General features: G+C 40.9%; 1 protein-coding gene across 1 annotated transcript; it reads left to right on the forward strand.

The window, feature by feature from the left end:
- Nucleotides 1–20,565: 20,565 nt before the first annotated feature.
- ANKFN1 (ankyrin repeat and fibronectin type III domain containing 1) lies at nt 20,566–217,526 on the forward strand. Its single transcript, XM_023553385.2, has 17 exons — nt 20,566–20,767; nt 23,921–24,131; nt 39,082–39,276; nt 41,006–41,119; nt 111,748–111,845; nt 116,309–116,399; nt 121,617–121,724; nt 144,941–145,040; nt 145,356–145,488; nt 145,956–146,072; nt 163,451–163,666; nt 174,476–174,642; nt 177,269–177,419; nt 179,357–179,525; nt 189,272–189,438; nt 197,147–197,360; nt 216,745–217,526. Exons 1-17 carry the CDS (start codon nt 20,582–20,584, stop codon nt 217,524–217,526), a joined length of 3,219 nt encoding a protein of 1,072 aa, XP_023409153.2. The 5' UTR covers nt 20,566–20,581.
- The last annotated feature ends 70,832 nt before the right edge of the window (nt 217,527–288,358 follow it).

Genomic DNA, 288,358 nt, shown 5'->3' on the forward strand with positions numbered 1-288,358 from the left:
TCAATCTAGAAGATTTGGTTGTGTCTTAAGTCAGTCTCTTTTGAGATATAAAAGACAGAATCAGGCAGAAAGACATGAGAACCTCATACCACCAAAAATAAGAGCCAGGAGAATGGTCCTTTGGACCCAGGTTCTCTGTGCTGAGAAGCTCCTCAGCCAGGAAAGATCGATGACAAGAACCTTCCCCCAGAGCCGACAAAGAGAGAAAGCCTTCCCCTGGAGCTGGCACCCTAAATTTGGACTTCTAGCTTCCTATACTGTAGTAGAATAAATTTCTTTTTGTGAAAGCCATCCACTGTGGTTTTTCTGTTATGGCAGCACTAGATAACTAAGATAGAATTTGGTACCAAGAAAGTGGGGTGCTGCTCTGATAATAGATACCTAAAATGTGGAGGCAGTTTTGAAGCCGTGAATGGGTAGAAGCTGGAAGAGTTTTAAAGCGCCTAATAGTAAAACGCAAGATTGCCTTTGAAGGGACTATTGATAGAATCATGGACATCAAAGACAATTCTGGTGATGACTCAGAAAGAAGTGAGGAGAGCTGTTATACTGGAGAGAGTGCAGATGGCATGAAGCTGCAACAGAGAAATAGCAGCAGCAGAACCAGGAGACCAGCACAAGACAACGCTGAAGCTGACCAACAGAGAGAGCTGAGTGCCTTTGTGTGGGAGGCTTCCTGACAGAGTGGGGTGCTTATGGGCACATATCAGTGGAACTAGGCTTGCTGACCCATAGAGCAAGACAGCTGAGTGCCTTCTGGCCAAAGTTTACTGGCAGAGTGGGGTGCCTCCAGGCAATTATCAGTGGAACACTTGGCCCAGCAGGGCAGATGTGGGCTGTGAGGCCCAAGGGGCCAAGAGGCCAAGGAACCAGGAATCAGAAGCTGAAGAGACAAGGAACACAGGAAGCAGAGCTGCCTCAGTCTAAAAGGGCAGGGTGGTGACCTCTGGAATCTCAAAGGTGGAGCTAGGACTTCTGGAGTTTCTAACGGTGGAGCTGTTACTCAGATGGACTAGGAGAATGGGGCTGCCCAATTGCAAGGGGGCAGAGATGGCATTTTAGTGGGCCTGAAAGGCAAAGCTGAAGCCCAAGGACAAGGGGCCTTCACCCAGATTCCGGATAGTGTGGCGAATACCCGGAGTCTGGAGGGCAGGGCCATTGTCTAAAGGGTCTCAGAGAACAGAGGATTATTTTCAAGCCTTGAGGGTTAATGGAATGTGTTCTGCTGACTAGCTTGGTGCCTGTTATCCCTTCTTTCCCTCCAATTTCTCCCATTTGTAATGGAAATGTCTACCTCGTGCCACTCCACCATTGTACTTTAGAAGCAGATAACTTGTATTCTGGATTTCACAGATGAAGAGGAATTTTGCCCAGGATGGAAGTTGGACTTGGAATTGATTTAAGAATGTCTGCTATATGATGGGGTGAATGTGTTTTACATCTGGCAAGGATGTGAATTTTAGGGAGCCAAAGGGTAGAATGTCATGGATTGAATTGTGTCCCCCCAAAATGTGCATCAACTTGGCTAGGCCATGATTCTGAGTGTTGTGTGATTGTCCACCATTTTGTCATCTGATGTGATTTTCTTATGTGTTGTAAATCCTACCTCTATGATGTTAATGCAGTGGGATTAGTGGCAGTTATGTTAATGAGGTGGGACTCAATCTACAAGATTAGGTGTGTTTTAAATCAATCTCTTCTGAGATATAAAAGAGAGAAGTGGGCAGAGAGACATGGGGACCTCATATCCCCAAGAAACAAGAACCAGGAGGATAGCATGTCCCTTGGACCCAGGATTCCTGTGCTGAAAAACTCCTTGACTGCGGAAGATTGATGACAAAGACCTTCCCCCAGAGCTGGCAGAGGAAGAAGGTCCTCCCCTGGAGCTGGCACCCTAAATTCAGACTTCAAGCCTCCTAAACTGTGAGAGAATAAATTTATCCTTATTAAAGCCATTCACTTGTGGTATTTCTGTTATAGCAGCATTAGATAACTAAGATAATGCCCTTTTCAGGTTAAGGAAGTTCTCTGTATTATTTCTTACAACCGTATGGACTTCACTTATGGAGTGGAGATTATGTTCCACTTCCTTGAGGGCAGAGTATGTACATAAATTATTTGGAATTTTTCTTCATGGGAGATTTGTCTCTTCTCCCATTTATTTATTTATACCAGCATGGACTTATATATTTATTTTGTGCTTTGGGTGGCCATTGGAAGCTCTTAGAGTTGACTCCTGTGTCCTTTTGACATACCTCCATCATTGTGGAGTTTTTGTTTTGTTGTTGTTATTGTCGTTTGTTTTGTTTTGCTTTAGCACTTCTTTACTTGCTGGTGATTTGCTAGGGTTTTTTCCAGGATTTTCTTTTCTTGCAACGTCTTTTTCTGATTCGGATATCAGGGTAATGCTGACCTCACAGAATGAGTTGGGAAGTATTCCATCCTCATTTAATGTTTTAGAAGAGTTTGTGAAGGATTTGTATTAATTCAACTCATGAGTAATGCCGTCTAGACCTAGGCTTTTCTTTTTAGATTTTTTTTTTTAATAGTTCAGTCTATTTGTTATATGTCTATTCAGATTTTCTATTTCTTCTTGAGTTAGTTTTGGTAGTTTGTGTGTTTCTAGGAATTTTTCTATTTCATCTAGGTTTTTTAATTTGTTGGTGTACAATTGCTCTTAGTATTCCCTTATAATCCTTTCTATTTCTGTAAGATTGATAGTGATAACCTTTCGTTTTGGATTTTAGTAATTTGTGTCTTGTCCTGCCTCCCCCCCCCCCCGCCCCCACCACCACTCCCTGGTCAGGTCTAGCTAAATGTCTGTCAATTTTGTTGATCTTTTTCAAGAACCAACTTTTGGGTTTGTTGATTTTTCTATTTCATTTATTTCTGCTCCAATCTTTATTATTTCTTTCCTTCTGTTTTTTGAGGTTTAGTTTGCTCTTTCTTTGCTAGTTTTTTTTTTTATTATTATTAACTTTCATCAAGCTTCAAGTGAACGTTTACAAATCCAATCAGTCTGTCACATATAAGTTTACATACATCTTAGTCCGTACTCCCACTTGCTCTCCCCCTATTGAGTCAGCCCTTCCAGTCTCTCCTTTCCTGACAATTTTGCCAGCTTCCCTCTCTATCCTCCCATCCCCCCTCCAGACAAGAGTTGCCAACACACTCTCAAGTGTCCACCTGATATAATTAGCTCACTCTTCATCAGCATCTCTCTCCCACCCGCTGACCAGTCCCTTTCATGTCTGATGAGTTGTCTTCGGGGATGGTTCGTCCTGTGCCAACAGAAGGTCTGGGAAGCATGGCCGCCGGGATTCCTCTAGTCTCAGTCAGACCATTAAGTATGGTCTTTTTATGAGAATTTGGGGTCTGCATCCCACTGATCTCCTGTTCCCTCAGGAGTTCTCTGTTGTGCTCCCTTTCAGGGCAGTCATCGATTGTGGCCGGGCACCAACTAGTTCTTCTGGTCTCAGGATGATGTAGGTCTCTGGTTCATGTGGCCCTTTCTGTCTCTTGGACTCTTAGTTGTCGTGTGACCTTGGTGTTCTTCATTTTCCTTTGCTCCAGGTGGGTTGAGACCAATTGATGCATCTTAGATGGCCGCTTGTTAGCATTTAAGACCCCAGACGCAACATTTCAAAGTGGGATGCAGAATGTTTTCATAATAGAATTATTTTGCCAATTGACTTAGAAGTCCCCTCAAACCATGTTCCCCAGACCCCCGCCCCTGCTCCCCTGACCTTTGAAGCATTCATTTTATCCCGGAAACTTCTTTGCTTTTGGTCCAGTCCAATTGAGCTGACCTTCCATGTATTGAGTGTTGTCTTTCCCTTCACCCAAAGCAGTTCTTATCTACTGATTAATCAATAAAAAAACCTCTCCCTCTCTCCCTCCCTCCCCGCCTCGTAACCACAAAAGTATGTGTTCTTCTCAGTTTATACTATTTCTCAAGATCTTATCATAGTGGTCTTATACAATATTTGTCCTTTTGCCTCTGACTAATTTCGCTCAGCATAATGCCTTCCAGGTTCCTCCATGTTATGAAATGTTTCACAGATTCGTCACTGTTCTTTATCGATGCGTAGTATTCCGTTGTGTGAATATACCACAATTTATTTACCCATTCATCCGTTGATGGACACCTTGGTTGCTTCCAGCTTTTTGCTATTGTAAACAGAGTGCAATAAACATGGGTGTGCATGTATCTGTTTGTGTGAAGGCTCTTGTATCTCTAGGGTATATTCTGAGGAGTGGGATTTCTGGGTTGTATGGTAGTTCTATTTCTAACTGTTTAAGGAAAAGCCAGATAGATTTCCAAAGTGGTTGTACCATTTTACATTCCCATCAGCAGTGTATAAGAGTTCCAATCTCTCCGTAGCCTCTCCAACATCTATTATTTTGTGTTTTTTGGATTAATGCCAGCCTTGTTGGAGTGAGATGGAATCTCATCGTAGTTTTAATTTGCATTTCTCTAATGGCTAATGATCAAGAGCATTTTTTCATGTATCTGTTGGCTGCCTGAATATCTTCTTTAGTGAAATGTGTGTTCATATCCTTTGCCCACTTCCTGATTGGGTTGTCTTTTTGTGGTTGAGTTTTGACAGAATCATGTAGATTTTAGAGATCAGGCGCTGGTCTGAGAAGTCATAGCTGAAAATTCTTTCCCAGTCTGTAGGTGGTCTTTTTACTCTTTTGGTGAAGTCTTTAGATGAGCATAGGTGTTTGATTTTTAGGAGCTCCCAGTAATCGGGTTTCTCATCATCATTTTTGATAATGTTTTGTATTCTGTTTATGCCTTGTGTTAGGGCCCCTAGGGTTGTCCCTATTTTTTCTTCCATGATCTTTATCGTTTTAGTCTTTATGTTTAGGTCTTTGATCCACTTGGAGTTAGTTTTTGTGCATGGTGTGAGGTATGGGTCCTGTTTCATTCTTTTGCAAATGGATATCCAGTTATGCCAGCACCATTTGTTAAAAAGACTATCTTTTCCCCAATTAACTGACACTGGGCCTTTGTCAAATATCAGCTGCTCATACGTGGATGGATTTATACCTGGGTTCTCAATTCTGTTCCATTGGTCTATGTGCCTGTTGTTGTACCAGTACCAGGCTGTTTTGACTACTGTGGCTGTATAATAGCTTCTGAGGTAGAGTGAGGCCTCCCACTTTCTTCTTCTTTTTCAGTAATGCTTTGCTTATCCGGGGCTTCTTTCCCTTCCATATGAAATTAGTGATTTGTTTCTCTATCCCCTTAAAATATGACATTGGAATTTGGATCGGAAGTGCGTTATATGTATAGATGGCTTTTGGTAGAATAGACATTTTTACTATGTTAAGTCTTCCTATCCATGAGCAAGGTATGTTTTTCCACTTAAGTATGTCCTTTTGAATTTCTTGTAGTAGAGCTTTGTAGTTTTCTTTGTATAGGTCTTTTACATCCTTGGTAAGATTTATTCCTAAGTATTTTATCTTCTTGGGGGCTACTGTGAATGGTATTGATTTGGTGATTTCCTCTTAGGTGTTCTTTTTGTTGATATAGAGGAACCCAAGTGATTTTTGTATGTTTATTTTATAACCTGAGACTCTGCCAAACTCTTCTATTAGTTTCAGTAGTTTTCTGGAGGATTCCTTAGGGTTTTCTGTGTATATAATCATGTCATCTGCAAATAGTGATAACTTTACTTCCTCCTTGCCAATCCGGATACCCTTTATTTCTTTGTCTAGCCTAATTGCCCTGGCTAGGACTTCAAGTACGATGTTGAATAAGAGTGGTGATAAAGGGCATCCTTGTCTGGTTCCCATTCTCAAGGGAAATGCTTTCAGGTTCTCTCCATTTAGAGTGATACTGGCTGTTGGCTTTGCATAGAAGCCCTTTATTATGTTGAGGAATTTTCCTTCAATTCCTATTTTGGTAAGAGTTTTTGTCATAAATGGGTGTTGGACTTTGTCAAATGCCTTTTCTGCATCAATTCATAAGATCATGTGGTTTTTATCTTTTGTTTTATTTATGTGATGGATTACATTAATGGTTTTTCTGATATTAAACCAGCCTTGCATACCTGGTATAAATCCCACTTGATCATGGTGAATTATTTTTTTGATGTGTTGTTGGATTCTATTGGCTAGAATTTGGTTGAGGATTTTTGCATCTATGTTCATGAGGGATATAGGTCTATAATTTTCTTTTTTTGGTAATGTCTTTACCTGGTTTTGGTATCAGGGAGATGGTGGCTTCATAGAATGAGTTAGGTAGTATTCCGTCATTTTCTATGCTTTGAAATACCTTCAGTAGTAGTGGTGTTAACTCTTCTCTGAAAGTTTGGTAGAACTCTGCAGTGAAGCCGTCCGGGCCAGGGCTTTTTTTTGTTGGAAGTTTTTTGATTACCGTTTCAATCTCTTTTTTTGTTATGGGTCTATTTAGTTGTTCTACTTCTGATTGTGTTAGTTTAGGTAGGTAGTGTTTTTCCAAGAATTCATCCATTTCTTCTAGGTTTGCAAATTTGTTAGAGTACAATTTTTCTTAGTAATCTGAAATGATTCTTTTAATTTCATTTGGTTCTGTTGTGATGTGGTCCTTCTCGTTTCTTATTCGGGTTATTTGTTTCCTTTCCTGTATTTCTTTAGTCAGTCTAGCCAATGGTTTATCAATTTTGTTAATTTTTCCAAAGAACCAGCTTTTGGCTTTGTTAATTCTTTGAATTGTTTTTCTGTTCTCTGATTCATTTAGTTCAGCTCTAATTTTTATTATTTGTTTTCTTCTGGTGCCTGATGGATTCTTTTGTTGCTCAGTTTCTATTTGTTCAAGTTGTACGGACAGTTCTCTGATTTTGGCTCGCTCTTCTTTTTGTATGTGTGCATTTATCAATATAAATTGGCCTCTGAGCACTGCTTTTGCTGTGTCCCAGAGGTTTTGATAGGAAGTATTTTTATTCTCGTTGCATTCTATGAATTTCCTTGTTCCCTCCTTGATGTCTTCTATAACCCATTCTTTTTTCAGGAGGGTATTGTTCGGTTTCCAAGTATTTGATTTCTTTTCCCTAGTTTTTCTGTTATTGATTTCTAGTTTTATTGCCCTGTGGTCTGAGAAGATGCTTTGTAATATTTCGATGTTTTGGACTCTGCAAAGGTTTGTTTTATGACCTAATATGTGGTCTATTCTAGAGAATGTTCCATGTGCGCTAGAAAAAAAAGTATACTTTGCAGCAGTTGGGTGGAGAGTTCTGTATAAGTCAATGAGGTCAAGTTGGTTGATTGTTGTAATTAGGTCTTCCGTGTCTCTATTGAGCTTCTTACTGGATGTCCTGTCCTTCTCCGAAAGTGGTGTGTTGAAGTCTCCTACTATAATTGTGGAGGTGTCTATCTCACTTTTCAATTCTGTTAAAATTTGATTTATGTATCTTGCAGCCCTGTCATTGGGTGCATAAATATTTAATATGGTTATGTCTTCCTGATCAATTGTCCCTTTTATCATTATATAGTGTCCTTCTTTATCCCTTGTGGTGGATTTAAGTCTAAAGTCTATTTTGTCAGAAATTAATATTGCTACTCCTCTTCTTTTTTGCTTATTGTTTGCTTGATATATTTTTTTCCATCCTTTGAGTTTTAGTTTGTTTGTGTCTCTAAGTCTAAGGTGTGTCTCTTGTAGGCAGCATATAAATGGATCGTGTTTCTTTATCCAGTCCCAGACTCTCTGTCTCTTTACTGGTGCATTTAGTCCATTTACATTCAGCGTAATTATAGATAAATAAGTGTTTAGTGCTGTCATTTTGATGCCTTTTCATGTGTGTTGTTGACAATTTCATTTTTCCACACACTTTTTTGTGCTGAGACGTTTTTCTTAGTAAATTGTGAGATCCTCATTTTCATAGTGTTTGACTTTATGTTAGTTGAGTCATTAGTTTTTCTTGGCTTTTATCTTGAGTTATGGAGTTGTTATACCTTTTTGTGGTTACCTTATTATTTACCCCTATTTTTCTAAGTAAAAACCTAACTTGTATCGTTCTATATCGCCTTGTATCACTCTCCATCTGGCAGTTCAATGCCTCCTGTATTTAGTCCCCCTTTTTGATTATTGTGATCTTTTACCTATTGACTTCCATGATTCCCTGTTATGTGTATTATTTTTTTTTTAATTAATCTTAATTTGTTTGTTTTTGTGATTTCCCTATTTGAGTTGATATCAGGACGTTCTGTTTTGTGACCTTGTATTGTGCTGGTATCTGATATTATTGGTTTTCTGACCAAACAATATCCTTTAGTATTTCTTGTAGCCTTGGTTTGGTTTTTGGAAATTCTCTAAACTTGTATTTATCTGTGAATATCTTAATTTCGCCTTCATATTTCAGAGAGAGTTTTGCTGGATATATGATCCTTGGCTGGCAGTTTTTCTCCTCCAGTGCTCTGTATATGTCGTCCCATTCCCTTCTTGCCTGCATGGTTTGTGCTGAGTAGTCTGAACTTATTCTTATTGATTCTCCCTTGAAGGAAACCTTTCTTTTCTCCTTGGCTGCTTTTAAAATTTTCTTTTTATCTTTGGTTTTGGCGAGTTTAATGATAATATGTCTTGGTGTTTTTCTTTTTGGATCAATCTTAAATGGGGTTCGATGAGCATCTTGGATAGATATCCTTTCGTCTTTCATGATGTCAGGGAAGTTTTGTGTCAGGAGTTCTTCAACTATTTTCTCTGTATTTTCTGTCCCCCCTCCCTGTTCTGGGACTCCAATCACCCGCAAGTTATCCTTCTTGATAGAGTCCCACATGATTCTTAGGGTTTCTTCATTTTTTTTAATTCTTTTATCTGATTTTTTTTCAGCAATGTTGGTGTTGATTCCCTGGTCCTCCAGATGTCCCAGTCTGCATTCTAATTGCTTGAGTCTGCTCCTCTGACTTCCTATTGCGTTGTCTAATTCTGTAATTTTATTGTTAATCTTTTGGATTTCTACATGCTGTCTCTCTATGGATTCTTGCAACTTATTAATTTTTCCACTATGTTCTTGAATAATCTTTTTGAGTTCTTCAACAGTTTCATCAGTGTGTTCCTTGGCTTTTTCTGCAGTTTGCCTTATTTCGTTTGTGATGTCTTGAAGCATTCTGTAAATTAGTTTTTTATATTCTGTATCTGATAATTCCAGGATTGTATCTTCATTTGGGAAAGATTTTGATTCTTTTGTTTGGGGGGTTGGAGAAGCTGTCATGGTCTGCTTCTTTATGTGGTTTGATATGGACTGCTCTCTCCAAGCCATCACTGGGAAACTAGTTTTTCCAGAAAATCTGCTGACTGGTACGCTGGCTCCAGGCTCTGAAAACAATCGCTGCCTTCCCGTATTTGTTCGTTCTCCGTCTCTAAATCTGTGTTTGTTGTTCAGGGTTCGTAGATTGTTATGTATGTGATCGATTCACTTGTTTTTCCAAGTCTTTGTTGCAAGAGGTATCCGCGGTAGCGTCTACCTAGTCCGCCATCTTGGCCCCGCCTCCCTTTGCTAGTTTTTTAAGATGCAAAGATAGGTTATTCATTTGAGATCTTCTTTTTTTTTAATGTAGGTATTTACAGCTATAGATTTTCCTCTAAGCATTTAATTCACTGCTGCTCATAAATTTTGGTATGAAATGAATAATAATTTGTTCTGGGTATGTTTTCATTATTATTCATTTCAAAGAATATTCTAATTTCCCTTGTGATTCTACTTTGACCTATTGGTTAAGAGTGTGTTGTTTAATTTCCACATATTTGTGAATTTTCAAGTTTTCCTACTATTTTTCTTTGTGGCTTCATTCCATTGTCATTGGAGAATATATTTTGTATGATTTCAATCATTTTAAATTTATTGAAGCTTATTTAATGGCCTAACATATGGTCTATTTTGGAGAATGTTTCACGTGCACTTGAAAAGAAGGTGTATTATGCTATTGTTGGTTGAAGTGTTCTATACATGCCCGTTAGGTTTTGGTTTACAGTGTTGTTCCAGTCTCCTATTTCCTTGTTGATTTTCTGTTTAGTTGTTCTATCCATTATTGAAAGTGGAGTATTGAAGTATTTAACTATTATGAATTAATTGTCTATTTCTTCAATTCTGTCAAGTTTTTTGCTTCATGTATTTTGGAGCACTTTTGTTCGGTACAGAGCCCTGGTGGTGCAGCGGTTTAAGTGTTTGGCTGCTAACCAAAAGGTCAGCAGTTCGCATCCACCAGCCACTCCTTAAAAACCTTATGGGGCAGTTCTACTCTGTCCTGTCGGGTTGCTATAAGTCATAACTGACTTGACGGCACTGGGTTTGGTTTTTTGGTTTGGGTGTTAAGTAGATATATGTTTATAATTTTTGTATCCTCTTGATGGACTGATCCTTTCATCATTATAAAATGTCTCCCTTTTTGTCTCTAGTAACAATTTTTGTCTTAAAGTCTATTTTGTCTACAATTAACTTAGGCATCCCAGTTCTCTTCTGGTTACTGTTTGCATGGTATAGCATTTTCCATCCTTTTACTTTCAGCCTATTTGCGTCTTTAGTCTAAAGCGTGTCTCTTGTAGATAGCATATAGTTGGATCACGTGTTTGTTTTTTCTTATTTGTTTGTTTTATTCATCTGCAAAACTCTGCCTTTTGAGTATTTAAACGTTTACATTTAATGTAATTACTGATAAGGTGGAATTTACATCTCCCGTTTTGCTATTTGTTTTATGTCTTATGCCTTTTGTTCCTCTATTACTGCCTTGTTTTGTGTTAGATTTTTTTCTAATGTGCTATTTTAATTCTCTTGTCATCCCCCCTTTATCTCTCTCTGTATCTATCTACCTAATCTATATATTTGTTCTTTATGTATATATTTATTTATTTATTTATATCAGTGCGTGTGTGTGTTAGTGGTTGCCCTGGGGATTACAATTAACATCTTAACTTGTAACAATGTAGTTGAAGTTAATACAAAACTGATTTTAATAGTATACAAAGACTTTGTTCTTATATAGCTCCATTCCCTCTCTCCTCCTTTGTGCTGTTGTTTTATAAATTACATGCTTATGTATCATATACCCAGCAAAACATATTTGTAATTATCGCTTTATGTAGCCATCATTTAAATCAGAAAAGATAAAAAAGTTACAAACAAAAATGGACTTATACTCTTTTTTATATTTGCCTATGTAGTGTCATTACTTTATTTCTTCATAAAGAGCCCTTTTACTTCAGCCTGAAGTACTCCCTTTAGTGTTTCTTCTAGGGCAGATTTCGTACCAATGAATTCTCTCAGATTTTTTGTTTATCTGTGACTGTCTTAATTTCTCCTTCATTTTTGAGGCATAGTTTTGCTGGATATAGAAACTCTTGGCTGATGGTCTTTTTTAAGCACTTCAAATATGCCATCCTGCTGCCTTCTGCTCTCCATGGTTTCCTATGAGAAATCAGCTGTCGATCTTACTGAGGATCCTTTGTATTTAATGAGTTATTTCTCTCTTGCTGCTTTCAAGATCCTTTCTTGGTCTTTGACTTTTGACAGTTTGATTATGTGAGTCCATGTGTGGATCTCTTTGAATTTATCCTTCTTGGAGTTTGTGAGCTTCTTGAATGTATAATGTTCTTCATCAAATTTGAGAAGTTTTGGGTGGTTATTTCTTCAGATATTCTCTTTCTTTTTCTTTCTCTCTGCTTTCCTCTTTCTCACCTCTCTTTCTCTCTCTCGTCTTCTCTTTCTCTCCTCTCTTTCAAATTTTCTTTTCTTTTTTCTCTCTCCTATTTTGTATATGTTGGTATGCTTCATGGTGTTCCATTGGTCTCTGAAGCTTTGTGCATTTTTCTCCATTTCCTTCTGCTCCTCAGGCTAAATAATTCAAATTGACCTATTTTCCAGTTCACTAATTTTTTCTTATGCCTGCTCAGATCTCCTGCTGAGCCCCTCTAGTGATTTTTTTTTTCATTTTACTTATTGTATTGTTAAACTCCAGAATTTCTATATGGATTTTGTTTTACATAATTTCTATCTCTTTATTGACATCCACTATTTTTAAAATAATTAATTAAATTTAATTAATTAATTTTATTTTAGTCTGTCTTGAACAATGCTCTTTTAAAGAACTATCTATACGGAATATTCATTATTTGATGAGACATTATTCTCATATTTTCCTTTATTTATTTATACATGGTTTCCTTTAGCTCTTTTGTTGTTGTTAGGTGCCATAGAGTTGATTGTGACTCACAGTGACCTTATGTACAACAGAATGAAACCTGTCCAGTCCAGTGCCTCCTCATGATCATTGTTAGGTTTGAGCTCATTGTTGGAGCCACCGTGTCAATCCATCTCATTGAGGGTCTTCCTCTTTTTTGTTGACCCTCTACTTTGCCAAGCGTGATGTTCCTCTCCAAGGACTGATCTCTCCTGATGACATGTCCAAAGTATGTGAGATGAAGTCTCACCATCCTAGCTTCTAAGGAGCATTCTGACTGTACTTCTTCCAAGACAATTTTGTTCTTTCTTTTGGCAGCTCATGGTATATTCAACATTTTTCACCAACACCATAATTCAAAGGCGTCCATTCTTTTTCAGTCTTCCTTATTCACTGCCCAGCTTTTGCATGCTATCTTAGACTGGGTTCTCTAGAGAAGCAAAACCAGTAAAGCATATAAATACATATATAGACAGAGATTTATATCAAGGAAATGGCTCGCATGGTTGTAGAGGCCGGAACATCCCAAGTCTGTGGGTCAGGATAGAGGCTTCTCCGGATTCATGTAGCTGCAGGGGCTTGCAAACCCAAGATCAGCAGGTCAGAGAGCACAGCTTTTGCTCACAGGCTGCAAAGATGATGAACCTCAAAATCAGCAGACAAGACTGCAGGTAAACCACTAGCTCAAGTCCCAAGAACTGGAGGTCAGAAAAACAGGAGCCAGCTGCATGGTCCAGCGTGAGCAAAAAGCCCCCAAGCCCTGCCAGAATGTCCACTTATATTCGATGCAGGTCACACACCCAAGGAAACTCCCTTTCAACTGATTAGCTACTCACAGCAGATCCCATCATGGGGGTGATCACATATCAAATCTTAACAGCAAAGTGATCACAACATTATTCAACTGCCAAAATACTGAAAATCATGGCTCAGCCAAGCTGACACACTATCTTAAACATTACACATGCATATGAAGCAATTGAAAACACCACGGCTTGCATCAGTCACACCTTGGTCCTCAAGGTGACATCTTTGCTTTTTAACACTTTAAAGAGGTCTTCCGCAGCAGATTTGCCCAATGCAATGTGTCACTTGATTTCTTGACTGCTGCTTCCATGAGTATTGATTGTAGATACAAGTAAAATGAAATCCTTGACAACTTCAATCTTTTCTCCTTTTATCATGATGTTGCATATTTGTCCAGTTGTGAGGATTTTTGTTTTCTTTATGTTGAAGTGCAATCCATATTTTAACCCATACTGAAGTCTTTGATTTTCGTCAGTAAGTGCTTCAAGTTCTCTTCACTTTCGGCAAGGTTGTGTGATCTGCAAAACGCAAGTTGTTAATGAGCCTTCCTCCAATCCTGATGCCTCATTCTTCTTCATATAGTCCAGCTTCTCGAATTATTTGCTCAGCATACAGATTGAATAAGTATGGTGAAAGGATACAACCCTGACACACACCTTTTCTGACTTCAAACCACAGAGTATCCCTTTGTTTTTTTTGATCCTGTGATCTATGAACAGGTTCCTCATGAGCACAATTAAGTTTTCTGGAATTCCCATTCTTTGCAATTTTATCCACAATTTGTTATGATTCACATAGTCAAATCCCTTTGCATAGTCAATAAAACACTGGTAAACATCTTTCTGGTATTCTCTGCTTTCAGTCAGGATCCATCTGACATCAGTAATGATACCCCTGGTTCCATGTCCTCCTCTGAATCTGACTTGAATTTCTGGCAGTTCCCTGTTGATACACTGCTGCAGCCACTTTTGAATGATCTTCAGCAAAAAAAAAAAAAAAAATTTTTAAGGGGAAAAATATTTTTTTTTATAATGAAAACCATTCCTTTAAATACATGTAATGTTTGAAAATCTGTTCTTGGCCTATAGAACTAAAAAACAAAACAAAAAAGAAAACCAAACCCATTGTAATTAAGTAGATTCCGACTCATAGCGAACCTATAGGACAGAGTAGAACTGACCCGTAGAGTTTCCAAGGAGCAACTGGTGGATTTGAACCACTGGCCTTTTTGTTAGCAGCTGAGCTCTTAATCACTGTGGCCACCAGGGCTCCTATAGAACAGAGGCTACAAATCCTAGCAGGTCAACCAGGTGAAATACATTAGCCACATGGCTGTGTTCTCTTGTGGCACACTGGGGATGGCATGCCCTCTTGAAGAGGGAACATTGCTGTTTATTTCTGGGTGTTGGCAAGTGGTAATGACAGCCCAATTGTACCAAAGTTCCACTTTACACAAAGCACATCAAAGCAAGTTATCCACATGTGGACATGAAGCAGCCTCAGTTTCTGTATCTACCTCACCAGTGGCTGATGAGTTGACTCTGACTCATGGCAACCCCGCTGTGTGTCAGAGTAGAACTGTGCTTCATAGGGTTTACTTTTTTTTTTTTTAATTTTTATTGTGCTTTAAGGGAAAGTTTACAAATCAAGTCAGTCTCTCACACAAAAACTTATATACACCTTGCTACATACTCCCAATAAGACAGCCCGCTCCCTCCCTCCACTCTCTTTTCGTGTCCATTTCGCCAGCTTCTAACCCCCTCTACCCTCTCATCTCCCTTCCAGGCAGGAGATGCCAACATAGTCTCAAGTGTCCACCTGATCCAAGAAGCTCACTCCTCACCAGCATCCCTCTCCAAGCCATTGTCTTCAGCAAAATTTTACTCGCATGTGATATTAATGATATTGTTTGATAATTTCCACATTTGGTTGGATCATTTTTCTTTGGCATAGGCATAATACAAATATTTGAACATATTTTAAATAGCTAATTTAATGTCTTTATCTAACAAACCCAACATCTGGGCTTCTTTAGGGATAATTTCTAGTGACTGATTTATTTCTGGCTTATGGACTGTACTTCCCTGTTTCTTTGCATGTCTCATAATTTTTGTTGAAGCCTAGATGTCTTAAATAATATTATGGAAACTATATTATTCCCCTTCCCTAGGATTTGTTTTTGTGTCTTTTCATTACTGTTTTTTTGTTTGTTTGTTTGTTTGTTTGTTTTATTTTAGTGACTTTTCTGTGCTAAATCTGAAAAGTCAGTTCTCTTTGTTGTGTGTGGCCACTGAAGTCTCGGCTCAGCTTAGTGGTCAGCTAATGATTCGACAGAGATTTCCTTAAATGCCTGGAAACAGTAAGTGTCTCTGTCTTAGCAGAGGGGCTCTGTGTCCATGTTAGGCCACTTCTTCAACACTCAGCCAGGCAGTTCACTCTGCCTTAACCTTAATTCCTGTTTTCACAGAGACTCAAAGTCAGCCAGGGGTGAGAGCTTAGGTCCTTCCCAGGTCTTTTCTGAGCATACGCCTATGCCCATCCCTAGGCATGGGTGTGACCTGCTAGATCCCCAGGAATATGTCAGAGCTTTTCAAAGCCCCTTGTAGGCATCTCATTCCCATGCTTTTCCTTTTATGCCTTTTGATTAGTCCATTGTTTTCTTCCACCGGTATCCACCACCCCAGGAAACTATGATGTTAAATTATTGCTGCTGATTGTTTTAACAAATGCCCCTGGGGTAAACGCTGTTTGGACTAGCTGCATTCCAAGTCAAATCAAATAGAGACAAGTCTGTGACTATGGTCTTCCAGGGAACTATTAAATAGGTCAAATAATGACAATTATCTGGAAATGGAACTTTGAACAAGCTCCAACTTCATTCTTCCCCTTCCAATGGCTGCCAGGCTACTGGTTTTTACTGTGGTTACAGGCTGTTGGTTTTCAAGACTACTGGAAAGCTGGGGAAGGGGAGATGGGAATAGGACAAGTTAAAATGTCACAAAGCTTGCTGTTCTTACTGAGACTCAGCCATTTTCATGAATAAACACTCCCTAAATGGCTTTTTTTTTTTTTTTTTAAATTGCTGGATGCATTTGGTTAATTTCCAGTGTTTTCATTGCTTTTATGGTGAAGAGGATTTATAGAGGACATTATTTTGCCATTTCCATTGATGTCTTGTTCATTTAATTTAATATTTATATGAAAATTTCATTTGGATATACACTTTTAAATGGCTTTTGAAAAAATCCCAATCTGAGATTTTTTTTTTTTTTTTGTCTTTTGTTAGGAAAAATAAATTTTTCTAGCTTTCTGGGCTCTCAGATATATCCATCTCAGCCCTACTATTTCATTTTACATTTCCCATTTATCATGTTTTGTTCTTTTATTTCTTTTTCATTTTTAAATTATTTTATATTTATTCCTTTCTCTCCTCTAATAGTTTTATTTCCTATTTCTGTTGTACTATGTTACTGTAATTATGTATATTAAACATATCTAAACTTATATTTTCTAACAAAATAGACTTTAATGAGTATAGTAAATACATAAAATCAGATTTGAAGAAAATGTTTAAAACAATAAAAAACCATTTAAATTATTGCAATGTACTTTGGTGTCTCTGGTTTAGGAAGAAGACTTGGAATAACCTTAATAATCACTGTTACTTATTGAGTGGAGCCCTGGTGGTGCATAGGTTAAGAGCTCTGCTGCTCACCAAAAGTTTAGCAGTTAGAATCCACCAGCGGCTCCTTGGAAACCCTATGAGGCAGTTCTACTCTGTCCCATAGGGTTGCTATGAGTTGGAATCGACGGCAACGGGTTTAGTTTTTTGGTTTTATTTATTAACTACTATGTGCCAGACAGGATAGGTACCTTTCAATGTTAGTTAATTTAATCTTCATAGAAACTGTAAGAAATGTCCTATTATTATCCTTTTACATATTATTGAACAGAATTTAAATAAGATGCTTAAGGTCACATAGCTTATAGGTAATAATACTGTGATTCAGGCTCAGGTCTTCCAAATTCTAGAGCCAAAGCTACACTGCTTCTCAAATGCTTTTCCCTTTCCATGAAGATAAGAACTTAAGGTCACAGTTAGTTGGGAGGGACTTGCATGTTTATGGGAACAGAAAATAGAAAGTTATCTTTCTCACTATCTGTCATCAGAGAAAATTTTAAATTTAGAGGAGTAAAAGGTAACATAATGATAGATGAAAGCTAGAAGAGTAAAAACATGTTAAAGTATATCCTGGAAGGAAGGGACAGCTGGGAGAGTATAAGAAGGAAGTCAAAGAGACAAAGAAAGTCAACCTATTTTGACTGAAGGGAACAGATGGGAGATGAGCAAAGACAAAAGGGGCCATGTGGGTAGGTGTCATCAGTTAGAAAGCAAGTAGCTGGAATTTGATCAATTCACAAGAATTTATTTACTGGACTTCTGGGCACTGTGGGAGATACAAAAGAATGTAGAGTTATCTTGGGAATGATAATGATGCAGACAAGACAGATGGCTTGAACTGGGACATTAATGCTGAAGGAAAAGGCTAGAGACAGAAGGCAAAAAGAAAGAGGTTAAAACAGTCCCCACGTGAGTTGGCTTGCATGTCAATCTGAAATATTCGTGGAAATGGAAAGAAATAAGTGGAAGCCTTGTAGTTGTTATTAAATCAAAGGTAAAGAGTCTAAAGATGGAGGGGAAAAGATGCCAAATCACTTATCCTTTCTGTTTCTGCTTTATATATATATATAAACGAAAAGATTACTGAGGATTTATAAATATATACCCACACATACATACACATTACAGACAGTGCTTTGCATCATCCTCTTGAAAGTAAATATGCCCATTTAGCTAAGACTTGGTAGGGCCTGATGGACATGACTAAGGCTGCCTAAATCTGACTACCTTGGAAAGTACTAGGAAGTCTTTTTGTCTTGGAAGAAGTTTAAAACAAGACCTAAAGAGTGCCTAAAGACATTCATCAAGGTAAAGAAAATGAAGTCCCTTCTGTTTCAGTGAAAGTAAAGCAAAGTTAGTTGGTGCTCGTGGACATGGACCCTGCTTCAGATGCATGGGGAGGAAATGCACCTTCTGGGTAGCCCCTTGGAGCATTGTCTGTAATAGACTCTCATCTATCCATTAATTTATTCTAAAATATCTGTTGAGTACCTTCCATAACAAAAATGATAGCCCCCATGACTACTTGTTATATTCTAGGCTCTTTACATGCATTATCTCATTAAAATCCTCACAACCATAATACAAAGACGCTATTATCATCCCCATTTTATAAATGAGAAAAATGAGACTCAGACATATTAAGTAATTTACCCAAGGTCACATTGCCAGTAGATGGAAGAGTTGGAATTCATATCCTAATTTGTTATATTTATTTTACCCCTGGGTATACACGTTAGGTGCTGGAGATATAAAAATTAAGATATGATGGTCCTTATTCTCCAGAATAAGGACTCCTAGTGAGAAGACAGAGAGCCAAACAAATGATTATAATACAATATGGTAATCATATACAATATGATACAATATACCATAGAGGTATATATACTAAGTAAATGAATAAAGAAATGCATGAATTTGTCTGGGGGTATCAGAGACTGAGCATAGACTTTAAGAATCAGCAAAATCAATTGGTCTCAACCCACCTGGATCAAAGGAGAATGAAGAACACCAAGGACACAAAGTGATTACAAGCCCAAGAGACAGAAAGGGCCACATGAACCAGAGACTATATCATCCTGAGACCAGAAGAACTAGATGGTGCCCAGCTACAACTGATGACTGCCCTCACAGGGAGCACAACAGAGAGACCCTGAGGGAGCAGGAGAGCAGTGGGATGCAGACCCCAAATTCTCATGAGACCAGACTTAATGGTCTGACTGAGACTGGAGGGACCCCGGTGGTCATGGCTCCCAGACCTTCTGTTGGCCCAGGACAGGAACCATTCCCGAAGCCAGCTCTTCAGACATAGATTGGACTGGACAATGGGTTGGAGAGGGATGCTGGTGAGGAGTGATCTTCTTGGATCAGGTGGACACTTGAGACTATGTTGGCATCTCCTGCCTGGGGGAGGGGGAGATGAGAGGTTGGAGGGGGTAAGAAGCTGGCAAAATGGACAAAGAAAGAGAGAGTGGAGGGAGAGAGCGGGCTGTCTCATTAGGGGGAGAGTAATTGGGAGTGCATAGCAAGGTGTATATGGGTTTTTGTGTGAGAGGCTGACTTGATTTGTAAACTTTCACTTAAAGCACAATAAAAATTATAAAAAAAAAGAATCAGCAAAGATTTCCTAGGTGACGAAGGCAGAGATGGAATTCCAGACAGTTAAAGTAGTATATGAAAAGACCCAGAGGTAAGAAAGAGTTTGAACTATTGAGAAACTTCAAGGAGGTCAGCAAGTCTGAAACATAAAGTGTGGAAATGTGGTAGTAAGTGTGGCAGGAGAGGTAAGCACTTGTATGTGAACCTAAATAATTTAAATTTTATTTTGTACTAATTGGGGAATCATTGAAGTCAATACTGTGAAGAGTTTGATTAATAAAGAAGTTCTACACGATATTATATTATGGGGTCCATAAGGTCATAAAAACTTAAGGACTGGAGATGATCTAAGGGCCTTAGATGATCTAAGAAGCAACGGCAGCATTAAAAATGGAAGGCTCCATGGACGATTTGAAGGATGGTGGGAAGGCGGCAGCATGTTCCGGAAGGCCCTGGGCCTACTGCACCAGAGACTGCACCAGGGGTAGGAAGACTTTGACGATTATTTCATTCGTGCATTTGTTCATCCAATGCACATTCACACACCAGGCAGCCACAGCCTTAGTAGCGTCAATATTTCAATGACAATACCCAAAACAATGACTTTTAAAATGGCATGTCAAATCTCCTGGAAGCTTGACTTCAGGTGTGACATTGGTGAGGACCTGGTTCAAGATATTTGGAATAATAAATTACTGCTGGAGAATGCCAGCTGTGAGTGCCTTGGAGGACACTAGCAGGGATGGGTCCACGGGTACAAATTCCTCGAGCACCTGGGCACTAGAGTAGCTCACCAAATCTCACAGGACAGGCACGGTTTAACTGCTACCCCAAGACAGGGAGAAGTCTGCAAAGTGCAACTACGCCTTCTTATATACCCAGCAGAGAGCAGCATCTAAGGGGAGGTTAGTGAGAAAAGCCCAGTCACTTATATCCAAGAGGAATGGAATAGGCCCCCTAGGTTAGAGAATGGAGACACTTCCTCCCAGTGGGATACAGACTAAAAGACTTTGAGTAGAGGTCCACGTTATATATGTTGGTACACAAATGTAGTATATGTTTATATAGTAAATGGGAGTTGTCATTTTATTCCTGCCACCAACTATGTGGCCATAAGCAAGCTGCTTCTCCTCCTTTGGTTCAGTTTTCTCATCTATAACACGAAAAAGCTGGATCTGTTGATCTCTAAGGTGCCTTCATGCTATAGTTTATTCGGATTCCAGATGGTTACTGGAGATGGAAAAAAAGTCTTTGTCAATTTATAGTTATTTATTTTTTTTTTTTTCTGTAAATGAGACATCAGATTCTCCTTTTCTTAGGAACTGCCGTGTGAAAATGACCCAACAAATGCAGAATTTACATCTTATCCAGTCAAAAAAACATAGTGCACCATCCTCTCCCAATGCTGCCAAACGCCTGTACAGGAACCTCTCTGAAAAACTGAAGGGGAGCCACTCATCGTTTGATGAGCCCTATTTCAGAACAAGAACTGACCGGCTGAGTCTCAGGAAGACCTCGGTGGTAATAAAACTCTTTACTGTTGTCTTGGTTTGATTTGTTTGATTATATTTGGGCTTAAGGAGATTCTAAGATGATCCAAGTTCCCTTCAAAATCTGATGTCTGCAATTTTATAAATGGTGAAACAGAGTCAGGAAAGGCACAGGTCACAAATATCTGTGTTATTAGTTAAAGTTTGAGTGGTTGTGAGATTTTCTCCGATTTTCCTTTCTCTATGAGACAAAAGAAACCAATCTCAGAAAAATAGCAGTTTGACAAACCTGGAGTGTCAGATTTAATAGGCTCTTGTGAGAGCTCCATTGTTCATTCAAATATTGATGGGATCATTGTATTTACTTATTTGTAATGTACAACTCACATGCTTTCCAAAGAGATTCAAGGCAGAATTGAGCCAAAGAACATATAACACATATGTATTACATAAACCAAAAAGCCAAACCCACTGCTTTCAAGTCGATTCCAACTCATGGTGACCCTACGGGACAGATAGAACTGTCCCACAGAGCTTCCAAGGAGCGCCTGGTGGATTCGACCCAATGACCTTTTGGTTAGCAGCCATGGCACTTAACCACTATGCCACGAGGGCTTCCGTGTACTATATAATGGGCTTTAAAAAAAAAATCAGTGAAAAGAAAAAGAAAAAAAAAAAGTCTTGAAAAGGAAATATTGGAAGTGGGGAGAGAAATAGATAAACTAAAATCCTAGGCAAATATCCAGCGGGGTCTGAGGGGAGGACAATTGCCCTCAAGTAGATTTGAACTGAAGGTGGCCTCATGTGTGTCAGAGTAGAACTGTGCTTCATAGGGTTTTCAATGGCTGATTTTACCAAAATAAATCACCAGGCCTTTCTTTCAAGGCACTTCTAGATAGACTTGAACCTCTAAGCTCAGTTAGCAGCCAAGTGTGTTAACTGTTTGCACCACCCAGGGACTCCCAAATGTAGACAAATATAACCCAAAAAACCACACTCACAGGTGCCGAGTTGATTCTGACTCATAGCAACCCTATAGGACATAGTAGAACTGCCCCTTAGGGTTTCCAAGGCTGTAAATCTTTATGGAAGCAGACTGCTACATCTTTCTTCCATGGAGCCACCAACTTTTCAGTTAGCACCGAGCACTTAACCACTGTGCCGCCTGGGCTCCTATAGCCAAATATATATATAAAATTTATCATCAGCAGTCAAAGCAGAAAGGGAAACACAATCGTTATAGCACCCCATCAACTGATAACAGAAAGCACATCAGTCCATCATGAGAAATCGATGTTTCCTATGGCTGAATCCTCCTGTCTTTGTTGATGTCATGGTGAATTATGGAATGGAGAATGGTATAAAAAGTAGTATTGGTGACATTATAGACATTCCAATATAGTAGTTTCTTATACGGACGTTCAGTAAAAGCTGAGGGCATACTGCTAATATGCTGAGCCAGGAATATTTCTGCAGGGGGTAATGGCACCATTTGTTTAAGCTTAAAACAGAAATGAGCCCTAGCCCTTCCAGATCGAAGCATGCCAGAGTTTGCCAACAAAAGCACGGAGGAGAAAATAACTTGAGAGTGAGAGCAAATATGGTGCATGAGAAATTAGGAATACCAAGAATCATAAAAAAATACACAACTGTGGACAGGGCAGCATTTTAACTTTGAAGTCATTTGTTTTCTAATTTGTTTTCTTACTTCAAATTCGTGTTCTGGGAGGGCTTGGTTGTGGTTGAGTTGTGGCCTAAGCATCAGAGGCTTTTCAGTGTGGCAGACTGTCAACAAAACACTTTTCCATTCAGCAGATTGTTCTACAGCAAAGAGAGCTGCAAACCAAAATATCTCTATCCCCTGGGTCCCACTGTCAAAACAAGCATTTGCATAATAGCTTTGTATTTCCCTCCAATCCCAGTCACATGTTATGTACTCAGTTAAAGCCGACCTGCAGCCTTTGACAGGGAGAATCAATTTTTGATGAAACTAAAACTAAAATCTGGCCGCCTACACATCTGGTCACTGACGATCAGCCAACGTCAATCAGGCAAGCCCTACGCTAGATCAGGGACAATGGTATTTCAGCATTTTCAAAGACCAAGCAGCTCTTGGAGAAGATACCAGATAGATGTTTAAATAGTTTGTGTGTTGCTCTTCTTCCATGACCACCACCTGGACACCACCACTTGTGCCCCTAACCTCAGGGCTCAGAAATGCCAAGTGTTCCACGGTGGGGCTGTGGGCTGAGAAAGTGTAAGTGTTAGAGCACAAAGGAGTCTAGGAGCTTGGGCACCAGCCTGCAGGCAAATAGGGAAAAGTGACATGTAGCACTGTGTATTTTAAAATGATTATTCTTGCATCAGTATGGAACATGCGCTGGAGAAGACTAGGACCAGCGCCAGGCAGGTTGTTGCCATGGTTCAGGCAAGGGATCCTAACAGTCTGAGCAATAGTAGAGACAGGAGATAGAGGGAGAGGATGGGTTTGAGAGAAACAGAGAATCTGTACTCTCAGTTCCAAGCCAGTCATAAATTACCTGTGCCACGTTATCTATACCAGTGTTTCCCAAACCATGTTCTGCAGAGCACTGTTCCAGGGGCAGTTAAAATACATGCAACGATTGCTTCTCAGCCTTTGGCTAAGATCATGTATAAAAGAAATACAACGAAAAACATGTTGTGGATCAAACAGCATTTGAAACGTCATATTTTCCCCTCTTGGAAAGCCACAGTTCGTGTTAAAATTACTGAAGTTTCTAAGAGGCCCTACAGTAAAGTAATGGGGTGACTTGGCGTAATCCAGTATTTACCTAATTAATTTGACCACATGCTACTTTCTTTAGAGGACACCTTTCAGTGATCTATAGAACAGTATTCTATTCCACAAACACAGGTTTGGGAGAAGCTGATGTTTTTGCTCTTATTTATGGACTAGCAGTGTTCTACTCTATTGTTTAAGTGCATCTGAATGTGTAGATCTGTTCAACAATCCCCGTTAGAAATGACGGAGAGAAGGTCCAACATGGAATTTACTTTGCGGAACCCAGGATATATTGTAGTTATGTCACTTATAAGTGGGAATACATTCGCTGAAGCAGCCTCTGAAATTCAAAATAGCTAAGCTGCAAAGGCATACTGCGTTATGAAGCCGTGCTAACTCGCTTTTGTCCTTCTCCTCCAGAACTGCCAGGGCAATGAAGCCATGTTTGAGGCAGTCGAGCAGCAGGACATGGACGCTGTGCAGCTCCTTCTGTATCAATACACGCCAGAAGAACTGGATCTCAACACACCCAACAGTGAGGGGCTGACGCCCCTGGATATTGCCATCATGACCAACAATGTGCCCATTGCTAGGATTCTTCTGAGGACAGGGGCCCGAGAAAGTCCACACTGTAAGTAAACCTGAGAATAGAGATGCCTACTATTAAAACTAGACACCAGCTTTATGCCACCAAAACAGCCATTGTTGATCTTCAGAGCAAGAATGTTTGACTAAGCCTTGGCTTAGTTTTAAGGACTTTGATGCAAATTAAAAAAATACATTGTTTATCAGACTGAGCATCAGTTTTCATTCTAAATGGAATATACTGACCGGTATTGAAAGAAGCCTACAAAGGACCTTCTTCTAAGAATTTATCCTGAGCTTTAAAATATTACCTGAGATCGTCTAAGTGAAGATATAGAAGAGCCGATACACCCAGAAAAAGAATGAGCACCTGTGTGTTCATGTCTTTGTGTATGCAGTCAGTGTGGGGCCATATTCATTCATTCATTCATTTGATAAACACTAAGTGCCAGGCACTGCTGTTGGTAGTAGGGATGCAGTGATAAACAACACAAAATCCGTAGTTTTATAGAACTTACGTACTAGTGAGGGAGACTACCGATAAACAAGTAAATAAAGCCAAAAAACCAAATCCATTGCCATCGAGTGTATCCTGACTCATAGCAACCCTACAGGACAGAGTAGAGCTGTCCCGTAGGGTTTCCAAGAAGTGCCCAGTGACTTCAAACTGCTGACCTTTTGGTTAGCAGCCATAGCTCTCAACCACTGTGGCCCCAAACAAATAAATAGATGAATTACTATACGCATTCAAATAGTGACAATTGCTATGAATAAAGTAAAAGGGATGAGTGGTTAGAGATTGACGGGAAAGGGACAATTTAAAATAGGATAGGCAAGTGAAGCCTTTGCAATGAGTGATATGTAAACTGAGTCCTAAACAATATAAAGGAGTGAGCCATGAGGAGGTACAATTCTGGGCAGAGTGAACAGCAAGTGGAAAGGTTCTGAGGCAGCAGGAATGAGCTTGGCCTATTTCAGGAACAAGAAGGCCAGTGTGGCTAAAGAAAAGGAGCAAAGGGGAGAGGACTAGCCGAGGGAGAAGTCACTGGGACCAGTCATGCAGGGCCTGGCAGGCCAGAGTAAGATGACTGATTTTTGTTCATAGTATAATGGGAAGTCAGTGGAGCAGCCTAGGGCGGTGAATGACGTATTCTGCTTTACGTTTTCAAAGACCACTACAGCGCTCTTTTACAAATCGACAGCAGCAGGGCAACTGTGAAATTAGGAAGATCTGCTAAACCAATCACTGTCAAGTCGATTCTGACTCATGGCGATGCCATGTATGTCAGAGTAGAACTGTGCTTCCATAGGGTTTTCAGTGATTGATTTTTTGGAAGTAGGTTGCCAGGCTTTTCTTCTGAGGCACCTCTGGGCAGAGTCAAACCTCTGACCTTTCAGTTAGCAGCTGAGTGTGTTAAGAATGACCCACTAGTTGACGATTTTAGTGGTTCAGGAAGGAGGTGCTGGTTGCTAAAACTAGCGTGGTAGTGACAGTGCTGATGAGCAGTGGTAGAATTCTGGAGATGTATTTTTTGGTAACAATATTATTAACATATAATTCACATACCACTCAATTTATTCATTTAAAGTGTACAATTTAATGGTTTTTAGTATATTCTCAGAGTTGTACAGCCATCACCGCAATCAATTTTAGAATATTTTCATCACCCCAAAAAGAAACCCCATACCCTTTAGGTATCACCTCCCAACCCCTCACCCCTCCCAGCCTTGGGCAACCACTAATCTACTTTCTGTCTCTTTAGATTTGTCTACTTTGAACATTTCATATAAATGGAATCATATAATATACGGTCTTTTGTAACTGGCTTCTTTCTGGGTGTATTTTGAAGTAGAACTGGTAGTACTTGCTACCAACAAACCAAACCAGTTGCTGTCAAGTCAATTCTGAATCATGACAGCTCCATGTGTTCCAGAACTGTGCTCCATAGGATTTTCAGCAAATACGGCCTTTCAGAAGGAAATAGCCAGACTTTTCTTTCAAAGCATCTCTTGGTGGATTTGAACCGCCAACTTTTTGGTTAGTAGCCCTTAAGCATTTGCACCACCCAGGGACTCTGATAGTACCTTGTCAGTGCAAGTTTTTCACAGTCCTTGCAGCCTCCCCCAGGAGTGGCTGGGATAATATCATACAGCACTTACCCTGTGGCAGGCCCCGTTCTGAGCATTTTCCATGCATTGACTCCTTTAGTGCTCACTTCAAGGTAGGCACTAATATTCCCCTCGGTGCAAACTCTCTGACCCAAAGACCACAAATGGCTCTAAGCCACGGCTTTTACGTTTCCTAAAAGAAAAAAAAGTAAACTCATCAAACTGTTAGTTTCACTAATGCTTATTCACCTACTTCCAAGTGGTGAGACCCAGTAGGCTGAAAGAGAAGCAAGCAAATCTGTAATTAGAGGCCACATCCCTGCTCCTCAATTTCCAGAACCACCACCACCCAAAGACACCCCTTACACCAGGCAGAGACGCCTGTCCTTGTATCTGAAAACTATTTTAAAAATGCCAAGTTCACCACATCCATGTCAAAGAGAGTGAAGGTATTCAGTAGGGTTTGGGCTCTCCAAAAGAGCTCCAGAGTCAACGTGTTACTCCTTTTTTAATGGAACTGGCAGATTTGAAGGAATGGACAAATAAGCGTGGAAAGAAATCGAAAGGCTTCTTTGCTACCTTCAGATTTATTCTGCAGTAATGTCCCAAAGATCCAGTGGGAGAGGGGTGGAGAAAGAATCAGTGGGTCTGAACATGGAGAATGCAGACTGAGCCCCATTCTATAGGAACAAGGAGACCATTCATCCAGATGTTGCCACGGCCATCCTGCACTGGCTAGATGAAACATTAGTCCTACTTACCTGAGACGCTACAAAGAACTCTGCATTTTCCATGAAAACAGTAAGACCCCCAGCCTCCCAAAGCCCCTTTGTGCATATTTAAACCTCCATAAAAGAACTCAATTCCTAAATATCTAATTAAACCAAAAGCAAATTTGTGTAGCGATTGCTGGTTTTCCTTGTGCCCTCTGGGATGATAACCAAGTTATCATCACAAAGTTGTAAGGACAGTGAGAGATAAACCCAGGATTCAGCCTACAGGAAATATCACCTCTAAGTCACCTTGGCCACCCAAGAAGTCAAAGAGAAAGTAGCATCTAAAGACTCACCCTTGTGTAGAAAATGCAGAGGAATATTGAGTGGGCACCTACAAACTATCCACATACATAACCTCTGGTCTTCACACTAACCTTGCAGAATGATGTTACTAACTTCACTTCGAAGATGTGGAATTTGTGACTCTGAGAGGTTAAGTGATTGGCTGAAGCTCATGCGTCTAGCAAATGAATAGAGACGTCAGGGACTCAAGTCTGTGGGATGCCAGTGACTGGGCTCCTTCAGCACGAAGGTCCTGCCTTCCCAAATAACCAATATGGAGGACTGCAGCCACTGGGCACTTGCATTTTTTCCTCTGCACTGTTTGCTAAAATCCTGCAGTGTATTTCTTTGTTCTGTTCTATGCACTAAGGTGCCACTGCTGTTGGAGAGAGGCAGGCTAGAACACAATTTGTTTTCAGGGATTTTAAATTCACTTTATACATCTAGTACAAAAGAAACAGAGTGGCTTCTGTGCATGATTACGAACCAGCCCATGAGAAAAACCACAGTCTGCCAGCCAGAACCAGACGAGCAAACACCTGCCACAAACCGTTCCCAGAAACTGCAGAGGCCAGGTATGAGAGGAAAAATAATGCTGATGCCTTAAGTTCTTAGAGTGTTTTACACAGTACAAAAATGCTTTCACCTGCATCATCTCACCTAATCCTCACAACTGGCTAGTGAGGTTGGAGTTGTCTTCCTCATTTTTACCAATGAGAAAAGTAGAATAAGAAAAGACAAAGAGTTCATTCAAAGGTACAAAACTAATATGTGGTGGAGCCATAATTCGAACCCAGATCTTCTGTATTAAATGCTTTCATATTTTTGAAAAAACTTTTAACACCCTGATTGGCACACAGTGTGTGCTTAGCTTCTTCTTTTCCTGACCCTCCCCTAAAGACAGGCAAATATTTCAAAGCAGAGTGTAGGGTTTCTAATAAGGTTCATTTTCTTTCTTCCCTTCCCTGTTTATTCTCTTCTGAAAACTAGTCCACTACTCTTTCCACTGTGCAAGCCAAGGATACCAACAAAACTCAGAAGAAAGTCCTCAGTGACATCTGTAATTGTTTCCATTTCAAAACAGGAATCACAAAGAAACAGATGGGTTTAGGGACATAACTCCTAAGGCATTGGACAGGTCCATCTTCCAGCATTTAACCCCACAATCACAAAGCTATATGGAAGTGTTCTTTAAAAAACACGGCTTGAAACTGAACCGTTTATCTTCTCTTATTCATAGGAAAAGTCCCAGAAGTGGTCACCCAACCTGGCATATTACTCTGCAGTTAAACATATGCAAAACCCCAGCCTACTCATTGGGCTTTTTTTCAATGACTTTTTTCTGCTCTTCCTACCTTTAATAAAGTACAGAGTAATAAGCATTCAGTTGCTAACCAAAAGGTCGGCAGTTCAAATTCACCAGCCCCTCCTTAGGAACTCTATGGGGCAGTTCTACTCTGCCCTGTAAGGTCACTATGAGTCAGAATTGACTCAATGGCAATGGGTTTGGTTTTTTGGTTTTTGTGGCAGAAAACAGCAGACACTGTTGAAGTGGACTGCCAAGTACTTCCTCTCAGACTGGTATCCTGAGCTTAGAAAATGAGCACAGAATTTGAAAGGAGTAAAACTAGGAAAACTCAAGACACCTGAGGGCTATGCTCCTGATTGTTTCACACCCTCCACGTCTTAATCGCCGTGACTCATGCTCAGTTGAACAACTGCTATTTGAGAAAGACTTATTGTCTTCACATATAAAAGCCCCCGTCATGTGGTCTTAAAAGCTTGCAAGCTGCCATCTAACAATTGGTCTCTATTTGCCTAGAGCAACAGAGGAAGGTGGATAGTCAGGAACAGTAGGAGGAAATGGAATGTGTGGCTAATTGCCATCGTGAACAACTGCCTCCTTTGCCACGAGACCAGAAGAGCTGGATGGTGATGGGCCGTCACTACTGAGCACTTTGATCAAAGATTTTATAGAAGAAGCCTGATCAAAAGGGGGAAAATGCAGAGCAGAATTTTAAATTCTCATGGAATCCAGACTTTCTGGAGCCATGGAAGCTGGATAAACCCCTGAAACTATTGCCCTGAGACAACCAGTGAAAAAACTAACTCTTCATGGGTAACTACCCTGTGTGAAAGGAGCCCTGGTGGCACAGTGGTTAAGCATTTGGCTATTGACCGAAAAGTCTGTGGTTCAAATTCACCAGCTGCTACGCAGGAGGAAGATGTGTGGCAGACTGCTTCCATAAAGATTTACAGCCTTGGAAACCCTATCAGCAGTTCTACTCTGTCCTACAGGGTCGCTATGAATTGGGATCGACTTGACGGCAGCGGAACCATGTGTGAATCTGGTCACTCTCGTGGATTTTTTCTCAAGCTTTTGACCCCACTACTTGGCGGGTAGTAGATACTCAGAAAATTTCCATTGAAATTTTTGTCCTAGTCTTATGGGGCTGAGAATTAATTGCAGGTATTGAATTTTAGCACACACACACACACACACACACACACACACACACACAAAATGTATGAGAGAAACCTTTATACTTTGGCTACCTTTTGTTGTTGTTACTTTGGCTAGTAGACTAGTTTTCCAGGGACTGTTGTGGAATTTGGTTGTAGATACAGCCTGGTTGTTTTTGTTTTTACACGGTTTAATAATGTGGACCAGTGAGAATGGTGGAATGCTCCTGATTTTTAGGTTTTCTGTCCATTCCCTTAGCTGTATTCTCCCTTCTCTCTCCTCCCTCTGCATTACTTTCACTGCCTCTCCAAAGATGCCTGTGGAACTAGGAAATGTCACCCAGAATTAGCTGTGTTCAGTTACTTTATAAAACGTGATTGCAGAGTTGCGGTCATCTGAGTATGGCGTAGACACCAGTGTTAAATGTCAAGAAACCTGTCAGGATGCCCACCAGTTTCTGCGGTAGTCAGGGGTTCTCAGGGAGGCTTGTTGGTGTTGGGCCGCTTCAGGCCACGTCTAAGAGGTGTGACTATAAACTAATGAGGCTGGCTTTATGTAAACAAACACACCAGAAAGTCCACAATCCAAACGAGTGTTATCCTTTAACATGGTCCTCATGGGAGGCCCCACACTTGCCCCAACAGTGCTGCCATTGCTCTAAACACTTTTGGAATTGTCCTCAGAGCCAGTTTATGAGAAAATCTGACTCGTTCCTTAGAGTCCCACCTGATTTTTGTTCCAAAACAGTGCTGCTCACCATCATCACCCTCCATGTTCACCAGACTTGGCCTCAAATGATTTAGAGCATTTCCTGAAATCAAATCCACCCTCAAAGGAGAAAGATTTGAAGCCATTAAATATTAAAGAACAAGCCTTCAGCAGGTCTCCAGAATCAGTCCCCAAATATTTTTAGCTGCTTCATTAAAATAGGTGTCTAAATCCTCACCCTGGCTTACAAGTCTGCCGGTCTAACCTGATCTTATGCTGCCTGCCTCTCACCCATAATGCTTCAGCCACACCAGCCTCCATTCCATTCCTTGCATGTGCCAAGCCATTCTTACCATAGGGCCTTTGTACTAGCTGTTCCCTCTGCCTGGAATGTTGAATGCTTTTCATCTTGATCATTACATGGGCCAACGCCTTTTAACATTCTTATCTCAACTTAAATGTCACATCCTTAAGACAGGTTTGCACCAGTCAACAAGTCTGAGGTCTGAGGTCACTTTCCAACCACATTATTTTAATGTTCTGCATAGCAATTTTCACTGCATGGTATTTTTCTCTCCTTGTAGTTGCTTATTTTCCCTCTCCTGCATTAGAATATAAACTCCATGAGAGCAGGACCTTTGTCTTTTATATTCATCACTGTATCCCCAGCAAACAGTAGGCAGTCGATATTTAACTGAATGAAGGAAGTCCACGGCTACTTCTTTTGAAGGGTCTGAACATATTGTTTCTTTTGAATGGAATGATTTTACTAAATATCAAGTGAATTGGCCTTTTCTCGTTTTTATGTTTCCAAATAATTGTTTAAACATAAGGTGACCACAAAAGTTCCAGTCACCTGTTCTTCAAGTGTTGGTCATTGTCTCTTCACCCTTTTGTTTTTAATTTTTAAACATCCATGCAACGCAGAATACATCTCCCTGTCAAAAATCAGAGCACATTATAGATAAAGCTAAAGCTGCCTTTGAGAGCCTACCCAGCACACACACATGCACACACACACACACACACACACACACAATCTAGGTTCCCCGCCCTCAATTCCCCCAACATAACCATTGATATAAGTGCTGTGGGTACCCAGACTTTTCCCATGTGTTTTCACACAAATGACAAAAACAGAAAATAGAGGTTTTTTTCGTGCAGCTAAGAATCAAGTTTCTGGAGTCACTTCTGGCTCCAAATTCCCCCTCTATCACTTACTACCTATGGGCAAGTGCCTTAACCTCTCTGGACCTCAGTTTCTTCATTTGTAAAATGTAGGTAATAATTTTTTGTATTAATTTTGGCGCTCCTTGGGAACTCTATGGGGCAGTTCTACTCTGTCCTATAGGGTCACTATGAGTCAGAATTGACTCCACGGCACTGTGTTTTTTGTTTTGTTTTGTTTTGTTTTTTTGTATTAATTACATTGCTGTGTAGCAAATTGCCCCCAAAACTTAGCCGTGGAAGACAATAAACCTTATGTCACTGTTCCCAAGGGTCTGGAATGAGGACCACTTTAGCTGGGTAATTCTGGGTCAGGATCTCCCATGAGATTGCTGTCACCTTAAGGCTTTATTGAGCTGGAACCTCTACTTCCAAGCTTATTCAGGTGGCTATTGGTAAGAGGCATCTCAGTTCCTTACTGTGTGGGCCTCTCCAAAGAGTTGCTTCACCACATGGCAGTTGGTTTCCCCCAGAGCAAATGATATGAGAGAGAGAGACCAACCAAGACGGAAGCCACAGTGTCTTTTTATAACCTAATCTTAGAGGTCACATGCTATCATTTCTACTGAATTCTATCGATCACACAGACCAACTCTCATATAGTACAGGAGAGGTTTATACAAGGGTGTCAATACTAGGCAACAGGGATCATCGGGGATCCTCTTAGAAGCTGGCTACCACAGTACCTATCTAGGACTGCTGAGAATTAAATGGAATAATCCTTTAAAAATATTTCTCATATGACCTAGCACATTGCTAATGGTCCAAAAAAAAAAAAAAGCTAATTCCCAAAAACAAAATAAACCAACCCAAGGGTTTCTGGCAAAGAATTTAAATATTTTTCCCATCTGTCGTATAGTTCGTGTTGCAAAACGGTGCCCAATACAAGCATTTTTTACAGTTTGCAGAATTTTATGTTCTAAAATTATACTGGCCAACACATGTAACTACTGAGCACTTAAAATGTGGCTAGTCCAAATTGAGATGTACTATAAATGTAAAATTCACACTGGGTTTCGAAGGCTTAATATGGAAAAAAGGAAGAATATAAAATATCTCATTAATAATTGTTAGGTTGATTACATGTTGAAATGACAATATTTTAGATATATTGTATTAACTAAAATATATTAATTTCACCTATTTCTCTTTACTTTTTTGATGTGGCTGCTAAGAAATTTAAGTTACGTGGCTCACATTATATTTCTATTGGACAGCGCTGCAAATATTGGCAGAAGATATAGTTATCTTGTTTCATACTTAAGCCCCCTGTGACGTCATTGGATAATCTGTTTTGAATTTTCTAAATAATTTGCTCAAGTGTTTTTTGTGTTTGTTTCAGAGAAGATGTCCATTTTCCTCTTTGAGGTTGGTCAGACCTGGGCAGGAAGTCGCCCTCTGTGTCACTGTCTCTGACTTCTTAAAGAACTGCAAGTTACAACTTATATAATATGGACTTTGTGAGTCTATGTTTTGCTGGAGCATAGCAAGGAGGAACACTCCAGAACATCATGTCAGGGTGTACTGAATTCTAGGAAAAGAAAGTTCTACTCTAATTAAGTAAGACACTTAATCTCCAATCTCCAAAACCTTTTTAGAATTACACTCTCAGAGTCCTTGGGAAAACCTGAAAATAAGACAACAGGTTAAGACCTAAGTGAAGCAAAAATGAGTTGTAAGTCCTGAACCTTAGCAAGACAGGTAAATTGGAACTTACGTTTAACTTTCTCTGGCATGAGGGTTTTTTTGTTTCTTTGTTGTTTGTTTTTTATTTAAACCATTTAATTATTGGAATACTTCTGTATTATTTCTTTTGATGTTTCTACCTTAAGACAAGTTGGTTGTGAAATTTTTAGAAGGTTGTCACTTGTGATTAACAAAGATAAATTTTATTAACTGCCATTCTTGGTTGCCCAGAGGATATTGGCTTACAATTCAAGGTTTATACCTTGGTGACCTTGTTTTCTCCTTTGAAGTAACAGATGGAGTTGAAATTGACACCACTTATTAGTATATGTGGAAACCCTGGCGGCATAGTGGTTAAGTGCTACGGCTGCTAACCAAAAGTTCGACAGTTCAAATCCACCAGGAGCTCCTTGGAAACTCTATGGGGCAGTTCTAGTATGTCCTATAGGGTCACTATGAGTCAGAATCAACTCAACGGCAATGAGCTTATTAGTATATATTTCTGAACGATAGCTGGAATGAGAAATTTTTACCTGGGATAAAGAGATTTGTGTGTGTGTATGTGTGTGATGGAATAACTTAAATGTTATTTTACAAAACAAGTATTTTGATTTATTTTTGTGACTCTGAAAAATATAAAAAAGACTAATGTGTAGAATAATAATAACGCAAATATCCATTGAGAGCCTTCTGTATAAAAATTATCACTAACTTATCACAATTTATGAAACAAGCACTATTATTATGCAGATGAGGCACTTGGGCTCAAGATGGCAGCGTTCATAACTAGTTAGGGTCACACATTCATAAGGGACTATGCTTGATCTCTAAACCAAGCCTGTTGCCATCGAGTCTGTTCCGACTCGTAGAGACCCTATAGGACAGAGTAGAACTGCCCCACAAGGTTTCCAAGGAGCACCTGGTGGATTTGAACTGCCAACTTTTGGTTAGCAGCTGAACTCGTTACCACTACGCCACCAGACCCCAAAATCCCTTTGCCACATTGCCTCCACCTTGGAAATAAAAGGAAAGATTTCAGCTCAGGATAAGGAAGCACTTTTTTTAAAATTCAGAGTTGTGTGAAAATCAATTAGGTTGTCTTGGTAAACAATGAGTTCCCCACATAGAAGAAATCAGCAGGGCCAAGGGTACTGTAGGGAGAGGCATCTAAGGTTGGTTGTAAGAATCCTTCTAACACAGATTAAATGATTGTCTTGACGCCTGATTATTCTCATCAATAAAAAGAGGAAAATGCTGATAACAATACAAAAGTTGTTGCTAAATTGAAAAAATGGCATATTATTAGCAATGGTCAAATGTATGTACCCATTTTTTCAAGCAAGCCGAATGAATTGTTCCCTAAAAGACTCAATTAAAATTTAAAATTAGTTTGCATTTTACCCTCAGTATATTTTCAAGCTTTAAGCAATTATCAACCCGGCCCAAATTCACTAATAGGGGAAAATAAGGAATAGTAACTAGTTGGCTATCCGTAGGATAGATTCTGGTGGGAAGAAAATCCACACAGGCCTTGATATTTATCTCAGGATTTAAACAGTAACTGTAATTGTATTCTTTGAACACCAAGTTCCTGCCCTAACCCCCACCCACCCTGTAGTTAATTAGCTAGGCAGCTCTTATAACAAATACCTACTCCGAAGCACTGGGTGGTAGAAATGCTGTTGACAATTAAACACCACAATAGCACAGAGCCTATTTCAGGGGCCACCAAGTTGTCTTAGCCCCTCAGTCTGCTCACCACACACTCATAGACCCTCTATTGTGCTGGCAATGGCTGCTCAGAGGGACAGTTGCTTGGCTAGAGAAGCAACTAATGGCAATAAGAGAGAAGAGTCCAAGCCTTGCAAACAGATCAGGAGTGCTGAACTCCAGAAGAAAACATCCAGTGGATGAAAGCGGGAGAGGAATGGACCCAAGAGAAAGAGAAGAGGGTGGGTAGGAAAATGAATCATAAAATAGACATAGTCTTTCTCCAATAAATCAGGAGGTTCAAAGTGTTAAGAAAATCCTGGCTAGTTATTATTCCAGCTCTCTCATCTCTAAGTCACCAAACCCATAAACATCTGGAGAATTCTTCTCTCATATAACCAAACAACTAGCCAAAATGAGTTGACCAACCTTATGCCAAAAAAACACCAATTAGAAAATTGCAATTAGAGATAAGAGGCTGATTTGTATTCCATTTAATTTAGAGGAAATTTACTGAGTTTTTAAGGTTTATAAGAAAATCTTGGATAAATCATCCCACTTATCCAAGGGTTTTGGTTTCTTCATTTTCAAGAGGAAGGGATCGAAATCGTTCCCATCCTGGGGTCACAAAGATAGAAATGGGCCTCCCAGAACAATTTCCAAGGTTTGAAAAAACCTAACCTATCATACCACTAGAAACCCTGGTGGTGTAGTGGTTAAGAGCTACAGCTGCTAACGAAAAGGTGGGCAGTTCGAATCCACCAGGCACTCCTTAGAAACCCTATGGAGCAGGTCTACTGTGTCCTATAGGGTTGCTATGAGTCAGAATCGACTTGATGGCAACGGGTTTGGTTTTTGGGGGTATCGCACCGTTACTCAAGATACAACTACAGAGTCTAATATAATTATATTTATTTGCTTTTGTTTAAAATATATCAACCTAGTTTGGTGTGTTGACTATCTCATAATGAAAAGATGCTTCTGTTGGCAGTTATATAGGTCATTAACATTAGAGATAAAAATAAATATAAGTCAGCTGGCTTGATAAAAAAATCTTTAAAAAGAGAATGTTTTATTAAGCAATTTAAAAAATCTATTTTTTTTATAGATAAAAAAGCAATAATAAAAGGTACGCTTGGTAAAGTGGTTGGAAACCACCGGCTCATTTAATGCCTCTCAACTTGCCCATGAAAATACCTCTAACGACAGAGGCAAGTGACCCACCTTGAAAAAAAGGAGAGATTTCTGTAAAATCTCTCTGTTTTTAATCTTGAATTTTTTGGAAAATTTTCTACGCTCCTCCATAGTAGAAGTGTTTGTTTTAATTTCTAAATAATGAACTTTCACCAAAATCTGAATATAAAATTCAAGTCTATAGAAAGGCCAAGACGTACATATATTCACACTATGGCTTCAGGGATGCCCGCTGTACTGGCACTACCATATTACCTTGGAGTTTAGGTACTCCAGTTTAGGAAGCACAGGGTTCTAGATGATCTTGGAAGAGCCATCTGGCTATAAAATTCTGAGTCTTCCCTGTTAGTCTATGAAGAGGCAAAGTGCTTTCTCTTGAAGATGTAAAGTCCCCTTACCACTACAACTCAAACAACATCAAGTCTAAAGCCTAGGAGAAAGGGCAAAGATGAGTGCAGAAACAAAACACGTTGCGCTAGGGAAAGCAGGAAAAATTTCAGGGGGAGCCAAGCATAGCTCAAGAGAAGCTGTCCATCTGAAATGCCACCTGGAATTCACACCAGTAATAACTGTTGTGGATATAAAAATTAATAGGAGGGATTTCATAGTATTAGAAAAATTTATTTTTATAAATCATGTGTCTATCACCCAAGTGTTGACGCATGCATGCAATTCAAACATCAGGCTTACAATAAAAAGCCCACTGAATGACTTAGCAAGGACAATTCCCCCATTTTCTCTACAATTTGGAGTGGAAGAAGGAGGAGGGAGTGGGTAGAGGGTGCAGTTACTGGGTCAATTAATCAACCTGAAAACTGTGACACAAACTCTGACGCCTAACCTATGTCTAAAAATACACAAATGTATACGAATTTGTTTTAAACTGTCAATGCCTATATTTAGGACCTTCCCAGCAAGGCTATAATGAGACTGTGTTTGAGGGTTTCAGTCATAGCAGACTCTACCATTAATCTGAAGTTAGTTAAATTAACAGCATTTAGGACTGACTTGTCAATCTCACTGCTCCAGGAAATTGCACCTTGAGGCTACTAATATTGCCAATTTTTCCACTGGAGTATGTGCCCGTGTGTATGTATGTGTATTTTTTTTCTGCAGAACCTCCGTGTTCACATACCATCATTGCTTCCCTACGTCCACAGCACTTATATTATCATTTATTCTGGCCTCCATTAGCCGTCCCAGGGGGGTTCTGCATAGTGTAGCCGCTCAGTGAAAGAGTTTTTTAGCTTTATATTTATTTGTTTATTTTTCTGTCATGGCTCATGACTGAGGCTTTAAAAAAAAAGAAAAGTGTGACGGTATTTAGAGAACATGATTGACTGCTACGGCAACATTCATTAGCCGTGACAAATCTGCAGCAAAACACAGTCCTGAGTGTTCTAAACAGCAACTTTCAAAAGAAAGAAGAAAGAAAGAAAGAAAAAGAAAAAAGGCTCAACTCATTTTTCATTGACCTCATCTGTAAATAAATTTAGACTGATGGTGAGCGGGGGCAATCATAAATTAGTCCTCATTTCCTGTAATTAACGCAAACATGCCTGTGAACACAGAGAATATGAATATAGAACCACCTAATTTCCATTTCAAAATACACCTAGCAAATTTTCACTTGAGTTATCTTCATAATATTTTCCCCGTTAATTAGAAGAATGAAATGATTGGATCCTCCCCCACCCACTTGCTCACCGGGGGAAATGTTGTTTTGGTCACAGAAAGTATCAAACACATTTTGGCAACAGATCTGCAGAACTTGATTCGGGTTTGCCTCATTATTTGTGTGATCCTTTGCCACATGCTCATGCTAAGGCTGTCTGTGGTCTCTTCTTTTATCACTAACCAGGAGTGGCTCCACCAAAGTGGGCAGGTGACCACCTAGGTAGACCCTCACATGGGTAAGGACCATGAGTGGACTGCAAGAAGCAGCCTCCCAGCCTAACAGAATATTCTATCATTAACAAGTATTCACCCTCATAGGGTGACTTGGGTAAGCAACACAATACAGATCAAATAGAGACTATCACATATTGGATAAAATAGGAAAAAAAAAAAAAAAAAAACCCAAGCTCTATGACCTCCCTCGGCAAGAAGAGCTAGTATAACCTACCATCTTGGGGACAGGCATCTCTGAGGATCATCCCTACACATCAGACCACATCAATGAGAACTCAGCAACGTCCGATCACACCCAGGTCATCTAGCCATCAAAACTCACTAACTCAACGGTGCTAGCAGTGGCGGAGCACTTTGTTAGCAGCAAATAAATTGATTAATAATAACAGAAGTATGCTTCTAAGACACACATGGAAAAATGCCTATGAGCTAGGAAGAATGATAAGAGCAGAAAATGTGAATCGGGTTCCACAAAAACAAACATGGTAAGCAATTTTGGCAGAATGTAATGTGTGTCATGGACAACTTTTTCTAGGGCCTCCCAGTCCTAAAGAGCTTTTTCTCTCAAGTGTTTGTCCCTCTAAAGGTCATAGAACCAAATGTGTGCAATCTGAATTAGAAGTGGCCCTCTTGGGTACTTGAGGGTGGAATTTTAATTAACAGTGTGAAGTAGTTACTTGGGAGTGGATATGACAGGAGGACCAGAGAGCAATGGGAATGTCTTAATTTGATGAATGTACCACTTAACCTAGTTATAAATGTCACTAATTAGCCTTTGTTGTAATAAGATAGTTAATAGCAAACATAGATCTCACTTTCTTTCCCCTAGCATTTTTTTAAAACCCATAGTGGACTCTCAGCTATCCTGCCAAGGAAGTAGCATTTCCTCAGAAGAAAGGTAGACACCCTATTTCTTTTCCTTTATTTAGTTGTCAGCCTGGAAAGCCGAGCAATGCACCTCAACACACTGGCCCAGGAAGCCCAGGAGAGGGTGAGTGAACTGTCTGCCCAGGTGGAGAATGAAGGATTCAGTCTGGACAACACAGAGAAAGAGAAACAGCTGAAAGCTTGGGAGTGGAGGTATCGGCTCTACAGACGCATGAAAACAGGCTTTGAGCATGCCAGTGAGTATAAGTAGACAACTTCTACATTTAACCAGACCAAACCTTGGTTTGAGACAGCCAGGCCTTCTTTTACTGCTTTTTTGCAACTCTACAAGGTCAAGGATAGCTGTTGTCAGCCTATTTGGAGCAAGGGCTGTAAAAGGATCTTTGTCTTGCTTAATTTTCTGGCTCCTGATAGGTTCTCTGACCACAGCCATGAGGCTTCAGTGCTTCTGGCCTCCCTCCACCATGTCACACTCATCTAGCACTTTCCACCCACTACACCTTAATGCCTGGATGGTCTGATGCCCTAAGTGGCTAGATTTTGGGATGTGGAGATGGAAAAATATTTGTTTGCCTATTTGTCCAGTTTCTGCTTCAAGCTCAAGTGTGAGCTACTTGTCTTCAACTCTCTACTGCATTTTTTATATAGGGCTATAAACTGGACTTCATACAGGCAACAGAGAAGGACAGTCAATGAAATCATGAATTATGCTTTTGTCTACACTTTCATTCTCCTTACCATTTTCTTCTGTTAGTTTAAGAAAAGCTTTTTTTCTGGATAATGCTCTGGAAAATACTGCTTGGTGTAGCCCCTGATGTAAAAAATATATATAAAATTCAAAGACTTGTGAAACATTAAACTCATTTTAAAAGATTTCATTTAAACAACAAAATAACATTACACTTGGACTTTTAAATTTAAGGGAAAGCCCACATCATTAGTTTAGGCATCATTACCCTCTGACGCAGGAACCTGAGTTGTGATATAAATTGTGTTTTGTGCACTGCACACTGCAGTGTACCAAATCTAGGCCTAAACCTTTCTCCTGAAGCAAGTGCCTTCAGCAACATTAATGAAAGCTGCTGTCAACATTACTTCTCTCTTCAGCCAAGCTGACACATGAAATGTTTAATGACATTCAGCAGTTGTTTTCATAAATATATTTGCCATTGTGCCTCATTTAGGACAAATTAATGCTAAATATACAGATTTTTAGCCTAGATGTCTTTTTTTTTTTTTTCTTTTTCTTTTTTTGGCGATTTTCTAAATTACAAAACACCGTCTGGGTGTTGAGGAATACCTGAAACCATCAGGAGTCCTTTAAAACCTGCATTAGTGAGCATAACATTCACCTAGGAATTCTTTCTCAAAAAACACTACCCAACAGTAAGAGGAGGCAGCGTGAGAGCAAGGTGAGTTAAGATTCCATACTAGAAGGAGCCCAGAACTAGGTATTCAAAACCATGAACTTTCTCCCTAGCTCCGTGTCTTCACTGTTTCCTGAAACAAGTCATTTGGTCTCTTTGGGCTGTAGTTTTCTCCTGCTAAATAAAAGTATGGATGCTGTTATTTGCCCTTTATACCCCCACAGAGTTGTGAAAAAGCTCAAATTAGAGGATTATATGAAAGTACTTTGTGAAATGTAAAGCTCTCTATTCACAATGTAAGATCCTCCTCTCTTCCAGTCCAGCCCAAACTCCTACTGTGTTTCCAGGATACTTTGGGAAGGCTTAACTGGTATTGTTTACTCCTTCAGAAGATGTTCTAATGCCCAAATAAGACCACAAGGGCAACAAATAAAAGCCATCAGGACTTCTAATGAAAACGTTCAAAAGCGAAAGCTATTAGGCTCTACAAACAAATGCTTCTGTAGCGTGCATTTCAGAGTATCCTTTGAAGAGGCAGGAACATTGTTTGAAAAGGATTTGCTATGTTAAGATCCTTGGGTTTTTCATTCTGTCCCAGGAGCTCCCGAGGTGCCAGCCAATGTCTGTCTCATGGTGACCAGCAGCACATCACTCACTGTCACCTTTCAGGAGCCTCTTAGTGTCAACGCAGCTGTAGTAACCAGATATAAAGGTACTGCATTCCAGATTTTTTTTTTTCATTGCTCCTTCTTAAAAAAGAACCTGTTGTTTAGTAATCAGTTGTGCATTTTGTGTGTGTATTTTGTCTTCTGATAGGATTTTTTCTTCCCATTTACTTTTGTAGTTAAAAGTGTTTCCATAGACCCTCATTATGTAAAGGAGCAATAAGGTGAGTGAGAAGAGTCACAGAAAGGATGAACCACAAGACTGGCTGTGCATAGCATGTGGTTAGGGATGGGACTCAGGAGGACACAATGAAGAGCCAGACTTGATTTAAGGATATCATAGGTTTGCACATGGAAAGTACTAAAGAGGGGGCATGTAAATTGATAGCTATAACACCAGGTACATAGGGATGAGGATTATCAAAAAAAAAAAAAAAAAGGTAAAGTTCGTTGGAGGTCAGAGAAGAAAGGTGTCGCTTATGGTGGAGGATTCAGTAAAGGTCCCAAGGTGGAGGTGGCATTTGGGTCTGGCTTTGAAGGATGACTAGGATTTGGACCTGAAGCTGTTGGGGAAGAGAAATGCCAAGTGGAGAGAGCGGTGAGCACGGGTACAAAAGCAAGAAAATACCAGAACAAGTGGAAGAAAATAATGGATTCTGTAGAGGGAATGGACCTCTGATGGTGCAGTAGTTAAGAGCTCAGCTGCTAACCAAAAGGTTGGCAGTTGGAATGCACCAGCCACTCCTTGGAAGCCTTATGGGGGAGTTCTACTCTGTCCTACAGGGTCGCTATGAGTCAAAATCAACCCAGTGGCAATGGGTTTTTGGTGTAGAGGGAGTAGAAAATACCGCCACTCCACAGGTGGGGTTCATGAGAAGGTGAAATGAAACATGAAATTAGGGTAGAACTAGGGTCAGAAGATGGAGCTTGAAATCAAGGTTAAGGATGATCTCTACAGAACCACTGAATAAAATAGGGACAAGAGCAGAGGTAGACTTTTGAAAGACTAAAGTGGCAATACTGTGTATAATGTATTGGAATAGACAGCGATTCAGTTAGGAAGCTATTCAGGAGAGAGGCTGTGCTGCCTGACCAGCTGCACTGGGAAAGGAGGGAGCCTGGAGGAGAAAGATAGCACAGGGGTATCAGGATGGTCACAGCCAATGCAAGCTAGCTCCTACTATGCTCCAGGCCCTGCTTAAAGCCTTTATATGTATTAACTCAATTCAAACCTTACGACCCTGTGAAGTAAGTACTGTTAAGAATCCCATTTTGCAGATGAGAAAACTGAGGCATAAGGGCTTGCCTAAGGGCTCACAGCAGAGCCAGAAGTCATCATATTAGGTTGACCCTTCAATGTGAAAGACAAAAAAGGAAGAAATCTATTTTCCTGATTCATAAGGACATACCCTCCTAAGAGTCCTAAAATCTCATAATGCTCACTACGTATATTTCAAGATGGTAGGCCACAAGGCAGAATTTCTAAGTTCAGATCAGTGCTGCTCCCTTTGCAAATATCCAAATAGTCCATTGCTTTCCTCTTTCCCAGGGTCTCTTCACAGGAGAACTTCTGTTTCTGCAAATAACACTGCTCTGTTCACACCCTGTAGCTTTCTGGGGTCCTTGAAGTTTTCCAGATTACTCTGTTTGTAATACCTTCCCTTAGACAGCATTGAACTGGCTATCATTTTGGGTTTTTGGTATCAGTCCAAGAGAAGGCAGCCTTAGGGGTACTAACAACCCTGGAGAAATGCAACCACCCAGGATGGCCTCCCACAGCCTCACTTTTGAAACAATTCTGATCCTTTCTCTTGGTTGTCTCATTTGCCAAAACTTCCTGAAACTCAGAGCATGTGTTTGCAGGCAATGTCAGACATAGGCATTTTCCTCCTTCGGCCCCTCTCCAGCTCTAGCTTTTGATGAAGGATGTCATCAATGCTGTCCAGCTTGGCTTTTCCTTCTTACACTGGATTTGTGAGCTATCAGGGGCTAATTTATCCAGACTGTCAGCTATTTAATACTTGACCATAATGCCAACAGATTCTATCAGCGTTCACGTATTAACACTTCTCATCTCGGGAGATTTGCATCGGAGTGAAGTTGAAAAAAAAGGGCACAAATGGGTTCTGTTAGTGACTGGAGGGGATTAATAAAACATTATAAATAGAATTGTTTGCGGCATTATGAAGTAGGGTTCCTTGTGTTAATTTATAAGGTCTTAAATTGAGTTCTTAACCTGACCGATCTCAGGGTTATTTAAAACAGCTGGCCATCTATTGTACCCACAGACAGCAGGGCAGTTTTGAATTCAGGGGTTGAAGAAATTATTAAATTATGGAAATATTAGCAAAATTACCCTGAGACAAGGCTGATTATTTTGTCTGCTTTAAAAAAAAAAAAAAAAGAAGAAGAAGAAGAAACAATTGAGAAATCTGCAGAATGAAATGGCAATTACCTAATTGGTTAGAGGGAAGGCTTAACCCTGTAGTATTTGGGGTTTGGCAAAACATCTCACACTACTCTCCAGAATTTCTGGGTTCAGCAAAACCTCAAGCCTATTTTGACAACTGGATATTTTCCCCCTTCATGCTTAAGACAGTTTGTGTTTAAAAGAAAATTGGAATCCTTCTGTTTCTGGTTTGTTTACATTCATCAACATGTTTTTTCAGAGTTTGTTGATATCCAGAAATCTTTTTAAGAGCAGCTCTTTCTAAGCTTTCTTCAGACCTAAGGGCCATGCACCAGGCCAATTGCCAACACAACTTGGAGATTAAGGGCATCAATTTCAGCTTGAAATGCAGGAAACAGTTTTCAGTGAGACCCACTGGGTCTTTCTGCCTGCAGATCCCCCAGAATGGGTAAAATGGGGCTAAGAAAGCTACTATCTGTTAGTAGGTGTTTCCTCCTCCCATTCAAAGAGGTTTTGCATTGTTTGGTCTCATCTTAACAATTTTCATGGCTTATGGAAAAAACTAGTGCTATTTCAGATGCTTTTATGCTTTGGACAATTGCCACATTTTCTCTTCACTACCTTGGGTAACGTGCCTGCACCTCTCATTTACAGAGGAGTTGAAATTTCTCTGCAGGCCTGAAGTAGAAAACATTTTCAAAAATGTTTTTGCTGCTCTTCGCGAAGGTTGAGGGATGGATAGGAAGGCACCCTATAACAGGTGCAGTTCAGCATGTTTTCCATCCACAGGATGAAATATTTCCTAGCTTTTTTAAGAAAAGTGGGGCTTACAGCGGCCATACTTGGCTTTGCTAATTACAAGATGCTGCAGCAGTTGCTGCAATGCATGGTCACAGCGCCCTGATGCAGGGTGGTGTACTTCTCTACCTCTCTTCCCACCTTGTTCCCTAATGGATTAGAAACCATCATCCGAATTCTTCCCTACAAAGACTCATAATACCAAATTGTTTAGCTGCTGTTCATTTGATGGCATATTTTATTTTAAACAAAACAGCATTTCTCTTTGCAGAGACAGCCAGGGCCTTGCATTAGCTGGTGTGTATCTCTCTGCAGAGACAAGGCTGGTGCCTCTGACAACCACCACCTCCAGTTTCTTTCTCAGAAGGAGAGGAAGCCAAAGAATTCCAGGGAGCTGCCCAGGGGCATTTCAGCTTCTAGGACAGAGTCCACCATTTGCCCATTCAAATCCTCAGCGTCAATCATTTATAATGGTAGTGTGAACTTGATCATAACTTGATGACCTTGTGCCATCTTTTCAGAAGACTTGAGAAAAAATTGACTTCCTAGGAATGGGTACACAATGCTTGCTAATTTATATTCTTTTTTATCCTTCTATTATTTTTTTACTCCTACATCTTGTAGTTTCAAAGATTTGTCTACCAAGAAAAATGTATTGCCTTAGGTTATATGATTATTTTCTGTTTAATTAATTGAATAATTAATCTGATCATAAGCATGAGGTAGCTACCCTCATTACTAGATTGAAGTGATATAATTCCATGAAGCAAAAAGATTTCTATAACTGTATTGAACCTGTTGAGGGGGGAGGTGCAGCCATAACCAGAAGGCCTGTAGATGATAGCAACTAAAGAGGTAAAGAAAAAAAACCAGAAACCAAAAAAAAACATTGCCATCAAGTCAATTCTAACTCATAGTGACCCTATAGGACAGAGTAGAACTGCCCCATAGGGTTTCCAAGGAGTAGAGCTGGTGGATTCGAACTGCTGATGTTTTGGTTAGCAGCGGAGCTCTTAATCACTGTGCTACCAGGGCTCCACTAAAGGGTAGAAGATGGTTTTTCCAGAGGACAATGAAACTCAATAATGTTTTTTGCGTGAGGGTGAAAATGTGGCAGTGAGTTGAGAGAGACTGAATGTATGATGGGAATAAATAGCAGGCCCAGTGAGAGTAAGAAAGTAGGAAAAGTGAAAACCAACACTACTGAAGAGTTGTTTCTCCCAAGCAGCTAAGCCCTTTGCCCTCTTGTCCTGGTTTCCTCCAGCTGCACCTCTACTAGTTGCTGAGTTTCAGGATCTAGCCAATCTCCTCTCTAGCCACCTTGTGAATCATCTTAAATTCTTTTTCCAATAAGACATGTTATAAAGAATAGCTTTTTTGCATCCTCATCATTAAAAAACATTTTTTTTTAACCCTCAAACAATACAGTACAGGGTCATATCAGAAAAAAATGTCAGAATCTTCTTTCTCCCTCCCCCAATCTCACATCCCAACTAGAGAGTTAATCTTTGTCATGAGGTTGATGCACACCCTTACAGATCCTTTCTGCACATGTATGCATGTGCACATATATGTATATATGCAAGTATGAATAGTTTCATTTGTGTGAGCTAATATAAATATTGTCACACTATTTATCTGATCCTACAAATGGATTATTTTCTACTCAACAATATGCTTGCAACTCAACCATATATTATATATGTCTTGCTATGTCATTACATTTGGATCTTCTTCATTCTTTTTAATACTTGTATAGTATTCCATAGATGAATGTGCTAGAATTGATTTAATCATTCTCCTACTGATGGACAGAAATTCTTTTCAATTTTTTTCTGTTAGACCATGTTGCAGTCCTTATATGTTTACATGTGAGAATTTTTTCTAGGACTGTTAACTAGAAGTGGAAGAGTCTGCGCATTCACACACACTGTTTAAATGATCTGTCTATACCTGTGCTAATACCATATAGTAACTTTATAGCATGTTTTAACATCTGGTAGGGCTAGTGCCTCCTCCTGGTAATATTTTTCAAAATGTCTTAGCCCTTCGCATACACTTTCTGTTCCAAATGAATTTTAGTATTGGCTCATCAAATTCAATTTCTGAAATCATATTGGGTGTGTATCTTATTCATAAATTAATTTGGGGAGACTTCTCATCCATGGGAGTCCCTGGGTGGTGTAAACAGCTAATGAATTCAGCTGCTAACTCAAAGGTTAGAGGTTCGAGTCCACCCAAAGGTGCCTCAGAAGAAAGACTAGTGATCTACTTACAAAAAGTCAGCCACTGAAAATCCTACGGAGCACAGTTCTACTCTGATGTACATGGGTTCACCATGAGTCGGAGTCAACTAGGTATCAGCTGGTTGGTTGTTTGCTGTTATCTCCTCCAGAAGTGTGATATGTCTTTCCTGTCAAGTTAAATGTAATGTGTCCGAAAAGTTTAATCAGTTATATGAGTCTTTTACACTTTCCTATTGGGATTCATACTGAATATTGTGCAGCTTTTGTGGCTACTATCAGTGAACTCTCTTTTCAGGATGTTCTCTAATTGACTATTGTGCAAGAGCAGAAAAGCTATTGCTTTGTTGTTTTTAATCTTTAGTTGGCTGCTTTACTTACTTCTATGCCTGGGTAGTGCCAGATAAGGCTGATTAGGGAGCAGAGATTTTCATCTCCAGTGGAAGGTAACAAAAGCCCCCAATCCTGCAGTGTCAATGGAAACCATGTGGGGAGCATGGTATTCCACCCCTAAAGGTAACTAGCAAGGTGCCCCTCAAATACCATACTGGAATGACGTCAAAAGAGGCCTAGTGGAAAGTAAAGACTTTCATTACCGTCCAGTGGTAACAAGCCCACATGCCCCTGTGGTGTCTAGGGAAGCCAATGTGAGCAGAATTCCTGCCTACACCCAGCACTAACAAGTAGCCACCTTCTACTCGGATGTCAACAAGGTCAAGTGAACTACCTGGACTTCTACCCTGACCTGAGAGTAATGAAGCAGTGCTCCCCCACATTCCCCTGCTACAGTATTCAGAGAAAGTCAGCTAAAATAGAAAATTTAATCAAATCCAGAGCCTCTTAACATAATATCCAAACTTTCTCAGTTTCAACTGAAAATCACTCATCATACCAAAAATGAAGAAGAAATCAAACCAAATGAAAAAGGATAATCAATATGTGCAAACACTGGTATGATAGAAATTTAGAATTTCCCAACAGTTTAAAAGCAGGCATGATAAAAATCTTCAATGAGCAATTATGAACATGATTAAACAAATGAAAACACAAAGTTTTAGCAAATAAATGGAAAGTAGAAACAGAAATAGAAAGTCTTACCAAATAGAAGATACAAAGAGATGGAAATATTAAAAATGAAAAATACAATAACCACAATAAAAAAATTTGAATGAGTTCAACAACAGAATGGAGGAGATAGATAATATTTTCACAAAATATGAGCAGGTAGAACTCAGTAATATATACAAAAAATTATATACCATGACCAAGTGGGGTTCATTCCAGGAATGCAAGGCTAGTTCAGTATTTGAAAATCAATGTAATTGGCTATATTAAAAAGCTAATAAGAAAAAAATGTGATTATATAAATTGATGCAGAAAGAGCATTTGACAAAATTCAACAATCATTCATGATAATGACTCTCAGAAAAATAGGAATAGAGGGGAGCTTCCCAAACTGGGAACTTCTATAAGAAAACTTACAGCAGAAAAAATAGATTGAATGCTTCCTCCATAAGATTCAGAACAAGCAAAGATGTTCATTCACTCTTACTTATTCAACAAAGTACAGGAAGTTCTAGCCAGTGCCATAACACAAGTAAAGTAAATAAAAGACAAATGAATCAACAGGGAAGAAATAAAACTGTCCCTCTGTGCAGATAACATTATTGTCTGCACAGAAAATCCCAAGGAATCTCCCCCCAAAAACATATCCTCCTAGAACTAATACGTGAGTTCAGCAAAGCCACAGTAAGCATAGAAACATACAAAAAAATCAACTGTATTTTCTATATACCAGCAATGAATACTTGGACACTGAAATTAAAAACACAATATTTACAATTACTCAAAAGCTGAAATACTTATGTGTAAATCTAACAAAATATTTATAGGACTTGTATGCTTAAAACTACAAAATTCTGACGACATAAACCAAAAAAAGGTATCTAAATAAATGAAGAGACATACCCTGTTCATGGATTGGAAGGCCCAACATAGTAAAGATGTTAATTCTCCATAAGTTGAATTCCTATCAAAATTCCAGCAAGATTTTTGGAGATACAGACAAGATATTTTCAAAAATTTATATTGGAAGGAGAAAGAACCTTAATAGCTAAAACAATTCTGGAAAAGCAGAATAAAGTTGGAGGAATTAGTCTACCCAATTTCAAGACTTAACTGTATAACAGCCATAATTAAAAAAAAAAAAAAGCCATAATTGGCAACCACTAATTTACTTTTCTGTCTCTATAGATTTACCTAAAACAGACGTTTAATAGAAACGTCTCTGATAGACATTTAATGTAAATGGAATCACACAGTATGTGGTCTTTTGTTACTGGTTTCTTTCACTTAGCATAATGTTTTTAAGGTTCAACCATGGTGTAATATATATATATATATATATATATATATATATATATATATATATATCAGTACTTAATTTCTTTTATTCCTGAATACTGTTCCAATGTATGAATATACCACATTTTTTTAATCTGTTTATCAGTTGGTAGACATTAGGGCTGTTTCCACATTTTGACTACTGTGAATAATGCTGCTATGAACAATTGTGTACAAGTTTTTGTGTGGACAGACGTTTTCACTTCTCTTGGGTATATACCTAGGAATGGAATTGTTGGGTCGTACAATTACTCTGTATTTAACCTTTTGTTGAACTGCTAGACTGTTTTCCAAAGCAGCTGCACACCATTTTACATTTTCACAAGAAGTATCTAAGGGTTCCAATTTCTCCACATCCTTGTCAACACTTGTTATTATCTTTTTCTTTCTATCCATCCTCATAGGTGTGAAATGATATCACATTATGTTTTTGATTTGCATTTCCCTGGTGACTAATGATGCTGACCATCTATTCATGTGCTCATTGGCCATTCGTATACCTTCTTTGGAAACTGTTCCTTCATTGCCTATTTTTAAATTGGGTTACTGGTCTTTTTAGTATTGAGTTGTAAGAGTCCTTTATATGTTTTAGATACAAGTATATACAAATCCCTTATCAGATACATGATTTAAAAATTTTTTTCTCCCATTCTGTGGGTTGTCTTTTTATTTTTGTTGATGGCATCCTTTGAAGCACAAAAGTTTTTAATTTTGATGATGTCCAGTTTATTTTTTCTGTTTTCTTGTGCTTTTGGTGATCTATTTTTAGGTATATATATTTACTGATTTTTTACTATTTTATAACTCATTTTCTGAAAGATGTTTAATATTCTCCCCACTCAGATGGTTAAATATTTGTCAGTTTCTCTTAAAATTCTATCAAGCTTGCTTTATATATTTCAAAGCTACATTGTTACATGCATATAAGTTCATGATTATCACATTCTGGGGGTATTTTTTCCTTAAATTATTATGTATTGCTCCCACCAAAGACAGACGATGCATTAATTTTAAGATAAATTAATCATTCTTACTATTCCAAAGTTTTAAAACAATGTGTCTAGATGTGGAGTGTTTTCTATTTAATCTGCTTGATATTCAGAGTGCACTTTCAATCTGAGGAGTGTGTCTGTAAAAATTATCAGCCACTCTTACTCCAAATATTACTCCAAATATCAGTTTTCCAACTCTCCCTTCATTTCTCTTCTTTAGGAATCCCAATCAGATCTTATATTGGAGGGTCACAAGCTATTCCATGTCTCTATTTCATTTTTGTTTGTTTGTGTCTCTGTGCTACATTCTGTGTGAATTCCCAGGGACACTCTTTGACTGATTTCAGTCTAGAGTTCATTCCATTCATGTCTTTTTTTTTTTTTTTTAATGATTTTTCCTCCAGATTTCTAAGAGGTTCTTCTTCATAGGCGCCCTTTCTTGTCTCATTTCTTCTTCTTTTTTTTTTTTTCTTGTGGACCATACTTTATATATTTTAGCATCCTATATTTACTTACTTTACAGTCCTTGACACTTCTCTAGAATTAATTTCATCTGTTATGAATTCAGGTTCCAACTGCTGATTTTGCTAGTTGTTTGTTTGTTTGTTTAGCATTCAATTTCTTCTAGTATTTTGGAATGTGGGTTGCTGGCTCATTTCCCTTTTCTTTACCTCTCTGTTCACTCCTCTTCCTACCACTGCTCACAGTACTCACTCCAGAGCCAGGCCTTATAATGATTACTCCAGGCATCTGCCTCAAAGTGATATTAATGATAACGTTAGGAATTAACAAAGTTAGGAGGCAAGGCAGTTCAATTTCTACTCACATAACCATGCCCTATAACTTTTCTTAGAGCCATAGATTTTTTCTGGGGGAAGGGAGGGGTAGACTTTTAGAAGTTATAGCCCCAAGCAGCAATCAGAAGCAGGCTTGTTTGTATATTTACTCTTATCATGAGCGAGGGAGCCCTTCCCCAGCCTCTGGCTTCAAGCAGTGAGCGTGGTTCAGTCTCCCCTCTAACGTGAGCACTTCTAGTTCTTGTTAGTCCACAGGCATCAAACTCCAGTGTGCTACCGCTGTTTCCGGACTCAGAGCCCAGCAAGTGTATGGTTTCATTCATGCTCATTATGTTGCATTTTTGCTCTATCTAATTTTATTAGTCTATTTTATTTTCTCTTTCGATATTTCATTGACTATTTCAATGTGTTTTGGAGCATAGAAGTGAGTCAAAGCATGAACTTGCTATACCATCTAGACCAGAAGACTTTGCTTTCTTTAGGGTAAAATTACAAGGTTTTAAACTCAGATCAAATACTATCTTCATCAAATGCTTATGGGGGATGGCAGATATCTGATTTGTTAATTATTCTGATGCAATCCTTTAATTAACTACTGTTTTAGTTATCTAGTCTGTATAACAGAAATACCACAAGTGGATGGCTTTAACAAACAAAAGTTTATTCTTTCGCAGTCTAGTAGGCTAGAAGTCCAAATTCAGGGTGTCACCTCCAGGGGAAGCCTTTCTCTCTGTGTCAGCTCTGGAGAAAGATCCTTGTCATCAATCTTCCCCTGGACTAGGAGTTTCTCAGAACAGGGGCCCCAGGTCCAAAGGATACACTCTTCTGGCACTATTTTTTTGGTGGTATGATGTCCTCACGTCTCTCTGCTCACTTCTCTCTTTCATATCTCAAAAGACATTGACTTAAAACACAACCTAATCTCATAGATTGAGTCCTACCTCATTAACATAACTGCCGCTGATCCTATCTCATTAACATCATAGTGGTAGGATTTACAACACATAGGAAAATCACATCAGATGACAAAATGGTGGACAATCACACAATCCTGGGAATCGTGGATTAGCAAAGTTGACATACATTCTGGGGGAACACAATTCAATCCATGACAATCACTATAGGGCTTCCTCTTGATCTTCAAACTTGTTCTTTCTGAGCTTTAAGTTTCTGCATCTGTACTTAATGTTTACAGTAGTTGTCTCCTGCATATGTTTAAGACTGTGGTTTGCTCTATTCTTACCAAATATCTAATGGTTTCTCTATCTCTCAATTACACCTCAACATAAAGACAACAAAAATCCTCACAACTGGACCAATAAGCAACATCATGATAAACGGAGAAAAAATTGAGGTTGTCAAGGATTTAATTTTACTTGGATTCACAATCAACATCCATGGAAGCAGCAGTTCAGTCAAGAAATCAAAAGATGTATTGCATTGGACAAATCTGTTGCAAGAGATCTCTTTAAAGTGTCAAAAAGCAAAGATGTCCCCCTGAGGACTAAGGTGCGCCTGGCCCAAGCCATGGTGTTTTCAATCACGTCATATGCATGCAAAAGCTGGACAATGAATAAGGAAGACTGAAGAAGAATTGATGCCTTTGAATTGCGGTGTTGGCAAAGAATATTGAATATACCATGGACTGCCAAAAGAATGAACAAGTCTGTCTTGGAAGAAGTACAACCAGAATGCTCATTGGAAGCAAGGATGGTGAGACTGCATCTCACATACTTTGGACATGTTGTCAGGAGGGATCAGTCCCTGGAGAAGGACATCATGCTTGGTAAAGTAGAGGGTCAGCAAAAGAGAGGAATACCCTCAAGGAGATGGACTGACACAGTGGCTGCAACAATGGGTTCAAGCATAGCAACGATTGTGAGGATGGTGCAGGATCGGGCAGTGTTTCGTTCTGTTGTGCATAGGGTCGCTATGAGTTGGAACCCACTCGATGGCACCTAACAACAACAGACTCTCAATACTTCACTACAAATTTCAGTCCACTTGAATGGCACCCTTTCTTGTTTTCAAGCTAACAGATATATTTTTAAATATCTTGTTTACTGTTTAAAGGATTTGGAGAAGAAAAAGGATAGGCAGGCATGTGTGTCAGTTTGCCTTCTTGATCCATTTTCCAAGTCACTTCTTCTTCTTACCCAGACACTGTATGCTCAGTAAACATGGCCTAATACTAATGTTAACCTAAGCCAAACATAATTATGAAAGCAGATCTGCTCTTTCAAAAAATTATGTAGGTTGCCTAAGTGCAAACACAAAACTGGGTCTTTATATCAGTTGGTGAAGGATTATTCTTGACACTGATTTCTTCTTCTTCCTGTTATACTTGGAAAATCATAGACCCATATAGTAATAGGGAATTTTTTTAGAATACATGAGTCTTTCCCTAAGGTATGAAAGTCCTTGAAGGCAGAAATTTTATTTTTTTCATTTCTTCTCCTCATCCATTAATTCACTACACCACTGACTTTAATGTTTCGAAAACATTTCCCCAAACACAGGGCTTTGCACATGCTGTTCCCTATGCCTGGAAAACTGCCCCTTCCGCCCTCCACCAGCCATTGATGGGTCAGATCTCTACTAAAAGTCATTTCTTGAGAGAAGCATTTTCTAAGTATTTAATACAAATCAAGCCTACTAGAGTTTCTGTCATGTCCTTAGCCCTTCCTTCAAAGTAATTTCACAGTTTACAAATGTATATTTTTTATATGATATATTTTTAGGGTTAAACAGATTTCATTATTATAGAACTTCCTAGTGTTTATAATATTTAATGTATTTCATAAACTATTTCCCAAATCTAATTTGACCATCACTGGATGCTTCATGGGAATAATATTTCTTGGGACTCTCAGAATATTTAGACCAGGAATTCTCAAACTGGAATCACCTGGGGAGCTTTTGAAACATATCCATGCTAGAACCCCTTCGAAGACCAATCATATTTGAGTCTTTGCATGAGGAGCTCAAGCAGAGGTATTTTTCAAGGGCTATTAGGTGATTTAATGTGCAACCAGCCTGATAATGTGCAGGTATGTTTTTAATATCTGCCCCACCAGACTGCAAGCCTCATGTGCGAAGGGATTTCTTTTTCATCTCTATATCCCTAGTACTTGGCACAATGCCCAGCATGTATATAGTAGGTCCTCCAGTAACTAATTCATTCATTAACTAGAAAATTAGTACCACCTATTTTATTCGGGCTCTGTTCTAGGCAGTGGGGAGATAGCTACAAGCAAAGGAGACAAAATTCCTTGTTTTTGTGGAAGCTTGCATTCTATGGAATAATAGTAACATGTATCAAGTGATAACTACATGCCAGGCCTTGTTCTAACAACTTCATATATGTTAACCCATTTAGTCTTCAAAATAAATTTTTAGGTGATATTATTACCCCCAATATATGATCCCACCACTTTTCTGTCAGTTTGTTGTACTGTGATGACTTGCCTATTGCTAAGATGCTGGAGCTGTGCCACCAGTAATTAAAATACCAGCAAGGTCACCCACGGCGAACAGGTTTCAGTGGAGCTTCCAGACTAAGACAAACTAGAAAGAAGGACTTGATGATCTACTTCTGAAAAAATTGGCCAGTGAAAATCTTATGAATAGCAGCAGAGCGTTGTATGATACAGTGCTGGAAGACGAGCCCCTCGGGTTGGAAGGTACTCAAAATACAACTGAGGAAGAGCTGCCTCTTCAAAGTAGAATCAACCTTAATGACACGGATGGAGTAGAGCTTTCAGGACCTTCATTTGCTGATGTGGAGTGACTCAAAATAAGAAGAAACAGCTACAAACATCCATTAATAATTGGAACATGGAATGTATAAAGTATAAATTTACGAAAACTGGAAGTCATCAGAAATGAAAAGGAACTCATAAAGACGGATATGCTAGGCATCAGTGAGTTGAAATGGACTGGTGTTGGCCTTTTTGAGTTGGACAATCATATGGTCTACTATGCCAGGAATGACAAATTGAAGAGGAATGGCATAGCATTCATCATCAAAAAGAACATTTCAAAATCCATCCTGAAGTAAAATGCTGTCAGTGATAGGATAATATCCATATGCTTACAAGGAAGATCAGTTAATACAACTATCATTCAAATTTAAGTACCAACCGCTAATGCCAAAGATAAGGAAATTGAAGATTTTTAGCAACTTCTTCAGTCTAAAATTGATCAACCATGCAATCAAGATACATTGATAATTATTGGTGATTAGAATGCAAAAGTTAGAAACAAATAAGAAGGATTAGTAGTTGGAAAATATGGCCTTGGTGATAGAAACAACACTGGAGATCACTTGATAGGATTTTGCAAGACCAGTGACTTATTCATTGCAAACACCTTTTTTCAACAACATAAATGGTGGCTACACATGTGGACCTCACCAGATGGGATATAAAGGAACCAAATCAACTACATCTGTGGAAAGAAACAATGGAGAAGCTCAATATCCTCAGTCAGAACAAGGCCAGGGCCAGTTTTGGAACACATCAATTGCTCATATGCAAGTTCAAGTTGAAGAAAATTTTAAAAAGTATGTGAGAACCCAAATATGACCTTGAGTATATCCCACCTGAACTTACAAACTATCTCACAAATAGATTTGATACATTGAACACTAATGACTGAAGACCAGACAAGTTGTGGGATAACATCAAGGATGTCATACATGAAGAAAGCAAAAGGTCATTAAAGAGACAGGAAAGAAACAAAAGACCAAAATGAATGTCAGAATAGACTCAAAAAGTTGCTCTTTGAAAGCAAAAGCGAATGGAAGAAAAGATGAAATAAAAGAGCTGAACAGAAGATTTCAAAGGGCTACTTGAGAAGACAAAGTAAAGTATTATAATGACACGTGCAAAGACCTGGAGTTAGAAAACCAAAAGGGAAAAAAAACACATTCGCCATTTCTCAAGCTGAAAGAACTGAAGAAAAAATTCAAGCCCCAAGTTGCAATAGTGAAGGATTCTATGGGCAAAATATTGAGCAACAAAGGAACCATCAAAAGAAGATAGAAGGAATACACAGAGTCGCTATACCAAAAAGAATTGGTCAATGTTCAACCATTACAGGAGGTAGCATATGGTTAAGAACCAATGGTATTGAAGGAAGACATCCAAGCTGCCCTGTAGGCAATGGTGAAAAACAATATAGGAACTGACAGAATACAAACTGAGATGTTTTAATAAATGGATGCAGCACTGGATGTGCTCATTAATCTAAGCCAAGAAATTTGGAAAACAGCTACCCGGCCAACCTACTAGAAGAGATCTATTTGTGCCCATTCCAAAAGACGGTGATTCAACAGAATATGGAAATTATTGAACAATATCATTACTATCATAAGCAAGTAAAATTTTGCTGAAGATCTTTCAAAAGTGGCTGCAACAGTACATTGACTGGGAACTACCAGAACTATCAGAAGAGGACGTGGAACCAAAGGTATCAATTCTGCTGTAAGATGAATTCTGGTTGAAAGCAGAGAATCCCAGAAAGATGTTTACCTGTGTTTTATTGACTATGCAAAGGCATTCGACTGTGTGGATCATACCAAATTAAGGATAACATTGCAAAGGATGGGAATTCCAAAACAATTAATCGTGCTCATGAGAAACCTGTACATAGACCAAGAGGCAGTTGTTCTAACAAAACAAGGGGATACTGCATGGTTTAAAATGAGGAAAAGTGTGTGTCAGGGTAGTATCCTATCGCCACACTTATTCAATGTGTATGCTGAGCAAATGATCCAAGAAGCAGGACGATATCAAGAACAAAGTGGCATCAGGATTGGAGGAAGACTCATTAACAACCTGCGATATACAGATGACACAACCTCGCTTGCTCAAATTGAAGAAGACTTGAAACACTTACTGATGAAGATCAAAGACTACAGCCTTCAGTATGGGCTACATCTCAATGTAAAGAAAACAAAAATCCTCACAACTAGACTAAAAAGCAACATCATGATAAATGGAGAAAATACTGAAGTTGTCAAGGATTTCATTTTACTTGGATGCACAATGCCCAGGGAAGCAGTGGTCAAGAATCAAATGATGTCACCAAAGAAAGCATTCAGGTGGTGAACAAATGAGAAAATGCTCACAACCATTAGCCATTAGAGAAATGCAAATCAAAACCACAATGAGACACCATTTCACCCCAACATTACTGACACTAATTTAAAAAAAAAAAAAAACAGGAAATAACAAATATTGGAGAAGTTGCAGGGAGACTGGAGCTCTTATGCACTGCTGGTGGTGATGTAAAATGGTACAACCACTATGGAAAATGATATGGCACCTCCTTAAAAAGCTAGAAATAGAAATACCATATGATCCAGCAGTCCCACTCCTTAGCAATATATCCTAGAGAAATAAGAGCTGTCACATGAATAGCCATATGCACACCCATGTTTACTGCAAAATTATTCACAACAGCAAAAACCTGGAAACAGTCTAAGTGCCCATCAACAAATGAATGGATAAGGGATTTATGGTACGTGCATGCAATGGAATACTATGCAACAATAAAGAACAATGATGAATCCACGGAACATCTCACAACATGGATGAATCTGGAGGGCATTATGCTGAGTGAAATAAGTCAATCACCAAAGGACAAATATTGTATGAGACTACTATTATAAAAACCCAAGAAAAGGTTTACACACAGAAAAAAGCAATCTTTGACGTTTACGAGAAGGAGGGGTAGGCAAGAGAAATTACTAACTAGATAGTAGACAGGTGTTAACTTTGGTGAAAAGGAAGACAACACACAATACAGGGAAAGTCAATACTTGACCAATGCAAAGCCACAGAAGCTTCCTAGACACATCCTGACACCTTGAAGGACCAAGTTACTGGGGCTGAGGGCTGAGGACCGTGGTCTTGGGGACATGTAGGTCAATTGGCATAACATAGTTCATAAAGAAAATGTTCTGCATCCTACTTTGGTGGGCAGTGCCTGGGCTTTTAAAAGCTTGCAAGTGGCTCTCTAAGATACATCTATTGGTCCCATCAAGTTTGGAGCAAAGGAGAATGAATAAAGCCAAAGACAAAAAAAAATATTAGTCCAAAGGACTAATGGACCAGCCTGAGGCTAGAAGAACAAGATGGTGCTCAGCTGCCACTACAACCTCTCTGACAGGGATTACAACAGAGGGTCCCTGACAGAGCGGGAGAAAAATACAGAACAAAATTCAAATTCACAAAAAAAGACCAGGCTTACTAGTCTGACAGACACTGGAGAAATCCCCAGGACTACGGCCCCCAAACACCCTGCTAACTCAGAACTGAAACCACTCCTGAAGTTTACCTTTCAGCCAAAGATTAGACAGCCTATAAAACAAACAACACAAGTGAGGAACGTGCTTCTTAGTTCAATCAAGTATACAAGACCAAATGGACAACACCTGCCCAAAAGCAAAGATGAGAAGGCAGAAAGGGACAGGAAAACTGAACAAATGGACAGGGAGAACCCAGGGTGGAAAGGGAAAGGGAGAGAGTGCTGCTGACACATTGTGGGAATTGCAACCAATGTCATAATACAATTTGTGTATGAATTTTTTAATGAAAAACTAATTAGTGCTGTAAACTCTCGCCTAAAGCACAATAAAATAATTGAACAATATATGGCATTGGGCAAATCTGCTGCAAAAGACTTCTTTAAAGTGTTCAAAAGTAAAGATGTCACTCTGAGGAGTAAGGTGTGCCTGACCCAAGCCATGGTATTTTCAATCACCTCATATGCATGCAAAAGCTGGACAATGAATAAGGAAGACCTAAGAAGAATTGATGCCTTTGAGTTATAGTGTTGCTAAAGAATATTGAATATACCACGGACTGACAGAAGAATGAAGAAATCTGTCTTGGAAGAAGTACAGCCAGAATGCTCCTTGGACGTGAGGAAGGTGAGACTTCATCTCACATACTTTGGACATATTATCAGGAGGGACCAGTCCCTGGAGAGGGACATCATGCTTGGTAAAGTAGAGGGTCATGAAAGATAGGAAGACCCGCAAGGACATGGATTGATTGACACAGTGGATGTAACAATGGGCTCAAGCATAGCAACGATTGTGAGGATGATGTAGGACCAGGCAGTGTTTCATTCTGTTGTACATGGGGTCACTATGAGTTGGAACCAACTCGAAAGCACCTAACAACAACAATATCCAAACAAACAAAAAAAAAAAAACCCAAACCTGTTACCGTAGAGTCAATTCCGACTCATAGCAATCCTATAGGACATGGTAGAACTGCCCCATACAGTTTCCAGTGAGGGACTGGTGGATTCCAACTGCCGAGCTTTTTGGTTAGCAGCCGAGCTCTTAACCACTGCACCACCAGAGCTCCAACAATATATGTTTGTTAAAATTGAAGCCCAGAAGGTTAAGAAACTTGTCCAAGGTCACAGTAAGTCTGGCATAGCAAGGACTTGAACCCAGGCAGTGTTGCCCTAATGTGCATGCTCGAACCGCTATGCAATCCTGGGTTATAAAACTTCTCTGAATGAAATAAAAACAAATGCATGCATCGGTCTCTGAATGCTCCAGAGCCTAGTGAAGTATCCAGTTCAAGACAGTGAGCCAGTCATCTGGTCTGATCTTCCATCTTCTGCTCTACTTCCTCCTGTCCCTTGGAGGGTGTCTTCCAGCCTTTGAATAGCTCTATAACAAACAAGGGACACCTCACTAGGGCAGATTTGTCCATTGTTCAATAGGAGTTTCTAATCCTTATGGGTCATTTCTTTCATTTTAAAATCAGATTTGAATTACCTTCAATTTTAATTCAATGGTTAGCTAAAAAAAAAAAAAAAAAAAAAAACCTACTGCCGTCGAGTTGATTTCAACTCATGGCGACCCTATAGGACAAAGCAGAACTGCCCCCTAAGGTTCCCAAGGAGTGAATGCCTGGTGGATTTGAACTGCCAACTTTTTGGTTAGCAGCCGTACCTCGTAACCACTATGCCACCAGGGTTTCTGATGGTTGGCTGAGTCGTGGATAAAATAAATATCCTGCGACACTGCAGAATCCTATTGTTGTTGTTAGGAGCCTTTGAGTCTGCTCTGACTCATGGTGGCTGCATGTACAACATAATGAAACGTTGCCCAGTCCTTTGCCAGCTTCATGATGGTATGTTTGAATTCATTGTTGTTTCCATTACGTAGTGCCTTCCAACCTAGGGGACTCATCTTCCAGCACTATATCAGACATTATTCCGTTGTGATCCGTAGGGTTTCCATTAGCTAATTTTCAGAAGTAGATTGCCAAGCCTTTTTTCCTCATTTGTCCTAGTCTGCGAGCTCCTCTGAAACCGGTTCACCATGGGTGACCCTGCTGGTATTTGAAATACTGGTGTCATAGCTTTCAGCATTGTAGAATACGCAAGCCACCACAGTGTGACAAACCGACAGACATGTGGTGTAGGCACCCCATGGAGGCCCCTAATCTTCCCAAAACATTTTACTTGGATCCACAATCAACATCCACAGAAGCAGCAGTCCAGAAATTGGACGACATATTATGTTGGGCAAATCGTTAAAAAGCAAAGATGTCACTTTAAGGACTAAGGTGCCCTGACCCAAGCCATGGTATTTTCAATCACCTCATATGCATGCAAAAGCTGGACAATGAAAAAGGAAGATCAAAGAAGAATTGATGCCTTTGAGCTATGGTGTTGGCAAAGAATATTGAATATAACACAGGCTGCCAGATGAACAAACAAATCTGTCTTGGAAGAAGTACAGCTAGAATGCTCCTTGGATGCAAGGATGGCAAGACTTTCTCTCATAGACTTTGGATGTGTTATCAGGAGAGACCAGTCCCTGGAGAAGGGCATCATGCTTGGTAAAGTGGAGGGTCAGCAAAAGAGAAGACCCTCAGTGAAACAGACTGACACAGTGGCTGCAACAACGGGCTCAAGCATAGCAAAGATTGTGAGAATGGAGCAGGACTGGGCAGTGTTTTGTTCTGTTGTACAAAGGGTTGCTATGAGTCAGAACCAACTCAAGGGCACCTAACAAGGAATAATGAGGAGTCTGTGAAACATAAGATGGAAGAATCTGGAGGACACTGTGCTGAGTGAAATAAGTCAATCACAAAAGGACAGATATTGTATGGTCTCTTTTTTATTAAAAGTCAAGAGTAGGTATACACACAGAAAGCAATGTTCTTTGATGGTTACCAGGTATGGGATGGGGAGGTAGGGGAAATCACTGTCTAGATAGTAGACACATACATATGGCATATATGAGTATATGGGTGTGCATGTATAGGTGTATCTTTATAGGCATATGTTTATACATGTTTATGTGCACTGCATATATATTCACATATATAATAAACCACATAGAGGGCATAGTTACAGATACTTCTTAGACATAACCAAACACATTGCAGGATTGGTTTACTGGGTTTGAAGGCTTGGGACCATAGTCTCATGGGACAATTCAGTCAATTGGCATAACATAGTTCCTAATGGTAATGTTCTATATCCTACTTTTGGGTCTTAAAAGCTTGTGAGCAGCCATCTAAGATACAACTATTGATCTCCATTCGTCTGGAACAAAAGAGAATGAAGGAAACTAAAGACTCAAAGAAGAAATTAGTGCACGGGACTAATAGCCCACATGAGCCAGCTTCATCTAGCCTGAGACCAGATGAACTAGATGGTGCCTGGCTACCACTACCGATCATTCTGACCAGGGACACAATAAAAAGTCTTGGATAGAAAGGGAGAAAAATGGAGAACAAAACCCAAATTTCTAAAAAAGGCCAGACTTATTGGACCATTAGAGACTAGAGAAACCCCCGAGACTATTACCCTAAGAAACTCTTTGAATTTGGAACTGAAGCCACCCCCAGCTTCACCTTTCAGCCAAATAATAGACTGGCTTATAAAATAAACAATAACACCCATGAATACTGTGCTCCCTTAAATTATCAACTATATGAGACCAAATGGTCAACATTTACCCTAAAACAAAGATGAAAAGCTTTGGAACGGCAGGGATGCTAGACTAATGGAAACAGAACGAACAGAATGGAAATAATGAGAATGTTGACACATTGTGAAAAATGTAACCAATATCATGGAACAATTTGTATAAAAATTGTTAAATGGGAACCTAATTTTCTTTATATATATATACATTATTGTACTTTAAGTGAAAGTTTATAGCTCAAGTTAGTACCTCATACAAAAATTTTTACACACATTGTTATGTGACCCTAGTTGCTTTCTCTGTAATGTGACAGCACACTCCTCCTTTCCACCTGAATTTCCCATGTTCATTCAACCAGCCTTCTCATTTCACCTCCAGACAGGAGCTGCCCATTTAGTCTCATGTATCTACCTGAACTAAGAAGCACACTCTTCATGAGTATCATTTTATGTCTTATAGTCCAGTCTAATCTTTGTCTGAAGAGTTGGCTTCGGGAATGGCTTTAGTTCTGGGTTAACAGAGAGTCCGGGGGCTATGTCTTCCAGGATTCCTCCAGTCTCAGCCAGACCAATAAATCTGGTGTTTTTACTAGAATTTGAGTTCTGCACCCAAGTTTTCTCCTGCTCTGTCAGGGGCTCTCTGTTGTGGGGAACCTAATTTTCTATGTAAACTTTCACCTAAAACACAATGAAATATTTTTTAAAAAAGAAAAAAAATGGCATAATATTTACTGTTGTCTATCATTGTGCCAGGTACTTTCGTATGTGAAATTTTCCTAAAAATGTCCCCATACCAATTCTAGCTTTGACCTCCTGAGCACCCAGAAAAAGTCTTCTGATAGCAGCTCTTCAAATGTTTGAAATGTGTTGTCACATCCCTCTCTCCCTCCTTAGTTCATTTTGTTCCAAGCTAACTATTCCCTGTTCTTTTCATTGCCTTTCATAAAACAGAGTTTACAGACCTCATGATGGGCTTCCCTCATTTGAGACCATTCTAGAACATGACTCTTCCTCCTAAGAAGACCAGTTGAACAAGGTCTTCAGTCTGTGGCCTGAGCATCACTGATAGAACTAGAACTGAATCTTTGGCCATTTACACTATATCCCCTGAGGAATCTGCCTAAGATTATTCTTACCTAAGATTGCTACATGGAAACGTCCACTCTAAAGTTCAGCATTAATCCTATCTTTAGACGTGCCCTTCCCTTCCTCCAAGCTTCCTTATCTGCTAATAAACTCCTGTTCATTCTTCAAAGCTTTGTTCAGGTATCACTTTGTCATAAAAGCATCACTGACCCCCACCTCCACCCCCACCCAGACAGACTCGTCTAGTTACATCCTCTGTTTAACACTTCAGTGCCTTATAAACACTATTTTTATTGAACATATTAGACATTTATTTGCATCTATTTGCATGTCTATCTATATGGACAACTTGAGTCTGAAAAAAAATTGTGTCTTATTCACTCTCATCTCCTTGGTGCCCAGTGCCTGGCTAAATGTTGAAACTGAACTAATTTCTAGATGAGAAAGAACTTTGAAAGCCAAAATTCTGTGTAAAGAGGAAAATTTAAGAATAGATATTATTGCTCATAATTATTCAGCAAACACATGGAAGGCTTCAGTTAGCAATGTAGGCAGAACAAAGATTTCTGCCCTCAGGGAACTTACAGTCAAGCAGTCATTCACACATTTGTTCATTCATTTGCTCATCATTGAACAAACACTTTCTAAGTTTCTGCTGTGTGCCAGGCACTTTGCTAGTCACTGTAGATGCGGCAGTGGACAATGCTGTAACGGAGCTCCTCACCCACTGGTGAAGGAACTTACTAACATCTAATTATCCATGCCTTTACCAGTCAACAGCTAGGGATTAAGTGCTTGTTACCTACCTGATGAGAGGCATTGGTGGCACTTAGTGGCAGAATTCTTGCCTTCCATGCAGGAGACCCAGCCAATGTACCTCGTGCACAGCCACCACCTGTCTGTCAGTGGAGGCTTACCTGTTGCTGTGATGCTGAACAAGTTTCAGCAGAGCTTCCAGACTAAGACAGACTAAAAAAGGCCTGGCGATGTACTTCCAAAAATCAGCCAATGAAAACGGTATGGACCACAACGGTCCAATCCACAACCAATCTTGGGGATGGTGCAGGACCAGACAATGTTTCATTCCACTGTTCACGGGGTCACTATGAGTTGGCAGCCAACTCAACAGCAGCTAACAAGGTGTGAGGCACTGTGTACGTGGAAATGAACATGATCACATAGTCCCCTTGTTTATAAGGCTTAGAGGTTAGTGGGGGATGCAAAGCTCACCAACATAAGAATTCCCTTCAGAGTATAAAGAAAGTAAAGCCTGTCATTGACCCAAAGTGTTGAGGCTGGAGTTTTTAACTGGCTTGCTCCACTACTCTCTTTTATTGAGCCTCACCTCTCACCCCCTTCCTTTATAAGTACTTCACGGTTCTCTTCTCGGACCCCCTAGGCTCTCCTGACCTGCAGTTCCATCCGTCTGTCTTATGCTGGCTCCTCTAAGCTCACTGTCTTCAACACATTTGCCATGGCAAGTTTCTGCAAAGGTGATCACATCGCCAACTGAGCAGAGCAGCTTATTACTCCCTCCTTCCCACACACACCCCTCAGGAACTTTGGAGCCATGAAGCCTGTTGGCGGAGAGTGAGGCCCACCAGGCAGCTCTTTATTGCCACAGAACTGTGAGATTCCTCTCCACACTTCCTTCTGGGGAAAAGTTAGCCTGCCAATCGAGATTTAACAGTGGAGCAAAGCACAGTGACATGCCAAGCCTCACCGTTCCCACCCCCCTGCAACCAACCCCATCACCACCTCTTACCGCCATCCCCACCCCTGGACTGAACAAGCTGTATCACTTACCCCCTGGGAGCCTGGCAGTTGCTGAGCCCAGACGCCACAGGGGCTGGTGAGCTTCCAGCGGCCACAGAGGCAGGTCTTCACTCAAGGCAGACGCCGACTCAAGCGCAGCTCTGTCGATGACTGTCAACTTGGCACACACCTGGCACTGAAAATGATGAGCCACTTTCTGGGCCACCTTCTCCCTGTAGAGATTTTCTCTTGATTCCTTCTTGGCCAGATCCCTGTGCAGCATTATAGTTTGTCAATAGCCCGCGACTGCTTTCTAGAATTTCTCTCCAGGAGAAAGTGTGTTTTTCTAAGAAATAGGTGTTCTAGCCTGAAGGCTAATTTCATGTGAGGGCTCAATAAGGAAACAAAAATAATCACCCTCAAGTCTGGAAGGTGAGGGGCCTCTCTGCTCCCCGAAGAGTGCTTCCTTTGGGGAGGTAGGAGGCGGGGGTGGTCCTTTGTGTTTTTTTAATACAATTTTCCCAATTATAAAAACAAGACATGCTCCTTGTATCAGCCAAGGTCCCAGCAGGAAACAAAAGCCACACTCAGCTTGAATTTTTAAGAAATTTTAACGAAGGGATTATTTACAGAGAGGTGAGCAGGGTTAATGAATGGACAAGAAGCATGTGGGCCTAGCAACTGTGGGAAGTTGTTACCACCCCTACACTTGAAGGGGAGAGGGGTAAGAGCTGTGGGGGAGGGGCTACCAGTCCAGAGCTGCTGTGTTAAAGGACACAACCACCGCCAGAACTGAGGCACTGCCTCAACCCAACTAGAAGCCAGAGGGCCAGGAGGCCTGAGTAATGCAGTCTGTAGGGGCTGGCCTCCAGGACACATAGAACATGACAGAGAAGGTCAAAAATCGTTCTGGAGCAGAAGGGGAACCAACAGAAAAGCCAAGTACAGTTATAGAATGTTGGAAAGAACTAACAATTTAAAAGAAGTAAAGAATTACTCTTAGTCCTACAACCCAAAGAAATCCACTGCTTTGAGGAACTTCCAGTTGTTTTGTTTTTTTTTTTTTTTAATATATTTACTACAAAGTTGAGATCATATGTTTAATAACAGTGAACATTTGTTGAGCCTGTGCCATGTACCAGGTACACTATCAGAGCTTTAAGAGCACTGCTTCTTCTAAACCTTACAGAGCCCTATGAAATGGGTATTATTATTACCCCCTCCTCATGAATGAGGAAACGAAAGTAAAGAGAGGTTCTTGCTGAAGGCCCTGCAGGCAGTATACACTGGAGTCAAATTTAAACTCCAGAACTCCTGCTCTTAATGACTACTCTGTACCACCTGCTTTTTCACTTAACATCAACATGTCCTTGTGTTACGGCTTGTGCTTTGGAAGCGTTGTTTTAATCCACAGGTGATATTACATGGAATGTATCACCACGCATATTATTCTTCTTCAATCATTGGATATTCCAGCTGCTTCCCTTCTTTCTTTTCCTTTTTACGATTTTAAATGCCGCTTTCATGAACATTTCTGAATTTAGAGTTTGTCCTACATTTTGGATGATTTCTTTTTTAAAAAGAGAGTTCTAATAGTGTTCCTTCCATTTTAAAATCAGACTTGATTTTTCTATGGTTTCGAGTCACATAATTGCAGATTGTTAAGTGTAGCCTTAGGGAATAATATCAAAACTCTCCTATTCTACCACCCCACCCCACATTCAGTGGGGGGGAAAACAAAATTAAGGAAGGTGGGGGAAGCATAATGAGTCAAGGAGCTCTAATTTTAACAAGAAATGGCATTGAAATAGGTTGAAGATCCATCACCCCCACTTAATCCTACTGCCCCCAGGGTTAAATGGAAAAGTGTTCACGAATGTCAAGTGCAGAGCACATAGGAAGTATACCATACACGTTAACTGAATGTAACAGGGTCTAAATTGGGTTGAATCTAAATAAATAGAGTTGTATTTCTTCCGTTCTAATCAACCATTTTCACTTCTGCTGAAGTGTGTGCTCAGGAGTATTAGTGACGGATAGAAACAAGTCATCAAGCAAACGTAAGGAAAACTGCTCACGGCCAGAGAGGAGCTGTCCATTAACACAGGAAGGATTTAGGCTATTCTACGAAGTGCCTGAAATTCTAAAAAAGTGCACTCTGTTTAGGGAACTTCATCCCACTCTTCAGAACAGTATTTGATGAACCATTCGAGAAAGATGAGATAAATGCTTCTTTAAATAATACCTAGCATCATTGGCAAGTGTTTCTCAGAATCTTGTATTTGTTCTATGCGATATGCTGACTACAGCATGGTACAAAATAAGTCAAAGCAACGCATCCTCCGGGAGCCCATGATCCGTGAAGGGATAGCACTGGTGGAAATGTTGGTAGCAGAGCATGGGTTTGCAGGAAGAGGGCATAAGACAGTGAAAGCATCCCTAGGCAGAAAGTCGGAAGGCTGTTGTTCTAGCCCTGGCTTTGTTCTAGCTAGCTGGGTGACCTCCTTAGGTAAGTCACGTCTCTTCTTCAAGTCTCAGTTCCCTCCTCTGCAGACACAAGAGAATAAGACTGGATCAGTGGTTTTCAGACTGATCCATGGAAACTTAAGTCACCATGGCGGTGCCGCAGGGACAACATGGTGGGTGGTAGTGGCAGGCGTTGGGACTGAACAGAGGCCCCTAACTGGTCTCCCCAACTCCAGCCTTGCTTAGCCCCAGTGTGCCTTCCACACTGCTACCAGTGTTCTCGGTTTAAAACTCAAATCAGTTCATGTTACAACCTGGCTCTTTCCCAATACATCTCCATCATCTTCAAGATAAAATGCAAACAATTTAGCAGGCATAGAAGGCCCTTCATTAGATGTTCTCTGTTTATTTCAGCAGCCTCATCGCTTAGTACATGCCCTCTTCAAACTTCTTATTCTGGTCATATTCAACCATTACTTCCAAGGAGGACTTCCCAGTCCTCACAGTCTAAATTAGGTATTCCTGTTATAATCTCTTAGGGAACTATGTGATTTTCCCTCATAGTCCTTATCCCAGTTTGTAATTATATCTTTATCCATATATATTTTTTATAATGTCTGGTTCTCTCTCTAGACTCCATTCTCCATGAGGGCAGGGACTGTGCCTATTATAAACCCAATGGCTAGTGCAGTGCCTGGCACATGGTATATATTCTGAATAAATGAATGGTTTCACACTTCTCATATCTGGCCTGGGAGGTGTAGTAAACCTGGAGATGGTTGGTTACAGTAAATCACACATAATATTGTCTTTCTCTTCATTATTATACCAAGTGAAAAGAACTAGCTCTGAGTTCCTGACTCTGCCCTGACTTCTTTCTAACTGTATGATATTGGGCACAGAGGTCACAACTTCTCTGAGCCTCAGTTTACTCCTCAGTAAAATTACTAGATTGGTTTATAAATCTCTCAGACATGCTCCTGCTCTAACAGTCTATGATTTCATGGTTCATTCTCTTTCTCAATCTAGAGAGGGTTAGATACAGCTGACCATTCTGCATAGATTTAGAACTCAATAGCATAGGGTTAGTCTATGAGAACGAACAAGCTCTCTGGTGAAGTGAGATGTCAGAGAATATTCTGAAAGGTGCATGAATTGGAAAAGATACAGGTCTAAGAAACAAGTCATCACTCTGCCACCTACTAGTTTCATGATCTTGGGAAACCATGTCACCTCCTCAGAGCTTCAGTTTCTTCATATACAAAATAAAGACAGTAGTACATGTTCCAGCTGCCCCCGTGACGTTATGAGGCTCAGATCAAATAAGGTAATGTAAGTTAAAATGCTGTGTAAATTTAATGTGCTATATAAGTTTAAGATGCTACTATCATCATCATCATTATTATTGTTAGGTGCCATTGAGTTGATCTCGACTCATAGCAACCCAGCGTAACAGGGTAGAACGGCCTCATAGGGTTTCCTAGGCTGTAATCTTTACAGCAGCAGATTGCCAGGACTTTTCTCCGGTGGAGCCACTGGGTGGGTTTGACCTACCAACCTTTTGGTTATCAGTTCAGCACTTAACCATTGCACCACCAGGCCTCGTTTCATTATTATTAACCCACTGCCACCAAGTCGGCTCCAACTCATGGCAACCCCATAGGGTTTCCAAGGTTGTAAATATCTACTGAAGCAGACTGCTACATCTTTTTCCCACAGAGTACTGGTGGTTTCGAACCACCACCTTTTTGATTAGCAGATCACTTTAACCACTGTGCTACCAGGGCTACTTTTCATTGTTATCAGGTTAACATAAAGCATGATATTAAAAGATTATACAGCCAAAATAATTAAGCAGTGCAGTAGTGATAGATAAATAGACCAATGGATTAGAAGGGAAAACCCAGAAGAAGCTCCAAATACAGGAACTTAGTATAAGTGATATCACACATCAGTGGGGAAAAGATGTACAATTCAATAAATGATTTCATTTGGCAACTACTGGATAGCCATCTGAAAAAAACACTGGATTCATGTCTCAGAATGAATTTATCCCGGGATAAATTATCAAAGGACCAAAGTTTTCAATGTAAAAATAAAATCAGAGAAGTCCCAGAAGAAAACATGGAAGAATTCCTTTATAATTAGAGTAGGAAAGGCCTTTCTAACCATGGTTCCAAATCTAGAATAAATTAAACTTCTTTTTTAAAAAAAAAAAAAAACCTTCTGCAAAAACAACTATAAGCAAAGAAGAAGGGTTTTCATATAACAGACAAAAGCTAATCTTCCTAAAGTATGAATAACTCTTGAAGTCTATAAGGAAAATTGAGGGAAGGATATGAACAGATAGCTCACGGAGATGGAAACACAGATGGCTCCTAAGATTATAAAAAGATGTTCGACCTCATTCATTATAAAAGAAATGCACCTTAAAACTAACCTGAAGTATCACATTTCACCTTTCAGACTGGCAAAAGTTTAATACACGTTCTGTAGTTAAAGCCCTAAAAAAAGTCACTCTCATATAATACTGGTGAAAATGTAAATCTTTATGATACTTATGGAGAGCAGTTGGGCAATATATATCAAAGTTACATGCATATAACCTTTAACCCAACAATTCTAATTTGGGGTATTTATCGCACAGATATACTTCGAGATGCGTGAAATGGCATGTATAGAGGGTTATTCATACCAATAATGTTTGTAAGAGTAAATTGCATCCCACACAGTTTATAAATATCAGAATGTCGAGCAATAGAGGACTAGTTAAATGAATTCATACAATGAAGCTATAAAAAAGAATGCAAAATCTCATTATGTATTGATATGGAAAGATCTCTAAGAGAAATTAAGTTTTAAAAAAACTTAATTGGAAGTATACATATTATATACCTTTTTTGGAAAATGGCGTGAGTAGGTTTTTTTTTTTTTTAAGAATCTATATTCGTATTTGCTTGAGTAGAAATCGGGGAACTGGGCAGATGACAGACAAGCAATTGAGGAAGACTTATGGCTGTATAACTGTTTATACCTTTTGGCTTCTGAACCACGTGAATCTTTTCAAAACATCAAATTTAATAAAAAGGATCAAAAGCAAAAATAAAATTCATGTGATATGGGGGAAGTAAAGTGACTTAAGAGAAGAAAAAGCCGTGGAAAAAAGATAAATCAGACAGAAAGCTGCCTTAAAGATACAGTCATTAAGCAAAAGGTACAGGCACTCAAAAAGGGAAAACCAAATAGAGAGAAGCTCTCATCCCATGCCTGGAGAAGAAAATATGCAAGATATACCTGAAAGAAGAGAAAACAAGAACAAAAATTTTATGTAACTTTCCCAGGGCTTCAAACCAGTTTGAACCAGTCATGGTTGACTAAGCGAAAACAAAAAAGACCCAAATTTTTAAAATTTGGGTGATCTAGAGCCATGACCAGAATGGGAAAAATTATGGGTCAATGCCTGGAATGCAAGACTCCAGAGAGGCATAGTGAGCCCCTTCAGGAGCCTGATGCATGAGATTGGATTATTGTCAGGACTACAGAGAGAGACACACATTCAAAGCAGCAGGGTCGGCTGCCATCTCTGAGCTGGGCACCACTGCTTCCAACTCTGTGCAGAATCCCACAGCCAAGAGATCTGGTTGCCATGCAACACGTACACTGCCCTTGTTTTCTAACAGAGAGATTAAGTTTCTAGCAGGGTTTTGACCCATAATTTTTCCTGTTCTGGTTGTGGTTCCAGATCACCCACATTTTAAAAATTTGGGTCTGTTCTGGTGTCACCTTCTCAGCCACAACTGAAGTGGGAAGAACTATTTCAAACCCCTGAGATTTCCAGTGTTTTTCCTGTATTGACAAACAGGAGAAAACAATGCAGTAAGCCAAAGTGGGGAAATTATTTCAAATATTTCAGGAAGAAAGGAAAAAAAAAATCTTTTGCTATCATTTTTGTGACCGTAGGGGATGAATTTCATGGAGCAGGCTCCCTATACTAAATGAAATAATAAATTTCTCCAAAGAAGTCTTTTGTAATGCTTATTTAAGCTATCAGGAAAGTGAAGAGTCTTAAATGACAAGGGTGTTTACATATTTAATTTTTGTGTAACATTAGAACCATAAAAGCTCCCTCTTTAAGATGGGGAATATGTGACACATGCAGTTAATTTCCACATTAAATTATTGAATGAAAAATACACACATTATCCACTGCAACTCCAGGTCAGATTTTATTGCTTTTGGCCAAGGGCTTTTGTAAGACTTAAAGGCAAAGAGCAGGTACGGTGTGATCTCAGATATAAGTTATAGAGTTAGAATGAGGTTCTGAGTGGGAAAATACTTAGTATTTCTGAGGTAATTTCATGAAACTCTTCAGGAGACTAGCACATCCCAGTGTTGATTTAACTGGAACTTTACAAGATCATTTTAGCTCTGGTTTCTGAAACTGCCAGGGTTCATGTATCCACCTGACAATAAATAACCAACCTTTTCTAGATTGATCTGTAATGGATGCTAATTTGAATCACCCCCAAGAAGTTTTTGGCATGGTTCCAGACAAATATGGCAAGGAAAAAAGAGGAGGAAGTGTGGATGATTCTTTAGCCCAGGGGTTTCAAAAATAAAGATCTGATGGGCCAAACGTATCTAATAGTATCAGCCTTCCAACCTGGGCATGAGCATGGAACCTGGAAAGAGTTTAATTATTCCATTAGAGTAAAGAAAAATTGTATCTGATAAAAACTGCCTACCAACAGGGCACTTTGAACCAAGTCCTTTCCCACAGATTAGGTTATGAGAAGAAATGCTGTGAAGTAGTAGCAGTAGTAAAAAAGGAAATGTTTATTGATCTCTTACTGTGTGCCAGGCTAAATGTTTTATATGTATTACCTCATTTAATCCTCTCACCAGGTTTATGAGATAGGGTTTATCCTTATTTTCATTTTGTAGATGAGGAAACTGAGGTTCAGAAAAAAATAAGAAGTTGCTCAAGTCATACAGCTCGTAAGTGATGAAGCCAGTATACAAATTCCTCCAAAATGCATGCTTATAACACCACATTAGACCTCCATCTACGTTAAAATACATGCAGGCTTTTATCGTTCTGAAGTTGGTCAGAGCTTAATTTATGATCAATATGTTCTTCATATTTGATTATCCCTTCATAAAACAGGGCCTTGAGTTTAGGGGAACCCAACCACTCCCAGCTCAGAACTGCCTTAGTATCAGAGGACCAAAGTAAAATAGAAAATAATTTAGAGCACTGTTACAAAGAATGTTTGGTTATATTAACTGTAGATTATCTCAGCTCCATACCTCTGCATCAGAAAAAATCTAGACTGGAATGATTTTAGAGCCTGATCAATCTGGTCACCACACTTAGTGCAACAACATTTCTCGATGCTTTCTGCAGTGATTGCAATTAATGCAACTTTTTTCAATAAGAGCTTTCTAGAAGAGTATTTTATTAAGCATAAATAGCTAAGTATTTAAATTCCTGATACTGGTCAGCCAGTTAACTCTTGTTTGGCCTACCATAATACTGTGGATGTCTTTCTGAAAATTACCGTAAATGTTTAAATGAATTTTATCTTTCTATGTGTGCGTGTTAACAATATTTTCTCCCTTCCTTTTCTGTAAGATACTCTGGTTAAACCTGAGTTCCTATTATGAATTAGTAGAGGTCTACATTGCTAGTGGTAGATAAGGACAAAGACACCTATGGAAATGGTGGGAGCTTTTATTTGGGCCCACCGGGGATACTGTCTTGTATTATCTTAGTGGTGGAGGAAGAGAGCAATCAGATTATTTTTTCTCAAAAAGTAGAGGCAGCTCAGCTTTTGTGAAAAAGAAACAGAGGATGGATCAGAAATGCTAAGGGTTAGATTGTTGGATTAGTGAAAGCTTTTATTCTTTACCCACTTAAAAATTATTTATGCCAGGTAAAAATAGAAGGAGAAGAACTATGATGTAACCTATGATGTTGACATCCTTCCTAGTTACAAAGGCAAACAGCTCCTGAAATCTCAGCATGGCTAGTTCTGCGGAGATGGTTAAATTGATATAAAAACAAAACACTGCTCTCCTTTAGACTGGGTTTGACTACAGGAATTAAAAATGACCGGAAACGTACTATAAGGCATAAAATGATACTGGTGAAGAGTGCACTTCTTGGCTTAAGTAGATACATGAGACCAAATGTGCAGCTCCTGTCCAAAAGTGAGATGTCGAGGCAGAGGGGGACAAGAGCTGTTTGAATGGACATGGGAAATACAGGGTAGAGAGGAGGAGAGTGCTATCACATTGCAGGGGGAGCAACTAGGGTCACATAACAATGTGTGTATAAGGTTTCATATGAGGAACTGACTTGAATTATAAACTTCCACTTAAAGCACAATTAAAAAAAAAAGAGCAGATGAGAGGAAGTCATGAGATCATGTTACTTAGAAGCAAAAATAGTAAATATCAGATTTTTTGAAGTCTTCATCATACAATTTGTTTCTCCAGCCTATGATATTCCAAGAGAGTGACTGGATTGCAGTAATCTGAAAACCTCATCCGGGGATAGTTTCCACTTACAGGAAAATAGAGTGTACATACTTTTTCCTATTCTTCCTACTAAATACAACGAAAACTCCTGGACCTTATATGTAAGATAAGTACAAGAAGACTCTGAAAGGTGGAGAAAACAAGACAGACCAGCTAGGGACCTCAGGACCCACGAACGACACGGTGGTGAGTTCCTTGGGTTTTCTTTTGCCTCATATATCCCAGACATGGAGCTGAAGAAGGTGGTAACCCAGAAATGCCAATGTGCACAGATGAAAAAGCCCAACAAAAGCCTGATTTCTCTAGCCAGAGGACCAGGAAAGGGGTAGCTTAGCAAGACAAAAAACTTTTAGACAATAGCAGCTCTACTCCAGCCAAACACCACAGAAAAACTGTGGCCGCATCCCCACCTCCAGTAACAGAGGCCGAGTGGTGAGGCTAGACTTCTACACTTGCCAGACTATAATGAGGCAGCCAAACACTGGGGTGGTGTTAGAGAAGGCAAAGTACAGAGCTAGGAATTTCATCCCCACTGGCCAAGAATGAGGCTTTCTCCCGTTCCCTACTGGGGTGCAGTCAGGGAACGTATGGTGGAATGTCAGAACTTTCACCTTGCCAGGGGATACTGAGGTCGCCCTGACCATGGTGACAGTGGATATCACACAAGAAGCTGTAACTCCCACCCTTGCCCAACATTAATGAAGACTCACCCCTTGGCTATCAATAAAGGCCAAGGGGAAACTGGACTTCTGCTTCCACCTGGAAATTACCAGGCAGTGTCCCCAATCCCCCTGCTGGGGCAATGCCAGTGAAAGTCAGCTAAGACAGAAAGGTTAAAAAAAGATCATATTTCAATTGAAAATTACTTGTAAAAGCAAGAACCAGGAAGGTTTCAAACTGGATAAAAGAAGACAATCAACAGATGCCAACATCAGAGTGGCAGAGATGTTACAATTTTCTGACAAAGGGTTTAAAGCAACCATGATTTTAAAAAAATAAACAAACAAAAAAAACCTTCAACAGAAATTACAAACATGCTTGAAACAAATGAAAAAAGAAAAAGGCTTAGCAAAAAAATAAAAAGTCTCAGCAAAGAACTAGAGGATGTAAAAAGCTCAGTGGATGTGCTCAATAGCAGACTGAGCAGTACAGAGAAAAACAAAATCAGTAAACTGGAACAAAGAACAATGGAAATTACCAAATATGAAAAACAGAGAAAAAAGAGACTGGAAAAAATAAACCCCCAGGACTTGTGGAGCTATAACAAAAATTCTAATGTTTATGAATATTGGAAAGAAAGGAGAAGGAGGATAGTGCTGAAAAAGTATTCAAAGAAATAATGGCTGAAATTTTCCCAGTTTTTGGCAAAAGACATAAGGCTACAGATTTAAGAAGCTGAGCAAACCCCAAACAAAATAAACCAAAAGAAATTCACATCAAAACACATAATATTCAAACTTGTGAAAACTAAAAACAAAGAAAAAATCTTGAAATCAGAAAGACAGACATCAATTCTTCCCTGTTCTTCCTTATTCATTGTCCAAGTTTCACATGCATATAAGGCAATTGAAAATATTATGGTTTATGTCAGGTGCACCTTAGTCCCCGAAGTGACATCTTTGTTTTTCAAAACTCTAAAGAGGTCTTTTGCAGCAGATTTGCCCAGTGCCGTACGTCACTTGATTTCTTGACTGCTGCTTCCATGGGCACTATGGATCCAAGTAATACAGGAGAAATATTAAGTGTCTGGTTATTATCTGCAGGCCTGGTGCAATAGTTAAGTGCTACGGCTGCTAACCAAAAGGTCAGCAGTTCGAATCCACCAGCCGCTCCTTGGAAACCCTATGGGGCAGTTCTACTCTGTGAGTCAGAATCAACTCAATAGCAATGGGTTTGGTTTTTGGCTATAGTTACTATCTGACTAACCATTTCTTCTCATATAGTGAATAGTTTGAGAGTTAAAATTCTCTGCAGGATAATGTTGAGTGGAGAATGCAAAATATCAGTTTGAATTACGCTATAGTTACAATGATGTAAAAATTATGGATGTGTACATGTGTGTATATGTGTTGTTATTTTGTTGTTGTTGTTAGGTGTCATCAAGTCGGGTCCAACTAATAGCAACCCTATGTACAACACAACGAAATACTTCCCAGTGCTGTGCCATCTTCACAATTGTTGCTATGCTTGAGCCCATTGTTGCAGCCACTGTGTCAATCCATCTTGTAGAGGGTTTCCCTCTTTTTCACTGACCCTCTACCTCACCAAGCATGAGGTCTTTCTACAGAGACTAGTCCCTTCTGTTAACATGTTCAAAGCATGTGAGATGAAGTCTTGCCATCCTTGCTTCCAAGGAGCATTCTGACTGTACTTTTTCCAAGACAGATTTGGTTTTTCTTCTGGCAGTCCATGGTATATTCAATATTCTTTGCCAACGGCATAATGCAAAGGCATCAATTCTTCCCTGTTCTTCCTTATTCATTGTCCAGATTTCACATGCATATAAGGCAATTGAAAATACTATGGTTTATGTCAGGTGCACCTTAGTCCCCAAAGTGACATCTTTGTTTTTCAAAACTCCAAAGAGGTCTTTTGCAGCAGATTTGCCCAATGCAGTATGTCACTTGATTTCTTGACTGCTGCTTCCGTGGGCACTGTGGATCCAAGTAAAATGAAATCCTTGACAACTTCAATCTTTTCTCCATTTATCATGATGTTGTTTATTGGTCTAGTTGTGAGGATTTTTGTTTTCTTTATGTTGAAGTATAATTCATACTGAAGGCTGTAGTCTTTGATCTTCTTCAGTAAGTGCTTCGAGTCCTCTTCACTTTCAGCAAGCAAGGTTGTGTCATCTGCATATCACAGGTTGTTAATGAGTCTTCCACCAATGCTGATGCGCGTTCTTCTTCATGTAGTCCAGCGTCTCGGATTATTTGCTCAGCATACAGATTGAATAAAGTATGGCAAAAGGATACAACCCTGATGCACACCTTTATTGATTTTAAACTATGCAGTATCCCCTTGTTCTCTTCAAACAACTGGCTCTTGGTCTATGTACAGGTTCCACAAGAGCACAACTAAGTGTTCCGGAATTCCCGTTCTTTGAAATGTTACCCATAATTTGTATGACCAACACAGTCAAATAAAACACACACAGACACACACACACATATATATTTGGAGCCCTGTTAGTACAACGGTTAAGGGCTTAGCTGCTAGTCAAAAGATCAGCAGTTAGAACCCACCCAGCAATCAGACCTGGTAATCTGCCCCAATAAAGATTTCACTCGAGAAAACCTCATGGGGCAGTTCTACTCTGTCACATGGGGTCGCTATGAGTTAATATGTGTGTGTGTGTGTGTGTGTGTGTGTATGTTTGAGACAGCATGAGAGAGACTGAGACAGAGAGGGAGAGGGGGAAAGGGGGAGCCAGAGATGAAAGAGAACAGAAAAAAATACAAATCATTAAATTAGTTGGGATGGCTGATAACTAGCAAATTTTTCACTTTATTTTTGTCTCTGTTAATGTTATCATAATGTTGCTTATTTGAAAAATAAATATTTTCTTCAAAGCTATAGGAAAAGCCCATAAATGGGGTGATTTCCACAAGTAATGATTATAAAACTATTTGGGGAATACCTAAAATTTCAGAGGTTTCCATGGGAAGAACTTACTTTAAAGTCCCATTTATTTAAAAGCCTGTCCGTAAAAAAAAAAAAAAAAAATGTCCGTAGTGGCATCTAAATTAAGTCTTAGCTGACTGCTCCAAGATGAAGAGTCTGTCGAAAGAAATCAGCATCTGTTTAACTGAGCCTCAAACAGCTTTCGTGGCCCATGTTCCTCCCACTTAAGCCAAGAGACCGTCTCAGATAACTACATCATGGCCTTAATACTCTTAATACTCAATTCTGACTCACTGTGACCCTATAGGACAGAGTAGAACTACCCCATAGGGTTTCCTAAGAGCAGATGATGGATTTGAACTGCTGACCTTTTGGTTAGCAGCCAAACGCTTAACCACTGTGCCACCAGGGCCCCTTAATACTCTTAGTATGCCTAATTATTTTCAAAAACATCACTTTAGTAAAGGAAGAACAGGGACTATTTTTTAAACACAGGCATTAACAATCCCTTTCCTTTTTCCTTTGAATTTGTTTCCATTTCCTCTCCTTATTGACTGAGCTTGAATAGGTTTCTTAACCCCTCTGGCCTCAGCTTTTTCATAATAAAGGAAGGCAATGTTTCTGATGTTTTCAGCATCATAAAAGTGGATGAGCAGTTACTTAAAAAATACATAATTTAAAAAAAAAAACTGAGATTCAATAACCATTAAGCAGAAGGAAAAATTGGCCAATTTGGGGAGTGGAAGCCCCAAACGACAGGTTTTCCATTTTCTTTGCCCTAGGGCATCTCCCTGTTATAACTGGGAGCCTACCAGAATTCTCCAGAGCCCACCTTCTATTCTTTCTCTAAGAAGTTAGGTCTTAAAGGCATTTTGTCCACCCAGGAGAATAATACTTCTTGGAGGCTTCATGGAGCCCTGGTGGCGCAGTGGTTAAGAGCTTGGCTGCTAACCAAAAGGTCAGCAATTTGAATCTACCAGCAACTCGTTGGAAACCTTATGGAGCAGTTCCACTCTATCCTATAGGGTCGCTATGAGTTGGAATCAACTCAATGGCAAATATGTGACTGTTCCCTTGAATCAGAATATGCTGTTTGCTTTGCTAGTCAAGGGAAGGGAATCTAATTTCTTATTTGAGTCATTATAAATTGAATACTTCTAACTACCAATAGAAATAGTTTGCCAAAACTTCTCCAGGCTTCCCAAGTAAATGTATTTTATCATAATTAATAAATGACTGCTAGTGGTATCCTTTTAAATGATACATAAAAAAAGAAAAAATACCTACCTTTATTTTCTGATAATTTTGTTCTTCCATGTTTAAACAGTCAAAGCTATTTGGCACCATGGTGGTAAATTCTTTGTTATTTGGTAAGGAATTAGCAAAGCTAAAGAATGCGTTTGTATAGGTTTGATGTTCTTTGAGATCAGAGGATAAAGATTTGTCCTTATGGATCTTTTGCTCATTTTGTCTGACCTAATTCTGGAAACTTCAAACCTAGTAAAAAGCTAACAAAAGAACTGTGATTGTTTTAAAGGCCTTAAGAGACAACACTTTATTTTAAAACATTAGGAGTAATAAAAATGATAAAATAAAAAGGTATAAAATCAATTTTATAAGAGTTTTACCTAAAACGGTGATGTGGTAAGATCTTAAAAAAAGCAAGAACAAAATCACAAAACATTAAAGCCACATAAAATATGTACAATAAATAATAATAAAAAAAAGAAAACCCAGGATCCTAGAGTTTAACACCAGAGAAAAGCAGAGATATCTGGCCCAATCAATTCTTTTAAAACTGAGGAGACTGAGACTCAGAGAGGTGAAGGGACTTGCTTGAGGCCACAACACTACTTCACAGAACCAGAACAAAAATCCAAAACCCCTGACTTCCAATTCACTATTATTTCCCCCTTAGCATACTACTTCCCAAATGGAAATTACCAGAAACACAGTAAGGCCTGAAGCTTAGACTCGGAACTTCAGGGGTTAATGCACTTTGCCTATAATCTGAGCAATTTGTAGAATTGTTGTGAGATTATTTGAGTTTGCAAAGGTGAGAATTCTCAACAAGAGGGGCTTGGTTCAACTCTGATCTCCCTGGGATTAGAGTAACATGCTGAGAGAGCTCTTGGGCCCCTGTTACTTCTGCTGGCATCAGAAGCTCACACCTCTGCCCTCAGATCTCTGCATTTTAACAGGCGTGGATCATGGGAACCAACACATCAGGTCAGGATCTCCAGATAGTTGGCCAGCCCCCTATCAGTCAATGGGAGTAGGCCACTGGCCCTCCCTCTCCATGGCCCTGGCCATCACTTAAGAAGCATAAATTCAAGAGTCTGATTTTGCTTTTTCTGTGGATTCTCTTCATGCATAACCAGCTTTATGTAGAAATGACTACCTGACTACCTTAGCGTGCAAAAAGTCTTTTCACAACCTGGCTCCAGTGTACCCTTCTAGCTTCATCATAGTGGTGAATGCATAAGCAGTCTTCATCTTGCATTCTCTGGCCAAAACCACAGAGCAGCTCACCTGGAGACTCATCATATAATCTTATGCTTCCATGTTGTTCCCTGGGCATGGGATATCCTTCTACTTTCTCCCCTACATTTAGATTGAATAGATGACTGGATGGATGAATGGAGGAAAGGAAAATGAATGACAGAATGAATGAATATAATTTGAGGAGCACTAGAAAAATCTACTATCTTAAAATAATTCAGCTCCCACTCAAAAAAGGAAAATGAGAGCCTTTACGCAAACAGATATATGCACACCCATGTTTATTGCAGCACTGTTTGCAACAGCAAAAACATGGAAGCAACCAAGGTGCCCATCAACGGATGAATGGATAAATTATGGTATATTCACACAAAGGAATACTACGCATCGGTAAAGAACAGTGAGGAATCTGTGAAACATTTCATAACATGGAGGAACCTGGAAGGCATTATGCTGAGTGAAATCAGTCAGTTGCAAAAGGACAAATATTGTATAAGACCACTATTATAAGAATCTGAGAAATAGTTTAAACTGAGAAGAAAACATTCTTTTGTGGTTATGAGAGGGGGAGGGACGGAGGGTGGGAGGGGGTATTCACTAATTAGATAGTATCTGCTAATTAGATAGTAGATAAGAACTACTTTAGGTGAAGGGAAAGACAGCACACAGTACAGGGGAGGTCAGCACAATTGGGCTAAACCAAAAGCAAAGAAGTTTCCTGAATAAACTGAATGCTTCGAAGGCCAGCGTAGCAGGGGCAGGGGTCTGGGGACCATGGTTTCAAGGGACATCTAAGTCAATTGGCATAATGAAATCTATTAACAAAACATTCTGCATCCCACTTTGAAGAGTGGCGTCTGGGGTCTTAAATAATAGCAAGCAGCCATCTAAGATGCATCAATTGGTCTCAACCCACCTGGATCAAAGAAGAATGAAGAACACCAAGGACACAAGGTGATTACGAGCCCAAGAGACAGAAAGGGCCACATGAACCAGAGACTACATCATCCTGAGACCAGAAGAACTAGATGGTGCCCGGCTACTACCGATGACTGCCCTGACAGGAAACACAACAGAAAACCCCTGAGGGAGCAGGAGAGCAGTGGGATGCAGACCCCAAATTCTCATAAGGCCAGACTTAATGGCCTGATCGAGACTGGAACGACCCCAGTGGTCATGGCCCCCAGACCTTCTGTTGGCCCAGGACAGGAACCATTCCCAAAGCCAACTCTTCAGACATGGATTGGACTGGACAATGGGTTGGAGAGGGATGCTGGTGAGGAGTGAGCTTCCTGGATCAGGTGGACACTTGAGAGACTATGTTAGCATCTCCTGCCTGGAGGGGAGATGAGAGGGTGGAGGGGGTTAGAAGCTGGCGAAAAGGACACAAAAAGAGAGAGCGGAGGGAGAGAGCAGGCTGTCTCATTAGGGGGAGAGTAATTGGGAGCGTGTAGCAAGGTGTATATGGGGTTTTGTGTGAGACACTGACTTGATTTGTAAACTTTCACTTAAAGCACAGTAAAATTTTTTTAAAAAGGAAAATGAAACCTCTGTCATTGAGTAGATACTCTCAGCGTCCCTGTTGAGCCACTACAGTGTTGTGATTATCAGTTATGAGGTATATAGCAAATAGTGTAAGCAATGGGTATAGTACTGAAGTTGGCAAATGATTTCCTTTTTTTTTTTTTTTTTATTGTTACAAGGGACTTAAGGTTTAAAAAAAAAAATTCTTTTTTTTTTTTTTTAGATAACATTACTCTCCCTCACTTGCATTCTGCTATGCTTTCTTTGACACAAAAGAGGTAAAATTATACCTAGGGTGCAGGTAATTGTGCATAACCCTGGATATATCTTTGGGAGTGCAGCATACATCAGAGCCCATCATTGCTTATGTGTACAACAGAGGAAAAAAGCTTGGAAACCCTGTAGTAGAAGTTAATGTTCTATGTTGCTTCTTCTAACATCCTGTTTTAAAAATGAAAATACTTTTGGAAGAAAATGAAATAATCAAAATCTATACATGACAAGGCATGTCTTTATGCCACCCATCACTCATGCTTTGAGGTAATTTATCAGCGGATGTGTCTTTAAATTTTAGTTAGATGTTTAATAAAGACAGCTGGGATCAGAGGTGCGATGATGGGAGAAGGCAGAGAGGAAATTTTGGAAACTTGGTACAACGGTGCGAGATACTAGGCTTAGAAGAAAGAGATGCTTCAGGGAAGACCACGTAGGTACTGAGTTCCGTGTGAAAGGTAAAGAGGGGAGAGAGACCCAGAAAAGCGGAGTCTGAAGGTCCCAAGGACAACCATTAACTGCTTCACAATCTTCATCCTCTCATTGATTTGATGCACATTCAGTGACTATAGCATGATCCCAAGAAATGGCACTCAGGCTCTAGAAGTCCGGCTCTAAACCACTTTGGGATCATTCTCCCTTTGAGAAGCTAATGGCCAGGAAAAACACAAAACAAACAAAAATCCATACATACATATATCTAGGATATTTTGTCTACAATTTCAAGACCTTCACACACACCATGAAACCCAGCCTTAAATTTTGTAGAAGTCCATGAACTCCAGGTTAAGGACCCTATGATCTATTAATATTTGCAGACCCTTCCAAAGAGTCAAGTATTTTTCATTACCTCATTTCATTATCTCATTTAACAACTCAATTAGACAGGTATTTCCTCATTTTATTCATGAGGAAACAACATTAGTCTGGTTCATTGAAATACATTCTTTATTTTTATACACATGGAAAATATCTGAAAGGATAGTCGAGAATTGATATCAGTAGTTGCCTTTGGGGAAACAAACTATCAGGTGAAACAACCTTTTGAAGTGTTTGTATTTTTCCATTTGTGTTGTCACTTAAAAAAATAAATATGTCAGATCTGCGACTTGCTTTCCAACCTACATTTTTACTACTCTCAATGGATGAAATGATGAGAGTTCTTGAAAAAGCAGGTATTTCCAATCTCTTTTGAAAATGGAACTTCCTTTTATACAAATTCATGTTTATTTTTAAATTGTTTATTTCCTAATGCTAATCAGATAATTCAGGACAAAAAATATGTATTTTCAAAGCAGACGTCTTTGCAAGGTAGTCAGATCACACCGGCTAATACCTGGTACTTATACTTGTGACAATTTAATAATGTTTTATTGAATTTCCTTGGCCTTTACTTGCAAGTTGGTTTTCAGTAGGCTTTTTGGACTACAAAGTTTCAGATCAGACTTTGTGATATAGAAAATTCTAAAGTAAATCAACTTTCATTTCTTCATTCTGCCAGGCCCAGGCAGCATTTAACCAAAACCCTCTCCACATGCATATTTTTGGTTATTTCTTCTCTTTCTGTGCTACTAAAAATTTTAGATAATTAAATAATCAGTATGCAATGTTTGCAAATGCTTTAAAAATATCAAAACCATGAAGCCTGAGGGGCTCATTATTTTTCTATTTTGAGGCTTAAAGAAATCAAAAATGATAAGGACATTTGCCAACAGTTAAGGATGATAAACCCCTTAATATGAGACCTTACCATTCAAAATGATTTGGTATAAATTATTGAGTGGTGACCATTAGTATGCCCAGAACACTTTATTTCAGCTCTAAGTCCAATAGTTTTTTTGTTTTTGTTTTTTAGTTTCCGTTAAAAAAATAGAGGAGTCTTCCATAGAGGACAGCCAAAGCAATGTCACTATTTTTTGCCTTTGTCTGGGCTCCAGTTCTTGCTTTCATTTACTGCTGGAGATCAATGGCCGGTCCAGTGATGCAAACATGAACTTCAAGCACAACCCTCCACCAGGTTTCCCACAGCGGGAGGAGATCATGTGCCAGGTCCGGAACTGCACTTGCCCAGGTTCCCAGGTCCAGGTTCACCTAGGCAGGTGAAGGCAACAGTGAGTTCATGTAGCTGAGCTCTCTGGGGTCTGTTGTCAGGACAGCTGCAGTCAGATGACGGGATTCAAGCATTTGTCAGCACCACCCAGCAATTACTCTGAGGAGGTTCATCTTGATGACTGAGTTGAAGTAAAAAAAAAAAAAGTGTAGAAAGGTCACTGCTCTCAGGTATGCCAGACCTTCACGGGAAAGCTGAGTTATCTGAATGCACAATGTTGGTGGTTAATGAGCTGGGCAGACCATCCCAAGTATTATAAACCACAAGTTCTACAGAAAACAAAGAAGTTGCTGGCCACTGGTCACATAGGAAATGAAGTCAGAGGATGGGCACCTGAGTTGTGATATTGGCACTTACTAGCTGTTGAGGGAGTCACTGAAACACCCTAAGAATCAGCATCCTTATTTGAAATAGGAGTAAGAACTTATCTAGCAGAGTTTGTGAAATTTCACTGTTTTTTTTACAGTGATCCTCCTTACACCAACACTGGTCATCAAACTAAAACATCAACTGATCATGACATTCCCCTGCCCATACACCTTCACTGGCTCCCCATGAGATACAACCAAACCCTGAGCATTGCAGTCAAGGTGCTTCAAGTATCAGCCATCCCTCAGTCCCCACAGCTTGCTCTCCTGTGATGCAAAAATCCTTCTTTTGGCTGATGTTGGCAAACTCATTCAGCCCTCACTCTCTCTCCCTGGAATGTGCTTCTCTGTGGCAAAATTCTACTCAGTCTTCAAAACCCAGAACAAATGTTACCTTTCCTCATCGCTTCCCACTTTTGTTGGCCCTCAGAACTTCAACAATGCTTTGTTCATGTGCCTGTTCCAGTGTGTACACATCTTACCGTAATTGCCTGTATATTACCATGTGCCTGCTGGACTATGAGCTCCTCTAAAGTAAGGATGCTGTCTTATTTGTATTTACATCCCTATCACTCAGCTCTATTCCTTCCAAACTTGTTGTTGGTTACCACTGAGTCAGCTCCGACTTATGGAGACCCCATATATACACAGAACATCCTGTCCTATACCATTTTCATGATTGTTGACATGTTTGAGTCCATCATTGCTGCCATGGGTCAATCCATCTCTTTGATGGTTTCCCTTGCTTTTGCTGGCTCTCCACTTTACCAAACATGATGTCCTTCCCCAGCAATCTGTCCCTCCTGATTATGCATACAAAGTAAGCAAGTGGAAGTCTTGGACAATATTCTGTGAGCCATAGGGTTTTCACTGGCTAATTTTCAGAAGTAGATCATCAGGCCTTTCTTCCTGGTCTTAGTCTGGAAGCTCTGCTGAAGCCTATCCACCATGGGTGACCCTGCTGGTATTTCCAATGCTGGTGACATAGCTTCCAGCATTATAGCAACATGCAAGGCACCACAGTATGACAAACTGATAGACGGTTAGTGGCTTCCGATCTTAGAGATGCTCAAAAGAGTATTGGCTTCATATGTGAAAAAGAGTATGTGAAGGGAAGGTGTTTTTAAAGTGGAAAGTGTCATTAAAATGTAGTAATTACTGTTACTAAAGGTGAAGAACCTGAGCAATAAGAAGAATTGAGTCCCAGCATTTTGCTCATGAAGGAATCGGTATTGCAAACCTTCTAAATCTGGATGCTACAGTTTTTCCAGAGCCCTTCAGGGAAGTAGGTGAGCGTACCAGAGGGTGAGACCTTACGGGTTACAATGCATAACGATCTACCTTTCATAAACTGAACTAGTCCATCAAACTGTACCTTCATCTGATGGATAATTGAAGACTCAGAAAGGTCCTGGGCCTTCCCTCAGGCTTTCTCAAAAATCAAAACTTACGAGATCTGTGTACCTCTACGATTCCTTCTCTGCAGCTTCTGTTATCCTCAGCTTTGACTGCATGCTGAAATTTCATTAAAACTGTAGGGGAAAGAAGCACTGGATTTTGAGCCCAAAAAATCTGACCTTTCCATTTATCCCCAGCATGTGGCCTTGAATAGTGAAGTCAGTCTCTCAGGCTAGCGACCTCACCTCTAAAAAGAGGAAGATGCATAATAGAATCATGAAAATCCAGTGAGAAAATGTGTGGAAGCAGGTATTGCAAACAGAAAACTCTGTGGAACTGAGAGCTGTTATTTCCGTAATGAGAAAGCGGGGCGGCGGAGGGGGGGGTCTCACTTTCCTTCATTACTTCTTCCCCCTGTTTCTCTCTACTGAGTTCCTCCCAGAGGAACCCCAGTATGCTCGTACATCTGACTTGCTTGGGGTCTGTTTTTGCCTAGAGGAGCATTTGCTCCAATCCCTAATAAGGCTGATCCACTTTCTTCACTGCAAAAGGAGAACTTTTGTGGGGGAAATAACAGTTTCAGCAGCCCCTGTGGTAACATATTTCTTTGATCTCTTGCCACTATCTGAGTGTTGTTTAGAAAGTTATTTAAGGATGAAAGCATCCCCCAAAAAACCTACTGTCAAAGGGTATTTCAGCTCACCTCAAATCCAACCAACTCTGAGGTTTTGAATGTGTAAAATGGAGATGGCGACAGCTACATAAATATTAAATGAGCAATGAGATGTCAATGTTTTTATTACTGTTTGCAATTGAACTTTGAGTAAAAGCTGAGACCAGTTACATACACCTGGAGAGAGGGCATGGTTTTTGATATGACCACGATATTTGATTTGGAAATTTTTAAGTATACAGTGTTGCTAATGGCTCTTAGTTAAAAAAAAAAAAAAGTAGTTGAACTGTAGTATTCACCATTTCCTATGAGAGCTTGTGATGACAAATATTTGGGTTTACATAAAAATTTGGCTCACAGATGCTTCAATGAATGGGAAAAGCTGCCTCTTGGTGGGTAACAGGAAGCCAGGCCATTTCCTCCTCCACACAAAAGGGAAAGACAATGCCTCCCCCGAATCATGGCACCGGTATCTTCCTAGTCTCCTTTGAGGACAGCCTTGCCCCTCTCCCATTTTTCTTCCACCAAGTAGTCTTTCTAAGATGCAAATCTGCTCATACAGGGGCTCAATCTTTCAATGGCTGCCACATACCTTCAGAACAACATTGACTTCTCTTAGCATGGCATTGACCTCCTGCCTCCCTGTCCAATCTCATCTCTGGGGAAGTCACACTCCCATCCCACCTCACCACTTCTCCTCTATCCCCCAATTGCTTTGCAGTTCCCTGACCACACCATGATCCTGTGCCTTTGGGCAGGCACCAACTTCTCCTTAACTGCTCTCTTCCCCTGGCAGACGACTACACTTCCTCAGGACTCTGCTAGGGGCCAGCCTGTCCAGGGAGCCTTTCCTAACCACCCCCCAGACAGTTTGGGGTTCCTCCACCCTGTGCTTGCCTCATCCTGTTGTATTATAATCATGTACAGACTTGTCTGTCTCCCCCAGTGAACTGTTATTTTCTTGAGGGCAAAGATCTCTTGCCACTATCTGCTATATTCATGTCTGCATCCCAGTATTTTAGGATCTGGACCCCAGTAGGGCGTCAGTGAAATTCTGATGAATCAGTCAGCCAATCAGCACTAGACTTAAGCTTGGATTTGATTTCTTATCCCCAATACACCAGCAATTAGCATGATGACTTTGGGCCCAAATCTCTCTTGAGACCTGTTTCCTCAGCTAAAAATAGAAGTATTGGACCAAAACATAGAAAATTTAATAAATTCAAACCTTATTTATTGAGGCCCTATTGTGTGCACATTGTTGGTTGCAACAGTGGGCTCCAACATAGCAATGATTGTGAGAATGGCACCAAACTGGGCAGTGTTTCATTCTGTTGTACATAGGCGCACTATGAGTCAGAACCAATTCGACAGTACTTAACGACATCAACAATGTTGTATACATACAACAACAACATTGTGTGCATTTCCTTCCAATAAGCCCACATAATTCTTTTTCCCACTGTTTATGGGCCAAGTAGGTCCCTGGGTAGTGTAGTTTGCTCTCAGCTACTAACCTAAAGGTTGGCAGTTTGAACGCACCCAGCAGCACCACACAAGAAAGGCCTGGAAATCTGCTTTTATAAATATTACAGCCAAGAAAACCCTATGGAGCAGTTCCACTCTGTAACACATGGGGTCACCATCAGTCAGAATCAACTTGACAGCAACGAGTTTGTTTGTTTATTTTAATGGGCCAAGTACCTCATCTCAAGATTTAATTTTTGCCAATGACTTTTCTGTCCCACCTTGGTTATCCTAGAATAAATAAAAGACTTTTCAAAATCTGAAGCGCTCCTTTCCTCCACCCCTCTCCCAACAGTGGGTAACCTCTTTTGAATGTTTGCAGTCTTGTTCTTCCTTTTCAACTGTGAATATGACAAAGCCTTCTTTATTAAGTGTTCTGTTGCATTCATTCATTTAAAAAATATTTATCGGGCACATAGTATATTCCAGTTTTTCTTCTGGGATGAAGATAAAAGACACAGGTCAGTCTACCGGTCAAGCAGACGAGCTGGAAAATACTCCACGTTATACATTTTACGTCCAAGCTACCGGTTCATGTGTTTCATGACTGTTAAAAGCTTAGAGACTTCAGATGTAAGTAGAAATACAGAAACCAAAGGCAATGAATAAAATAGAGATAACTCCCCCGAAAGTAATTAGGTTCTTCGGGTAATCCCAGCTGAGATACACATTGTACATTGTGATGTTCAACATTTTATACGAATCTGTAAAACAAACAAAATGCATGTATGTTGCTTATAATATGAGAGGTTTTCTTTGACTCTCCCAAAGCCCATTTGGAGTCCATGGACCACCAAACAAACAAAAAAAAAAGGCAAAGCACCCCCATATATACTTATTGAGGCTGTGCCCTCGACACCAGCCAATCTGATCATCCACACAAAAGCAGAGACTGAGCCTGGAACGGAAGACAGGGCTGTTTGTCTCCCTGGGAAGCTGTGGAAGACTTTTTTTTACCTTGATGGGATAATCCAGAGGGCAGATTTTTCAGGATCAATAAGGCACCTAGTTGAGTAATTTACAGTAGAATGTGAAAACAAATACAGCAGGAGGGAACCCCAAACAGCACATTCCCGTTGATGGCCCAGAGCGGGGGACCATGGCTGGCTGCTCCCAAGGTGGCCTGGTTCCTTCTTCCTCTTTTATTTATTTATTGTTATTCCCCATAAATTCCTTTGGATCCTGAGGAGCTGCTCCCGCTTTGGAGTTGGTTTGTTCTCAAGGCCTCCATCCTCTCTCTCACCTCAGCTTAAGTGTCTCTAGCCAAAGGAGCTAGAAACAGGTGAAAAAAGATAGAAGCCTTATTGGCTCAGAGTAGGCTATGGAAGAGAGGGGGCAGAGGAATACTTGGCACCAGTAAGATTACATAACATGAACCAGGCTCAAATTATGTGCCAACAATTTACACGAGTCTTCTGTGACTGTTTACACTGCTGTTTATTTTTTTAAAAAATCAGTACTTATCTTGGCCATCACAGCCACATGTAGCTGACATGAAAATACAGAACACCTTCATGAGACTCCCAGCTTTCCTGCATCAGTACAGTTCCCTGTTCTGCTTAGTAGTCACTGCCCCCAACTCTCTCTCCCTCTTGAAACCACAACAAGAAATTACAGTATTGGTGACAACTCTGGACCTTGGGGAAAGGGGACAGAGGCACCAACCAGTAGCCCCTCCCTTAGGTTCACTCAGCAAAGACCAGGAATTGCAAAAACTTTCTGTAAGCTTTTCACAGCTAGAGCTTTCTCTAGCTAGAAAGACCTCCAAATAACTGTTAGTCCATTTATCACTTTCTTCCACCAAGTATGGACTTGGGAGGTAGACAAGACAGACAGGGGTTCAAATCCAGACTTTGCACTGCTAAGCTGTGTGGCTTTGAGCTGGTTGGTTAAAAGTTTTGAGTCTCAGTTGCTGCATCTGTAAAATAACATAAAATATTACCTACCATATAGGATTGCTGTGAGGACTGAGTGAAATATTTGTCAGTTAATCACAATGCCCTACTAGTAGATGTTCTCTTGGCATACTCTAAAGATCACTGAATGTTAACTTCCTATAATCTATTACCTGTTTTTGTTTAATTCGGGACTTTCTTTTTACCTTTTATTTGGTAACAAACTTTTTTTAACAAATAGATCAATTTTCTTAGGAAAAATTGCCAACCCTACTCTTCATCAATGGTTCTTTCCTGTTATCAGGAAGCACCTGACCTAATTCTGCATCAACTAGAAATGCCCTTCACTGGGGCACTTAATGTTCCTCTAGTCCTGAGGGCTACCCTGGAATCCACAGCCTGCCCTTCAAACATGTTCTCAAACAGTAGGGTGTAAAAAAAAGAAAAAAAAACTTTTTTGTTATGAGGCAAAAGAGATTCTGTGCACATTACTGTTTCTTGAGGTCCGGCTGATAACAAGTGTTTTCTCACCTTGTCCTGAGGGGGAGAGGTAAGTCACTGGCATTTCGTTCATTTAACAACTATTTTTGGAACTATCACTCCTACAAGGCACCATCTATGTCAGCCACTACAGGGGACACAGAAATGAGTCAGACACAGTGTCTACCCTGAAGAACTTAGAGGGAAGATAAAACATTTGTTTATTCATTTAACACAAATTTTTCGCATGCCTATGATGGATCGCATGCCTATGATGTACAGGTCCTCTTCTGGGCACTGGGGATGGAGTGGGAGAAACAGACAAGCTCACGGAGCCCATATTTTCTTGGGTAAGTAAGTAAACTAATAAATACATAAGACAAGTTCAGATAGTAGTAGTAAATTCTAAGGATAAAATAAAATAGGATACTGTGTTAGAGCAAGAAACAGGAATGCGCTTGGTAGAAATAATTTGGTGAGTTAGAGAGAAAGGAGAGATAAAGCAAAGTGGTAAGACAATGGTAAGAGAGGGGGTTTCATGAAAGCAGGCAGGAGCCAGATCATGACTCTTATAGACCAATGGTGGGCAAATTTTGCCTGTAAAGGGTCAGACAGTAAATATTTCAGGCTTTGCAGACCACATGGTCTCTACTGCAACTATTCAGTTCTGCCATTGAGACAATATATAAATAAATGAGCTTGGCTCTGTTCCAGTAAAGCTCTATTTATGGACACTGACATTTGAATTTTATATAATGTTTACATATTATGAGATACTATTTTTCTTTTAATTATTTTTCTTCCTATGTAAAATTTGTTCTTAGCTCAGAGGCTATACAAAAGCAGGTGATGGGCCAGATTCCATGTCTGTAAACCTCCTTTCCTCATTTTAAAAAAATGGACAATAATATCAAACTGTAAGTTCTTTGATGCCAGGAACCATATCATTTCCCCCTCAGTTTCCCCATGACCTAGCTGATCAGTAATCCAGCATCCTTCCAATATGTAGTTATTGACCTACTATGCGCTATGTCATCTGCTAGCTGCTGAGGAACATAGCGGTGGATAAGATAGTCACTGCCCTCATGGAGCTTACAGGATTGAAGAGGTGATTGCACAAATTGATAACTACTGGTAAATTCTAAAAATAAAATTCACCTATAACTTCTGACTGAACCTGGGATAAAGCCTTCAATCCTTATCCTGCCTACATGGCACAGGCCAGTCTGGGCCTTCTGTATCCTCTAATTTCAACTTCATCATGTCCACTGGTGAGTATTTGGAGAGATGTAACAGGGAACTAATGTTGTCTTGAGGAGCCTTGGCTTCACAACGGTTAAACACTCAGCTGCTATCTGAAAAGTTGGCAGTTTGAACCCACCCAGCAGCTCCATGGGCAGAAAGACCTGACAATCTGCTCCCATAAGGATTACAGCCAAGAATTCCCTATGGGCAGTTCTACTTTGTCGTATGGGGTCACTATGAGTCGAAACTGACTTGAAAGCATCTAACAACACTAACTGCAATGTTGTCTTGGGGATTAGGGAAGGCTTACCTGTAGAAGTGATACTTATATTGATTGCTAAAGGATAAGGAAGGGATAACTAGTGAAATGAAAGCCAGAAAGGAGGAAGAGTTATGTGTGAAATTCCTGAGATAGGAAGGAGCCTGAAGCGTGTGAGGATCTCAAAAGAAGAAGAGAACCAGAAGACGTGATGAAGTTAAAGTTAGAAGATGGAGAAGGCCCAGATCGGCCTGTGCCGTGAAGGCAGGATAAGGATTAAGGGCTTTATCCCAGGCTCAATCAGAAGTTATAGGTGAGTTTTGGAGTCAGGAAGACCTGGCTTTAATTCTCAGTTCTGCTACTTGTTAAACAGGTAGAAGACTTAACCTGCCTTGCAGAAACTATCTGTGAAAGAACCTGGTAGATTTTCATTAAGTGTGAGTTTCCCTTCCCTATAGGATAAGTGTAGAGAGTTATGTGAAATAAGGCTTAGAAGTGAGGTTACATCTCCAACTCTAAGGAGTCCTTACTTTGTAGATCACAGGGAGCAGGGTGGCACTATGAAGATTGTCCCCCAACTATTAATGTCTACAATGTAAGTCAAACCCACTTGGTCTGAGCCCTTACTCCATGTGTCTACAAGAAAGAGTGGGGAGGGTGCCCAAAGATCGATATGGCATAGGTTCTGTCCTCAAGAATTTTAATTAATTAGTTTAAGTTATAAGGAGGAACATAGGATGTTAAAGAATTTCCTGGGTGGTGCAGATGGTTAACTCACTCAGTTGCTAACTGCAAGACTGGCGGTTCAAGTCCATTCAGAGTCTCCTCAGAAGAAAGCCTGGTGATCTACTTCTAAAAATTCAGCCATTGAAAACTCTATGGAGCACCATTCTACATGGGGTTGTCATGAATCAGAATCGACATAACGGCAGCTGCTTTTAGGATGTTAAATTGAGTGTAGTAGGGGAATGAAAGAGAAGCCAAAGAGTTAGAGTGCCTCTCTCTGAATGAAGGCTCGTCCTTTGGCAGGAAATTTAGAATGGCTTTGCCTTTGCCACTGTGGCTGGTTATTTTAATTCCATGAAAGACCAACAAGATTCAGAAAGCTATGAACTGGCCAAAATATCTTGGACTTTGTGTATAAATCCAACAGCTGATTCTGTGCTTTCCTTGCTTTGCATCCTTTAGAAACACAGAGTAGCTTGCCAGAGCTCTCTCCCTGCAGGCAACAAGGGCTTCACTCTGCTGAAAATAAAACAAAACAAAACCCTCTGAATCCCAGGAAACTTCTCCAGGAGGCACACTCTTATCCCCTGGGAGAGGTGTCAGATGCTGCCTGTTCTCAGGCACGGGGAGCCAAAGAGTCCCAGCCTGTGAGCCCCTAACTGTCACTTGGCTTTAGTTCAACTACATCCATTGCAGCCTTTAAAAAGTATACGCTTCTTTACTCATGAAAAAACTGTCATCTGCACAGTTTCTTTTTAAAAAATTAGTCTAAAACAGATGAAAATCTACCTGGACATCTTGCAACTCAAGGATATGGCTGTGTTCCAAGGAAAAAGAAAAAACAGAGAAGTTTGTCTGAATTAGTGACCTATGTGCCTATCTTTGGTCCACAGTGTACTAAAAGTGCCCATTCATAAGGTCCAATCATCATAAAATCAGATGATATACTATATAATGATAATAAAGTATTATGTTTTATAATAATAATGAAGCCCAGAGAATCCTTTTTAGGTATGGAGATCTCTCAGGCCATCAGGAGTACTGGACTGGTATGTCCTGCCTGACATACAATCAACATCTAGGTTTCCGTTTGCCAGCCCTTGACTCTGCTATCTTGGTTGTTCAGCCAAGTCCACTGACCCTTGCCCTGCAAGCTGTGTCCTGCAGTAGTTTCTGGGCCAGCCCTGGCTTGGTCAGAAAGAAGTGACACAGGGAGTCTGGGCACCTGTGCTGCCCAGAGAGTCTGGGCCTGGCCACTGCAGACCTCCTAGGTGGTGACTACTTGGTAAATGAACTTCTGCCCCAGATTCCCTCACTGTGTGCTCCAGCATCCTAAAGGGGTATATGAACCTCATTCTTAACTCCTGGTAACAGAAAGCTACCTAAATTATGCCTGGGATATCTACATCCCTCAGACACTAGCTCTGCTGATCAGTATACACCTCTCTCTCTTGGGGTCCACCTGGTCAACCACCTAGAATTTATCCAGTGGTGTGCTGGTAAATGCTTAACAACTGGCTCTCCAAAAAAAAGTATATTCATACATACATACATGCATATATGACTATTATAAATTTTATGGATATAAGAGATTTATAACCACCACTCATCTATTAGTCTGTGTACTGTGGTGGCTTGTTTGCTGCTGCGACACTAGAGGTTATACCACTGGTATTTCAAATATCAGCAGGGTCAGCCACGGTGAACAGGTTTCAGCACAGCTTCCAGACTAAGACAGGCTGGGCAGAAGGACCTGGCATCTACTTCTGAAAAAAACTGGCCAGTGAAAACCTTATGAATAGCAGTGAAACATTTGTCTGGTATAGTGCCAGAAGATGAGCCCCTCAGATTGGAAGGCACTCAAAATATGACTGGGGAAGAGCTGCCTCCTCAAAGTCGAGTCGACCTTAATGACGTGAATGGAATCAAGATTTCAAGACCTTCATTTGCTGGTGTGGCATGACTCAAAATGAGGAGAAACAGCTGCAAACACCCATTAATAATCAGAACATGGAATATACAAAAATATGAATCTAGGAAAATTGGAGGTTGTCAAAAAGGAAATGGAACACATAAAGATCAATATCCTAGGCATTAGTGAGCTGAAATAGGCTGGTATTAGTCATTTTGAATTGGACAATCATATGGTCTACCATGCCAGGAATGACAAATTAAGAGGAATGGCATCACATTCGTCATCAAAAAGAACATATCAAGATCTATCCTGAAGTACAACCCTGTCAGTTATAGGATAATACCCATATACCTAAAAGAATGACCAGATAATATGACTATTATTCAAATTTACACACCAACCACTAATACTAAAGATGACGAAATTGAAGATTTTTACCACTTCTGCAGTCTGAAATTGATCAAACATGCAATTGAGATGCATTGACAGTTATTGACTGGTGATTGTAATGTGAATGCTGGAAAAAAAGAAGGATCAATAGTTAGAAAATATGGCCTTGGTGATAGAAACCACACTGGAGATCTCATGATAGAATTTTGCAAGACCAATGACTTATTCATTATAAATACCTTTTTTCAACAACATAAATGGTGACATGGACCTCACTGGATAGAATCCACAGGAATCAAATTGACTACATATGTGGAAAGAGACAATGGAAAAACTCCATATCATCAGTCAGAACAAGGCCAGGGGCCGACTGCAGGACAGAACATCAGTTGCTCATATGCAAGTTCAAGTTGAAGCTGAAGAGAATTAAAACAAGTCTACCAGAAGCAAAATATGAATTTGAGTATATCCCACCTGAATTTAGAGACCATCTCAAGAATAGATCTGGGGAGGCGGAGCCAAGATAGTGGAATAGACAGACGCTTCTGGCGAGCCCTCTTTACGACAAAGACAAAAAAAAAAAAAAAAGTGAAATGAGTATCTTTATGACAAGGTAGGAGTCTTGAGCATCAAAGGTAAGCCTAGAAAAACGAACTGAGGGGCAGGGGGAGGAGGAAACAGTTCAGAAGCGGAGAGGATTTACCAGACCTGAATCACAGGGAGCCCTCGGGCAGCATTCCCAGAGCGGCAGCAGCAGGCTGGTACTAGCGTTCCGCTGCAGTTTCCTCAAGGACAAGCAGCCAGCCACACAGCCTACTCACACTTCCAGAACCAGAGAACAGTGCTCTAGGCAAAGCTAAGTACTTGCATGTATTTTACCATTCCCCCCACCCGCTCCCAAGCCGGCTTCAGCAGCTGTTCATTTCCCTGAGCCTGAGATAGGCCCTGCTGAGCACTAAGGCCATCCTCCCGGCCTTGGAGAAGGAAAAAATTTGCAATTGGGGGAATAGATAATTTGCCACCTCCACTAATTGGGGGAGCTCAGGATAGAAGCAGCTCCTGTCCAGGAATAAACGGTCCATGGACTTTGAGTATCTTTTCCCTCTGCGTGGACCTGTGTGGGCCTATTTCAGGAGAATACGCCCTTGTTGGCAGACTCCAACCATTTCAGCTGTGCCGCAGAGAGTTGGGTGTTTGATGTTTGACATTGCTTTGCCTATTAAACAGGGTCCTCACCTACCCACATCAGGGGCCTAAGGACTGGTAGCTCCACTCAGGTCACCCAGCCACCCCTGACAGGGGTCCGAGGATAACTGGTACCTCCCAGTCCTTACAACCAAAAACACTGGGTGCCCATGGTCGTCTGCAGAACCCACCCACCTGTACACTCTAGGGAGCAGGGACACGTTTTCCTGAGAGACACATGTGGGACGATTCTCAGCCCCACACCTTGTTTAGAGTGTGACCCCTTGCTGCAACGAGATACCAGTACCTACACCAATCACTCCTGCCCCTCTAAGACTATAGGACAGAGCCTGTACCACATACTTGATGATCAGCTACCTGGACACCTGAGCTGAATTCATACAAGACAAGAGAATGGACTCCTAGACTGATACACCTGATAACAGCTCTACCCATCCGGGGACAGGAAGTCGGAGCTTCAAAGGTGAAAATAATCAAGTTAGCTCACTCAAGCAACCCATTTGGGCATATCAAAACAAAACAAAGCAAGAAGCTACGACACAGTGAGCAAACATAAAATAAACTAATACAATAACTTATAGATGGCTCGGGACAACAGTCAATATCAAGTCACATAAAGAAACAGACCATGATCACCTCAACAAGCTCTCAAAACAAAGAATCAAGGGATCTTTTAGATGAAAGTGCATTCCTGGAATTACCAGAGGCAGAATACAAAAGATTAATATACAGAACCCTTCAAGACATTAGGGAGGAAACGAGGCAATAAGCAGAACAAGCCAAGGAACACAAAGATAAAGCAATTGAAGAAATTAAAAAGATTATTCAGGAACATAATGAAAAATTTAATAAGCTGGAAAAATCCATAGATAGACAGCAATCAGAAATTCAGAAGATTAACAACAAAATTACAGAAGTAGACAACTCAGTAGAAAGCCAGAGGAGCAGAATTGAGCAAGTGGAAGGCAGAATTTCTGAACTTGAAGATAAATCACTTGGCGCTAATATATTTGAAGAAAAATCAGATAAAAGAATTTTAAAAAATGAAGAAACCTTAAGAATCATGTGGAACTCTATCAAGAGAAATAACCTACAAGTGATTGGAGTATCAGAAAAGGGAGGGGTAACAGAAAATACAGACAGAATTTTTGAAGATTTGTTAGCAGAAAAATTCCCTGATATCATGAAAGATGAGAAGATGTCTATCCAAGATGCTCATCGAACTCCACATAAGGTAGATGTTAAAAGAAAGTCACCAAGATATATTATAGTCAAACTTGCCAAAACCAAAGATAAAGAGAGAGTTTTAAGAGCAGCTAGGGATAAATGAAAAGCCACCTACAAAGGACAGCCAATAAGAATAACCTTGGACTACTCGGCAGAAACCATGCAGGCAAGAAGACAATGGGATGACTTATTTAAAAAATTGAAGGAAAAAAATTGCCAATCAAGAATCATATATCCAGCAAAACTGTCTGTTAAATATGAACATGAAATTAGGACATTTCCAGATAAACAGAAGTTTAGGAAAATCATAAAAACCAAACCAAAACTAGAAGAAATACTAAAGGGAGTTCTTTGGTTAGAAAATCAATAATATCAGGTATCAACCCAAGACTAGAAAACTGGACAGAGCAATCAGAAGTCAACCCAGATAGGAAAATCAAAAAAACAAACCAAGATTAAAAAAAAACACTCAAAACAGGGTTAACAGCGATGTTATTATGTAAAAGAAGACAACATTAAAACAATAAAGAGGGACTAAGAAATGTAGTCACAGATCTTCCATATGGAGAGGAAGACAAGATGATACAAAGAAATAAAAGTTAGGTTTAAATTTAGAAACACAGGGGTAAATAATAAGGTAACCACAAAGGAGGCAAACTATCCTACACATCAAAATAAAATACAAGAAAAAAATAGAGACTCAGCAGAAACAAAATCAACAACAGTGAATATGAGGAAAGGACAATATGTAAAGATAATCTAAGCACATAAAAATATGTGGGAAAAAGAAACTGTCAACAACACAAAAAAAGACATCAAAATTATAACACTAAATTCATACCTATCCATAATTACGCTCAATGTAAATGGACAAAATGCACCAATAGACAGAGAGTGGCACAATGGGTTAAAAAACATGATCCATCTATATGCTGTCTACAAGAAACACACCTTAGAGACACAAACAAACTAAAACTCAAAGGATGGAAAAAAGTATATCAAGCAAACAACAATCAAAAAAGAGCGGGAGTGGCAATATTAATTTCTGACAAAATAGACTTTAAAGTTAAATCCACCAGAAAGGATAAGGAAGGACACTATATAATGATTAAAGGGACAATACACCAAGAAGATATAAGCATATTAAATATTTATGCACCCAATGACAGGGCTGCAAGATACATAAAATAAACTCTATCAGCATTGAAAAGTGAGATAGACAGCTCCACAATAATAGTAGGAGACTTCAACACACCACTTTCAGTGAAGGACAGGACATCCAGAGAGAAGCTCAATAAAGACACGGAAGATCTAAATGCCACAATCAACGAACTTGACCTCGTAGACATATACAGAACACTCCACCCAACAGCAACCAACTATACTTTCTTTTCTAGTGCACATGGAAGATTCTCTAGAATAGACCACATATTGGGTCATAAAGCAAGCCTTAGCAGAATCCTAAACATTGAAATATTACAAAGCATCTTCTCTGACCATAAGGCCATAAAAGTGGAAATCAATAACAGGAAAAGCAGGGAAAAGAAATCAAACACTTGGAAACTGAACAATACCCTGCTCAAAAAAGACTGGATTATAGAAGACATTAAGGATGGAATAAAGAAATTCATAGAATCCAATGAGAATGAAAACACTTCCTATCAAAACCTTTGGGACACCGCAAAAGCGGTGCTCAGAGGCCAATATGTATCAATAAATGCACACATCCAAAAAGAAGAAAGGGCCAAAATCAAAGAATTATCCCTACAACTTGAACAAACAGAAAGAGAGCAATAAAAGAAACCCACAGGCACCAGAAGAAAACAAATAATAAAAATTAGAGCTGAACTAAATGAAATAGAAAACAGAAAAACAATTGAAAGAATTAACAAGACCAAAAGCTGGTTTTTTGAAAAAATAAACAAAATTGATAAACCACTGGCGAAACTGACAAAAGAAAAACCGGAAAGGAAGCAAATAATCCGAGTAAGAAATAAGATGGGTGATATTACAACAGACCCAATTGAAATTAAAAGAATTATATCAGATTACTATGAAAAACTATACTCAAATTTGAAAACCTAAAAGAAATGGATGAATTACTAGAAACACACTACCCACCTAAACTAACACAGAGGTAGAACAACTAAATAGACCCATAACAAAAGAAGAGATTGAAAAGGTAATCAAAAAACCCCCAACAAAAAAAAAAGCCCTGGTCCGGATGGCTTCACTGCAGAGTTCTACCAAACTTTCAGAGAAGAGTTAACACCACTACTACTAAAGCTATTTCAGAGCATAGAAAAGGACGGAATACTACCAAACTCATTCTATGAAGCCACCATATCCCTGATACCAAAACCAGGTAAAGAAAAAAAAAAAAAATTTTTTTTTTTAACACCACTAGAAAAGAAAATTATAGACCTATATCCCTCATGAACATAGATGCAAAAATCCTCAACAAGATTCTAGCCAATAGAATTCAACAATATATCAAAAAAATAATTCACCATGACCAAGTGGGATTCCTACCAGGTATCCAGAGATGGTTCAACATTAGAAGAACAATTAATGTTATCCATCATATAAATAAAACAAAAGACAAGAATCACACGATTTTATCAATTGATGCAGAAAAGGCATTTGACAAAGTTCAACACCTATTCATGATAAAAACTCTTGGCAAAATAGGAATAGAAGGAAAATTCTTCAGCATGATAAAGGGCATTTATACAAAGCCAACAGCCAACATCATCCTAAATGGAGAGAGCCTGAAAGCATTCCCCTTGAGATCGGGAACCAGACAAAGATGCCCTTTATCACCACTCTTATTCAACATTGTGCTGGAGGTCTTAGCCAGAGCAATTAGGCTAGATAAAGAAATAAAGAGCATCCGGATTGGCAAGGAAGAAGTAAAAGTATCTCTATTTGCAGATGACATGATTTTATACACAGAAAACCCTAAGGAATCCTCAAGAAAACTACTGAAACTAATAGAAGAGTTCAGCAGAATATCAGGATACAAGATAAACATACAAAAATCACTTGGATTCCTCTATACCAACAAAAAGAACAGTGAAGAGGAAATCACCAAATCAATACCATTTACAGTAGCCCCCAAGAAGATAAAATACTTAGGAATAAATCTTACCAAAGATGTAAAAGACTTATACAAAGAAAACTACAAAACACTTCCGCAAGAAACAAAGAGACCTGCATAAGTGGAAAAACATACCTTGCTCATGCACAGGAAGACTTAATATTATAAAAATGTCTATTCTACCAAAAGCGACTTATAGATTTAATGCAATTCCAATCCAAATTCCAATGACATTCTTTAATGAGATGGAGAAACAAATCACCAACTTCATATGGAAGGGAAAGAGGACTCGGACAAGTAAGCATTACAGAAAAAGAAGAACAAAGTAGGAGGCCTCACTCTACCTGATTTTAGAATCTATTATACCGCCACAGTAGTCAAAACAGCCTGGTACTGGTACAACAACAGATACATAGACCAATGGAACAGAATTGAGAATCCAGACATAAATCCATCCACATATGAGCAGCTGATATTTGACAAAGGCCCCAAAACAGTTAAATGGGGAAAAGACAGTCTTTTTAACAAATGGTGCTGGCATAACTGGATATCCATCTGCAAAAAAATAGAACAAGACCCATACCTCACTCCATGCACAAGAACAAGCTCAAAATGGGTCAAGGACCTAAATATAAAATCTAAAACAATAAAGATCATGGAAGAAAAAATAGGAACAAGTTAGGAGCCCTGATACATGGCATAAACAGTATACAAAACATTACTAACAATGCAGAAGAAAAACCAGATAACTGGGAGCTCCTAAAAATCAAACACCTATGCTCATCCAAAGACTTCACCAAAAGAGTAAAAAGATTATCTACAGACTGGGAAAAAGTTTTTAGCTATAACGTTTCCCATCAGTGCCTGATCTCTAAAATCTACATGATACTGCAAAAACTCAACCACAAAAAGACAACGAAATTAAAAAATGGGCAAAAGATATGAACAGACACTTCACTAAAGAAGACATTCAGGTAGCTAACAGATACATGAGGAAATGTTCAAGACCATTAGCCATTAGAGAAATGCAAATCAAAACTACGATGAGATTTCATCTCACTCCAAAAAGGCTGGCATTAATCCAAAAACCACAAAACAAATGTTGGAGAGGCTGTGGAGAGATTGGAACATTTATACACTGCTGGTGGAAATGTAAAATGGTATAACCACTTTGGAAATCAATTTGGCACTTCCTTAAAAAGCTAGAAATAGAACCACCATACGATCCAGCAATCCCATTCCTTGAAATATATCCTAGAGAAATAAGAGCCTTCACACGAACAGATATATGCACACCATGTTCATTGCAGCACTGTTTACAATAGCAAAAAGATGGAAGCAACCCAGGTGCCCATCAATGGATGAATGGATAAATAAATTGTGGTATATTCACACTATGGAATACTACGCATAGACAAAGAACAGTCAGTGATGAATCTGTGAAACATTTCATAACATGGAGGAATCTGGAAGGCATTATACTGAGTGCAATTAGTCAGTTGCAAAAGGATAAATACTGTATAAGATTATTATTATAAGAATTCGAGAAATACTTTGAACAGAGAAGAAGATATTCTTTGATGGTTACGAGAGAGCAGAGGGAGAGAGGATGGGGGAGAGGTATTCAGTAATTAGTAGATAAGAACTACTTCAGGTGATGGGAAAGACAACACACAATACAGGAGAGGTCAGCACAGCTGGACTAAACCAAAAGCAAAGAAGTTTCCTGAATAAACTGAATGCTTCAAAGGCCAGCATAGCAGGGGTGGGGGTTTAGGGACCATGGTTTCAGGGGACATCTAAGTCAATTGGCATAATAAAATCTATTAAGAAAACATTCTGCATCCCACTTTGGAGAGTGGCATCTGGTGTCTTAAATGCTAGCAAGCAGCCATCTAAGATGCATCAATTGGTCTCAACCCACCTGGATCAAAGGAGAATGAAGAACACCAAGGACACAAGGTAATTACGAGCCCAAGAGACAGAAAGGACCACATGAACCAGAGACTACATCAGCCTGAGACCAGAAGAGCTAGCTGGTGCCTGGCTACAACAGATGACTGCCCTGACAGGGAACACAACAGAGAATCCCTGAGGGAGCACGAGAGCAGTGGGATGCAGACCCCAAATTCTCATAAGACCAGACTTAATGGTCTGACTGAGACTAGAAGGACCCCGGTGGTCATGGCCCCCAGACCTTCTGTTGGCCCAGGACAGGAACCATTCCCAAAGCCAACTCTTCAGACATGGATTGGACTGGACAATGGGTTGGAGAGGGATGCTGGTGAGGCGTGAGCTTCTTGGATCAGGTGGACACTTGAGACTATGTTGGCATCTCCTGCCTGGAGGGGAGATGAGAGGGTAGGGGGGTTAGAAGCTGGCGAAATGGACACGAAAAGAGAGAGTGGAGGGAGAGAGCAGGCTGTCTCATTAGGGGGACAGTAATTGGGAGTGTGTAGCAAGGCGTATATAAGTTTTTGTGAGAGACTGACTTGATTTGTAAACTTTCGCTTAAAGCACAATAAAAATTAAAAAAAAAAAAAAAAAAGAATAGATTTGACACATTGAACACTAATGACTGAAGACCAGAAGAGTTATGGAATGACATCAAGGACATCATAGGATGACACATGACTGGGCAGTGTTTCATTCTGTTGTACACAGGTTCACTAAGAGTTGGAACTGACTCAAAGGCACCTAACAACAACAACACAATTTACAAATAGTAATAAAATATACAGTACGCTTTACTGTAAATTCCATATAACCTATTGATTCAATGCTTTTGTGGATTTTTATCAAACTCTTGAATCTGTAGCCAAACTGCACCAGCAATTAACAAACAAGTGCAGTTCCCGTGTAAATGTTGGTTGATATTTTCATTTATTTAACAAAGTGAAACAACAAAGACCCATGGTGGAACTTCTCTCATTCATCGTCAATGACGTGAGCGAATTATTTGCTGAATCAGATAATAGTTTTCAAGCACCAGTGCTGGAAGAATATTTCCTCAATTTTTTGTGCTATTTACAATGTTAACAGCTACTGGAACTTTTGGATTCCAGCTGTATTATTAACATTTTCTCCATCACTTTCTTTAGTCTAGACGAGCCATCGACAAATTTCTTCTGCAAAGGGCCAGATAGTACATGTATTAGGCTTTGTGGGCCCCATATAGTCTCTGTTACATATTCTTCTTTGTTGTTGTCATTTTACAACCCTTTAAAAATGTAAAAAGCCATCCTTAGCTCCTAGACCCTACAAAAACTGGCCGTGGGCCACATTTGACCTATGGAACTGGAATTTGCCAATCCCTGGTCTAGACAATCCACAAAATAATAAATCAAGCCATAATTTATAGCATTTGCTGATTTCTAGGGTACAAATACTCCCCCCATGGCTGATTTCAAGCTACCACCATGATGTCACTGAACACAGAGCTGGGAAGAGATGCACATTAGCTCACCATTAAGTAGTATTCCCATTATACAGGAACAGTAGATGTCAATAACCTCAAGAGCATAGGCAATAGGAAAATGTAGTAAAATAGGGAATGATGAGTTTTGAATATTTACTATCTTTCTTTAAAACATAATTTATTTAAGTTTATACAATTTAATTTTTAATGATGGCTGTGTTTAACCACCAGCTCACAAAATTCCTTAAATTTTAACAAGCAGCTCTCACAAGTGGTACAGGCCAGCTCCAGCACCACACTGTGTTTGTCTCATCTAAAGGTAGGTTTGGGGCAAGTTCTGGCCTCCTCCACCTTCCTATTTGCGCTGCCTCTAGAAACCACCCTATTTCGCCACCTAGTCTTAATGTGACATAATGACTCGATTTTACACCGTACTTTCTGATAAATCTGAGACTTTCCCAATTCTCAGTTTAACGTTCTAGAAAAAAAAGTAGGTGAATCTATATCCTATATGTATATATACATATATCCTATATAGATGAGTAGGTGAGAAATATCCTATAACTTATTAAAGAAAAAATAATTTCGATATGATCTGAGGTTTAGGGTAGTGGTTAAGTGCTATGGATGCTAATCAAAAGGTTGCCAGTTTGAATTCACCAGGCGCTCCTGGGAAACTCTATGGGGCAGTTCTACTCTGTCCCATAGGGTCGCTATGAGCCAGAATTGACTCGATAGCAGTGGGTTATGCTTCCAATGCCTCCACTAGTGCAGATTTTTCAGACTTTCCCAGCCCAAAACTGTAGAAATTACTAAAGGAAGTTGTGTTTGAAGGCACCCCTGGCTAAGTGTCCAAAGAAGTGCATGAGAGTTGAAGTTCCATGAGTCTCATCAGAGACATCAGGCTGGCAATCGCTGGGCCACTGGTAGACTATTATTCATTCAACAAACATTTCACCACCCCCTAGGCTATGCGAATGGTTTTCGCTCAGCTACTAACTTTAGATTGGCAGTTAAAGTCACCCAGCAGCGACATGGAAGAAAGGCCTGACAACCTGCTTTTGTAAAGATAACAGCCAGGGACAGTTCTACTCTGAAACACATGGGGTTACCATGAGTCGACATGGACTTGACGGCAACGGATTTGGGCTTTTGCGGTTTTAGTGCATGTGAAGCACCATGCGAGGCATGGAAATAGAGAGACCTATTATTAGTAGTATAATAAAATTATTAGCAGAATAATAAAAATGATGATACCTCTCATTTAAAAGCCAGAGGGGATTAAGGGAAAGATTAAATTTAGATAAGTGCCCTAACAGGGTGAGTTATGAGGAAAGAAATAAAGAAGCAAATGGATCAGACTGTGGAAGAGACATTTTTTTGTGGTTACTTCCAGTGCTTATGTATGTTTCAAAACCCTGAGAATTTATATGCCCCTGCTTTGTAGCTGTATCTGAGTGTTTGCCTCGCACATGGCAGGCAATACTGAGAGCACACAGTGTGTACAGACAGGCACATAGTATTTTTGTGGATGGCAAAACCTGACAATAAATAAATGAATACAGCCTCCCAAGTCCAGCTTTGCTTTTAATTTTCTGTAAGTAGTGGCTGTAGAAAGGCTTCTCTCATGTCCGCACCCCTCCATCAAAAAAAAAAAAAAAAAAAAACTTTTGTCCTTAATTTAAATCATTGTTTTTCTAAGGAAATTTAATTTGGGAAAAAAAAAATGTTTTTCCAATTAACTGGAAGACCGTGTGCTAAGCAAACAATAAAGATTCTTGTTTGAAAGTAATGCATGCCCTACTCCTAGGACTACCAGGGGAATTTAAAATAAAAAAAATGCAAGCGGCTCCGAACTCGTATTTTGCCAGAGTTAAACAGAATCCCCAGATCCAGAGCTTTCACGTCATTTCCCAATATAAAACCCACAAGTGTTGAGCAAGTTCATGCTTCGGCAAGACACATCTTCTCATCTCTAGAAATGACTGCATTTGATCTTTCTCTGGGTTGCTCGGCACGCCCCTCGCTCCTTCTCTCTTGCTCTTGTGCTATGGTTGGCCTGGAAGGTTAGAAACTGCACAATTAGATGGATCAGGGGAAGATTTCCTAATGCTCTGATGCTGGGCTGGGCAGTCTAGCCAAATTCCATTCATTAGCTAAGGCGCCAGGGTGAGTGTGGCCAGTAAGAATGCTGTTTTGGTTCCATAGAAGTGCTGATAGGGAATGGGAAATAAACCTTTTTTTTTTTTTTTTGGTTTCTGAGAGGGAGTGTGGACAAGTGAAGAGAGTACAGGATACTGGGAAATCAGAGGCCAGGAATTGATCTATATCTCAACCACTTACTGGGTAGCGCACCCAACTTCCATTGTTTTTCGCCATATTTTTCTCTACTCTGACGCTGTTTTTTATGTACCAACATCAGATTTCCACTGATCTTAGACTTTTATGCATTCTGAAGTCAAGGATCAAGTATTCAATTCACCCAACATTTATTGAGCCACCTACTCTGTGCCAGGTGCTTGTATAGGTGCTTTGAAGACTGGGATGAATCAGGCGTGGTCCGTCTTGAAAGAGTTTATCGACTGTAGAAGAGACACATCTCTCTTTAAAAAAAAGAAAAACAAAAAAAGGAATTGCAATATAAAAGTCATACTAAAATTGCTACGGGAAAATTGACAAGGAAAGGGCTTTGAACTGGGCCTATCAAACGAAGGGGTAGAAGACAGAAGACATCCTGAGCACGGCTCTGAGGTTTAATGGTCAAGCGACCAGTGGGGCTAAAGTGGAAGCTTGGGTGGGTCCTGAGCAAAAGGAAGGAGAATATAACTTTTACGGTAGACTCCTCCTTATGTGTGAACTGGACAAAACTACTCTAGGCTTTGAGGCACTGGAGACATAAGGGAGAATCTGGACAATAGCAGGAGTTTTTTAAATCAATTGGGAATTAATCACACATTGCTGCAATATTCTCTCTTTTATTTTTGCATTGTTAGTCTTCACCTTTTCAGAAAGCTGTCCTTCAACTTGAGAGTGTTATCAGCTAAAGCAGGAGTATATTAATCACACAGTCCACACCATAGGCTTGAACTTCACCTGAGCTTGAGACCCTAATACTCTCTGATGGCAAACCCTAATACTTCTAGTTATGAATTTTATACTCTCCTTGCTGATTTTGTGACATCTCCCATCATATCGTAGATTTCAGGGGGCAAGGCCAGCCATTCAGGGGATCTTTTTCTTCTTATGCTTTAGGCCATGGTTTATAAAGCTGCCATAGGGTAAATGGTGGTGTTCAGCTGGAACTTTTCTGCCCACATGGCTCTCTGTTTCTTAAGTTTAGCGTTGCTATGAGTTGGAATCGACTCAATGGCAACAGGTAGATAAAAATTAAATATTTGTTAAAATAACAAAGAATTACATTTAAAGCATTCATAGTTATTTGATATAAATATAGAGAATCAGAGTTTGAGCCAGAACCAAATTTTAAGAAATCCTTACACCTAAGTTCTGTCTGGTACCTTCCTTGCTCATTTTTAACTGCTATGAGCCACTGCATGGTTAACTCTGCTTCTATTTCCCAGTACTAAGTAGAAACACTTTCCCTGATCTTTATCTTAAAATTATAAGCCCTGTATAGTTTTAAACTTCATATACATGGCTTCAGCCCTTCATGGTGGGAAAATCACCATGACCTCAACATTAAGTCTTTCAACTACCTACACACAACTTTCCAGAGAGAGCATGCTAAGTTGCCTTCTTAGTACTCCCCATTGGCTCTCAGAGTCACTCCTACTCACTCTGTCCCCTCACCCCATAAAAAAAAAAAAAAAAAAATACTGTCTTTAAATGATGAGAAGCTCCTTTCTTCTCCATGTGGCTTCATGCCAAAGGAGTCCACCAAACCAAGGAAGTACACAGAGGTAACAGATGATTCGTTGCCCCAGAATAGATTGCCTATTCCAACAGGGAAAATGTTTCTCCTTCACTGTGAATCTCCTTTTCTAGCCCCTTCCTTTCTGAAATCCAGACATGTTATAAAAATCTAATTAGACTTAATACTTAAAACTATCTATTAACTCCCAAAGCGAGCCCTGGTGGCACAGTGGTTAAAGCGCTCAGCTGCGAACCATAAGGTGAGCATTTGAACCCACCAGCTGCTCCATGGGACAAAGATATGGCAGTCTGCTTCTGTAGAAATTTACAGCCTTGGAAAACCTATGTCCTATAAAAAATGTCCTATAGGGTCGCTATAAGTCAGAATCGATTTGATGGCAGTGGGCTTGGTTTGGTTCGGTAATAACTCCCAAAATAAGCCCACGCCTCCTTACAAACCTGCGTCTATTCGTTTTTGTTTGGTTTTTAAAGAAGCAGGACTCTCTTTTCCACCTGATACATGTCTTATAAAACACATTTCAATAGAACATGAACTGTTTTTATTGAAAATGAAATATGGTTTCTTCAGAAATTTTAAAGACTGTATCTTTGAGCAACTTTTCACTAGTCATTTGCCAAATAACTTAGTATTGTTCCCACTAACCCCTAGCTCTTCTTCTGGGAAGTCACCCTGAGTTCCTAGCCTGGAGTCAGAAGCCTGGGATATACCCAGCCTTCCACTTGGCGTTCTACCACAACAATCAATCACACATGCCACAACGGCAACCAAGAATAGCTTTATTTCCAGAATTTTCCTACGTTCTTTGCTCTTTCTAGAAATTCTCACACATTTGCTACTGGTTTTCATTTTGTTTTATTTGTAACAATTCCCTCAATGCTATTTGTAACAATTCCCTCAATGTTACTTTTTTCCCCTTTAGCTAGAATTAGATGAGACAGTATTCTCTGATTAAAACCCCTTGCTATCTGGACTTTCAGAGACTTGGCTTCCCAAGTTATGAGTTCATCAGCAAAATAAAGCATTTTGGAAATACACACACACACACACACACACACGTCAGAGCCCTGGTGGCATAGTGATTGAGAACTCAGCGCTAACCAAAAGGTCAGCAGTTTGAATCCCTCAGCTGCTCTTTGGAAACACTATGGGGCAGTTTTACTCTGTCCTGTGGGGTGGCTATGAGTCGGAATTGACTCAACAACAACAGGATATACGTGTATATATATATATGTTTTAAAATATGTATTTATATGGAGGTGTAGACCTGATTTGAGAGTTAATAATAATCATTTAATTCTAATTAGATTTTCTAACATGTCTAAGTGTCAGAGGGCAAGAGCCTGGAAGAGAAGATTCACACGGAAGAAAAATATCTTCGTGTTGGAAAAACAGGATATTATATAGAGAGAGACAGACAGACAGACAGATAGATAGATAGATACACACCATATTTTTATGCAAAATAACATGCACCTTCTACATTTGTTTGCCAACTAGGCCCTCCTCCCACAAAGTATTTTCAAAAGCACTGCTATGCCAATTTTTTTTACATGTTGTTGTAAAAAAAATTAGCATAGCACATTTATGAAAATACCTCAAAGTGGGGAGGAAGTGGTTGGAAAACAAACATAGAAGGCGCACATTATTTGCATAAAAATAAGGTATATATTTGATTTGGAGAATATTTCATAAGTACTTTCTATGCACAAAGCATAAACAAAGGTACCAGATAGGGGGGAAACAGTGAATGGTACTTTTCCTAAATAGTGAATGACACTTTTTCTGTTCTCTGGTTTCTTGTGATCTAACAAGAGAGACACATACAATAAAGCATAATACAGTGTAATAAATCTTGTACTTACATGAATAAAGGGCTCTAGGAGCACAGAGACAGGTTATTTAATTAGTTATTCCTGAAGAATTTAGAGTTGTCTTTGCTAGATCTTAAAGGATTAGTAGGATTTCACCAAGTAAAGGTTGGAAGATGAGCCAAAGACACAGAGGCAGAAAAGTACAGAAAACAATCAGGTGACAGGGACTTATAGAAAAGGAACTTCCTTCCTTTTGGGAAATGGCAGGAGATGAGGAGGATAGTAGTGTCAGGTTGGAGCCAGATTATGAAGGTCCTTGAATGTCTTGTTAAGCTCCCATTTTATTCTGAAAGCAACTAGACACTTTGAAAAGATTTTAAATGGAGGAATGAAATAAGTATAATTCTACCAATAGTACCCACTGCTGTCAAGTTGATTCCGACTCATAGTGACCCTATAGGAAGATGATTGTATATAAGAAGAAGAAGAATGTGTAGCAGAAAAAAGCAATTAGGAGGCAATTGCAGAGTTGATGGCTCATGATTATCAAAGCCTGCAATGAGGTACCTGTAGCGTGAAGGGGGGGAGGGGAACTTACGGGAGACATTTTAGAGGTAGAACCTACTAGATTTAATGATCAACTGACGATAAGGAATTAGAGGAATACAAGAGGCAAGGATGCGACAGAGTTTTAGTTGGTTGATTGACTATATGGTAACGCAGTAGCTAAAACCGAGAAAACAAGAGGAGAAGCATATGTGGGGCAAAGAGAACTAATTGGGAGACACTCAAGTGGAGATACACTGGAGGAAGTTAGAGCTCACACCGGAGGAAGTTACAGCTCACACTGGAGGAAGTTAGAGCCCAGGAAGGAAGCTAGACCTAGCATTACAGTTTGAGAGTCACAGTTGAAGGCACATAAGTGGAATAGATCACCACCCAGGATAAGCCTGCAGAGTGGAAAGAGAGCCAACAAGCAAACCAAGAAATACTGTATCAAACAGAGGAGAGGAGGAAGAACCAGGGAGAGTCTGGGAAAAGACAGTCAAAAAGGTAGGAGAACCAGGGTGCAACTGAAGCCAAGGGGGAAGAAGTTTGCAAGAAGCAGGGGAGGCCAAAGTTGACGGGATTTTCCAAGAAGAGGCTAATGCTGATAATTAGAGCACTAGGAATTTTGGGAGAACAACTTCAAGGGACTGAGGAGAACAAGTTTGATTCCCAGGAACATAATGAAGAAGAGCACAGGCAGCAGGGCACGACTCTAAAGCAATGGAAAGAAGTGTGTGACTTGAAGGGGACCAGTATCTGGGGGTGGTTTGGTTGGATTTTGAAGAATTGAAGTGTCATAGAGAATTTAAATCCTAAGACCTAAAGTTTGTCCTTCTGATGTTTAGGAATGCAGAGGCCTTGTCGTCATATGACTTGAGCGCTTTAAGCTCCTGCTTCGTTTTAGGCTATCCTTAAACCCTGCCGTGTGTAAACTGTCACTTAGGACATTTTTACTGATGATGCACAATTTATCTTTCCTGACCATGGGTTTTACAACCAGTGGAAAATCTTGTAAAAAAAAAAAAAACATGGTGTCATGGGAAAATGGGGTGTTAAGATTTGGATGATTTTACTGAATGAACAGCCATTTTGGGGGTGCTGGTGGGAGAGAGAAGCACTTAACAAGTCAGCAACAAACCCCAGATTCTAGGGCTGAAGAGAAACCAATTAAGAAGAAAGGAAGAAGGTATCAGGGAGGAGAAGAAGGGTCAGGGGAGTGGTGTCCAAGACACCAAAGAAGAAGGTGTCAAATGATGCAGAGGGAAAGGAAAGGAAGCTTCTTTATGTGGAATGAGCGTCACTGGGACCTTGACAGAGCGTTTTCAGTGGAATGATAAAGCAGAAGACATAACTGGGGAGTGAATAGAAGATAATGTCCTAATGTACCCTTTACTTCTCACAGGCAGTAAATAATGTATCTTCTATTTACAATGAAATTTTGCATATTATGTGCCGGAGTGTGTGTGTGTTATCAGAAGGGACCAGTCCCTGGAGAAAGACATCATGCTTGGTAAAGTAGAGGGTCAGCAAAAGAGAGGAAGACCCTCAACTGGACGGACTGACACAATGGCTGCAACAATGGGCTCAAGCATAGCAATGATTGTGAGGATGGCATGGGACCGGGCAGTGTTTCATTCTGTTGTACTAAGGGTCACTGTTTGTCAGAACTGACTCTATGGCACCTAACAACAATAGACACACACACTTGCACTATGTGTCTTTATATAGCAATGGTCTCGTGGGAAATATACTTAATACAAACCAAATCTCACACTGAAAGTATGGCATAAACGTACATATGCATAAGTGTACATATATCACAATATACATTGTACCTATTGAGGTTCAAAAACCTCGTAGGGTATATTAATCACTTTTGAATTATTACTTTTGTCTCTCTCTTATTTTAAAAAATGACTGTGAACCTGAAAACTGACATGCCATCCCAAGAAAGATTGTTAAACACACCAACACAGGGAAAGAGGGTTGAGCTTATTGTAGTTGAGAGAGATTTTATGCTAAAGTTTGTACGATGCTTCTTGATAGACGACTGCATTTCATTCACGTTCTCCCTCTCTACGCTTCTCCTGCAGTGGAATGGAGCATGTCAAAGGACTTCTCTCCTTTGGCTGGAGAAATCATCATGGATAATCCGCAGACCCTGAGATGCACAATCACAGGACTTAAAACGGTAAATGCCGCCTCCTTCCGTTAAACATCTCATTCCCCTGTCCCGTCCCTAAGGTTTCTGTTGGGATTTGGGTAACAAATTATGCTGGAAGCAACAGCCAACGCCCAGTCCTCTAGCAACAACTGCCACTCATTAAGCATGATATGTCTGGTATCCATAATCTGAATTTCACAAAGGAGTAAGCAGACAGCATGAACCACTTTGTAAGCTGTCGTGTTCTGAGAAGATCAGAAAAAACCTGGCCTCATGCAAGCCTTGAAAGCTGCTGCTTTCTGGACCACAGTCTAATCTTCTGGGGGGATCAAAGGCTCTGAGAGATCCAATTTTGACTCCCCGTCTGATGGTAGAAATAACAGCCACATCTAACCCCCATCCCCACAACCTCAGTTGAGATCAGTCATCAATTGGAGTCACGCAATTTCCTGAGAGAAATCCTTTTCCCTTGATTAAAAAAAAAATCTCTAAATCTGCTTTCACAAGAAGAAACTATATATGGTGGAGCTATATTTCTCAGTAACCTGAACCAATTTAAACTGTGAATGAAAAACTGGAACAAACTGTGCTCATTTGTTTAACCAATCTAAAATCAAATATTAATTATTTGTGGAACTATGAACCACACCAAAACACAAAAATAAAAACACCTAGCTAATCAGTTCAAAGTGGGACAGACCTCCTATTTCCTCAATTAAAATGTAACAAAACTGGATCATCAAAATCTTTTTTTTTCTTATTGTGCTTTAGGTGAAAGTTTACAGTTCATGTCAGATTCTCATGCAAAAATTTACATACAAATTGCTACGTGACCCTAGTTGCCATCCCCACAATATGACAGCACACTTCCCCTTTCCACCCTGGATTTCCCCTGTCCATTCAACCAGCTCCTACCCCTTTCTGCCTTCCTGTCTCACTTCCAAGCAGGACCTGCCCGTTCAGTCTCATGTATCTACTTGAACTAACTAAGAAGCACATTCTTCATGAGAATCATTTCATGTCTTGCAGGACCTGCCCGTTCAGTCTCATGCATCTACTTGAACTAACTAAGAAGCACATTCTTCATGAGAATCATTTCATGTCTTATAGTCCACTCTAATCTTTGTCTGAAGAGTTGGCTTCGAGAATGATTTTAGTTCTGGGTTAACAGAGCGTCTGGGGGCCATGTCTTCTGTAGTTCCTGTAGTCTCAGTCAGACCATTAAGTCTAGTCTTCTTACAAGAATTTGAGTTCTGCACCCCACTTTTCTCCTGCTTCATCTGGTATCTCTGTTGTGTTCCCTGTCAGGGTGGTCACTGATAGTAGCCAGGCACCATCCAGTTCATCTGGTCTCAGGCTGATGGAGTCTCTGGTTTATGTGGGCTTTTTGTCTCTTGGGCTATTTTCCTTGTGTCTTTGGTGTTCTTCATTATCCTTTGCTCCAGGTGGGTTGGGACCAATTGATGCAACTTAGATGGCCCCTTGCTAGCTTTTAAGACCCCAGACACCACTCACCAAAGTAGGATGCAGACAATTTTCTTAATAAACTTTGTTATGCCAATTGACCTAGATGTCCCCTGAAACCATGGTCCCCAGACCCCCATCTCCTGCTACTCTGTCCCTTGAAGTGTTTGGTTGTGTTCAGGAACCTTATTAGCTTTTAGTTCAGTCCAGTTTTGCTGACTTACCTTGTATTGTATATTGTCCTTCCCTTCACCTAATATAATTCTTGTCTGTACTTTATCCAGTTGGGAAACCCTGGTGGCATAGTGGTTAAGTGCTATGGCTGCTAGCCAAAAGGTCAGCAGATTGAATCCACCAGGTGCTCCCTGGAAACTCTATGGGGCAGTTCTACTCTGTCCTGTAGGGTCACTATGAGTCGGAATCAATTCGATGGCAATGTTTTCTTTTCTTAAATCTTGTTAGTAAATTCTCCTCTCCCTTCCTCCCCAGCCTCGTAACCATCAAAAAATATTTTCTTCTGTTTCTAAACCTTTTCTCGAGTTCTTATAACAGTGGTCTCATACAACATTTGTCCTTTTGTGGCTGAGTAATTTCACTCAGCATAATGCCTTCCAGATTCCTCCATGTTATGGGACATTTCACAGATTCATCATTGTTCTTTATCATTGCATAGTATTCCATTGTGTGAATATACCATAATTTGCTTATCCATCCATCCACCTAGGTTGTTTCCATCTTTTTGCTACTGTGAACAGTGCTGCAATGAACATGGGTGTGCATAAATCTATTAGCGTGAGGGCTCTTATTTCTCTAGGATACATTCCAAGGAGTAAGACTGCTGGATCGCATGGAACTTCTATTTCTAGCTTTTTAAGGAAGCACCAAATCGATTTCCAAAGTACTATTTTACATTCCCACTAGCAGTGTATAAGTGTTCCAGTCTCTCCACAACCTCTCCAGTATTTATTATTTTGTGTTTTTTGGGTTAATGCTAGCCTTGTTGGGGTGAGATGGTATCTCATTGTAGTTTTAACTTACATTTCTCTAATGGCTAACGTGAGCATTTCCTCATGTAACTGTTAGCCGCCTGAATGTCTTCTTTGGTGAAGTGCCGGTTCTTATTATTTGCCCATTTTTAATTGGGTTATTTGTCTTTTTGTTGTTGAAGTTTTGCAGTATCTATTAGATTTTAGAGATTAGACCAAAATATTTTTTAAAGTAAAACTTAAACTTGAATTTTTTTTTTTTGGTAAAATTCAAAATTAATTAATACCTTAGGACATTTGTATGAAGGAGGCAGAGAAAGAATTTTGGTGGTATTTTTTTTTCTAAAAGATTATGTCAATTTAAACAGTTATTTGTAAAGTATAATCCTGAAACCCGCATCAAGAAGCTTCACTAGGTTGCATCTCTTCAATTTTGAACAAGCTTATTCTAATAGAATTCTTGGTGGTTGGATCACTACCACAGAATTCTGACTTTTATTCCTCATCACATGCCCATACCAGGGGCCAAAACCATGAATTACCAGAGCAAACAAACCCCTGAGTGGGTGGCCCCCAGAGATGGAATCAACAGAATCCCAATTTCCAATCCTACGGCTCACGTGATGGAAGAGAGCCAGACGGGAACACTTGGGAATTTCCATTGCATAAAGAAAAAGGGATACGATGATAAAAATGGAAAAGTCTCCATAGAGAGTTTCTCTAATATCTGAACTAATTTTTACAGGGATTATGTTTTCCACTTAGCTGTCCAATAAGAGCAATGCAGACATCACCCTAATCACATAAAAGCCTGGAAGTAGATTAACACTTTTATAGAATCCCTAAAACCTTGAGATGCATAGGAACTCATTTCTAATGTTTAAAAAAAAAAAAAAAGCTTCATAATGTGGTAAGGCCAGTATGATTCAATTCCTAGCAAAGGCTCTACAAAGATCAGTTTTTTGTTTGTTTGCTTTTTTTAACTTCAAACACCGTTTTACAATTTTTGTAAGCAGTTTATATCAAATGCTGGCTTCTAAAATGCCTCTCTGGAGTCACTGAAAAAAAAAAAACCCCACTCAAAGCAAAATTATAAAGCCTTACAAAATATTTGAAAAGATTATCAGCAAGCAAAAATAACTTCTTAATTCTTAGTGCCATCCAAAGGAAAACTTTAAAGAATGTAAGCCATTGTTTTAACAATGGCTTTAAAACTGAAATAACAGCTACAAGTTAATTTTTTTTTAAGTTGAACAACTGAATAAAGGATATTTATCACAGTATCATTTATTATGGCAAAAACAGTAATAACAATCTAAATGTCCACCAATGACAGCAAACCAAAACCAAACCCACTGCCATCAAGTCGATTCCTAGTGATAGCGACCCTATAGGACAGAGTAGAACTGCCCCATAGTTTCCAAGACGCACCTGGCGGATTCGAACTGCCGACCTTTTGGTTAGCAGCCGTAGCTCTTAACCACTACGCCACCAGGGTTTCCTCACCGACAAGGGATTGGTTAAATAAATGATGGTATTTGCACATAATGAAGCACATACAACTATTCAAAGAGTGAGGCAGAGCTTTAATGCACATATTTGAAAAAATATCCATTATAACTTGTTTATTTTATAAAGCCAGTTGATCAGCTAAAAGAGGTGATAGTGGCTGCTTCTCGGGAGGGAAAAATAAGGACAAGGAGGGGAGGGTGGGGGCGGGGGATTGCTGTTTTGAGGAAACAAACCTTGTAAACTGTGTCACTTTTTTAAAATTGATGTATGATTTTTGGGGGGAGGTCAGGAAAAATAATTACGATATTCTAGTTTTGAAAAAAGAAAGCACGTAAACTAAGAAGGCACTCCAAATATAGTTATTGTAATATATAAACCTAATAGTCAGGACAAGCCAGAAAGCTAAAGTATGGGTGGTGGAGTTCCAAAGGGATGGACAAGTTAATCAGACACAGGAATCGGCATCTAGGGTAAAACTGATTACTAAAATGCCTGATACATCTTTTTCTCCATTTTGATACTTTGCAGGGTCAACAGTATTTTGTTCAAGTCTCGGCTTACAACATGAAAGGATGGGGACCTGCTCAGACCACAACACCAGCCTGTGCCTCTCCTTCTAGTAGGTGGTGGCTGTAGACTTTCCAACCTGGCAACAGGCTCCAACTCCAACTCCATCCTCAGGGTGCCATTGCCATTGCCTCTCCCTACTGCTTGGAACCAGCAAGACCCCCTCAGGGCAGCACTCTAGGCTGCCTAATGAATAAGGCCTCTGCAGAGGCAACTCAGTAGAATAAAAGGAGGGGGGATTTGGAACCAGCAAGACCAAATTAGGTACTTACTAGACATTTCATTAGCTTAAGCTCTCTGAGTCTCAATTCAACATCCATAGAATGGGCCCAATCGCACCCTCTTGCAGGGCTGTTGTGAGGATATAGGAAGATGGTACAGTGAGCGTGGCTGGCCCAGAGTCTTATAGTACACCGAAGCTCTCTCATCATCTCTTCCTCACCACCAAAGGATACATCCACATTGATTTGATAAGAGAACATAATCTGGCAAATCTTACTTATCCGACATTCTGTAGGAAGAAAAGTTTTCTTACTGATGGGCACTCTCCTACAAATATAATCTATAACAGAAGCCCTGCAAAATCCTCTTCTAATTATTTAAAGATTAATAATTTATGCCTGGTATGTTTGGTAACTCTCTATTAACCAGAAATTTTAATTAACCAGAACAAACATCTCCAGACATACTTTATGATAGATTTTCCACATGATAAGACTCTTGCCCCGAATTGTATTTTCATTTCTTTAAAAAAAAAAAAAAATTCAATAATACAATAGTTAATGGTATCCTAAGTGTCTTGTGAGAGTGCAAACTGCTACATCCTCTATGGAAAGCAATTTGACATTATATATCAACTGCTTCTAGAAAATTCATTTCCTTTTACCCAGTAATAACACATCTAGGAATCTAACCTAAGGAAACAAAAGCAGAAAAACAATCATGTACAAAGATGTGCACTGTAGCAGTGTGTTGATAATAGCAAAACACTGGGTATGGTAGGGAGAACAAATATCCAATATTAATTTAATGGTTAAATAAACTATGATATACTGGTATGTACATATCCTATCCATACTACAGAACAAAATGCAACCACTAAAAATGGCATCTTAAGAAACCATCTGTGGCGCAGTGGTTAAAAGCGTGGCTGCTAACCAAAAGATAAATAGTTCAGATCTACCAGCCACTCCTTGGAAATCCTATGGGCAGTTCTACTCTGTCCTATAGGGTCGCTGTGAGTCGAAATCAACAACAGTGGGGTCATTTTTTTAGAGCCAAGTCCAAGGCCATGGTCCTTGTTCTTAACCACTATGCTATCCTCCTCCTCTATTCATAATGAAATTTGGATTCAGAGAGATGTTGCCTTGCCCAAGGTCACAACTGTTGTATGTGGCCAAGCCAGGATTGAACCTGAATTGGTCAAGCCCCTGCCATATCTCCTACACTGTAGTCACTATTGCCCTTCTCTAGACAGACAAGCAGAATAACAGCCAGCCAGCCAGCCATGCCTGACTACTGTCTCTGGTGGATTCCGGTAGCCACCCTAGGTCATACACAGCCTTGAAACTTGGACCACCAGTGCCAAGGATCTCTCAGATCTCTGACTCCCGCAACAATAGATGCGTTAACGGCTCTATTCTTATTTAGCAGAAACACAAACTGGGAATATTGCAAGATTAAGATACTAAGGGAACTAATACCATTCCAGAGGAAAAAATATATATATATGCCTTATTAGGGATGGGGAACAGAGGGGAGAGAAAAAAAGCAAAAAAATACTAATCTCAGTTGACTTGAGAGTAGGGTAGGGGGCAACCAAATCCAAGCATGCACCAGTGCCAGTTCTGATCTGCATATGGATGCATTTACTTATAAAGGTCAGAGGTTCAAATTCTATAAACTGCAAATTCTATTCAGACACTGTTCCTAAGAGCTGATTTGAAGATCCCTCTCTGAAATGACAACAATGGTGGTTCAGACCGGGATGAAAAAAAAAAAAAATGAAACCCGTTACCCATTACCTTTGAGTGGATTCCGGCTCATAGTGACCCTATAGGACAGAGCAGAACTGCCCCAAGGAGCGGCTGGTGGATTCGAACTGCCAACCTTTTGATTAGCAGCCAAACTCTTAAACACTGTGCCACCAGGGCTTCTCAGAATGGAGAGGAGTCACTTATTAATTGATAAGTAACATAGCGAATGGCAGTGCTTTCTAGAACGGCATATTTGATTAAGTAGAGGTACCTGGCAAAGAACTGAAATCCTAACGTGGTTACAGTTGCTGCAGACATGCCATATCACTTGGAAAGAACAATATACAAACACTCCAGTTCTATTTATAAACAGAGTATGACATTGTGATGTAACATATATCAGTATTCAGATATTTACTAGAGGACAATGTAGTCTAACATGACAGAGTAATTGGAAATTTGGTAATATGTTCCAGTAAGCTATAAAACTTTTTTTATATTTTTACAAAAAGCCTTAATGTGTTTTTACAGACTTATGTTATATGGTATGGTACATAATAAGAGAAAAGGACCCAGACAGGCTTGTCTGAGTTACGATCAGGAAAGCCCTGATATCGCCAGTAAATGTAAGCTCTGCATTGTGTTGCAATCGAAGTGTCTCATTACCAGAACAGCGAACTGTATTATGTGGCACAATCTACTCTTTTCCTACCACACTAAGTTTATTCCTGTCAGAGTCTTGATTTCTTAATATATTTTCAATTTTCTCCCTCATCCCTAAAGTCTCCTATTTTATGTAGTCGTCAGAACCTTCCAAACATCTTTGAGAAAAACTCATTCTTTCCAAAAACCTTGGCATCATATCCAGTGCTCGCTTGGGCTGCAATTTAGCATTAGCAATTTTCTAATGTATCATAAAGTCATCAGATCGGGCTTGCCTCTGATGTAATGGGGCTCAGCTGAAGGAGCCAGGCCCATTTCATCTCCCCTTGCAGTGATGGCAGCATTAACACTTATTAGAAAGTATTAGCAAGTTCAAGGCCATGTAGTAATGCAGTCACCCAGGAGTCTCGCTCAAGCAAACAGCTTAGTTATCATGCACACTTTAGATGCATTCATTCAACTAAGGAAACAAACTCAAAATGGCCATTGGATATCCATGAGGGCAACTTTTATCCTCATTGTGACTGCATGCCAGGGGCACCACATTTAGTATAAGGGCCACTAGTAGATTGCTTCTTCAAACATTTCCAAATTTCACAGTAACAGCCTTTCCTGATCCCATCCCACCTGAACACCATCATACTTCTATTCACAGTGCTTCACCAACATTTAATGAGTGTCTCCTAAGGGCCCAGAGTGGCGCTTTACTGACATTATTTCTTGTAAACCTCGATAACCTAAAAAGAGATTCAAAAACTCATTTTACAGAGAAGAAACCTGAGGTAAAGAGAAATTAAGTCATGGTCCCTGCCCACACAGAACTAAGAATCTACACAAGGCACCTATGCCAATTCCCTGTCTCCAGAGTTGACCACAACTAAGCCACAAGACACAAACTCTAACCAAGCTTCTGACCCTCCTCCTCAACAGAAAAAAAATAAAAAACAAAAAACACCACACATCCATGGTATAATGAGATGAGTACTGATTTGGACAGTCACGAGACTACATTATAGTTCTGGCTCTGCCACTGACCAGCTAATGTAGGATAAATAGGGACGGTTATTTCTGGGCCTCAGTCTTCCGAGAAAAGAAGGACACGTGGGGGAGGGAGGGAAGGAAGAAGCGTTAGAAAATCCCCCAGGCCCCTTCTTTATAGGTACTCATTGGATAGAGTGAGAAGTAGTGTTTCCATCCTCAGGACACAGTGAGTTAGCTCTCCATCAATAACTGCTTCTGGTTAACTTATTCTTTATAGAATGCCTGCAATGTACCAGGAGTTTTGCCCGATATCTAATATACATCTTCTCATTTAATCCTCAGAAAAACCCTGCAAGGTAGATACTATACTCATTTTTTTTTTCAAATTAGGGAGTGGCGGTTCTGTCAGTGTAAGTAACTTGCCCAGAAACACTGAGCTAGGAATCAGAAGAGCCAAGACTCACACCCAAGCTTATCTGATTCCAGAACCTGCCTTCCTCCTAACTCCCCATTTACTCAGTTGGATGAACCAAGGTAAAGTGCTTTTATCTAACTTTAGCTTTAAGTCATGGCATCTGCTTATGCTTCTGAACAGGGGAGGCCCCACATTTTAAAATGAATCTGGGGGAAAGGCATTTGAAACTTATTCAACTAGAATTTAAGCCCAAGACACTCGTGAACTAACTGGCTTTTCTGGGGAAGAATGACTAGCATTTTCAGAGTAGGAATTTCAACCAATAATTTCAATTTACTCCTTTAAGTTGTTGCTTTTAAAAGATTCAGAAAGTAAAACTTGGGGAAAAAAAATTGGAGGAAGAAAGGATGGACTATGAAATGATTGACCTGCTGCAGGAAAAAAAAAAAAATCAAGAGTTGGAGACAGCAGAATTACAATCTTGACGTTAGTCCCACATGGGTTATTACTCTTGATATCATTATAGCCAAATGGAATGAAAATAGAAGGGGGAGAAAAATCTCCGTGGGTATTGCAATTTAAATTTGCCCTGTAAGCTAATACTGTATATTTAGAGACAGAGCAGACAGGGTGGTTGGTGGCTCAGAGTATGTGCAGGGCTCACTGTGCCAGCTAACCAAAGCAGACATTCATTAGAGCAAAATGTAGATTTCCATTTCTTGGCATCTGACATGGGCTCTTTCCTTGGAAAGAAATGTCAATTTGGCCAAAAGTGTGAAGCCTACAATAAAAGCATTGGGACTGTGGATTTCATCTAGTCTGCACATTCCCACCCCTTCCTTTCCTACTGTGGAAATCCAGTCGAGAATTGGGGTGCTGAGTGCGGAGGGAGCAGGAGAACTGACTGGGACAGGAAATGCTGAAAAGAGGGCAGGAGACTGGGGGTGGGTAGAGTAAACTCCAAAATGTCTTATTTTCTTTTGGCTTTCAGTGACCACTCTCTCTTGCCCCAAAACTGCCCGACACAAGAAACCAACCACAATTACTGTTTTGCACAGGGCCCTAAACAATGGCAGCTTCCAGACCATTGGCACCGCCTGCTAGGTCTGCATGTACTGGGTGCTCATTCACAGCCCGTGGGTAGTCTATGCAAAATGCCAGCATCTGAGGCAGGCCACGGAAGAGGCCTCCCTGGCTTTAAAATTTCACTCTGTTTGTTTCTTTTGTTCAATAGACTGGAAAGACTATGACGACAGAGAGCCCAGACACAAGGGACAGAGTGAAGTTTTGGAAGGGCTGCTGCAGCAGGTCCGAGCCCTTCATCAACACTACAGTTGCCGGGGTAAGGATAAAAATCTGCGCTGCGCCATTGGCTGAGGTCTGGGTAGCGCCGGTAATTTTAGCAGTTTCCTAACTGGGTCATACCTTCTCATTCATCAGGGAGAGAGAGATATTAATATTTGTACATCTGGAATCACTCTACAGCACTATCTTGCTTTAACCCTTAAGAAGAGACTTCCCTTTTCTTCCTTCCCTTCCTTTCTTTCTCTCTCACCCTCTCTCCATAGGAACATTTGGAAGAAAGCACAGGAAAAACAACAGCTGCCACTCGTTCCCTTCCCTTTGAATTGTTTTCTTCACAAGACGCCTCAGCAGTGCTGGGTCTTGGGGTATTTATCCTCAGATGTTTCTCTTCCAAGGAAAATTCTCTGAGCATTCCTGAGAGAACTGAACCAATTATAACAGCGACAATTATAAACCTTCATATACATTCACAATATAGTTTACAGTGCAATTTCACATCCAGTGTCTCTTTTTCCTTCTCATTTTGGCAATTACTACTGAGGTTAAGTGACTTGCCTAAGATCACAATGCCAGGAAAAGACAGAATTAGGGCTTGAACCTGGATTTTCTGAATCCAAGTCTAATCGTTTGTCTCCCACCCTGATCTCAGGACTGGCCACTAAAGTTTAATCTCACCCTGAATTTTAATCTACCCCTGTACTAATGCTCAGGGGAAACAAAGCATACCATCTCTAGACCCTAACCAACTACACCCAGAGAATCTCTGAGAAACTTTTGAAAAGCTTCTCTTCTAGATGGGACTGGGTCAGGTTTCCGATCTGTGTAATGATTCGTGGAAGAGGCACTTAGCTTTATTTGGAGAATTAAAGCCTCCATAAAGTTTTCATTTTCCATGCTCCTTCACCCACCAGATCTTCAACTGCATTGTGCTGTCTAGATTCTGGGCGCTGCTGGGCCAGATGGGGTAAGAAATGCACAGCCGAAACTAAGAGATGCTAGCTGAGTTTTGGCTAGGTGCAAATAAATCATACTTAGCATTAGCAAAGAGTTGTTCCCAGTTGGAGCCCTGGTGGCACAGTGGTTAAGAGCTTAGCTGCTAACAAAAAGGTTGGCAGTTTGAATCCACCAGCCGCTCCTTGGAAACTTTATGGGGCAGTTCTGCTCCGTCCTGTAGGGTTGCTATCAGTCAGAATCGATTCAACAGCAGTAGGTTTGGTGTTTTGGTTTTTGTTCCCAATTACTACGACGACTGAGCCCTTCAGAAATGTTGCCAAAGCTAGAAATGAGGACAAGTGTTTGCAAGAAAATAAAGTTCTTCTAATGAGTGATTCATTGGGAGATGTAAATATGTGTGCAAGAAGCTTGAGAAGGAAACACAAGCGTGCTCTTCCTTCCCAGATCTCTAGGAATACTTACCTAGACCAGTACCTTCAGTGTGCCATATTGACCAAAGTAGACACAGTTCTCAGTTACCCATGGCTCATTTAACTAGCTCAGGCATTATCTAGGCTCCGTTCTCCTCTTCTGCCTCCAGCTGCCTCTTTATCACTCCCCTGCCCATTGATTTGTGTATGGAAGGCAAAGGTAATAAAGTAATTAGACCAAGGCAGATAATTTTTTGATACTCATAAGCCACTTTGTGTGTGGTCTTTATCAGAGGGAGAAAGTTAAAGCTACTCATTAGAATGAAGCTTTTATTTGTATATTATTTGAGGATTTAGATACTCTCCTCATTACTATCTGATGATCAAGAAATGATTGTGTAGATGACCCAATTTTTTCTGTACTTTCCATTCACGTTTTCTCATGTACAGGTAGTCCCCAACTTACAACGGTTACATTCTAACAACTCCATCATAAGTCGGTTCTGACAAAAGTCAAATGCCTCATTTTTTTTTTAGTTTTCATTACGATTGCCTTTTATTACCAATGTCTTTATAAATCGATCTTTATTTGTCTTTGGGGGTTGGAAATATTACACATAAACTTACAGATACATTTAATATATACATAGATTATAAAAAATATGCAAATTATAAAACTTTACTCCTACAATGAAGAAGAGTTGGGTGATGCTGGCAATTCATCAGTTGCAGTAATAACTCCACTTGTGGAAGGTTCTGGATCATCTGGATTATCCCTGGAAACGGGGATGGCATTCCCAGTCAGAAAATTAGTGAGAGTTGTCTGTTATGGTACTTTTTTTTTTCTTCATACATTTCATGGTAACATCTCACTGCTTCTCAAATCTGCCTATCGACTTTAGCAAAGCAATCAGCCCCCAATTAAGTTTAGAAAAAAACTTCAGCTAATACTTTCACTGTAAAAATTTTTGACAACTTTTCTCCTTCCTCTTCCTTATTACTTCTTTCTTCTTCAACATTTCTTTCCTCTTCAAAATAGAATAAGATCTGATCTGTCAATTGCCCCTCTTGGTGATCTATGAGCTGTACCCCATCGTCAATATCAAGTTCTAAATTCAGTGTTCCTGCCATATGGACAATTTTCCCACCAATCTCTTCCATCATGTTATCCTGATCAAATGCTTGGAACTTTCTATCCATTACAACTTCTGACACTGATACTGACTCCATTGTAGACCAGGCCATAGCCTGCTATATGGCGGTGTTTTGAACAATAAATCATAAAACTGAACATATTTGAGTGAACATCTGAGAATGACAGCATCAGCAAACTATGAGCTGCGACATTGTACGTAGTACATATTACTAATGATAAAGTGTACAGAAAAAAATGGATGTCGGCATGACTCTAATAAGTCATTAGTCACGGACTACTTGTACATGCTTTTACCCCGCAGGGATGTAAATATACCCACAATATTAGGAACGAGTTAAGGAAGATAAGGTAGAAAGTCCCAAAAAGGACATCTGCTTTTATCTTCAAATGTACTCTGGATACTTACATAGTATCCGAAATGTGTTTTTCTTAGTTATCTAGTGCTGCTATAACAAAAATACCACAAGTAGACGGCTTTAACAAAGAGAAATTTGTTCTCTCACACTTTAGGAGGCTAGAAGTCTGAACTCAGCACTAGCACCAGGGGAAGACTCTTCCTCTGTCAGCTCTGAAGGAAGGTCCTTGTCATCAATCTTCCCCTAGTCTAGGAGCTTCTCAGAGCAGGGTCCAAAGGACATGCTCTGCTCCCAGTTCTGCTTTCTTGGCAGTAGGAGGTCCCCCTTTCTCTCTGCTCACTTCTCTCTTTTATATCTCAAAAGTGATTGACTCAACCTTCAACCTAATCTTGTAGATTGAGTCCTGCCTCATTAACATAACTGCCTCTAATCTGTCTCATTCATATCATAGAGGTAGGATTTATAACACGTAGGAAAGTCAGATCAGATGACAAAATGGTGGATAATCACACAACACTGGGAATCGTGGCCTAGCCAAGTTGACACACATTTTGGGGGCGACACAATTCAATCCATAACGGGGCTCTACAGAATGCTGGTTCTATAAGACATTCTGTTAAAAAAAAAAAAAAAGTTTTCTGGTCAAGAAAGTTTGGAAAATGTTGCATTCTATATTCTTCTCCAGGAAATGTATGATAAAAATTAAAATATTAGATGTGCTGAGAAATCATATTGAATTTGGTTAACCAAACATTTTCCCAAGTTACTAGGTTATGGAACACTTTTTTCACAGAATCAGTGTTACAAAGCACAAACTTTGGGAAATGTTGAACAATAATACGACAAAAAAAAAAAAAAAGAAATTACTTCACACAAAAAAGGAATGATTCTAAGATGATTGAATATAATTCTCTCTCAGTCTAAGAGGATAAATGAAGGATAATGTAAGCATCACATATAGAAAACTACAAAATTGTTATTTATAATACTCAACTACATTGAGATACTATGGGGTTATTGGGGAAATAAACCTTAACAAACTTTAAAATTAGAAAAAAAAGAGGATTGTCTCAAATCCCTGTTCTACTACACACAAGCAATGTGTCATTGGGAAAATTATTTAACCTCTCTGAGCCTTAGCATCTTTTTTTTTTTTAAATAATTTTTATTGTGCTTTAAGTGAAAGTTTACAAATCAAGTCAGTCACATATAAGCTTATATACACCTTACTCCATACTCCCACTTACTCTCCCCCTAATGAGTCCGCTCCTTCCTTCCAGTCTCTCCTTTCGTGACAATTTTGCCAGTTTCTAACCCTCTCTACCCTCCCGTCTCCCCTCCAGACAGGAGATGCCAACATAGTCTCAAGTGTCCACCTGATACAAGTAGCTCACTCCTCATCAGCATCTCTCTCCAACCCATTCTCCAGTCCCTTCCATGTCTGATGAGTTGTCTTCGGGAATGGTTCCTATCCTGGGCCAACACAAGGTTTGGGGACCATGACTGCCGGGATTCTTCTAGTCTCAGTCAGACCATTAAGTCTGGTCTTTTTATGAGAATTTGGGGTCTGCATCCCACTGTTCTCCTGCTCCCGCAGGGGTTCTCTGTTGTGCTCCCTGTCAGGGCAGTCATTGGTTGTGGCCGGGCACCAACTAGTTCTTCTGGTCTCAGGATGATGTAAGTCTCTGGTTCATGTGGCCCTTTTTGTCTCTTGGGCTCACGGTTACCGTGTGACCTTGGTGTTCTTCATTCTCCTTTGATCCAGGTGGGTTGAGACCAACTGATGCATTTTAGATGGCCGCTTGTTAGCATTTAAGACCCCAGACACCACACTTCAAAGTGGGGTGCAGAATGTTTTCATAATAGAATTATTTTGCCAATTGACTTAGAAGTCCCCTTAAGCCATAGTCCGCAAACCCCCGCCCTTGCTCCACTGACCTTCAAAGCATTCAGTTTATCCAGGAAACTTCTTTGCTTTTGGTCCAGTCCAGTTGAGCTGACCTTCCGTGCATTGAGTATTGTCCTTCCCTTCACCTAAAGTAGTTCTTATCTACTAACTAATCGGTAAATAACCCTCTCCCTCCCTCCCTCCCTCCCCCCCAACCACAAAAGTATGTGTTCTTCTCAGTTTATACTATTTCTCAAGATCTTATAATAGTGGTCTTATACAATATTTGTCCTTTTGCATCTGACTAATTTCACTCAGCATAATGCGTTCCAGGTTCCTCCATGTTATCAAATGTTTCACAGATTCGTCACTGCTCTTTATCGATGCGTAGTATTCCATTGTGTGAATATACCACAGTTTATTTAACCATTCATCCGTTGATGGACGCCTTGGTTGCTTCCAGCTTTTTGCTATTGTAAACAGAGCTGCAATAAACATCGCTGTGCATATATCTGTTCGTGTAAAGGCTCTTATTTCTCTAGGGTATATTCCAAGGAGTGGGATTTCTGGGTTGTATGGTAGTTCTATTTCTAACTTTTTAAGAAAATGCCAGATAGATCTCCAAAGCGGTTGTACCATTTTACATTCCCACCAGCAGGGTATAAGAGTTCCAATCTCTCCGCAGCCTCTCTAATATTTATTATTTTGTGTTTTTTGGATTAATGCCAGCCTTGTTGGAGTGAGATGGAATCTCATCGTAGTTTTAATTTGCATTTCTCTATTTTTTTTTTTTAATGGCTAATGATCGAGAGCATTTTCTCATGTATCTGTTAGGTGCCTGAATATCTTCTTTAGTGAAGTGTGTGTTCATATCCTTTGCCCACTTTTTCATTGGGTTGTTTGTCTTTTTGTGGTTCAGTTTTAAGAGAATCATATAGATTTTAGAGATCAGGCGTTGGTCAGAGATGTCATAACTGAAAATTTTTTCCCAATCTGTAGGTGGTCTTTTTACTGTTTGGGTGAAGTCTTTAGATGAGCATAGGTGTTTGATTTTTAGGAGCTCCCACCTATCGGGTTTCTCTTCATCATTTTTGGTAATGTTTTGTATTCTGTTTATGCCTTGTATTAGAGCGCCTAACATTGTCCCTATTTTTAATTCCATGATCTTTATCGTTTTAGTCTTTATGTTTAGGTCTTTGATCTACTTGGAGTTAGTTTTTGTGCATGGTGTGAGGTATGGGTCCTGTTTCATTTTTTTGCAAATGGACATCCAGTTATGCCAACACCATTTGTTAAAAAGACTGTCTTTTCCACAATTAACTGACACTGGGCCTTTGTCAAATATCAGCTGCTCATATGTGGATGGATTTATATCTGGGTTCTCAGTTCTGTTCCATTGGTCTATGTGCCTGTTGTTGTACAAATACCAGGATGTTTTGACTACTGTGGCTGTATAATAGCTTCTGAAATCAGGTAGAGTGAGGCCTCCCACTTTCTTCTTCTTTTTCAGTAATGCTTTGCTTATCTGGGGCTTCTTTCCCTTCCATATGAAGTTGGTGATTTGTTTCTCCATCACATTAAAAAATGTCATTGGAATTTGGATCAGAAGTGCATTGTATGTATAGATGGCTTTTGGTAGAATAGACATTTTTACTATGTTAAGTCTTCCTATCCATGAGCAAGGTATGTTTTTCCACTTATGTAGGTCCTTTTTAGTTTCTTGCACTAGTACTTTGTAGTTTTCTTTGTATAGGTCCTTTACATCTTTGGTAAGATTTATTCCTAAGTATTTTATCTTCTTGGGGGCTACTGTGAATGGTATTGATTTGGTGATTTCCTCTTCGATGTTCTTTTTGTTGATGTAGAGGAATCCAAGTGATTTTTGTATGTTTATCTTATAACCTGAGACTGTGCCAAACTCTTCTATTAGTTTCAGTAGTTTTCTGGAGGATTCCTCAGGGTTTTCTGTGTATAAGATCATGTCATCTGCAAATAGAGATAATTTTACTTCCTCCTTGCCAATCTGGATGCCCTTTAGGACCTCTAGCACAATGCTGAATAAGAGCAGTGATAAAGGGCATCCTTGTCTGGTTCCCGTTCTCAAGGGAAATGCTTTCAGATTCTCTCCATTTAGGGTGATGCTGGCTGTTGGCTTTGCGTAGATGCCCTTTATTATGTTGAGGAATTTTCCTTCAATTCCTATTTTGCTGAGAGTTTTTATCATGAATGGGTGTTGGACTTTGTCAAATGCCTTTTCTGCATCAATTGATAAGATCATGTGCTTTCTTTTGTTTTATTTATATGGTGGATTACATTAACGGTTTTTCTAATATTAAACCAGCCTTGCATACCTGGTATAAATCCCACTTGGTCGTGGTGGATTATTTTTTTGATATGTTGTTGAATTCTATTGGCTAGAATTTTGTTGAGGATTTTTCCATCTATGTTCATGAGGGATATAGGTCTGTAATTTTCTTTTTTTGTGGTGTCTTTTTTTTTTTTTTTTTACCTGGTTTCGGTATCAGGGATATGCTGGCTTCATAGAATGAGTTAGGTGGTATTCCATCATTTTCTATGCTTTGAAATACCTTTAGTAGTAGTGGTGTTAACTCTTCTCTAAAAGTTTGGTAGAACTCTGCAGTGAAGCCGTCCGGGCCAGGGCTTTTTTTTCTTGGGAGTTTTTTGATTACCTTTTCAATCTCTTTTTTTGTTATGGGTCTATTTAGTTGTTCTACTTCTGATTGTGTAAGTTTAGGTAGGTAGTGTTCTTCTAGGAATTCATCCATTTCTTCTAGGTTTGCAAATTTGTTAGAGTACAATTTTTCGTAATAATCTGATATGATTCTTTTAATTTCAGTTGGGTCTGTTGTGATGTGACCCATCTCGTTTCTTATTTGGGTTATTTGTTTCCTTTCCTGTATTTCTTTAGTCAGTCTGGCCAATGGTTTATCAATTTTGTTAATTTTTTCGAAGAACCAGCTTTTGGCTTGTTAATTCTTTCAATTGTTTTTCTGTTCTCTAATTCATTTAGTTCAGCTCTAATTTTTATTATTTGTTTTCTTCTGGTGCCTGATGGATTCTTTTGTTGCTTGCTTTCTATTTGTTCAAGTTGTAGGGACAGTTCTCTGCTTTTGGCTCTTTCTTCTTTTTGTATGTGTGCATTTATCGATATAAATTGACCTCTGAGCACTGCTTTTGCTGTGTCCCAGAGGTTTTGATAGGAAGTGTTTTCATTCTCGTTGCATTCTATGAATTTCTTTATTCCCTCCTTAATGTCTTCTATAACCCAGTCTTTTTTCAGGAGGGTATTGTTCAGTTTCCAAGTATTTGATTTCTTTTCCCTGATTTTTCTGTTATTGATTTCCACTTATATGGCCTTGTGGTCTGAGAAGATGCTTTGTAATATTTCGATATTTTGGATTCTGCAAAGGTTTGTTTTATGACCTAACATGTGGTCTATTCTAGACAATGTTCCATGTGCGCTAGAAAAAAAAGTATACTTTGCAGCCGTTGGGTGCAGTGTTCCGTATAAGTCTATGAAGTCAAGCTGGTTGATTGTAGCAATTAGGTCTTACATGTGGAGGTCCTGACCTTCTCCGAAAGTGGTGTGTTGAAGTCTCCTACTATAATTGTGGAGGTGTCTATCTCACTTTTCAGTTCTGTTAAAATTTGATTTATGTATCTTGCAGCCCTGTCATTGGGTGCATAAATATTTAATATGGTTATATCTTCCTGGTCTATTGTCCCATTAATCATTATGTAGTGTCCTTCTTTATCCTTTGCGGTGGATTTAAAGTCTATTTTGTCAGAAATTAATATTGCTACTCCTGCTCTTTTTTGCTTGTTGTTTGCTTGATGTATTTTTTTCCATCCTTTGAGTTTTAGTTTGTTTGTGTCTCTAAGTCTAAGGTGTGTCTCTTGTAGGCTGCATATAGACGGATCATGTTTCTTTATCCAGTCTGAGGCTCTCTGTCTCTTTGTTGGTGCATGTAGTCCATTTACATTCAGCGTAATTATAGATAAGTATGTGTTTAGTGCTGTCATTTTGATGCCTTTTTGTGTGTGTTGTTGACAATTTCATTTTTCCACTTACTTTTTTGTGCTGAGACGTTTTTCTTTGTAAATTGTGTGTTCCTCATTTTCATAGTAGTTGAATTTATGTTTGCTGAGTTGTTATGTTTTTCTTGGTTTTTATTTTGAGTTATGGAATTGTTAGACCTCTTTGTGGTTACCTTAATATTTACCCCTATTTTTCTAAGTAAAAACCTAACTTGTATCATCCTATATTGCCTTGTTTCTCTCTCCATATGGCAGTTCTGTGCCTCCTGTATTTAGTCCCTCTTTTTGATTATTGTGATCTTTTACATATTGACTTCAATGACTTCCTGTTTTGAGCATTTTTTTCTTTTTAAAATTAATCTTAATTTGTTTTTGTGATTTCCTTATTTGAGTTGATATCAGAATGTTCTGTTCCGTGACCTTGTGTATCTGATATTATTGATTTTCTGGCCAAACAATTTCCTTTAGTATTTCTTGTAGCTTTGGTTTGGTTTTTGCAAATTCTCTAAGCTTGTGTTTATCTGTAAATGTTTTAATTTCACCTGCATATTTGAGAGAGAGTTTTGCTGGATATATGATCCTTGGCTGGCAGTTTTTCTCTTTCAGTGCTCTATATATGTCATCCCATTGCCTTCTTGACTGCATGGTTTCTGCTGAGTAGTCTGAACTTATTCTTATTGATTCTCCTTTGTAGGAGACCTTTCTTTTATCCCTGGCTGCTTTTAAAATTTTCTCTTTATCTTTGGTTTTGGCAAGTTTAATGATCATATGTCTTGGTGATTTTCTTTTTGGATCAATCTTATATGGGGTTCGATGAGCATCCTGGATAGATATCCTTTCATCTTTCCTGATGTCAGGGAAGTTTTCTGCCAACAGATCTTCAACTATTCTCTCTGTATTTTCTGTTATCCCTCCCTGTTCTGGGACTCCAATCACACGCAAGTTATTTTTCTTGATAGAGTCCCACATGATTCTTAGGGTTTCTTCATTTTTTTTAATTCTTTTATCTGATTTTTTTTTCAGCTATATTGGTGTCAATTCCCTTGTCCTCCAGGTCCCTCACTCTGCATTCCAATTGCTGGAGTCTGCTCCTCTGACTTCCTATCGAGTTGTCTAATTCTGTAATTTTACTGTTAATCTTTTGGATTTCTGAATGCTGTCTCTCTATGGATTCTTGCAGCTTATTAATTTTTCCACTATGTTCTTGAATGATCTTTTTGATTTCTTAACTGCTTTATCAGTGTGTTCCTTGGCTTTTTCTGTAGATTGCCTTATTTCATTTATGAGGTGAAGTGTCTGTTCATATCCTTTGTCCATTTTTTAATTGGGTCATTTGTCTTTCTGTTGTTGAGGTTTTGCAGTATCTGGTAGATTTTAGATTAGACCCTTATCAGATACGTCATAGCCAAATATTTTTTCCCAGTCTGTAGGTTGTCTTTTTATTCTTTTGATGAAGTCTTTTGCTGAGCATAAGTGTTTGATTTTTAGGAGCTCCCATTTATCTAGTTTCTCTTCTGGTGTTTGTGTATTGTTAGTTATGGTTTGTATTCTGTTTATGCCATGTATTAGCGCTCCTAGCATTGTCCCTATTTTTTCCTCCCTGATCTTTATCGTTTTAGATTTAATATTTATGTCTTTGATCCATTTTCAGTTAGTTTTTGTACATGGTGTGAGGTATGGGTCTTGTTTCATTTTTTTTTTTGTAGATGGATATCCAGTTATGCCCACACCGTTTTCCCCATTTAACAGACTTTGGGCTTTTGTCAAATATCAGCTGCTCATAAGAGGATGAATTTACATCTGGATTCTCAATTCTCTTCCATTGGTCTGTATATCTGTTCTTGTACCACTACCAGGCTGTTTTGACTACCGTGTCTCTATAATAGGTTCTAAAATAAGGTAGTATGAGGCCTCCTGCTTTGTTCTTCTTCAGTAATGCTTCACTTATCTGGGACCTCTTCCCTTTCCATATGAAGTTGGTGATTTTTTTCTCCGTCTCAAAAAATGTCATTGGAATTTGGATTGGGATTGCATTGTATCTGTTGATCACTTTGGACAGAATTGACATTTTCACAATGTTGAGTCTCCCTATCCATGAGCATGGTATGTTTTTCCACTTAGGTAGGTCTCTTTTGGTTTCTTGCAATAATGTTTTATAATTTTCTTTGTATAGGTCTTTTACGTCTCTAGTTAGATTTATTCCTAAGTATTTTATCTACCCCCACGTGTCTGTCAGTTTGTCGTACTGTGGGGGCTTGTGTGTTGCTGTGATGCTGGAAGCTATGCCACTGGTATTCAGACACGAGCACGATCACTCATGGAGGAAAGATTTCATCTGAGCTTCCAGACTAAGACAGACTAGGAAGAAGGACTCAGCAGTCTACTTCTGAAAAGCATTAGCCCACGAAAACCTTATGAATAGCAGCAGAACATTGTCTGATATAGTGCTGGAAGATGAGCCCCCCAGGTTGGAAGGCACTCAAAAGATGACTGGGGAAGAGCTGCCTGCTCCAAGTAGAGTCGACCTTAATGATGTGGATGGAGTAAAGCTTTCAGGACCTTCATTTGCTGATGTGGCATGACTCAAAATGAGAAGAAACAGCTGCAAACATCCATTAATAATCGGAACCTGGAATGTACAAAGTATGAATCTAGGAAAATTGGAAATCGTCAAAAATGAAATGGAATGCATAAACATTGATATCCTAGGCATTAGTGAGCTGAAATGGACTGGTATTGGCCATTTTGAATTGGACAATCATATAGTCTACTATGCTGGGAAGGACAACTCAAAGAGGAATGGTGTTGCGTTCATCGTCAAAAATAACATTTCAAGATCTATCCTGAAGTACAATGCTGTCAGTGATAGAATAATATCCATACACCTACAAGGAAGACCAATTAATATGACTATTTTTCAAATTTATGCACCAACCACTAGGGCCAAAAATGAATAGAAGATTTTTATCAGCTGCTGCAATCTGAAATTGATCAAACATGCAATCAAGATGCATTGCTAATTACTGGTGATTGGAATGTGAAAGTTGGAAACAAAGAAGAAGGATCAGTAGTTGGAAAATATGGCCTTGGTGATAGAAACAATGCTGGAGATCAAATGATAGAATTTTGCAAGACCAATGACTTCTCCATTGCAAATACCTTCCTTCACCAACATAAACGGCGACTATACAAATGGACCTCGCCAGATGCAACATACAAAAATTAAATTGACTACATCTGTGGAAAGAGACAGTGGAAAAGCTCAATATCATCATTCAGAACAAGGCTAGGGGCTGACTGTGGAACAGACCATCAATTGCTCATATGCAAGTTCAAGCTGAAACTGAAGAAAATCAGAGCAAGTCCACAAAAGCCAAAATATGACCTTGAGTATATCCCACCTGAATTTAGAGACCATCTGAAGAATACATTTGACCCACTGAACACCAGTGACTGAAGACCAGATGAGTTGTGGAATGATCTCAAAGACATCATCCATGAAGAAAGCAAGAGGTCATTGAAAAGACAGGAAAGAAAGAAAAGACCAAGACAGATGTCAGAGGAGACTCTGAAAGTTGCTCTCAAACGTCGAGCAGCTAAAGCAAAAGGAAGAATTGATGAAGTAAAAGAACTGAACAGATTTCAAAGGGCAGCTCGAGAAGACAAAGTATTATAATGACATGTGCAAAGAGCTGGAGATGGAAAACCAAAAGGGAAAAACACCCTCAGTGTTTCTCAAGCTGAAAGAACTGAAGAAAAAATTCAGGCCTTGAGTTGCAATAGTGAAGGATTCTACGGGGAACATATTAAACAATGCAAGAAGCATCAAAAGAAGATGGAAGGAATACACAGAGTCATTGTACCAAAAAGAATTAGTTGATGTTCAACCATTTCAAGAGGTGGCATATGATCAGGAACCCATGGTACCGAAGGAAGAAGTCCAAGCTGCTCTGAAGGCATTGGCGAAAAACAAGCCTCCAGGAATTGATGGAATATCAATTGAGAAGTTTCAACAAACAGATGCGACGCTGGAGGTACTCACTGGTCTATGCCAAGAAATATGGAAGACAGCTTCCTGGCCAACTGACTGGAAGAGATCCATATTTATGCCTATTCCCAAGAAAAGTGATCCAACCGAATGTGGAAATTATAAAACAATATCATTAACATCACATGCAAGCAAAATTTTGCTGAAGATCATTCAGAAACGGCTGCAGCAGTATATCGACAGGGAACTGCCAGAAATTCAGGCTGGTTTCAGAAGAGGACGTGGAACCAGGGATATCATTGCTGATGTCAGAGGGATCCTGGCTGAAAGCAGAGAATACCAGAAGGATGTTTACCTGTGTTTTATTGACTATGCAAAGGCATTCAACTGTGTGGATCATAATAAATTATGATTAACATTGCAAAGAATGGGAATTCCAGAACACTTAATTGTGCTCATGAGGAACCTTTACATAGATCAAGAGGCAGTTGTTTGGACAGAACAAGGGGATACTGAGTGGTTTAAAGTCAAGAAAGGTGTGCGTCAGGGTTGTATTCTTTCACCAAACCTATTCAATCTGTATCCTGAGCAAATAATACGAGAAGCTGGACTATATGAAGAAGAACGGGGCATCAGGATTGGAGGAAGACTCGTTAACAACCTGCGTTATGCAGATGACACAACCTTGCTTGCTGAAAGTGAAGAGGACTTGAAGCACTTACTAATGAAGATCATAGACCACAGCCTTCAGTATGGATTGCACCTCAACATAAAAAAAACAAAAATCCTCACAACTAGACCAATGAGCAACATCATGATAAACGGAGAAAAGACTGAAGTTGTCAAGGATTTCATTTTACTTGGATCCACAATCAACAGCCATGGAAGCAGCAGTCAAGAAATCAAAAGACGCATTGCATTGGGTAAATCTGCTGCAAAGGACCTCTTTAAAGTGTTGAAGAGCAAAGATGTCACCTTGAAGACTAAGGTGCGCCTGACTCAAGTCATGGTATTTTCAATTGCATCATATGCATGTCAAAGCTGGACAATGAATAAGGAAGACCAAGGAAGAACTGATGCCTTTGAATAGTGTTGGTGAAGAATATTGAATATACCATGGACTGCCAAAAGAACAAACAGATCTGTCTTGGAAGAAGTACAATCAGAATGCTTCTTAGAAGCAAGAATGGCGAGACTGTGTCTTACATACTTTGGACATGTTGTCAGGAGGGATCAGTCCCTGGAGGACAACATTCTTGGCAGAGAACAGGGTCAGCGGAAAAGAGGAAGACCCTCAACGAGGTGGATTGACACACTGGCTGCAACATTGAGCTCAAGCATAACGACGACTGTAAGGATGGCTCAGGACCGGGCAGTGTTTCGTTCTCTTGTGCATACAGTCACTATGAGTCGGAACCGATTCGACAGCACCTAACAATACCAACAACATTTCATCTTCTTGGGCCTGTTGTAAATGGTACTGATTTGGTGATTGCTTTTTCGAAGTCAGAGGAATCCAACTGACTTGTATGCTTATCTTGTATCCTGATTCTCTGCTGAACTCTTCTATTAGTTCCAGTGGTTTTCTTGTGGAGTCTTTGGGGTTTTCCATGTGTAAGATCATATCATCTGCAAATAGGGATACTTTTACTTCTTCCTTAACAACTTAGATGCCCTTTATTTCTTTTTCTTTCCTTATTCCTCTGGCTAGGACCTCTAACAATGCTGAATAAGAGTGGTAATAAAGGGCATCCTTGTCTGGTTCCCATCCTCGAGGGGAATGCTTTCAGACTTTCTCAGTTTAGGATAATGTCTGTTGGCTTTGTGTAAATGCCCTTTATCATGTTGAGGAATTTCCCTTCTATTCCTATTTTGCTGTGAGTTTTTATCATGAATGGGTATTGGACTTTGTCACATGCCTTTTCTGCATCCACTGATAAGATCATGTGGTTCTGGTCTTTTGTTTTATTTATGTGATGGATTACATTGATTGTTTTTCTAGTGTTGAACCATTCCTGCATACCTGGTATGAATCCTACTTGGTCATGGTGAATTATTTTTTTGTATGTTGCTGAATTCTATCAGCTAGAATTTTGTTCAAGATTTTTGTGTCTATGTTCATGAGGGATATTGGTCTTTAATTTTCTTTTTCTGTGTCTTTACCTGACTTTGCTATCAGTGTTATGCTGGCTTCATAGAATAAGTTTGGGAGTATTCTATCCTTTTCCATGCTCTGAAATACCTTTAGGAGTACTGCTATTAACTCCTCTCTGAAAGTTTGGTAGAATTCTCCAGTGAAGCCATCAGGGCCAGGGCTTTTTTTTGTTAGGAGTTTTTTTGTTTTTACCTCTTCACTCTCATCTTTTGTCATAGGTTTATTTAATTTTTCTACCTCAATTTGTATTGGTTTAGGTAGGTAGTGTTTTTCTAGAAATTTGTCCCTTTCCTCTAAGTTTTCAAATTTGTTGGAGTACTGTTTTTCATAATACTCTGTTATGATTCTTTTAATTTCAGTTGGGTCTGTTGTGATATCACCCATCTCATTTCTTACTTGGGTTATTTGCTTCCTCTCTTGTTTTCCTTTTTTCAGCTTGGCCAATGGTTAATCAATTTTCTTGATGTTTTCAAAGAACCAGCTTTTAGTCTTGTTGATTCTTTCAATTGTTTTTCTATTCTCTATTTCATTTATCTCTGCTCTAATTTTTATTATTTGCTTTCTTCTTGTGCTCAAGCATTTGTTTTGCTGCTCTCTTTTTCTTTTTTGAGTTGTAGGGTTAATGTTTTGATTTGGGCCCTTTCTCGTTTTTGGATGTGTGCATTTATTGCTATAAATTGACCTCTGAGTACTGCTTTTGCTGTGTCCCAAAGGTTCTGGTAGGATGTGTTTTCATTCTCATTTGATTCTGTGAATTTCTTTATTCTATCCTTGATTTCTTCTATAACCCAGTAGTTTTTGAGCAGGACGTTGTTCAGTTTCCATGTATTTTTTTTCCTTGCTTTTTCTCTTATTGATTTCTACTTTCATGGCTTTATGGTTAGAAGAGATGCATTGTAATATTTGATGTTTTGGATTCTGTTAAGGCTTGCTTTGTGCCCTAATATGTGGTCTATTCTGGAGAATGTTCCATGTGCATTGCAAAAGAACGTATATTTGGCTGCTGTTGGGTGTAGTGTTCTGTATATGTCTATGACATGAATTTGGTTGATTGTGGCATTAAGATCTTCTGTGTCTTTATTGAGCTTCTTTCTAGATGTTCTGTCCTTCACTGAAAGTGGTGTGTTGAAGTCTTCTATTATTATTGTGGAACTGTATTTCTCTTTTCAATGCTGTAAGAGTTTGTTTTATGTATTTAGGAACCCTGTCATTGGATGCATAAATATGTATTACAGTTATGTCCTCCTGGGGTTTTGACCCTTTAGTCATTATATACTGTCTTTCCTCATCCTTTGTGGTGGATTTTGCTTTAAAGTCTATTTTGTCAGAGATTAATATTGCCACTCCTGCTCTTTTTTGATTGTTGTTTCCTTGATATATTCTTTTCCATCCTTTGAGTTTCAGTTTGTTTATGACGTTGAGTCTAAGGTGTGTCTCTTTTAGGCAGCATATAGACAGATTTTTTTTTTTAATCCATTCTGCCATTATCTGTCTCTTTGCTGGTGCACTTAGTCCATTTACATTCAGGGTAATTATTGATAGTTATGAGTTTAGTGCTGTCGTTTTGATTTTTGTGTGTATGTGTGGTGTTGACAGATTGTTCCACTTAATTTTCTGTGCTGAGTCGTTTTTCTTTAGATATTTTCATCTTTTTCATTGTTGTTGATTTTGTTTTTGCTGAGTCTTTACGTTTTTCTTCTTTTTTATTTTGATGTATAGATTTCTTAGTGTATTTTATGGTTATCATAAAATTTACCTCTATTTGTCTAAATTTAAACCCATCTTTTATCTCTTGATACTGCCTTAACTTTCTTCCCATATGAAAGTTCTGTGACTACATTATTTAGTCCCTCTTTTTTGTTTTAATGTTGTTGTCTTTTACATATTGATGTCTCTGTTTCCCTATTTTCAGTGTTTTAGCTTTCACTTATTTTTGTAACTTCCCTATCTGGGTTGATATCTGGTTGTTCTGTCCTGTCTTGGGTTGTTATCTGATATTATTGATTCTCTAGCTGGAGGACTCCCTTTTAGTATTTCTTGTTATTCTGGTTTGGTTTTTAAAAATTCCCTTAACTTTTGTTTATCTGGAAATGCTGTAATTTTGCCTTCATATTTGAGAGACAGTTTTGCTGGGTATGTAATTCTTGACTGGCAAATTTTTCTTTCAAGGCTTTGTATATGTCATCCCATTGCCTTCTTGCCTGCATGGTTCTACTGAGTAGTCAGAGTTTAGCCTTATTGACTCTCCTCTGTAGGTGACTTTTTGTTTATCCCTAGCCGCTCTTAAAATTCTCTCTTTATCTTTGGTTTTGGCAAGTTTGATTATAATATGCATTGGTGACTTTCTTTTGGGATCTGCCCCATGTGGTGTTCAATGAGCTTCTTGAATAGATATCTTCTTGTCTTTCATTATATCAGGGAAGTTTTCTGCCAGCAAATTTTCAACAATTCTCTCTGTATTTTCTCTTATCCCCACCTGTTCTGGTATGCCAATCACTCATAGGTTATTCCTCTTGATAGAGTACCACATAATTCTTAGGGTTTCTTCATTTTTTTTTAATTATTTTATCTGATTTCTACTCAGATAAATTGGAGACAGGTAGTTTATCTACAATCTCACTAATTCTTCCATTGCCTAAATTCTGCTCCTATGACTTTCTATTCAGTTGTCTAATTCTGAAATTTTATTGTTAATCTTTTGGATTTCTATTTGCTCTCTTTAAGGATTCTAGGAGTCTGTTAAATTTGTCCTTCTGCTCCTAAATTCCTCTATTGCTTTGTCTGTGTGTTCTTCGCTTGTATGAATTTTGCCTGATCTCCTTCCTGATCTCTTGAAGTGCTCTGTATATTAATTTTTTTAATTCTACCTCTGGTAATTCCAAGATTTTCTCTTCCTCTGGGAGATTTCTTAGTTCTTTGTTTTGGTCACTTGCTGGAGCCATCATGGTCTGCCTCTTTATGTGACTTGATATTGACTGTTGTCTCTGACCCATCAGTAGGTTATTATATTTATTTATTGTATGTTTGCTTACTGTATCCTAGCTTCTTGTTTTGGTTTGTTTTGATATGTACAAATAGGCTGGGCATGTGAGCTACTTTGATTGTTGGTGTTTTTGAAGCTCTCTCGTCCTGTCACTAGTTGGTTAGAGCTGCTACTAGGTGTGTGAGCCCAGGAGTCTGTTTACTTTTCTTACATGGATTCAGCTCAGGTGTCCAGGTCATTGGTCACCAAGTGTGTGGTGCAGGCTCTCACCTACAGTCCTAGATGGACAGAGCTATGTAGGAGTGATTAGAGCAGGCACAGGTACTGGCTGCAGTAGGGAATTACATGCTGAGCAAAGTAGGGGGCTGACAGTTGCCCCTGAGTGCCTAGGTGGAAGGCATGTCCCTGTCCCCCAGAGTGCATAGGTGGGTGGGCTTTGCAGTGGGCCTTTGGGCACCCAATGCTTTTGGCTATAAGGACTGGGAGGCACCACTTATTGTAGGACCCCCATCATGGGTGGCTAGGTAGTATGGGTGAAGCCGCCAGTCCTCAGGTTCCTGAGGTGGGTGGGTGAGGACCCTGCTTAATGGGCATGGAGGTATCAAATGTCACAAATCTGTCACTCCCCCTTGGCTGTTGTTGTCGAAAATAGGCTTCAAGTATATACCCTGTTGTACTATGCTACTGAGGGTCTAAACTGTTGAATGGGCCCACACAGGTCTAGGAAGGGGCAAAAGGCATTCGAAGTCCATGGACTTCTTATGCCTGTGCCTGCCCTGAGTTCCTGGCTTGGTGGGTGTAGTGATTTTTTAAAGCTATGAGGCTGGTTTGGGCACAGTTAGTCCTGAGCTCCCAGTTTAGGGGAGCTGGTGGTTTCTTTTTTTGTTGCTGTTTTTTCATTTGTTTATTTGTTCCATCTCCAAAGCTGGGAGACTGGCTTAGGCACGATAAGTCCCACTTCCGGCCTAGGGGATGCAGCAATCACTGAACACTGCCAGATGGCACCAGAGCAGAGTGGGGAGGGGGTGGGTGAGGGGAAGAGGAGCACTTCTCCTTTACAGAAGCCCCAGAGGGGAAAGGGTTATTTTGATCCTGTGCAGTAGGTTAGATGCTTGCACTTAACTTTCACAGATCCAGCTCCACTTCCCCCTGGCTCCAGAGGCTTGTGCAGACTCTCCACTGCTTGGTTTCTCCCAACATGATAAAAGGCATCCCAAGCGCTACTCCTTGCCTCAGCCCACATGCGCCAAACCGTCCAGCCTGCAGGGTGCCAGCTAGGCCAGGTCTGGTACTCCTTTCCTGCTTTTGAACAGTAGCTCCCTGCCCCTGCCACTCAGTCCTACTCCTCAACTTTGTCTTTGATGTTCAGGGCTCCTAGATTGTTATATAATTGAGTCACTTGTTTTTTCAGGTCTTTGTTGTAAGGGGGCCACAGAAAGCATATGACTATTCCATCATCTTGGCCCTGGCTCCTCTTTAGTCTAGTTTTTAGTTCTTAATTTAATCTTCATTTTATTTAAGTTTTATATGATCATAATGTGAGAGTTACTCTGAAGCCAGACTGCCTGGGTTCAAATCCAGTCTGGACACTTACTAGCTGTGTGACCTTGAACAAGTTGCCTAACCTCTCTCCAGGTCTCATTTCACTCGTATGTAAAATGCAGATAATAATTGTATATGCCTCAGTTAGTCATTGTTTAAAGATTGAATGAGCTAAAATAAGTAAAGCACTTAAAACAGCTTTATTATAAAAAAGCAAGACCACCCATTCTTCATTTTCTGCTTCCTAAAGGCAATTTCTTTCAGTCCTTTTAGCTAATTTTTTTTAATATTTTCTCTGTATCTCTAAGTAGCATGCTTATATTGCTACCTCTTGACTGTCTTTCAAATTTAAGCATTATCTAAGGAAGATGATATATCTCTTTTTTACTCCTCCATCCTCTTATATGCACACACAATTCCTAATCTCCCACATCCTAATACATTTATATTGTAATTTCAGAAAGATCAATATTTATTGTTCACATCATAATAGTTATGTAAATTCTATGATTTTCCTTGCCTGGATAACTTTTTGCTTTCCTTATAGTTAATAATCCTCTCTTATTGTATGTTTTCTTGTTTTTCTATGTGGTTATAACTAATTAATCCTGGAGATATTCTCCAATTATATAAATCTCCTGTCAATACCATCAGACACATTAGGTATTTTCTCAAATGTATCTTCTTAAAGAAACTTCTCATTGGGCTCTCTGAACTGCTCCAGTCTAGACTGGTTGCCTCTGTGCCTGGTGCACAGCTGTCACCCTGGGATCGCCTTTTACCACTATACTGAGAACTCTTCTTGCTACTCTCCAGTATTGGATTTCTTCTTTTTGTATCCCATGTCTTCTTCTTTCTTGGATTAGTCCCTCATTTTGGTGGGACTTTTCCTGAGAGAGTGCCTAGGAGCTAATTTTTTGAGACATTGGGTATCTAAAGATGTATTTCTTCTACTTAACATTTATTCAAAAGTTTGGGTAATAGTAGAATTCTCGGTTGAAATAATTTTTCCTTCTGATTTTGAAGGCAGTGCTTCATTGTCCTCTAACTTTGAATGCTGAGAAGTCTGAAGCCATTCTGATTTCGGAGGTTTCATATGAAAACTGTTTTTTTGTTGTTGTTGTTTTTGTTTTTCCCTCCCTGGAAGGTTTTAGGTTTTCTTTTTCCCTCAGTGTTCTAAAATTTCACTGTGATATGCCTTAGTCTGGGTCTGTTTTTGTCGGTTGTGCTGGGCACTTGGTGGGCCCTTTCAATATGGAAACTTATACCCTCAATTACGGAATGTTTTCTTAAATTGTTTCTTTAATTATTTCTTCCCTTCTTGTCCTCTGCTGTCTCCGATAAAACTCCTGTTATTCAGATGTTGGACCTCCTAGACTAACTAGCCCTTTAATTTCTTTCTTCTTCTCACTCTATTTCCTGTTCTCCATCCCATGTCTTTTTGCTCTACTTTCTTGGAGATTTCCTCAACTTTATTTTCTAAGCCATTTATTGGGATTTTGAGTATTGTATAACATGGGTTTTCTTTCCAATGCTCATTTTTGTTCTCTGAATATTCCCTTTTATAGACCTCTATCCTTTTTTCAGAGACATAATATCATCTCTTGTCTCTCAGGATAGTAATGAAAGGCTTTGTTTCATTTTGTATTTTCTTTTATCTTCATAGCCTTCCTTTTCTCTGAACTGCAGAAACAATAAGCATTTGCTTTTGGCTTCTGCTTTTCCTGTTAGATGTTTTTCTCAACTGCCTAGTGATCCTTGGATGTTTGCTCAATTTTATATACCTGTTGGGAAGCTCTAAACACATAGATAGGGCTCTTTATTTATAGGCTTCACTGTAGAGTTATCTGAGTCATTGAGAAGCCCCCGATGTCAAATTTTGGGTCTTTTCTCTTAGGCTGGTCAGATTCTCTAGAGAAGTTTCTTCTAGTCTCCTGCCTGTGTTGTAAGTTCCAGTGTTCTAAAACTCAGTGGGGAAGCATTCAGTATGGAAAACTATCATTTAATACACCTGTTTCAGGTACAGCACAAACCCACCCCTATACCTGGTGTCTCCCACCACTTCAGAAACGTGTGTTTCTATGTTTTCCAAAGAATAAGGTGCTAGCTTTCTTCTAGAATAGGGAAGGGGCATTTGTCCAGCTATGCAGGGTAGGGGAGAAGATCTGGAAGTCTAACAGCTTTTTAAACAGACGTTCAACAAATTTTCCTGGTTTTAGCTCCACAGTCACCACCACCACCACCCCACTTCCATCAGTATATGGTGCCGATGGAGTGAATCAGATTACTTCTCAGCTTTCTCCACTGTTGGCTTAGTATTCATCTTTCTCAGATCTGTTAAGTCCATTTATCCATCTGCTTTCCACCTTCTGAAATTTACTTGCTTTTTTCTCCTTTCCTATCTCTTTGTTATGGATTTATGTTGTCTCTCTTTTTTCTTCTTTTTTCCTTTTTTAATCTATTTACTCTGGTTTACTGAGGTTTCAGGAGAGAGCGGTATGTAATATATATGTTCAGTATGCTACCTTAATCAGAAGCCCAGCAGCATCATTTTGAAGCAGGATATGACCAGTCAAACTCATGTTCAAGTCAAAAAAAAAGAAAATGCTTTTGCTTTGTTCTGCCATGAATAACCACTGTCAACACAAACTTGAAGCTGGCATGAATGCTTGGGTCAACTGCTCCTATAGGAGCACAGGCAAAGCCACACAAGGCCCCTGCCATGGGTCATCCGCCCAGGTTTCTATGCCTTACAGCAGTGATATGGCCCATTATCTCATCACCAGTGACATGTCTGTCAAAAGTTTGGTGATGACCATAACAACCTCAGCTTCCTTTCATTACACAGAAAATGAGAGTTGAAAGAGGTCTCAGTAAACACCTAGCTCAACTCCATGAAGCACTATTTGCATGGACTTATTTTTATAGGAGTTACTACCTTTATTAGTAGAACCTCAAGTTGTAAATAGAAGAGCAGAGCAGAAGCAGTGGATGATTTGCTCACCACTGTACCAAAAAGTCAGCAGTTTGCATCCACCAGCTGCTTCTTGGAAACGCTCTGGGGCAGCTCTGCTTTATCCTATAGGGTCACTATGACTCAGAATCGACTCAGCAGCAATGGGTATACCCACAGAGCCTTGCACATAGTATAGTCCCACTAAGTATTTGTTCATTTAATGAATGAATGAATGCCTTAGTTTTCCATATACTAGCTTTTTGATCTTGATCAATCCACATCTGACTTCTCAGTCTCCATTTCTTCTTCAGAATAATGAGGATGACAATCATACCTATCCCTACAACTATTTTTAAGCCAACATATACACTAGAAAAAAACAGCTTCAGAATACTAGCAGTGGTTGTACTAGAGTGGTGATATGATATGGGTGGGTTGTGTTTTTTGTTTGTTTGTTTCCTATTCTCCAGATTTTTTGTAATGTACTTATATTAATTTTACAACCAAAATAATAATAATAATAATGGAATAGTAGAGTACAAACAAAACACCTAAGTGGTTTCCCCTGAAATTTAAATATGTCTCATCTTCAACTTTTTTGAGGAGCTGCTCATTAATCAACCATAGGCATCTCAAGATATAAGAACTTCTTGTAGAAATGAATGAGCTGAATCTCTACATAAAACTCAGGATAAGTAGAGGATGAGAATAACTGAGGAGGGCAGGGAACAGGAAGGCAGGGAGATGAGAGGTAGGAATTCCATCTGTCAAATGGAGTTTACACCTTATTTTTCTCCGTGTTCCAGAAAGTTCAAAATTACAAACCACGGGCCGTAAGCAGTCAGTCTCAAGGAGCCTGAAACACCTATTCCATTCCTCAAACAAGTTTGTGAAGACCTTAAAACGGTGGGTCCTGTGCAGTTTTTCCAGAAAGTTTTAGTTTCACAATGATGAGTGGAAACTTGGTGTAAATTTCTTTTGTTATTAAGAGAACCAAGTTCACTCTTCTCAGAATTTGAGCAAATAGTAATTTCTTAGAGAGTTCTAGCCAGTGAACTTGCTATTCTTAACAGGAGTAATTAATGCTCATAGGTATATTTTAAATAATCTTTTACCATGTGCTAAAGGTTTCTGCCCCCCCCAGCCCCCACCCTCCCCCCTAAAAAAACTCAGGCTTGGTAGAAGAGATAGTTAAAGATAATATTTTTATTTTATTTTTAGGGGACTCTACATAGCCGTTATATTTTATTACAAAGACAATATGTTAGTCACCAATGAAGATCAAATACCGATTGTTGAAATAGATGACTCTCACACCAGTTCCATTACACAAGATTTTCTGTGGTTCACAAAGGTATGAGTTCTGATTTCACCTTTTCCCACTTTGCACTGATGTTACTGCACATAAATCTCTGAAACCTTAGTTCAGGGGTCTCCAGTGTTCAAAGTATCGGGGTGGGAGTAAATTATCTCAAAGGTACCTTTCAGACCTAATATGACCTATGCCATAAAAAACTGCAAAGTAGTGTCTACACGACATTTTCAAAGCAAAGAAGCTTGCATCCTGTCAGATTGTGTCTCCACTCTTCTGAGTTATGGGATCATTTGGCAAAGACGAAGCTGTGGATCTGCCTGTTTCATTAGCATTCAGATCTTCTTCCAACTGGGCAGAGATCAAGAAGTTGTTTTGCATGTATCTGAAAATGGACTGGAGAACAAACATGAGGGGTCAGGTTTCCTTCTCCCTGCTTTGCTTTGATGCCATAACCTAAATCATGCACTGGCTTGGACGATGATATGACCTTGTGACTTCTTTTGCAGCTGTCTTGTATGTGGGAAGATATAAGGTGGTTGCGGCAAAGCGTACCTATCTCCATGTCCTCCTCCACAGTACTGCAAACCCGGCAGAAGATGCTCGCGGCAACAGCCCAGTTACAGGTGGGGATCAGGCTTTTAAAATTTCCTTGATCAGTTCAGTCACCAATCCCATCGGCCACCGGAAAAGCAAAAGAGTGGATGCTTTCCTAGTGCAGATCCCTAGGCCTATGAAAGCTTCTAGGATAGTTTGAGCAGCAGACCTGCTCATGTAGGGAATCTGTGTCTTTGGAAATCATGTAAGAAGAGCAGGGGTCTCTCTTGATGAATCTAGGAGTGACCCCTACAAAAGGAGTGAGAAGACTTGAGTTCCAGATTTGATATTAATCAGTCAACTCGTTTCCCCTTTCTGGGCCTCAGTTTCATAACTCGAAAAAGGAGATAAGTTTATTGGTGTCCTGAACTGTACATACATGTGAAAAATGTTGAGTCACCAAATGTTGTGTTATCTGTATTTTTACAATTTGCTACATGGAATGGAGGTCTTCAAGGGATTGCTGAGCTGTTATCAGTGATGGATATCTACCTAAGAAGCTTTCAATTACATGAACATAAATATGTGTAACAGGAATCCATACAACCTGTATTTACTCAGGCTATACCAGCCAAGACATAATAACAGGGGCGTTTAAAAAAAAAATTCTGTTTTCCACCTAATAAAATCTTTTAACACTTAAAAAAAAAAAAAAATCTGTGTTTCTACCCCCACCTGTAATTAGAGGAACTTCAGTTCTTAAAACCCTGAAATATTAGACTCCTAGCAATAATAATAATAGTTGTTATCATTGCAGTTATTTATTCCCAATTAATTCTGAAAGGTAATTTTGCCCCTCCTGTTCTATACTCCATTACATACATGATTTACTGCTTTGCGTACTCAGTTGCCTCCGAGGTTTTAACAAACAGAGCTCTCCTTTTCAACTGACAATTGATTACAGAATCTTCTCCTTCAAATCCAGAATAAGTTCTTGGACCCAGGCCATGATGACTGTGCTGAATTCAAACCACCTCTCCCTTTCATCACTGACCCACTTGCATTGGACCAAGCCACTGTGCCTCAGATGCTCTTTCTTTAATATAAAGTTCATTTCCAGATGGTTCCTTGGTCCCTTAGTAAAGTTCTTTCCCAGTAGGTTCAGACCACTTAGTGGACCCTCCCATCAGCCCACCATGCAGCCCAGGCATGCCAGGAAGCATTGCTAATAAGTTGCCTAAAGAAATCTGAGGGAGAAGTACGAGTATTAGTTCTTCTTTAAGTGTTTGATAGATTTCATCAGTGAAGCCATGTGGTCATGGACTTCTCTTGGGAGGTAAGGAAGTAAGTTGGGAAGTTTTCGATTATTGATTCAGCCTCTTCATTTATTAGTTCTATTGAGATTTTCTGTTTTTTCTTGAGTCAGTTTAGGTACTTCATGTAGTTTGTGTGTTTGTAGGAATTTGTCCATTTCATCTAGGTTATCAAATTTACTGGCATACAATTATTCACAGTATTCTCTTATAATCCTTTTCTATTTCTCTAGGGTTTGTAGTAATGTTCTCACTTCCATTTCTGATTTTAGTTGTTTGCATTTTCTTGCTTTTTTCCTTGTCACTTCAGCTAACGGTTTGTTGATTTTATTGATCTTCTTAAAGAACCAATTTTTGGTTCTGTGATTCTCATTATTTTCTATTCTCTACTTTAAAAAAATAAAAAAAATTTTTTTTCTTTATTTCATTTATCTCTACGCTGATCTTTGTTATTTCCTTTCTTCTGGTAGCTTTGGGCTTTGTTTGCTCTTCTTTTTCTATTTCCTCGAGCTATAAAGTTATTGATTTAAAATCATTCTTCTCTTTTAATGTAGGCATTCACAGCTATAAATTTCCCTATGAGCACTGCCTTCACTGCATCCCACAAATTTTGGTATGTTGTGCTTTCACTTTCATTTAACTCTAAGTATTTTCTAATTGCCCTGTGATTTCTTCTGTGTTCCATTGATTGTTTCTTGTTGTTGCTGTTGTTAAGTGCTGATGAGTCGGTTCGACTCATTCATTGTCCAGCTTTTGCGTATGTATAAGGCTACTGAAAATATCACAGCTTGGGTCAGGTGCACTTTAGTCCTCAAAGTAACATCTTTGTTTTTTAACACTTTAAAGAGGTCTTTTGCAGCATAGTTGCCCAATGCAATATGTCATTTGATTTCTTGACTGTTGCTTCCATGGTCGTTGATTGTGGATCCAAGAAAAATGAAATCCTTGACAACTTCAACCTTTTCTCCATTTTCATGATGTTGCTTATTGGTCCAGTTGTGAGGATTTCTGTTTTCTTTATGCTGAGGTGTAACCCTTACTGAAGGCTGTGGTTTTTGATCTTCATCAGTAAGTGCTTCCAGTCCTCTTCACTTTCAGCGAGCAATGTTGTGACATCTGCATATCGCAGGTTGTTAATGAGCCTTCCTCCAATCCTGATGCTGCATTCTCCTTCATATAGTCCAGCTTTTCAGATTGTTTGTTCAGCATACAGATTCAATATGTATGATGAAAGGATACAACCCTGGCACACGCCCTTCCTGATTTTAAACCACACAGTATCTCCTCATTCCATGCGAATGACTGCCTTAGTCTATGTACAGGTTCCTCATGAGCACAATTAAGTGCTCTGGAATTCCCATTCTTTGCAGTATTATCCACAATTTGTTATGATCCACACAGTTGAATGCCTTTACATAGTGTGTTTTTAATTTCCACATATTTGTGAAGTTTCCAGTTTTCCTTCTAGTTTATAGTTTCATTCCATTGTAGTCAAAGAAGATACTTTGTATGATTTCAATCTTTTTAAATTTATTGAGAATTGTTTTGTGACCTAACATATGGTCTATCTTAGAGAATGATCCATGTGAACTGAAGAATTTGTATTCTGCTTTCGTTGGTGGAACATTCTATATATGTCTGTTAGGTCTAGTTCATTTATAGTGTTGTTAAAGTACTCTATTTCTTCATTAATCTTCTGGCTAGCTGTTCTAACCATTACTGAAAGTGGTGTTTTGAAGTCTCCAGCTATTACTGTAGAACTATCTTTTTTTCCATCAATGCTTGCTTCACATATTTTGGGACTCTATTAGTAGGTGCATATGTATTTATAATGATTATATCTTCTTGATGAATTGACCCTTTTATCATTTTATAATTATATAATATCCTTCTTTGTCTCTTGTAAAAAAATTTTCATTTGAAGTTTACTTTGCCTGATATTTAATACAGTCACCCTCCTCTACTATTTGCATGAATTTTTTCCCTATCATTTCACCTTCAACCTACCAATGTCTTTAGGTCTAAAGTGGGACTCATGAGACAGCATATAGTTGGATCGTGTTTTTGTATCCATTCTGCCAGTCTCTTCCTTTTGACTGAAGAGTTTAAGCCATTTATATTTAAAGTCATTACCAGTAGGAAGGACTCACTTCTGCCATTTTGCTATTTGTGTCCTGTGTGTCTTACACTTTTTTGGGGGGGGGGTCCTCATTTCCTGCAATAGTGGCTACTCTGTGTTGAGATGATTTTTTTGTAGTGAACCATTTTGATTCCTTTCTCATTTCCTTTTGTGTTTATTTTTTACATATTTTCTTTATTGGTACCATGGGGATTACATTTAACATCTTAAATTTATAACAACCTAGATTAAAATGACTCCCATGCATCTGTCAGTTTGTCGTACTGTGGGGGCTTGCGTGTTGCTGTGATGCTGGAAGCTATGCCACCAGTATTCAAATACCATCAGGGTCACCCATGGCAGACACGTTTCAGCTGAGCTTCCAGACTAAGACGGACTAGGAAGGACCCGGCAGTCTACTTCTGAAAATTAGCCAGTGAAAACCTTATGAATAAGGAAGACTGAAGAAGAATTGATGCCTCTGAATTGTGGTGCTGGCGAAGAATATGGAATATACCAGGGACTGCCAAAAGAACAAACAGATCTGTCTTGGAAGAAGTAGAGCCAGAATGCTTCTTAGAATTAAAGATGGCAAGACTATGTCTCACCTCCTTTGGACATGTTATCAGGAGGGATCAGTCCCTGGAGAAGGACATCATGCTTGGAAAAGTAGAGGGTCAGCAAAAAAGAGGAAGACACTCAACGAGATGGAATGACACAGTGGCTTCAATAAGCTTAAGCATAACAACGATTGTGAGGATGGTACAGGACTGGGCAGCGTTTCATTCTGTTGTACGGAGGGTTGCTACGAGTTGGCACCAACTCAACGGCACCTGTCATGGATTGAATTATGTCCCCCCAAAAATGCGTATATCAACTCAATTAGGCCATGATTCCCAGTATTGTATGGTTGTCCTCCATTTTGTGATTGTAATTTTATGTTAAGAGGATTAGGGTGGGTTTGTAACACCACCCTCACTCAGGTCACCTCCCTGATCCAAGGTAAAGGGAGTTTCCCTGGGGTGTTGCCTGTACCACCTTTTATCTCTAAAGAGATAAAAGGAAAGGGAAGCAAGCAGAGAGTTGGGGACCTCATACCACCAAGAAAGCAGCACCGGGAGCAAAGCGCATATTTCTATTATGGCAGCACTAGATGACTAAGACAGAATTTGGTACCGAGAGAGTGGGGTGCTGCTCTAACAGTTATCTATAATGTGGATGCAGTTTTGAAACTGTGAATGGATAGAGTTGCAACAGCGGCAGAGGACAAGCAGAGCAGAGAACCTGCAGCGACAGAGAAGCAGCATCAGCAGAACCAGGAGACCAGTGCGACATGGCGCTGGAGCTGACCCACGGAGTGACAGAGCTGAGTGCCTGTGCACAGGAGGCTTCCTGGTAGAATGAGGTGCCTCCATGCACTTGTCAGTGGAGCTACAGAGCTTTGGAACACTTGCCCCAGCAGGCCAGATGTGGGCATGAGGCCTGAGGAGCCGAGAGGCCAAGAAACCAGGAAGTAGAAGCTGAAGAGACAAGAAACACAAGAAGCCGAGCTGCCTCAGTCTCAAAAGTTATGGCCATGACCTCAGGGGTTTCTAAGGGTGGAGCCATGGCCTCTGGTGTTTCTAAAGGTGGAGCTGCCACTCATATAGACTAGGAGAACGGTGAGTCTAAAGCCAAGGGAGCAGAGTTTTTGTCCCAGTGAGCCTGGAAGGCAGAGCTGAATCCCAGGGCCGAGGGGCCTCCACTCAGAATCCGGAGAGTGTGGCCAATACCTAGAGTCTGAAGAACAGGGCCACTGTACAAATTGTCTCAGAGAACAGAGGATTACCTTCAAAGCTTTGAGGGCTAATGTAATGTGTTCTGCTGAACTGCTTTGTGCCTGTTATGCCTTGTTTTCCTACCAGTTTCTCCCATTTGTAATGGAAATGTCTAGCTTGTGCCAGTTCTGCCATTGTACCTTTGGAAGCAGGTGACTTGTATTCTAGATTTCACAGACGAAGAGGAATTTTTATTTTGGACTTGGAGTTAAGACTTTTGCTATGATATGATGGGATGAATATGTTTTGCATGTTGCAAGAATATGATTTTTGGGGGGCCAAAGGGTAGAATGTCATGGACTGAATTATGTCCCCCAAAAAATGTGTATATCAACTTGGTTAGGCCATGATTCCCAGTATTATATGGTTGTCCTCCATTTGTGATTGTAATTTTATGTTAAAAGGATTAGGGTGGGATTGTAACACCACCCTCACTCAGGTCACCTCCCTGATCCAGGGTAAAGGGAGTTTTCCTGGGGTGTGGCCTGCACCACCTTTTATCTCTCAAGAAATAAATGGAAAAAGAAGCAAGCAGAGAGTTGGGGACCTCGTACCACCAAGAAAGCAGCACTGGGAGCAGAGTGAGTCCTTTGGAGCCAGGGTCCCTGCACCTGTGAAGCTCCTTGACCAGGGTAAGATTGAGGATAAGGACCTTCCTCCAGAGCTGACAGAGAGAGAAAGCCTTCCCCTAGAGCCAACACCCTGAATTTGGACTTATAACCTACTAGACTGTGAGAAAATAAATTTTTCTTTGTTAAAGCCATCTACTTGTGGTTATTTCTGTTAATGGTAGCACTAAGACAGCACCTAACAACAAAAACAGATTAAAATGATACCAACCTAACTTCAGTAACATACAAAAACTGTTCCTATACTACTTCCACACCTTTACGTTACCGATGTCAGAAATTACGTATCTACACATTGTGTGCCCAATAACATCAATTTGTAATTATTTTTATGCATTTATCTTTTAAATCATGCAGGACAGAAAAAATACAGTTATAACACAAATATACTATAAAATTGACCTGTATATTTACCCATGAAATTATCTTTTCTGGAGATCTTTTTTTCTTCATACAGCTTTAAGACAATTTAGTGTCCTATCTTTTCAATCTGAAGGACAGGGCTACCTTTAGCATTTCTTACAGGGAATGTCTGGTAGTAATGCACTCCCTCAGCTGTTGTTTATCTGGCAATGTTTTGATTTTACCCTCATTTCTGAAGGACAGTTTTGCCGTATATCAAGGAGCCCTGGAGGCACAGTGGTTACAGTGCTCAGCAGCTAGCCAAAGGTCAGCGGTTTGAACCCACCAGCCACTCCACAGGAGAAAGATGTGGTAGTCTGCTACCATAAAGATTTACAATTGTGGAAACCCTATAGGGCAGTTCTACTTTGTCCTGTAGGGTCGCTATGAGTTGGAATTGACTTGACGGCAGTGGGCTTGGTTTAGGTTTTGCCGTATACAGAACTGTTGATTAACGGTTCTTTTCTTATAGCTCTTTAAATATATCATTCCACTGGTTTCTGGCCTATGAGGAGAAATTAGCACTTAATCGTATTGAGAATCCCTTATGTTTAACTATTCACTTCTCTGTTGCTGCTTTTAAAATTCTCTGTCTTTGGTTTTTGAGGGTTTGATTATAATGTGTCTCTGTGTGAATCTATTTGTGTTTATCCTACTTAGAGTTGGTGGAGCTTCTTGGACGTGTAGATCCATCTCTTTCATCAGATTTGGAAAGTTTTCAGCCATTACTTCTTCAAATATTCCTTCTGTCCCTTTCTCTTTCTCATCTCCTTCAGGGACTCTGTAGTCCAGCTAATTACTTAAATGGCCCTCTAGCCATGGTCTTTGTGACTCCCAGAAAATGACTGGGTGGGACTATGCAAATAAGGTGATTGTGGACCAGCAAAGGAATTGGACAGCCTGCTCACAATGCAAATAAGGCGCACAGAACGCTTTTGGGGGTGGAACCATGCAAATAAGGTGTATGGAACCCTAATGAGGGAATTGGTCAGTTTTGCCATCCCACCAGGTTTAAAAGGAGCCAATCCCAGAGGCAGAAAAGGGGACCTTACTACAATTGAGAAGAATAGCCAGGACTGGAGCACATCCTTTGGACCCAGGGTCCCTGCACTGAGAAACTCCTAGACCCAAGATTCAGAGAGAAAGCTGTAACACCAGAGATTGTGTGAGGTGGTGAGAAACAGCAGCAGAGAAATAGCAGCAGCAGAAACAGAAGACTGGCACAAGACAGCACAGTGGACTTCCCAGCCCACAAATGAGGTGGCTACAGTGAGTGTGCTGAACCATGGAGAGAGAGAGCTGGGTGCCTTCAGGCAGGAGGCTTACTGGTGGATTGGAATACCTCTGGGCACTTGGAAGAATTAAAGAGCTTTGTAACACTTGCCTGAGCATGGTCAATGGGCCGAGGGAGACGCCCATCTGTGGGCACAGCCAAGATGTCCTGACCAAAGGACTATATCCTGAAGAACTGTATCCTGAGCCATTTCTGATCCTGACTTGTAACCTATTACTTCCCTAATAAACCCCACAACTGTGAATATGGTCTGAGTTCTGTGTGGCCACTGCAATGGATTATTGAACCCAGCAGAGAAGTAGAGCATGCCGTGGGAGAGACAGCTGGTGTCAGAGTAGGTAAAAGGTTGGAGAGAGGAGGTATGTGTGATCTCCACCTCACAGGAATCAGCTTTGTGCTGATAGTGATTCTTATTATTTCCTCTGAAGTTAGACAAGTGCTGCTGCTGCTGCTACTACTACTACCACCACCACCAATACAGCCATTTTACAGATTCACATGATGCATATGTTGGTTCACTGTATGGTGTCCCACAAGTCCCTTATGCTCTGTTTATTTTTCTTCATTCTTTTCTTTTTGCTCCTCAGGTTCAATAATGTCAATTGTCCAACTTCAAGTTCACTGATTCTTTTTTTCTGCTAGCTCTAATATGTTGTTGAACCCTTCCAGTGAATTTTTCATTTTAGTTATAGTACTTTTCAGCTCTAGTATTTGTGTTTCCTTTTTATATTTTCTATTTCTTTATTGATATTTTCACTTTGTTCCTATATTATCTTCTATGTTTTCCTTTAGCTCTTTGAGGATATATAATGTTGTTTTAAAGTCTTTCTCTAGTAAGCCCATTACAGCAGTTTCTGTAACCCTACTTTGTCCTTTTGAATGGGCCATCCTTTTCTCGTCCTTTGCATGCCTTATTATTTTTTGTTGATACCTGGACACTTGAGTATTTTAATGTAGTAATCCTGGAAATCAAATTCTTTCCCTTCCCCAGGCTTTTGGGTTTGTATGTTTATTGTTGAAGGCTATAGTAAACTATGTGTCTAGGACTTCTGTGTTTCCAAAGACTGCCTTGATGGTCATACCTGAATACTGAAGACTGTTTCTTAGCTTGTGTTCAGCTAGTGTTTTGACAGAGATTTCTTTGAATGTCAGAGAAAAAAATAATCTCTCCCAAACTTTGAAAACTGTTTTTGTGTCAGGGCCCTTCTTCAACATTTAGCTAGGCTTGTGCTGAGACTGAGGTGAAAGCATAGTGTCTACTCAAGTAATTTCTGACCTGAGCATCTGTGTGGCTTTCTCAATTCCCACATATACATGGTGCTTTTGAAAAACTTAATTTCTGAAAGAACCTCTCTCCCTGGCCTTTCTTTTTTTTTTTTTTTTTTTGTACTTTAGATGAAGGTTTACAGAAAAAACTAGTTTCTCATCAAAGAGTTAGCACACATTGTTCTATGACATTGTTTAGCAACCCCACGACATGTCAACACTCTCCCTATTACCAGCTTTCCTGTTCCCTCCTGCCTTCCAGTCCCTGCCCCAGGGCTGGTGCATCCCTTTAGTCTTGTGTTGCTCCATTGGTCTGTTCAATCTTTGACTGAAGGGTGAACCTCAGGAGTGACTTCATTACTGAGATGAAAGGCCGTCCAGGGGCCATACTCTCAGGGTTTCTCCAGTCTCTGTCAGGCCAGCAAGTCTGGTCTTTCTTTTTCAGTTAGAATTTTGTTCTACATCTTTCTCCAGCTGTGTCTGGGACCCTCTACTGTGATCCCTATCAGAGCAGTCAGTGGTGGTAGCCAGGTACCATCTTGTTGTTCTGGACTCAGTCTGGTGGAGGCTGTGGTAGATGTGGTCCATTAGTCCTTTGGAATAATCTTTCCCTTGTATCTTTAGTTTTCTTCATTCTTCCTTGCTCCCGAAGGGGGGAGAGCAGTGGAGTATCCTAGATGGCTGCTCACAGGCTTTTAAGACCCCAGATGTTACTCATCAAAGTAAAATGTAGAACACATTCTTTATAAACTATGTTATGCCAGTTGAGCTAGGTATTCCCTGAGATCATGGTCCCCACAGCCCTCGGCCCAGCAATTTGATCCCTCCAGGAGTTTGAATGTGTCTGTGAAGCCACCAAGACCTTGCCTTGTACAGGTTGTGATGACTTTCCCAGTACTGTGTGCTGTCTTACCCTTCTCCAAAGTTTCCACTTATCTATTGTCTATCAACTGCTTTTCCATACCCACCCCCCCATAACCATCAAAGATTGTTTCTTTTTGCATGTAAACCTTTTCACGAGTATTTACAGTAGTGCTCTCATACAATATTTGTCCTTTTGTGATTGACTTACTTCACTCAGCATAATGCCCTCCAGATTCATCTGTGTTATGGGCATCTAGGTTGTTTCCATCTTTTTGCTATTGTGAACAATGCTGCAATGAACATGGGTGCGCATATATCTGTCTGTGTGATGACTCTTATTTTTCTAGATGTATTCCTAGGAGTAGGATTGCTGGATCATATGGTATGGCCTTTCTTTCCAGTTTATTCTATGTTGTAATGGTACTCTTTAGCCCCAAGCAGCTACAGGTGGTTACAGCCCTAGTTTGCTGCCTGTTCCCCCTAGCCCTGCACAAGGTCCAAGACAGGCCAAACTGAGATAAGCGCTTGTTTCAGTCCTTCAGGCAGCTCCCAGATAGGTTAGGACAGATACACACAATAATTTGCTTATAATGTCCACTCTGGTCCTTCTAGAGCCAGAGACCAGGCTCCCTCTCTGGGAGTACAGTCTGTTGCTGCCACTTTACGATGGTCATGCTGATCCAGGGAGGGGGTTGGGCATAACCAGGTAGAAAACCAAAGCTTTCCTACTGTTTAAATGTCACTTTTTCCTGCTTCAGTTTTGCTTAGTTGCTGTAATCCTTTGACTGGTTTCCAGAGTTCTGACACAATTGGCTCTGCCAGTTTTTGCTTTTTTGTGTGTCTGTTTTGTTCTGTTGTTGTTTGTGGGGGGGATTGTGAGGAGATAGGACTGCATAGCCGCTTGTGCTGCCATCTTGGTTTGGCCTCCCAATGGACACTTTTAAGTCCTCTTCTCAAACTCACATAACAGCAGAACTTGAAACACTTGATCCCTCCCTATTTTTTAAAATGTTGCATCCCATAGTTTCCATGGCACCATACACTCTTGATTTTCTTCTAACTTTCTGGTCCATCTTTCTCAGCCTCCTACACTATCTCACATGCTGTTTCCTCTGCTTAGAATCCTCTTCTTTCACTTTTTTACCTTGCTAATTCCTACACATCCTTCAGGTCTCAGCTTAATTTTTACACATCCTCAGGGAGCCTTACTCTGATCCCTTGATTAAGTGAATCGCTTTCATGGCACCTTGTATTCTTCCTTGAGAATGGTGATCAAAATCCCTCTAGTTAATTATTTATATAATTATTTGCTTAGTGACTCACTAGACTGTGAACTACCACTTATATGCCCAATGCCTGGCACATGATAGACTCTCAGTAAGTACTGCTCAGATAAATAAACCTATTTGTCAGTCCAACTTCACTCACCCCACAATTTACAATTAAGAGAAACTCTAATGAAAAGGGATCATAGAAATGTGCCTTGTGTAATAATTACCACCTAGATGACTGTGTCATCTCCCTCCAGCCCTGCACAGAGACCAAAACCTGTTAAAAAAAAAAAAAAAAAAAAATCCATTGCCATCGAGTCAATTCAGACTCACATTGACCCTACAGGACAGAGTAGAACTGCTCCATGGAGTTTCCAAGGAGCACCTGCTAGATTTGAACTGCCGACCTTTTGCGTAACAGCCAAACTCTTACCCACTGCGCCACCAGGATGGTTACCCCTTATAGTGTCCCATCAAAGACCTGAGCACTGTTATGCATTGCCTTCTCTCCTCTACATTCCTGTTGGCCTGCATTAAATAACAGCAGTTGCTTTCATCTTTTTTTTTTTTTGAGGGTGGCGGTTGGGCCTATCGCTCAAATTATTTTCTGATCTCTAAAATGAAAATTTCTGGAAATATTGAAGGCATCTTTTTTGGGGGGGTGGGAAGGTACAGAAAAAAAACTTTTCGGAAAAGGAAGAAAAATAAATTTTAGGAAAATGATAGATAGTATTTTAGCTCTCTTTACTAGTCTAACTTTTTTTTAACTGTATTCTGAAGAAAGAAAAAGCATTCTATATAACTTGGTTGACATTAATTATACATGAATTCGGTTTGATTTACCTCTGGTATCTCTCATTTTACTCTCTTTTCCAGCCCCTCTACCACTGCCTGATTATTCCAGTTATGTCAAAGGCCTCCAAAGCTGTCCCTCTGCTAATACCCTCCAGTCATGTTCCACACTTCTGCCAAAGTAACCAATCTGAAAGAATCTGACTGTATCAGTCCCTGACTTACAATGGTGGCCTAGACATTTTATCGTTGCACACAAAGTTTTTCATCAAATCTTTCTCCCTCTTCTTGTTTATCATACTGCAAACCAACAATTGTACAATTTGTGCCCTGTTTTCCAATTTCTGTTTTATATATTATGTATTACTATATATTATGTATTAACTGTGCTCATGAGGAACCTGTACATAGATCAAGACACAGACATTCGAACAGAACAAGGGGGTACTGTGTGGTTTAAAGTCAGGAAAGGTGTGCATCAGGGTTGTATACTTTCACCATATTTATTCAAACTGTATGCTGAGCAAGTAATCTGAGAAGTTAGACTATATGAAGAACAGGGCACCAAGACTGGAGGAAGATTCATTATCAACCTGTGTTATGCAGATGACACAACCTTGCTTGCTGAAAGTAAAGAGGACTTGAAGCACTTGCTGATGAAGATCAAAGACCACAGGCCTCAGTATGGATTACACCTCAACATAAAGAAAACAAAACTTCTCACAACTGGACCACTAAGCAACATCATGATAAATGGAGAAAAGATTAAAGTTCTTAAGGACTTCATTTTACTTGGATCCACAATCAACACCCATGAATGAAAGCAGCAGTCGAGAAACCAAACAACACATTGTATTGAGCAAATATGCTGCAAAAGACCTCTTTAAAGTGTTAAAAAGCAAAGATATCACTTTGAGGACTAAGGTCCACCCGACCCAAGCCATGGTGTTTTCAATCACCTCATATGCATGGGAAAGCCAAGCAATAAATAAAGAAGACCAAAGAAGAACTGATGCCTTTGAGTTGTGGTGTTGGTGAGGAATGTTGAAATATAGCATGGACCGCCAAAACAACGAACAAATCTGTCTTTGAAAAAGAGCAGTAAGCATGCTCCTTAGAAGTGAGGATGACAAGACTTCGTCTTACATACTTTGAACATGCTATCAGGAGGGACAAGTCCCTGGAGAAGGACATCATGCTTGGTAAAATGGAGGGTCAGCGAAAAAAAAAAGAAGACTCTCAACAAGATGGATTGATACAGTGGCTGCAACAATGGGCTCAAGCATAACAACATTTGTGAGAATGGCATAGGACCAGGCAGTGTTTCATTCTGTTGTACACAGGGTCGCTATGAGTCAGAACTGACAATGGCACCTAACAACGACAACATATATTATGTAGTGATGAATAATAATAAAATGACTACTTTCATTTATATAATAGACTAGGTATCAGGTATTGTGCTAAGTGCATTATAAACTTTATCTCATTTCATCTTCTCCACAACCTAAAGTATTATTATTTATATTCACTTAATAGATGATAAAATTGAAGCCTAGAAGGTTAAATAACTTGCCCAAGGTCACACACATAGCGAGCTGCAGAGTCTTTACTCAAATCCAGGTCTATCTAGCTCCAAAGCATAAACTCTTTCCAAAGTATCTTCATCTTACTGTGTTTTAGTTTACAAAAAGCAGATAAAATTTTTAAACAGAAGAAATTGTACACATTTGTAAAAAAAGAAAAAAAGTAGGACTCTATTTCCTATCAATTGCAGCCTACTGTGGAAAAGTGGCTTTAAATTTTATTTGAAAGAACATGGAGTATTAACTAATTAATTAATTAACTAATCAATTAATTAAAATTACTTAGCCAGGAGGAGAGACAAATATCTTCCAGCATTTGGACAAAAAAAAAGAAGATGAGTATATATCCCAAAGAGCTGAAAACAGAGACACAGACTGATACCTGTATGCCAGTATTCATTGCAGCATGATTCATAATAGTCAAAAGGTGGAAATAACCAAGTGCCCGTAACAGGTGAATGGATAAACAAAATGTGGTATACACATACAATGGAATATTATTCAGCCATAAAAATCAATGAAGTCCTGATACATGTACCACATGGATGAATCTTGAAAATATTACGATAAGCAAAATAAGCCAAACACAAAGGGATAAATATTGCATAATCCCACTTATATGAAATATCTAGTATAGGCAAATTTATAGAGACAAAGTAGATGATTAGTGGTTATCAGGAGCTGGCAGGGTGGAGGTGAGGGAGAGGGAAGAATGGGAAGTTATTGCTTACTGGATACAGATTTCTGTTTGGACTGATGGAGAAGTCTGGGGAATGCTATTTGTGATGGTCGTACAACATTTGTGAGTGTAATTAATGCCACTGAATTATATACCTAAACATGATTAAGGCAGCAAATTTCATGTCATATATATTTTACTACAATAAAAAAAATTATAAGTGGCTAAGACCCCACATTGTTTTTCTGTCTCTTAGGAAAATGCCAGAGGTCCCAAGAGGCATCAGTGTGATTGCTCTTATACTGAGAGGTGTCTAAACTACTTATCCTCAAAATACAGTAATAATCTGACACTGTAGATTGTTACATTAAACTTCCCCCCTCCATAGCTTTTAGAAATGAGAGTTAGGGAGTAAGAGCCAGGTAATAATTTATGAATACTGTGCCTTTTTCATTTTTCGAGGGGGAAAACGTTTCCCTAAAATTTTACTCTTCTCTTCCAGGGCTACATATCCCTACTCTGGACTTCCTTCAGCTTCCCATGTCACTCTAAACAGAATAAAGATTTCTAAATAGGGCCTCTGTCTAGGGCTTATTGAAATTCCTGTCATTCGTTCTAGTTATAACCTAGATACATTCCTATTAGCCACCAGGGGGCTCTTACTTCTCTTTAGCTTATAGGATCGGCAGGGCACCCAGACCTCCTAACCTTGATTACATAGTATGAGTCCAGCCTTGCATCCCCCAGTATTAACACAGTCTGATGCAAAAGGTTAAAGCGCCTGGAGATTGGAGTCCACCCAGAGGTGCCTCAGAAGAAAGGCCTGACAACCTACTTCCAAAAATTCAGCTATTGAAAACCCTCTGGAGCACAGTTCTACTGTGCCACACATGGGGTTGCCATGAATCAGAATTGACTCGACAGCTACTGCTTACTTTTGTTTTGTTTTGTTTTTTGTTTTTCCTTTGGGCCCCAAAGAACCCTGAATTTGTCCCCATGAAACATGGTTGAATTTATTTTCACAAAGGCATTATGCATTTAAATTGGGCTCTCCCAAAAAGCTGGCTGTCCATCCCCAATTTGATGTCAACAAAGAATTTCAGGAAGATTTTTAGTGATTCATTGCTCAACACATTAGTCAACACGTCCAAAGCTGAGAGTGAACTAATGATAACTCTGTTTAAATGAAATGACTACCTCAATCAGTGTTAACCCACCAGTTTTGATCCAATGCAAATCGTACTGTCCAATGTCTTAATAATAAAATAATATGTTAATTCAGTCAACAAAAAGTTACTGAGCACCTACTAGATGCCAGGCACTATGCAAGAGATGCAGAGACACAGGGAGGAAACAACCATGATCCAACGACATGTATTCAATATATGATGTAAAGCTAGGGATGCTAAGAAAGAAGTTTGTACAGGAAGCAGTAGGAGACAAAAGAGAGGGTGGTAAACTCTACCTGAGAGAGTTAGTTAAGTTTTCACAGAGAAGGTCAAGCCTGGACTGGGTTTTGAAAATAAGTAGGTGTAAACCAGGGTAGGGTTCCAATTACAGCAGTTAAGATAAACCCATTCCCTACATTGTATTAAGCTTGAGAGTTTACAAAGAACTTTCTCTTGCATTGTTTGATTTAATCCTCCGAACAGGCTAAGGATTAGCATAAGGGATGTCTGAGCTGTAACAACCCCTAATTTCAGATGATGAAACTCAGGGCCAGAGAGGGTAAATAATTTTTCAGAAGTCCAACAGTTAATGAATGGCAGCCAGCCCTGAAACACAACACCACTGTAGGTTAAGGCTTAATAGCATTGGTGTGCTGGAGCCAACTTGTACTGGCTCAGGAGAGCCAACTGTTAAATATTCAGGAATTTTGGAAGCCTATTTATTGTCAAATTCTTCGTAGCCTGAAATCAGCTATGGAGAGAGTATTTACACCACAGACAACAGCAAACGCTACAAATCAGGTCTTTTGCTTTTACCTTTCCTGTTTTTGGGGGGTTTTGTTTCTGTTTTTGCGGGGGAGGGGAGCAAGTTTACCAGCATACCACTGCTTACAGGCAGTATTATTTTGCAACAAACCACCTCTATATAAAACTATAGTAGTATATCCCATTGCCGTGGAGTCAATTCCGACTCATAGCAACCCTATAGGACAGAGTAGAACTGCCCCACAGGGGTTCCAAGGAGAGCCTGGTGGATTCGAACTGCCGACCTTTTGGTTAGCAGCCATAACACTTAACCACTATGCCACCAGGGTTTCACAGTACTGCATAGCACTGGACTAAAAGCCTTTCTCAAACTACTTCTCTATGATTTAGAAGTCAATTATTAGAAAGGAATAAACTGATTGAGTGATTAGGCCATTTTTAGAAATACCACTGCCAAAATAATTTTATAACATGTCAATTATTATTTATGAAATATCTTACTTGTTACATGCCCAGTCTTTGTCGGGAGAATAAAAGATTTAAGACATATTCCCTACCCCTGAGGGAACATTCCTGAGTCTTTGTAGATGTGACTATTGACCAGCTGGTTCATTCATTTTTAGGTCATTCTTGTGACTTTTACAAATTCTAGTCCTGCCTTTACTCTCATGCTAATAGCATTTATGTTAACTCACAAAAATAACAGGCAGGAGTTCTGGGGATGATTTATAATTTTTAAAAATCATAGATGTTTAAACCAAGAGGGGATTTTATCCTATTTATCTGGTGTCCTGAGTTAGAAATCTTCAAAACCTGCATATTTGTAAAACTTCTGTTTATTTTAGTTATCACCTAACTGGGCCCCTCCACATTTAATGGTGTATCAGTCTCTTCCTACCTCTCTGAAAGTATTGTCTGCCTCAGTTGACCTAGATTATAAACAATTTCAACACAATTTTAAATAAACAGAACCCCTAAAATGCAGGTAAGTCAAACCAGGCTACTCTCCCAATTAAACTATCCTGCAGGGAAGGTACAGTCATTCTGGGAGGTGCACAAGGTGCTATACTGTTAATTCAGGTCATTTTAAACAACCCACACCCTACTAGCTTACTGTACATCTCCTGAAAACTCCACCAGTAGCATACTTGAAATATCAGGCATTTTTCTTTAAAACACCTGGGATTCTCTCCAAGTACTGGTAACTGAAGTTTATATGCTGCTGTGTCTATGTGGGTAAGAGATATCTACAGATATTGAATTTGCTTTAAAAAAACATCATTTTTTGTGCCTCTTGCTATAATCCTTCCAGGCAGATGTTGAAGACATTTCTTTGGGTGTTTGTTAAGTGCATTTCTATGATGCCACATATTTTAGGTTTAAGTCTAAAAAAAAAAAGCTTCTCAGAAATATCAGATAATTATTCAATGTCTTTCGTTGTAGTTGTGTTGCTTTATTTGCATAGTATCACCCAAGTTACCAGTAATCTGTTTGTTACTAGAATTTACTTGGAACACACAACTTGGGAAGAGTTTACTACGAGCCCATTAAAGACAGGCATGGAAACATACTCATAGTCACCATCCGAGAGGTGGAGATGCTCTATTCATTTTTTAATGGCAAATGGATGCAGATCTCAAAGCTGCAAAGCCAGAGGAAGTCTCTGTCAACACCTGAGGAGCCAACCTCCTTAGACATTTTACTGATAACCATCCAGGTATGTAGTCTTTTCAATTTTCTGATATATTTGAAGCTCTAAACATGCTTATTGATGCTCCAGAGAGATACACCAAGAGCCATTTACACATGCAGTGATGGTATGCAGAAGGTCCAGAGACATATCACTGCTCATATTCCACACACAGGAAAGATTCAGGGGCTGATTTTTGTTTATCACTCTCCACATCTGGAATTCATAAAGCAATATAAATGGTGGGCACCCTGAAAATGCCAATGATCAAAGAAATATTGGGGCAAATAACTGAATAGAAAATCTACAGATAGTATAATCAAAATATGAAACCAATACCTGAATGGACTGTAATCATAATACATTTCTAAACCATACACACACACACATACACACACACACACACACACCCATTCCTCACTTATCAACATGGAAGGTTCCAAAGACCAGGTCATTATGTGAAAATCAGCATTAGACAAAAATGGAGGATGAGCACACCAGATCACAAAATGGAGGATGACTACATCATTACCTTACTGCCAAATTACATCCTTACATAACTGCCAAACCACTGAGAATCATGGCCCAGCCAAGTTAACACATAAACTTAACCATTACAGCCAGTGTTACTCTCATCTCACACCTGGACATTCATTACTGCCAGACATATGTTGTTAATGCACAAAATAGTCAGATAGTAGATTTTTTGCTATTGTCATAAATGTGAAATGTGGTATAACAAGATGGTCCATAAGTGAGTAGGTGTATAGACATATGATTTAGAATATATACATTCTAAATATATATGTTTTGTATGTACATGTTCTATACATTTATATATCTATCACTTTGAACAAAAACATTTTTATGCCATATTTACTCTTTGCTGGTGTTTACAGTAATCCTGAAAGACAGAGAGGCATGATTAAATCCATTGTAGGAATCCACTGTAACTAAGGCTCAAAGGGGTTGAGTGACAGAGGGCTACACGCAGAAGCAGATTTAATGATGCTAATAAAGCCTGAGCATCAGGGCTCTTCAGCTGCACAAGCTCCTTCCAAGGCCCTGGGAGGCAGCCTAGCAATTCTGCATTCATAATTTTGTATTCTTTTCTTTAAAGAACACACAAAGATTGTATTCACTTCAGGGTGCACAAAACTTGGATCTGTCCCTGGTCACACAGCTAGAAAACAGCAGAGCTAAGGCTTGAATTCAAGTATTCTGATTAGAAGCCCAGGCTTCTTTTTGCTATGTGACATCACATTCCAGGACGGGAATTAGGGTTTTAGTGAGTAGGCATGGGAGATGAAGTAAAGGATAAAAGACTCATTGGAAAACCAATGAGCCACCAAAATTCAAAATCCAGGCAGCTTAAAGCTAGACTCTTAGCCTATCTTAGGTGGCAGTGCTGGGACACAAAATCACACCTGCTCCTGAGTCTGACACTCTCTTCATCATAGTGCCTCATGTGTTCTCATCATGTAGACACGGGCATCAGGCTGTTCCTTCCTCTTCTCTTTTTAAACCCAGTGATGGGGACAAGTTACATAAAATGCTCCAGTTAAGTGGCGAAAGCTGGCAAAAAAATCTACACTGGCTTCTTTCAACCAATGGCACAAATATACAAGATAGCCAATCTGGAGGAATGGGAAAGGAAGAGCTCGGTCACACACAAACAAGCCAGGTCCAAGCCTTGGCCCCATTAGCCCCTCATGGTCATCTTAAACAGCTAAGCCACTAACCCTCCAGCTTACTTCCATTCCCTATAGAGTGACGGCTGGTTCAGTCATCTCACTTTCCTATTACCTACACTGGCCCTAACCAGGGCAAAAGGAAAGCTAATTGGTCAAAGCCAATACCACTGGACTGAATCTTACGGAACTGTGGTTCATGTGAAATTGATAGAGTGTGTGTATGTGTGTAGAGGGGGTGGGGGAGGGAGCACAGACACATTCGTGGCTCCCCTCTTTAGTTTTTATAAGCAAGTGCTAAAAGAAGCATTTTTAAAAATCATAATAAATTGAGCTTTTACAGGGTGACTAATACACTAATCCCCTATAGGGATAAACTGGGGTCTGGGCTACCTCTGCCCCTAGAAACACAGCACAGGCCTCAGCGTGATATAATACCTGGTTTCTACGAGGCTTATTACATTAAAAATGTGTTACAGGTGCAGAAAAATTCCAATCTGGTGTAAGGTTGTTAGAGGAGACCAAAAATAGAGGCAGGATCAGATTTCCACACAGATCCAAGTGGAAAATTTACCCCCGCTGACTGGAACATTCCTGCTTGACGTCATTCCTCACCCACCCCCACTCTCTCTTCTCCTTCCCCCACCATTTTTCTCTTCTCCCTTCCCTTGAAGGTTTTACACTGGGAGAGGAAATGGGGAGTAAACTACTTACACTGGTATCCAATCACTCCTATACTTAAGATTCAGTTATGTCAGGAGTTGGCCCCGCCAGGTCAGCATGAAGGTGAACACAGGTCTTGGTGGTTCCCCAAAGCAAGCTGGGTAATTCTGACAATTCCAGGCCACAAACCTCTGTCTTCCGACTGGAAGCCCAAGCTTCTTTCCTGTCCTACTCTGGGGCATCACTTTGGAATCAAGCTGATTGTGTATGACTCCTGACTTCACCCTTTCTAGCTATGTAACTAGGACAAGTCACTTAACTCCTTTGTCCCTCATATTTCCTCCTCTGCAAAATGGAGATAATAATAGTAGCTACCTCGTAGGGTTCTTATGATGATTAAGTCAGTTAACATGTAAAGCTTTTAGAAGAGTAGTGCTAAGTGAATAAACAAAAAAATGTTAGTTCTTGGGTTTTTTTTTTTTGCCTACTCAGAAAAATCGAGACAATGTTAGGGTCTCCTCAGGACACATTCAGTCCACATCCTCCTCATTCCTACTTTCCCAGAAGACCCCTGATACTGGCGCAGTCATCCCTTGGGGCGTTTCACACTTCCTGTACCTTCTGATGACTAAGAAAAACTAAGGAAAAGCTGTATAAAAATGAGAGGATCCACAATGGAGTTTTCAAAACAGACAAGGCTTGACCAAAGTCTGGTCCCAAAATATTTACTAACCCCTAAGTGATTAAGAGCTACAGCTACTAACCAATAGGTTGGCAGTTTGATATCCACCAGCCACTCCTTGGAAACCCTATGGGGCAGTTCTACTCTGTCCTATAGGGTCGCTGAGTCGGAATCAACTAAAGGCAACAGGTTTGGTTTTTTGGTTAAGGCCCCAGGGTAATGTCCAATTTCCTTGAATTCCGGACCCTTCCAAGTTCCTGGCCTTCATAATAGGCCGTTCTCATATATGAAAAAATACATATATATGAGAGAAAGAAAAATTTTATGAGATGCTTCCCACACTTGTCTGGGAAGGAAAAAGAAGAACAAGCTAGAGTCCCCCTGATCAAACTAATTGGCTCTGAGAGTATTTCCAACAGGGAGGCCCTTCTCAAGTGCTGAATTCCTCTGGCCATGATCTTCAGGGTCTCTTCAGTAACTGGCAGCCTCACATGTGAAGTTTTCTCTCAAGATTAATCTCTCTCATTTGTACTATACTTTCAAGATGACAACACTTTATCACATCTATGATATTTGATCCTCACGAAAATTGAATGGGTAATTTTTGAGTGAGTAATTGAGACTGAGAAATAACTTCAGTATGTCCTGTTCACAGATGAACCATGAATTTCAAGGAAGTAACTTGCCTAAGATTATATCAGCTAAAAAGCAGCATAAGAAGGACTAGAACCTAAGTCTCTGATTGCCAGCCTGGTGCCCTTCCCATTCTGTCATTCTGCTTTACACATTCCCTGCCCCTCCCCCCTAAACCTACCCCCTTTCCATTTCTCTACATCCTTTTTTAAAACTGTGATGACCCAAATTAGACATGATCCTCCAGTCAGGAAGTTTTGTCCTAATGAAGTTGTAGTAAAGCTTACCTTCCAGCCCCTCCCACCCCTACTTTCCTTCTAGTCTTCTCCTTAGGCATTTCTTGTCACCTCCAGACACCCACTGTCCTCCTCCACATATTATATGATTTAATTTATATGAAATAGTCAAAATAGGCAAATCCATATAGACAGAAAGTTGATTAGTAGTTCCAGAAAGGAGGGACTGGGGAGTGCTTGCTAATGGGTATGGAGATTCTTTTACGGGTGATGAAAATGTCCTGGAACTAGATTGTCGTGATGGTTGCTTAACCTTGTGAATATACTAAAAATCACTGAAGTATACACTTTAAAAGGGTAAGGTTTATGGTATATAAATTATGTCTCAATTTAAAAAAACAAAGAAACAAGTGAGTATAGCAGGGACTGCAATAACCTGGAGAGCCCCTGTCCCACCTAACAGAGAAGCCCCTATTCATCCTCACCTAATTACAGTGGAAAAAAAGATCCTAGCATTGGGACATTTTCCAATTTTTTAAGAGAACTTGGAAATCAGGAGTTTTAGGTAAAATCTCTAGATTTTTAGAAGTTAGAAATATTTCAGTGAGTTCAGATTCTTTGTAGGCCATACAATCTTGGGCCTACAAAGACCACCAGCCACTATTTTGCGATCTCTGCTATTCCGGACAATTCAGCTTCCATACCTCATCCAGCAAAAGGAAAGCCTAGTAGTTACTGGAAAAGCAACAATCTATTATTCCTCTCACAAGCTCTTTGGATGTCCAATCAGTGAACAGAGGTTGGATAGACCCTTCTTAGTCACTGCACCAGCACAGCATATTCTCTTCCAGAGGCCCAGCCTCAGATCCCACCACCTCGAGGCCTCTCACTTCATTTTTAATGAACATTTTTTCAGCACCAACTAGGTGCCAGGCATTCTGTTAGGTGCTATAGGAAAAACAAATGAATAAGTCAAGGTCCCTGCCCTCAAGGGGTTCAGTCAAGGGAGGGAGACAGACTTGTAAACAAATCAAGGCAATACAAGGCAGAATTAAACCAGAGTCTGATAGCAGTACAAACAGCGTACTATGGGAACACACACAAAGCTGCCATTAATTCTGACTGGAAATATCAGGGAAGACGTTGCAGAAGAGGTGGCATTTAGCTGAGCTGTGAAGTGTAAGTTAAGTTCACCAAGTAGCGAAAGAATGGAAGAAAGGAACAGAGAAAGAAAATTAGAGGGAATTGTGAAGAAAGGAGGCAGAGGCTGAAAAAGTAGACCTCACCGTCCCTTGGACCCATGACAGACCTTACACAAACCTTCTTACTGGCTTTTACCATACACTGGGTTAGAAAAACTTCCTTACATCTCTCTCACACGCACTGGAATATGAGTTCCATAAAGGGAAGAATTACGTCTTATTCATCTTGGTGTCATTAGCGCCTCGCACAATGACTAACACATAGTAAAAAAAAAAAAAAAATTTTTAGTAGGTGCTCAATAAAAGTTGGTAGAGTGAGTGAACTCATGAACCAGCAACCAATCAAAAAAGAGAGCCTACAGCATGTGTGGGGAAAGAAAAAACAATTCATCATGGCTGAAGAGAAGAGACACAAAAGGGCTGTAGTGGAAGAAGAGGCTAAAAGTGCAGGTTAGAGGTCAAATCCAGCAATATACAGACCCATGGGCATCTGACCTGATCATGTAATCTGAGGGACACTAGGCCTTTCTAGTGTCCCTCAGATTACATCAATTTCTCTTCCCATGAATTTCTCAGGCTCCAAAAATGTTCTGACTAATGAAGGATAAATGACTATGGAAAGGGGAGAAAACACATAGTAGATGCTTAGTAATGGTCTTAAAAAAAATTGAATGAAAGTGAATTACTCCATTCCACAACGGTGTTGATTTTTACATAACCATAGGATGTTCCTGATTCATGTTCAATTTGTGGTCAGTTGTGACCCCTGCATGTTTTTCTCTTACACTCATGCAGTTGTTGTTAGATGTCATAAAGTTGGTTCTGACTCATAGCAACCCTACAACAGAACGTAATATTGCCTGGTCCTGTGCCATCCTCACAATTGTTGCTATGCTTGAGCTCATTGTTGTGGCCACTGTGTCAGTCCATCTCGTTTAGGGTCTTCCTCTCTTTCACCAATCCTCTACCACATATGATGTCCTTCCTTCTCCAGGGACTGAGCTCTCCTGATAACATGTCCAAAGTACGTGAGACAAAGTCTCGCCATCCTCACTTCTAAGGGGCATTTTGGCTATATTTCTTCCAAAACAGATTCGTTTGTTCTTCTGGCAGTTCATGGTACATTCACTATTCTTCACCAACAGCATAATTCAAAGGCATCAATTCTTCTTTGGCCTTCCATATACATTGTCCAGCTTTCACATGCATACCCACTCTTTCCCACACTGTATTTGTACTCTTAGGTTTAGGTCTTTACAAGCATATTTTCCTATTAAGTTTCAACCCTAATTATGATAAGCTTATTTTTCTAATGCAGAGAGTCATTCAGAGCTTTATTACTATTTTCCATAAATTTGGGACCCACACCAATTTGGGACCCACAAATTTGATACACACATTCTTGATTTCTTTGTCTGGAACATCAATAAATAAGCTGAATAGACTGGCCCTCAGGACCACTTCCTACAGGGCCATCACTCAATATGTCTACTATTCCCACATCACCTCCATCAACCACTAATCTTCAAGGCAGATATTCAGCTTGTTAAGTAATGTGGTCAAGAGCCTACCTTTTCCAGGTTATCTAGCAAAACAAATTACATTGGAAACTTCTCCCTGGTCTCAGGATCCTGCTTGATGGCTGCTAGAAATTAAGGTTGCCTATATGAATGATATGCCCTTCACAAAACCATGTCAACTGCTATTTAGTGTCTCAGGATTTCCTAGGTGACTTCAAATTGATTGTTTGATGGTTCCTTCTCATGTTTTTCCCAAAGATCAATAAGTTGGCAGTCTTTAATTACTAGGGTCATCCTGTGTTTCCTCCCTTCCTATTATTTGCCATTTTCTAATCTTTAGGGACTTTTCCAGTTCCCCATGACTTCTCAGAAATAATGACCTGTGGGACTGTAGCCACATCTGCTGGTTCAGCATGTACCCCTGGGTGCGTGTCATCAAATTCTGCTGATCTGAATCTTCTAGTTTTTCTTTCTCTCAGTAACCATTTCTCTTTCTTTGATTACCTGTTCATTTTCCAAAATTCCGTCTTGACTGAACTTTTCCTGGTCAGCTACTTACCTGTGATCTCTTCTGCAAAGATAAAAGACATTTAAAAATTCAGCCTTACACTTAAAGCACAAAAAAAAATTATTTTAAAAAAAAAAATTCAGCCTTAACCATCCCGATATTGATAAGAATTTCTTCCTTCTTGATCATAAAATCAATTTTTCTCTAGTCTTTTTTTTTTTTTTTTTGCCAAATACCTTTTAAAAGTTGTATAATTTTTGCTTTTCTATACATGCTAACTATGCCTTCTTTTCAGTTGTGACTATCCTTATTTTTTCTTTCTTCTGCTCTTCCCATATGTTCTGTTTTAGGGCCCTGACCTGGTTTCCACATTTCGTGTCCCTATTGTATACAAAAATAGTACTGGGTACTAAGGGCCTAAAGCAATTAAAAAAAAAAAACAGCTCTGCCATTAATTTCATAGTCTAGCTCAAGAAAAGAACATAAAAAAAGAAAAATATATGTACTCCTTTCTCTGTATGCCTGTTGTGATAATTTGCTAATACTTCATCTGTCTTAAGGAGCCCTGGTGGCGCAGTGGTTAAAGTGATCGACTCCTAACCTAAAGGTCGGTGGTTCAAAACCATCAGCCGCTCTGCAGGAGAAAGATGAAGCAGTCTGCTTCCGTAGAGATTTACAGCCTTGGAAACCCTAAGGGGTCACTATGAGTCAGAATCGACTTGCCAGCAGTAGGGTTTCTCTTTCTTGTCCTCCTCAGGAATGGGGACCACATCATGTTCACATGAACCCTCCATGTCTCCCATGGTGCCTGACATCACAGGATCTCAGTATGTGTTTGATAAAGTGTGGGACAGAGAAGACAACAATGATAGGCATATGTTAGAAGTTGCAGATAATTAATTCTACAGAGGGGGGGCTCACTCCTTCAGAGTATAGGGGATAAGGAAGGCCTCATACCCCTCTGTTCCATAAAGAATTCTGTACAAGCTTAATATGTTTGTTTTTCTCTTCCTTCTTGCTTTCTCTACATTTAAAGTTGATTCCCTTTATTTTGCACTCTACAAAAACCAGGTTAAACTCTGGCCTCTAGAAACCTTCCCGTATAATCAGTTCTACCTGACTCATCATTCCTAACGCTATATCCCACTGCCGAAATGTTTAAAAAGCCTTACCTACTGTTATGGGGGTGGGAGGTCTTTCCTCTCTGCATTATTCATATAATTATTTTTCAATAATTTATCATCTGAGTCCCTACAGTTGTATAGGGAAGCAAAACTCATCACCCAAAGGGTTCACTAGACAACTGACCACATATAAAACAAAACGCTACTTGAACATCCCTCTGTGTTAACTCAGTTGGCACTTCCTATTGCACCACTTCTCAAATCCACTATTGCATTTATCAGTCTCTGCTGCTTGTGGAATGTTCGGATGTGATAATACAATGCAGATTCAATGCAAATCTACTATATGGTGAAATTTAAAATCTTGTAAAAGATACATTTTGTGAAGATGATGTGAAAACCTAATCAAATTACATGCAAAGCCATTGGCAATTAAGAATCTAATGCTGATAGATCAATGAACAATCAGAGAACATAAAATCAATAGCCCTTTCAAGGCTCACTTATTTTCTGCTTTGAATTTTTTGTTGATACCATGTGTTTTCAGTAGTGGAATGCATGCTGAGTCACTGAATGTGTTTAAATTTTTGGTTGTTAATACAGATTTTGAGAAATATTATGTGAAAATACATGATCTCTGGGAGTCCATCTGGCCCACCAGTCTTGGGTGGCAGGCTTTTTGCAGGGCACCTTCCATTTGGGCACATGGGGCACCTCTGGTTTTGCCTAATACCCCAGCTATTCTGCTTCAACAAATGTTTCTTTCGCCTTTCACCATTACACAAGTCCCCACTGGAGGGAAGCAAATATTTTCATCAGGAAAAGTATGCCCCCAAAGAATTGCAGAGGCATTAAAAGTGGGTGGGATATCATATGTTCCACAAGCCATGATTAACATAACCAAATGATTTGAAATCAAAATTTTAAATGATGCCAGGATAAAAAGGTATATGCTCAAATACTTTTGTGAAATTTTTTCTGGGTTATCCCCTTTATGATCACATTGTTAAAATCAAATGTGAGGAATATCATTTCAGCTGTCTAAAAACTGAAGCCAAAAACAGAATCAATGCTTGATCCATTTTCTCTTCATTCTCAGAATTAGTGCATAACTGTAATTTTTTTTTAATTACAACTTAAATGTTGTTAAGATAAAATAAACCCAGTGTTATTACTTTTGTCTCATTTTTTTAAGTTAAAGAATCAATCCAGCCTTTTTCACCATTTACTATAAAATTTTGATCTCATTTTATTTGGTTTCATTTTTCTAAATAATATTTTACTGTGCTTTTGGTGAAAGTTTACACAAAAAAATTAGGTTCCCATTTGACAATTTCTATACAAATTGTTCAGTGACATTAGTTACATTTTTCGCAATGTGTTGACATTCTCTTTAATTGTGTACAGGTTGTTCCATTTCCAGTACTCTAGTTTCCCTGCCCCTTTACCTTCTCATTTTTGTTTTAGGGTAATTGTTGACCTTTCAGTCTCATACAGATGTTTTTTTAAGGGAGCACCATACTCGTGGATCAGGGACGGATGACTCATTAAGCAAGTTAAGCATGGGCTTACCTACTAATCCGTAGTGAACAATTTCATGAGTGTTTCATGACTCACCCCGTCAGGGATTATAAATTTGAAAAGGGCCTTTGGTTCCATAGGAAGGTGCTGTGTGGGGTTGGGAGAGAGACCGATGTCAGCCATACCTAAAAGCAGAAACTTTGAAGTGGTGAAAAAATGTGAAACTGTTCACTACATATGATCTGGTAAGCAAGGTCAGCCCCATGCTTACATTGGAGCTCTGGTGGCACAGTAGTTAAGAGTTATGGCTGCTAACCAAAAGCTCAATAGTTCAAACCCTGGAAACCATAAGGAGCAGTTCTACTCTGTCTTTCAGGGTTGTTATGGGTTGGAATTGACTCAATGGCAACAGGTTTGTTTTCTTTTTACCCTGCCAACTAGATAACCCACCCCATCACAGATGAAACCCTCTGTTTTGTGTGCCAATCTTTTACTTCACTAAAAGGTGACCTCAGGGGATAGTTTTGGTTCAAGATTTAAACAATATCTCAGGGCAATAGTCTCAGGAGTCCTCTCGTCTCAACTTTCCTTTTAAATGGACTTTTCCTGGTACCAATTATCCTGAGATAGCAAAAACTTCCTATACTGCTTTGTCGATTTTTAACACTGGAAATTTATGTTCTCCCCAAATTAAACACCAAACCCTCCAAGGGCAGAAAGTATGAATTCTGTTTTCCTTTATTACCCACCTCCACCACTATAACCCCACTCTCAATCACAACCCACATATCTACCCCTGGCACAGAGATCTGCACAGAATGATAAAGCAGAATATATTAAGGACTGGTTACCTGACTTGAAATTCTCCTGAAGGTAGTAGCTGTACCACCAACACTTCTCCAATATTCACGGCAGTACCCAAAATTCCTCATCCATTTAGTGATAACTGCTTTGATTCCTGAAGTGGCCCAACTTAGGGAGGAAAAGATTTTGCAATTGTCCTTTAAGGCTGGTATTTTTTGTGTTTCTTGTTTGTTTTTGTTTTTTACCCTACAGGATATTCTGTCCTATCACAAAAGGAGCCATCAACGCCTCTCTCCTGGGTTATATCTGGGTTACCTAAAGCTGTGTAGCTCTGTGGATCAGATCAAAGTTCTCGTCACCCAAAAGTTGCCCAACATCCTCTGCCACATGAAGATCCGTGAAAATAATAACATTTCCAAGTAAGTTGTCATGAGTTCGGATTTTCCTCCTGATGAAACAATGGCTCCAATGAATGATTTGATGTGCTAGAAGAAAGCTGAAGTGTGACTTCCCAGTATAGTTTCTCTGATGCAATAACCTCAGGAGCCAGCACACTGGAGCAGTCATACCTGGGTTTTCACGTTAGGAAGGTAGGATAAGGAGGGCTGTGGTGTTGATTGGTGGGGGAAGTGAGCTCATTAAAAAGCCCAACTGACTTTCCTCTCTGCATCACTCATGGTGCAACCACCGACGCTCAACTGGTTAATGAACAGATGACCTTTACTTTCAACATTGCAATTTCCAATGTCTTTTCATCACAACCTTAAAACAATCATATTCCTTTTTTTTTTTAAGCTTCACACATGGGACTGGGTTGGGCAGAGCAAAGATCCCCTCATTTTAAAGGACCTTCCCAGTTTTCACCCCACCTCTCTGCTCTGGCCCGAGGACCTTGTATGCTTCCTATACTCCTTTTGGTTCTGTAGGGAAGAAAAGAAGAAACATGGCCTGAGATTCTGGCAACTGCTCTGTAGTTTGGCATTATGGTGAATTACCCTGCTAGCTTTGGAAAAGTTGCCCAATCTTGGTAATCTGGCTCAACTTTACAACTAGCCCTCATAGGCAGGCTTCTGTAAGTCTACTATAATGAACTGAATTATGCACAACATTAAAGGGAAACAAAAAGAAAAAACGGAAAAGAAAATTTAAAGAAAGAGAAAAAGAACTCCCCAGCCTTCTTCAGACTTGAAAGAGTACAAGCTAGACCTTGAAATTATAGTTACACCTAAGGATTTGCCTAACTGAAGAATTCTAATTTGGTCATTTACAATTTGGTCTCTAAGACAGTAGCAAAAGTTTTTCATGTCTCATCATATTTATTAACTAAATACTGTTTTACATCAATGGAGGAGATGATGATGATGATGCTGTCTTCAAAGAACTCCCCAGCTACCATGTTTCCTCCTTTCGCTTTATCAACTACACCTAGGCTTTAAGTCTGCCATCTGCTGGTCAGTTCTACAATCAACATTAGTTATCATCTCAGACCTTCTCTAAAGGTTCCTTGGCTTATTTGTGTGTTGACTGAGCAATGGTTACTTTCATCCAGCTTTTTGTCTTAAGGGTTCAGACTCCATATTTTGGCGGTTTTATCAACTAATTTCCCATTGCCAAGACCCAAGTTTCCTTTACACAAAAGATTCCAGTAGCTTTCACCCTGCCTATTCTATCTCCCACATCCTTATAGCCCAAATAATTAGTTAATGCAAGTGCTTCATGGTATTCCTACCGGTAATTTATTTTCTAATTTGGTTAGAGGCCGTATTTTACAAATGTGGTCCTTCAGGTTTTGAGTATACTTATGCTAGTCCGAAACCCCTCACTTTCAGTGATAGAAGAAATAGTTCAAGAGCTGGTTCCAAAAGACAGGTTCTCAATTATTTGTAAAGACAACTATATGCCCAGATTGCAGTAGGAATTTAATTTTTTTGCCTTCTTGGGACAAATGAAACAGATATTTTGAAAACAGAAATGTTTCTAAGGAAGCGTTGGTTAAAAGAGTGTTTTCTGATAGAAAGCTTATACCACTATCAATTTAGTTTTCAGACCCACTGCTTGGAGCCCAGGCTAGTATGACCCTTTGGAAAGAAACCTCAGAGGGTTTTCACAAGAGTGGGAACGTATGTCAGCACCTCCTCTCTTTGCATCCCCTGAGCGGAGGGCTTTCCTTTCCTCTCTGGCCTGCTCTTGAGAGCATATTGCTACCCTGCAGCATTGGAAGAAGGAGAAACGGGGCCAACTGAATGTGTTTAGAGACTTGTGCTAAAATACCTGTGGACACAATGTTGCCCAAGAGGCATTTACCTTGATCTTTTCAAGATCCTTTTGAAGAGCAGCCTTTGGGGGACAAGCCAGATGTTCTTTCCTCCCACCACCATTCTTTCCTCTTCTCTTCTGCATGACATTTGGAAAAGTTCATTAGGAAGGGTTATAGAACATGCAGAATAGAGACACAAATGACTAGTTTGTAAGGAGGATGGAAGCAGTGATATGTGTCCTCTGGTTCCTTTTATTGGAATTGTCTGGTGTTCTTGTTTGTGATTCTCCTCAAGCTTCTGGAAGGGGAAGGAAACCAAAATAGTCTCCACGATTACAACAGGACAGGGTTGAAATGTGCCATGTGGTTTGTTGCCTGAGTTGGACCAGAGTGCTGTGGTTCCCCAACTGCTGAATTAACCAAGAGATGCCACAGCGGTAAAATGTAGGGTCTTAGAATTTACAGAGGATCTGCAGGGGACGAATAATGAGGACAGTCAGGAAATTACTACCAAAATATTTCAAAGGTCCAATCTGAAAAACTGATTCATACAAATTAGACCTGCTGTTCTGAGGTATATGTGGTTTGATAGGTGAACTAAGCTTAAATTAGAAAGTGCTCATTTTAAACTCCATTTGGGTGGTAAAAAGTTCAAATTTCATGAATTGCATTGAGTGTTAACCACCAAGAGTTGGTCGTCCAGATTCTGGACATATACACTAAGGAAGTTCTGAGCTACGTTCTGAACTTTTGTTATATTTCTAATTTTAACTTGACTCAACATACAGAGAGGAATGGGAATGGATCCAAAAGCTTTCTGGCTCTGAATCTATGGAAAGTGTGGGTCATACTTCTGACTGCCCCATGCAATTGTTCTTCTACGAGCTCCAGATGGCAGTGAAAGCTCTCCTTAAGCAGATCAATATACCTCTACACCAGGTACGAGACTTTACCATTTTTATCTCCTTTTATGGCTCATGGAAACTGCATTGCAGCCTAAAACTTACTCAAGAGGTAATAAAAATAGGTTTTTAGTTTATTTTATTTTCACTTATTTAAATACCACTTTGCATGCAGCATGCACATTTTGAATGTGATGCCTAAAGGCAGACATAGGCTGTACTTCTCCTTTCCCTTAGCTCTTGCATGTTGCCCTCTTCCAAGTTTCCTGATCCCCACTGTACCATGGTCTGGCCAAGCAGAGGAAAATCATTCGCTCGTCTACCCTGAAAGACACCAAGTCTCAGCTTCAGGATTGCATGAAGCAAGGAAAAATAGACAGATAGATGTATAATTAGATATACAAGTGAGCTCTCTAAGAACAGAAGAGTAAAGTAGTATAATCTATGGAGTTCCTGGGTAGCACAAACTGTTAAAGCACTAGACTACTAGCTGAAAAGTTCGTGGTTCAAACCTACCCAGTGGCAGCTGCGAAGACAGAACTGGTCATCTGTTTCCAAAAGGTCACAGCCTTGAAAACCCTATGGAGCAGATCTGCTAAGACACACATGGAGTTGCCGTGAGTTAGAACTGATTCGACGGCACCTACACCACAGTATGGAAACTCTGGTGGCACAGTGCTTAAGAGTTATAGCTGCCAACCAAAAGTTCAGCAGTTCGAAACCGCCAGGTGCTCCTTGGAAACTCTGTGGGGCAGTTCTGCTCTGTCCTATAGGGTCGCTATGAATTGGAATCGACTCGACAGCAACAAGCTTTGTTTCTTGGAAACAACAGTATAATCTTTAGCAATGGCCAAAGCTATGCCTTGTTACCTTTCCAAAAACAGGAGTTGCTGTCAAAACGATAGATTTATGTAAGTCAAAATGTGAAAATATAACATCCACTAATAAACAACTTCAAGAAAAATTATTGGCCTAGAATAGTAAAAGTTTATTAGGCTCTGTGTATGAAATTAACATGATGTAGCATTAAGTTGAATTCTTTTTTCTTCTTTTTGCTTCTGTTCACCATCCCTCATCCTCCCCCTCCCCCCAGACACACTGTCTCTACACACACACAATGAACCAACACACTCAGCCTGTAAACAGAAAGACCATTATAGGAGTGACTGGTTCTCTCTAAATAACAGAAAGACAACCATGAATTGGCCTCTGACCCATGGAAGCAGAGGGATGGATTAAAAACCCCAAGGGTGTTCTTCCATTGGGGTACTGCTTTGATTGTAAATCAATACTGCAAGGCTAGTCCAAAATAGCGAGCACAGTGATAAAGAATAAATTGCACAAAATGCCATAAAGACACTAGGGGAGCAACTAGCTCATTCCAGGGGTGGCCGTGTGCTCAAGAGGAGGGAAAAAAAAAAGTACCAGCTCTACTTGCGACAGTAGATACTATTAAAGGGTTTCTAAGGCTTAGCAGGTTTGAAGCGGCTCATATTTCATTGGTGACTCTTGGGTTACATACACATGCTGGGAGAAGGCTGACTAACAGTGCATACAACAATTTTTTTTTTTTTTTTTTTGGATACTTGTAAAATTTTCTTAGTTCTTGGCCAGAAACTACATTTTTCCCCCTTAACCGACTTAAATTGAAACTAGTGGATTTTTAATTCAATCCATTTTTGTTGCTTCATGCAATTATATTCATCATTTTGAAAAGCCCACAGAATGCAATCATTTTCTGCTTTTATAAGAAGCATAAATGTTGTTTTCAGAGTTTAAGTGGAACGTTACTGCCTTAAATCTTGATTTTATATAGCATTATTAAATGGGCTGCACCCTAATATTTATGTTGTATAAAAATTCCAAGCTTGAAGTTGTGTAATTTTGTTAGATGTTTTATGCCAGTTTGGTGTTGTTTATGTAAGTGCCATGTTGTAACTCTCCTATTTTCCCTCCGCGCGTGTCCCTCTGCAGGCAAGGAACTTCCGCCTCTACACACAGGAGGTGTTGGAAATGGGTCACAATGTGTCCTTTCTTCTCCTGCTCCCTGCCTCAGACGACGTCTGTACAGCCCCAGGACAGAATAATCCTTACACCCCACACTCAGGGTTTCTTAACCTCCCTCTTCAGATGTTTGAACTTGGTATACTAGCTTGTTTCACCTAGAAATATTAACCCAGCCTCCTTATAATAAAATCACAAAGTTATATCTGTTCCCCCTTGTCCCAGTGGAGGGTCAATAAATCACATGATGGCTTTGGCAACAACCCTTCCTAGAACTGTGTACAAGTCTGAGAGAAAGCAAAGCTCCAAGACTATGTGCCTGAGCAATAATTATTGAAACCTAGCTAAGGCCCAATGGAGAGCAGGGAATTCGAAACAGAAAGTTCACTTATCAGGCTAGAGTTCTTGCCTCCCCTTTGCTTTCTTAAAAAAGAAATACAAGAACTGATGTTTTCATGAAAAGCACTGTTCTCTCTCTGGGAAAAAAAAAAAAAAGCTAATGAAATTAAAATGTAGAGTATCACTTTGGAGGAAAAAAAAGCCTGTAACTTTAAGTAGTGCTGGTTTATTAAATAGACTACAATATTAAATAGACTTTAAATTTCTCACAGACCATTTGAGGAACTGACAGGGTCTCTCAGGATGCAATACTATGATTATAACATGGAATTCTGAATGGTAGAAGATCTTGTCTTGACTTTCAGGAATGAATAGCCTGGGCCCCAGTTTCTCTATTTTTGCAGAGACCCCTGCTGCCCACCAAGGATGTGAATAGGGTGGCTTTGTCTCTCTTCCCCAAGCTTCATCTAGTAGCAGGCCAATAAGAGGCAATTAGCAAAAGAGTTCAGTCAGTTCAAATGAATTGTATGATTTGTGGGAGGGTGAATGGGTGGCTGAAATAGAGGGGGATCCCCTTCTGCTTGCAGATTTAAACGAAGACCAGTCAACCGCCCGATGTCTCAGTTTGAGACCTGGCATCTAAATCTGAATTTATTTTTCAAGAATAAATTGCTTAAGCCTCTGCATTTCCCTTGTTTCAAGGAGCTCAGATGCCCAAAAGCTGATGAGCGTCAATTGTTATTTTCCACAGGAGAGAGAGTTTTTAAGAGAAGCTTGAATCAGGCTTGCAAACTGGGACTAGAGAGTCTCGGGTCCCCTATTGTGTGACACTGGCAATCACTTAGCCTTTCTTCATCTTTGTGTCAAGCAACTAACAGCATTGGCTATACCCCTCCCAAGAGACCTGGATGTGAATGTGGCAATTTAATGAGTTCTCAGTCAAAGAGCATTATTAGTGCGTGACATAACGCCACTGCTGCTATGAAAGATAGTTGGGTCAGGATATTTCCATTCTATTAGGTGCCTACTGTGTAGACGCAGAGATGAGCAAGACAAAGGTTCTGCCTTAGAGAGGTTTTTGGTATGGTTGTAGGAGTAAAACAAGAATATAAATTATTATAGGATAAGGTCAAATGTGCTAGCAATCATAAATATTAAGTGATACTTAAAAAAAGGAAAGAAAGTACTTTTTTTTTTTCAAAGAAGACATCAGAAAAAACTTCTTAAAGGACAGGATACTTGATGTAGGTCTTAAAGAATAGATATTTATAAATATGGATAAAAAGAAAAGCTTTCTTGTTGGAAGGAGCAGAACGAAAATAGAAGAACCAAATAGAGTCAGGGAACACTTGGTCTAGTTTGAGTAAATCAGAGGAATGATATGAGGAAATAGTAAAACAAAAAGCCATACAGGCCAGTTGGGGCCAAAGTGGGCAGTATCTTGACAGTCAGGCTGCAGAATGGATTTAAGAGGGGGCATGCAGAAACTTCAGAGGTTATTATAATTGGCCAGTGTTAGGATAGAAACCAAAAGAAACAAATACAAATATAAGAAACATTGGAAGTAATGAACAAGATTGGAGCAACTGTTTAAATGAGAAAAGGAGAAGTTTAGGGAGCCCCCATGGTTTTCAGCCTCCATGACTATGAGGATATTGGTGCCGTTACCAGAAAGAAGTATGGAAATCAGAGGAGAAAATGATTTGGAGAAGAAAGTCATGCTTTTAGCTCTGAACATGTTGAGTTAATGCTAATTCAGCATACAAGTGAAACGTGCCACTGGCAGTAGAAATGCAGAAGAGACAGGTACTAAACACAGAAATCTGGTCAGAATCTGTAACAGTGAAAGCCAGGAGCATGAAGGGTTTCCCAAGGATAGATAACTGATAGAAAAGCTAAGGAAAATCCTTCATTGGAGAGTAATCAGCAGTCTGTTCTGTGTGAAATGGTCATTGTTGTTACATGACTCTAGGCAAAAATATATGAAACTCATGTCCCCACGCCTCAACAGCCTTGATGGGAACAATCAATGATTTGGTATCAACCATGATAGTATATGGCTCCCAAAACCCTGGAGGCCCAAGCCATGTACTTCCTCTCTTTCCTGTCTTTCTGGAAGGCTCACACACTCTTCTGGGGCAGCCACCCTTTGTGCCATTGTTGTTACTCTGTATCCTACAATATTATCACCCATTGCCTCTTTCTATTAATTTATCAAAGTAGTCTACTATGTGCCAGGCACTACTGTAGGCACTGAAGAATCAGCAGTGAACAAACTTCTCATGGAGCTTACATTCTGGTGGGGGAGACAGATCATAAACCAATCAACAAACAATTATATTATAAATGTCAAAGAGTAGCAAAGACTATGAAGAAAAATAAATCAGGGTAAAGGACTGAAGTGACAGGGCTGCAATTTGAGATAGGATGATCAGGGAAGGCCTCTTTGGAAAGGATACATTTGAGTAGGGACTTGAGATTTCTAAGCCATGGGAAAAGCAAGGGCAAAGCTCTCAAAGTAAGAGGATGTGCTTGTCCTGGCAGAGGAAGAGCTAAGAGGTCAGTGCAGGTGGGGTGCAGTAAGCGAGAGGGACAGGGATAGGAGATGAGATCAGAGTCAAAAGGGCCAGATCATGCAAGGGCTCAAAGACCATGACAAGGACTCTGGATTTACTTTAAGCATACTGGAAATCCAGCAGAGGATTTTGAGCAGTACAGTAATATATTAAAAGCTCTGAGAAGTCCAGTAGGAAAGAAAAAGCTTAACTTTGCTTAACCCAACATTTCCCGAAATCATTTGGTCATGGCTAGAACCCTTTTTTGGCATGAGACCTATTAAAAATCCACAGAACACACACTTTGGGATAAGATGCTCTAGAGGAGTGCTTCCCAAAGTTTAGTGTGTACAAGAATCATTTGAAGAGCTTGTTGAAACACAGGTTCCTGCAACCCAACCCCAGAGATGCTAAGTCAATAAGTCTGGAAGGGGGCTGGAGAATTTGCATTTCTAACAAGCCCTCGGGTGATACTCATGCTGCCAATTCATGGACCCCACTCTAAGCAGCACTGCCCAGGACACAGAGATAAATGCATTTTAGGAACTCCAAACTGGGATATGGTTAGCAGAGTGATACAGTAGACTCCAACTGTGTCTGTCTCTTTGGCCTGTCTTATTTCTTCTTATTGTTAAAAGCAATATAAAACCAGCATATACCTCCCCCAAAAAAACCAGTGCCGTCGAGTCGATTCCGACTCATCGCAACCCTATAGGACAGAGTAGAACTGCCCCATAGAGTTTCCAAGGAGCACCTGGCAGATTCAAACTGACAACCCTTTGGTCAGCAGCCGTAGCACTTAACCATTATGCCACCAGGGTTTCCAAACCAGCATATATTTTATTTATATATATATATATATATAAAAAATACACCAGCATATATTATCTTTACTTTATGAAAACCAGGCCATAGATCAAAGCCTGGCTGTCAGTAGTTTCTGACTTGAAAATTTTTTTTTCTTAGAATAAGCCATACTTCCTTATGCTCCTAGTCCTCCCATGTGCCATACTGTTAAAATGATCCAAATGACTGATGAGGACCATGTAAGTTTTGAGAAGAGGCCACTTGGTTGGGCTTTGTTCCATTGGAATACGCAACTGTTAGTCTTTTCTGGGGACCAGGGGAAAATGTTGCCAATTACAGGAAATTAATACACTCTCTAGTACACTGCTTATTATATTTCAGCACTACCACCACTAATTCTTTAGATATTGTTTGCCCTTACTAAGAATCATGGTAAACTCTACCTTAACCTCAAGCAATCAGATTTCCAGGAGGCATATTATCACAGCTACTTCTTCCATTAGCCTTCAGCCTGCTAAGCATTTAATAACACCTTATATTGGAATTCCAAGGGCTTGCTATAGTGGACCTATCTCCCTCTCAGAAAGAGGATAAGCACTTATATTTGTTTTTTAAAAACAGGGACTTATGTCCTCCTTATGTAGTTCCATAGTAAAAGGTCAGTAGATACACTAAGTACTTCTGAGGAAAGAGAGACTATTGTGACAAATTCAGTGAGAACTCAGAAAATTTTAACAGCAACATAGGAATTCTAATGGAACTTGAAAAGGTTTAAATTATGAGAATATGTAAATTATAATAACAGAATAAAGGGTTACGCTATATTTCAGTTTGACTTGTATAAGTCATCCCTGTCCCCATGAAAGGATTTCAGATTTGGCAAACTGACCATGTTCCTGCCAGTGGCCTAAGTGAATCATAAATAACTTGCTAACCAGCTATGGAAAACTGCATCGGTGCCTATTTCAGCACTAAATAGATCTAGCAAGGACAAAATGATAAAGGAGCGTAGCCCTCTGGCTTCCAGAGTAAAGGCTAGACTGGGCTAGACCCACGGGGGTATTCCTTCCCAGGATTACTTGTGGGGTAGAGAGAGACTGTCATATAGGAGGATGGTCTGAGATCTCTATAACCAGTGTTGACCTGAGGCAAAGTGATAAATTTTACCAAAGACTCATTCCCCGCTCCACAGCCTGTGGGCTGACACTCCACCCTCCATTGGGTAAGATTAGGATAAGACCCCTCTGCAGTAATAAACCATGTGCCCAGCACCTCTAAGGGTCACTATTTATACTGTTCCCAAAGACAAAAGGAAAATCAGCATCATGAGCCCTTAGAATCTCTGTCCAGTGACGCGGCCTTTTGAGGGTTTGCCTAGCCTGCTTGGAGGAGGTCACCCTGCCCTGACCCTGTGGGCAGTCACAATTGACAGCAGACCTACAATGAAGAAAGTTGATTTTTATTGATTGCCTTGGCTCTATGGTTCATATTAACCGGACTAGAAAAACAAAAAATTGGGGGATTTAAAAAAAAATACCTCAAGGCCTGGTCTATATTTCATACTTCTGTGCTTGGCTGCATCCTTCACTCAACAAACATTTACTGAGCTTCCACTGTAAGCCAGGTAGTGGGCGGGGGCTGGATATACAGACAATAAAACAGTCTGTCTCCACCAAAAGCTCAGAACCCCACAGGGGATACAGACATCTATACCAATAGTCCCAATACGGTGCTGCTGTCAGAGGTAGGCTGGTGAACTGGAAAGACACTTAATCCTTCCTTACAGAGATAGTATTTGAGCTGGACCTTGAAGGATAAATAAACATTCAGCAGGCAGAGCAGAAAAGGAAAATCATTCTACACAGAAGGAACAGCATGCACAAAGGCTAGGAGATCTGAGAAAATGCAGACCAATTAACTACGGTCTTAGTAGACATTGTGCTGATGTTTAAGGCATATGAGGAAAAGTGACAGGAGATAAAGCTAAAAATTAAAGAGTTCAAAATCACAAAGGGCCATTTATGCCACCCTAAAAAAAAAATTTTTTTTTTTTTTTTTTAAAGAGACTGGACTTTATTCTGTAGGCAATGGTGAGCCACTAAAAAATTTTAAGAAAATGAAAGATACAGTCTTATTGGTTCAAAATAGTTCTGTGAAGGATGGATTGTGAAAGAGCAAAAAAAGAGCTGCCTTTTTTTAAGAGACAGTTAAGAGGCTGCCTCAGAGGTCTAGGTGGGTGAAGATGAGGACCTGATGAACCAGGGCAACCACAGTGGGGGTGGAGAGGAGAAAGCACAGGCAAGAGGAATTTTGGAATTGAAATCAATGGGACTTTGTGATTGATGTGATGTGGTTAAAGAGCAAGATGGAGGAGCCAGAAAGTCTGAATAGGGTTCCGAGATGGATAACGTTGCCATCTACCAAAAGAGGAAATATGAGGGGAGGAACAGGTTTGGGGGAGGGGAGAGATGATGAGTTCAGTTTGACAAATGTTGAGTTTTGAGGTGCCTGTGGGATACCCAGGCAGTGAGCCTAATGGAATCCTGGCCGCAGGCTCATAAGAAATGGCATAATATCAACCTTCATTCCTAATGCCCCCCCCCGCCTTTTTTTTTTTTCATTTAGAATACCATTCTTGAATTCCAAGTGTCAACTCACTCTCTACCAGGAACCATTAGAGGGGCACCTTGTGCCCAGGTTCTTCCTGATGCCTTGGCAAAGAAACATGGAAGTGAACTGACCAAAAGAGGCTATCTTGTTGATTCCTTGGCTTCCAACCTAAGCCACATGGCCCAGATGATTAGGACTTTATTGAGTTAGAGACCCTTAGGAAGAATATTCTAATCTCAGTCCTGTTCCAGTGTTCTAACCACTCACTGCCTCAGTCTTCTGGGGGAGAGGGAGGTTGTTGAGAACAAACATTTATTTTGCCTTTGATACATGCCACAAGCTGTGCTAGGCACTTTATATACATTGCATTATTTAATCCTTGGTAAACATTTATTTTTAAACATTATTATCCCTGTCTTAGATATGGGAAAGCTGAGGCTCCCAGAGGTTATGTGCCCACTATCACAGCTAGTAAGTGCCAGAATCGTGATTCAAGCCCAGATCTGTCTGACATCTGAGCCCATGTACTTTCCACTCTATTAGATCTACTCTGCTCCTAATCTGACTTCTAGTGGTGTTATCGGCTGCATTTTAGTCTGTCACTATCTTACACAGAAAAAAGATGGAGAAAGAAAAACCACAGAAAATTAGTCCTAGTTTGGGAATTACTAACAAATCATGTGGCCCAGATAATGACATTATTGTAGCCTTATACAATTTTGTCTGTAAAATGCATGTGATTCACATTTAAAAAAAAAAAAAATTAGAAGCTTCCAGTCTATCCTCCCCTCCTCAGTGATGGCTACCAAATGTATCATTGCTAAACCACAAAAGACTATGTTAAAGTAACATTTGTTAAAGTAACATTAAAAGCCACTGGATAAAACCACTGGAGTGGGAAACTGAAGCGTTAGAGTCAAAACCTCCTCATAACTCACTTGTGGTACGTGGCATGGATAGTGTGGGTGCTGGGACCACCCACTGATCCTAGGCTCCTACCGCTAGGAGACACAACAAGAGAAAGTTGTGTACATCCTGCTTTTAAGAATTAACATTGGACTTGATAATGTTTCATTTAAAGAAATTCTTTATGCTTCTCCCTATCTTCCCAGAAATATTTTAGAAAGGGAAAAAATGCTTATTATATATATGTGTGTGTGTGTATATGGATGAAAGTGCATATATATGTATATGGATGGGTTATAAATATATGTATGTATACATACGTGTATATACATATATGTGTGTGTATATATACATATATACACATACATACACATATATACACACACACACACACACACACACACACACACACACACATATATATATATATTTGGTTTGGAAAGGAAGACTGTGAGACACTTCACTCTCTTCACTCTCCAGCCAAGAAAGGGCATCTCTCAAGTGCTAACAGGATATAATCCCTCCTTGAAAGGCATAAAGACATATTTAGGGAGCATGAAGGGTCAAGAGTAAGCTACAAAGTAATGGTGAGCCCTTCTTGTAGAGCTGCCAGTAAATATCAGAGACTTGAAATACACCTTTCAAATAAAAGGAAAATCAAGGACACAGTGAGAAAAAAGAGAACAGAGGAAAGGGGAAACCTTCGAAGGCAGGGTCTGCACTCTTTGGATCAGGTCATGCTTTTATTCATTCATTCAATAAATATTCATTCAATAAATATCTATTGAGAAGCTACAGTGTTCTAGGTTTTGAGGAAATAAAAATTAACATATGACATTGTTCCCATCCTCAAGGAAGTCACAGTCAAGTACCAAGGCAGTCAAATAAACACAGAATTATAACACAGCAAGATAAGTGTCACGACACATTTAGAAATAAGTGCTATATGAGCACATAAGCTCAGCTTGCCTGAAGTTTAGGATTAATAGAGGGCAGGGGAGGGGGTATTGTGTGGTAGATATGACTGAGGATATGTTCAGATCCTACATCTCAAAGACCTTTCTTTATGGTGATAAGATGTTGGATTTTATCCTGCAGTCAAGAGGGAACTTTGTAAGAACTTTAAGCAGAGAAATAGATTGAAAATTAGATCATTTGGGAGAAACTCAATAGTTTATTTATCAAGAGGCTATATGAAATCATTCCTTCTGTTGTCAGGCAAAGAAGTGCTAAGCAGAGTAGAGACAGCAAGAATGAAGGATCTGATACCAGAGAGAGAAAGCAAGCCCAGAACTGAGGCAACCTGAGTTGAGAAGCACCCCCATGAAATGGTGCACAGCTGGAGTAAGGATGGACCACTACAGGCCTCACTCCATTCTTCTTTTCTACTTCCATATGAGGAGATGTAAACAGATTACATTCTTTTACCCTTACATTCAGTAAGATTTACCCTAAGAGGAAACTAAGCAAGAAAGTGATAAGAAGGGCATTGTAAGACACACAGAAATCTCTCAATACTCAGAGAAGTTTGACTTCTTCAGTGAAGTGTAGAGATAACCAGATGCCCCATTTGGGGTAGTTTGGTTTAGTTTCCCTAAGTAGCCAGATCTGAGTCTAAGGAATCAACAGCAAAGAGGTCCAAGGGCAGAAATTAGATCTTCTTTCTAGAATCTCTCACCAAAAAAGCCAGGATAAAAATGCTTCAACAGATGTGTCAAGTTATAATAGCCCTGTTTCCAAAGCACAGAACACACTGGTACAAGTCAAAGGTACAGAGAAGAAGTGAGGTTTACTGGAGCTTGAATGTCCAAATTCAACAACGCCCAGGAAGAGGCTGGTGCTACAGTAGTCTGAATCAGGATGTCTTCTTTACCCCACTGGAATCTGAAGTTATGCTATATGATCAGAGCTGGTCAGGGAAGAATGGAAAATCTGACTCTTTCCGGCTGCATTGGCCAGACACAGTCCTAAGCTGCTCTGTCCCTCTTGGAAAAGGGTAAATGATGGAGATGAAGATCAGACTCTTGCCTCTGACCTCTCCCATTACTTTTTGATAGAAGAAGGCCAAGTCAATGGAGGACCAAAATGATCGGTCCAGACCTCAGCTCCCACCATCCTTCCAACGGAGCTGAGGAAGGAGAGGCAAGAGGAGGATCAAGTCCACCAAAACAGGCCCTTGGGGAATTTTACCAATTAGATAAGAGATGCCCGGAGAAACCATGTCTTACATCTCCCTGGGCTTCTGAGAAGCCTTGGAAAGGAGCAAGCAAGATACATACTGAAAATTAAACATGAAAATCAAAACTAGGTATCAATCTGCTATTTGGCTTTTCCTTTTTTTTTCCTTTAAAGTGATAAGCAAACTTACTTTCCCAGTTTCAAAATCTATATATTCAGTCCTTGCTATAGGGAAAAGTCCATAAAAACTGCAGCTTGAGCCAACCCATACCTTACCAGGACTTGGTAAACCTTAAAAGGGAATACTGTCAGACTAAAGCCAGACAACTTGCCCCTTAAGAGCACATTTATAATTTATTTATGGCTTAATATTTTCCACTGATAGGGTTAATAAATCATATTTACATTCAACTTGTTTTCTCTGAGGTATGAATTTCTCTATTTTGATACCAGATCTTAACATGTTTTATTTTGTCTGTCCATTTTCCAGTTCATTTTTGCAGCTACAGAGAGAAATTCATTAGCCTGTATTGCCGCCTTTCTGCTGTCATGGAGCTGGATTCTCTGAATACCCAACAGTCCCTGAGAGAAGCGATCTCAGACAGCGAGGTTGCCGCTGCCAAACAAAGACACCAGCAAGTTTTAGACTTCATTCAGGTAACAGTTTGTGTCTTCTGAGGTAAAAGGAAAGAAGAACAGGCAGGATGGAGGAAAGAGAGCCAAGCATGGGAATGCACAGCCATCTGGGCTGATTGAAAGGCTGTTGATTTGGTTATAATGTGGAGCTCCAGGATATGTAAGTTCAAGCAAAGGCTTAAGAAAAAGGGACAAATAATCAGTGTCACTAAGAGCTCTATCAATGGTAGCTGTGGCTTCTCATGTTGGAGTGAAAAGTCACCCCAGAAGAGGTAGTGATCAGTATATTATTCTTCAGTGGTAGTCCATTGATAATTCCAATAGAAAGAAATATCTTACTAATTCACTTAATATACCAGAGAAGCAGAGAAGAAAATGACCCACCAGTTTATGTTCACGTGAAACCAGTTGGACCTAACAGTCTTCAAGTTTTAGACTTCTTTCTGGCAGAGTTGTGGCTTCAGTGGTTCGAAAATGTGTTCCTCATCCGTGGTCTTGTCTGGAAAGGCCTAGGGTGACAATTCAAGGTCTTGTCAAAGAAGTACTGACTAGTCAGGAGAATTTGATCTGGTCTGAAATTTCTCTAAATCCCTTGGGCAAATGTTATGATCTTTCTTCCCATCAGTTACCCAATCCACCAAATGAGTATACTAGCAATAGCCCCATGATAAATATCACTTTAATATATATTCAGTTCAATTTGATAAATATTTATTGAACACACAGGTGTCAGACACTGCATGGTCCCTGAGCTTGAGTTTAAAATCCATCAGGGTATACAAGAAATGTGTGTAAATCCTATTTGTAAAATCTATTAAATGCCAAAGAGAAGTACCAATAACAAAACAAAACAAAAAAGTCCTGTGTCAACACAAAGAAGTGAAAATCCACTTTTGTGTGGTTATCAGGAAAGTTACCATGGAGGATGATGTGATTGACTAATATCTGAGCTGGGCCTAGAGGGACAGGTTAGACTAGGTACAATGAGGAGAAATGGACTGTGGAGCATTCAACACAAAAGTGTAAATAGATAATACAGAGCAACCAGAAAAATCATATTTGGGGAACGGCGAATAGTCAAGATGGGTTGGGTGAAGGACAGCAGTGAAAAATCAAGCAAGAAAGATAGCAATGAGATCAGCTCATGAGGGCTTTATTAAAGGCTATGGTAAGAAATGTGCACTTTATTTTTTAGACAAGAGGGAGCTGGTCAAAGTTTTGGAGAAGGTAATTTATACACTCCCACAGCTCTGTTTAGGATAGACTCAAGCAGGGGCATTCCTTCCATATGCACTGGTATGGACACACTGGCTGTTTATGGTAAGCATGTGTTCTGACTAGTCATGCTCACTAAATAATCTGCGTATCCTCCATGGATTTATGGAGAAGACTAAAGACAGGGAAACTAATTGAAGAAGCTCTTACAACCATCCAGGGGAGAAGTAAGAAGAACCTAAGATGAGGAGATGCTATGCCCTTCGGACAAATAAATCTAAGTGCTAATCTCATCTGTAAATGGGATGATAATAACAGGACTACCTTACAGGGTTATTGTGAGAATTCAGTGAAATAATGCATGTAAAGCACTCAGCACAGTCCCTGGCACAGAAGTGTACGATGAACTATCGACTTATTTCTTTACTCATTTATTAACAAGAATGCAAATCCTTTGAAATATGAGTGTGCAAGATTTGGGGTTTTGATGTACTCACAATTAAGATAATGTAATATAATGGCAAGGTAGTGAGCAGATAAATCTTTAGGACCCGACTTCATTCTGTAAATTAGGTATGTAGGCAACCTCTTGGGCTAAAAAAAAATCAGTCTTTCAAGAAGTTACTTGCTCTCTTGACCTAAGAATGTAGTATTTAAAAATTCAAAACATTTATTCCTTTATTTTATTTCCAATAGAAATGGAACATAGGTGGTGGGGAGGGATAGGAAAGAAGAATGCAATGTGAGGAGAATATGAAAGACTGGTTTATCTTTTGAACCCAGTGTGAGGGAGAGTGCAGCATAATAAGAAGGATAATGGGACAGAAGTCAAGGAGCATACACTTTTAGTCCTGAATCTTCTACTGACAAACTTCAGGGTTTTGAACAATTCATTCAGTCTCTGAGGCCTCAGTTTCCTCATGTATAAAATGAAATGATTGGACTAGATGACTTCTGAGGCCTTGTCAGCTCTAACATTTTATGATTCTTTAAAAACCACAAGCATTTTAGAGAATCACTTCTCTGTGCCTTGAATTCTGTTTATGCTTTATTTCACGTAAGCCTTCCTGAATCCAGTATGTTGTGGGTTGAACTGTGTCCCCCAAAAAGATATGCTGTAGTCCTAACCCACAGTGCCTATGAATGTGACCTATTTGGAAATAGAGTATTTGCAAATGTAATCAGGTTAAGTAAAATGAGGTCATACTGGATTAGAGTGGGCCCTAATCCAATGACTGGCATCCTTAAAATCATTAAAAAAAAAAAACAAAACATTGCTATCAAATTAATTCTAACTCATAGTGACCCTATAGGACAGAGTAGAACTGCCCCCATAGGGTTTTCCAAGACTGTAATCTTTACAGAAGCAGACTGCCACATCTTTCTCCCATGGAGCAACTAGTGGGTTCAAACTGCCAACCTCTCGGCTGGCAGCCAAGCACTTAACCACTGTGTCATCAGGGCTCCTCTGGTGTCCTTAGAAGAGAGAAATTTGGACACAGACACAAAGAAAGGAAAACATGATGTGAAGACACAGGCAGACACAGAGGGACGATGGCCACGAGAAGACTGAAGCAGAGATCAGAGTGATACATCTACAAGGCAAGGAACACCAAGGATCGCTGGCAACCACCAGAAGCAGTGGGGTGGGGGGCGGGGGGGAGATATGAAATATTACTCCTCCAGAAGGAACCAACCCTGCCAGCACCTTGATTTCAGACTTCTAGGTTCCAGAGCAGTGAAAGAATAATTTCTGTTGTTTTAAGGCACTCAGTTTATGGTACTTTGTTATGTCAGCCTAGGAAACTAACACAGCGTTCATCCAACCGAGAAGCATACTTTCTTGAGTCTGTCAGGATCTAAAACTCCTGCAGGAGTTCTTAGCTCCTACTTATGCCCTGACTGGTACCCCTGTTCCTTTCTTTTTCACCCAGCCTAGGACTCCACTGCCTTCTTCTCCTTCCCTTTCATCATTCCATTAAGTGGTCTGGATAAAGGCAGGCCCGGCCAGGAATTCTTCAAAGTTCTAGCCTGCTCTGTTCTCCCAAAGCAGGTAACTTGAGACCCCCCTCTACACAGTCTCCTCTCAGCCAGCCAGGTACACGTAGACTTGGATAAACGCCAATTCTCAAAGGGTTCACAAAAAAACTTCTTGGCCAAGGTAAAAGCCCACCATCTCCCTGTACCCACAGCCTTGAATGGACTACCTTGCTCCACCCAACAGGGATAACTTCACTGTGTGGAGATAATTTCGATAACACTGCCCTCCTTATCTGTGTGGGGCGTCTCAGTCTCTCTTTCTCTCTCTCAAAATGAAAACCAGCTGCAGCCACTCACCCACTAGTATTCACAGCTCAGCCCACCGCACACACACCATAACCTGCACAGGCAACTGCCAGCCGCAAGAGCGTTTGTGTGATTCCAGATCTAAGACAGTGTTGAAGTCACTACACAAACCAAACATTGTAAAGAGCAAGGGAGTCTATGTAAATACTGTTAGGAAAAGAAGTCAAGGAGTTCAGCCAGAAAGGGGGAAGGGTAGGACCAGGGAAGGTGCAGAAAATCAGAGATAAGGTACACACGCTTTGTAGACAGCACATGCGGCAGAAATGTCAAAGTGTGGAGACCTGAAGCTTGGCATACTTGGAGCCACTAAAGCCTAAAGGGCAATTAGGGTATAATTTATATACTGTAATGCTTCAAATGCTCCTAAGCTGTAAGAGAAACACAGCTCATTAAATAGGGCCAATCTATCATCCCCCCAGGCACCTTGTAACTGTGCTGTGAGAAAACCAGTCACCTTTACATTTTAATAAAAATATTATCTTGCCTGAATACAGAGAAGGGGGTGTAATTTATGGGATGAAAACTGAAATTTTTAAAGGGCAGGGTGAGAAATGGATACAGAGCTTGTAACCAACAGAGCTACGCAGCTCATGGCCCTTCTTTTTTTAAATGTGTCAGCAAGTCTTTAAAAGCTGAATTTGGACCTTAAAATCAGGGGGATTATGTTGTCAGTTACTTTTAGATCAACAGTATGAGGTAAAATGGGTGAAAATTGTACTTCTTTGGGAACTAAGCTAAGTCCCATTAAAGTCGATCCACAAGCCCCCCGTACTTGTGGGTTTTTGTTTTTGTTTTTTCTTTAGTGAAGACCTCTTCATCTCATCACTGAGAAAACTGAAGAAGTAAACATTGTTTCTACACATTTTTTTAAATTTCTCCACTAAATTCCACTATTCCATCCCAAACAATAAGGCTGAGACAAATTTGCCCAAAGAGAACAAGTATTATAAAGAGAACAAGTTATTATAAATACTTGTAATCATTTCCAAGGGCTGCTGTAACAAGTTACCACAACTGGGTGGCTTAAAACAACAGAAATTTATTTTCCCACAGTTTTGAAGGCTAGAAGTTCAACAAAACTAAGGTGCCACTGGCCACACTCCCTCTGAGGCTTTAGGGGAGAATCCATTCTTTGCCTCATCTAGCTTCTGGGGAAGAAATGTTGGCATTCCTTGACTTGTGGACTCTTCACTCAATCTCTGCTTCTGTGGTCATGTTGCCTCCCCTTCTTTCTCTGCCCAATCTCCCTTTGCCTCACTGTTCCATTGGTCACTGGAACTAGGGCCCAACCAGATAATCCAAGATATGCTCCTCTCAAAACCATTAACTTTTAAAACCATATATTTTGCCATATAAGGAAATATTTACTCTTGCATTATATAAGGTAACATTCACAGGTTGTGGAGATTAAGACATGGACATATATTTTAGGATGCCACCATTGAGCCACTACAATAGTGGTTGTCATTATAACCACTTAAAATGTTATAAAAATGTATAGTTTATAAAGTTCACTCATCTACATTACCTTACTTAATCCTCACAATAACTCTGTTCGAGGCTAGAGAGCTAAAGAATTAGGTAACCATTCAATTCATTCATTGACTGAACAATCATTTATTGGATATCTTCTCTTTGCATAGCTGGGAATCACAAAAAATACAAAAGCGCAGTCTTTGTCCTTACCACGTACTGTAAAAACTGTTCACGTCATGTAGTACCTTTAAAACAGCATTGAGTCAAGATTATGCTGCATGAGGTAGAGACAATAAAAGCCAGCTGAGAGTGCAACAATCTCATCAAGAAATTTTGTCCAAATCTTGTCTGGGATTTCCACTTTGGCTTTAGCCCCTGAACTTCGTATTTCTCCCTTCAAAATGCTTCAGTGCCTCCTCCTGGGCCTGCCCACTGCTGAACTTCCAACTCACCGTGCTAACAAAGCCTAAGGCTCAGTCTCATGCTTTCATTACCAGCCCTGAATACTCTGTCAAGTCCAGTGACCCCAGGACAAAACACTAACTAGAAAACAAAGGAAACTGGCTATTGGCCACAGACTGCCCTTCACTAGTTCACTCTAACTTGCCTGACACTCTGTGCAGGGCAGCCTGAAGGCCACAATTTCAGACCCTCTATTTTTTTTTTTTTTATTATTCTGCATTGAAGCACTTATTGATGAAGATCAAAGACCACAGTCTTCAGTATGGATTACACCTCAACATAAAGAAAATGAAAATCCTCACAACTGGACTAATAAGTGACATCATGATAAATGGAGAAAAGATTGAAGTTGTCAAGAATTTCATTTTACTTGGCTCCACAATCAACATCCATGGAAGTGGCAGTCAAGAAATCAAACAACGCATTGTATTGGGCAAATCTGCTGCAAAAGACCTCTTTCAAGTGTTAAAAAGCAAAGATGTCACTTTAAGGACTAAGATGAGCCTTACTCATGGTGTTTTAAATCTCCTCATGCGTATGCGAAAGCTGGGCGATGAATGAGGAAGACCGGAGAAGAACGGACACCTCTGAACTATGGTGTTGGCAAAGAATATTGAACATACCACAGACTGCCAAAAGAAAGAACAAACCTATCTTGGAAGAAATACAGCCAGAAAACTCCTTTGAAGTGAGGATGGCGAGACTTTGTCTATCACGCTTTGGACATGTTATCAGAAAGGACATCATGCTTGGTAAAGTAGACGGTCAGAGAAAAAGAGGAAGATCCTCAATGAGATGGACTGACACAGTGGCTACAACAATGGACTCAAGCATAACAAGGATCATAAGGATGGCACAGGACCCAGTTGTGTCTCATTCTGTTGTACATAGCGTCACTATTAGTAGGAACTGACTGGACAGCACCTAACAACAACAACTCTGTGTATGTTGAGTAGCAGGTTTGTGGATATTCTTTCTAGAGTAGGTTTTAAGTACAGATTAAGGCCCTAAGAAGGAATTTTGAAAATAAAATAAAACACCGGGTAGTACCTTATCTTTAAAATGTCTACAATCAGGAAGGCCTTAGCCTTGTATTGTGCATACAATGAACACCTACCACCTGGAAGCTGAAGAACAACAACTTTTCAAATGTTCTTCAAAAATGAATCATCAGGTGTCAGAGCTAGAAGGGACCTTAGGCATCATCTAGTCCAGCTTTCTCTTTCACAGCTGAGTAAACAGACCCAAGGAAGTTAGTGGCTTGCCCAAGGCACCCAGTGAATTAGATGCAAAAATGTGTGACTGACAGCCCTTCCTTGGAGATAGCCAGGATAACCAGAAAGTTCATAACCAGTGTCTAGCAGGATTTGGGAGAACATCTGTCATCTACAGAGGCAGACACAAAAATCCGAGTGACTTTTACACCAACAGGCTTCAGAGTAACTACTATTGTACTTTACAGTAAAAATGACATTAACCTAGAAATCACTAATATTGAAATGGCAACAATCTAACATGGGGCTATTCTATAATTAGAAGGATGTTTGAATTACTTATTAAGTTTATTAAACTGCTACGTTGTCTTGTACTTTAGAAACATTTGTATTAAGAAAGTAATAAGTTTCATATATAAAGTTACTTCTTTCCTATTAAACAGGCCCAACCCTCTCTACTTAGCAAAATATTCCACTAATGCTTTGTTTTTCTAGTTCACATGTAAGAACTAAAAATATATTTCTTTCTTAAAGAATTCTAAAATTCAGGCTTTATCATATGCCTTCTCCACAATGAATTACAAAATACTTCATTATATGCTGAGAATTAATAATACTTTATACATGAGCCATGTACCCTGCAGTTTTACAAAGCATTTTCAAATTCATCATTTCACCCAATCATCACAGCAGGGGAAATGTTCTTATCCACACTGTACGAATAAGGCAACTAAGGCTCAAACAGGTCAAGTGACTTGCCTAACATTATTATAGAGCTAGTAGTGGTGGGTCTCTGCTATTTGCACTAAATGCCAAAGCTCATCAATTAAAAATATATAAGACACAAGAGATTATATATAAAGAAGAGGGATTTTCTGGCTTAGGAAACCAATGCTGAAAATATTTTACCCTTGCTCAGAACCATGGAAAATGGGTCATCTTGGACTCTCAGGGAAACTTACTCCTTTTCAAAGGCTGTTTGATAACTTAATATCTTTTACCCTTTTTTTCCAAAGCAAATAGATGAAGTGTGGCGAGAAATGAGATGGATCATGGATGCTCTACAATACGCAAGATACAAACAACCTGTTTCTGGCTTGCCCATCACTAAGCTGCTAGACTCCTCAGATGAGCAGAATCTACAGAAGATCAACTCTACATCGTCACATATAGACTGCCCACCATCACCGGCCCCATCCCCAGAGATGTGCAGGAGAAAGGCCGTGAGTGGTAAGCAAGAATATCTCAGGTTCTGTAGTTCACTCATCAGATGCTCCGTCTTTTCTCTACTGATGAGGTTCTTTGTGCTGCGGTATTGGTCCTGGCAAGGGGTAGAAAACACTGCTCAGAGGTAAGAGTCCAAAGGCACAGTGGGAACAAAACAGAATACTAGAGGGGTAGGAAACTATGGCAATAACCTGAAATCAACTCCAGTTAGGAGTGGCAAAGATTCAGTTCAGTTCTAGCCCAAGCTTCCAAAAGACAGAAGGACACAGAGCAAGGATGAGGCTTCAGAAATGCAGAATGGAGACTAGTGTGGTGCCAGGTGAGGGCCTGGGCAGCCAAGGGAATCTGACCAACGCTGGATGAGGAAGGACAGGCCCAGCTTCTTATAAATGGGGGCTGAGAGGAAACAAGTCCCAGCCTGGATAAGAACGCAGGGCAAACTTCCCACTGACATGGCACTAATGTCCTGGAACAGGAGGTTAGGAAGAGAAAAGCCTTGAATAAACTAGAATCCTGAGACTGAAGCCAAATAAGTAGCTTGGCTTCCTCATGTATACAACAGAGCAGGAGACTGCTTACAGCCAAGCTGGAGGAGATGCCTAGCAAGACACCTCCACCCTGGAAATCAAGTAGGAAAGACTATTTGCAGCCCTCTGGAGTTTACATGGCAAAGGCTAACAGCAAAAACCTGACAAGTTAACATAAATTTCTACAAAATACCCTTATGCTTATAAGCAGAGAGAAAGCCTATTAGGCAAAGGCAATGTGACATTCTTGCCTAGGACATGTTGAGGCTAATGCTATTTTTTTAGTCAATTAAAACAATAGCCATTCGAAGTATTGGTCTTGATTCTGTAAGATGCCCCAATTTTGTAAGCTTTACAATATTAATAATTGATATTTTTAATAAACAGTTCTGATTTGTACGCTTGTCCCATAGGGGGCAGCATGGCGTAGCAGAAAGAGCTTGGGCTTAGAAATCAGAGACCTGGATTCAAATCCCAGCTTTGTTTTACTAGCTGTAAGAGCTTAAACAGATTATTACACCTGAGTCTTAGTTTCTGCATATGGGAAATGAAAATAATAAAATTTACACCTTGAAGAGTTGCTTGTGATAAGACAATCTACATCAGAGATACATGGCATATAACAGACAATCAATTATAGATACTAAATGTTACTATTCTTATTATGGGAGCCCTGGTGGTGCAGTGGTTAAGAGTTTGGCTGCTAACCAAAAGGTTAGCAGGTTCAAATCTACCAGCTGCCCCTTGCAAATCCTATGGGGCAGTTCTACTCTATCCTATAGGGTCACTATGAGTCAGAATCGACTCCAACAGGTTATTTTTATTATAGAGAACTTTAGCGGGAATATGAACTTTTTCTGTAAGTAAATCTATGTGTGTTCCTATGTTTTAAAAACCTCAGTGCCAAAAAAATCAAAACTTGGTAAGTGGATGAACTTGGGAGACAGCTAATTTATATTACCAAAGGATTCTATGATTGATAATTCAACAAAAGAATTATTTAAATAGAGTTTCTAGATTGTATTTTTATAGACTCCCACTTGGCTGGGGATACACAGACAAATAAAATACCATCCTGTCAGAAGCTAGTCTAGAAAGAGAGACAAATACATGAACAAACACCTGCGTGGCAATTACCAATGTGCTCTGATGAGGGTACACATAGAGGACTATGGGGTTCACTGAAGGCTTTAAACCTTAAATCATCGTATCAAAAAGGCCTTCCTGGAGGAGGTGACATTAGAGTCAAGTGCTAAAGGATAAGTAGTGGTCGAGCAAAAAAGGAAAGAGGAGAGCATTATAAGCAGAGATAGTAGCCTGTGCAACTGTGTGGAAGTTCAGTCTGGCTGAAGCTCAGGATCCAAACACATTGTTCCTTCTCTGTCTCTCTCTCTCTTTTCCATTTAAAAAATACTTATCAGTTGCCTACTATGTGCCAGGCACTCTTCAAGGTAACAGGGATACAGCAATAAACAAGGCTAAGTCTCTACTCCCAGAAAGGTTATATTTTAGAAAGTGTGGCAATGCAGACATTAACAAACAAGATAATTTCAGATAGTGAAAATTCCAGTGTACAAAACAAAACAATAATGAGGCAGGGGTAGGTATAGAGTACTGAATTCACTAGGATGACAAGAGAGGCCTATCTGAGAAGGCGACATTTGGACTAACCACAAAAGAAGGAGCCAGTATTGCAAAGATCTGGAGTTGGGATAGTCCAGGAAAACAAGACAGCAAAGGCCTTGAGATGGATGAGGGATGGAAAGAAGGCCAAAATGATTTGAGCAGAGTCAACAAGGTAGAAGTAGTGAGCAATAAGGTAGACAGAGTGGCAGGGGTGAGATAATGCACACACAGTTTTGTAGGCCACAGTAAGACAGAGTTTATTCTATTTATGATGGAAAGCCATTGGGAAGTTTTAAGCAAGGATTGATATGATCTGAATTATTCATTAATATCAAATCTGGCTATTATGTGAGAAGATGTCAAGTGGGCAATATTGGAAGCAGTGGGAAGATCAGTTAGGAAGCTATCAACAAAGAAGATACCAAGTTTTCTGGCTCAGGTCCCTCAGGATATCATGGCACCATTTATCAAGAAAAGGTAGGGTGGGAGGGGAAACAACCTTGGGTGGCTGGGCAAGTTGAATTTGGGTTACCTTTGCATTCCACACAAAGAAACGTTCCAAGGAAAAAGGATGCATTGAGTCTGAAAACTGGGCTAATAATATAGATTCAAGAATTGTTGACATACGATGTTTGAAGCCATGAAAATGCTGGAGAGTCCCCCAGGAAGAACAGGTAGAGTAAGAAGAGGAAACTATGGAGAGATCCCTGTGGAATGGAACAGCAAGACTTCTTAGACTAAAATGGAACCATAGAAGGAAGATAAAAAATAAGCGAGTGGTGTCACAGAAGTTAGAGCCAAACAATGCACAACGGTTAAGTAAAACAATTGAAAAGCTTCTATTGTTCTGCTTTGTTTTTTTAATCAGTGGAGAAGTCATCAGTAATCTTGATGAGAGTAGTTTGTGAAGGGAGGGAGATAAAAGCTGGACAGAAAGAGATAGGGAATAAATGGGAGGTGAAGAAGCGAGACCCTTAAGGATACACTCCTATTTTCAAATTCTTGGCTGTGAAAGAGAAGGGAGGGAGGGCAGTAGCTAAAAGTGTATAAGATTGAAAGGGCATTTTTTTAGGCTAATTTTTTTAAATTGTACTTTAGATGAAGGTTTACAGAGCAAACTAGTTCCTCATTAAACAGTTAGTACACACATATTGTTTCATGACATTGGCTAACAACCCCACAACAGGTCAACACTCCCTTCTTGACCTTGGGTTCTCCATTACCAGCTTTCCTGTTCCCTCTTGCCTTCTAGTCCTTGCCCCAGGCCTGGTGTACCCCTTTAGTCTCATTTTGTTGAATGGTCCTATCTAATCTTTGGCTGAAGGGTGAACCTCAGGTGTGACTTCATTACCGAGCTAAAAGGGTGTCCAGGGACCATAGTTTCAGGGTTTCTCCAGTCTCTGTCAGGCCAGCAAGTCTGGTCTTTTTCTGTGAGTTAGAATTTTGTTCTACATTTTTCTCCAGCTCTGTCCAGGACCCTCTATTGTGATTCCTGAAACAGCCGTCAGTGGTGGTTGCTGGGCACCATCTAGCTATACTGGACTTAGTCTGGTGGAGGCCGTGGTAGATGTGGTCCATTATTCCTCTGGACTAATCTTTCCCTTGTATCTTTAGTTTTCTTCATTCTCCCTTGCTCCCCAAGGGGTGAGACCAGTAGAGTATCTCTGATGGCCACTCACAGGCTTTTAAGACCCCAGACTCTACTGACCAAAGTAGAATGTAGAGTATTTTCTTTATAAACTCTGTTATGCCAATTGAGCTAGATGTTCCCTGAGACCATGGTCCCCACAGCCCTCAGCCCAGCAATTCCATCCCTCAATGAGTTTGGATGTGTCTGTGGAGCTTCCATGACCTTGCCTTGGTTAAGTTGTCCTGGCTTCCCCAGTATTGTGTACTGTCTTATCCTTCACCAAAGTTACCACTTATCTATTGTGTATTTAGTGTTTTTTCATCCCCACCCCTTCCCTCCCTCATAACCATCAAAGATTGTTTCTTTTTGTGTACAAACCTTTTCATGAGTTTTTACAGTAGTGGCCTCATACAATATGTGTCCTTTTGTGATTGACTTATTTCACTCAGCATAATGGTGAAAGGGCATTTTTAAAGGCAGGATAGATGTGCCCTCTGATGTTCCACAATTCATATAATTCTACAAAGAACTCTGCGGTTCTACTTCCACTTTCACAGCCCTCATTAGCCCTCTCTGCTCACAGAAACTTCGCAGTGTTTAATCTTCTCTTCACCACAGATTCCTAAGTGAGTTCCTCTTTGGATGCATGAGGGTGGCCTCCTTTATATCGCAGATGCATCAAAGTCTCATGTTGGCCAGAGGATGGACTGCACACACTCCCCACTGGGAGGGTCTGGCCAATTACATTCAAATTTCATTATTAACTTAAAATGTGAGCGATCATCCTTCTGTTCTTAAAATATAATTCTCTCTTAGGTCCATTTATTTCTCTGAAGCCAAAGTTCCGTGGACTGTGAAACACAAAGACATGGAGGGCAGCAAATGAAAAATGGAACCCAGCGACAGAAGCTCCATTGAGAGCTGGGAAGGAACATTTAGTGTCCTATCCCCTCACAAAATCAAAAGCACTTCAGGGCCATGAAATCTGCTACTGCAGACTGTCCTCTTCACTAGTGTGACTGCTTTATATTGTTTTGAAAATCATTTATGAAAGGGAAAAATCCAATATATTGGAACATCCCCTCTGGGTTGCTCACAGGGCAGTTTGTAGTACAATTCCATTCTGTGTGAATAGGGTTCACCTAATGTCTACTGGAAATACAGAGCCTATCACAAACCTAGCTTCTGGTGCCAGCCCAAGATTCTGTTTTAAGGTGGTTGCGTACCTTGGGTTTGTTTGTGTGTATCTGTGTATGGGGAGGTGGGAAGGGGGAGTGGAACTCTTTAACTGACTTCCCATTTCTGTGTGGTTTCAAAACATAAAGTAGAACTCCTCAGAGTCAATTAAAATTAAGCATCTCCCGAGGACCCAAGGGGGAAAGTTGGCTCTCAGCTCAAGGCAGGAGGTGGAACGATTTGATCCATCACATGGGTATTTTCTCTCCCACTCCTTTTCTGTGGGTATAGTGGTCACAGGCAGCAGCAATTTTTTTTTTTTTTTTTCCAATAATGCTGTTTCTCCTAGTGACGCATGGGTGAGGCAACACAGGGGAGGGGGGCGTTGTTTCCTTCAGATGTATTTGAAGATTATCCTGGTCTTCCAAATGTAAATCTTTCTGGTAACCTTTTCCCAGATGATGTTAAGAACACTATGGCATGAACTAAGCAATTCAAAAAATCAAAAGGAATCTAAAGAGGTGATTTCCCTCAGGAAATTAGAAGAAGGCTAACAAACCCCTGAGGTTCTACCCAAGGCCTAACGAGACGAGTACTTTCCTTAAAATTTACTCAAAATGCAATGGAAATAGATTCAGTAAGGCACAAAATAAAAAAAAAAAAAAAAAGTTTGGGTAGCGATAAATGTAAAGAGAGGTTTTAGGGTAAACATTGCTCATTATTACTTTCTTTCTTTCCTGCCATGCCCCTGCCTTTAAGAGAAAAGCATTAGCTTTCAATCAATTATTCTTTCCTGAAATGTCATCTCCCCATAACGCCCTCAGAATCCACAACAACGCTACTCTGCTGTTGTTGGCTTGATCCACAGAGACCAAGAGTTGCAACACCCATTACAATGGCAAGAAAGCCAGGCTTCCTCAGCCAGCACTAATACTATGGGCAGAACTTTCATCAAATAACTACTGGGTCAACTAGAGGGGAAATTCAAGGTTCTACCAGTGCTGGCATGCCCAATGGGCCCTCTAAGGGAAATTGAGGAGCACAACCAGGTTTATTAAAATAACAACCGGGCAAAGTGCCTACAATGGTTAATGGAGCATATGGCCTGGAACTGGGATGGAAGCTGCACTTTGCATTCTTTTCCAGGAAGGGAGGGAGGAGCAGTGGCCTAAGTCCTTGGAAACTCTCCTCAGTGCCCTGGCTGGCATCCTGGAGATTTTCCCAGCCTGTTCTGGGAGGGGTATCCCACTCTAAGCAATAGGTTCCACTAAGTCTTCTAATAAATAATGCAACCACCACGTAAGTCAAATATTTAGATTCTCACTAGAGCAGTATTTCCCAAGTATGGGTCCATGAACCAGCAAGATAATATATTACCACTCTATAACCAATCCCTTTTCCCTCTCCTTCCTGGGTTACTACAGTTGTAAGTAGCTCTTTATTATTCTGCACAGCAAAATCTTACTGGTTTATATTGTGAATAGTTATCTCTTGATATGTTTTCTAGTTATTCTCTTTTTAAGGTAGAAAGGATCTCAATCATAATAATGCCTTCTGCTTGTAAGGCACTTAAATTGTTTTCAGCAAACTAATTTCATCCTCAGAGCACCTATGGAAGGTATAATTACCCACATGCTACAGGTGAAAAAAGATTCAGAGAGGCTAAGTGATTTGCTCAAGATATATACACAGTAAGAAGCAAAATAGGACTTCAGCCCAGATTTGTCTAATCTTAAGACAATTATTTTCTGCTACACCTTGGCGGACTCAAATAAAAAATTGGGGTGGTCATTTTCAAAATTTCCTATGGCAGATTAAGTAAGTTATATCTTTTCAGGCAGCTCTCAATATGACTTTTAAGAGACAGGCAAATCTTACTTCTCTTTATGGTCCCAGATTTCAACATTTGTTTCAGTTTCAATTCCAAAGAATTTACTGCGAGGCTTCTATGTACCAGATACAACACAAGAAGCTCTAATAATACAATGATGATTAAGACACAATCTAGTTGGGAGGTTCTCACGGTCTGCTCATATATCTGCGTTCAGCTTAGATGATCTGAGAAATACAGAAGATTCTACATGTCCCTTTGGTTGACTTGTTCCTTAGTTCATTCCTTCATCAACTAGCCTATTTGGCATTTACTAAGCAGAGATGATTAAAACATAGTACATGCCCTCTAGAGTTCATAATCTAATGAAGGAGACAAATATGCAAATAGAAAACTTATAATAAACCTTGGTGAATGCAGTAACAGGGATATAAGGAAAATGTTGTAAGAGCCCAGAGAAAACTGAGTGACCAACTCACCTAAGGAAATCAGAGCAGGCTCTTCTTGTGAGGCTGGGCCTTAAAACATGACGGTCCATTGAAATATTAGAATGTCAGCTTCTTTAAAGTACATCTTCATATGTTCCTCAGTGCCTTGCAAACAATAAATGCTCACAATTTGTATGCTGAGAGACTGAAGCACAAACTGCTCTTGCAAAGTGCATGACTGTGGACTAGAAAGAGGAAAACAATGTCACCAACCCTTCAGCAGTCGCTTCTAGTCATGTCATTTTTACTATCAGACCTGCAGTGGGTTGGATGGTGGCCCCCAAAAAGATATGTCCATGTTTTAAACCCTGCAACCTATAAATGTGACTTGCTTGGGAAAAGGGTCTCTGTAGCTGGAACTAAGTTGTGGATGTTGTTAGTTGCCACAGAATTGATTCTGACTCACGGTGACCCCACATGTGCAGAGTAGAACTGGTCTGTAGGGTTTTCGAGGCTGTGATCTTTTGGAAGCAGATCACCAGGCCTGTCTTCCAAAGTGCCTCCGGTTGCCTCTGGGTGAGTTCAAACCACCAACCTTTCAGCTAGCACCAACCTTTCAACCTTTGAGTGCTGAACCATTTGCACCACCAGGGACCTAACTAAGGGATTTGGAGACAACATCATCCTGAATTATCCGGGAGGGCCCTCACTCCAGTGACAAGTGTTCATATAAAAAAAGAAGAGAAGACACAGAGGTGAAGGCCATGTAAAGACACAGGCAAAGGCTGGAATGGGGTAGTGAGAAGGAATGCTGACGGCCACCAAAAGCTAAGAGGAAGCAAAGGAGGATTCTCCACAAGACCCTCCAGAGGGAGTGCAGCCCTGCCAACACTTCTGTTTCAGACTTCTGGCCTCCAGAGCTGCCAGAGAATAAATTTCTGTTGTTTTAAACTGCCCGGTTTGTGGTAATATATTAGAGCAGAAAACTAATACAAGACCTAACATGTTTCTCTAGCAGCAACAATGTCAAGAAGCCCTTACTAAGAGCCCAACTACATATAACTCTGTGTGGGTACCACACAAAGGGAATCAGATGAACCAGCGCTAGCCCTCAGAAGTTTCCACTGAAAGGCAAGGAAATGCTAAGATGAATAGTACTGAGCTATAAAAAAAAAATTGGAGTGAGAAAAATGTGCATTTGAGTGCCTATTCTGCTGTTTAACAGCTAGACGAAATGAAAAATTTTATAAGTCTAAGCCTCAGTAGTCTCATCTGCAAAACAGGCACTGCTGTAAGCACTAAATGAGATAAAGTATCTAACGCACTTAGCAGAATGCCTGGCCCACAGTAATCGCTAAATATATATTAGGTATTGACATTACTACTGTGGACACACGAGAGTGCATATGGACAGCGGAACAGGTAACACCAGTCAGATACATGGAGAAGAGAAATTCAGGTAAAGTCAATTATCAATTCTTTGCATGGATCTTATTTCAAACCCAATTTCAAAACTAATTAGCCTCTCATTATACCTAAGGCACCATCCCTGCCGTCATCAAACATAACCGACAATTCTAAAATCTGTTACGTGCAGTGCCCAATTTTTCCTACTAAAGATGGGGAAAAAAACAACAACAACAACAACAAAAAACATTACCATCGAGTCAATTCTGACTCATAGTGACCCTATAGGACAGAGTAGAACTGCCCCATAGAGTTTCCAAGGAGTGCCTGGTGGATTCAAACTGTAGACCTCTTGGTTAGCAGCTGTAGCTCTTAACCACTATACCACCAGGGTTTCCAAGACAAGGGAAAGTACTGTCTGAAATTTTTTTAAGAATATTAAAGTCATTCAGCCCATGCCTTTATCTATCTCCTTCTTTTTAACATGAAAGTCTCTTCATATCGTTATCTTCCTTCTTCCCTAACTACATGTCTCTGAGAAAAACATGCCCTTCCATCTTTCCCATTAAGCATTGTGGCTCCAAATTGATCACCCTTTCTTGTTATATCCATTAGACTTACCACTCATGTTTTCAACAGTTTCCTGACCAATACTGCCTTCTTCCCTACCCAGAAATATCTTCAGACCCCTCTAAAATAAGCAACTTCCTTCAACGCTGCCACCCCAGCAAGCTCCCATTTCATCTCCTCCTGGATGTTCTGGCCATGCCCTCAAGCTCAGCCTGTCCCAAATTAAATTTACTATCTGTTCCACTGTGCAACCCTGCCAACTCCGGACTTCAGTGTAACTCCTCAGGTTTAATGCTACTCCTGTGTTCCCAGGCACTGAGGCTTGAAGCCTACTAACCATTTCAGGGCCTTTGCACTTTCTGTTCCCAGGTGTCTGGAACACTCTTCCCTAAATCTTTCACATAGCTAGTTCCTTCTTATCAGTGAGGTCTCACCTAGACTCTCTACTCTTCAGAGATGTCTTCCCTGGCCACTTTATCTAAAGAACCTTACTCCCAAGTCATTTGCTAGCTAAAATACACTTTCATTCTCTTCACAGAAGCTTGTACTATCTGAAATTAATCTTGTATCATTTTTTACTTATTATCAGATCCACCCCCTATGAGTACTTGAAAAGAGAGGCCTCGTCTGTCTAGCACAAATGGGCACTTAGTAAACATCTTTGAATGAATGACTTCCCTGGCTTCTACTTTCCATTCAAACAACAACCAATCTTGTTCAGTCCCACAGCATAAACAAAATGAATGTTCAGAGCAAACATAGCCTGAACCACTGCCTCCTAGCTCACTTCCCTGCTTCTTATCTGTTCCTTCTACAGTCCACCTTACATCCTACCTGCTGCATAATAATGCTAAATCACAGTTCTCATCTTATCAATTCTATATGAAAAAACCTTCAGTAACTGCTCATTTAGAAGAACAAACTTCTTATCTAAGCATTCAAGACCCTCTTCTGCCTCTACCCTACTTTTGTTATTATTATTTTTAAATCCTTATTTTTTAAAACTATTTATTTGTAAATATTACAGATACAGGAGGTTGCAAAGAAATGTACAGGGAGGTCCTGTGCACCCTTCCCTCAGAACCCCTTCCCCATGTTACATAATTCTTATACAGTATCAAAACCAAGAAATTGGTATAAACCATAGAGTTTACCCAGATTTCAGCAGTTACACATCTAGCCATTTGTGTGAGTGTTTCTGTGTGTACACACGAGCAGTGCATATACCTCTGTGCACTCTTATCACATGTGTGTAGTCTTGGGCAACCACCACCACAATCAAGATACTCAACTATATCATCACCACAAGACTCTCTTGTGTTATCCTATTACCCACCCACACCCATCCCCAACTCTGGCAACCACCAATCTGTTCTCCATCTCCATGTCATTCCATGAATGTTACATACAAGGAATCCTTCCTTTTTATCAATGAGTAATAGTCCATGGTATGGATGTACCAGAGTTTGTTTAACCATTTGCCCACTGAAGGACATCTGTGTAGTTTTCAGGTTGGGGCTATTATAAAAAAAAGCTAAAGCTACTATGAACATTCATGTATAAATTCCTGCATGAAAACAAGTCTTAGTTTTTCTGGGATAAAAGCCCAAGAGTTCCATTGGTGGCATCTTACCTTTTAGCTTCATTTTCCCAAAATTCTGGAATTTTGGGAAAATGAAGCTAAAAAGGTAGGATGTTCTCCATATTCTAATAAAACAAGACTCCTTGTGCTGTTTCCTCTTCCCATCTAGTTTCTAATTCTCTTATGGTAGTTTGCAAATTTATTATTAAAAGCTGCCTTGAATCGCTTTTTGAAAGTAGATGAGGAAACAAAGTAATACTGACAGATAATAGAGATGAATGAATGGAGGGAAAACTAAGCAAATGGAGATGATGGAACGAAAGACTATTTCATCAATCCTGTCCGAAAAAATGTGATCCTCTTTCTTACAAACCTGCATATTACTTGCTAAATTTCTCATATGAAACCTCTGTTCTTCCATAGTCTTACAGATCCATCTTTGTCTATTCCTCCATTAAAACAATAAACTCCCTGGAGACAGAAATAATTTCTTATTAATTGTATATCCACTTAGGCATCAAACATGGTATTTCTGTTAGAACATCACAGAATCTTCATTGTTGAATGCATGGAAGATTAAATATCTCTGCCCTAAGAGAGCTCACAGTCTAACTAGGAAACCAGGAAGTTATATATATACTAAAAAAGAAACTAATAATGCAAGTCTATACAGGCTGACTACCAATGGGCAATATAAACAGAGTGTTGCACAGGTATAGATAAGTGAGCAGTCCCTTCTGGGAAAGTTGGAGAGCATTTCCTAAAGCAGCTTATGTTTGAGGAAAAACCTTGAATAGATAAGTAGAATTCATAAAAGTATAAGAAGGAATCCTTTCTTGGTAGCTATTATTTAAAGAACAACATATAGGTTGATCTCATTCTTTGCAACTGCTGGATAGCATTCCATACTACGGATGTACCACCATTTATTTAACATATCTCCTATTAATGGATATTTAGGCTTACATCAGGTAGGATTAAGTGTGGATACACATTACAGAAAACCCAAACAACAGTATCTTTAATACAAGATAAGGTCCCTGGGTGGCACAAGCAGTTTGCTATCAGCTGCTAACCTAAAGGTTGGTGGCTCAAACCTACCCAGTGGCACCATGGGAGAATGGCCTGGAAATCTGCTTTGGAAACATTCACAGTCAAGAAAACCCTATGAAGCAGTACTACTCTGTAACACATGGGTCACCATGAGTCAGAATCGACTAGACAGCAACAGGTAAACACAAGGTACTTATTTCTGTCTTGTGTGAAAAAAGCTCAGAGGTAGATAATTCAGGTTGTTACAGGTAAAATATTAAATGATGCAGGAGCCATCAAAAGAAGATGGAAGGAACACACAGAGCCACTGTACCAGAAAGAACTGGCCGATATTCAGCCACTTCAGGAGGTAGCATATGATCAGGAACAAATGGTACTGAAGGAAGAGGTCAAAGCTGCACTAAAGGCATTGGTGAAAAACAAAAACAAAACTCATTGCCATTGAGTCCATTCTGACTCATAGTGACCCTATAGGACAGAGGAGAACTGCCCCATAGAGTTTCCAAGGAGTACCTAGTTAATTCAAACTGCCGACCTTTTGGTTAGCAGCCATAGCTCTTAACCACTACACCACCAGGGTTTCCAGTGAAAAACAAGGCTCCAGGAATTGACGGAATACCAATTCAGATATTTCAAACAATAAATACAACATTGGAAGCACTCACTTGTCTATGCCAAGAAATTTGGAAGACAGCTACCTGGCCAATTAGCTGGAAGAGATCCATATTTGTGCCCATTCCAAAGAAAAGTGAGCCAACAGAATGTGGAAATCATTGAACAATATCATTAATATCACACATAAATAAAATTTTGCTGAAGATAATCCAAAAGCAGTTGTAGCAGTACATCGACAGGTAACTGCCAGAAAATCAAGCCAGATTCAGAAGAGGATGTGGAACAAGGGATATCTTCCCTGATATCAGATGGATCTTGGCTGAAAGCAGAGAATACCAGAAGGATGTTTACTTGTGTTTTATTGACTATATAAAGGGATTTGACTGTGTAGATCACAACAAATTATGGATAACACTGTGAAGAATGGGAATTCCAGAACACTTACTTGTGCCCATGTGAAACCTACACATAGACCAAGCGGCTGTCATTTGAACAGAACAAGGGAATACTGCATGGTTTAAAATCAGGAAAGGTATACGTCAGGGTTGTATCCTTTCACCATAGTTATTCAATCTGTATGCTGAGTAAATAATCCGAGAAGCTGGACTATATGAAGAAGAACAGGGCACATGGATTGGAGGAAGGCTCATTAACAACCTACAACATGCAGATGACACAACCTTGCTTGTGGAAAATGTAGAGGACTTGAAGCACTTACTGATGAAGATCAAAGACTACAGCCTTCAGTATGGATTACACCTGAACATAAAGAAAACAAAATCCTCACAACTGGACCAATAAGTAACATCATGATAACCAGAGAAAATATTGAGTTGTCAAGGTTTCATTTTACGTGGATCCACAATCAATGCCCACGGAAGCTACAGTCAAGAAATCAAACGACATATTGCATTGAGCAAATCTGCTGCAAAAGACCCTTTTAAAGTGTTAAAAAGTAAAGATGTCACTTTGAGGACTAAGGTGCACCTGACCCCAGCCATGGCATTTTCAATTGCCTCATTCTCCTCTGTCCTACAGGGTCACTATGAGTTGGAATCAACTCCACAGCATGTGAAAGCTCGACAATGAATAAAGATGACTGAAGAACTGATTCCTTTGAGTTATGATGCTGGCAAAGAATACTGAATATACCATGGACTGCCAGAAGAATGAACAAATCTGTCTTGGAAGAAGCACAGCCAGAATGCTCCTTAGAGGTGAGGATGGTAAGACTTCATCTCACTTACTTCAGACACGTTATCAGGAGGGACCAGTCCCTGGAGAAGAACATCATGCTTGGTAAAGGAGAAGATCAGCAAAAAAGAAGAAGACCCTTAACTAGATGGATTAACACAGCGGCTGCAACATTGGGCTCAAACATAGCAAGGATTGCGACGATAGCAGTGTTTCATTCTATTGTACATAGGGTCGCTGTAAGTCAGAACTGACTCGACAGCACCTAACAATAACAACATGTGGATTCCAAGAACATCAGATATCAGGCTCTATTCTTCTAGCCAAAAAAATAAAACATTGCTATCAAGTCGATTCCAACTCATAGCAATAGGACAGAGTAGAACTGCCTCATAGGGTTTCCAAAGCTGTAAATCTTTAAGAAAGTGGACTGCCACATCTCCCAAGGAGTGGCTGATAGGTTTGAAACACCAGCCTTTTGGTTAGCAGCTGAGCACTTAAACACTGCACCACCAGGGCTCCTATCATCCTAGCACATGGCTTCTATTTCCAAGGTCAGCACATGAGCCCAGGCAACATATCTTGTTACAAGCAGCTGGAAGGAAGGAGGAAGAACAAAACGGCCAATCTCCCAGCTAAACTAGCTCCCATCATGCAGCCTTCCAGGAGTTTCAAACAACACTTAAACACTTTTATCTCAGTGGCCAGAAGTTAGTCATATGACCATGCCTAGCTGCAAGGGAAGCTGGATCATGTGATCTTTTCCATGAGTGCCCCGCTGTCCTGGATAATTAAGCTTTTGCAACCAGAAAAGCATAACGGATACTTAGTAACAACTGGCACTGAGAGAGCAAAACTGACATCTTGCTCTGCCAATTAGGAGTAAGTCTGGACATCAACTCCTACAGTCAGAAAAGAAGCACTTCATACCCTGACCCTGAAATAAACAAGCTAAAAATCAAAATGAAAGTCACTCCATCTAGTTCTAGTCCTGAAAAGAGAAGAAACTTTGATCCCACTCCTGTATATTACTGACTCCCCATCAAACTCTATCCCTGATTTCTGCAATACTATTATGATATTCATGTCTGTTTTCCCACTATGAAGACTAACTGTGACCTTGTAACCCTGTGGGTTTTTTCGGTAAATGCTTGCTGCATTTTTTTAATCTGTAAGTGCCCTGTCCTTCTGACTATGGATTCCCTTATGAAAATTTGAGAGTTAACTATTTTTTCTTTTCTTAATGCTTCAGTGCCTCCACTTCTTTTCTTGGTCAAAACATTTCTAGTTTTCATGATTATAAATCCTGCTGCAGTTAATAATGTATAAATGCCTCCTGTGTACATGGTGACAAATTCTAAAACACAGATATCTAGAAAAGGGACTGCTGGGGCCAAAGATATGCACATTTCTAATGTATTCTATCAAATTGCTATCCAAAGAGCTATACCAATTTATAACCCCACCATCATTGTATGAGCCCATTATTTCTCACACATCACCAACACATGAGATTATCAATCTTTTCTATTTTTTGCAATTCTGACAAAAAAAAAAAAATGCCTTGTTTTAATTTCCATTTCCCTGATGACTTTCAAGTTTAAACTGAAGGAAGAAGTCCAAGCTGCTCTGAAGGCACTGGCGAAAAACAAGCCTCCAGGAATTGATGGAATATCAATTGAGATGTTTCAACAAACAGATGCAGCACTGGAGGTGCTCACTCATGTATGCCAAGAAATATGGAAGACAGCTTCCTGGCCAACTGACTGGAAGAGATCCATATTTATGCCTATTCCCAAGAAAGGTGATCCAACTGAATGTGGAAATTATAGAACAATACCATTAGTATCACACACAAGCAAAATTTTGCTAAAGATCATTCAAAAGCAGCTGCAGCAGTATATTGACAGGGAACTGCCAGAAATTGAGGCTGGTTTCAGAAGAGGACGTGGAACCAGGGATATCATTGCTGATGTCAGAGGGATCCTGGCTGAAAGCAGAGAATACCAGAAGGATGTTTACCTGTGTTTTATTGACTATGCAAAGGCATTCGACTGTGTGGATCATAACAAACTATGGATAACATTGCGAAGAATGGGAACTCCAGAACACTTAATTGTGCTCATGAGGAACCTTTACATGGATCAAGAGCCAGTCGTTCAGACAGAACAAGGGGACACTGATTGGTTTAAAGTCAGGAAAGGTGTGCATCAGGGTTGTATTCTTTCACCGTACCTATTTAATCTGTATGCTGAACAAATAATCTGAGAAGCTGGACTATACAAAGAAGAACGGGGCATTAGGATTGGAGGAAGACTCATTAACAACCTGTGTTATGCAGATGACACAATCTTCCTTGCTGAAAGTGAAGAGGACTTGAAGCACTTACTAATGAAGATCAAAGACCACAGCCTTTAGTATGGATTACACCTCAACATAAAGAAAAAAATCCTCCCAACTGGACCAATGAGCAACATCATGATAAAAGGAGAAAAGATTGAAGTTGTCAAGGATTTCGTTTTACTTGGATCCACAATCAACAGCCATGGAAGCAACAGTCTAGAAATCAAAAGACACATTGCATTGGGCAAATCTGCTGCAAAGGACCTCTTCAAAGTGTTGAAGAGCAAAGATGTCACCCTGAAGACTAAGGTGCGCCTGACCCAAGCTGTGGTATTCTCAATCACATGATATGCATGTGAAAGCTGGACAATGAATAAGGAAGACCGAAGAAGAGTTGATGCCTTTGAATTGTGGTGTTGGCGAAGAATATTGACTATACCATGGACCGCCAAAAGAACGAACAGACCTGCCTTGGAAAAAGTACAACCAGAATGCTCCTCAGAAGCAATGATGGCGAGACTGTGTCTTACATACTTTGGACATGTTGTCAGGCGGATCAGTCCCTGGAGAAGGACATCATACTTGGCAGAGTACGGGGTCAGCGGAAAAGAGGAAGACCCTCAAAAAGGTGGACTGACACAGTGGCCGCCAACAATGAGCTCAAGCATAACGATTATAAGGATGGCCCAGGACCGGGCAGTGTTTAGTTCTGTTGTACATAGGGTCGCTATGAGTCGGAACCAACTCGACGGCACCTAAAAACAACATGTTTATTGGCCATTTGTATTAATTCTCTGAAGTGTTGGTTCTTCTGCCCATTTGGGTTGTCTTCTTACTGATTTATAGGAGTTCTCCATATTCTGGATATTAATCTTTTGTTATATATGTTATTACTGTTTTCTTCCAATCCATTACTTACCTTTTTTACTTTGTTTATGCCATCATTTGTTTTATGAAAGTATTAAGCTTTGATGTAGGCAAGTTTATCAGTCATTTCTTTTATAATTTCTGGGGTCTCGTCTTATTTAAGAAGAGCTTCCACCTCAAAATTATAAACATAGCTTCTTCTAATACTTACAGAGGTTGCATGTTATTTGTAATCCATACGGAACTTGTTTTTATATATGTTATGGGGTAGGACTTTATCTAGCTAAAAGGACTGCAAATTGTCCTGACACTATATATTGAATAATCTATTCACTCTCATACTTCAAAATGTTATCTTTACCATAGGTTAAAATATCACACAGGCTTAATACTGTTTCTGAACTTTATTTTTCTGTTCTACAGATACATCTGTCCATTCCCACACCACTACCACAGAGTTTTAATTACCAAAACTCTGTAGTATGTTTTGATATCTGATAAATGAGCCTTCTTCCTACTGACTTTTTAAAAAATGTCTTGGGTATTCTCATAAATTTTCTCTTCCAGATGATTTTTATGTAACTATAAGTATGGAGCCCTGGTAGTGCAGTGGTTAAGAGCTATGGCTGCTAACCAAAAGGTCAGCAGTTTGAATCCAACTCCTTGGAAACCCTTTTGGGCATCTCTACTCTGTCCTATAGGGTCACTATGAGTCAGAATCGACACGACAGCAATGGGTTAAGTATAAATATAAATGCAAATACTGTGTATTTATATTTTTATATTATAAAACATATAAGTAATACTTTATATATGTAAAATATATAATTTAATCTAAATGCTATATTGTAAGTATATATGTATATAAGTCAATTTATTAAATGCCATTAAAAATCCTAATGGGATATTTTATTGAGATTACCCCAAATTTAGAGATTAGAGATTGTTTGGGATTGCCTCAAATTTATAGATTTAAAGATCTCGTGTTCTTTTTAGTCACTGCATGAGCCAAACAGTTAAGCACTTGGCTACTAATGGAAAAGTTGGTGGTTTGAATCCACTCAGAGATGCCTTGGAAGAAAGGCCTGGCACTCTGCTTCTGAAAGATCACAGCCATTGAAAACCCTATGGAGCACAGTTCCGCTCTTAAACACATGGGTTCTCTATGAGCTGGAAGCAACTTGAGGGCAAGTGATTCCTTTCAGGAACACCTGCACATGTCTCCAGTGCTACCAAGTACCTACTATGCGCTAAGTACTGTGGGAAATGTGAACTACTTTAGACAGTCCTTGCCCTCCAGATATGTATAACCTAACTGGGCAAAGAAGATATAAACAACTAGTTCATTAAAAGACAGCTATCTATAAAACCAAATTTGTGACTCACACATGATCATTATAGAATGCACTTTGAAGCTTATTTTTGCCTCTGATTTTTTTGTTTTTTTCTTTGGCCTTACTTGTTTTATTTTTTAAACACCCAGCAATGTGTTAAGTGTTTGTATACATAATCCATTTATTTCTCACAGGTACCCTAAGTAAGAACTTCTAATGTGATTGTTGTTATCAACTGCCATCAAGTTGGCTGCCACTCATGGTGACCCCAAGTACAATAAAACAAAACATTGTCCAGCCCTGTGCCATCTTCACAATTGTTGGTATTCTTGAGTCCACTATTGCAGCCATTTTATACCCTGAGTGCTTTCCAACCTAGGGGACTCATCTTCCAGCACTGTATCGAACAATATTCTGTTGTGATCCATACGGTTTTCACTGGGTAATTTTTAGAAGCAGATCACCAGGCCTTTCTTCCTAGTCTGGAATCCCTGCTGAAACCTGTCCACCACGGGTGACAGTTGCATAGCTTCCAGCATCATAGCAACATGCAAGGCACCACAGTACGACGAGCTGACAAATAAGTAATGGAGAAGTTCTATTAGCCCCTATTTTATAGGTGGGAATACTGAAGTTCAAAGAAATTAAGCAACTTTCCAAAGATCACAGAGGAAGTAGGAGGAGAACAGCTGGAATTTGAAACCAAGTTTCTCTGACTTTGGCCACCATGCTGCCTCCTTCTCTCCCTTCCGTCCTTCAGGTTCCTGCTACTTTGTCGAATGCAAAAATAGCTTCTGAAATAAGAATAGGAATTAAATGAAAGGATGGATGAATAAGATCCTGCTTTGTTTCCTTCATCCTCTCCACACATGCCCCGGGGAATAGCAAGTGTGTGTGTGTGTGTGTGTGTGTGTGTGTGTGTGTGTGTGTTGGGTGGGGGGGGGCGATGAGGAATGTTGCCTCACACTATCGGGGTCGGACCTGTCAGAGTTCCTCTCCTTCCTTTCCCGTTAGCTAAAAGCAGAACCCACTACTTAATTTACAGGGTCCCTTGTTCAAAAATTAAGAATTTCAAGAGGTGACAGCAGTCTATTTAACGAAGCATGGGACCCTTCTAAGCGCCAGGGCCCAAATGCACCAGTCCAACTCCCATGAAGTCGGCCTTGGCTAAGAGTTGTTCTAACATCAGTCTCTGGCTTTGCAGATCCACAGCCCTACTCTGATGAGGAAGGCTGCTCGGAAGTCTTCCTCCCCACCGACAGCGACTACGACTCCAGTGACGCCCTGAGCCCCCGCGACCTGGACCTGGTCTACCTGTCCTCGCACGACATCGCCCAGCAGGCCCTGAGCGGCCTGAGCGGCAGCGCCCCCGACGTCCTACAGGTGCATGACATGAAGTCCCCGGTCGGGGAGGGCCAGGACCCCAAGGGCCGCGGCCCGGGGCCGGACGCCGACCGCCTATGCGCGGAGTTCCTCCACAGCCTGACCCTCACCGGCTTCGGGCCCAAGAACCACGCCAAAATGGCGTCGGGCGCGCGGCCGCCGCTGGGCTTTCTGGGAAAGCGGAAGCCGGGCAAGCACCAGCACTACGGCGGTTTCAGCCGCCACCACCGCTGGTTGCGCGTGCACAGCGAGACGCAGTCCCTGTCGCTGTCCGAGGGAGTTTACACGCAGCATCTGTCACGGGCCTGCGGCCTGGCCCAGGAGTCCGGGGAGGCCGAGGGACCCCGGGGGCTGACCCTGGCTCACGCCGCGAGCCTGCCGGAGGAGCGCCAGAGCAGCCTCCAGGACCCCCGGCCATCTGGCCGTCGCATCTACGTGGAGCCCTACTCCGCGGCCCTGGTGGGCCAGGACGCAAAGCCTTGGGCCGGTCTAAGCCCGCCTCCGGGAGGTCGCGTAGCCCTGCCCAGCGCCACAGGCCGGGAGATGAGCCCAGAGGACCCAGCCACCTCCCCGGTGTCAGAAATACTCAGCAGCATGCTGTAGGAAGGCCCACAACCGGCTGTCTGTCATTCCATCCCAAGTCCCTGCGTCTTCCATTACCCTGTCCCTCAGTCCGCTCCATCGCGTCCCCACACATTTCTAAATATCCAAAGGTTGCTTTTAGAGGATCCTACCTAGGCCTTCTTTTTGAGAGCAGAGTGGGAGTGTTCAGGATTGCCTGTGTCCTTCCCAGTTGGGCCTAGAATCTTTCAGGCCTTTTTGAATGCAGAGTGGGAGTGTTCAGGATTGCCTGTGTCCTTCCCAGTTGGGCCTAGAATGGGCAAAGAGGAGCTTTTGTGTCAATATGGAGCCCTGGATACGACGGTTCAAACATGCCACCTTGTTGGTGGCACCTGTGCCTGAAATAGGCCAATCCAAATAGCCACCCTTAGTTCTGCTGCTGGCTCTGTAATCTAACCCTTGGGTTTAAGGCTCCCGTATGAATTTCTGATTGATTAGGGAGGAGCCCTATAGATGAAAATAGGATTACCATAAGTTTCCCCCATTCCAAATCTTTAGAAGAGTTTGGGAGAAAAAGGCCCAGGTTGTGTCTCTAGGGTACAGGGTCAAGTGGATTTGCTCTGGGTTCAGTCAACTAAAGCAGGTCATTCCGAAGTGCAGGGTTCTCAGCAGCTCACCAAATCCAGCTTGTCCATCAGCACTGATCTAATCAAGTAGGCTTTGGCAGACCTTTTCTTCTCTTAGTGCTGTGTGGAAACCACCAGAAACAAAAGTGAAGGGCACTTCTCCTTCTAGCTTGGTCTTGTAAAGATAGCGTAGGGCAAGAAACAGTCCTTCCAGTACACACTCAACTCCCCATGCAAACATGAAAATAGGCCGTAGTTGGTACAGGGTGCAAGGAGATGGCTGAATGAAGCTTGAATTATAGACAAGGGGAGGTAGAGAGACATAAGCAAAAATGTATTTCCTTTACAATCGTAAAATAAGCAAAGTAAGTCTATGGGGGCTGTGTCTCTGAAAATGATAGTGGATCATCTCCTGATTCTCAGAAGAAAGTGCTGTTCATAGCCAGGCAGTGATGGACTCCTCACCACCACACAGGTACATCCACACACCTCACATCACAGGTTACAAGGCAAATTGTCTAGGTCTCAGGTTGCTGTCTTCCCTTTTTTGACCCACCTCTCATTAAAAAGTCATTTATACCCCCAGGTCATCGGGCTCATTGGCCTCAGGGAGAATTTTTCCTTAGAAGCCCCTGCCAGTGGTTCTAAGATGTGTTCGATGTTATTAGTTGCCATCGATTCAGTTCCAACTCATGGTGACCCCACGTGTGCAGAGTAGAACTGCTCCACAGGGTTTTCAAGGCTATGACATTTTGGGAGCAGACCACCAGGCCTGTCTTCCGAGGTGCCTCTGGGTCGGTTTGAACCACCAGCCTTTCAGTTAGTAGTCCAGCACTTACTTAACCGTTTGCACTACCCAAGGACTCAAGGATGTGTTCAAAGACACCTGAAAACCCTGCTTTGGTCTTGCTGCCTCCCACCCGCATTCCTCACAAGCAAGAAACTTAAAGAGAAATTACACTGCATATTCAGAAAAGCATGAGCCTTCTCTTGTCTCTGGGAGCCAAGACCCATTCAGTTCAGTGACATTCTAAATGGTCCTTTTCTGCTTCACGTGCATTTCAGTTAAATATTGCTCTTTATGCCCCTACCCCTGTCCTCACAGTTCTGCCATTTCCCCTCATGGGGGTTCATGCAAAGTCCCCTGTTCACAATGTTATTCTGATTCCTTCCATTTTTAAAACATTTTATTTAAACGTAAATAATTACCCTGCGGAAAGATAGAGATTTGGCTCATGGCCTATGGTCGTTGAAAACTAAAGCCTAGAGCTCGGTCTTTATTTTTTTAAGAGATTTTTATACTCAATGAACCCCCAAAAGAATCTTGATCTTTTGGAATCACTGCAGTTCCTTTGCCATGCCTGGGAGGATTTTAAAATGTGTTTTTCTTCTGTTCCGACTGTTCTGTTTCTTCTATTGTATGTCTATGGAAGAAGTAAGCTAGAAAGGACCATAAAATTAGCCTAAATCCTTGGGTTTGCAGATGAGGCAGTTAAGGCCCAGAGAGGTTAAGTGACTTGCTCAAGGTCACAGAGCTTATTTAATCTCAAAGATAAGATCAGAACTTAGAACCATTCGTGCTATAAGCAGGCTGCCCCATTGGGAATTGGTACATACCTAGTCAACTCTTGATTGTATACAGGCTACTTACCTATTTTGTGGATCATCTATCTACTTGTAATTCCAAATTCAACTCCGTCAGTCAAGCTTCCGCTAACAGTTTTCCAATATCACAGAGCTCCTTGCTGCCAGAGTATAGAAATTTCACGTTAAAGACATCTGAGCTAAATTAATTAATTAAAAAGCAAATTTGGGGAAGGTGTAATTTAAAGTTACACACATGGATATTTATGACTCCCATTTAATAACAAGACTAAGTCATCTGTGCTCAACTGCTACTTATTTCTAATTATAAGGCAAACTGTATATGTTGAGTGAGTTTGTGAGATGAGTTGCTGCAATTGTCAAGAACTAAAAAGTCTAAGGATTTTATGATCCTGTCCATTCTCATAGCACAGGAGGAAGTTTGTGACTATGAATTAGGTGTGAGGCATTCCACAGGCAACAGAGAGAGAACCACCCTTCCCACCCACCCTTCCGACCGCTCATTTGGTCAGCAAGTTCTGGCATACTGGACCAAATAACGACCCGTGAGTAAAATTCCACTGATTTCAAACCCACTAATTTAGACTGGGGACATGGGATTATTTTTTCACTTTCTGTGAAGAAAATGGGCATGTCCATGGAATGAATAAAGAACATTAGATTTCAAGGGGCATTCTTCCCATTGAAACCAGATCCACCGCCATTGAATGGATTCCAACTCATAGTGACCCTATAGAACAGAGTTGAACTCCCCCATGGGTTTTCCAAGGTTGAAATCTTTAGGGAAGCAGACTGCCACATCTTTCTCCCGTGGAGCGGCTGGTGGGTTCAAACTACCAACCTTTCCTTAGCAGCCAAGCACTTTAACCACTGCACCACCAGAGCTCCTTTTGGGGGGCATGCTTAATCCTCTTGAAAATGCATTTTCCTAGCAATATTCCTACCTAAAAGTGGATATGTTGTATCCAAAATAATTAGCTGTTCGTTCAGGTAGGTTCCCACTGTACCTCCACTTTGCAACACTTTGTGAGCTTAGCTTAAATTACTACATTCTCCTGAGAGACAATTGTGTTGCTTTTTTGTTTGTTTGTTTTACTTTGCCTTATTTTGTTTTATTGAGGTTTTTGTTTTATTGGACATAATGGACTTTTTTTTTTTTTTTTTTCATTTTTTTAAAATTGAATCTGAGAGTGTCCTCTCCCAAGTCTTCTTTCCCAGGGTTTTTCTAATGTAGTTGACTCCCACTTGTATTATCTAGCTCTGATCATTTCTGAGAATCCTCAAAAATCATTGACTGAGCTCCTCCTTTATGTGTAGCTCTATTCTAAGTCCCACAGAGAAGAAAATAATCAACCAGGAGACAACTTCCCAGGCCACAACTGGCTGAATCTGATGAAAGAGTGTAGTCATCATTACCTTACATCTTCTTGTTGATATTTTAGAGGAGGCAAGGGCCAGGCTCCTCGGCAGGAAGACATAGAGCATGGCAGGCCAGGCATCTTGGATTTCATTCTCACCATCAATTTATGAGGAAAGACAGCTGGAAAATGAAATGCAAGTCTCCAGTATATATGCTTGGCAACCAGTTACAAGGCTATGACATCCTTTTAATTGGTGAGGGTACCTGGGAGACAATAATTAAAAGCATTCAGGGAATGGGTACTTTACGAAGTGGGTACTTAGAGATGAGACCCATTCCATTTTAAGAACATTCACTATTGCTGTAAGCAGTAATTACACTGGAGAAAATGGTTCCATTTGGTTTGAAAATTGAAGCCAGTGAGTAATAGTCTTCTGCCAGCCCCTTTTCCTGAAGGATCCCAAAGCACTTTATGAAAAGCAATGACTAAAGCCTTGTTATACTCCCCCAAAGAGACCTTGTCCAGGAGCCACCTGGCAAACACCTACCCCATCCTTGCCAGGAGGTCGTGCCAGATAAGTGGAAAAGAGGACTGGACTCTCATTCATTGTTATCCTGCCACATGAATGTACACCCTGGGGAGTGCTGAGCTCTTCCCTTGAAGACAACTCTGTTAGACAAGTAGGCATACCAGAAAAGCCCGATTCCTTGGCCTCCTCTTGCTCTTCACCCTCAAGCCAAGATGTACTCTCTTTCTCTTGGATAGCTGTCAAGTTAAGCTGTTAAGGGGTCTACAGTGTGTTTAAATTCTGTACTTAAGTCAATAGCAAACAATTCACTGGTCTCTTAACACTGATACTTGTTGAAAAGATGATGCTATTATTCTATAACTCTCTTAACTTTGTACATAGCAGAGCTACAGCTGAAAGTATGCATCTCTTAGTTGGTATATTTATTGAACTATACCATACCAATTACAGAAGGTAGTTACACATTAACAAGAAGACACTCTCAGAGAATTGAAAGTGCTACATTGTCACTTTACAGAGTCTAAATATTTTTCCAGATGATTCAATGAAGCGAATCTGGGCTTCTCCTCCACCCCCTCCCGCCCCCATATATCTTTAAGGAATTATTTGCAGAGCCATTTGGAAAGCAATGGTAGCTCTTCACAGGTAGTAGAACGAATAAGGAAAACTTTTTCTTTGCAGATCACCTCATAAGATGTTCAAACACATGGCTTATGACTGTTAAGCTGAACTTTAATGCGGCCTTACAAACAACAGTGGTAGTGTATTTGAAACTATGTTGTACAGCTTGGAAACGGATTCTAAGATCTTAATTCAGAGTTTTTCTGAGGTATTGAACTTTGCCATTAGCAAAAAGTATTTTTAGAAAAATCCATTGACTGTTTATGAAGCCCTGATTTTTGCCATATTTCGGGCCTCTGGTTTTTCCACTGCAGCCTGCACACAGTAGCTGTATTTGTTTTTCAATTATTTCTTCTATTTCCATTAATGATGGGTTTGTGAGATGGTTATTCAAAAGGACAGGTCATTCTGTTTATCAATCAGATAGGTAGACTGTGAAAACATTCTGTTTTGACAAGGAAAGCAGAAGAGTTGTTTTATTTGTTTAAATATTATCCTTGTGTCTTTCTCCTCCAGATATATACTTTTTTTTTTTTAATTTTAGGAAAAGCCAATATTTAACGTAGTAACAAATGTTATGAAACTATTAGTTAAAGCTCTCTACTCCTATTCCTTCCATCCACGGCACGAAAGTCTGAATATTCTTTCACAGGAACCACCATCCCATAGCTGATTTATAAGGCAAGTCTGACAAATTGTTGTCTTAAGTCACTCTGAGTTGCTGTGTTGCCTCTTGCCCTGTGACAAAACCAGATGTTTGGGAATATCCCATGTATACGGTCACAGCATCAGTTGAATGTTTGCAATGGTGAAAGAATTAAGAGGTGAGTGTGTGTGTATGTGTGTGTGTGTGTGTAGTGGGGGGGTCTCACAGAAAAAAATAATTTAAGTGACATCCTATTAAAAAAAAAAAATCCTATTAGGCAGTGTTTAATTGCTTCCTGCCTAATGTGTACATAGTAATTTGGCTGATTATTGGTTCTTATTTGTTCAGAATTTATTGTATCTCGTTGCTATGTTTGCAACTGAGTCCACGTTAAAGTTTAGACTTCGGTATGTTATCTGCACAATTTTGTGTGCTTTAAACCTCTGTAAATATACAGATGAATCATGTACGGTGTGCTAACGTGACCTCCAATCTTGAGACAATACTGATTTTGTAGTATGTACATTTGCAAACTTTTTGAACATTTTAAATGGATACTGTAAATGGCCAGTACCCTCACTCCAAAAGAGCACTGGTAAAATGCATGCCTCTCCAACCTCCCAATTTATAAGAAGAGATGAGAAGTTAACATGAAGTAAGACCATTTTTCTAAGGGCAAGTATTTTTGATAATTTCCTACCTGCCTAATTGTATTTGCAAGAAAAATTGTCAGCAGAAGAAATCTTAGCTATAGGAAGGAATGATTTTGTTTCATCGGTGGTAAATAATACTAATATATTTTATATTTATCCTAATACTGTTGAAATCTAGTTCAAAGGTGAAGAAGTCAAAAATAATTTTGATTCTTCATCATATTTTTTAGCTGCTTAAAAACAGTTTCTAAGCCCTTTGTCTTCAGTGTGGGGAAATATCAATTAAAGAATAAACTAATAGAATTCTCAGTACTTGACTTACCTGATGCTTTTTCCGTGTCTCAACTGAGAAAAAAAAATTTTTTTCTTTTTCAACCTGTCACATAAATTTGGAAAGGGAGATTATTTGGGGCATTGTTTTTGACAATAACCAGAAAAGTCTCATCAGTTGGTTCTTGATTGATCGGTAGCAGTTAGGTCAGCTTTCTTCCATAATCAGTCTTTGCCAAGTATTGAAAATACGGCATCAGGTTTCCGTGGCAAATACCCTCACCAGGTTGTACTCAGGAGCTTGGCCCTCTCCCCTGGCTCCTTCCTCCACTGTGTGCATGTTTAAATGTCTTCACCCATTGTCTTCTCTCTCGGTTTCTCTGTTTCCTCTATTTCCACACCCACAATGCTCCTTCCTTACCCCCGCTCCCTCTGGCTAGCGTGGAGATTTCTTCTGTGTTGGAGAACACTACAAAGAGATTACTTCCATCCCAGGAGCCTGCACAAAGGTTACCCTTCGTTCCCAAGGATAGGAAACGTGCTGCTTTGGATCATGTATTCGTCTTATGCCGTTTTACAGAATTCCTTTAAATACACACACACACTCACACAAGAACTCCACTTCCCAGTTGGCATGTTTGTGATCGGCTTTCCCGCCAGCCTCAGAGGGCTGTTCTGTTGTCCTTGCCCAGTGTGCTCTTTCCCTATGTAAATTGTCATCTTTCTAAGCAAACCATTACTTTCTTTTCCTAATTCTGCCTTTAAATAAAAGTTTGCCTTCTTTTTCAAACCAAACAGATGACATTGCTCTTTAATATCCCCTTTCCTCTATGGACAGTTCTGGGGAGGTGCTAGGGGAGGGACAACATGGGGTAGAGGGCAAGAGGAAGCCTTTCAAATCTAAGCTGCTCTGTAAGAAGCGTGCATTCATGGAACACTTAGCCCTTTTGATACAGCATGCCAGGCAATATCCAGTATTTCCATCTGCCAACAAAGCAATTCCTTCTCCCTTCCTCTCCATAATAGAAAAATAAAATTATCTTAGGGAATTAGACAATTTCAAGCCAGGAGTTTCTTATTGATTGAGAATAAACTGCCAGGACCAGAGGAGAAAAAAAAAAAAAAAAAACTCCTAGTGAAATTCCCTTGCCCAACTCATCTGTCAAGTAAGTTAGATATTTGCAATGATTTCTTAACTGTGAAAATGCATTTCCTCTTCAGGTAGCATATGGCATTCTCACCTTTACGTAATACGTAATATGTCAATCACTGCACTAAGTTGCAGCAGAAGTGATGGGTGTCGGGTACTAGCTAGAGGAAGTTAGGCACCAGGGGTACACCCCAGACTAGATCAAATGCTCTACATGGGAAGCAACTGCCTGCTCTGCTGGCCATCATTTCCCCAACACATTTCACCGCACCTGGGCCAATACCTGTTGAATGAGTGATACACTGGTGACCACTGATAACCTTGAGAGATCACTTAAAATTGGGTAAGTCCTGATTAACCTACTTAATCTCTCCGTAAAGAAAGGGACTCAAAGCCCTTTCCAAATGCCCTGAGGCTCCCTAAAAAGGCTCAGATGAAGTTCAGTTTACCTCCTCGGGATACCTTGGAAATATTTCTTTGGGCCTCCTTGAATAGCTCCACCCCGCCCCCACCCCCACCCCCACCCCCACCATTCACACACACCATCCACATAGTACGTGATTGGGGTCAGCCCCCTAGAAAGATGCAAAGGACCTGGGGAGAAACCTTTCCTTTCTTATGGTGCAGGATGCACTTCTGGACAGCCGGCAGTCATCTGAACCTCACAATATCCTACCCAGTAATTGGGTACCAGGGGATTACTGGCACACCATATCTGGAGCTGATCTCCCATTCTAGCTACCTACCAGAAAACCTGCAAAAATCTTGTCCCAATCCCCAACGAGGCCCCTTTTGCACACACCATTTTCCTCATCAAGCTTTTGGTAACTGCAACCTCTTACATGTTTATAAAGCACTTTTACAAGCACCATCCTACTGCAGCCTGACAAAGAGCCCCATGAGGTTATCAGGGCAGAGATTTTTATCTCCATTTTACACAGAAAGTGAGTGAGGCTCAGTGAAGTGAAACCTAGGGACCAGGAATTCCGACTCTGCCCAGTGTGCCCCATGCCATTGAGTTAGACCTTATGAGAAAGGAAAAACAGTGCCCAAATTGATCTCTTGGAGCTCCCTCTCTGGAAAAGACACCCTGCATGGACAGACATGCAAGGACACTTACACACACAGATAATGACCCCACATGAAGTCAAACCAGACAACCAAGTGGCATAGACCCTTTCCCACGAGATCCAGTTTCTAGCTCAGAGCCAGGCACTCTTTGACTCAGGAGATACACTTGCAGTCACAGATTAGGATGTCTCTAAAGTGTGTAAGACCTTTTTCAGCTTTAAAATTCAATGAATCTAAAATACTCACTTTGAGTACCTACAAAGGAGGAGTGGGGATTCTTGGAACATTTTTATTGTGTTGTTTTGTGTTGTTGTTGCTCTTGTTGCGGGGAGGGGGGGAGAGGTTGTACAGGGAGATGACTTTGAGTCTATTGTCACTGAGCAAGAGGGGAGAAAAACGTAACTGTGAGAAATGCACACTCAGTACCCCCTTGCCAGTAGCCCCCCATCACCTGAAAAATATTCCCTCTTACGGATATATTTAGGAGCGCTGGTGGCACAGTGATTAAGTGCTTATCTGTTAACAGAAAGGTCAGTGGTTCGAACCCACGAGCCACTCCATGGGAGAAAGATGTGGCAATCTGCTTCTATAAAGATTACACCCTTGGAAACACTATGGGACAGTTCTACTTTGTCTTATAGGGTTGCTGTGAGTCGGAATCAACTTAATAGTAATGGATTTGGTTTTTTACTTTATGGCTAGATTTAAGTCAATTTTCTTGTACTTACCTCACCCTGACTCCATTCTCTCTCAGAAAACAATCCATCTATTTTAGCTTCCCCATCCTTGGCTGTCAGGCATCATAGTGGATGGGGACAGGAATATCCCTTGGACCTTCTCTGGCATCCTGTCTTGGCACCAGCTCCACCCGCCAGCTGTCCTCACAGATTCTGTCTGATCACTGCCCTGAGCTCCCTTCCCTGGGGTATCCTTGGAAGGATCAAACACCCCACAACTCCAAGGGGCACTATTACTGAGCTGTGGAATGTGCTCTACTGGCCATTTTGCGAATCCCAGGCCTGCAGCAAGCAGACCCTTTGCCAGATAGCAAGCCTGCAATGGGCATGCATCTCCTTTGAGGTGGAAGGGAAGATGAGAGGTCAGCATGGGCCTGAGCCCCAAACCCCCTGTGTGAAGAGCGTTTATCATATCACAGTGAGGCCTGCTTTGAGGCACATTGTTAGATATGCATTCAACTCTTCCAAGTTTGGGACAACTTGAGCACCAGCTTGGACCTCCCTTGGGCCATTTTGTCTTGGCTGGAGCCAAGTACCAGACATTGTTCTCCCTCTGCCCTTGGTGAAGCCTGTAAAGTCGGGACAGCATCATTCTCTGACAAACATTCATTTCCGCCAGTCCCAGGAGGCCTGATATTGAAATGTTTTCCTCCCCATAGTTATATTTTCCTTGGTTGAAAAAGTTTTGTTTTGGAAGTTGCTACCCTGTCGAGGTAATGAGTCAGTTTGGGAGGCTGGTGCAGAGGGGAAAATGCACATCATTGGCAGAGGCCAGAGGATGGGGGTGAGAGAAGATGGGAGATTCCGGGTGGGAGAGAGGTCCACACCCTCTGCCCCCTTCCACCCTTTCAGGAAGAACACAGCCCCTCCTTACCAGCTGGGGGCTTCTTTACTGGGGCCAGGGACTAGGCCCAACTGCTGCCTTAGGACTTCTTCCTGAAAAAGGGAAAAAGGGTAGGTAGTCAGAAAAGGAGCTAACATTTACTGGTCATCTTTTGAGTGCCATTTAATCTTTCTGTGAAAATAGGTAACACTGAGCCCTGGTGGTGCAGTGGTTAAACACTTGGCTGCTAACCAAAAAGTTAGTAGTTCAATCTCACTAGCTGCTCCATGGGAGAAAGATGTGGCAATCTGCTTCCATAACGATTACAGCCTTGGAAACCCTATGGGCAGTTTTACTCTGTCCTAAAGAGTCACTGTGAGTCGGAATCAACTCAAAAGCAATGGGTTTTGGATCATCCTTTTTTACAGATTGGGAAACTGAGGCTCAAAAGAAGGTAAATCGCACACCCAATATCATACAAACAGCAAGTGGCCAAGCTTGCCAATAAGGGATTGGAACTCAAGTTCAACATATGGGTCCAATGCCCATTAAACCATTGGGTCACTCTACAGAAACATATCCTAGAGACTTGGGGGAGGGATAAGAAGACTCAGTTGGAGGGACAACTGAAGATGAGCAGGGAGACTCTGGGTAGGGGGAGAAAATATTGTTGGCAGAAAGAAGAGGGGAGGTTTGTGGACTTAGGCCACCCTTTTCTTTCCTTTCCATCCTCTCCTGCCCTCAATTTTTCTACCCTACTATACATTTTCTATACACAGAAAAGTCACACAGATACAAAGACACACATAGACACAAACACAACACAGACACGTCCACACATGCACACAAGCACAGAGGCACACACATCAGAGGTAGAGCCCAGGACTCAAGGATTGGACCCAGGCCAGCTCTGAGCCCCAAGTAGCCCACTGAGGAGCCCCGGTCTGCCTCACTTTGGGAGGTCAAATCCGTGAAAGAGCCCTGGTAGTTTAGAAAGAGAAAGGGAGAAAGAAAGAACACCAGCACCTCTCATGATGGGAGGTCAGCAAATGAAACCAGGAGGAGGGGGGTAGCGGTCTAGGGGGTGGGTGAGAGCATGGGGGTGGGTAGCTTGGTGTTGGCAGCTGAATTCCTATCCTGGCCCAGCTCCAAAAGATTAAAATAGAGCTCTTAGAGTGTCCCCTCCACAGACCAGCCTGCCAGGGCCCAGACAATACGTGGGTTTGTGCTCCAGCACAGGCCTCCAGAGAGGTGATGTTTTTACCCGGACAGCTAAAGGCACAGAGGCAGGTCTAAGCCATTCCAAGGCTCCTTTGGCCCATAGTCCCAGAACAGGCCACAGCAGAGGGAGAGCTGCTGGCTGCTAGATGCACACAGGTCTGCTCTCTTCTTGTCTCACCCCAGGGCAGGCTGCTGGACTCACACTTCTTCATTTTATCTACCCCAAAATACCTGACTGGCAGGGTTACATGGGATGGAGGCTTAGCGGATTCGTTATACTTTAATTGGAAAGGAAGAAAAAAATCTCAGTGTGCTTGTAAACAGGCAGCTCTACTAATGAGGGAGGGACAGGGTGTCCCTCAAGATTATCTGAAATGCTCAGATGAGTACAAATACCTCATTTTCTCTACCCGTGGAACACAGCTTCCCCAGAAGGAAGCCCCACTGGCCACTTGACATTACATCTGCTTCCTTGGAACTCTTGAGGATTTCAGGTAGCTGGGACTCAAGTCCAACATCTCAGCTCACTTGCTGAGACAGAGGGATGAAGACAAGAATGTGTCAGTGAAACACACAGGCTCTGGAGTTTGCCAGATGTGGGTTCTAATCCTGAATCTGCCACTTCATAGCTTTCTGAATGTAAACAAGTTACTTCACCTTCCTGGTACTGAGGTTCTTTGCCTATAGTAAACAAAAACACCAAACCGGTTGCCATCAGGTTGGTTCTGACTCATGGAGACCCCATGTGTTTCGGAGCAGAACTGTGCTCCACAGGGTTTTCAGAATGGCTGTGATCTTTCGGAAGTAAATCACCAGGGCTTTCTTTTAAGGTGGATTCGAACCTCCAACCTTTCTGAGCAGGTAACTATCTGCACCACCCATATATGCCAAAATCAGTTGCCATGGAGTTGATTCTGACTCATAGTGATCCCATGTGTGTCAGGGTAGATCCGTGCTCCATAGGGTTTTCAGTGACTGATTTTTGAGAAGTAGATTGCCAGGCCTTTCTTCTAAGCCACCTCCAGGTGGACTCCAACCACCAACCTTTTGGCTAACAGCCAAGCATTTTAACCACCCAAGGACGTCTTATCTATAATAGCACCTACCTTATGTTCCTAAGAATTAAGTGAGAAAATGCCTAGAAGGCAGTCAAATCAGTGACTGGCATGTATCTACTCCCATATTAGCCAAATATTCCCTTCTACTGAAAAAACAGACAGACAGACATATGGCCATTGAGTCAATCCCGACCCATAACGACCCTATAACACAGAGTAGAACTGCTGCACATGGTTTCCAAGGAGTGACTGGTGAATTCGAATAACCCACCTTTTGGTTAGCAGCTGAGCTCTTAACCGTTCCCTCCTACCAGATTCCCCATAATTAGGGTGACAATATAATTTATCATTCAAACTAGAACACTTTTGACAGTGAGAGTGGGCACCAACTAAACAAGACTGTGGGACCCTGGCTTACCAGGGACTGCCCTGGGAAAACTGGGACAAGTGATCCCTTTTCTAATGCCTTTTTAAGAGTCTCTATTAAACATTTCATTAAGGTAACCCCTTTAAAAATAGCCCTAAATTTGTTCTCTAATATGAAGCCCATTGGAAGTCACAGCCCTCTATGGTACATCCTGATATCTGGATATGAAATTTTAATTAACATAATTTTATTGTATATTTTAAAATCATAAGATTATAGGCAAGTGGTAGGAGATGAGGCAAAAGTCAAATTATGGATGGAGGACTGAGAATTGAGAAAATTCTATCCATCTTCTTAATTTTTTTTCCTGCCAATTGGGAAAGGCAGATATTATTTAATTTTAATGGAAAAAAAAAAAAACAAAAAAACCTTCCCTCAAGCTCACAAAGCATCAATATTCCACAAAAGCAGAGTTTGAGAACAGCTGCCATAAAGAATCAGGAATAACCCACAGGGAGGTGCAGGATGGAAGGCAATTTTCATGGACACAACATATTTTCTTTAAACAGTTTTAGCCATTTGGGAATGAAGATCAAGATGTAGGATGACCAATGGTCCAGATGTTAAAGACTGAGTACATGGAACTTTCAATTTTCACTTGAGGACATGGAACTTTCAATTTTAAACCAAGATAATCCTCAGCATTCTGATGAGTTGGTTCCCTAAATGAAAGAAGAAAACACCTGGGCAGTATCCAAAGGCTCTTCAGCATAGGACCACAGCCAAAAGTCTCAACAGATCAGAACCAGACAGTGCTCCAAAAGAAAGCAATCTGGTCAACCAGGAATTACACAAGTCCCCAAATGCAGAAAATACTTGAGTGGCCTTTTGTGCATAGCTGTTTTGAAATATACTCCTGATCCTAAGCCTCAGGTGTCTCCCACTCAACCCAGCCAGCTCCTTTCTAGTCTTTGGGTGCCATTCGGATTTGCCCTTCTGGGTTTCTGGAACACATTACCTGGTGGTCTCCATCTGACTCTGTATTGTTTGTTGGTTTGTTTTAAAACAACAGCATGTTCTCTTGGAGTGTTTGCTTTCATTAAGTAAATATAAAATCCATGTGGAGGTCTTCATAGATTATAATATGATATCTCTTTTACTTCTCACAAGTTGTAAGGGAGGCACTGCCATGGTCCCCCTTTTTCTTATGAAGGTATCAACTCGAAGAGAATATAGCCAATGGGTAGAGGGACCAGGAAATTCAGACCCAGGTCATTTGACTCTAAATCCTATACTCTCCCTACTAGTCCACACCTCAGTATTGAAACCTATTCATTTTATTTACCATGGAATGCTATTTAGATATGGCTAGTCCTTGGGTTTCAGCTGAGTTATTTAAAATACATAGACACACAGGCACACATTGACCAACACACATAGAACAACTTCAAAATTGGATCTATATAAACGAACCCACCCCTAAACCCTGCCCAAACAGTGAACAGATGCATTTCCCAGCATTTTACTTCAGACAAATTATTACTTTGAAAAATCGGCCACTGCACAGAGTAATGGATTAAAGAGAGACTTGGTTTATGGGAGAGAAGACAGTGCATTGTTTACTGTATCATAGAGCAGCATAAAAGAATGTAAAGCATTCTACCAAGTAAAACTAAAATCTCATTTTGGGCAATTTTTATCCCATAGAAATAGAAGTACCTGTACATAAGCATATATGTACAAAATGCTGATTGTAGCATTGCTGATTGTGATCAAACTAACTGGAGTCTGGGGTCTTAAAAGCCTGTGAGCGGCCATCTAAGCTACTCTACAGGTCTCACCCCTTCAGGGGCAAGGGGGAATGAAGAAAACTAAAGATACAAAGGAAAGATTAGTCCAAAGGAATAATGGGCCACAACTACCACAGCTTCCACCAGACTGAGTCCAGTACAACTAGATGGTGCCTGGCTACCACCACTGACTGCTCTGACAGGTACCCCAGTAGAGGGTCCTGGACAGAGCTGGAGAAAAATGTGAAACAAAATTCTAATCCACAAAAAAAAAAAAAAAAGACCAGACTTACTGGCCTGACAGGGACTGGAGAAACCCCGAGAGTATGGCCCCCAGACATCCTTTTTAGCTCAGTAATGAAGTCACTCCTGAGGTTTACCTTTCACCTAAAGATTAGACAGGCCCATAAAACAAAACAAGACTAAAGGGGTTTACCTGCCCAGGGGCCAGGCTGAGAAGGCAGGAGGGAACAGGAAAGCTGGTAATAGGGAACCCAAAGTCGAGAAGGGAGAATGTTGACATGTTGTGGGCTTGTTAACCAATGTCATAAAACAATACGTGCACTAACTGTTTAATGAGAACCTAGTTCTATAAATTTTCATCTAAAGTACAATTAAAAAAAAAAACTACTTGAAATAACCTGAATGCCCACACATAGAGGAATAGCTGAACAATTATGCTGCATCTATCACATTTTTACCAAGAACATGTAGGAGCCATTTATGCTGACCTGAAAAGGCATCCATGATGGGTGGGAAGGAAGGAAGAAGAAGGGGAATGAGAAAAGGGAAGATGTATTTTATAATTCAGCCTGTTTAAAAAAAAAAAAAAAAATTCTTTTAAAAAATCTTATTAAATGCATGTGTATGGAAAGAAATACAAGCTATTAACTTCAGAGAATATGGAGTAGGAGAGGGAAGGGAAGATTATTAACATTTTTACACATGTCTAAATTATTTGGCTTGATAAAAAGAGCACATATTACTTCTGTAATTTAAAACAATAATAAAGTAGATAAAAATAAACCAGTCCCAGAATTTAGCTGAGTCTGATTTGAGCAAAGAAAACTCAGATCCCACCCCTTATGACTTTGAATTCATCCAAAAGAACTCTCTTAATTGGCCCCTGTCCCCGGCAGCTGTGTGAGGCTCCTCCCCTCTTTACTCTCTACATTGGTTTTCAAAATGGCCACCTCTGCTGGACATTAAGAATTTGGTTGCGACCCATTCTCCCCACTCCCACATCTCTCTCCACCCACTCACACCCAAAAAAGACTTTGGTTCCAGCTAAAAGGACCAAAAATAAATCCTTTCCGCCCCAATTATTCTGCCGATACATCATCCTCCCCACTCTTTTCTCCCTAACCTCCAGATGTTGGACTCTGGAAATGGGTGACCGTGGGAGGCAGTGGAATCTCCCTTCCTAAAGGTCTTCACTAAGAGAGAGAACCACATCTGTTGAGGATGGCTTGGATTTAAATGCAATTAGAACAAGTTAGTTATGGGTGGTTTGCCATTTTTGGAGTGCTGATTGCATGCAGAGCCCAGTGAGGGGGAGGGACAGGAAATCAGATGACAGGAGACCTTGTGGCAGAGAAAGCATTGCTGTTGTCAGCTGCCGCCGAGTCGGTCGGACTCATGGCGACACCATGTATTATCTGAGTGGGACTGCTCCATAAGGTTTTCTTAGCTGTAATCTTTAAGGGAGCAGATCGCCAGACTTTTCTTCCACCGAGCCACTGGCTGGGTTTGAACCACCAACCTTTAGATTAGCAGTCGATAGCAAACTGCTCGCACAAGCCAGGCCCCTAGAACATACATGGATGAAATAATTTGGTAGCCTGAAGAAATGATATTTAATCAATGACTTGTATGTACAAGACCTAGATTAGATTTTTGGTCCGTATAAAAGTAGAAGAGATAGCTTATGCTACCTGACAGACTCATGACTGAAAATAGCCTTGACCATCAGATGTCACTTAGTAGGTGTTTTAGGTTGGGTCCTGCAGAGGAGCAAAACCAGCGAAGTGTATTCATAAATATACACAGAGAGATTTACTTCAAGGAAACGGCTCACACAATTATGGGGGCGGACAAGTCCCAAATCCATGACTCAGGTAGCAGGCTGCTGGCTCACAGACAGCTGGTGAATCCAAAACCTGCAGGTCAGGAGGCAGGCTGCAGGCTTTTCACATCCCAAGAACCAGAGGTCAGAAATGACTATTGCAGGACTGAGAGAGAGAGCTTTGCCAGAACTTCTATTTATATATTGGGTGTAGGTCACAACCCAAAGGAAACTCCCCTTCCAATGGATTGGCTGCTCACATCAGGTCACAAAATGGAGGATGACATATGGTATCTGCCAAACCACTGGGAATCATGGCCTAGCCAAGTCGACACATCACATTAACCATCACAGTAGGGTTAAAGAAAAGTTCCATATTTACGTTTTAAAAAACCAAGAGCAAAGTCGGAGAATCTTAGCTAGGTAACAGGCTGTTAAAAAAAAGTTGATTTAGGAATGTTAGTCAACAAGCTGAAATTAGGCAACAGTATAAAAAGCTGCTAAAAAGGGAAGGGGTGACACCAAAAAGGGTAAACCAATCTCCAGCTATTTTAATAGAAATAGGCCCATCAGTTTAGTCATTCACAGATTTGTTCCTTCGATAACAAATACTAATCAAAGATTTGCTGTGTACCAGATACTGTATCTTAGTTATCTAGTCCTGCTGTTAAGAGAAATACCACAAATGGGTGCCTTAAAAAACAGAAATTTATTTTCCCACAGTTTAGGAGGCTAAAAGTCCAAGTTCAGGGTGTTGGCTGTAAGGAAAGGCTTTCTCTGTTTGTGGGCTCTGGAGGAAGGTCCTTGTCTCTTCCGAGCTTCTGCTTCAGGTGGCTTGCATGTGTCTTCCCTCACCTCTGCTTACTAGCTTGCATTTAATCTCTTTTATATCTAAAAAGACATTAACTCAAAATATACCCTCCACTAATCCTTCCTCATTAACATAACAAAGACAACCCATTCCCAAATGGAATTCTAACCAAAGGCATACTACTTACCATCGAGTCAATTCTGACTCACAGCGACCCTATAGGACAGAGTAGAATTAACCCATAAGAGTTCCAAAGGAGCGACTGGTGGATTCGAACTGCCAGCCTTTTAGTTAGCAGCTGAGCTCTTAACCACTACACCACCAGGGCTCCAACCACAGGCATAAAACCAAAAAAAAAGAAAAAACACAGTTGCCCTCAAGTCAATTCCAATTCATAGCGATCCTATAAGGCAGAGTAGAACTGCCCCATAGGGTTTCCAAGGAGCAGCTGGTGGATTTGAACTGCTGACCTTTGGTCAGCAGCTGGGCTGTTAACCACTGCGCCGCCAGGGCTCCAAACCATAGGCATAGAGGTTAGGAGTTACAATTCATATCTGGGGGGGGGACACAATTCAATCCATAACACCTCAGCATGTGTTAATAAGTTCTAACAATTACATAGCATTCTGTGTTAATCAAATCATATTTGAGTATTAAGTTCAACCCAAGGTACCATGTTTTAGCCTCACTGGCATACTATACAAGGATAGCAGGAGAATATAAACCAAGTCATGCAAGGAAGAGTTAAAATAGTTGAAGATATCTAGCCAGAGGTGTTAAAACTTGTTGTTAGGTGCTGTCTAGTTGATTTTGATTATAGCTAGCCCGTGTGACAGAATAGAACTGCCCCATATGGTTTCCAAGACTGTATTTTTTTTTTTTGAACTTTAGATGAAGGTTTACAGAACAAATCAGTTTCTCATTAAGTAGTTAGTACACATATTGTTTTATAACGTTGATTAACAACCCCACGACATGTCAACACTCTCCCTTCTCGGCATTGGGTTCCCTATTACTAACTTTCCTTGCCCCCTCCTGCCTTTTAATCCTTCCCCCTGGGCTGTTGTGTCCCTTTAGTCTTATTTTGTTTTACGGGTCTGTATAATCTTCAGCTGAAGAGTGAACCTCGGCAGTGGCTTTGCTACTGAGCTAAAAGGGTGTCCAGGGGCCATACTCTCATGATTTCTCCTGTCTCTGTTAGGCCAATAAGTCTGGTCTTTTTTTGAGTTAGAATTTTTTTCTATATTTTCCTCCAGCTCTGCCCAGAACTCTCTATTGTGATCCTTGTCAGAGTCAGTGGTGGTAGCTGGGTACCATCTAGCTGTACTGGACTCAGTCTGGTGGAGGCCATGGTAGATGTGGTCCCTTAGTCCTTTGGACTAATCTTTCCCTTGTATGTTTAGTTTTCCTTATTATTCCTTGCTTCCAAAGGGGTAAGACCAGGGAGTATCTTTCATGGCCACTCACAGGCTTTAAAGACTCCAGACACTACTCACCAAAGTAGAATGTAGAACATTTTCTTTATGCTATGCCAATTGAGGAGGATATTCCCCAAGACCATGGTCCCCACAGCCCTCAGCCCAGTAATTTGGTCCCTTAGGGAGTTTGGATGTGTCTATGGAGCTTCCATGACCTTGCCTTATAAAAGTTGTGCTGGCTTCCACAGTTTTGTGTGCTGTCTTAACCTTCACCAAAGTTACCCCTTATCTATTTCCAAGACTGTAATCTTTAAAGGAGCAGATTGTCAGGTCTTTTCTCTCAAGGAGCGACTGGGTGGGTTTGAACCGCCCACCTTTCGGTGAGTAGCTGAGCACTTAACCATTCCCCCAGTAGGGTACCTTCTAAAATATGACAGTGACTATCAAATATCTGGATGGCTTTTGTGATAATCAAATAGACTCATTTTGTATAACATCATTTGGGAGAAACTATAACCATGGTGGTTTTAAAATACGTCCAAAAATTCTTTTATACTCTTCCCTTCCAAAAAAAAAAAAAAAGCCATTGCTGTGAAATTGATTCCAACTCATGGCAACCACATGTTTAACAGGGTAGAATTGCTCCATGGGGTTTTCTTGGCGGTAGTCTTTCCAGAGCAGATCACCAGGCCTTTTCTCTGTGGCATCACCGGGTGGGTTAGAACAACCAGCCTTTTGGTTAATTCCCATTTCCATTGCCTTCGAGTCGATTCCAACTTATAGCAACCCTATAGGACAGAGTAGAACTGTCCCATAGGGTTTCCAAGGAGTGGCTGGTGGATTCGAACTGATGACCTTTTGGCTAGCAACCAAACTCTTAACTATTGTGCCACCAGGGTTCCTTTTCGTTAGTAGCTGAGTGCAAACTGTTTGTGCCACCCAGGGGCCTTTCCTCCTCTTAAATGTGGACTTGTATGTGATGACTCGCTTCTAACAAATAGAATGTGGCAGAAGTGATGGTGTGTTTCTTGCAATGCTAGGGCATAAAAGGCATCATAGATTCTTCCTCTCTCTCTGTTTCTCTCATCACTTACTGTGGAGGAAGAAAGTTGCCGTGTCAGGAGGATATCCAAGTAGCTCTATGGAGAGGTCGACCTGATAAGGAACTGAGGCTTCCTGCAACAGCCAGCACAGAACTGAGGCCTTCTGCCAACAGTCATGTGAGTGAGCCATCTTGAGAGCAGATCCTCCAACCCCCAGTCAAGTTTTCATATGATTGCAACTCTGACCAGCACCTTGACAACAACTTCATGAAATACTCTGAGCCAGAACCACTCAGCTAAGCTGCACTTGAATTCCTGACCCTTAGACACTGTATGAGATCATCAATGTTTGTTGTTTCAAGTTGCTAAATTTGGGAGTAATTTGTTATGCAGAAATAGATGATAATGAAATAACCAAAAGATGGATCTACCAAGGAGACCAATTAACATAAAATCATTAAATGCTCAGCACTGTTTAACAATGGAATCATACCATGGGAAGCCAAGGCAGTACGTTCCCTGTGTTCGGACAGAAGCAAGATCACCACTTCTCAGGGATACTGTAAAGGTGACATCCACACTGGCTGCCTGAGGATGGCTTAGAAGCCAAATTCTTCATTTTTCATTTTCATTCTTCATCTGCCGACTATCCATGCAGATTTCCTAGCCGTAACTCCTCTCCCATTAGGAAAATAAAGTACCTTTCACACTAAGGTAAGGCAACCCTGGGATGATTTCCTCTGGGTCTTATTTGAGTCTACACAGGCTTGCCCCAACTAGAGAAAAGCCATGGCTTTGTTTTTGCAATGCCATCTCTAAAGGCTTAGAGACCCACCAAATAGAAATTGGATTTAAGACATCATTGGTCCTAGATGGCACCAAGAGCACAGTAATCTCTTCAAAGGCCAAGTTGCCTCAGTCAGCATTCCTCCTGAGGCTATTGATAATTTGTACCATATTGACTAGGGTACTTGCCTTTGCAAGTAGGATTTCTTAGCAGTTGGACATCAAATACATGAAATAGCTCTTCATCAGCCTGGAACTTGGAGCCCACCCGCTCCACCCACACTTAGCCACCACTAGGTTGGGCAGCCCCGGCTGTGCTTACCACCCACAGACCCAGCTCACTGCTCTGCTCCTGCTAAGGGGTAGAGACCTCAGCCTCATCACGCATGCAGCTTCTGGGAGGAAAGGGGGAGGAGGGAACTGATGGGGACTGGGGAGTCCCAAAGAACAAACCCAACGCAGGTAAAACATGCTCAGGACCTGAAGGACCCAATTAAGACCAATTCACCAGGATCCAGAGTTTTCCTACCAAATTCCTGAGGAAACCAAATAGAATAATGTGGGGCTTATTCAGAAACACACACCCCCGTGTTGTTGGCCGAGGCAGGGGCAATGTGGCGGGGGCTTATGCAAGGGGTGCAGGTGCACAGAAATGAAAACAACAGGCTAAAACAACAAGCTCCCCAGCCTGTAAAGAAGGGCCCATGTTTCCCTGGGTTCCTCGGTCAGAGCATGCGCGCATGTATATGCGGTTTCTTGTGTGTGGGTGCAGCTGGGGCTGGTAGTGGGGGCTGGGGAGACTTCCAAGGCAGAACATGCCTACGTATTTTAAATGGAAATCGCAAAGAACACCACCAGCGGTGCTCTACCATACGTTTGGCACTGCCTTCTGCCAGCTCCTACAATAACTTTCGAATCTCCCCCCTCCTCATTTCATAAACATTTTATACACATTTTTAAGGGGGAATATTTTTGCTCATTTGGGAAGAGGGTGGCTTTGTGCAGTTCAGTCAGACCATTTGTGCCTTACCTATTTCTTCAGGGGCAGGGAGCAGGAGTAGGGGAGGATGCTGAAATGTGGTGTGGGGCAGAGGGTGGTTTGAGCTGGGGAGAGTTTAGGGAGGAGGAGAGGAAGAGTAGTCTGTGAAAACGAAAATTTCGTCATTGTCGTGCTTTGGGTCTGTTCCACACCTTTCCATGGAAAACCTGTTTAACCTGCTTTAAAAAAAAAAGTGCTGCAATTGGAAGTTATGACTAAGGGTTGTGTTGCTTTTCTGTTCACTCTCCACTCCTGCAGGACTGAACAATTCAATCTCTCTTTCCCCAGCTTACCTGTGGCATGTGGGGCCTGCTTGGCTTGAATAAATGGCTGTTTGTGGATGATAGCGCCTGGTATGCCCCCGATGAGGTCACCTTGTTATGTTAAATATTTCTACCTCCTGGTGGAGAAACTGGAGCTGGTTGCTCTCATGACCACCACTGCCCAGCACCGAGAACACAGCACACCAGGCGTGATCGACACCTTTGAAAGGCCATTCGGGCTTTTCTGTCAGCTTAAAGCACTCCTCTCAGGCCCCGGGACAAGAGCAAAGGATCAAGACATTACCCTAATAAATGCCAAGATTCATACAAGAGGAGTACCTAGGTGGCACAAACGGTTAAGTGCTCCAACCCACCCAGAGGCACCTCGGAACTAAGGCCTGGCAATCTGCTTCCAAAAGGTCCCAGCCATGAAAACCCTACAGAGGGGCAGTTCTACTCTGAAACACACGGGGTTGCCACGAGTCAGAATCAACTCCGCAACAACTGGTTTGGATTTTTTGGTTTTATTCGTACAGGACTTTGAACACTGTCCGGTTTAATTCTCACAACAGCCCTGGCAAATTTATTATTGTTGCTTTAATCCCATTCTACAGATGAGCGAACTAAGATTTGAAGAAATGAAGTAACTTGCCCAAGACCTCACTCAAAATAAAGAGAAGACACAGAATTTGAACTAAGGTCTTTCTGGCTCCCAAAGTTCAAGATCATTCTACTACAGGTCTTGGGAAAAAGGAGCCTGGAGGAATGGAAAGAGTCAAAAATACTGTGTGGCCCAGTTATTCAACCTCACTGTGCCTCTGTTTCCTCCGCCATGAAAAATGGGAGCTGACTGTCCTCCTCGGGCTGTTGTGGGTCAGCTGATATCTTTGATGTGACTTGTAAGTGTATTGAGTACCTGTTGGCCAGTTTGTTGGCTGAACAAATGAATCAATAAACTAAATGAACTAACATTTCTTCTGGGCTTAAGTTCCCAAATGAATCCCACTGTTAGGCAGAAGAAGGACTCTAAAGAGTCCCACTGCTATCCTCTGGGTTCCTGAAAAAAATGACACATTTGGAGCTACAAATTCAGAGTTTCCTGCATGAGGCGAAGACCTGAAGCCCTCTGCTTCCCTGAACTGTTGACCCAGGTAACTCTGAGAAGACATGTTTTTCCAATGTTCTCTCGGTAGTTACCCTAGGATGTGGGGGAACATGTGAAAAAAAACAAACGGATTCGCTTTTTAATAAAGTCAGAAAGGCATACCAAACATTTTAGTTCTCCATGGTGTCTACTTCCCTCCAGCTGTCCAGTGTTTTCAGCTGGGTCTCAGAAATGGAGTTCAGGACACCCAGACAAGTAATTCTAACCACCAGTGCCAGGAAAGTATCAGTGTTTGAGAAAATAAAGCAGAGATTCGTTTATTTTTAAAATATATACCTGTATTCCCATAACATCCCTCATACTAAGGAGCCCTGGACAATTCTGCCTTCACCTGCTAAGGGTTAGCAATTCCAGAGCCAAACCTATTCATGTCTTGCCTAACCCAGTCTTACAAGCGTCACCCCCAACCTCCTTTTTCCTCTTGACGCTTATTTTCTAGCGTCCACTCCCCTGTGGGATGAAGTGGTTCTATTCCGAAGATGATGGGGGTGTGCTGCTGTGATGACGCTGTTGTGGTAAGCAAAGCCTCCAGAACTATTGGGCCTGAAATTCTCTCCAACTTTGGCCTTTAGACAGCCAGTTTCTCAGCTGGGCCAGCCAAGGCCTGCTGCCTACCGCCTTGAGAATCAACCTGGGGGTCGCAGAAGGAGACTCTAGAGAGCCATAGGGTTAACCAACCAACCATAAACATTACCTCCTCCGTTGATCTTCAAAGGCTCCAGGAAAGAAAACAAACCACATAAATCTTTATCAGGGCTCCTTACAACTGCCCCAGGAGGTGGCTCCGAGAAAAGCTGGATGGTGATTCTGTACAGAGGATAAAAATTTGTTTCTGCTAGCAGCACCAGAGTCAGAAATGTATGGCCTTTATTTTTCTTTTCTCCTCTTTTCTTCCTCACGCCCTACTTTGGAATGACTTCTTTTGTTATTTGCCACCAAGCAGCTCCATGGTGAGAATCCCTGGTCCTCTAATGATGTTAGTTGCTGTCAAGTCCATCTCATGGCGACTCCATATGTGCAGAGTAGAACTGTTCCATAGGGTTTTCAAGGCTGTGACCATTTGGAAGCAGGTCTCCAGGCCTGTCTCCTGAGGTACCCCTGGGTAGGTTTGGCCAACCTTTCAACCAATAGTTGAGCTCTTAACCATTTGCACCATCCAGGGACTCTGGTCCTCTAATAGTGTCATATTTTCCATTCTAGATCATTCCCTGATGATTCAAAAGAAAGGGGGGATTTTAGAACAAGAGCTACCACATTTGGAAACCAAGGAAGAGGGCTGCCACATTCGTTTTGGAGATTTGACGAGGTAACTAATGTATCTACTACAAATGGGATCGTGGAGCAGACCAGGAGGAGGGGGTGATCACCTCCTTGCTGAAAGCCATTCTAGTAACATTCCTTTCCATCCAGGAAAAACTCTCCTAACTCACTCCAAATACCCAAGCAGACATACAAGGCGATAAAGCCTATGATTAAGAGAAGGGGCTCTGTGGACTCAAATCCTGCTTCTGACACTGACTTTGTATGGGAACTCGGACAAGTCCTTCAAGCTCCTCAGACCTCACTCTGTTCATCATAATGATAACAGTAGGTAATGTTTATGAAAGCCCATCTAGTAACACCAACGTAGCCTGTTGCTAGGTAAGTTGTATTTTTTTTTTTTTATTTAATTGTCACCATAGCCTTGGAGATAGGAAATGTTATTATCACCATTTTACAGATGAAGAAACTGAGACTTAGTGGAATTAAGTAATTCATCTGAGGTTACACAAAAACAGGGATAATAGCACTTACCTCATAAAACAGTGAGGAGTGAATGAGATAATGTCTGTAACGTGCTTAGCATGATTCTGACGTCTCTTGGGCTCTCGTTCAGAGAGCTCTCCAGGTTTTGGAAAATTTCCCTGAACCCTGAACCCTTGACCTCATCCTCCCCACCCCCACACTCCTCTCTGAGTTCTCTACTCTCCTGGGCTGGTCAGTGTCCTCACCCCAGGAGTCCTCAAGGGCAAAGATGTAGATGTCTCTGGTCTTTGTAGTGCTGGCCATGCCCGGCACATAGCAGGGGCAGAGTGAGTCTCGAAACAATGAACAAATGAATGGAATGTTGCATGCAAATGCCTAGTTAGCAGACAGCTTGTGCAAGAGTAACAACAATCATAATAAAAGTAAACATCAATAATAAAAGGACTTGTTCCAAAGATGGTGAAAGACCCAATGTTTCCTGAAGGAGCCTGTGCGCTAGTGGAAAAATGTACAAAAGGGAACGAGAGACGAAGTCATCCTCTTTTTTTAAATACCAGCTTTCACCGCAGCTTAAGGGCTTCACAGACGTCCCCAGGATGGCCATGAATCATAGGAAGAGAACCCCAGAGTCCTGAGTCCCAGCGACTCTGACTAACTTCAGCAAACATCCTCCAGCCCCACGGAAGGCAGGGCTGGTGTGGAAACCACACCCGTGTCCACCTGCATGCATACACATGGACACACACTCAGACACACACACCACACCAGCAAACCAATCCCTCAGCAGTGACGGAGCAGCTACTCCATGCAGCACCCCTTATGAAACGCTGCAGGAAAACATAAACAACCCTAAAGACCACAGGACACTGAGTGTGAAGAAGAGACAGTCTAGCCATTGAACTGGTGCTGCAGGAAGCAGAGCTGGGAAAGTGAGGAGTCTATTGCAGTAATAATATTAGCTACCCTACTCTGGGTATGTGCCAGGGGCATACAGAATTCCCAGGGAGCTGTGCGTAGTTTAGGGGTCCCTAAGTGGCACAAACATTTAATGTGATTGCTGCTAATGGGAAGGTTGGTGGTTCAAGTCCACCCAGAGGCACCTCAGAAGAAAGGCCTGGCAATTTACTTCTGAAAAATTAACCATTGAAAACCCTATGGAGCACAGTTCTACTCTGACATATATGGGGTCACCGTGAGTCAGAGTTGACAACTCAGGATTTTTTTTTTTTTTTGTATGTGTAGTTCGAAGAATTATGTTCATTCATTCAACAAATATTTATTGAGCCCCTACTATGTGCCCAGCACTGTTCTAGATATAAAGGCTAAAAGAGTAAACAAGACAGACAAAACCCTCACCCTCATGGAGTTTACTTTCTAGTCCTAGAAATGAAAATGCCCAAGGCTATAAATTTCTATGAGAAAAGACAACAAAACGTAAATAAGATGACCTATGGAAAGTGAAGTTTGACACCAAGCTGCTCAGTTAGTGGGGACGTATAGACGATGGTGATTCTACAGAGAAAGACAGGTAGGTGGCCTAGCAGAATCCAGGGCTGAGCAGGGAGGAGGCTGAAAGGAGCTTATTGGTTTCCCAAAAGGCAGAAGGAGCTCAAAGAGCCTTACAGAAAATTAGATGACTTACCTGGTGTCCCCAATTCGCAGCCGAGGGATGTTGCAGCAGGTAAAAAAAAAAGTGCATCTTCCTCAGATCTTGAACCACATTGGCAGGATACCATGGGGGAAAGCCCACTGGCCTGGGAGCCACACAGTGTGTTTGACCCCAAATCAGACACTAACTCCTATGCAATTGTGGGAAAATCACTCACCTCCCTGGGTTGTTACGTGAATGAAGAGCAAGAGTGTAAAACTCAATAAATATCTGACTTTATTGTTATTGCTGCTGTTGTCATTGTTGCCACAGCCTTCAAACTCACTCTCTGCTTGTATTCTCACCACTCCAGTTCATCTTTCGCCTCGTGGCTGCAGAGAGATAATGGCAATGGATACCAATGACTAGCGGACAGTGTTGGACAATGTCCATGTGTTATTTAATTCCCCAGCACCCTGAGGAGTACCAATCGCTGATAACTCACTTGAGATTCCACAGCTGGTAAATGGCTGAGCTGGGATTTGACCTCAAGACTTCATGCGCTTAACCCATACTGGCTCCCAGGCTCCTGAAAGCACTACCTTCCTCAGGCGCAGCCCCAGCCCAGAGAACGGTCGGCTACGCCAAGCTCAAACTCTCCCTATTAGCATCTGTCGCGCTTTCCTCTGCCTTGCTTGTGCACTTTTCCAGTGCAGTTTCCCCACCCCAAGTGTCTTTTGTCCATCAAGGCCTCCCTCTCTTCCATCTCTTCCATGTGCCTTTCTCCAGCCTCTCTGGCCCTCACTGATGTCCATCTTCCTGAACTTCTCATTTGCACTGACAGTAGGCATCACCCCGTTTAGCATCTACCTGTTCTCGACTCAACAAGAGTTTATGGAGCTCCATCCAAGTGCCAGGCACAGAGTTCAGGCCTGTAGAGGACCATGAGATGGGAATGAGTCTCCAGAATTCTACAATCTCTTAGGAGACAAGACAAGCATGCAAATATCTATAATGCACCCAAGGTAACATAATAAGAGGTCCACCAGAGAGTGAAGCACACAGAGTTTCACATGTGGTGTTCAGTGTTCATCTCACCCAGCGTGAGACAGTACAAGGCAAGGATTAAGAGAATGCTAGGGTTTGGTGATGTAGAGGTTAAGAGCTATGGCTGCTAACCAAAAGGGGCAGTTCGACTATGTCCTATAAGGTAGCTGAGTCGGAATCGACTCGACGGCAGTGGGTCTGTTTTGGTTTTTGAGGGTTCAAATTATCAACTTGTGACATTGGGTAAGTTACTGAACCTCTCTGTGCCTCAGTTTCCTCATCTGTAAAAATGAGCACAGAAAGAGTGCCTACCTCATGGGGTGGTGTGAGGATGAGATGAATTAATACAAGTAAAGCTCCCACAAAGCTCAGCAACTGGCACATAGTAAAAAAAAAAAAAAACTTGCCATCAAGACGGCTCCAACTTACGGCAACCCCATGTATGTCTAAGTAGAACAGTGTTCCATACGGTTTTTAAGGGCTTGTTTTTTCGAGTAGATCACAAGGCCTTTGTTCTAAGGCACCTTGGCTAGCAGTCAAGTGCACTAACCATTTGGCCCACACAGGACATAGTAAACAAACAAACAAAAAACCATTGTCACCCAGTAAATTCTGACTCATAACGACCCTATAGGACAGAGTAGAGCTCCCCTATAGGGTTTCCAAGGCTGTAATCTTTACAGAAACAGACTGCCACATTCTTCTCCCACGCAGCAGCTGGTAGGTTCTAACTGCCAACCTTTCGGTTAGCAGCCAAACTCTTTAGCCACTGTGCCAGCAGGGTTCCTTCAGGGCATAGTAAGTGCTCAATAATTATCTGCTTTTATCAGTGTTAATATTATTATTAGCTACACAAAGGGAAAGTCTTCAACCCCATTGTTGGGTTTTTTTGCGGGGGGGATTTGTTTTTACAAAGTCGTATCCACATACCATTTTCAGACTGTATCACCTGACCTTTCGGCAGCCCCTGTAGAATTCTCTAGCGGATAGCTGAATGGGGCTCTTATAGATTTCAGTATGTAGTGGTCATTGCTTTCCTGCCCTCCAACATTTTAACAGATTGCTATTGTTTTCTCTGTCTGTGGAGCAAGAGGAGGGAGTACAATTTTCCAAGTGAAATCAATGCACAGAGCAAGGAGCTCATGCCTCCTTCCCAAGGACAGAGCCCTGCCAGCTGCCGCGCGTCCCCCCTTCACACGAGCAGCCCCTCCAGTTTATGTCTCCCAGCGGGACAGTAATTTTCAGTTCAGGCCGAAAGGCTTTGTTTAAATGTGACGCTTATGTGGTAATAGAGCGTATTGCAGGGGTTATTTTTTCTGAGGGTCAATGTTGAATTTAGTCACAAAATAAACAACTCTATCCTCTTCCGTCCTCTCAGAGTTGTGGGTGGGATCGAAAAGGGTGGAGGAGACCAGAGGCAGAGGATGAAGCAGAGGAAAGGAGGAGTCAGGGGAAGATCTGGGGTAGAGAAGAGAAGGGAAGAAGAATAAAAGGTACCAGTGTCCTCCACAGATGAGACGAATCTGCCTCCTTCCTTCCAGAATGATTTCAAAAATAACAATGGTAACCATTTACTGAGAGTTTGCTGTGTGCCAAGCTATGAGCTAAGTGTGTTACCGATGTGACCTCATTCAAATTCATAAAAAACTCTCTGGAGCATATATGAATGTCCCCATTTTAAAGATGAGGAAACTGAGGCTTAGAGAAGTAACATGCCCCAAATCACACAGTTAGTAGCCTGGACAGATGGGAATCTAAGTCTCTATGACTCCACTGACCATTCTCTGTCTAATATCCCATGGGGCCGGTAATTGAGGGATGCTCAGGAATGGGGCTGTGGAGGGGAGAATCATGTGACCACATATTCCAAAGTAAGAGTTGGTATAGAGCTTGACCATGCTGTAGTGTAGTGTCTGATACAGAGTCGGCCTCAGAATTTGTCAAATAAGTGGTTGCCGTAACGGGAGGATGAGGCTGAGGTAGGAGGCAGCAAGACAGGTAAGAGGTTATGAGACATGTCACTTAGAACAGGTCTTGGGAAGCATGACCCACTGAAGAGTGAGAGGAGAGGGGTGGGGCACCAGGAAGGGAGGAGCCAATGATCACCCTCTAGCAGTGTGCCTCGAACTCATGGGATGCTGCACAGACAGACCCAAGGAATCTTTTCGTGTGCTGGGCAGAGGAAAGCGTGTGTCATAGGAGCCCTACAGTTGTGCAAATCCTCGTGCGACCACCCAGGTGTCCCCAAGCAGTGGTGCTGGACTGTTAGCATGGAGGGGTCTCCAAATTTTCCAGCACTCCTTTAAGAAATTTTTTTTAAAAAGGCTTGTGTTTTCTTTCCAGGAACCTAGCTTGAAACCACTTCTCTGCCAGAAGTGCTCTCCAGGAATTCTTGCCTGTGGATGGATGTTCTTCTTCCCAGTCATGTTATGGTGTGAACACCCCCCATCTTGAGGCAGACTGAATTGGGGAAAATTGGGAGTCTGGACCATCTCACCAATCTGTCTCCAAAGAGACAAGAAGAATGGTGGAGATGCGGAGACCTCAGACAAAATTAGACAATATGGAAGCTAAGCTTCCTCAGCCGGAATGTGGTAAGAACTTAAAAACCAGTCCTTTGTCACTTCAAGCTATTGACGTAGCTTGGGGCTCGTTGATGTATATTACTCATGTTCTTGCTCATCCCATGAAAGTAAAGAAATAGGGGATAAATATCAGTTCAAAAAAAGACTAATGACTGGTGACGTGGTGCATGAGCGGCCAAGCAATCACGATGCAAAACCGAAAGAGTCAAAAGTCGACTCTTATTAAAGCATCACAGTCCGCATTAATGTGACAGACCAGAATAACTCTGAGGGAGCCATTATGGTCCATTACGAAAATAACATTCATTTGCAAAATGAGGAACATACCAAAATGCAAGTTGTTCCAGTTCTCCCAGCTAAATTACACATTAAGCATGCAGACTTCCTCTTCTAACATTTTGAAATGGTTTAATATGCACTCTGGCTGGCCAGGGCATGGATTTTCTAAGACTGCATTAATAAACAGCCCCAAAGGTGAAGCCTGGAAAAACGAGGACTGATTGCCAGGGAGACATCAGCCCTACTGGGGTGTCAATCAGGTGAGCATGACTGTGTTTTGGAATTTCTCCTAGGGTGGCAGCACTCACACCAGGAGGCTGCTGGCTTCATGCAAGAGTTCATTGGCTGCTCACCACCAATGGTCAGTCAGTTGGTTAGAGACTGGGGATGAAGAGTAGTGGACGTTTGTCGTTTTTGCCTTCCGAGCATTCACTCATGCCCTCTTCTGTTGACAGTTGCCTGAAGCTCCTTTGGGGAACCATTTCTTCCCCATCCTCAGAAAAAAAAAAAAAAAACCAGTCACAGTTGAGTCGATGCCAACTAATGGCAATTCCATCGGTTGCAGAGGAGAACTATGTGTGCTCCTTAGGGTTTTCAATGGCCGATTTTTCAGAAGTAGATCACCAGGCCTTTCTTCCAAGATGCCTCTGGCTGCACTCAAACTACCATCCTTTCGGATGGTAGATGAAACTTAAGAATGATAACTAACATGTGTTAACTTCTTGCCATGCGCCAAGCACTGGTCTAAGTATTTTACACATATTATACACATTTAATCCTTATAACAACTCTATGATGTAAGTACTCTTATTATTCCCATTCTAGACATGTGTCAGCTAAAATAGAGATAAATAAATAACTTTCCCAAGGCAAAATAGCTCTTAAGTGGCAGAACCAAGATACTAATCCAGCAGTCGGCATCTGGTGCCATGGTCCTAATCACTAGTAGTTGTGGTGGGGCTGACCTCTTCCCCAACTCCAGGAATAAACTCATCAACTAGGTCTGGCCAATCTGAGTGCCATATTTGTAAGTGATTGGTTCAGAGAGGGGCATATCACCCAAGCTAGGCCCACCTTGTCCTCTCAGTGCTAGCCCAAGGGTGGTTTATGCTTGAGCAATGGGGAAATCATTTTTTCTCTGTCCCTTTGGTTGTTTGTTTCTACTGAGCCTGAATCTGAGTCAGGGAAGCCACCAGGGTCATGAACTACTGTGTGGAGAGAACCTAAGAATGAAGCCAGTGAAAACAGAATCAAAGCTAAGAGGGTCTTGATAGCGTTACTTGAATCCCTGAAGTTATTACACTGTCTGAATTTTTCTGTCACATAGGCCAATCAATTCTCTTTTTTACTTAAGCTAGTTTCAGTTGAGTTTTCTGATATTTGCAACATAAAGAATCTTAACAAAATTTGAAAATGAATAGTGGTGATGGTTGCACAGCATAATGGACCTAATTATTATCACTAAATTATGCATGTAAAAAATGTTGAGTTGACAAATGTTTGCTTGTATCTATGCTTGTTGTGTACCTCGAATTGATTCTGACATATATCTGTACTTAGCACACACACAGAGGCAAAAAAAAGGAAACCCTAATACAGAAATTGCGGGTTATTCTAAGAATAATACTTTCCATTTATGTAGCACTTTACAATTAACATTTTTATGAACATTACCTTGACATTACATTTATTTATTCACCCATTCTATCAATAAATAAACATTCACTGTTCATCTAATTACAATCACTGGTATAAGCCCTGGGGATCCCCTCCCCCACCTCTCCTAGGCACAATTAGTTGCCACAACTTTGTGCCTTTCACTCTTGCAGCATTTGCCGTAATTACTGTATTTGCTTATGTACAACTTAGTAAAATATAAGCTCCTCTGAGTTAGAGATTTCTTTATCCAGTGACAACCTGGGTCCCTGGCACCTACTCATTCATTCCTTTAACAATACCTATTAACACTTTTTGTGCCTTAGTTACCATGCTGGGTACTATGGAACTAGTTGGCTTCTTTGGTGGTATGCAACAGAAAACAACTCTGGCTACCTTATGCAGAAATGAGATTTCTGGAGGGATATCAGGTAGTCCAGAGAATAGTAAGCAAGTTGAGAGAATCAATTCATGGTAAAATGGATGGGCAGGAACTAAGGGAAGCTGTACAGCCCAAGCATAGTCAAGGTGACACCTTAGAAGATAAAGGGTGTCAATGCAACCACCACTTGACAACTAAATGGCCAAGGCCACTGGAGTGAATGATAAACCATCCCTGCTTCTCTGCATTACTAGCTCCAGATTCAGTGATCCGGTGGGAGCATCCAATTGGCTGAACTCAGGTCGCATGCTGTGCCCTGGCTGCCAGGAAGTAAACAAGGAGTATCTGACTTTCTGATCTTCTTGTTGAAGGCAAAGCACTGCCTCCTTCTGAAACTCACACCATAACAGGTTCCCCAAACATTTCTTGGGGGCCAACAAATGACAATTTTCTACTACAAATGGTGTACGAAACAAAAAAAGAGAGATACGATCAACACAGTCTTTGCCCTCATAGAGCTTATAGACAACTAAGGAAGAGAACCACTAATTAATTAGGCAAGAAACATCCAGTTGCAGCTGTGGTGAATACAATGAAGGATGAAAGAATGAGATGCTATGAGTGTGTTCAATTATCCATTGCTATGTAACAACAACAAAAAAAACACCTTTGTGGCTTAACATGAAAATTTATTTTTGTCTCCCATGGTTTTGTGGGCTGACTGTGCTTGCTAGACAGTTCTCACTTGGGTGCTATAATGCAGCTGCAGTCAAATGACTGCTGGAGCTGGAGCCACATGGAGGCTGAACTGGGCTGGATGTTCAGGATGGTTCATTCACATGATTGGCAGTTGGTGCTGTCAGCAGAACCTCAGCTGGGGCTTTTGACCAGATCACCTACCCATGACCTCTCCATGTGGCTTGGTCTTCTCAAAGCATGGTGGCTGGATTCCAAAAGGTACAAGCATTCCAAGAGGTCCAGGTAGAAACTGTAGGACTTATGACTTCACAAGTCACACAACGTTACTTCTGTCACTTTCTACTGGTCAAAAAACGAGTCATAGGGCAGGTCTAGACTCAAAGAGAGAGACCCAGAAAAAAGTGAATGAATGCTAGAAGTGTGGTTCATTGGGGATCATCTTTGGAGACTAGCTCCCACAAAGAGTATATCATAGAGAAAGCTGACCCAGTATGAGCGGTCAGGGAAGGTTTCCGAGGAAGTACTCATTGATCTGAGAGATAAGTAGGAGTTAGCAAGGTAAAGACAAGAATAAGGATGTTTCAGGCAGAAGGAACAGACTATGCAAAGGCCCTGTAACATTAAGATGCATGGCAAATTTAAGTACATAAGAAAAAGGCAAGTTTGACTGACATGCAGAGACTAAGGCAGGATGTGGGGCAAGATAAGGCAGAGAAATTTGGGTAGGGACCAGTTATTTAAGCACTTCTGTGGACCTGGACCTGTTGTGTCAAGTTGACTCTGACTCGCGACTCTGTTGTTGTGGTTATTGTTGTTAGATGCCATCAAGTCAGTTCCAACTCATATAGACCCTATGTACAACAGAATGAAACACTGCCAGGTAGTGTGCCATCCCCGTGATGGTTGCTATGCTTGAGCCCATTGTTGTAGCCACTATGTCAATCCATCTCATTGAGGGTCTTACTCTTCTTCGCTGACTCTCCACCCTACCAAGCATGATGTCTTTCTCCAGGGACTGATGCATCCTGACAACATGTCCAAAGTATGTAAGACGAAGTCTTTCCATCCTTGCTTCCAAGGAGCATTCTGGCTGTACCTCTTCCAAGACAGATTTATTTGTTCTTTTGGCAGTCCATGGTATATTCAATATTCTCCACCAACACCGTAACTCAAGGGCATCAATTCTTCTTTGAACTTTCTTATTCATTGTTCAACTTTAATGCATATGAGGCAATTGAAAATACCGTGGCTTGGGTCAGGCTCACCTTAGTCCTCAAGGTGACATCTTTGCTTTTTAACACCTTAAAAAGGTCTTTTGCAGCAGATTTGCCCAATGCAATAGGTCATTTGATTTCCTGACTGCTGCTTCCATGAGCGTTGATTGTGGATCCAAGTAAAATGAAATCCTTGACCACTTCAATCTTTTCTCCATTTATCATGATGTTGCTTATTGGTCCAGTTGTGAGGATTTTTGTTTTCTTTATGTTGAGATGTAATCCATACTGAGGGCTGTAGTATTTGATCTTGATCAGTAAGTGCTCCAAGTCTTTTTCACTTTCAGCAAGCAAGGTTGTGTCATCTGCAGGTTGTTAATGAGTCTTCGTCCTTGATGCCCCGTTCTTCTTCATATAGTTCTGCTTCTTAGATTATTTGATCAGCATACAGATTGAATAAATATGGTGAAAGGATACAACCCTAATGTACACCTTTTCTGGCTTTATTTTTTTTCCTCTTTTTTATTTTTTCAAAATAAATTATTATTTTCTATAAATTTCTGATCTGTGGAATGTAGAACATTTTCTTAATAAACTTTGTTATGCCAGTAGACCTAGATGTCCTCCAAAACTATAGTCCCCAAGCTCCAGCCCCAGCACCTTTCCTGACTTTAAACCATGCTGTATCTCCTTGTTCTGTTAGAACGACTGCCTCTTGGTCTATATACAGGTTCCTCATGCACAATAAAGTGTTCTGGAATTCCCATTCTTTGCAATGTAATTTATAATTTGTTATGATGCACACAGTCAAATGCCTTTGCATAGTCAATAAAACACAAGTTAACATCTTTCTGGTATTTTCTGCTTTCAGCCAGGATCCGTCTGACATCAGCAATGATATCTCTTGTTCCACATCCTCTTCTGAGTCTGGCTTGAATTTCTGGCCTTTCCCTGTCGATGTACTGCTACAACTGCTTTTGAATGATCATAAGCAGTTTGTTTGTTTGTGTTTCTTATGCTCTAGGATAGAGTAAAACTTCCCCCATAGGGTTTCCAAGAGTGTAAATCTTTACAGAAGCAGACTGCCACATCCTTCTCCCACAGAGATGCTGGTAGTTTCGAACTGCTGACCTTTAGGTTAGAAGCCGAGAACTTAACCATTGCACCACTAGGGATCTTTAAATTCATCTATAAAAAAGGCCATGTTAAATAGTTTCCTCTTTATTATAAGAATGGAGTGCCTGGGTGGTTCAAGTGGATAACACGCTCAGCTGCTAACCAAAATGTTGGTGGTTCAAGTCCACCCAGAGGTGCCTCGGAAGAAAGGTCTGATGTTCTACTGTTGAAAAATCAACCATTGAAAACATCATGAAGCACAGTTTACTCTGACATATGTGGTGTGGCAGTGAGTCGGAATCAATTCGACAGCAACTGCTGACGGTGGTGGATCATAAGGGTAATGGGAATATTTTAACAAGGTCTTCACAATATATCTGCAAACTAAATGAATGAGTGAATGACTTCATTTCATTCTACAAATATCTATTGAACATTGAATATGGACCAGAAATAGTAAGTGCTACGAATAAAATCCACCACTGGTCTGTCAGTTTGTTGTACTGTGGTGGCTTGTGTATTGCTGTCATGCTGGAAGCTATGCCATCAGTATTTCAAATACCAGCAAGGTCACCCACGGTGGGCAGGTTTCAGTGGAGCTACCAGACTAAGACTAGGAAGAAGGACCTGGCAGTCTATTTCTGGGAAAAAAAAAAAAAAGGCCAGTGAAAACTTTATGAATAGCAGCAAACATTTTCTGATATAGTGCCAGAAGATGAGTCCCTCAGGTTGGAAAGCACTCAAAACACAACTGGAGAAGAGCTGCCTCCTCAAAGTAGAGTCCACCTTAACGATGCAAATGGAATAAAGCTTTCCGAACCTTCATTTACTAATGTAGCATGACTCAAAATGAGAAGACACCTGCAAACATTCCATTAATACTCATAATGTAGAATGCACAAAGTATGAAACTAGGAAAATTGGAAGTCATCAAAAATGAGATGCATAAGAATCAATAGTCTTTAGTGAGGTGAAATGGACTGGTATTTGCCATTTTGATTCAGACAATCATCTGGTGTAATATGCCAGGAATGACAAGTTGAAGAAAAACAGCATCCCATTCATCATCAAAAAGAGCATTTCAAGATCTGTCCTGAACAACAATGCTATCAGTGATAGGATAATATCCATACACCTACAAAGAAGACCAGTTAATACAATTATTATTCTAATGTGAAAAATGAAGAAACTGAAGATTTTCAGAACATTTGTGGTCTGAAATTGATCAAACATGTAGTCAAGATGCATTGTTAACTATTGGTGATTGGAATGTGAAAATCAGAAACAAAGAAGGATCAGCCATTCGAAATATGGCCCTGGTGATGGAAATAACACTGGAGAGTGCATGATAGAATTTTGTGAGACTTATTCATTGCAAATACCTTTTTTTTAACAACTTAAATGGTGGTAATACATGTGGACCTTGCCAAATAGAATATACAGGAATCAAATTGACTACATCTGTGGAAAGAGACTACAGAAAAGCTCAATATCATCAGTCAGAACAAGTCCAGGGGCCACCTACAGAACAGACTATCAGTTGCTCAAGTTCAAGTTGAAAATGTAGAAAATTAAAACAAGTCCATGAGAACCAAAGTACAAGCTTGATTATACCCTACCTGAATTTAAAGACCATCTCAAGAATAGATTCGAAGCATTGAACATTAATGCCAAAGATGAGATGAGTTGTGGGATACATGAAAAAAGTAAAAGGTCATTTAGAAGACAGGAAAGAAAGAAAAGACCAAAACAGATATCAGAAGAGACTCTGAAACTTGCTTTTGAATGTAGAGCAGCTAGAGCAAATGGGAGAAATGATGAAGTAAAAGAGCTGAACAGAAGATTTCAAAGGGTGACTTGAGAAGACAAAGTATTACAATGAAATGTACAAAGACCTGGAGTTAGAAAACCAAAAGGGAAGAACATGCTCAGCATTTCTCAAGCTGAAAGAACTGAAGAAAAATTTCAAGTCCCAAGCTCCAGTACTGAAGGATTCTATGGGCAAAATATTGAAAGTTGCAGGAAGCATCAAAAGAAGTTGGAAAGAATACACAGAGTCACTGTACCAAAAAGAGTTGGTTGACATTCAACCATTTCAGGAGGTAGCATATGACAAAGAACCGATGGTATTGAAGGAAGAAGTCCAAGCTTCATTGAAGGCACTGGCAAAAAACAAGGCTCCAGGAATTGATGGAATACCAATTGAGATGTTTCAACAAACGGATGCAGCGCTGGACATTCTTACTCATCTATGCCGAGAAATTTGGAAGACAGCTACCTGGCCAAATGACTAGAAGAGATCTATATTTGTGCCCATCCCAAAGAAAGATGATCCAAAAGAATGCAAAAATTATCAAACATTAATATCATGTGGAAGTAAAATTTTGCTGAAGAAAATTCAAAAGTGGTGGCAGCAGTACATCAACAGGGAACTGTCAGAAAAATCAAGCCAGATTCAGAAGAGGACATGGAACAAGGGATATCATCGCTGATGTCAGAAGGATTTTGGCTGAAAGCAGAGAATACCAGAAGGCTGTTTACCTGTGTTTTATTGACTATGCAAAGGCATTCAGCTGTGTAGATTATAACAAATTATGGATAAAATTGCAAAGAATGGGTACTCCAGAACACTTAACTGCTCATGAGGAACTTGTACAAAGACGAAGAGGCAGTCATTTGCACAGATATTGTGTGGTTTAAAATCAAGAAAGGTGTGTGTCAGGGTTGTATCATTTCACCATACTTATTCAATCTGTATGCTGAGCAAATAACCCAAGAAGCAGAACTATATGAGAAGAATGTGGCATCAGGATTGAAGGAAGACTTATCAACAACAACCTGTGATATGCAGATGACACAGCTTTGCTTAATGGAAGTGAAGATGACTTGAAGCACTTACTGATGAAGATCAAATACTACAACCTTCAGTGTGGATTACATCTCAACATAAAGAAAACAAAAATCCTCACAACTGGACCAATAAGCAACATCATGATAATTGGAGAAAAGATTGAAGTGGTCAAGGAGTTCATTTTACTTGGATCCACAATCAATGCCCATGGAAGCAGCAGTCGAGAAATTAAACGATGTATTGAATTGGGCAAATCTGCTGCCAAAGACCTTTTTAACGTGTTAAAAAGAGAAGATGTCACCTTGAGGACTAAGGTGAGCCTGACTCAAGCCAGGGTATTTTCAATTGCCTCCTATGCATGTGAAAGCTAGACAATGAATAACGAAGACAGAACAAGAATCGATGCCTTTGAATTAAGGTGTTGGTGAAGAAAGTTGAATATACCTGGGACTGCCAGAAGAACAAATAAATCTGTGTTGGAAGAAGTACGGTCAGAATGCTCCTTTGAAGCAAGGATGGCAAGACCTCGTCTCAAATATTTTGTACATTATTATTGGTAAAGTAGAGGATCAGTGAAAGAGAGGAAGACTTAACGAGACGGATTGACACAGTGGCTGCAACAACGAGCTCAAGCATAGCAATGATTGTGAGGATGGTGCAGGACCAGCCAGTGTTTTGTTCTCTTGTATATAGGGTCTCTATGAGTCAGAGCCAACTTGATGGCACCTAGCAACAACAACAACATGAATAAAATCAACTTCATAGAAGTGAATGAAGATGGGGGATTTGGGGCTTGTTTGGACCAGGTGTTAGGGGAGGCATCTCTGAGTATTTGATGTTTGATTAAAGACTTAAATGATAAGAAGGTGCCAGTTGTACAAAGTTCAGAGGGAGATGCATCTGTAGTAGATGAACACAGCAAATGCAAAGGCACTGTGGTGGGAGTGAGCTTGGTATGGTCTAGGAAGAGAAAGAAGGCCAGTGTGACTGGAGCACTACACTCCTTATAGGGAAGAATTCAAAGCTGGCTTTCTATAAATGGCAGGGGCACCAGCAATATGTTCATATCAGGACAGCCCATCACCAGGGCTGCAGCTTCGGCAACTCCGGAATGTCTCTTCCTGCTAGAATGTTTGGAATGCTCTTTCTCTCTGGCCTGGCCTTGCCTGTCTTCGGCTATGAGACTCATCTATCATCATGTACTTCCAAAGCTCAACAGCCCCCAAGGAAGCAATTTGGCACAACATTCAAAGAACCTTAAAGATGTTCATGCTCTCTGATTCAGTGATTCCCCATCGAGGGATCCAGCCAAAGGAAAGAATCATAAATATGGGAGAAGATTATTCCATGAGGAAGCTCATCCCAGCATGATTGATTGTAATGAAAAAGTGCTGGTAAATCAAATATTCAACCATAGAGAAAAGTTTAACTAAATTAATGTACATCTCCGAGATGTGAGCACTAAAAACTATGTTCCTGAAGGACTAAAGTAGCATCAGGAAATGCTGGTGTTATAATGGTAAGATTAAATGCTCGTGTTATAGCAGGAAGATTAAAAAGCAGGATATAAAATAGTAGATATGTGATTTCCACAATTATTTTAAAAATCACATGCAGGAAAAATACTGACAGGAATAATTTCTTTATGGAGAAACTGCGAGTGATTCATTTTTTTGTCTTGTTCATATTCCTTCTACTTTCTGTAATGAGCATTGCTACTTTTGGGATGGAAATAAATTTTATCTCCTTTAAAAAAAAAAAAAAAACACACAGCATTGGCTCCCCACTGCCTTTACGATCACATGTAAATGCCTTATCAGGCTCTCAAGGCCCTTCACAATCTGACCGCAAATTACCTTTTTTACCTTTTTTTATTCATTTTTTCCTGTATTCTAAGATTTATATACATATATACCATAATTCATTGTACTAGCTAACACAAATTTTGCCCTCTCCCCCAGAAAACAATCCTTTTCAATAATAACCATTTGCACAAGCTATCCTTTTCCCTGGTGGAGTAGTGGTTAAGTACTAAGGCTGCTAACCAAAAGGTCGGCAGTTCAAATCCTCCAGGAGCTCCTTGGAAACTCTATGGGGCAGTACTACTCTGTCCTATAGGATTGCTATGGGTCGGAATCAACTCAATGACAGTGGGTTTGTTTTCTCTTGTTTGGTTTGGTTTGGTTTATCCTTTTCCTACCCCAGGCTTAAGGAAGGAAGGTGGGAGAGAGAAAGGTCTATCCAACCTCCATTTCCTCTCATCTGCCTAAACTCTACCATCTTTCAACATTCACCCTAACACACTCATCCTCCAGAAAGCTCTCCTTGGCCACACTGTCCCTCACTGAGCCCCTCTTTTCTAGTAGTCTACAGCATTACCTTCTTTGTCTATTGAGCTCATATTTGGGGCTAAACATACCTGGCCTTAAATTGCCCTACAGAGGCCAGGTCCATGTCTCGTTCCCTATATGAGTCATTAGCTCCTGAGAGAGCTTTCTTGGCTTCCATAACCACCCCCTCTTGGCCCCTAGCATACCACCATCTTGTTGTCTCCTGAGAGTAAAATCAGTGTGTTGCCTAAATGCTTGTTCCATAAACGAATAAATGGATGACTCAGTTTGAGTAAGTCTCAGAGACAGAACAGGATTTTGGGAGATTTCACTACACATCTAGCTCAGGCCCCATTCTTGACCAGGATGTCTTTCTCTATCAGAGTTCTCCCACTCTTCCTTCCCTCTCTCCTCCCCACCCACCATCACCACTTACTATCTCCAGCTCATACAGATGCAAAACCAGGGTTGGAAGCATCAGAGGGGACCCTGCACATAAACTCCACATACACCAGCCTTCTCAAGAAAGGACCTTTTTGTTTTCTTTCCCATCAGCACCAGGAAGTTATGAACCGTGCCTTTTTTTTTTTTTTTTTGAAGTAAGCCTAAGGTTAAGGTAGAGAAATCCTAGTTCACACCACAGAAGTGCTTTCTGTGGGAGCAGCTTTCTGCTGGTTTTGAGCACATCCATACCAAAGAGCATGTGGCACGGTTTTGGTAAACTCCTCATCTTCCTGCCAAAAACACAGAGGTGCCCAGCCCGCCTTTGTGCTCCACAGCAATCACCTCCAAGAGCCCTTCTCACTCTGCTGAGTAATTACTGGTTTGCTTGCACCTTTGAGCTCTTTGAACACCCAGGGCTGCATCCTACTTGCCTTTGTTTACTCAGCACCAAGAACAGTGCCCATGAGTTGTGTGCTTGTGCTTGTGCAGTGAGTGAATGAATGGAATATAAAGGCCTCTGAAAGCTCAGAAATGGTAGCTCCCAACTAGGGAGTCTCAGAGTAAAATTACTAGCTTATGCCCTTTATCGGTTCCCTAGGGCCTCCGTAACAAATGATCACAAACTTGGTGGCTTAAAACAACAGAAATGTATTATCTCACAGTTCTGGGGGTCAGAAATCCAAAATTAAGATGTCAGCTGAGCTGTGCTCCATCCGGTTTCCCGAGGCTCCAGGAATTAATTGGCTTGTGGCTGCATCACTCCACAAACCTCTATGTTCACATGACCTTCTCTTCTCTCCATGTGTTTCTCCTCTGTATGTTGCTCATAAGCACGCTTGTCATTGGATTTAGTATCCATCTAGATAACCCAGAATGATTTCATCTTGAAATCCTTAATGTACGTAATTACATCTCCAAAGAACTTTTTTTCCAAATGAGGATCCATTCACAGGTTCTGGGGATTAGGGTGTGAATATATTTTTGAGGGGCTGCCATCCAACTCAGTACATGTGCCTTTTAGGGTAGGGCTATATCTTATTGTCATTTACTCCAGCTCTTAGGATATAGTTGATTTTTTAAATGGGATGAATGGATGGACGGATGGGCAGATGGGCGGTTGGGTAGATGGACGGATGGACAGATGGATGGGTGGATGTTCTGTCAACACCCTCAACCCCTAGCACACTTACTTAGTGCCTGTTAGCAAAATGTGGCCAGAAACGGTTGGTTTCTCCCAAGTTGTGATGCCATCTCTTGGGAAATTTTATCCACCACCTAAGACTGATGTTCCTAGAATTACATGCACATTGTCCCTCCATCATATTCCTTCTAACATAAAGCACTGAAACAGCCATTTAAAGAAAGGATAGATTACTTTACACAGATAGCTTAGTGTACGAACTGCATAAGTTCCTAACACGTAATCAATGTTTGTTGAATTGAGTCATATAAATCTAATGCAATTCCACAAACCTTGATTATGCATCTGAATTTTGCCCACATAATTTTCCTGAATAAAATATTCCTTTTCCTGGGCAAACAACCTGAGATCAACAACCCAAGCTGTTGTCTAATGAATCCTAAGTTTTCTTAAAGTCATCTCTACAGCATAGCACAACATTTATGTCCATCTTCCTAATTTTGGCTGGCCCCTCAGGTTAAAGGGTGCATAGATAGTTGTTGTCTTTCTTATTCTTGCTCTTATCAGTTGTTGTCAAGTCTGCTCCAACTCACGGCGATTCCATGTACAACAGAAGGAAATGTTGCCCGTTCCAGCATCATCTTCATGATGGTTGATAGGCTCAGATCCATTGTTGTGACCAATGTGTATTTTGAGTACCTTCCAACCTAGGGGGCTCATCTTCAAGCACTATACCTGAAAATATTTTGTTGTAATTAATCCATAGGGTTTTCAGTGGCCAATTTTTGGGAGTGTATCACCAGAGTTTTCTTTCTAGCCTGTCTTAGTCTGGAGCCTCCACTGAAACCTCTCCACCATGGGTGACCCTGCTAGTATTTGAAATAATGGTAGCATAGCTTCCAGCATCATAGCAACACATAAGCCACCACAGTATGACAAACTGTGTTGGTGGTCATAAACAATAGCATAATCAAAATCAATCTACACTTAAATCGTTGCTGATCCAGACCCAGCAACATGATGGTCAATTCACATTTGACTCTTGAGAGAGTACAGAAGGACATAAGGAGCCCTATGCCATTCTTTGTAAAGAATGACACTATTTTGGGATAGGTTTTCCAATGAGGAACACTTGTGTAGAACCCAAGGACATAGGTATCAGGCAAAGCTGGTGGGTCACTCGTAAATGTGTGAGCAATGGGCATTTTTGGCTCGGCCTGACACACCCTGCGTACACAGCTATTTTGGCAGCTTGAATCCCAGCGTCCATAGAGGACAAAACAAACTCAAGTTAACCCTAGTTACCTCCTTGGGCTCTGCTCTTGGGGAAGGAGTCAGCCAGGCAGACAGCTGCCACTTCAAATTCCACTCCCCGGGAACAATACACTTATTTTTGGAAAGAGGGAAAAACAAAGGAGAACAGAGCAATGCCGACAAATATACACTTGCTTTTCTATTTATGCAAAGCCTCTACCCCTTTATCGCCTCAGTTACCAGTTGTTTAGAGCTGCCATAGAATATAGACTTGTAAATAGTCACTGGCCCCTATCCCCACAGAGTACCGCGGGTCAGTGTCCGGAACAGTCCATCCCATCACTGTAAAGAGCTGTGTAAATAACAGGATTATTTCCATGACGGGCTGCTGGCCCACATGGTTGCAATTAATGCTCCTATACAACAAATACTCTCTTTGGCCCCCTTCTCTGTAAGAGCCACTCTCTATAGCAATAGTATCCTAATTATGGTCTCTTCATCATACCAGAAAAAAGAGGAGGGAAAGGAAAACTCCCTTCCCCCCATTATTTTTGCCCTCACTTTTCTATATCCCTACATTCATTTCTTCCCATAACATTGCAAACATCATTTTAATCATAAATTTTTTTTTTTTTATAAAATATAATCCCACAAGAAAAATTCACTGGTTTAAATAAATAAATAAAAATAAGAAAAGGCAAGACAAAGAGAAACTTAAAAACAGCAACTCCACGAGGGTAAGGACTATGCCTATGCTCTTACCACTGAATCTACTAACTGAGCACACCTAGTGAGTACTGGTACATGGTCATCCTTAAATTAAGCAGTTACTGAATAATTGGAATAAATGCATCAATTATCAAATAATTGAGTGGAGGAAAAGAGTTGATGCAAAAGCATATACATTACGTTTTCCTTCTTCCACTGCTTGGCTCAGAATTCATTTTGTCAAGTGCTAATTGACTCTTAGGAAAAGGATGTAAAATTGACGTTTACTGAACACCTACTATGTGCCAAGTACTTTGACATGAGATCACACATAAAGCCATACAGTGACACTGTTTGATAAATCATACATATATGTGGAGAGAGGTTAAGTAACCTGCCTATGGATGTGGGAATCTGAACCCAGGCCTGACTGGCTACAGAGCCAGGCAAATTTCTCCTTACCCTGCTTCATCATTGTCTCAGTTCCTAGGGTGGGACTGTGATTTACTAAGTCTCACCATAACTGAATTTGACTACAACAAATCCGTTGGGACAATCAGAGGAACTCTTCACAATAAGGTCTTAACCTGAAATGCATAAAGCTAAAAGGCAGTTAAAAAAAAAAAGATATTAGCTCCATTTTGTTTACCCCCTGTAGGATTTTTAAAGACCAGTTGCCTGAGAAGTTAGAATCACATATTTATCACTTATTAACTAGCTTCCCCCTCAAGATTTTGAGCAATTAGAAAGCAGGGACTATACGTTTTATTTACTATTTAAACCTAGTACTAAGCACCATACTTTGGAACTCAATATTTAATGAATGGAAGAGATGATGATAGACTCCTCATTGGGTAGACTTCTGTTTCCGTGGACTAAGACTCCGGGTAGGCTGGGATAATATGGATGAGACTGTGGGGCTTTGGTGAATCAATGCATGGTTCTGGGAAGCAGCTGGAGAAAATGGATTAAGACTATGGAGAATTATTCTCTCCCACTCAGCTATGTTTCACATTCCTCCCACATTAAAGGCCTCAAATCAGATGGAAAATAGCATTTACTCAAAATGAAAGCCCTTTTTAGCTGTAGCCCAACCTCCTCCAGTTTCCCAAACACCCACATGGCAGCTCCTATCATCAGGATTCTGTAAAGGAACCTTGACCCACCTGGAAGGACTGAGTCTTCAGAGACTCAGGAACCTGAGCCAAAGCCAATGAACTTTCAGAAGTGGAGATAAGCTTAAAAGAACTCATGCCTTGTTTGAAGCATGGCCTATGTAGACTGAAAGAAGTCTTCAAAATCCTCCTCATTTGTCATCTGAGAAAGTGATGCCTCAGGTCACCTAGCTCATTAGTACCAGAGCCAAGACTTGAACTCAGGTCTTCTGACTCTTCCTAGACCACAATTCTTTTTCCACCCCCAGAGGAAGGTATATGGCAGAGGGCCAACACAACATGAAGAAGGGAGCAGACAGTGCACAATCACCACCACCATGAAAGTAAGATGGACTTTGGGGTTCTGACTTAAGTAGAGGACAAAGAGAGACGCGTGCGCATGCACATACACACATTCTCTGGGCCCTTAGGAAATTTGTGTATCCGGCCAGAGAGTGAGGACAAGGGAATGTTTAAGAGTGCTATCTCAGCCAGAAATAAGTGGCCCTCTTGAAGAGCATTGGAAGTGGAATGTTGAAGAGGAAATAGTACAGCCTTGGAGTCAATAACATAGATTTGAATCCTGGTCCTACTAGGTCTGCAACCTCTGACAAGTTACGTATTCTCTATGAGTCTCAGTTTTGTTATCTGTAAAATGTAAATGATACCTACCTCAGAGGGTTATTGTGATCGTCAAATAAGATCATGAACATAGAACATCTAAGAGAATTCTTGGCATATGGTTTGTATGTGATAACCCTTATCTTGACATCCACCTCCCTCCATCAGAATGGGAGACAGAAAGAGTGAATTTGTTTATATGAAAAATCCTGGCATGTGGAGAGGTCTATACTGTTATTTCAATCACCGTGACTGTAGGGCAGAACAAAAAGAAGACTTCCAAAATGTTGTTATCTTCAAACACTAAGTCATAGTTGTCTCCTAAGAGAAACTGGCACACCTATTGCCCCAGGAGAAGGGGAGAAGGGGGAGGAGCCTGAGGCAGCACATTTGGAGTCACATGAAGCTCACTCCAAGTCTCCCAGCTGACTGGACCACAACTGGGCTTCTGAACAAGGGTCCCCAATCCAGCATTGACTGCATGGACTCTCATAAAAGAAAGAGCTGGGTCAATCAGATTTTTTCTCCCTAGAATTTGAAATGACAAATACCAGTAGAGTGAGGCATTTAGCAGCAGAAAGTGAAAGATCATGAGACGGAAAGAGACTAAAGGGTCCCTGATGGATCATGAACAAGGTGAAGTTATGGGGGGAGGGGGCAGAAACTATGAAGTCAAGGAAGCATAAAGAACAGAGGGTGAAGAAGTCTGTTGGTAGGAGAGGAGACACAGGAGAGATGAGTCATGAGACGGTGGAACACCAGAGTCAAGATCCATACACTTCTGGGGCCAACATTCATGGAACCACCCAGGATTTCAAATGACCTTACAATTCCACTTTCTGTCTCTGTGTGGCCCAAATTCTGTTCAAATGCTTGATCTTCCCAAGGCCGGCTGATCAGCTTTTCCTGAGTTCTCATACACATGTAACCCTATGACAAACCTCTGAATAACTTGAATGAATCTCTGTTTTGGGGCCCAAAGAAGTCTGATTAAATCAACCTGCTTACTCTCTTTACCCTGGATTTCCTGGGATCAGTCCAATTTCATGAATTCGCCCTAATTCTTGAAGGGAATTCATTAAAACTATGAAGAAATATCATTTGACTTCCACACTTCTGTAAGTGTGTGTGTGTGTGTGTGTGTGTGTGTGTGTGTGAATAAATTCACAAATAAAAAAAGCCTGGTTTTTGGTTCAGGAACCATGGCTACCTTAATGATGTGCCAGGCAATTGGCTAGACACCAATAAGGGTGTGGAGGTGGGAGAAGGTGAACACACAGCTAGATAAGGCTTCTCCCCACACTGAAAAGTGCTTTCAGTTTTATTAATTCAAAAAACCCTAAAGAAAATCCTGAAGAAGAAGTAATATAAGTTTCATAAGGGGAGGGGTCATGTTTATATTTGTCTTACTCATTGTATATCACCAGCACCTGGCAGCAAGTCTGGAACTTAATAAGCACTCCAAAATATTAACTGAAAGAAGAAGAGGAGGAAGGGAGAAAAAAAGGAAGACAGGGAGAGGGGTCTGTAGCAGTCAGGAAAACATGCCTTAGAGATTCCGAGAGAGAGAAGTTCAAGAGGTCTGGGCCGAAGCTACAAGGCTTCATATGATCTAGTTTTTGTAATTCCAGAATGTCACTTTCACCCCCATTCTTTCCGCCAAGCAAGTCAGCTCAAATTCAAGGGTTGGGGAATGAAACTCCACTGCTCAATGGGAGGAGGAGCAAAGAATTTGCAGCCACCCTTAATCTGCTTCACCGTGATATAAACAAACAGTCTCCAAAGTTGGTTTAACACTCCAAGGATGCATACAACAACCCCCAGGACTGAAAGAAAATATTTAGCAATACTTGGTATTTTGAGGAGTCCCTGGGTGGTGCAAATGGTTTACACACATAGATGATAATCAAAAGGTTGGCCTCTGATAACCAGAGGCACCTTGGGAAAAAAGCCTGACAATCTACTTCTGAACAGTCAGCCACTGAAAACCTTGTGGAGCTCAGTTCTACTCTGACACATATAGAGTGGTCATGAGTCAGAATCAACTCAACGGCAACTGCTTTAATATTGTGGGTTTGGGTATACTTATTTTATCCTGAAAATAAATTATTTAAGCTTTATAATTATGTAAAGTCTAGATTGACAGTTGCTGTACTTGGTCCGTGTGTCAGGGGTAACAAAAAACAGCATGCCAGGCACACCAAGGGTAGATTGGGGCTCCCTAATACAGACAGCTGAAAGTGACATCCTCAGGGTTCATTTGATTTTAGAACATTTGTATATATTGCAGTTTACATGTGCGCAGTTATCTGGACTATCTCTTTATATTACCTAATTTTAACCAAATTCATCTTCACGAAAATGCATAAATGGCTTAAAAGAATTCTTGCAGAAAGATTGTGGATGGAGGGCAATACTAATAATGCAAGCACGAGTAACCAATAAGAAAATGAGAAATGATACTCCCACTTTTCCTTCTTTCATAAAAGCTCTTTATCAGCTGTATCATCAGATAGAAGGTCAGCCACCATGCTCCTTAGAAACAAGAATGGAGAGACTTTGTCTCACATACTTTGGACATGTTATCAGGAGGGACCAGTCCCTGGAGAAGGACATCATGCTTGGTAAAGTACGGCATCAGCAAAAAAGAGCAAGACCCTCAACAAGATGTATTGACACAGTGGCTTCAACAATGGGCTCAAGCATAAGGATAGCATGAGGATGGCATGAGGATGGTGCAGGACTGGTAGTGTTTCATTCTGTTTTGCATAGGATCATCTGTTTTACATAGGATCATGATGAGTCGGAACCAACTCAATGGAACCTAACAACAAAAACAACAACATCAGGTATGATAATAAATGGTTCAAAAAAATTATTAGGACTATTTGAAAAATAAAGTCCCTAGGTGACTCAAGGAGCCCTGGTGCCACAGTGGTGAAAAGCCTGGCTGCTAACGAAAAGGTTGGCAGTTCAAATCCACCAGCTACTTCTTGGAAACCCTATGGGGCAGTTCTCTTCTGTCCCGTAGGGTTGCCATGAGTCGGACAGACTCGACAGCAACAGGTTTAGATGGCACAGTCAGCTTGTGCTCAACTGCTAATCTAAAGCTTGGCAGTTCAAACCTACCCATCAGTACTGAGGGAAAAAAGTTCTTACGACCTGCTTCCATTAAGATTACAGCCAAGAAAACCCAATGGAGCAGTTCTACTCTGTAACACACAGGGTCACCAAGAGTCAGATTGGACTCTGGCAATTTACAAGAACAGCATTTGAAAAATGTGTGGATGTAGATTTACCTTTATTTGCAATGAACTTCACCCCAAAGGCATAAATAAATACTTCTGAATATATGTTACAATTATACTTGCACAGCTGCTCACATGTATAAATTTATAAATACATAAATAAATATACAAATATTATGGGTACCTCATCAAAGTGATTTTACTGATGAGGGACTTGATCAAAAATATTTGAAAACCACTGTTGAAAAGAGCAGACAGCAAAGCCCATGGCCATAGAGGAGTAAGAGAATGTGGGTGAATAATGAGGAACTGAACCGGTGAATTGTGATAGGCCTGAAAGGATCCTCTCCTGATGGGAGCATTTCAAAGCCCTTTGAACCTCAATAGCTCCATTACCTTACCACCCGTTTGGACATTAGCAAGATTTCTGTGCTGGTTCCATTTCCAATCCCCTCCAGCCTAGCCGCAGAGTAAGAGCTCCAGGCCAGGGATTAGCTACTGCTCCTCTCTGCATCCTCTAATGAAGGGCTGTTTTGCAAAGATTAAAAACCCCATTGTTGCCCTTGAGTAGATTCTGACTCATAGTGACCCTACAGGGCAGAGTAGAACTGCCCCGTAGAGTTTCCAAGGAGTGCCTGGTGGATTTGAACTGCAAACCTTTTGGTTAGCAGCTATAGCACTTAACCACTATGCCACTAGGGTTTTCATTGCAAAGATACTCTTCCCTTACTCAGTCCACACTCTGGATACCATCCCTTGAATGCAAATGTCTATTGGGGCCACCTAATTCAAACTCTTCTCCTTAGCACTGCCTAAAAGTGTGAAGTGTTAAAAAGTAAAGATGTCACCTTGAAGACTAGGTTACGCCTGGCCCAAGCCATGATGGTTTCAATTGTCCCATATGCATGTATCCTTTCACCATACCTATTCAAACTGTATGCTGAGCAAATAATCCGAGAAGCTGGACTATGTGAAGAAGAATGGGGCATCAGGATTGGAGGAAGACTCCTCAACAACCTGCATTATACAGATGACACAACCTTGCTTGCTGAAAGTGAAGAGGACTTGAAGTACTTACTAATGAAGATCAAAGACCACAGTGGGGATTACACCTCAACATAAGGGAAACAAAAATTCTCACAACTAGGCCAATAAGCAACATCAAAATAAATGGAGAAAAGACTGAGGTTGTCAAACATTTCATTTTACTTGGATCCACAATGAAGACCCATGGAACCAGCAGTCAAGAAATAAAAAGATGCGTTTCATTGGGTAAACAGGCTGCAAAAGACCTCTTTAAAGTGTTGAAAAGCAAAGATGTCACCTGGAGGACGAAGGTGCGCCTAACCCAAGCCATGGTATTTTCAATCGCCTCATATGCATGCAAAAGCTGGACAGTGAATAAGGAAGACTGAAGAAGAATTGACGCCTTTGACTTGCGATGTTGGCAAAGAATACTGTATATACCATGGACTGTCAAAAGAATGAACAAATCTGTCTTGGAAGAAGTACAACCAGAATGCTCCTTAGTAGCAAGTATGGCGAGACTACGTCTCACATACTTTGGACATGTTATCAGGAGAGACCAGACCCTGCAGAAGAACATCATGCTTGGTAAATTACAGGGTCAGTGGAAAAGAGGAAGACCCTCAAAAACATGGATTGACACAGTGGCTACAACAATGGGCTCAAGCATAACAATGATTGTAAGGATGGTGCAGGACCAGGCAGTGTTTCATGCTGTTGTGTATGGGGTCACTATGGGTCAGAACTGACTCAATGGCACCTAACAACAACAACAAAAGGATTCTTTTTAAGTGCAGCCTTTTTAAAAATCAAGAAAACTCAAAAAACTTCCAAGCCAAGCATAACTACAAAAAGTGTTTCCCCATTGTTAAAAGGAATCACCAAATTGGCACAATCTTTCTGGAGGGCTGTTGAACAATATGTATGAGCACTTAAAATGTTCAAACCTTTAGCCCATCATTCCACTTCCAGGAAGTGACCCCAAGGACAGGTGAAAAATGATGGACAGTGGAGTTATTTCATATGAACATTTTAACAAATATGAATTCAACTGTATAATAAGGTTGTAACAGAGAAATGGAAAGAAATTATTTAAGTACAGCCCATTCTTTCAAATCCAAAAACCCAGGGAGAAAGTGGAAAAAAAAAAAGATCCCTGATAGGCCTAGCTCGGGTCATATGTCCATCCCTGTGATTGGCAGATGAAGACGACATCCCGCCCTGCATCCCATAGCATGGGATACTGTGATTGGCTGCACCACTGAGTCACATGACTGAGGAGTGGGAGCAACGCCCTAAAGAAGGGATTGAGGAAGGGGGTAGTGCAGAAAAGAAACACAAACAAACAAAAACAGAAGTCCTTTCCAGATCATTCTGGAAAAGTGAATACAGGAATTCCCATTGCTCCCTGAAAAATGCAGGCCTCACCTTTGCGCTAAGAAAAAAAAAAAAATCCTTGCTACAAATCCATTTCTCTTTCCACCTCCCATACCCCTCTTCAAAGGAGATTTTGTTTTTCTCTTGTTAGCGTCCCTACCAAAATGACACTGGGTGGTCAAACATTCAAGCCCCCCTCAGAGCCAATAGCCAAAGTCTGACAAGCAAACCTAGGCCTTCCCCTTGGCCCAAGAAGCCTCTCATCACAGTACCTCAGTTAGCTACCAGCTGTTTTGTGCCAGCCCCAATCACACCCAGGCCCGAGGGCCCTTCCGAAGGCCAGCACCAAGCTGCTCCAGGGGTATGCCTCCTGCCAACGTATGATCGTCAGGCCTCTGTCCCCAAAAGCTTCGCGGCTGGAAGACTGTTGCGTCTTGTCTCAGCCTGGCTTTGACAGGCCCGGCCCCTGGCCTGGCTGGGGGCTGCGGATCAACGGCACTTTGTCAGCCCAGCACACCTTTAAGAAGCTAACGTGCACACTGAATGGAGGAGTCTGCAGAGCTCCTGGCTTCGGCAGGCCCTCTGCGTGTTTGGGTAAAGAAATATGCAACTCGAGCTGTGGTCATCGCTGCCTGAGCCGCTGAGCTGCAATCAACATCAACACCGCAAGGACACAATATTTTCTCCCGATTTACAACACGTTCATTTATTTTGGAATTTCTGTGCCAGCTGAGGCTACAGGGCGGTGACAGTGGAAAAGTTGTCCTGGGGCCAAGCAAAAGAGAGAGTTGCAACTAAGCTCCTGTTCTGAAAAAGGGTGCTCGAAAGCAGTAAAAAAGCGAGCAAGGCTAAGAGGGTGCCCTTCCACAGGCAGCAGCCCAGAGACTGTGGGTGCCAGAGGAGAAAACAGCTAATGTGGAGGCTTACTATTGCTCCTAGCTCAGGGTCTGCAGATAGGCCCACTGGAATCCCGGGATTCCTGAGAAATAACTGACACCCTTAGAGTTTCCATTATATAATATGATCTGCTTTCTTTGTCAAAGTTCCCCAGGGAGCCAGAGAACATGTGACTTCGAAGGCGACCCTCTCTCCCCGGCTCACCCACTCCCCAAGCAGGCTTTGTTGGAAAACAACATGGAGAAGTGAAACTATGGGGTTTGAAGTCAGAAAGACTTGAGTATGCATTGTTCACACTACTACTTACTTGCTGAGTGTCCTTGGGCAAATGGCTTGCCTCTCTTAGGTTTGGTTTTCATGTCTGTTTTAAAATGGAGATAATAATATCTCCCCAGCAAAGGTGAGATGGAGAAGAGGGTAATTCATCTCAGCACACATGCAATGCCCACCTCTTTGCAGGCGCTCAACACAGGATAGTTCAGACCCCTTTGATGTCCTGTTTTCTATCAGCTCATTTAGGCATTCCCCACTTTGCTTTGTAGGGTACTTGTGAAACAGACCAGAGCATTCCCAGGAAAAAAGGACTCTTCGTTGGGCTCCTTGGAACTAACTTCTCCAGACTGACCGATGGTCCACGAAAAGAGTCGGTGGTGGAGAAGGAGAATGGAATCTACTGAGGTGTAGAATGACCAGCCCTCCCCAAAAAACAGTGAGGTCCTAGGAAAGACCCTCTGAAGTTCTGGTCACAAGGGGCCTCAACAGAGAGGTTAGTCTGGGATGACCCAGTCACAGAAAGAAATCTGCCACTGTCATCTGGAGATCCCTTTCTCAAGACAGTTTGTTTCTCCAAGGAAATAACAGGCTTCTGCATTCAAGGCAAAGGGGGGGCCAAGCGCATCATTCTCATCCTACTGAGAAGCAAACCGATGCCTGCTGAAGGGAAGTAGCCACTCAGTGTCACAGCTAGTGAGAAGCAGAGCAGGGTTTGCAACAAAGTCTGAGTGACTACAAGTTGATTGTCTTGTTTTAACACAGTGGATTTTAGCAATGGTGACCAAATAATTTATCACCCACACCAAGACACTTTTGTGAGTGAAAAGGGTTGCTGTTAGCAATTGCACCAGGACAACAGGTGTAAACTGGAACTGTTCCAAGCAAATGGGGATGTATGAAAAAAAAAAACCCAGTGCCCTCGTGATCACCCTAATTTTAGCCTTTGAGACTCCTTTGAGAATCTGATGAAAGCTATGAACACACACATTCTTTGCAGGCAACTCAGATCCCAGGGTTCCTTGGGTTACACCTCTCTGCCTTAAAGGGCAATTAAAACTACAGTATGGTAAAAATATGCCTAAAACTTGAGGCCAAAGTAATGACAGCAAAAACCAAAAGCATTGCCATCAAATTGATTCAACTGACAGAGATCCTGTAGAACGGAGCAGAACTGCCCTGTAGAGTTCCCAAGGCTATAAATCTTTAGAGAAGCAGACTGTCACATCTTTCTCCTTCGGAGCGGCTGGTGGGTTCAAACTGCCAATCTTTTGGTTAAGTGCCTTACCACTGCACCACCAGGACTCCTCTTCAAGTAATGACAGGATGAGCTAAAGCAGAGGAACCCCTCTTTGGGACCCCAGGCACTCCTGGACAAAGTCACTATCAACATAAATTTGTCTGCAGGGCCACTGCCTCCTTGCCTTGGGTCCAAATTCATTCTCAGTTTGAATGCACGCTTCACGAGTAGAAGACAGGAATGAGAATGAAAACAGGAGGGGGTAGCTGGGAAGCTTGACATGGGTGTCCCCAAAGCCTGTTGTTTGTTCTTTAGTCGATTTCGACTCATAGTAACCCCATGTGACGAGTAGAACTGTCCCCTATGGTGTTCTAGGTTGTACTCTTTACGGTAGCAGATTGTCAGGACTTTCCCCCACAGAACCATTGGGTGGGTTCCAATCGCCAACCTCTCTGTTAGCAGTTGAGTGCTTAACCGTTGTACCACCAGAGCTCCTTGCTCAAAGCCGACCCCATTATTTTTCCTACAGATGCTCCATTCTCAGCATTCATGCCAGAAAGTTAGATGTAGAGAACTTGTGCAGCAGAAGAGACACCAGCCAGGAAATAGCCTGGGCTCACTTCTTGTTGCTATTGTTAGCTTCCACTAAGTCGGCTCCCACTCATGACAACCTTATGTATAACTGAACAAAATGTTGCCTGGTCCTGTGCCTGGTCTTCATGATATCTGGTATGTTGAATCCATTGTTGCAGCTCTTGTGTCAATCCATCTCATTGGGGGCTTCCCTCATTTTCGATGACACTCTACAAAACATGATGTCCTTTTCTAGCAATTGGTCTTTCCTGGTGTAATGTCCAAAGTAAGCAAGTCAGGGTCTCACCATCTCACTTCTAAGGAGCATTCTGGGCGTATTTCTTCTGAGACTGATTTGTTAGTTCTTCTGGCAGTCCACAGTACATTCAAGGTTCTTCACCAGCCCCACAACTGGAATGCATCAATTCTTCCTCTGTCTTCCTTTTTCATTGTCCAACTTTCGCGTGCATACATGGCAGTTGAAAAGACCCTGGTTTGGGTTATGGGTACCTTAGTTGCTCAGTAGAGAGCATAAAGAGAATGTCCACTATAGACAGGGCCCAGGAACTAAGAACCATCAAAAAGGTTAACTGATACTCCCACCACCATCCTATACCTCCACCTCCAGGGAGAAAAAGGAGGGAATTTATGGCATGGCACTAATGCAAGCCATAGATAGCTCTGGAAACTTACAATTCCAGTATTATGGGTTCAATCCCTGTTGGTTAATGGGGGATGACAGCAGTTATCTTTAATTCCTCATCACACCCCCGCCCCAACTGCTCACCTCCTCACTTGGGAGAGCTCAGCTGCCCAGATGTGTGTTTCCCATTAACCCTGCTTGCTCTAGTTGGGAATGCAGGAGACATTTTCATGCCAAATTAGAAACGACCTGGAAATGTGCATTGTGTTGGGAGAATTGGCGTTTTTAAAGGGGTATAAAAACGAGGGAAGCTGATTTCATCACCCAACCTGCAGACAGGCCATCAAAGCATCCTAGCCCTGTGAGGCCGGCCGGCCACCTCACTCTCTCCCCTTTACAGATCGGGTTAGCATCCTCATTATTCACCCCCAGGGTGGGATAAATGAGCAGTGCAAAGGCTAAGGTCTTTAAACTGCCTTGAGTGCCCATTAAGCACATTAATAGCATCCACTGCGGTGAGATTTACCAATATAATTTCCGACGTCAAGCCGGGCGTGAAGAAAAAAAAAAGGAAGTCAGCCGGGTTTATCAACAGAGGAGACCACCTTAAATTAGAAGAGATTGCATGGCAATGGGAAAAGGAGAGAGTTAGCTCGGAAAGCTTCGGAACACCCTTGGCCATTGTTCAGCTAGCATTCCCCCTCCCCACACCTGTGTCATTGGAGGGAGTGGGCTGAGCCCATCTGACACTGAGACCATTTAATCAGTGGCACTGATGCTGCAGTTCAGCCTGGGAGGGCAGGGTCCTCGAAATATCAGGATCGGTTTTTTTTTTTTTTAATGGGAATGGTTTGAAAAATGGGTCTTGTGTTTGCCCCAACTCTGTAGCTGCCTGTGTGTTAGGAGTCGGGGGAAAGAGATTGTTAAAAATAATAAAAGACACCACTTCCTGAAAGATTGGGTCACAGGCTGTTATGGATTGAATTGCATCCCCCCAAAATATGCATTGGAATCCTAACCCCCATACCTGTGGATGGAGTCCTGGTGGCTAGTGGTTAAGAGCTCGGCTGCTAACCAAAAAGTCAGCAGATCAAATCCACCAGCTGCTCCTTGGAAACCCAATGGGGCAGTCCTACTCTGTTCTATAGGGTCACCATAGGATCCCTATGAATCAGAACCAACTCAACAGAAACCTGACAACAACAACAACATACCTGTGGATGTAGTCCTGTTTGGGATTAGGGTTTCATTTGTGACGTTAATGAAACCATATCAGTGTAGGGTGTGTTTTAAACCTAATGACTTTTGAGATATAAAAAGAGCAGATTAGACACAGAGAGAGGCAAGCACAAATGGGGGAAAAAGAGACTCCACGTGGGTATCACTGAGGAACCGAGGCAACACTGGGGTTACAGAAGCTGAGGCAAGCGTCTTCCCCCAGAGCCAACAGAGAGAGAGCCTTCCCCTAGAACTGGTGCCCTGAATTCAAACTTCCAGCCTCCTGAACTGTGAGAAAATAAATTTCTGTTCTTTAAAACCACCCATTTGTGGTACTTCTGTTACAGTAGCACTAAGACACAGACAATTCACGTGTCCACCTCACCTCCTCTTCACAACTCTCCAAAATGGAAATGACTATGTCCACTTCCCAGATGAGAGAACTGAAGCTTAGACAGGTCAGGCAGCTGATCCAGGGACCCACAACTCTATGTGGACAAGCTGAGGTGGAAGCTAAGATCTTCTGGGCCCTGAAGGATGTGTTCTTCATCTATACCCCTGGAGCTGCTAGATCTAATGTGGGAAAGTATGTGTATGGAAAGGAGGGAGGGAGGTTGGAGAGAGATCTGTTTATTTACTGGCTTGGAATAGAAGAAATTTTAGAAAAGCCTGATTCACAGGCCCAGGGCATGGGGCCTCGGAGCTGTGTGGGGTCAGAGGAGGGCCTCGTTGGCGGCCTCCTTCTCCCCTCCTCTCGCAGCCCAAAGCCACAGGACGCAGCCTGCCAGTCTCCTTTCTTGCCTTCCTCATTAGCTGGGATTGGGACCAATTTGTGGATGCCTTTGGTGCCCTAAGGCAGTGTTTGACTCATCCTCCCTGATGCTAAAGAAAAAAGAAAGGAGGAGACAGCCATCCCCCAGGAGACTGGAGACGCCGGCAGAGAGGAGCAGTGATGGATGGAAGCCAGAAGGGAGAGGCCAGTGGTCGGAGGTCATTCCCAGTCTGGCTTTCTTTAACCTCGCTCTTCCCTGGGGACCTGCCTCCCCCATGAGATCACCTCCCACCACAGACTTCAAAAAGCGAGGCTCACTCAGGGATCAGCTCTCACTATTCTGAGACCCGTTAACTTAGGGTACTCAGATCCTTCCATGCCCCTGAGTTTTCAGGGGCTCCAAGGAAAGAATCCAGTAGAACTCAGCAGAACCAGGGCCAGCAAGGAGGAGAGGCCTTCTCATACCAACCCAGGTACTGGGTTCCATTCACCTCAGAACTTGACAAATGCCCCTGGGCCTCTGAGGCTGGAACAGCAGCCAAGTCAGGAAGGCAGGATGGAATGAGCCTGAGGGACTCAGCCAGCTTCAGAAATGCAGCTCACCACCTCTAGTGGGGAGACCTTGGGGAAGCTACCTCAGCTCACTGAGACAAAGTTTCTTGACATCTTATAAGAATGGAATTAAAGCATATGGTTACAGGGGTATGGAAGCTGTAAAGCCCCAAAATGCTAGTTGTTATTGCCATTATCATTAATGTTCAACCAAAATGATGTGAAAGATAATGATCTAAAATGCCTCTCTGCGTTGGGTCGTAAACATTGGAATTAGCATCCTGCACCATCACTTCATTTAATCCTTACAAGCATCCTGAGACAGTTCTTATTATCTCTATTCGACAGTTAGGGAAACTGAGGCTGAGCTAGGTTAAATACCTTGTTCAATATCACACAGCCAGCTAAGTGTCAGAGTTGAAATTGGAAGACAGTTGTGTCTGGCTGCAATGATGATAAAATAATTACCCTCTTCCCAAAAAAAAGGGAGAGCCTGGGGAATCAATGTGAACTATTCCATGATGGAAGGATGAGGACACAGAAGGCAGAGGGGGACATGGAAGCATTAAAGAGCACCTACCATGAGCCAGGCACTGTGCTAGGCATTTTAAAATGCCTCGTCTTATTCAATTTGACAGCAAAATGTAAGGGACTAACATGTGGTCTCCACGAGGATACTCACTGGGTTAGGTTGCAAGTGTTGACCGCTATTCATCCATTCATTCCGTATTTCTTAAGCTTCTACCAAGTGCCAAGTCCAGAGAATACGAAAATTAACATATAGGTTTGCACACCATTCTGACATCCCATCCCAAAAGTCACATAGTAATACCAAGCACCCCCAGAAGCTGCTCGCTACTTATTAAATTCCTCGAAAGCTTATCTGAAGCCCAAAGAAACATGACCTAGAAACTAAACCCAAGTCCCTTTCTCCCAAAGCACTCAGATATAAGATCCTCCTTCTGTTGCCATTTAATATCCATGCAGGGACGTAAATACTTTCCAAGCTGCCCTCTGTATCTGTATCAAAGCCCTAGTTCACCCTGCAGAAATCCATTCAACGTGCAGTTATCAAAATGACACACCTTTTACAAAACACTTTCCCCTACCACACTGGGGCATGTTAGCTTCATAGCAACCCTGGGAAGTTTGAAGAATAGATGATATAATCCTGTTCAGTGGGTTAGGAAACTGGGGCTCTTGGAAGCCTAGCTAGGGACCTGTTCCAGATGATACAACTAACAAGTGGCAGCAACCAAGTGTGAACCAGTCTTCTAATCCCTCCTTCTCCTCTCCAGGAGCAGGCTACCTGTCAAAGGCCAAGGGCATCTTTCTTGAAACGCCTCCTTAAGGGTGAGAAATCACCACGTGTAACATCATCATCTCAGCTCTACTTTTGCTGGGGGTGGTTCTTTAAAGGAAATGTAACACAAGATGAATTCCTAGGACTTGGCTTTCTTTCCTGCCTCACTAGTGGGCCTGTTGCTGATCATATCCCATTGGTCAACTCCTGGAGTTAGCTGAATAAATAACAAAAAAAAAGGTTCATTGTAGTGCAGGTGGAAAAGGGCACTCTTCTGGTTGCTGTGAAAACTGGGACTTTTTTGAGGGAAACTGGCAATACCCACCAAAATTATAAATGCACAAACCTTTAGATCCAAAAAATTCACCTCGAAGAGTCTATCTTAAGGAATGATTCACATGAGTGAGCAAAGGACATGTGTTCAAATCTGTTCCATTGCAGCTCTGTCTATAATAGCAAAAAGTTGAAAAAATCCAAAATGCCCCTTATTAGGAAAATTATTTTTAAAAAATCATGATGGCTCCATGCTATGGAAGAACATTCAACCATTAAAAGAGTAAGCTATTTGCCACATACTTTCATACCAGTATACCAGTTGCCATCCATTCGATTCCAACTCGTGGTGACCTATGTATGTCAGAGTAGAACTGTACTCCATAGGGTTTTCAATGGCTGATTTTTTGGAGGCAGATAAGTAGATAGCCAGGCCTTTCTTCTGAGGTCCCTCAGAGTGGACTTGAAACCCTAACCTTTCAGTTAGCAGCAGAGCACATTGACTCTTTGCACCACCCAGGGCACACTATCATGGATGCATATATAAACAAATAAATAAGCAAGTTTGCAAAAAAGCATAAATAGTAGGATCAAACTTGTGTTTAAAAAATTAAAAGGGGGAAAAAGAAACTCATTTTAAGACCCATCCCTTGGGCCTCAAGTATAAGCCAGGCTGCCCCGGTCTGTGATTTCAGGGAAGGTGGAGCAACCAGAGGGGGCTATGAGGTGCTGCCCTTTACGTGTCTTTTCTGAACATCATTCAAGTTCAATTTTGACATTTCTGTTCTCGGTGCCATCCCAAGAGGCCTATGAAAGATGCCAACAGTGCAGAACCATATGGAGTATGATTATCCTGAGCGGCTAGCCCCACAGATGGATTTGCCCCAGCCCCATTCCCTCTAAGGATGACCCCCCAACACACGCACTTGTACCGTTATGAGTTTGGTGGTGTGTGTATAAAGGGGAAGAATATATACGCACCACCAAACCAAAACTGTGGCTACCCTTGGGAGGGGTCTGGGAGACTTTCCTTTCTTTATGTATTACTGCATTATTTAATTATTTTTATAATGAGCGTGTATTATTTGGTGATTTTTAGAGCCAAAATTTGAAAAGTAATAAATATCATTTAGGAGTAGAAGAAGAAAATAAGAAGAAAAAATACAGTAATAACAACACAAACTGTAGCTACAGTCATTGGCTTCAAGTTGAAGAAACTAAACAGGACCTCAATCCATCCCAGCCCCACCAAACCAAATCCCAATTGCATAGCCATATGGCATATTAATACCTCACAAAGCAGGGTGATGGAGGAGGGTGGGTAGGGAATTAGTCTGTTTGGCTAACAATCTAGAATAGTGCCAGGCCCTTCTTAGGTGCTCTATAAAACGTTGCTGAATGTGGTGGAATGAATGAAGAAGAACTCAGGATATTCAAAGAAAGGCTCTTTGACTTTGATTAAGCAATTGCGATTAGAAGACTGAACTGTAGCCGTATAGCAATACCCCTGAATGTAGCTGACACTGGTTCGTAACTAGGACATCAGGTATTTACTTAACTGTAACCTTGGAGCCCTGGTGGCGCGGTGGTTAAGAGTTTGGCTGCTAACCAAAAGGTCGGCAGTTCGAACCCACCAGGTGCCCCTTGGAAGCCCTATGGGGCAGTTCTACTCTGTCCTATAGGGTTGTTATGAGTTGGAATTGACTGGGCGGCAATGGGCTTGAATATGTAAAAGCAATTTAAGAGTAGTTAAACCCATTGCTGTCAAGTGGATTCGGGCTCATAAAGAAAGGGCTCATAGTGACCCTTAATCACCAGCAACGGTTTCGTCACTCTTAAATTGCTTTTACATATTCAAACCCATTGCCTTTGAGTTGATTCCAACTCGTAGTGACCCTATAGGACCGAGTAGAACTGCCCCATAGGGTTTCCAAGGAGTGCCTGGTGGATTCAAACTGCTGATCTTTTGGTTAGCAACCAAACTCTTAACCACTGTGCCACCAGGGTTTCCTTTACACTTTCATAAACCAAGTATCTACTGAAGTCCCTAGAATCAGTCCCTGCCTTAAGAGCTCTCAATTGAGCTGTACAAATGGACCTGTAAATCCCAAGCTTGAAAACACTACTTTAGCAGAAATAGTCCCAGGCAAGGCCAGTGCTGACTTAACGGCCCATAGCTAGCTGTGTGACCCTCTTTGAACCCTCACCTTGCTGAACTATTGAGATGGAGGGGCTTAAAGTAGATATGTTTCAAGTATATAATCCCTTTGAATGGAAAAACCAATCTCATTATGCTCCTGAAAATTAACCAATTGCCATTGAGTTGACTCAGACGCATAGCAACTCCACGTGTGTCAGAGGAGTAGACCTGTGTTCCATAGTGTTTGCAATGGCTGATTTTTTGGAATTAGATCACGAGGCCTTCCTTCTGTAGTACCTCCAGTGGACTCCAACCTCCAAACTTTTGGTTAACAACTGAGCATATTAACTGTTTACACCACCCAGGGACCCTGCTCCTGAGAATAGTTTCTCAGGAATCCTGGACCCTAGTTTGAGACACCTTCAACTAAACCTATCTCAGGTGCTTTCAGCTCAAAACTGCTGATTCTAAGTACGTAGAACTTGATCTTTGTAGAGTCACCAGTGCCCTAGCACTGGCAAACCCCATTTTACTTAGGGCCTCAAAGTTTAGCCCTATCCAGACTAATACTAATTCCAAGTTAATAAGGTTTTCCTGAAGAGTAATTTGAGTCCCCTAGAGAAGGGGTATATCATAATGACTAAGAACACAGCCTTGAGACTTTGACCAGGTTCAAATGCCAGCTCTACCATTTAGCGACTAGATGATCTTGAACAAGTTACTAAACCTCTCTCAGCCTGAACTTCTTCTTATATGAAATAGTACCTACCTCGAATTCCCACCACCCATCTGTCAGTTTGTCATAGGGTGGTGGATTGTGTTGCTATCATGCTGGAAGCTAGGCCACCAGTATACCAGCAGGATCAACCTTGGCAGACAGGTTTTAGCAGAGATTCTAGACTAAGACGGGCCAGGAAGAAAGGCCTGGTGATCTACTGCTGAAAATTAGCCAATGAAAACCTTACGGATCACAACAAAATATTGTCCCCATGTAGCGCTAGAAGATGAGCTCTCTAGGTTGGAAGGCACCCAAAAGGCACAGTGACAATAACAATGGGTTCGACCATACCAACGATCATGAAGATGGCAGGAGTGGTGATGTCTACTTCTATTAGGCATAACGTCTCCATGTGTCAGAGCCAACTCATAGGCAAGTAATACCACCTCACATTCAATGCGTAGAAGGCCCTTAACACAACGCTGAGAACAGAGTACACGTTATAGGAATGGTAGTTCTTCTGAATGAGAGAGGAAGGATGAAGAAAGAAGAACTACAAGCATAGGACAGGAGGCCAAATTTTGAAGTCCAGCCAAGCAAGGGTGCCTTTGCGAGCATCTTCCAGGATGCTTCCCCCATGGAAGGGTGTTCATTTTCCAGCACTATATGGGACAATATTCTGTTGTAATCCATAAGGTTTTCATTGGCTAATTTTCAGAAGTGGATCTCAGGCCTTTCTTCCTATTCTGTCTTAGTCTGGAAGCTCTGCTGAAACCTGTCCACCATAGGTGACCTTCCTGAATGTCTATGAAGTTCCAGCCCCCCTCCAAGGCTGATCTTCCCGATGATGGGATATTCCTCCCTGTGCCCAGCCCAGAGCACAGAGCCTTTGGAATCCATTGCCCTGAACTGGTGTGTTGCAACAGTGAATCACAAATCAATACTGCCCTTGTTATGAATACCATTCTGCATAAGACAGCCTCAGACCCTCCCAAGTCCCAAACCAAGGCCTGACTGTGAAGGAAAGTCACCTGGAGTGGGCCAAAGAGGCTTTATTTCCCAACCAGTTTAAAACCTGACTTGGGGTCCTGGACTGGGAAATGAACAGCTAGTTACAGAAAGCCGAGGGTGTGCAAAGGCGTTAGGCTCAGTTCATCAGCTCTAAGCTCCGGGAACCCTGGAAGCGCAATTTTGAGGTGACTGTTGCTGCCCGCCCCATCTACCTTCACAATTTCATGTTGCATCTAGCTTATGCTGCAAAGACACGGGTGTGTTGGGACCCAGGCCAGTTGGGAGAGTTAATAAAGACATAGTCCTTTTGCTTTGAGTTTGCTTCAATTTTCTCAGCCAGCTCAGATCTAACACAAGAAGTGCAATAAACTGGGAGTATCAGTGTTCCCTGAAAATATCACTTCGCAAGTGAAAATATATCCAAACAACCAGTTGTAGTTTGAGAGGCTTACTCTTCTCAAAAATGCAGCTGTCACCAAGAATACATTTGAAATCTCTTCTCCCCCCAACCCCTTTTCCTCTCCATTCCTTCTTCTTCTAGCTCTCTCTCTCTCTCTCTCTTTTGCAATTTAGCTTTAATTGCCCTGTCAGCTCTAAGGGCTGCTAATTGACGCCTTTTATTCTGAGTTAAAACTCCTCAGGAAGAAAAGAGCTCGCTAGGCCCCCAGAGCTGCAAGATTCAGCCGATTTGGCACGCTTGTCTCCCTCCGAATTGAAGCTGGGTGCTGCTAGTGCTGGGGGCAGCCGGGGGGGAGTCGTGGAGTCGAAGAGGGGGGCTTGGGAGGGGTTGGAGCGTCTATTTTTAGTGAGGTTTTATAGAGTGGATCCCTGTGGCTTGGCTCCACACTGAAATATTGTCCTCGTCTCAATGACATAAACACAGGGCAACTTGGAGATCTTGGCGCCAGCCCTGGCCGGAGCCTGTGAATGAGCAGAAGGGTGGGATGTGAGCAAGAACCGTACTGTAATTACAAATAAATCCACCACCCCCCACCCTCCACCCACCCCCCACCCCCTACCCCCGCTCTCCTGGCTCACTTAATACCGCAAAAAGCCACTGCTTTTGTGTAAATAAGACGCCCTGACGTTACTGAAAGATCTACCAAGAGGCAGCTAATGGAGTAATGACTAGAGTAAGCTTGAGTTTAAAAGAAGCGGCATTCGAGAATTAATTAAACAGCCATCATCATCAGTAAAAACCAGTGACCGAGGCAAAGCACGGACGCCTCCTTTGGTTCCTGGAGCAAATCCAGGGTGTTGCTTCCCTCAGAAAGCACCACACATTCAGCCTTGACCCTGGGACACGAGAAATTGGAACTGATAAGTTGGAACCAATTAGCACAGGATCTCGATATGATTCTTTGGAATGTCCCAGGCTAAGCTGGATGAAGCAGTCGCCCTGGGCTGCCTCAGACATGGAGACACACTTTCCAAAGCATATTTAAATATAGCCTTGCTTCCCTCGAAATGTAATCCCAACCCTCATTTTTATCCTTGGAAGCTTAAGGGGGTGGGGGCTAGAGTGTGGGGTGAGGTGGGATTTTCATAGCCCCCATCCCCCACTCCCACAACCCTGTAAATAAATAAAAGATTACACCAAATTCCATTTGAAGTTGTCAGTCCCGGAATGGAACTTTTATCCCATTATGAATTTCATGGGTGAGCCCGTTCAGACTTTGAATGTGGCCAACACCTCCATTGAAATGCCCTAATTGCAGTTGTAGGCACTGCCTGTTTGCAGACACCGCACTGTACACACCATCGCATTCCTCTGAAGAAAGAGCACCCTGTGAGAGCCTGCCCAGGCCTCCCCTCACGCCGGTAGGATTGTCAAGGTTTCACTTAAACTTCAAACCAAACTTGCCCTATCGGAGGGCCAGGTGCTAATTTGGGACTCTGAGGTTCCGCAGATTTGCCTTGGCTGACAGGGCTGTTACTATACCCAGGGGGCTGACTGGAGTGAGGCTTCAGCCTCAGAGGCTACCAGGAAGGGAGTCTTTAATCGGAATGAACCCTTGAAGGACCGCTTTCATTTTCAGATGAACTTCCTCTGAGCCCGAGAGAGTCCAGTGCTTGGTGGAGCGACAGAAGGGAGGCGGAGAAATGGGCCTTGCCTGCAGCTACTGGCCCACCAGAAGCAAGGAAGCTGCCTGCTGAGAGGACCAAGGGGTAGGGGGCTACTCCCTTCACTCTGTGTCTCACGTCTCCTGATGGGGAACAAGCCAATGGAAGATGGCAGATGAGGGGAAACTGTTTATAAAACTGTGCTTCTCCCTCTCTGGGCATCAATGATTTTTATTTATTTTATTTTGGCTTTGATTGATATCTCTCTCTTTCTTTTTTTTCCCCAAGAAATAATGCACTGGGGGGGAGGGCATTCAGAGTACAACAATTGGTCTCTATTTGCTGGGATCACCAAAGGAAGAAGGGTCAGGAATCAGCTGAGGAAATAGAACATGTGTCTAATCACCTCCGTGAATAAGCGCCTTTTTTGCCAGGAGACCAGAAGAACTGGATGGCGGCTACCATTACCGAACATTTAGAACAAGGATTCTATGGAAGAATCCTGATCAAAAGGGGAGGAAATTAGGAACAAAATTTCAAATTTTCATAGAATCCAGTCTTCATGAAGTCATTGAGGCTGGCTGACCCCTCGAAACTACTGTCCTGAGGACATCCTTAAACACTGAACAAAAGCTATCCCTTGAAGTCATCTTCAAACGAAATAATAGTTTAGCCTAATTAGAAAATAATTAAGCATTATACTCCCTTAAAGAATTGTCTATAGGTGATCAAATTGAAAACGGCAACTTAAAAGGATAGATGAGATGCTTAGGGGGACAGTGAGTTTGTGTCAATGATGATGAAATAGTTTTGGAAAGGTTGTCAAGAAAAGTGGCACAACCTGAGGAATGTAACAATGTCACTGAATCCTACATGTAGACATTGTTGATGTGGTGTATGTTTTCTAGGGTATATTTTCACCAAAAATGAAAAGATATTGAAGCCTCAAAAAAATGAAGAAAGAATGCATTATAATTGCATACAAATACCCACCCATTACTTCACCCTCTCTCTCCCCAGGGTTGAACACTGTCCCTAATTGGTGTGTGTAATTCCCATCCGTATATAAACTTTTAGCACCTATGCTTTCCCACCTATGTTTTCATCCATGAATAATTTACATGCTATTTTTGTGGGTCCACCTCTGTGTTTCTCCCTACTCCTGCCACCACCGCCGTATTTCTAAGCTGTATAAAGAGCCCTGGTGTCACAGTGGTTAGGTGCTCAGCTGCTAACTGAAAGGTGGACAGTTCGAACCCACCAGTCACTCCGAGGGAGAAAGATGTTGCAGTCTGCTTCCATAAAAATTTACAGCCTTGGAAATCCTATGGGGAAATTCTACTCTGTCCTGTAGGGTCACTATGAGGGGGAATCAACTCAATGGCAACGGGTTAGAAGAAACACCAAAAGCAGAATCCCAGATGAAATAAAAAGAGGCTATGTAAAATAGAGCACAAGTTTGGCGCTGGGCTTTGAGTTAAATCCCAGCTGTGCCACGTTCTTGTTGGGTGACCTTGGTCAGGTCCCTTGGACACTCTGAGTTTTAGTGTTGCACAGTAGTTAAGAGCTCAGGCTGCTAACCAAAAGGTCAGCAGTTCAAATCCACCAGCCTCTTCTTGGAAACCCTACGGGGCAGTTCTACTCTGTCCTATAGGGTCGTTATGAGTCGGATTCGACTTGACGGCAACGGGTTTGGTTTTTGGTACTTTGTAAACAGAAATGTTTTGAGAACTAAATAACAAATACAATGTACTTAGCACTGTTCCAGGCAAATAATAAGAACTCAATAATTGTCATGAAGGAGAAGAAAGAGGTTAACATCAATTTTCTTATTGAGCTTTTCCTTCTACCTGGTTGTCACTTACTCAAGAGTGTCACTAACTTCTCTTGCCCGTGTCTTCTATTGCCATGGGGTAAGACAGAACACGTGCAGAAGTATAAGATTAAGAAACATGGGTCATCTACCCTTTACTAAAATGTGTGATCTGAGTCATGAGATGTGTATTCATTTCTAAAGGCTGCCATACATAGTACTGCAAACTAAGTGACTCCAAACAATGAGAAATGTATTATCTCACAGTTCCAGAGGCTAGAAGTTTGAAGTCAGGGTGTCAGTAGGGCCATGCTTTTCTGAAGGCGCTAGAGGAAGACCCTTCCTTGTCTCTTCCAGCTTCTCGTAGCCCCAGACGTTCTTTGGCTTACAGCACCGTAACTCCAATCCCTTCCTCCATCTTCCTTCTGTGTCTGAGTCTCTTCTCCTCCTCCTATAAAGACACCAATCACATTGAACTAGGGTCCACTCAACTCCAGTAAGACCCCACATTAACTAATGACACCTGCAAAGACCCTACTTCCAAATAAGGTCACATTCACAGGTACCAGGGGCTAGGACTTCAACATATCATTTTGGGGGACACAATTCAATCTGTAACAGGGAGCGAGAGATCTCCTTTCTTTGCCCCCTCCCCCAGAGGGCAATGGAGAGTGAAGAAAAGTGAGGAGAGAGAGGGAGGGAGGAAGGACTGATTTGCTCTGCCCAGTCACCCTCCTTGGGGGAGAACATTCAGCTCAGGCCCTGGGCCTGGCTATAGAAACTGTAACCCAATACCTTAATCCATTTCTTCTTCAAAGCACTACTCTTTGTGCCAGGTGGACAGAACCCAAGTGACGTCGAGCTGCCCCTGAGAAGCTCTTGCATTGGGCTGCGTCATTCAGGCTAGGAAAAGGCTACCCAAAGGGGCACCTTTGACCTGATTATCTGGACAATGGTGGCCGCAGAGTGACAGCTTAGAGTACCTAAAGGATGTTTAGGGAATCACACCTAGTAGGTGTTGACAGTGAATCTCCATCGATTCAGTCAGCCACAGTGAGAGCCGGCTGTGTCAGGTTGTAGGCCGCTCTCTTTGGCTGCACAAAGAGGAATCAGGCTCCAAAGAACTTAGTCTTCAGAGAGATAAAAACTCTTCTGCCCTTTGGGAAATAGCTTCTGAATCCATCTTTCCAATAAGACAGCAAGGACTGGGGCAGTGGGTTGGAAGGGGGGAAAAGTTGCTACGAGGATTGGGTCCTGGGTCTCAGGGATGAGACTAAGGGATTCAGCGATCTTCTTTTCCAAGGGCATGGGCTGAGTTTAGCTGGGTGAGTCTCAGCAGCTGCTGCCTCCCCAAAATGAGCTGGGATCATTCAACTGCCCCCCCATGTCTCCCCTCCAAGCTGCTGCTTCCTGGAGTAGAGCCAGGCACCCACCCTCTCCCTTGCCCTCGCAGGCTTCTGCTGCCAAAGGCAGCTGACTTCAAGATGTAGAGCTGCTAACTCGTGAGGATTCAGGCTGCTGAGGATGTTGGGACATCAACCAGGCCGTCTCCATTCAGCAAGTCATTTGGTATGCAACAGTTAGATAGTAAAGCACCCATTTTGGTCAAACTGATCTTTTTATCTTGCAGATGTGATTTAAGTGACCAAGATTGTAAGCGAATACTGTCTGGATTTGCTGCATTAATTAGTAGATGGACATAGTTTCCCTTCGCCTTTTTTTTTTTTTTCTTACCACCAGGAACTATCCAGGCTTAAATAAGCATCTGTGCTTAACCCATCAATTAAGTAAGGTCAGGAATTCATTCCTTCATTGAGCAACTACTATATACCAAACACAATTCTTTTGTTGTTGTTGTTAGGTGCTGTTGAATCTATTTCAACTCATTCCATTGCCATCCAGTCAAATTCCAACTCACTGTGACCCTATAAAAACCCTATAGGTTTTCCAAGGCTGTAATCCATACTGAAGTAGACTGCCACATCTTTCTCCTGAGAAGTGGCTGGTGGGTTCAAACGGCTGACCTTTCTGTTAGCAGCTAAGTGCTTAACCGCTGTGCCACCAGGGCTCCTTATTTCAATTCATAGCAACCCTATATGACAGAGTAGGGCTGCCCCATGGGGTTTGCTAGACTGTAATCTTTATGGGAGCAGATCGCCAGATCTTTCTCCCTCGAAGCCGCTGGGTAGGTTCAAAGTGCCAGCATTTTGGTTGGCAGCTGAGCACTTACCCATTGTGCCACCAGGGCTCCTTAACACAGTGCTAGGCAATGGGAATAGAGCAATGAACGCCCATAAGGGGGTTGCTATCTGGCAGTAAAGACAGACAACTGCCTAGAATGTAGACTGGTCATCGGTGATGTAGAGAAACGTACAGAATGGTGTAGGATCTGAGAGGAGACAGTGAGTAATTCTGCCCAGAGGGAATCAAGAATGGAGGAGGAGATGTTTAAGCCGGATCTAGAAGATTGCCAAGTGAGTAGACAAAATACAGAGCAACGAGGAAGAGCAGGCTGTGTGTAACCAACCCAGGTTACCTGTTGAGTTGATTCTGACTCGTGGAGACCTCATGAGTGTCAGACCAGAGCTATTATCCGCAGGATTTTCCATGACTGGTTTTTTGGAAGTAAATCACCAGGCCTTTCTTCCGAGGTGCTTCTAATTGGACTCAAACTACCAGCCTTACAGTTAGCAACAAAGCACTTTAACTGTTCACACCACTCAGGGACTCCAAGTTGTATTTTTTTATTTTTGTTTGTTTGTTTTCAATTGCTGTCGAGTCAGTTTCAACTCATAGCAACCCCATGTGTACCAGAGTAGTATTGTGCTCCTTAGGGTTTTCAATGGTTGATTTTTCAGAAGTAGATTGCCAGGTCTTTCTTCTGAGGTGCCTTTGGGTGGACTCAAACTACCAACCTTTTGGTTAGCAACTGAGCACCTTACAGTTTTGCAACACCTAGGGACTCCAGGCTGTGTGTAGGGACCTCCAAAAAGTTCTAGACAAGCTGAACTTAAATTGAATCACAATGAGTGGAAAGAGATGCTACAGGAAAGGTAGGTTGTGGTCTGACTGGAAAAGAAATCAGATAACATAGTTTATCTTGAGAGTAAACAGAGAAACCCTTATGGGTTTTTGAACAACCTTAAATCATTCTCCTTAGTATCCGTTTATTTGAGGCTGTTTCTCCTTCAGAATTGCTAAGACTTGGGGAGTAATGATAGTGACATGTCAGGGCCTTTCACCTAGAAGCTACTTCACCTTGGATGGGCTAGTGCTACCTGCAACCCTACCTCTCAATGGCTAATTTAGGGCCAGGAGTCCCTGGGTGGTGCACCCAGTTAAGTACTCAACTACTACAAAAGTTTGGCAGTTCAAACTCACCCAGAGGCCCCTTAGAAGACAGGTCTGGCTATCTGCTTCTGAAAGGTCACAGCCTTGTGACCCCTCTGGAACACAGTTATACTCTGCATACATGGGGTCGCCATGAGTCAGAATCAACTTCATGGCAACTAACAACAACTTAGGGTCACTCTGGTGAGCAGGGAGGGCGTCACCTAGCACCTAGGTAGTTGTAGGATGAAGAACAGCCGCCACCTGGGACGAGTCAGAGACCTCACCAAACCCCCCACGCCCCACCGTGCATCAAACTACTGTCCTGAAGTCCCTAAAAGAGTCCAAGTGCCCCAAGGCTTGCCTCACTGTCAAAATATTTAGAAGAAGGATATTTAAATCTCAGACAGGACAATAGGACTAGCTCAGAAGTAAACGTTCATGCTGCTGAAGAAGCCTAAGCCATAAACATT

The sequence above is a fragment of the Loxodonta africana genome, chromosome 18, assembly GCF_030014295.1.
Source record: "Loxodonta africana isolate mLoxAfr1 chromosome 18, mLoxAfr1.hap2, whole genome shotgun sequence".
NCBI lineage: Eukaryota > Metazoa > Chordata > Mammalia > Proboscidea > Elephantidae > Loxodonta > Loxodonta africana.

Bases quoted from the DNA above. Each gene is read 5' to 3' on its own strand.
- ANKFN1 (XM_023553385.2), top strand. From the start codon at position 20,582: ATGACCCAACAAATGCAGAATTTACATCTTATCCAGTCAAAAAAACAT. The intron at 24,132-39,081 runs GTAAGTAAACCT...TCCTTTATTTAG, and splicing joins GGCCCGAGAAAGTCCACACT to TTGTCAGCCTGGAAAGCCGA. The intron at 163,667-174,475 runs GTATGTAGTCTT...TTTACCCTACAG, and splicing joins TTTTACTGATAACCATCCAG to GATATTCTGTCCTATCACAA.